At 42.8% G+C, this 288358-nt stretch overlaps 2 protein-coding genes across 13 annotated transcripts; one reads left to right on the top strand and one right to left on the bottom strand.

Moving 5' to 3' along the window:
* The first annotated feature begins 2965 nt into the window (after nt 1-2965).
* Nucleotides 2966-38346, top strand: KCNJ15 (potassium inwardly rectifying channel subfamily J member 15). 5 transcript variants are annotated; one of them, XM_075034716.1, is made up of 3 exons: nt 15664-15956; nt 18015-18101; nt 36216-38346. In XM_075034716.1, exon 3 carries the CDS (start codon nt 36232-36234, stop codon nt 37360-37362), a length of 1131 nt encoding a protein of 376 aa, XP_074890817.1. In that variant the 5' UTR covers nt 15664-15956; nt 18015-18101; nt 36216-36231; the 3' UTR covers nt 37363-38346. The 5 variants fall into 5 exon arrangements, with proteins under 5 accessions (XP_074890819.1, XP_074890816.1, XP_074890817.1 ...); XM_075034718.1 differs by lacking the exons at nt 15664-15956; nt 18015-18101 and adding an exon at nt 2966-3008; XM_075034715.1 differs by lacking the exons at nt 15664-15956; nt 18015-18101 and adding an exon at nt 2991-3118.
* A 34700-nt stretch (nt 38347-73046) lies between these two features.
* On the bottom strand, nt 73047-224608 carry ERG (ETS transcription factor ERG). 8 transcript variants are annotated; one of them, XM_075033690.1, is made up of 11 exons: nt 223559-224608; nt 184185-184272; nt 107801-108018; nt 93422-93573; nt 90260-90463; nt 89216-89296; nt 87063-87134; nt 81381-81449; nt 80955-81011; nt 79044-79091; nt 73047-76229 (listed from the first exon to the last, which is right to left on the bottom strand). In XM_075033690.1, exons 2-11 carry the CDS (start codon nt 184221-184223, stop codon nt 75709-75711), a joined length of 1461 nt encoding a protein of 486 aa, XP_074889791.1. In that variant the 5' UTR covers nt 184224-184272; nt 223559-224608; the 3' UTR covers nt 73047-75708. The 8 variants fall into 8 exon arrangements, with proteins under 8 accessions (XP_074889791.1, XP_074889793.1, XP_074889792.1 ...); XM_075033692.1 differs by lacking the exon at nt 89216-89296; XM_075033691.1 differs by lacking the exons at nt 184185-184272; nt 223559-224608 and adding an exon at nt 138786-138949.
* Between the last annotated feature and the right edge of the window lie 63750 nt (nt 224609-288358).

Here is a 288358-nt window from a genome sequence, read left to right as displayed (position 1 = left end):
TTCTGGTCAGTCTAACGCAACAGCTCTGCTTCTGCACGTGGACAGCATTTTCCTGCTGAAATCAGTTAAGCCCAGAGTTCTTGCCTAGACTAACAGGGGACTGGGCAATTTCTTTACTCATGCTGCCACGAGGTCAGCGTTCTGGTCAGTGTTCAGGTCAGGATGCTTATCACACCCTGACAGAATCAGACCCCCTCACAAGATGTGCCTCTGATGCTTTATTTTTGTATATGGCAGTTTTCTTTTCAACAGCCAGCTTGTGCAAGAGGGAAGAACACACAGGTGCAGTGCTCTGCCTGCTTCTGCGTGGTCTGGGATTACTCCTGAGGAGACCCTCCTGTGACTGAGGGGAGACACTTCTTGGGGGGGAGTATAAATCAGCTGATAGCTGTATAAACCACGCGTGCAGTCTCCAACCGCTGCAAAAGCCTGGCCTAGTTCCCACAAAAAGAGTATGTGACTGTGCTTAAAAGAGGTCTGCAAAAGGGTACTTCTGAGGGCCTGTGTTCCCAAGGGTTAAATTTTGGATGCCCTGTAAGCATATTCTTGCATGCCGTCCAGGAAACCAGGGATAAAGCAACAGGACAGAGTAGGAAGCCCTGATCTCCAACTGGGCTGCAGTGATTTCTGAGGCTACTCAGGTGTGACTCCAGTAAAGAAGTTGAATGGCACCAGACTTCCAGACTTTAGGTGATTTGCCAAAGAGGAATCCAAAAGATCAGGGCTTCCTACTCCTGTTGCTTTACCAGAGAGCGTGCAAGAGTGTGCTTATGGGGGTTTTCTGAACTCTCTAACATCAGTAACAAGCATGGTCTCAAGAGTTTTGGCTATACACAGAAAACCAGGTGTTTATCTGCAAATTAAAACTAGCCAAATTACGTGCTTCAAGCATATAGCTCCCTTTTACAATAGTTCAGAAGAGTGCAAAGGTAAATCTTGCCCTGTCTTGTATTGTGAGAAGTTAAGTGTGAGAGACTTTCCTTTTCACATCTCTGCCCATTCAGACAGTTTTCACAGAAATCAGGCAAACCAGTGACTGAGCCATCTAAGTCTTATGCAGAAGATCTAACAAAAGGGCCACAAGGGTCAGTTGTTGGGGCTGCCTTGTGGTGTAAGAATCTGCCACCATCCCCTCCTTATACCCCACCGCTACTCCAACCTGGACCCCCAGACGTAGTGATTGCCAGGATGTCTGGGGCATCTTGCTTGGATCTGCCTGGGGGAGACATCGTAAGTGCCAAAGGAGGCAGAAGGAGATGAAAACCTATATAAACATGTAGTGCATGAAATTCTGCAGTTGCCGTGCTTTGACTTTGACCTTAGCTCTTTCCTCCACTCACGTCTCCCTAACCATGTCTGAAGACAGCTTTGCTGCTAAACCATTTTTGTTGTAGTTTAATTTTTTTTATATTACTGAGATGACAATCAGCATGCATCAATGTAGATACTGATATGTTTTCATATACATATTCTGTTTAATGTAACTTGAGGCACAAAATCTCAAAACTTTAACAAATTTCAAATTCTGCTGGCCCTGGCAGACTGCAAACTCCCTGCCTGTCTTTCCTAAAAGAAGATTGTTTCAATAGATCTAAGAAGTTGCAAATATGATCCCTTGGTTAACTTCAACACCCGCAAATCACAGGTATTTCTCATTTGAGCTTTCAAGATTATTGTACTATGCACATTGTTGTGTTTCCATAGAACTGTAAACACTGATGAGCTGTTTCCAACAAAAAGATCAGTTTTTATCTCAGAGGCTGTAAGGTCAGCTTTGGCTATTGCACTGTAATAAAACAAAGGTAAGTGTTTGTCTCAGTTCTGCTAACTTGATAGCAAAATACATCACTGTTTCTTGGGGAGCCAGCAAGCTCCAAGGAAGACATCATGTTGGAACATCTTTAGTCCAGCATCTCTGCATGGAGCTGTATTCCTCTGTGTGTGTGTGTATGCAGGTCTGTGTTGGGAGTGTATGGTTTGCTCCGATGTGTTAAAGTTATGCATGAGGGACATGGAGAAAAATTGCATAGAAATGTAAATGACATTGGAGAAATGCAGGCTAGAAAAGCTGTGTATGTTCTACAGGAGTAAAAGTGGGGCTTAGGGTTTTTTTCTCCTTACTATCATTTCTGTGGTAAACTGTTAATCCATTTAATTTACGGTACTCATAAGAAGTGCCAACAGGCTATTTCCCTAATCCAGATGGATCAAAAATAAAGTGATATGATGTACTTGGAATTTTAATATCAAGGATAAAACCACTACAACTTTACAAAGAATCAACATTGTAAACAACCCACGCTTTATGTATTTAATTTATCTGGTTAGTACAGAGGCAGCATCTGTTTTCAGTGAGATGCCGCTTTTTTTTTTTTCCTCTAACTCAGCAGCTGGGATAAATGAAATAGTAGTCAAAGACCAAATTAACAGTTTGAGGGCCACAAGTCTGCTGGAATGAGGGGAAGGGAGGACAGTTGAGGAGGACAGTGACAGGAGGAATTGCAACCTCCAAATGTCCTGATAATAACTCCCAGGCACATGATCTCGTAATGCGGGATGTATTATGCTCCACAGTAGACCACTCTATCTCAGACAAGTTTCTTGCAGTGCTGCTAATTATTCGGTTATCCCTTTCCTCCCACAGGGCTGCAGAAAGGAGGCGAGTGAAGGAGAGGTTCCCGTGAATCCACCACACATCTCTGATGCTGGCAGCTTCTGACAAGACATGGGCCACAGTGTTGCGATAGGAATAAACCTGCCTCGCTCCGCTCTGTAACTGGAGAGCCAAGCATTTTGGCCTCAAGTCACGTTCTTAAGCTTCTCCCTGGATTCCAGCTTCCAAAATTCCAAAGTATAAATTCTCTTCTTTCTTCTTTGCTCTCCAGCTCTCCGGCTCACCACCTCAACCTTCTCCAGCAGCTGAGAGTGAGGAAACCGCAGGAGCAGTCAGGAACGGGTCCGACTAGAAGAAACAACAGAGCCTCAGTAACCAGCAGGGCAGAATAGAGGTGAGATGAGATTTTCAATCCTCAGCAACTGACTGCTGACACACTCAGGAGATGCTGTTGAGAAGAGGACCCCCTTTCTGCTGAAGAAGGCAAATGGAATAAATGGACTGGTATGGAAAGGTATTTGTGGGTGCATGGCTGAGTGGAGAGAGTGGCATGACTGACAAGGAATAGTGTAATGAGTTTAAATTGCCTTTATTTTAATGAAGGCTATTAATCAGGTTTTTAATCATCCCAATTGAAATATTCAAGCTTTTACGATGTCAGATCGTCCTGATTAGAATCAGGGCTCTATCACAGCTGGATAACCAAGTCTCTCTGTTTAAGTACCCTTTCTAGCCCTGCACTTTCTGTTAGAGGGTCTGAACATTTCTTACACTTAGGTCTCTCCATACTGCCAGAGAGATGTAAAAAGAACTGAGTGGAATTGAGAATAATACCTGGAATATTCTTCATTTCCTTCTCTTAACGGCTGTGCCGCACTGCAGAGCACTTGTTGCTGCTTTTCACCTTAGGGAGGGTTATTTGCTTTAACGGTGACACACTGAAGTGGAGTCAAAGTGTATAATTCCACTCTCTACTCCCAGTTGTCCTACCTCTGCAATACTTAATACAGAACCCACAGTATGAGCCCGTCCCTGAAGAGTGCAGCCTGGTTCCCAGTGAGAGGATCACCCTGCAAGGAGCTAGAACATTTTGGATGAGAAGCCCTGCACAAATGCAAGATGATAGTGCTGACTGATAGTATTAACTACCTTGTAGTTCTGCATTACAGGGGTTGGAGATGACTGAATGATCTCAGAGACAGTATTTGCAGTAATAGCTTTGCACAAAGAGGTCACTTAGAGATAAAGTAGCAGTTAATTCAAAACAGAATTTCAGACTTAGCTTTGCCTTTTTCCCCCTCTTTGAAGGAAATGAGAGGTGACACAATTGGATTAGATACACATTTTAGGCTTTTTCAGAAACCAGGATATTATTTACTGAAAAGATTGTAATAGTTCCAAGCTGATAAATGCAGTACATTTTTTTTGGCATGCATATAATTTCTTAAAACAAATACTATTTACCAGAAATTTTGTAGAAGCTCCTTTCGACTCTCGATAGTCTATTAGGTAAATATGGGCTTTGTAGCACTATAGAAAAATGTACATTTTCACAGAAGCTTTTCAAAGTTTGGCAACACCATCCAGCTTCAACCATAACGAAGCTCTTGAGATTCATTTTTTAGGACTCAGTTGTCAATGACCACAATACTCGGCCTACTCTTAACGTGACAGTAAGAGCGTGAGTGAGATAGAGATTTACTTTGATTGGCAAATGTATCAGGAGCAGAGATATAAAAATGAGAAAGAATCTGAAGTGAAGTAGTTCCAGAAACCTGGGAGAAACAAAGGACCCCTTCCTTCTCCAACACCATGGGATCTGGGATCACAGGAGGTAAAGATGGTCTGGTCTGCCAAGGAAAGTGTGAAAAGCTCACTTCTAGAAAATACCTCTGCTCCTGTGTGCACACATGTACACAAAATACAAACATCATCTAGTATGAATGTGTGTATACAAATTCAGGTTTTATTTACACAGAGGTACCTATCTCAATGCAGATATAGGTATAGACTACAATTATTTTAATTTAATTGGCTTTCATTTCAGAAACTGCTGGCAACAAATACAGTAGCTCTTTTGAGGTGGACCACTTCTCTCAGCTCTCTCTTTCTAGCAGCGAGCTAGTTTCATCTTTGCTAGAGCTGTGTGAAACATTTTACTTGCTGTGGAACTACAAATAAGGAAGGATTCACCTGCTTTGGAGCGTGCGCCCAAAACCAGAACTGGCAGGACATCTTGTAATGTGTTGCGTCCAAATGCTGTCTTGCCAATGCTGGAATTAAATTGTCTCACTCAGTTTTGATAGCTCCAGATTCCTGGAGGTTCAACTTATTGGAAATCCAGAGCCCTTTCCATGGCCTAGGCCTGATGGCCAAGCTCCAGAAAAAATCAGTGCAGCTCACTACGTTCTTCTGGACAGAGTGTGTGCCTTTTTGGCCAGCCTGTTTTGTCCAGCAGGAAGGAGAGCCACGTCAGGGCCCATTGTGTGGCCAGGACCAGATGTCGCCCTCTTGCTGTCCAAAGTGAGATGGTCTCCATCATCCCGGTGGGAACTCGGGGCTGTCCTCTGAGACAGACTCACCTGTATAGCTCTGTGAGCTGCCTGCCTGGAGTCTGTGTCCCTCTCACACCTGGCTCAGTAGCATCTTATCCATGTTATTCAGTGGAAACCTCGTGGCTTCAGTCAAGGTAGAGTGCTTTCCTGCTTCTGTTCACCTGTGGAAAGTACCTCAAACTTCCTGTGTCCGAGTATAGGATCGTGTTAAAGGGTAGCTCTTGGAGACAGTCCTCCAAGGGGGCTTTTGGTGACTTTTCAGGCCACTGACTTGCAAGGATGAAGAAATCTCACTACAGATCATCTGGGATATATTCAAGGAAGTGATAAAAAACAAAGCGAAGGAAGTTATTGGAAAGTACACATAGTTAATGACAGTCTAGACGAGCAATAAAACAAGGCAATATGGGGAAAATGTAAACAAGCCAAGGCTGAAAAGAAACAAAAGAAATAAAAGTTTCTTGCAGAAATTTGAGCAAATCACTCTGAGGCTGAACAAGCAGAGAAAGATCTGAGGGAAGATCAAGAAAACAAGGCACAAGAGCAGTGTGCTAAAGGTTAATTTCTGTGGAAATGCAGTTGGGCCAATAATACCAACAATTAGGGGGAAAAAAAGAGTGGTGAACCACATACCACAAAGGTGAAGTAAATACGGAGGAAGTATTCTGAAGCCTGCCTTAGCCAGCTTCAGAAGCTTGCAGTCCACCCTGCAATGCAAACACAGTAGACACGCTTGAATGGGCTCAGTTCCTTCATCAGAAAACTCTACTCCAAGAAAGAGTTAAAAGTAGATGTCCCCCAAAAAGAGACAAATAGCACAGCTGGCCTTTTAGGGGCTGGAGGAACAAATTCTGCCAAAGTAGAAAAAAAAAATCCAAAAAGGTATATTGGAGCAAATGGAGGTTCAAGGTTGCTGAATAAAGAAAATAGCTGAATGAACCCTAAGGAAAAGAGTTCCTTTCATTCCAAGCAATCCAGAGGTATAAGTTCATTGTTCTGATGAAATCAATTGTCAGCAGGCTGCAGTTAGCCGCAGAGTAGGGGGAAGAGACAGTGTGACTTCAAATCAGGGTATGTTGCAGTGGTCAAGGTATCAGTACTCCAACAGTACATGGAAAAGTATGGAGAGTGGAGGCACTCCGCTGTGACTCCACTGTCACTGTTTCTGCGGGATTCATCACAGCATTAAGCTGAGATATATTGTGGGAAGTAGAAGAAACATAGGGAGCTCCACACAAATGCACTGATAAAGGCTATGCTTGAACTCCTACACAACAGTGGCATAAGAATTTATGGGGGTTAAGCAATTGCTTCATATAAAAGTTTAGTGAAAGACATAACAGTATGGCAAAACACCCTTTTTGCTTTTAATCAGGTATGACAAATACTAGATGTATTAGAGAACAAAGTCACCGAAGGTCTGATGTTAAGGTCCATATCCAGGTGCAATTGCATATCTGACAGATATTCTTAGATAGCATGCAAAACCAGAGGAATTATTTAACAATAATTACCATGTAGATTAATTAGTTGCAGCTAGGAAAAGGAAGTTATAAACCTAGCAGGTTATTTTGTGCACCTTGTAAACTTCATCTTTGCTAGGCATTTTGTTGTGTTTGAGATTAAAAGTATTGCATTAAAGTGTGATATTTAATGTCAAATACAAATGTATCAAGATGGTGCATGAACAGTATGTTTTTGTGGACTGAACAATGTGGTCAACGAAAGTAGATAATCAGGCACTCAAAGGCTGAAGTTAGAACAATAGCAGATGTAAAGTGCAATCATTTGAAGACAAATGAGGAAACTGGAAGGAGGGTAGGAGGTGAAATCTAGGCATGGGAACGACTGAACCTGAAAAGATTAGGATGGTGGGAATACTGCAGAAATCAAACAGAAAACAGAATGCCAGAGATAGTCATGCAAATGCAGCCAAGGTCAGTTCAACAAGAAACGGACTGAACTGGTTGGTCTGAATGGGTTCAGCTAAGTGGGCTGGTGCCCTACCCAGGGATGTAGCCAAACTGGACTCAGTGAAGGAACAAGTCCCTGGGCAGGGACAAGCAGCAATGCTGCTCTCTTCCCGGTGTCTGCTGAAAGCCTGGGAAATGCAGAGAAAGAGGGCATTTAAAGATATCATTCATCGTTGCCTGCAAAAGTTTTGATGCATAAATTAAGGCTTTGGTGTAACTTGTCTTTGGCCTTCTGTACACCGATTGTGATGTTTTACTGAAGCCATCCTATCTGGTTCTAGAAAGCCTATCTCAGATTTTCATGCAGCTTGTGCCTTAAAATCTGTGACTGAAATCCCTGTAAGACCAAACAACATGAGATGAACTTAGAGCTGAATATTAATCAACTGTTCAGCAGTATTAAAGATCATATTGCAACCAAATTTTCTCTGCCTGCAACTTGGCACCAAATGAAGCTGTAAGCTGGGTGTGCATCCTCATAGACTAGACCTACTGAAACAAATACATTTGCCCTCCCAGAGACCTTTGGATAGCTCTAGTCTTTATTGTGGCCTGTAGGGAGACTGGCTTTTCCTGTCTGTACAGTATCTTTTAGACATATTTTCTGAGAATGATAAAATCAGGAGAATGTGTGGGGGTATATGAGGCCACCTGGGTGCTATGTCTTAACAGTAAACATGGGGTTTTGTTTTGGGATTGTTTTTGGCTTTGAGTGCTGCTCATCACCTCTATCCTAATGAATAGTCTGTGGTGTTTAAAGCCCCGAGAGGGCATTTTCAGGCATGGGTACCTGTAGTTCACCATCTATATCCATGTTTTAAAGCTCCTTCAAGTGTTCTGCTTCTGAAAAATGCAGAGCATCTAATGCCCTTGGCACTGACTTACCCAGCCTTTTAGGAAACCAGCTAACTTATGGCAATGGATGGGAATGCACACCCTTTTACTTCTTAATGAACTGCTTGAAAAAAGCATTATCCCATCTAAGAGACACTCAAAGGGACAAAATGGACCCAGTCTCCTGTTGCGTGGCTTGTCGTGTTGCCATGTCTTGAAGACCATATTTAACGCCACTTGTCAATAGTTGTCTCTGTAACCCAAGAGTTCCTGATACGAATAAGGTAGTGTTGGCAACTGTCATTAAAGGAGACTCTTGCTCAGTTGAGTATCTCCCAGTTAAATCTCTCTTCTCTTTACCTGCTGCCATTTGCAAGCCTAAACAGTCCTTGCAAACATTAAAATCAGGAGAGCTCTGATTCGTTTTTCATGCTTTTAATTTTCTACTTTACATGATGGATGGTAGGATTTATTATAGCTCAGAGGAACAAAGCAATTGCTATACTATCTGCCCCAGGCAAGCTGTCCTGGCAACGGCCGAAAAGTAATAGCCATGGTCCCTGAAAAGGGTTTGCTCAGACTTTCTGAAAGAATTCACCTTTGGGGCAGGGAGCAAGCATGGAAAAATGCAGCCCCAAAGGTCAGCATTTTGCAATGCTTATGGCATATGAAAATAGGAGGTTGCGATGGAAACTATGGTGCAATCACTGTGACAAGGGGTGCGGCCAGCACCCCTGTGCCATCTTCTTGTCACGAAACAATAATTTTCTTCCCCTGTAATATCATAGATTACAATTTGCTTCCTCTCAAAGTTGAGTTCAGTAGATAAAGAATGACAGCTCTGCTTTCTACAAAATTTGATCTTAAAGTTGAATCTTTTTAGCACTGTCTGGACAAATGTTTGCACTTTGCTTCCAGAAGACCACTACCCTAATCTTTTTGTAGTAGGGGTGCCATGATCTTTGCTCATGATAGTAAGCCTGGGGATACTCTCTGTGCATACACTCTGTCCTGCAAACTATGTACCCTTCCCTTATTACCCTCTTTTCCTGTACTTTCAGTAGTGTCATATGCTCTGTCAACCTCAAGAGTTGTTCATAATCCTTTTTGATAAAGTTTGGCAAAAGTACAGCTTTCAGTTCCTTTCATTCAAGCCAGAAGTTATTTTCCAGGAAGACACATTTAAAATGCACAAAGGTACTAGTTTAATTTGTTCTGCCTTTTTAGTACTGTTTCCTGAGAGGCCATCTAGTCTCAGCATCTGAATCTGGTAATAGTAATGCCACATTTTTGTCCCAAATAGTTGCAGGCTTGTACAGCTCAAAGAAATTGAGTGAAAAAAGTCCAGAAAGTGTTTTTTTTTTTTCACAGAGCTCTTATTGCTGCTCATAAAAATAATTTTCCAAGGAAAGTAATCCATTATTTCTCAAATTACTCCAAAGCAGGGCTTCATTAAAGTATCACTGAGTTTTAAAGGTAAGGAAAAAACTAACCTACCTGCTGGAGACTGCTAAGAAATGTGTTTGGGAATTAGACATTGTGGCCCTATGGTGGAGAATTCAGAGTGGACTCTCCAGATTCTGCAACCTCCCAGTAAACTGAAATCTGACTGGGAGAGATTTCCCTTCCCCTTGCTGTCCTGAAGTGTGCTATTAAAGATATATGACAGGATATAGCTAGGAGGTATTGAATATGCAACTTTCTCTTTGACTGAGGAATGTTCTTTGTGCCACAGAAAACACATCAATAGAAGGAGGGATCCAATGGTTGAGAAGCTGGGGCTTTCCAGCATTTCCCAGAAGGATTTCTGGTCATCACAACAGCTCTAACTAGGGAAGTTCACACTTGATGAGAAGCCACAGGAACACCAAGGGGACTGCCCATCATAGGTCAAGTGGAGGAAAATGCTAGATCAGAGTAAGCTGCCTCCCTTCTCGTGGTCAGTGGTTCTCACAGCTGGCTGCTTTCAGCCCTGCTTCTCCCAGCATCCCCTGGAGCAGCTTTTCTGGACCATAACCCTGGGCCATTTTTTAGGTCAGCTATCCTGCTTGTAGCTGAGAGCAATTTTCAGGACTGCGTCCTGCAGAGAATAGTTCTCCATGACTTTGGATGATTTTATTGCAACGAACCCGATGTCATGTTAGAGCTACAGCCTGAGTGACCTGGAAGCTGTCTGCTCTTGTTCTCACAAGAACGAAACATGGAAATGCTACAGGAAGCATCTTTGCCTGCTGGGGTGCTACCAGCAACGTGAGCAGATCATCCCCATGGACAAATTTATGCATCCTGCTGGTTCATGATGTGGCAAACCAAGCATGCACCCACCACAGAGTTTCAGAAAGCAAAGACTTGTGGCCCAGTTCCAGGAATCTGAGGTGAATTTTGGCTGCTTTGGACGTTTTGACCAGATTGGCGGGGGAGGGGAAATTAAAATCCCTCTTGGATCTGAAGCCCATTGTTGTTTTCACGCTGGTGTGGAAAGTCAGCTTGGATTTGAATTTCTGCTTGTGAATCTGCCCCAGCTCTGGGCTAGAATCAAAACCAGAGGATGCTCGTTTCCGCAGCCGGGGAGAAGGCAGCCAAATGCACCTGGGAATGAGTGGCTTTTCTCAGGGGACTGTTTTTTCTCCAGAGCTTTCTGCTACCTGGTAATCCTTTTGACATCTTGGGCAGTAACATGTCAGTACTTCTATCATCAAGAAGCAACACCTCTGGGCTGGAGCTTAAATTTGGAAGCTGAGGTTTGCCATCTAAGTCCTTCCATCCCTAGCAGGACAGCAGCCTTGCTGAGGCTCTGAAACCCCAAGCCATTTGGATGAAGAGCAAACACCTTCCCTAATGTGAATAGATAAGACACATCTCAGCAACTGCAGTCTTCTCGAATCCAAATTACTTGGGATGAAGTAGAAGCTTTTGAAAGCATTAACTGCTGTGGTAACAGGGTTTCCACAAAGGTCGCTGCTCGCTTCATTGAGAACAGAGCTAGGCCCTCCTCAGCCAGATTCTTCTGTGTGAAGCTCGTCAAGTGGAATAAAATCCCATTCCAATTATATGTTTTCATGTGTGCAAATCTCCCTTAGGAATGACAGTGTCAGCCACAACCTCTCATAATGCAAAGAACATACAGTGGAGGGCTTGTACACAAACCACCTCTTTAAACCGTAGCAGGCTAGGTAATGTGCTGCAAGTTCCTTGGTGCGGCCGCTGTTGCAATGTCAAAAAAGAGGCAACAAAAGAAAGAAGACAGAAAAATGTGTATCAGCCATCCTAAGAGCACAAATATGCAGTGAGAGCACGGTTTCTGATTTCTTTGGACTGTGAAGATTCATGTACCCATTAGCATTCACATGCTTGGAGAACTGCATTTCCTATAGCACCTTCAGGTCCAATGTTTCACCTAATCTCATGGGAATGTGCATAATGAATTTTAGCCCTTTCAATTCTTTTTTTATTGAGAACTTCATCAATAAGAAGCAGATGAGTTGTTTGATTTATGGTTTAGATTAATAGTCTAATGCACGGGGGAAAAATACAAAAAATAAGAGACTATTTTAAAACAATTAAAGAAGATGTACAGTAAAGAAAGTGCAAAGTCACAGGAGAGTTTCTCTGTGTTTAACAAGAATCAGTTTTGGATTAAAGGCATTGAATATCTCATATCCAAGAGTTCTGGTTTGGAAAGTATATATTTCTATTTCCATATGAGAAAATCACTGAAACTTTAGCTGCAGGAGATCTTCTAGTAAGCTTATGAATAGGAAAACAAATTTTAGCTTAGTGTCTTACTTTTAAAATCAAATTCTTTCATGTGCACAACAATGTTGGATTTTTTACTATTTTTAACAAATGTAATTTTAATCCTGGAGGTGTCTTGTACTGAATGACTAGGTATAATTTAAATAATGCTTCACAAAATGGTATTTGGGCTTAGTTCTTCATTGTGGGTTACATTTTGTTATTGCTAATATGAAGTGGATAGTTTCTGTTACATTGGTTTTTTTAGTACGTGCTTTCAAATCAAGACATGTTTTGAAGTAATGAGTCCATGGATAACTTAGGCAGCATTCCTACCAGCTTTTCACTAACACTTCTACTAACTAAGGCCTTGGTATTATTGGTGCAATTTCTCAAAAGCCTACAATAAAAATAGAAAAAATAGCTTGCGTAGATTAAGGTGGAAAGCCAGCTGGTACATGCAGAAAACATTAAGTTCTAGCAGTTTAGTACGAAAATATAAAAGCAGTATTTGAGCTGCAGGACTGAAGTGGTTGCAGAATGCAGAGCATCATGAATCATGGCAGAACAGTTCTGGCCTCCAGCTAGCAGAACTGAACGCTTTACCAAATTGTTTTGACTTGGAGGGTCACTAAAAATAAATGTGCTATCACAAGAGATAAATTTTTGTGCTTTTCCTTCCCATCTTTATTGTATTTGTCATGAAATACTTCTAAGGTTTGGCTGTACTATTATCCCAATGTTACAGAGGGAGCTCGAGTCCCGAGAGACCATGTATGCAACAGTGTTTAGGCACCAGTGTGATTCCTCTAGGAGATGTGCTCTTCAGTACTTCCAAAGATCTGGGCAAGGGTAGACAAGGCTCAGCTTTACACAGATGTTTAGGTGCATATAAGTATAAATAGGTGTTTAGCAGTTCTCAGGTGACATGTCTGCTCAGGACATCTTGAACTTATTTTGGGCAAGGGCCATTTCTAGTCTTGTGTCTGGTTTTATATAACAATTCCAATTTCTTTATATCCTGTGTCTGATTTTTAACTCATGAATTTGGGGTTCACAGGAACAGAGAAAAAGAGATAAGGCTTGAAGTGTCACTGTGGCTTTTCCCCATTCCCGCTGTGCACATCCTCGTGAGCTCAGGGTCACTCTTCGCATGAGAAGCCCAAAGCACTCTTTCAGTAAAAGAAGAACTGACTTTTGGATCAAGGATAAGTTGGAGGTGCGGATCTGATGTGTAGGACTAACTTTTCTGCCAGGGATTCTAGTTTTATTGTCTCTTTTCCTAACTTAACTCCATCCAGAGCCAACACAAGAACTGAAAATGCCCTGAGCAAGCCTCTTATCATCATGGGATTTCCTGCTCAGCTTTATTGACTGAAGAAGTTTGGATAAGTATTTTAATTTATCTAGCCCAAACTTTTGAACTCTTACCTGTTGTTGCTGTAAGGAGACAGGTTTAGGAGCTTCGGTACTGAGGCAAAGCTGAAGAAACAACATGTGAGCTTATGCGTTTTGGAGGGCACAAACTAACAAATTATCTTCTTCTTTTAGCCTGCCTCAGCAGCATGTGGGAACAGTCCAGGAGCATGTGGTCACCCACCAGGAAATGACGCTTGTTTAAGATAGTTTGTTTGTAATAAAGGACGAGTAAGAGCTGAGCACAGACAGCTATTGGCAGGCAGCTGACTTGTGGTAACCCATGTCCTGCTCTTCCTCTGCTGGCCACGCACTCCTCTCACTCCTCTTGTAGGAGCTCCCAAACTCAGGTGACCTCTAGATGAGGTGCCTCAGATCACTAGACTGGCAGAAAGGTAACCCTGCAGAAAGAAACAGACGTATGGCACTTTCTGTCTGATTTAGTAAGCTGACAGGATTCACTGAGGGAGTCAGACAAGCACCAGGGATGGTGCAAAGGTGGGGAAGGGACAGCACAGTTAAAGCAGAGAGAAAATGGGGGATGAGAAATTGGAAGATGGCTTTGTATGGCCATGAGCAGTGTAGTCAACTCAGTCATCTTCTGGACCCTCTCCATAGCTTCCTGAGAGAGAGGTTTTGTAGCCATCATTTCCTGCTAAGAGCCCTGATCACCCGTGGACTCTCTGCTAAAGGGATGAATGGAAAACTGTGTTCAAAGAAAGGTGTTTACATTTTCAAGTCAAGCGTGCAAAGCTGGGAAATGCCCATGCAACTTAAATTCTACCCTCTGCTGTGCTGGTTTGTCTTCCGGAATGGGATAGGGATCCACAGGGTATTAGCAAAACAGCACAGGAGTTAAAAACTGCACTGTAGTGTGTTTGCACAAAGTGTGCAATGCATCTTTCAGAGCATATCCTTGTATTATGGTCTCCCAATGACCCCTCACACTAAAGCTGATTTCACTGGCACCGTGTTGCCACGGATGCTGAATTGGGGGATGTGTGGGACTAACACATTTGAATATTCATATACAGTTATGATTGGGGCAGTTTCCCAAACTTTGACAGAAGAAAGAAGAGGGAAGTTGTAATTGGGGATTTTTAATAATGCATAATTCAGTTACAGCTAAACATAATTTAACTGGGTAGTGGAAAAGAATTTCTAGTATAGGTGCTTCATCCTATGACATTGTAGAGGGCTCTGCAAACAGAAGAGCTTATCTGAAAGCAGAAAAAGACATTCGCAGGCATTTTTTTTTATATATATAATGAAAACTGATAGGAGCTGTTGCCATTTCCCTCATAGTAAATATAGAGAAAGAGATACCAGTGCAACAGGTTCATGGATTTGGGGAACAATCCAAGTCGTGTGAAATTCTTTAGTCTCTGGCAAAGTGAAAAAAATCACATCTAACTGTTGTCCTTTTAAATGTAAAACAGCTGCTGCCTACTGGCACTGCCTGGATGCCTACATACTTGACCACTTGACGGCAGAATTCCAGCCTCTAGTTTCCTACAGTTGCATACACAACATTATTAATGTCTGTTAATGGCATTTAAATGTCTGTTTACCAATGCTGCTGAGAAAAGGAGAGATTTTGCTTTTGCTAATGTGTTCTCTGTGAATTTGGGGTGGGCAGAGTTTTGTTAGTAAACCACTCACACCATGTGTTGATCTCCTCTTTCCCCCAAGCCAAAAGGGAATGAAGTTAACCTGGCATCAGTTGGCCCATGGGATGTCCCTGCAGGTGATGCTGAGCTACAGGTGTATAGGACTAGCTTAGTGATAGAAGTAATTCCTGGAAGCCGTATCCCTGGGAATATGGACACAAAAGAATGATATCCAAGGGCTATCACATTAGCCTTTCTAGTGCTGCAGTGACTTCCCTTTCACTGCTGCTGTTTGCATTCAGTTCTGGGAATCCCATCAAATACCAGAGTGGTACCAATGGCAGTGTACAGGTTTTATAGGTTGCAAACATCCACACCTCTTCCTCGCTGTGTTCAAGGTACCTGACTTTCCCCAGTTCAAATCAGCACAATCTGTGCCTTCTGCATCTAGGAAACAAGAGCAGAAAGGCACTGAAGCAAACCCAGAATAAGTCATCAAAAGAAAAGAGTGTTGTGGCTAAACAGATTGGAAACTTTGGTGGTCAGGGATTTCAGCTGCGTCCGTGGCTGCTACAGCTCAGTGTGTTATAACCATAGTATGAATTTATTTCAGATGAGTTTCAGCCTCCCTTTTGCCAACAGGAAAGTGGTAATCAATAATGTTGACTTTTTATTCTTCTTACTCTTTTCTTAGCATTATACAACCACTTGTAACCTTATTTATTTAAGCAATAAGGCCTTTAAGGGACTTTGATCAGCCTGGCTAAAGTTTCTTCAAAGATTAACTGACGTTCTTTAAAAGTACATCAGTTTCCTCTTAAGCAGGTATTTGCTTACCACGTAACTGGGTGTCGAGTGCTATGTAGTTATAAAGTTTGCTGGGCTCAGCTGTAGATTTCCTTAAGACATACTGCTGACATCACTGAGTCTCCTCTCGGACTATTTTTTTTTTCTCTCTCTCTTTCCCCCTCCCTCCCTCTCCTCCCTCCCTCTCTCCAGTTTCTTTATTCAGGTAATTCCAACTCAGACTTATTCCAACTTGTTTTTGACTGACAGTGTGGGAAGGGAGACTCTCTGAGGGTTGTGTTTTGTTGTTTTTTTTTTTTAAACCATGCACACATGCTTTATTGAAAAGACATCCAACTTTTTATAAAAAAGATTGTTTGACTTGTCATGACGATAACATCTAGTAAGGAATCTGAACATTGCTCTTTTACAGGTAAGAGGTATTTGTCAAAAATGCATACATGCTTAACAGTGCTTTTGAAACTGTGTGGAGCTGAAAGCTAATGAGTAGGTTCTTTTCCTATTTTTCTCTTATTTTAGTAATTTAAGAATTTAGAAACTGTCTGTAAAATAAAAATATTTATAAGATTATGCCTTCCTGTGAACTTTGAGATACAGGCAGTTTAGCGATGATAAAGCAAAAGCTGTCATGGTTTGGTCTTTCCACTGATGCAAGCTACTGAATGTGAGGTTTGTAATGTATGTGGCTGATAATTTTATGTGTTGGGGAGGGGGTCAGATATTGTACCTAACTTTGTAAACGTTTGCCTGCCAGAGACTTTTTCTCATAGAAATACATAGTGCTTTTTAGGGTCTTAGAAGCATATCTTTCAGTCAGCTTTTGTTCTTTCAATGCAGAAGTCAGTTTTCATTGACATAGTGGGAAAACTTGCCTAGAACTTTATCCAGTCCCTGTTACCTATCTGTATAAGAAAAGATTATGTAAGTTTTCTGTGGTAGGTATAAAGCATGTAAACAAGTCTGAGTTGGAGAACATTATGTATTTTCTTCCAACTTTTGCATGTGTCTTCATATTACTTGTTTACAACAGGTTTGGCTTATCCTCAGTAAACACAGTCTGAGCCTGTGGTACAAATTCCCCTCTACTTCAGTGTAGCTCATTTTTGCCTCCCTTTTATTTTCACATGGGGATCATGCTGTAAAGAGATTTACAGATAAGTTCCTTTTTTCTCCATGACGTGCTGGTTGTAAAAAGGAACAAAGCTAGCTTTCCTTTGTGAACCAGGAGTATCTACATTACTTTTTAACTAACCTTGTTTCCTCACTTGCCTTTGGCTGTATTGGGTTTAGAGGCATTTCTAGGGTCTTTCTGATCACAGTGCCTTCGTACCAATCTGCCAAGCCTATTGTCTGTGTTCTCCTGTGATATTATTACCTGCAATTTCTTTTTTTAAAATTGAGGGGGAATGGGGGCTATTTTTTAATCACAGAAATGTCTTCTTTATTTCCTTGGTTGTAAAATGTCACTATGCTCTCTGCACTCTCTAATAATCAGCTTATAGGAGGGGGGAAACAAGCCTGGAATGTAACATACTGCTGGTTGTACAGTGCAAACTGGCATTGCTTTTGTAAAGCAGAGTGTAGACGAGACCAAAAACTTCCCCAAGAATTTAATCCCAGTAAATGAGGCATGGCCTAGAGACAAAAACAGCAGCAGATGACTTGGGCTTCGGTTTTCCAACATACATACAATACTTCAGTTCTGTTACTTTTTATAGAATTTCAAATGAAAACAAATAGTTCTTTTTTATCCTGGCTCCTCATGCAATGAAACAAACAAGCCATCAACCCACAGCCCTGACTGGAGCTGAAATTTTTGTTTGTCCAGATTTCATTAAAGCAGTCTGGATTATTCCCTCCTCCTCTCCTGTTTCTGTCTCCTAAGCCACATAGTTCACAGGGACAGGCTGTATTCTTTGGGAACAGGTAGAGACCAAAGCTGTGAAGTACCATGCGGTACTCTTGTGAGGGGCCAAGAAAAACAGAAACTTAACTGTTTTGCATGCTGAACCTCAGAACATTTTGAAATTTGATTCACTTTGCTTCCAGGAAAAACAAAGCAGATTATGGGATAACTTTTTTTTTTTTTTTTTTAATGGAGGGAAAAGTCTTTACCTTATTGGCTATACTGTGTATATGAAAATTAGAAAAAATATTCGTTGGAGTATCAGTTAAAATCAACCTTTCAGTCCAAACAAATTCACTAGATGTTAAATATTTGAAAGCTACCTTCCTGCTGAGCTGTGCTTAACCCCTTGGGGTGAAAGAACATCCATGGCTTACTTGAATGAGTTACCACAGGCTTGAGGATCATTTTAGCACTCAGTGTGTTTGTATCTTTAATATGGTAAATAGCTTGGCATTAAGCATGTGCATGCTCTTGGAGTGAACAGGGCACAGCTGAAAAAAGTAGCTCCCTTGTATTGGCTGTGCATGAATTGAAACGCCTGCTCATTCTATACCTATCTAGCCTGAATGGTGTGAAATACACATGAAGACGAGCCAAAAAGAGTGGATACATTACTAATTGTGCTGGAGGAAGGAAGAAAAATGGCAGGTAAGAACTGTAGCACTTTTTCCTCCTCCTAAGCATATGAAATTGTCTTTGTATGACTAGCACGCTCTGAGGTTCACAGCAAGTTAGAGGTCATGGTCAGGTGGAAAGAGAGCAAGCAACGACATGAATGCTCAAAGTATTATCATCTTTTACTGGACAAAATAAATGCTTGGACATAAAGAGGGTAGGCATATGTTTTGGGATAACACATCTGCAGTCATTTTTACCCTCTGGGTAGAAAGTGTTTTGGCACTTTGCAAACCTTGGGCTGCCTTTGGTGAAAGGTTGAAACTGGGACAGGGGTTGGACCCAGCATGTACCTCAGGGAAGTACCATGGTGTTGTGCAGATTCCCCAGGTTTGCAGGACACCCTTGGGGATACTGGGAAGCCTTGCAAGCTTTTAGTCACCAAGGCTTAAGAATCCCCTTGGCCTCCTTGCTGAGGGGATTTGGCTCACTTTGCAGGTGTCAGTAGTGAACATTTGATCGTTTTGATCTAGGCATTTCATCACTTGCAAAGCCCCTTCCCTCCCTGCACTGTGTCTGCTGAGGTATGAGAGCCAGCTGCCTTTCTGTTGCCTCCCAGGAGGGCTTCTTGTTTAAGAAATGTCTTTCTTCCACTTGGTTCAAAGTAGCCCCTGCAATTTGACCTTCAGGGCATACTGCATTTTAGCTGGCTTTTAAGGTGGAGGGGAGCTCTAAAGCTTGGGAACTGCAGCTTGGTACATTTTAAAACCACACTTGACTCCTTTCTGGTTTGTTTTTCTCATGGAGATTGTCAGCTAGATTTGTCCGTGCTTAGAGAGCCTAGGTAAGCCACCTTCTCTTTGTAAATCAAAAGTGATAAAGTAAAATAAGTTTTGACTGGAACAATAGTATGGCCTGATTAGATTAATTTAATCTCCATTGCTTTAACTGAGGTGATTCACTCTTAGTTAGATCATAGCTTGCAGGATACCTCTCTGGTGTTACATTATGAACTTTTTCTTATCTACAGTTAACACTTTTGTGTTGAGGCTATATGATAAAAATGTTGTTCTGTTGAATAAATTACTGTAATCTATAATGAAGCAATATGTATAACAGTACACCTACTTAGATGACTTAAAAGGTATATTCTTAGCATGAACTGATGAAGAGAAAAGGGAAAAATAGATTATGACCAAAATTTCCCCTTTTCCTCACTACAATTACACAGCCTGACAAAAACATATAATAGAATAAATGTTCCCAACATTTTGACCAGTAAATAAATTCTTCCTGCTTAAATGGTTTTTATTTCAGTCAATATTTTCCAAGGAAAATGTCAACCAAAAAAATGTTTCTGAATTTTTCTGACCTTGTCTGTAAAGGTCCCCATAAGTGCCCCCTTGTTTTCTGCTTAGCGATGATCCCACCCAAAGCTGCCTACCCTTAGTCCTGGAAACTTCCATGCCAGCTGTCCTCTTTTGAACCCCCTCCAGCCTCTCACCCAAGCAAACAGGCTTCAGTTTCCTGCTGCCTTATCCAGAATTAATGTTTCCTGGAAGTTTCCTTCCTCAAACACTACAACACCAAACCTATCAACAGTCCCCTCTCTCTACAATATGCATCCAAACCACAACTCTATGTACTGCAGCAATGGATAAAAGGACTGAGGGAGGACAAGCAAAGATGTGCTTTCTGTGACTTTCACAGCCCTTGAGCAAGGCTGGGCTTCAGTCGCACACCAAAGGTGTAACAGCATATAGGAGGAGGTGTTTGAGTGATACAGAGCACCTGAGATTCTGATTCATTTTCTTAGGCAAATGACAAAACATTCTTGCAACAATGTGAAAGCTTAGGATGAAAAAAAGAAAAACTTCTAAGGCAACAATTTATTTTATTACCATATTGAGTTTCATTAACTGGCACACTTGGTGGCCTCTATGGTACATGGTAGTTGGTCTCTTGACTGTTACCAGATTAATGGTTTTAGATCACAACTCCTCTTTCCCTAAGACTAGGCAGAAGGTCAATTGTTACAAGGGACTCCGTTTATGAGTTATAAATTAACATAGCGAACGTCAGCTCATGGGTGCCGGCCTTCAATATGTCCGTTACCTGTTGTGAAATGTGCTACGTAAAAGGTGCTGAAAGCTCTTGTCAAGGAACAAAAAAGAGTCAAAGACTGAAATGGTCTGCAGTGTAAAATGCTTCCACAAGACTAGAGGTGAATGAACACAACTCAGGCAGGTGTGGGAAAACTAACAATGCTATTTTTATCTATGTATAATGGACAAACAAAAGGCTTCAGGTCTGGATCTCATTCACACTGTGGCCCTTTCACACTGCTAAGGGAAATGTAGAGGTCAGAAGGGGTTCTTCAGCTGGTGGCATCACACGATGAGCTCCAAGTTGAGGTCTGTTTGGTTTCATCTCTGAGAACAGATTTCAACAAGCAAAATTCATAGAATTATGCCATACTTCAGATAGCTTTGCAGAGGTCTAACCGTCTGTCATACTGCCAGGAATCCTAATAATATATGTTATTTTTCCTCATACTCTTTCTCTTCTTGAGCTAATTATGCCAATACACTTAAGATTACAAGCCTCAGTCCCTGTCCTCAGTACCAGTAACAAAAGTACTGGTGCTTCAGCCCAAGTCTTGAGGAGTGCCTGGTCCTTGAACTTCATTCCTACTTTCTTCTGTTGTTGCAGTTTAAAAAAAAAACAAACCACCAACCCCCAAAACCAAACCAACAAATAAAAAACAACCCCAAAGATGTACTGAACCTTAAATGTATATTTTTGGAACAAAAATGTCTAAAATTTAGTGCTCATTTCTTTTCCTGTCAGCTGTCAAATTTCTGTCAAATTTCCTGTCAAAATTACCAAAGCTGTGACTTGGTCATAACCCCGAATGATATTTATTGGTAGTAAATCTCCCTCCCCTTTGTAAGGTCTCAGGTGAGGGGGAACATAAAATCTTATTTTAAGACCATTTCTTAGTGTTTATGTGCAGAAATCCAAGAAAACATTTCAGTGGAGCAACTCCAGTGATATATCCTCCTACTGCATCTCGATGTGGAGTTCTGCCTTTGCAGATATATTTCTGGTTTGTAAGATGCAAAAGTGGGACACTATGCCTTTAAATGCTACAATACTTCTTTAGGTTTTATAAATAATGATTACATAATCAAGGAAAAGCTTTTGTTTCTGATTGCTTTATATGATCTTAAGAAACTTGTTAACCACCCAAGCTGTCACATAAAGACTGACAGTACCACAGAAGTCAATAACCCTTGTGTTCTCACTAGAAACTTTGATTTAAGCATGTTGCTAATAATACATACTATATGAGCTCAAACATTAACACTGAAATCTGCAAAAAAGCTGGGAGAAGGATCAGATCCTCATTCCCCAGCCTCAGAAGAAAACACTGGTCAAAGCTTCAGAATTCGCCAAGTTCCTAAAACTCCAGGTGCCATTAACAGAAATTACTTCTGATCTTCAGCTTTGCTCAGCTTAAGACAATACATGCCACTGAATGGCCCTGGTTTAATCTTCTTTTTTTCAACTGATTACTAGCTCCATGTTGCTGAATGGCAGGTTAGGCATGGTGAGGTAGATTTGAGCTGCACTGTGAAGAGGGGGAATTTCATATATGTCAAATGGGAAGCTACCATCGAATGGCATAAGAGAAGTCTAAAACATGAAGGGAGCAAAAAAAGCACAAGGAGTAGGCATTGATGAGAAAGATGAATGACATGCCAACAAAGAGCAAAAGAAAGCAGAGCTACGGGGGCCAGGGCAGTAGCTGTGGAAAGGTTAGGCTGTGAGCTTTATGGTTATGAAGTAATGAAAGAGTTGTTTGCATTAATGAAGGGAAAAATTATGGTCAAAATAGCAGAAAGGAAGTAAGATTTTTGCCCTAGCAGTTTCAGTCATTTGGCCATGGAACAGATGAGAAAGAGTGTGAACAAGAGGCACATTGGGAAATGGTTAATTAATAAACTGAAATTCTGGACTTGAAGAAAAGGTGGATTTTGGAGATGCTGTGGCCTCAAGCTGCCTACAGACAAGAAGTCTGAACCATACAGCAAGTGGAGCAGAGGAAGTGCTTTCAGAAAGAAAATGTCCTTTGGGGAAAGACTGGGTTTGACAGCGTGTCACCAGAGCAGTGAATGAAGGCTTTTTCTGTCATCTGACTAGTGGAGTCAGTCTCTGGGACTTTCAGCAATGGCACTATCTTAACCCCATTTGAAATAAGCTGCTGCAATTGATATATTCATAGTCTGCTTAGCTACTTTTTGCTACCAATTATCTTTAGCAATTGTCTGCAAAATATGAATTCTGTTCAATAGCAGTAAAATAACACAGAAGTAGCACTAAAATAACATATAAATGTCTACTAGGTCTAGTTACACATTTCCCATCAAGTGTGTTTTTCAATGAAAATGGAGGCTTTATTAGATTAAATATTACAGGAAAAGTACAGAGGGTTAGAGATCAAAAAGTTTGATTATTCCACTGAAAGAATGATCTCTTGTGGGAGATGTAGTTGATTTCCTCATACCCCAGTTATTCTTTATGCCTGGTCTCCTCCGCCAGACTATATTTCCATTGATGTATCAAGCCTTATAACAAGGCGACAGAAAGTAATTGGGGAATGGTGGTATTTTTTGTTCTCATAAATCAGGCTGCTTGGAAAACATCAAAGTGACTTCTGAAATTCACGGCATCTGTAAAACTTACAAAAAACAAGGTAGAAGTTGCTGAATATTGTAGAATTTTAAAAATAAGTTTGTGGTATTCTGAATGTAGTCGGAAACTATTCTCAGCAGAACATGAACAATGTTCTATTCAGTCTAATTACTTCAGTGATCAAAGCTAGACCTTCCCAAGTTCCCAACTGTAAAAGATTGTGGAGCTTTTGAGATGACATGGGTTCATAAAGGAACAGTCATAAAGATAAGGTATGTGTAAATAAACAAGCAAAATAACCTCCTTTGAGTATAAGGAAATGTAGTAACTTTGAAAAACAGCATGAGCTTTTTTCTTGTTTGGGCACATTATTACTGATTTTTTTTCAGCCTGTTGTACCATAGCACCACACAGCTTTTATGGAGGTTCCCAAGAAACTATAGGACAAAGAAAAATGACCAGTGAATCACACAGTTATGTCCTCATATCCCAGGAATGGGGACAAGCGTTGCTTCTGCTGTGTTGTCCTAAGAGGAACAGTAGTTCATTGCACAAGCTTCACTTGTCACTGAACCAGCCAGGAAACTCATATGGTCTTTACAGTTACAGAAGGCTGAGATTTTTCAGCCCCAAATCTTATGGGCTGAAAATGCAGATTTAGGTTAGATGAAATATACAATGAATTCATGTGAACAAGGTAGAGCAGCTTAGACTGAAAAAGTCCGAAAACAATTTTGAAAGTTAAAAATTTTAATTTTGACTTTGTGGAAGCAAGATGTTGTTATCTGTCACCTCAAGCATGTTTTTTTCCTCACCTGATTTAAATCAGACACACACACACACATCTATACAAATGTCAAAATAAAATGAAAGGTTTAGTTTTGGTTTAAACAAACAAAATCTTCAGTCCAGAATGACTTTTTTTTTTGCCAGAAAAGTTGAAACTTTTTTTTTGCATTTTTTTTTTGTTTGTTTTGATATTTTTGGTTTGGCGAGAAAATCAAAAAACAGTGATGTGCACCAGTACATTCATGCTATTTCCTCCCTTTCAGAAGCCACAGTCTCTGCAGCAGACTGAGGGGTCTGTGTCATGGAAATTGGCAGGGATCGAGTAATTTGGGAAAGCAATGAGGAAAACAAATATTCTTTTCCCTCTGATTCCGTGGGAGTTTATCTGGAAGACATACAATCCTGGCCTGTGTAACCTCCCAGTCAAGAAACTTGGGAAACAGATTTTTCTTAAAAATGTATATTTTTTTATTCCATTTTTTGCAATATAAGAGTGGCAATAAGGCTCTGTACAACGATAACATTTTGTTGATGGAAAGGATAAGTAATTAACCTAGCATATTTTCATTTCCATCCCCTCAAAATGAAGGGATACAAAACAGCCCACATATTTAAATCCGCAGGCTAATTTCAACTTAACTTGGCAGGTGAACACAGGCTTCAGAAATTACGTTCCAACAAGCTTCATGAAACTAGGTGGCTCTGTAAGTCAGAGAGACTTTATTAATGCCTTCACTGCAGAGAGGAAATCAAGGGGGACCAGCCTTAACCAGATATCAGAGAATCCCCATGGAGGCGAGTGCAACGGAAAAGGCTTTGCCTGGTGCTCGCACGTTGTTACAGCCCTGGGGTTCACCCTGGGGATGCACTAGCAGGAGGGAACAGGGCTTTGCTGGCTCCTTCCCTGTGGCCTGGGGGGTCCTGCCACCCCATGAGCTACAAAGGCAGCCCTTGTAGGAGGGAAGGCGTGGGCAGAGGTGGAAAGGTGCTTGTCCTGCAGCCTTCCCTCTGCCATGCTGCTGGGGGTGACAAGAGGAGCCCTTTGCTCTCAGTCCCCCACCTTTCATCGAGATGCTTATGGCCTGAAATACCCTATTAAAGGGAGCACAGAATGACACAGCTGAAAACTATCACTTCTATTTAAAACTCCCCAGCGTTTTTCACCATTAAGCTTTGATTTTTTTTTCATCCCTCTCATAAAATATCAATGCATTCAAGAGTGTTACTAAAGTACTTCATATAAACAGAATGGAAACACATACCAGCCAGCAGCTTATGCTACTTTGACTTTATAATTATTCATTTTTAAATCTCCTTAGCACTCCACAAAGACAGCTCAGAGTCCTAAGCAAGCAGTGGGGCTTGGACCCCATGCACCTCCACCCATGGGCAGAAACAGTGTTCCCATGGATGACGCTGGGACTCTTTCCTGTTTCTGCTCTGAAATAACAGGTATAACTAAATTCCTCTGGAGACCTTTCCTCCCTCTCTTCTACATGCTCTCCCCCTCCTCCTCCCCTCAAAATGTGCAGAAGTGGAAAAAAGGGCATTTTTCCATTCATTGCATGGAGAGTATGAAAGCTTGGCACACAAGTGAGCTATGTACTGGAATTTGGGTGGGTCTAGGAAAAAGCACAGACTTCAGTGGAAAACATATATGGGTGTGTGTGTATGTGTGAGAAAAAGCCTTTTAAACCTTAAATTAACCACATCCATGGATTGGTCAGAAAAAAAAAAAAAAAAGAGATCGCTGCCCTGAAATAAAACTCTGGGGCAGTACTGAGAATAAGCAACCCCACCAACATGAAAGTGTCACTGATATTTTTTATTTGTCCCTGACCACTTCAAAGAGACAGGTGAAAGGCCCCAGTTTACACACCAGTGCAGCATTTTAATGGTTCGTAGGACGCCCGTGACCATTTCTGTCCCCCCAGGAGCTGTGGCCACCCTCCCTGAGGCCAGTGAGAAGGCGGCGCTTGGCTGGGGCAGCAGCAGGTCCAGGACGGGAGTGGGGCCGGGGATAGAGATGAGGACGGGGACAGGTTGCATGAGCCCCAGGGTGACACCAGTGGGCCCTGGGGACTGCGTTGTGACTGTTTGGGCAGTGCTTTGGCAAAGCTCAAAGGGAGACTTGACTGGGTGAAGACTTTGCTCCGAGACCATAGTCACAGGCTGCGGTTACTGGGCATTGTGGATGTGTCTGAGACTTGCTGTTTGAGAAAGTTATTTTGTGTCAAGATCTAAAGACTTTATTAAGGGTAATAATGGCACAAAGGGAAACGTATGTAAAAGAAGATGCATTCACAACTGACTCTAGGTACACCAAAATCTCCCACATTGATACTCGATATTTGCAACTGCTTGTGCTTTACAGAATAGGCAATGCCTCATTTATGAAAACACACATACCGTGAAGCAATATTTTAAATAGTAAAAATGAACCTATGATTTCTATGTAAGTGCCTATATATGTTCACCTGTGAAATATCATGTCCTGATTTTATTGGACGCTATTGAATTTTCTTTCCAGCATTTAAAAGTTTTAATATTTTGTTTTTGTTAAGTAGCTAGCAAATGTTTGTTTGAGATCAAGTAGAACTTGTTCTCTGTTTATCAGACCTGGACAATCAAGGGAAATGGGTGCTTGGTGCAATTTGAAATCTTTGTAGTGCAGAGAAAACAGAGGAGGAATGAACATTTTTGAAGCTGTTGCGTCCCTCAAAGAGAATACTGGCCACACTTACTCTGTAATTCACAATAAACTAATTCATTATCAAAAAATAAGTAAGTAATCTATATGTGTCTCTGCTGTGCCAGTAGCATCATCTGTGCTTTACCTAAGAGAGAAAGACATCCAATTTAAAAATCATTAGGTTTGGGTGAGGGAAGTGGATACTTCGTCTCACAGGCTGCATTTTGCTAGCATGAAAGAGTCACTTTTTGAAAACATTTTCCACAGTATGAACTTGTTCACACAGGTAAGGCAATTCTTCATAACCAAATAACTTCCTGAGAAAATCAGCTTGTAACAAGTTTTAAGATGAAACCATGCCAAACCCATCCTTCTTTCTTGGAAATGTGCTTTGTAGTATTGCAAAAATCACACAGCCAAATTCACTGGTATGTCCTAGCCATGCATAGAAGCCATGAATTTGGCTTAATTAGCAGGTTACTCTGCATTTATTGTTACTCTGCTTAGATGAAGCAGGGCAAAGCAGCTACACCATACAGGTAGGAGAGACCTGGCAACTGTTACAGAGGAAACTACTGTAACAGGGTCCATCTTCCTGCTGGGTCAAAGTGTGCCGTTTGCCCAGTTAGATTTGATTCCTTCTACATTAGGCACTAGATAAACAAAAGGTTACCAATATACAGACCTTTAAATAAAATGCTTATTTCCCTTGCTAGTTTCCTTGCCTTTTGCAGCCCTACCATTATTTTCAATACTATTGAGGTTTTTACATATTTAAAAGGCGCAGAAATTTTTTGGTGGAAAATTCTTTTCAGAGACTGGTATTTCATTTTTGAGATTTACTGACTGCATAGAGATGGAAAATTATAAACATGTTTATTTCGGCAGTGTTTGTGAATGTGTACATGCAGTGGGATATTTGTGGGGTGCTAAGGTCATTCCTCCACCAACGTAATGTCTCGTGGTATGGGCTAAAGGAGTGCTGTGCTTTACAGGAAATGCAGCTTTCATATGGAGAGATCACATTAAAAAATCTGCCACAGCAGAAGCCTGACACCCTGCAGGGAGCCTCACCTCACAGCCACACCTACAGTGAGCTATGAGAGCCCCGGTGTGCAATGACTAATTAAAAGACAAACCCCAACTTGACTGGGATACAGTGCATGCATCATGCGATGAATTGGCATGGCAAATGGTAATTAAAAAGAGAGCTGCTGAGCCACTGGATGTATTCATGCTTGTACAGTTAACATACAGGTAGGATGCGATGGCCCTGCTCATCAGAGTGAAGACAAGGTTGGTGCTGGGACCTGGTGTCCAATGTTGGGTTTGAGGCTCAGGGTATCTGTAGTCCAAGAAGGGAAAGAGGGCCACAAACCACTCTAAATGATTTGAAATACCCCACTGCTGCCTGATAAATATCTTTCACGTACCAGCCATGGTAGAAGAGAAACAGGGAGAAGAAGAGGCCCTGGGGAAGGCAGACTGCAGACGTTTTAGCCAGCTTTCGTGAACTATCAGCAAAGTGCTAAATTTTCTCCCTGCTTCTTGCATAACCATGACTAGGCACATTACTATTCATTTTCAGCCACCTGCTGACAATTTAAATTAAAAATCTAGAGTAAGTGTCTGGTTTTGGTTTTGTTTGCTTGTTTGTTTTTAAATGAAACCAGATTTTTATTAGACCAAGAAATGAATTTGGAGAAAAAAGCAAACAAACAAGAAAAGAAACCACACAAGCTTTCTGTCCCACTAACCCTTCAGGTCTGAAACAAAAGCAGCAAATTTCAAACTAACGGCAGATTGGCAAATCACTTGCTCTGAGTTTAACTTTATTAGTATTAGCATTAGCATTGGTGTTAGTATTCAGTGGTAGAGTACACAACTACCAGCTTGTGAAGTGATGGGTCAGTACTGGAGAGGTTAAAAGCAAGGTGCTGTCCTTTACCTGCTGTGAAAGAAAGGAAAACAAGGGTACAGCCAAGCTACAGAGAGCAGGGAACCACAGTAACAGCAAACTTAGGAAGCAGCTCAGTCCGGTACATTTGTGCTCTGCGCTGACCTGGGAGGGGACTCCCTTCCCTAGGAACTAAACAGTGGATGGGTTCAAACTCATTATTTTCTATATCATTATAAAAAGCTGCCACCACTAGAAGGAAATACAGTCATCCCTTGGTTGTGTACAGAAACATGAAACTGTCTTGGCACATGAGCTCGTGCGGTCAGATTATAGCCAGGTGATTTATACCAGGCAGTATATAAATAAGCATAAAGAGAGGTAAAATATGCCTCTGGGCAAACAACTCAACCACCTTGAGCCCCAGCCCTGAAATCAGAGAGCCGCTCTGGGTGCCTTTGCCTGCCGGTGCTCCCCTGGGAGCCGTGCTCCAGTGGGGTGGCTTGTCCTCACACTGGGATGGGGAAGGCAGTGGGGGCTGTGTCAAAGCACACTCTCACAGCAGCTGGAGCAGCTGGCTGGCAGAGGGCCCATTCCCCAAAAGGGAGTTAAGTACTTAAGTAGGACTTAGGTAGGCCTTAGTTGACTCACTGAAGAACTATTTTGCAGAAAATCCCTGCCCAGCTTCTGTTTTGTGCTGGAAGTGCTCGACATGTACAGGTGTCTCCATTTCTGACCCTCATTTTGCTGGGCACCCAGCAGCTCTGCATTTGGGCATGCCACAAAACGCCCTGTAAGACACCAAATGGATTAGTTTATCTTGTGTCAAAGCAAGAAGAGCCAGAAAAGAAGCATTCCTTGGCTTTTCTTCAATCTTCTCCCAACATACCCCCTTCTCTACTTCTCGATCTCCTCCCTGCCTAGCAAGGCTCCCCGAACTGTGTGGCTGCTGCCACTTGTGTTCCCAAATCTGACCATCGAAGGAGGTGGAGGTGAGACTCCTCCCTGTGTCTGAGGCAATTTGTTCCCACATTTCCACCCTTGCAGGGGAGTTCACTGACAAGGAACTGGGTAGATAGGGAGGGGAGACTCTGCACTTCCTAATGAAGCTGCATCACTGTATGGATGAGCATTTATAAGGCCAGAAAGCAAGAAGACATTGACATTACTCTATGGCCAAGCTGTTAGGGTGCTCAGCTGGCCATGGGGAGTGTATGCTTCCATCTCTGCACCAAGAATTGCTTATGCATTTACACTCTGCCTTCCTGAAGGAAAAGACACCAAAACTGTCTTAACATGGACGCAGAAACATCCCAAAACATATTTTCTTGGCTTTGATTTTGGAAATGGCTATTTTGTTTTGACTGACACATTAAGTAAACAATGAATAAAAAAGTGTGTTCACTTGTGACCGGTCTTGAGGAAAACCTCAGCCCAAAGGATTGAAGCCTTGCAAAATTTGAAACCATTGAAAACAGAGTCATATGATGGAGGGGTCAGGAATAGGTGCTGTAAACCTACAGTAAGATACTTGCAGAACATAAAACAGTGTGCAGTCTTGTGAGAAACAGCTCTGCTGCTACGGCTACATGCTCCTCTGGTGGTGGTGTAAGCACAACAACCAGTTTGGATCTTTTGATTTGCAGAGAGTGGGAAAGAAGAAAGGAATGGGCTTCTAAGCAAAATGAGGGAAAACAGGACAAGGAGAGAGACCCTCACAGAAAAAAAGAAACACCTCAGGGAGAAAGAAGGACATGATGTAGCTCCTGAAAGCCCCCAAAGGCACCCTAGAAGGGAAGAGTGAAGAAATAGTGGCAGTGACTGCGAAACAGGACAGCAGTAGGTGTTAAGTTCTCTAAAGGTCTAGTGCTGGCCTTACTATTGACTGCTAACATCGATTGGGATAGGACATCACTCCCACCCTCCCTTAGCTCAGTTCCTTCTCTGTGGTGTTGCTGAGATGTTTGCCTGTGCCGGAGGCCTACTGTAAGGGGTCACTAATGTTCCTACAGAAGGTCAAAGATGTAAATGAAAGTGGAAGTACAGGGTATGAGCTTGATAAGCATAATGCAACAATAATGTCCCTTTCAGCCTTGCAGAGCAGTTCTGGCACCCACCTCCTCAGAAACAGAAAGGACAGGCTCTCGAGAGTCTGTTTAGACTTGCCCGGGTAGAAAGAGACAGCCAAGGTTTGCACAGCAAGAATGAGGAAAGGGTTAGTGGGTGGGAAAAGCATCACAGCAGAGGCAGGTTTTAAATGCTTAACTGTGCTAATGAAGTGTTTGAAATAGAATAGAGTTTGAAGCAACAATACCCCAGCAAGGGAGACATTCAAAGGTATTGAATGTTGCACTGCTGAAGAAAAGCTATTCGTAAAAATAAAAGAGGAGAACAGGTTTCTGGGGAACCTTTCTCTCTTTTCCAGCAGCATTGTATAAACTATATTACCGAACACAAAAAGGACAGTTTCAGACACTGATCAGTTTACTTACTTCTTTCTGAAAGAAGACTTTGGCATATTTGAAGGTTCCCAGACTGAAGGCTCTGCACGACCCAGTGCCCTGTTCACCCACAGAGCCCAGGGCAGAGGCTGGCGGGCAGGTTTTTCAGAGGACAGACAGCTCACTTGCAGTGTGTTAGCTGTTCAGATGCTAGCTGTATGTGCTTTTTCTCCACTTGGAGGTCTGATCCAGAGACCTGTGAAATCACTGGGAGCTTCTCCATTAACCTCAATAAGCTTTGAGTCATCTTTTGCCTTCTCTCTGCCTGCTTGGTTGTTTTTCTATTTGCTTGCATCAGTGTAGTTTCCAAGGCTCATCTACGTAAATCGACAGTTACTGCAAAACCTTACATCCTGCCCTTGGAAAGAACAAGATTCCTGAACAAAACTCCCTTAGAAACAATGCACCATGACACTTCTCCAGCTTTAATTCATCTTCCATGGCCAGATGTCAGGCAGGCAGCCTAGGACAGACAAAGATGAATTTGGGTTTTCACTTTCTTAACACTGGTCTGGAAACGGTTGTTGCCCTGGCCTTGCCGTGAGTGATGAAAACCACGCCGCTAGCTCCCGCACTGCGCTGCTCACCCCCAGCTCCGAAGCCGTCAGTTCTGCAGCCCCCAGACACTATCCTGCCTGCGGGCTCGGCCGTGCCTCTGCTTCCACCCACTCCTGGATGCCCGAGCCCGGGGAAAGTCACCATTCACTGGGCTGCCTTGCGCTGATGGGTGGCTCTACGGAGGGATGGGAACCTGAAAGCACAGCTTTGGGAACAGATTTGGACTTGAGGGCGTATTTACAGTTCTCTTGGCTCAGTCCTTTTGTGAAAGAAAATAAAAAGGTGTTCATTTAGTTCTTAAAGGCAGCATCTTTCACAAAATGACTGACTTCCAGCCTGCCTATCAGCACTCTCAACGCTGATCAGTCCTAGCACTGAAGGACTCTTTTATGAAGTCCAGGGTAGCGGTGTCCAGCTGTATGACTGCGTACTGCAGCATGTGGCCAAGACGAAGCATCTTTTTGCAACCACTGCTTCCCTCCCTCTACCTTTGCTCTCTGCTTTTCTATTCCATAACTCAGCTACAGAGGAGGTTTTTGCTGGTTGATAATTGTGCGGCATAACCTGGTGCATTGCCCAAAGGGACGAGGGTGTTCATGCTAGGCAGAGCACTGAGAATTCAGGAGGGACTTTTACAACCTACTGAACCACATCAGTCCTAGGAAAGATCTAAAGATTATGTAGTTCTTTTCAATGTTTTCTTTCACAACCCTGCATTTTTTTAATGCCAAGACTGCTAATGGTTTATGCTGGTTGAAAAAACAGTTCAAGTTTTGCCCCTGTATCAGAGTAGTAGTGAAGTGTGCATGAGGGTTTGCTCAAGTGGCAAAGGATATCTGATTTGAAAAAAAGCAAACAGCTGAAGCCATTTGAACAAGTCATGCTCCTGTACACTTTTGTGTCTGCCAAAAGAGATCTTGCACAAGCAAATCTGGCTTCATGCAACAGGAACATTTTTGCGTGTATGCAAGCTGGCTTCGACTTCTTGATAATGTGGTCTCTGGAAGCAGTGTTAATGTGCTTGTTATATCCTTGGCTGCTGGAATTACCTTAACATCAAGGTATTCATGGTTGGTGGTTTGGTATGTAGCTCTATGTTTTATTGACTTTGTCTGCACTAAACTTCCTTACCAGCATGTGCTCTGATGGGCAGTCTCCTTTGGCTGTTCCAAAGGGCTGGTGAGGAAAGGAGGTAATTCATAGGACATTAGAGTGCTAGACAAGTCTGAGACAATTTCATTTTTTTCCCTTTTGAAGTATCTGTTTCCTTAACTGTACTTCAGTTCGCTTCTATTTGCAGCTACAGTTTCAGTAGAGGTTTTTTTTACAGTAATAAAAAATACTTTATCAGTGTAAAATCAGTTAGCTAGTGGGCAGTAGATGTTCTTTTAATTTAAAAATGTATACTATTATTACTCAGGCTTGTTTGCTTATATTAATGTACTGTGGTAGATGTGCTTTCTGATTTAGCAGGAAAGGAGTAGGAATGAAACAAACCAAAATCTTTTGGCTGAGGTGCTGGGGATGGTTGTCAAGGTGTAGAGCATCTGAGGTGCCTATATAAGGTATAAGGAAATAGTAATGCAGATGTTATTACATGGGTTTTATACATACGGACACCAACAAATCATTTACTGTGGGATATTGTACTGGTCACTTCACTCAGGAAACAGTGGGGAAGTGGAGGGCAGGGGAAAACTCTCCTCTGAAGCCCAGTTTTGTTCCGCTGTTGGTTTCATCAGAGTTTCTTCTCCCAGGTGACTGCTGCTGGCTGCTGCCAGCAATAAGGGAGGGGAGCAGAGGCAGTGCTGCTCCAAGGCGGCATGACAGATCCTCTCTTCCTGTATCAATGTGGCAGAGAAGAAGGGAAGTATTTCTGCAGGGAAAGGAAACCGAGATGAATTTCCCTGGAGAGGAAAAGAGCACTAGAGGAATTCAGGATCACACAGGAAAAAGTGATGTAAGAGAAAAAAATAGGAAGCAAATCAACACAAAAAATACCCTACCACCAAAAAAAGCACCAGAAATTGGCTGGGATCCATTTCAGGAAATCACTGTAAAGCTGAGTAACTTTGTCACATACAGAAATACAAATCAAGGGAGGACACAAAAGGTGACAGGGGAGCTCTGATACAGCCCCTTTCATCTATGGCGGACTCCAAAACTAACAGCTCTGCCACGCTGACCTCACATGCGGAGATGAACTTTACACATGCGAACAGTAGAGAGGCACAGAGAGAAGCGGCTTTGGTTGTGAGATGAAACAGTCTGGAGCGTGCCAGACATTGCCCAGGGCTGCAGCAAAACTTTATGTCTCAGATTAAGCCTCAAATGGCAAATTCTGTGGCTGTCCCTCTGTTGGCGTAGCCCAGGGAAGACATTGTGCCTTGCAACAATCCTCCTACCTCCCATCTTGTGGGGGGAACTCTTCTGCTACGGCATGTCAGTGTGTCTGTGATGTTAGGTGTCCTCTGCCAGGTCTCGAAATGCAGCAGGTAGCAGTGTGAGGATTTTCTCTGTTTCTCCCGGACAGGGAACAATGCATTTCAGGGCAGAGCAGAGGCAGGGGTAAGAACTCTTACCAGGCCCTTGTGCCGGTTGAAACTGTGGACCCGGCTGGTGCTGCAGACGAATGGTGCAGTGTAGACGTACCGAGTCTGGCATGTGAAGGATGTATCAGAGCCGCAGTGCATGTGGGGCAGAGCCGCTCCGCACAGCATGCCCAGTACATCCCAAACGTGCAATATTTACCGCACATATGCCGACCACTTGTGCAGAAGCCAGTGTTTCTTGGGCATGGTAAAGCCATGGCGAGTGTGCTGTGCCGACTGTTCATGCGCCCCTCGCCTTGGGCCACCCCTGACCCTGAGCAGGTAAGTCTGCTCTTTGCCTGCCCCACCAGCAAAAGACTCCTGCCCCACCAGCCAAAGCCCACCAGCTGGAGTAATGAGGAGGGAAGGTGGAGCCTTGTCTGTCTCTATCCTGGTGGCCTCCAGAGGAGAAGGAGGAGCCGGCAGCCCTGGGGAGCTGCTCCCAGGAGCAGGCATCCAGGTAGGCTGAGCAGGGGGATGGGATGGGGCTGGATTGGAAACGCCAGCTATCTCCTGGCCTAGCAATCCGTGGCAGGGAAATTTGCTCTGACAACGTAATGTTTGTGCCTGGAAGTAGTAGCTAAAGGGAAGTGTGCTTGAGGAGAAGAAGCGTACTTATTTCGGGACAGATTTTTGCATACATTTTATAACCATAGCTTATGCGGGGTGAGGTTCGGTGTGGGGAATGGAGCCTCTTCACTAAGTGGTATGCATTTTTCTAAAAGCTTTCCCATGAGAGGTTGCCTGTATTTAACACGCACTGACAGTAGCGCTTGATTTTGAGTTTGCCTAAAGAGCAGTTGCATGTATGCGCCTTCCCACCCCTACTCCTCCCACCCCCCCATTTCCTCCCGTTGTTCTTTTTCAGATCACTTGAAGGTTTTTTCCTGTTTATTATCCGGACATGCTGCGCACTGTGGGTTGATTTGACTGTCACATAAGGAATCTCCTACTGGGATCATTGATGCACTCCTTTCTTATACATATGTATATGGCAATGGCTCCTTGGCTATGGAAGAGAAATGTTGGTGATTAAACCAAAATTGGAATGAGCTACAGGTGTTAATGGGAGTTAAGTTTAATTACCCTTTCCCAGAAAGCCTGCAACAGTGTGATGGGTATAGTCATAAACAAAAATTCTCCTTAATTGACATAACAGGAAAGGTACTTCAGTGAGCAATTATGCTGATGTCCTGGACTGGCACATGTGTGTACCACAAATATATCTTGTACTTCCTGCAAAATTCTTTTAAGTAACTATAAGGAAGACGTTCTTCTTTTTTTTTTTTTTTTTCAGTGGTTCACGAAAAACGAATCACTTACTTAAGGCTCTTTTTGAGGAAAACAATGGAACAAAACAATGCTTTTTGTACGACCTGCCAAAGCACAAAGGATGCATGGGATGTTTTCTTTCTTTGTTGTTTTTGTCAGCAGGAAGTTTTGTTGCTGGAAACGACTATAACATGCACTGTCCTCGCTCTACGTAATCGCTGTCTAGTCCTGCAAGCCGGGTCTTGTTACTTGCCTCATCAAACTGGCACAGGCACTGTTCTGCTTCACTCTGTGGGCTTTGTTCAGTCCTGAGTGTCTGCACACTTATTCTCCATCCGGACTGATGCACAGTAAACAAACTTCAAGAGTCGGGTGGTCCAATGACTGCTGGGTTTGCGCAGGTCAGGGCCCATGGCTAGAATGCTGACTTGGTGAATTGCCTCCTTTTTTTTTCCTTAGACGGCTTAAAATCGGAGTGCTGTACAGTGCAAACATCTTCGAAGTGTTTTCAGGTGTAAATATTCCTTTCCAAATCTCAACTTTGATGTGTTCAGGTCTGCTTTGTTTCCCTCTAGGTTAGTTGTAAGTTTGTAACAAAGAGCCAGATCCGACTGAGTAAATCACTTGTGGAAGTTAATTGTTCACAGTGAAAGCTGGTCTGGCTCATTTTGTCTCCGTCGCAGGAAGAGACAGAGGTGGTGTGCTGGATCTGCGTTCTAAACCAAGCATTGACGCGACTTTAACTTTGATCAGATGTCTCTCTTCAGGGCATTAAAGAAAACCTGCTCAGTAATCAAAAAGAGCCTCTTCTCTAGAGAAACGTAAGAAAAAAAAAATTTAATGCATTTTACAGAAATAAAGTACTAATATAAAATTTCAGCTTTGTCAAATTTCTTTTGCAGGCTATCATAAAAGAAACTTACTTCTCCATATCTGGCAGTCACCAGAATCAAAGAATGATTTATTTTTTTTTTCCAAATTATTTGTAATGTCAGATATTGTATGATGGTAACTTTGTATTCCAATTGTTTTTATTCACTGCTGCTGTGTTTAGATTATGTTTGTGCCTTCTTTCCATCAAATGCTTTTCAGAATCAGTTATGTACTTTGATTTCATTAAGTAATAATCTTCTTTTATTCTCTCCTTAGGACTGAAGCAGTAAGAATGGAAACCACAAAGATTAATATGTCCCGCGTCCCACTGGTTAACGGAGGCATTGACACTGCCATGCTTAAGGCACACAAACCCCGTGTGATGTCCAAAAGTGGTCACAGCAATGTGCGGATAGACAAAGTCGATGGCATTTACCTACTCTACCTTCAAGATTTGTGGACTACAGTTATAGACATGAAGTGGAGGTACAAACTCACCTTATTTGCTGCTACTTTTGTTATGACCTGGTTCCTCTTTGGAGTTATCTACTATGCCATTGCATTCCTTCATGGTGATTTAGAAATAAACAAGTTCACCCCAAAGCGTGAGCCATGTGTCAAGAACGTAGACTCTCTGACTGGGGCATTCCTCTTCTCCCTGGAGTCACAGACAACCATTGGCTATGGATTTCGTTTCATTACAGAGGAGTGTCCTCATGCCATTTTCTTACTTGTGGCCCAACTGGTCATCACCACCTTGATTGAAATCTTCATCACAGGTACCTTTCTGGCCAAAATTGCAAGACCTAAAAAAAGGGCAGAGACTATTAAATTCAGCCACTGTGCCGTCATTACTAAACACAATGGAGAACTTTGCCTAGTGATCAGAGTAGCAAATATGAGGAAGAGCCTTCTGATACAGTGTCAGCTGTCTGGGAAGCTTCTTCAAACGTATGAAACCAAAGAAGGGGAGCGGATCCTGCTGAATCAAGCCAGTGTCAAGTTCAACGTTGACTCCTCTTCAGAGAGTCCATTTCTCATTTTGCCTTTAACCTTCTACCATATTTTGGATGAAAGCAGCCCTTTAAGAGATCTCACACCTCAAAATCTCAAGGAGAAGGACTTTGAGCTTGTGGTGCTCCTGAACGCCACGGTGGAGTCCACCAGTGCTGTCTGCCAAAGCAGGACTTCCTACATCCCTGAGGAGATCCACTGGGGCTACGAGTTCGTGCCTGTGGTTTCTCTCTCTCCAAATGGAAAGTACGTTGCGGATTTCAGTCAGTTTGAGAAGATTAGGAGAAGCACAGATTCCACTTTTTATAGTATGGACTCTGAAAAACAAAAACTAGAGGAGAAATACAGGCAGGAGGATCAAAGAGAAAGGGAACTGAGAACGATGTTGTTGCAGCAGAGCAATGTTTGACTGAATGGACAAACTATTCTGATTAATTCTTTTCGCAAACTGAAAAAACATAATCTCTGTGCTGTATGTCTGCTATGAAACTGGCAGTGAAGTCCTTTTCAGCAAATAGCTTTGGTGTATAGTAAACCTATCCCTTTGTTTGGCTGAGTTGTTAATCAAGTATTTTGTAATTAGGCAGGATTTCTTTGTTCATGATCGTGACTTAGCAAAGTTGGATTTGTATTAAGTCTCTGCCTTAAACCACCACTAAAAGCAGACACACCACTTTCCGTTTGGAAAGTGAAACTGGATGCACTGTGCTGATTCCTTCAAATATTTATTTGACATGGTTTTACTGTGAACACGGATTCACAGAGACAGCACACCGTACTGCTAGAAGAAAATATGCTCCTTTAAAATATGTATATTTAAAATGTATATTCTCATACCAGGTATTGCCTTAGTGGGGATTCCTGGCACTGAACGTAAATTGATTGGAGATACAAATGGTTGGATGTGGGAAGAGCCTGTAGGGAGGTTATAAACTCCTTCTTAAATCTTGAAGGAGGGTGACAGAGTAGTCGTGCTGGGTGGTGAGGAAGGGAGCTCGCTCTCTGTCTCTGCTACTCAGAGCTCGTTTTGTGATTGTTTTGTGATCACTCACTTTTTTTAACCTCGTTAATGCCCGATTTATGTATAACAGCAAAAAGGGGAGATGAGGGCAAGATACACAGAATCATTACAGTAATCAACTAAGGTTAAAGCTGGCTTTGAGACACCTGTTTTTTATCCAATGTAAGTAGTTTGCAATAGCAGCATAACAATACATTTCTACAGATTGCTTGCTTTGCTATGGACCGTATTTAATTTTGGTTAAAGGAAAGCTGTATAATGTCTGTAGACAACATTTACTTTCTTTGGCAACCATAAAGGACAAGCATTCCTTTCATCCATTTCATTTTTGGTCTATTAAAACCATTCCATTAATAAAGGAATTTAATTTGAGCAGCTCCTGATCTCTTTGTGGCACGGGGAGAGGGTGTGGTAGCTCGGAGAAAAAGCCGAGTGCTTGGTGTAGGCAGTTGCATCCCGCACAGAACCCAGGGACTCAGCACCAGGGACTCAGCAGATCACTACGGCCGTCAGGTTACGGGTAGCAAACCAGGTAGCAGTGGTCTCCACGTAGCATACCTAGTATACATAACTCAGCTTTTTTAACGGGACTTAGAAATTATTTCTGACTCATATCACTTTGGCAGCTTTCTGAGTTCTAGAGATTTCGTTTCTCTAAAGCTTTGGCAAGGAAAAGCTGTATTAAGTACAAGTTTTGGGCCTGTGGGCCAGGTCTTGGCCTGAGAGCCACCAAGGCCTGCAGTGATGAAAGGACTTTTGGCATCATTACAATTACTGTTACTGTGCTTAGCTTCCCGGCACCGTGTGGCCTAGTGGAATGTAGTCCTGCAGTCTGCCATACAATACTCTATACAATAAATTAATCTAGCCTGGTGCCTAAAGAGGCACGCAGCAAGTTGAGTGCAGAGATGCCCTTGGCACCAAGAATGGATGTCAAGAAGAAGGCAGGGTAGGAGGGTAGTAAGGGGGACCATGAGAGGCTTAAAACTGCTCATGTAAATGGTTAGCTCTTCTGTGTGAGAAGTCAGAGATCCAAGTAATTGTCTGAAGAGAGAGACTCAAATTAATCGAAGAAGGCTCCCTACCCACTACAGTACAAGCAAGGTTTCTCAAACCACTGTAATTACAGGGCCTGCCTAGCATTTTTAGAAAGAATTCCCAGGTGGTATTATGCTGTGTTGTCAAACAGGTTTCATTTGCAACCACAAATAGAGGATGTTAATGTTTAAATTATTGATTGTTAATTTTCAATTTTCCTTCACTTTGTCTGATCACTTGTTTCATTGCAAGGAAGCATGTATGCTCCATAAATTTTTGCAGTCACTTTGTAAACCTGAGGTTCATGTCCTACAACTCAAAGAAAGAACAGTGTTTTGGGATGCTGAGGTGAAAGTGCGCAGGTGTCTTAACCCTGCTTCTGCCAAGCCTTAGTCTCCGGGTTTTGATAATCAGACATACACTCCAATTCTTTCTTATCTGGGTAAGTGCTCAGATCATTCCTAAAGTAATTGTCTGTGTATGGACTGTAAAAGAGCTTCACCAACAGCAGGTGAGCTGGTTCTTCTCCAGAAGTACTGATGATGAACGGATCCCCTTCCTCCCATCCTCTTCCCATCCCTGGAAACAAAGACAGACATGGCAATTTGTATCCTTCAGGTGAGCACTCCATTGATTTCAATAAACTTGTTATTGCACTTTCTTGCTTGTATCTTAAGAAATCCTAGGGCATTGAGCCCTGTAGGGTACACACATGCCAAGTCCCAGTGGGCCTACATGTTTCTTGAGTGTCAGATCTAGGAAGTCCTGCAGGTACCCAGCTGCAGCAATGTACTTGTGTGGGGACTTCTGTGGCAGCCATTTAGGAGCCTACAGACCAGGCTGCTCCAGGCTTTGACAGCTGCTGATCAGTAATTTTTTAGGATCTTCACTTTGGGAGCTAAGCAAGTAGGTAGAGACCTAAGTCCTTGTGCACCTCAATACCAAGGTTCAGTCGCTATGTTCACTAGGCCATTCCAGTCATTAGGTTATTCTGAAGAAAAAACATCATGAGCAAAAGCCTTGGAAAGAAAAAAAGCATCACAGAAATTATTTTGTCTGAAATTTCAGTCCTACAAGTCTTTTAAAAAAAAGAAAATAAAAGGAAAACACTAGAAAACTTTGGCAAAGTCAAAGCAAACCTTCATCAGCAGGTGAGAGACTGTACAGTAGTATTATATACATACATTTGTATAATATAAAATGCATTGCTATTCATCCATTCCAGCTTCAGAACACAGTCTTACTCTGCAACAAGCTGTACTTTGCCTTCATGCTTTTGTGCAAGCACAACCTCCATTGCTCTATCTGCAAGTTAAGAAGAGCAGAAGTGGCCTTGGAGCAGCATGCTTAGCTGCAGAGTACTGAACTGCAGTGGAAAAATATCACAGCATGTGAATCTGATATGAATCACCAGCAAACCACAACCTCTCACTGCTCGTGGTAAGCTCTTCTGGTTGTATAAACATAGCTATAGTGATTTACCTCGGCCGAGGACTGACAGGATGGAGAACCAGAAAGCAAAACTTTCATGGCCGTCCCAAAGCTGCCTTACCCGTGAGTAAGGACTGTCCTGCCCACGTGGTGACTGAGGGTGTAAGAGCCTTCTTGTCTGCCGACTGCTTGTTCCAAGGGTGTTGGAGCAGAACATCCACAGTTCCAGCAGGTCAGGTCCCTACACAGCTGGCAGCAGCACCTTCTCACTCCTCTCACTGCCCCACAAATAGAAGATACCACTTTAGGAACCACTGAGTTGGATGATTATACTAGTCTCTAAAATGTACTAACTTTACGAATAAATTTAAATTAAATCTATATCTAAAGTTTCAGGGACTAAAGAAAGCAGTGGAGCCCCATGTCCCTGTGTGCACTAAGTGCATGAGTATGTCCATCAAGTAAATCCTACATCCCAGTCACTAGATCATTCAGAAGGAAATAGCCATGGTAAATTAAAATCTACCTTTTTAAATTTACTGAGGAATATGACATATTTGTCTTTCTTTTATTCATGACTTATCAGTGAGCAGAACATTTTTAGAGTAATTTTAATTATTTGGACTTGTACAGCACACAGCTGAATGGGAACTTATTTCAGCTCATGGACTGCTTCTGAACTATTTGCTTTGGCTTTGGCTTCAATACTTCATTATTCTTTTTTTTTTTCCTCTTTTTGATTTTTTTTTCTGTGGAGGTAGGTGATTGAAGAAGCATAATTTCACTGCTGTTGCTTCCTTTGAATGACTTAGGAAGGGAAGAAATGAACCCCCAGCGACTGCAGGCTGACTGTGCCAGAGTCAGATCCACCATCCTTCACAAATATTTCACTTCATCTTCCAAACTGATGACAATGCTTGGGGAAAGCCAAGAACTTGACAGGGGAGCATAGTGGTCTCCAGAAAAATGTGGTTCTCTAATTTTCTGAATAGAGGTAGGAGGGCAAATAGCCGTTAGGTCTAAAAGATACTTGGGTGAGGGGATGCAGAATGGAAAAACAGAAAGAAAAGAACCCCCAATCATGCACACTCATACTGATCTGTATGACTGAACATTTGCCACTTCCATAGGATGCCAGGCTAAAAAAACCCTACTCTCAGATTTGCTGAGATGACTCAAAGGACTGGGAAAAGTGAATGCAAGTTCTGTGTTTGAGCAAAAGTTCCTGATGACTTCTGAATATGTTTGCTCAGTGTTAGTCTGATGACAGCCTGATCTTGAAAGAGAATGGGTAAGACTCTGTGATGACTATCAGATCCTTGATGGAGAGAAGCTTAAAAAAAACATGGTGTGTGCTCTAGCTCTTGCTTATTCATTGCTAATATACTGTTTGGCTGCAAAGCAGTCATGTCCTGGTCACCCTCATGTTGTTGGGATTACATGAATAAAGGAATGTTACCCTGACTTGCCTGCTCAGCTTTCAGCAGATACTCTCTGCAAATATTAGATTACCAGAACAGAGCCCTTTTAATGCAATAGGTACTGATTGAACATCCTGTACACAAATAGCTTGAAAGAGCTTTTGGAGCATTTCCAGGATGTCATGTATTCCCTCAGCAGAGACTGTTCAGATCTGCCCCGTCCTGCATTAGCACACATTACACACAGCAAAATAACATAATTCCACAAGTAGCACAACATACATATGCTTTTTGTATCTCCTCTTAACAATAAACTCCACAATGGTCACTGTGCACCTCACCATATTGCATGACCATTAAATTCATTCCTTACTATGCCCTGTAAATGTTTATCGAGACCAAATATGACATGATGACTGACATTAGTGATACTGAGAAGAGGAAAGTGTTTAAGGACATAGGATTTATGACTCTGACAGACACATTGGCATGAGTCTTTCACAGCAGGCAAAGACTGTACTGCTCTACCTGCCTGCTCCTGTCCTGTCCCCGAGATCAGCATCCTCAGGACCAACAGCAGAATGGAGCATTGCCTGGCACTACTGAGACTCCAGCTGTGATTCAAATGTATGGCAGGCTCTGCTGAAACCAAAACCAGCTCATGGAGAGATCTTAGTTGGTGCTAAGATCCTGCACTGTGGAGGTGCAAGACGTGCGTTTTGTTCTTCTGACTTTCATGCAGAGCAAAAGTACCCAATGGGGGCAGCAACGTAAAGATGTCTTTGGCCACCCTCACTGTATACCTACTCTCCCTGGGAAACACACCAGCCTCAAACTACAAAGTGGTGGGTCTGAGTTGCTATACATTCAAAAGGGCTGAGGTGTCTGAGGAGGACTTATCAGAGGTCAGATGGCTCCAGTAATCATTAATGGCTTTTGCAGTACAAATTGTTCACCTCCCATAGACCTATTTCAACGTCTTTTCCCTTCTACTGCTCATATTAAGCATCTAATTATCTGAAGCTGGTTAGGATCATAATTTATTTATCTTTCCTTCGCAACAAAGATATATACTTAAATCATAAGCAGAGTAAGATTTCACTTAACAACTGCGGTTAAACAACAATTTTCAAGTTAGGGAATTATTATTCATTCTTTACCCAATGAAATTGGTAAAATGGTCTGTGAAATGTACCCTTTGCTGTGCTCCAAAATAAGAAATATCTCAAAATAAATATCAAAGTCCAAGATCTGGAACAAATTAGGTGATTCATGCTAAATGGCCAATCTTGCTAGTTATTGGAAAAAAACAGATTGTTATTTTCAGAAAAAAGTATCATAAATGCTATCCTGATGGAAGACAAAGTTCGGAAAGAACAGTATATACCGTAGTAGCTTATGAAAGATGCTTGTTGTAAGTCAGGATAGTTTTTCATTGTAAAGCTGCAGACATATAGCTGCTTTCCCGTGAGAAACAAAGGTTTAGGCTGTGTTCATTTCCCAAAGCGTGTCCAACTCATGTGACAGAATCACTCACTTCAGTCTCAGTGTGGTACCATCAGGTGTCTGGGGAAGGTCAGAATGGAGGTTAAGCGTAATTCCTAATGAGATCCCCATGTTTCTTCCTCCCTCCCTCTCTCCTCTGCTCCATTCCATGAATTCATTTTGAGAGGATCTGTTCTGTACACCAAGTGCCCTGAGATAGCAATGAATAACAAATGGCATCCCTACAAGTTCTGTATAAACATGAAGCATCTCTAAAAGCTGCAAACTTGGGTGCATATTATGACAGTTCATGTCTGGCAAAAAAATAGGGAAAATGCTTACCAAAAGACAGGCAAGAAAAAGAGGAACAGATAAATACCTTCTCTAAGTGTGTAGCACTTCAGAACTGAGACTTGCTTTCCTCTTCAAGTTGCACCTAAGTATAAGGCAAGTTGTTTTTCTTTTCTAGAAAATTGCCCTAAAAGCATATTTTGACTTATATCTGGGTGAGTATGATAGCTGATCTTTTCTCCTTCAACCAAAGTGCCTGAAAGCTAGAACAGACACTCAAACTTGATGTTTCCAAAACCAGAAATGGTTGAGTCTTCCAGCTGATATGTTGAAAAAAGTTTACTCAGCTGTGAAATGTCAATTAACGAAACACTGATTGCTTTATTCTGGCAATTTTATTTACACTAACCTCACAAACATGGGCAAATGTTTCATCCTGAGAGGAAATAAGCAAGCTGAATTTATTCCCTGATAGACTTCTGCCATTCCCCTGTTCTACAGAAAAATGAGAGCTTGTCTGCACATGGAGTTATTCCAGCGCAATCATTTAACAACTCCAAGTAACTCAGTCCGGAGTGATAGTACACGTGGACGCTGTGAGACTGGAATGTGGGTGTCAGTCTCTGCACCAACTTCACTGACTTTCATGACCGATTCCATCAGAAATAAAAAAGAAATAATCACATTGCCACATGACTTGCTCCATTTTACCACTCTCCCACTTTAAATTTACAGCTTCTCTTATTCCAGATGCATTTATTTACATGTGCAGACAAGCCCCAGACTGCGAGGAATGGCTCCAGTTTCGCTCATGGAAGTGGTCCTTCCCAGGAATTCTTGCTGGGTGTTAATGTCACTGAAATCCAGAGGCCAAATTCTTGGCTCCACAGTTACCCTTTCTGCAGCAGCCTGGCGTTGCAAAGAGGCCGTAAAGCTGATCCAAGAAGCCAGCTGAACCTTTTCTCTGGCGCAGAGAGAAGCATCGTCAAGAGCAGGGTATTTCCACTGGAAAAATGAGCCTCATTTTGTTCAAGAAATGAATGTGCTGTAATGAAATTTTACAACTCTCATAATAAGCCCATTATCAAGATTGTGACAAAACATGAAAAAGCTTTAAACTTCTAGTAGTTTCATGCTAACCCAGAAAGATTGTAGCCAGCTGTAATTCTGCTTTGTGAAGATTGGTTGGTGTTAGATACAGGTTTGTTTAAACATTATATTTTACAGCCATACATTTGGCTTTTTAGCTGGAATTTGAACTTAGACTTCATTGCTAATCCATGGTCAGTGATTGAACTGGTATTTCACAAGTTCATCTGTGGACTTTTATATTCTGAAAATGTCTATTTTAAACGGACAATCTGATATCATTATCCCATTACCAAGTATCCATGTCTTACCTGAATACAGCTGCTAAATAATAGTAACTCTGCCTATTTTGCTTTTGCTCCTCTTTAGAGCAGGAAGTCCGATAGTGCTTTATTAAAGCAATCAATGTGATTTACTGTCATTCCTCTCCCTAGCTGGGAAGCTGTGGCACAGAATACCAAACCAGCAAGGGTAACCCAGCAGGTCAAAGCTGGAGATGTCAATACCAGGTGTCAAAGCTGGAGACCTGATTTTTAGTTCAGTGAGGTTGCAATACGGTCACATTAGGCACGTAAATATTTTTAATACATTTGATGCTACCTGAGAAGTGGATGTGTCAGATTTTCTATCTCATCCTCCTATCATCCAAGAGATAGTTCAAATTCACACTGATGTTTGTCCATTGAGATAAGCACCACTGTTACTGGCACAGTTTTTGTTCTCCTCAGTTCTCTTGGTCAGCCTGTGCTGCCATTCCTGCCTGTTAGGACAGCCTCTCTGGTTATTCTTCTGTGTGTCTGCTCTGTCTCTGTCTCTCCATGGCCTCCTTCTCTCACAAACATTTGTCGTGCTGAGATGGACAAGTGAAAATCCATTTACTCCCTCAGTCTCTCAATAGGAACGGTGGAGTGCCACTGCTGAGACCTGTGGCTCGATCTAAAGGCCCAGGACAGACAGGACACAGGTCTGACTGAGGGACACCCAGGTGATGCATCCTGAGCCTGCCCAGAGATGCCATCTGAGGCACCCCACCAAGTCATTGGGAAGCAGAGCCCATGAAGAGCTTCATGTTTCACTGGACTTTCCCGGCATTTCTTTAGTTATGTGATGACTGGAGTCACTGCATTGCTTACATGTAGCTTGTCTACCCAGGTTGGACAGTATTTGACAAGAGCAAGCTCTGCAACTTAACGCTACTAACTGGTGGTTAAAATGCATGATCTTGCTCTCCGTCATCCTTCTCCTACCTAACTTCTGCCAGAGAGCTTTCTTGGGAAAATTATGTTCACAGCTAGGTTTAGAGAACAGACAGCTGGTGCAGGGCAAGAATATGTTAGCTTATAACCACATCTTTTCCAATGAAGCTTCATCTAAAATAGCTTCATTTTTCAGGCAGTTACTGAGCGATTTGAGGGGGTGATGGAATAACACGCTAGAAGGAATTAAGCTGCAAACAAACGGAGGGGCTGGGCACTAAGTGGAAATATTCTAAATGTGAAGAGACCAGCTCCAAATGCAGGCTTGGGTTACAGAAATAGAGTATTTTCTGCTAGGGATGCATTTTCAGTCCCACTCCCAGATCAGTACGTGTCACGACACTGAATACGTTTGTACATGGTGATCTGCAGTATAACTTACTCATTTGCTGGCAAAACACATGGTACACCAGATATGATCCAAAGTCCCTTGAAGTCAAGGGCCCTTTCCATTGACTTCAAAGGGCTCTGGATCCACGCTGCAGGGATGGCGAGCCAAGCTCACCAGTGGAACAAATGATGACAACTCCATGGAAGCCAATGTAACTCTGCTTGTGCCAACAGTGAATCTGGCCTATAAACTTTGTTCTGCAGCAATCAGAGGCTGCATAATTCATTCAGTGGTTTGGAAGGTAAGTAAATTTTCATGGCCATCAGCATATCAGCCATGTTATGTACCCAATTACATTTTGACTATATAAAATAGTTCTTTTCCATAATAATTTATTTAAATGGTGCCTCTTTGTTGTTGTTGTTGTTGAAGCAGTCATGGTTTGCTCACTCTCCTTATCTAAAATGCTGCTTCATCTTTGAAGCCTTCCTTTTCACGCAGTGGCAATGTAATAAAATTGATTGTATGATTATGAGTCTGGTTTTCATTTACTGGACTGTTGATAGAGGAGAAATGAAATCACATGACTTGTAAAAAAGCAGAGCGGAAATAACTCTGGACATTACTATATCTAGTAAATGTAGCAGTAATTCTGAGCTGGCTCAATACTGGCCATTTTCAATTTAGGCATTTGAATTCAGAGGAGACCTTCAAAGCGTTGCATTTTGTCTTCTCTTTACTAGGTCTTGGTGATAAATCCTTTGCTCCGTGATACATGCAAGAAAGTCATGTAGACTGTAATGGCAACATTTATGATCGCAAGACCACACAGACAAAAATAATAAATAGGAGAGCATTATGGAGGAGGTCCTGATATTTATTCCCCTTTCTGTTGTTTTATTTAAGTCCATAGGCTGATTACTAGTTTTATTGGATTTGTTCATCTCAGCAACCTGAAAAATGACCATCATCTGTGTATTGTGGCAACTGAAACACTCCACAGATTTCCATCCCTTTTTGGCCAGCTGAATGGATAGCCTTAATCCAGATAACAGATGTCAAGTGGGGTATAGCTTTTTATGAACATATAAAACATATATGAAAAAAAATATACATTACATGTTGGCAAAGGGAGACAGTGAATGGAATCAGGGCCCCAAGAGCACATACAAGCCTTATGTTAATATCAGTCTGGGCAGGAGGAATTTTGTGGTAGTGCAGAAAAATAGCACTTACAGGGAAGCAAAGGGATATTGCACCACGTCATTCTTGTTTGTTCATTTGTCCTTATAAGCACCACCAGTGACCAACGAGGAGGAAAAACCCTATTAAAAATGCTTATTGCACCTGCCTCCTTCTTCAGTTTGGAGATTTCTTCCCCTTCGGGCAGACGACAGCTCCATAAATAGTTAATCTGGCATTTGGCACATCTAAGGGATCTGTGGTGGAGGAAGGAACAAGTTAGTGATGGGTGGAAATCTCTGGTAATGCCAATAAAAAGGTAGCCCAATTACTTTTCGTAAACATGATCATCAGTAAGCTGGTAACAATTTAGCAGCCGTATAAGGAGCTACGCTAGAGTGATTAGGTTTAATTAATACACAGTCATTTTTCAGAAAGAAATGATTCAGCCTGGTGATTTCTTATTCATGTCTTCACGAAGGGGAAGGTGGATGCTCCAGTGTGGCTTTGCATCATTTCCTCTGCTTCCCGTTGTTTGCGCAGGAGCGAGGCCTCGATTGTGTCCTGGGTATTGTACTGCCTGGAACTGAGCTCACTAGAACACCAGAATGACAAATGCTTATCCTTCAAAAGTGACAATGCTTTCAGCCTATTAAGAGTCTTCACAATTGCATTTGTAGCAATAAGGGTCTCTCTTGGAAAGGTTTTAGATCTGGGAGATTCATAATTCAGGGTAAAATCCGTCTCACATTTCACCTATGTGGTAAACCATTCTGTCAACATTTCTGTCACCCATGAGGTAAGCACCTACATGGATAAGCTACCATGAGGCAGATTTTGTTTGATGGTCACTTCTTCAGGAGTGCAAAGCACAGGAACAAATGGGTGGGGATGGTTCGGACATTGTACTAAATGTCAAATGTAAGTTAGAACATGCTACTGAAGGTGGACACCTATGTCTCCCTAAATATAGGTTGGGATAGGAGTAGTGACATAATCCTGCCTGCAGTCTTCTGCTGGCTGACATCACATGGGTGACATAAGCCCTACAAGCACATTTTGGTCTGCGTGACCTGGTGGCTAGGTGCACATGTGGGGTCTTGCTACTGGCCCCTCCGTTTCACAATCCAACGATGGCATTAAACAGCCAGCTCGAGCCTTCACCTCTTAAACCACAATCAGTTCTCCGCTAGTCTTGTTATTTTGCTCCAAGGGCAAGCATTACATCATACTGGCTTTGACAACAGCAGTAATCAGTTTTTGGGCTGAATGCAGCTCTCACAAGCCTTTCTAACAGCAGTTTGATGAGGCTGGTGAAGTCTCATCTGCTTCAGAAAAGCCCCCCAAGCACAAAGCAGCGTTGGGAAATATTTTTCGTGCCTGTGACGAGTCGGTTGGAATTTCTAATCTGCAGCTTCCCCACAGCTGCAGGCACCCCTCCAAAATGGGTCTGTCTTGAGGTATTTATAACGTGTCTGTCACCAGGGTAGCCAAGCACCACATGGAAACGCGGCACCCAGGTTTGCAGCTGATGCAGCTCGTCATCGTTTTGTCTCTCTCCCAGGTTCCCCACCCTGGCATGCTTCCCACGGCATTCACTCCGAAAGAGCTTGTTACAAACGTTCGCTCCTCCGAAAGCTCCCTCATGGCAATGGTGGGCAAGCCTGGCACCTGCTTCCCTGCAGTGCAGCATCCCCTCCACAGAGAAATGGCTTTTAGACAGGGCTTTAATTTTCCTTTTCAAGAGTTTGGGCCAGCATGCAACAGGCTTTGAATGCTACAGTGAACAGCCACATTTAGCTGAATAGTATTTATACTAGCTCTTCAGACTTTTTCTGAATTAACTTTCAGTGTCTACATCTACTGAACTTTCCAGGTGAATATTTTGCAAGGATCACAAGCCAATGTAGAGCATTGCACTTGGTCCTACAAAGCCATGAACTGTTTTCCCCTCTAATCTCCTTTCTGAGCCATTCTGAAGGTACTTCAACCTGAACTATCTAATAGCCTGATCAGTCATTTCCTTTTCATTCTGTCTGCAGTTTTCATCCCTTCTTTGTGTTCTGACCAATATTTACTTGTAGGAGAGTAATCTTATCTGAAGGATGAAGTTTCTGCTCTTCCAAGTAAATGCAGCTTGGACTGCTAGTAAATTATCTGTAAAGTAGCTGATAAAGGAAAATCACTCCCCAGCAGTTCTGGTCTGATCCAGATCTGAAGCCAAGGTAAAGACCTGGGACTCCAGAAAGCAGCCAAGGAATTCAAACATTTGTGCTGTCTAACTGGAATATATGTCTGAAACATTTCCGAGGCAAACTCACCCAGTGCTTCCCAAACAAACTCCACCACTGGGTTTCGTACATGCTTGCATGTCTGCAGTTTGACAGTTTTGCAAAATAAGTTTGGGAAAAAACACTCTAAGTGGCATTTAGGTTACAAACGGCTGAGAATTCAGGTAACAGGCTTTCCTGAGCAGTGAGGCAGCCCTGTGCCCACCCAACCAGTCACTCAGCCCGCCTAGTAGGGCTCAAGTACAGGGACTTGCCGAGCTTCAGGGCCTGGGTAAGGCTTTTGTGTAAACCCTCTGAACAGGACAGAGTTTTTACCCACTTTGAATAGTTTGCTCCGCTTTGGTGGATGTTCACTGGGCAAATTCTCTTAGAGGCATACAATGCAAAGGATGGAAATCTTAGACAGAAATTGTTAACACTCCCTTTCTTGTTTCCTACCTCAGATTTCAAACCTGGAGAAAACAGATCTGCAGTGGGCTAGCAGCAGCTCCCCTAGTGCTCCCTGCTAGCTCTGCCTTTTGCTCATTTGCTGAACCCTGTAGCTACAGAAGGTTACAGACACAGAGCAGATTCTGCCATTGATTTCCCATGTTTTCCCTAGAGAGCAGCCTCATTGACTTCCAAGGTATTACCCACAAAGCAAACAACTGTTTCCACTCATCTGGCTCTCGATAGCCATGTTACGTGCTTGCTTTGCCCACACACTGCTCCACAGAGACTATCACAAACCATGGAAAATTCCAAAATTTGCCCTTGGAATTCCTGCGTGTTTTGAACGGGTGAAGGGCCTGGGTCTGCATCCAGATTAAGTTTAGATTTGGTTTGTGGCTCAAAGCTGACCCTGGACTAGAGTTCATACTCATAATTGAGGAGTGGAAAACTCATGGATTCATCTGATGAGGATTCTTACCAAAACAGCTGCTATCGTTGGATTTGGGGCACACATGAAGCAGAGCAGGACATAAAGTATCCCCTCAGCATCCACTGATTTCCATGGTATGACCAGAAGATTCAAACCCTAAAACCAGACTATGTGAACCTTATGATTTTCAGATTCTTATGCTGAACAGTATCCACTGAAGCAGGTTTGCTTGTGGGGATCGAAGTCCTGGATATTCGAAAGATAGTGTGACTTCTAACATCATAGGACTGGGCTTTGTCCTAATCTAGCTGGGGGGGACTGTACCTCCACTGCTGTGGCTGTGGAGGTGAGTATACTTGCTGCACTGGCCAGGGCACAGGGATTGGGCTAAGGGAGGGCTAAGGAATATGTGCCGGCTGGCAGGTTCGTACCATAAATATGCATTGCTGCTTACTCTTTGAACTTGATTCTGCGGTATCAGGGCTTAATAGAAGAAGGTTATCATCAGAGTTTTTTATTAATTTCTGGGAGACCTCCTTCCCCAACATCTTACAACACTACGTCTGACAACTCGCTCAAAAAGAAGGTGGGGTCTTCGAAACTGCGGAGGGTAACATCTCTCTTAGCTTATAGAAGAAACACACTTTTTGGCAGGAACAACACAACCTGTCCAGACCAGAAGAGTCAAATGAAATATGCATCAGGTCCTCCTAGCTGATGTGCTCCTGTACCGTTAGAAACAAATGTGTTTGCTCTTTTATCAGTGCAGCACACAGCACCAGTTTTCCATTCATTCCATTGCTGATCCAAAAGGGAAAGAAGCCAAACCTTTCACTTTTCCACTGTTGTTAAAGCACAAGCATTTTATTTGGAGACTCTGAGAACATAATTATTTAAAGTCTTAAATGAGATTTCTGTGCTGCCAAAGATACCCATTCAGAAACCGCAAATCAGGCCACTAGAGATCTTAAGACTGGCATAAACATCATGAGACCTTAAAAACCAAGAAAATATGGATTATTTCCTTCTTTTTTTCTTTCTGTTTATCTCTTCCCTCTTTCTTTTTCTCTTCCTCTCTTTCCCTCTCTCCTTCTCCCCCACTTCTATTTCTCTCCTGCTCTCCACCTCTCTTCCTCCAGGAGTAATATTTTAAAGCTTTTCTCTGGACCATTAGAAGTAGGGAAACTTGTTTTTCATTGGAAGCTGAGACTCAGCTGTAACCACCTGACTCTAGGACATGAAGTTTTCAGAAAAACTCAAATATTGGGAGACTTCTAGTGCCGTTATAAGAACCTGCCACATTGACCTGCCGTAGGAGCTCCACATAACCGAGACAACTAGCAAAGTTTCTACTGGTATAGAAGCTCGGCTGCATGCTGTTTATTTCCCTTCTTTTTCGTTCATATCTGGTGACAGCAATTTCATGGCTACTTTTATTACTGTTTATTGTCTATATTAGAGTAACACCTATGGCCCCTGGCCAAACTCAGGGTACTCATACACTCTATGAGAAGCAGCCTTAACCTCAGAAGCTACAGCCTTAAAGGATAAGATGAACAAAGGGAGGAAGAAATGAGAGATTATCTCTCCCTCCCCCCTTCACGGACAGACACTGTGCGGCGTGGCGAGATGGAGTGACTTTCCCACGCTATCTCAGGAAGTCCATGGCAGAGCTCAAAACTGAACCTAGACTCTGATTTCCAGGAGACTGCCTTATTTGCAAAGCCTTCCTTTCCACCAAAAGCTAAAGAAATGAGAGCAGTAACACTCAGGCAGCAACCTGAGGCAAGCCACTACCAGATGAACTGTCATCAGGTTCCGCTTTGCCTCCCCCACCAGCCGCCACTGCCTGTGCAGGAGAGGCACCCAGGGTGGTTGGAGTCCCTCTTGGGGCAAGGGGGGGTCCCTGCTTGGGTGTCCCCAGGTGCCGAAGAGCATGTTTCTGCAGCACAGACCCTGGCAGGTGACCTGTGACCTGAGGGTGACTTCAGGACTTGTCCTGACACACAGCATGGGGAGGCAGCACCGGTGCTGATGCACAGTGTGAACTGCAGTGCTTGGTCACCCCCATCCTCCCAAGGGCTCCCGGCACCGTCCGAGGCGATGCCCGGCTGCTGGCTCTCAAGTGGCTCATTTTGGCCCAAAAGGAAAGGAAAACATGAACAGTTTCACTTACTGTAGCATGACAAGAGTAAAGGAACAAAGTACACTATTCTTGAAAGTCAACACATTACGGAGAAATATCTCAGAGCTGGCAGGAATATTACTTTGATAAAAAAAATTGGTTTGCTGGTAAACTTCCTCTATTTTAAGGAATCAGACTGACCTTATCAGAACACAGGCTGGGAGTGCTGAATTACCTTCCACATACGTGGAAAACTATCTAATGTAAATAAATTTTATGACTCCCAACTATATATTATTAGGTAATAAACTTAATGACTTTATGAAGGTTATTAAGAGAATCCATATAAACTGTATCAGCATCCAGGAGTAGCTGTTGCATGTTTTAATTTAACGGAGTCTCTGGAAAACATAAACAGGGAAGTAGCCTACCAGTTTTCTGTAGAAGGTGATTTAAGGTTGTATCAACAGACAGTAAGCAGTGCTGTTGGGTTCAGAGGTCTTGTCTCCAGTGCATTGAAAATTATGTATTGCTGGAGCTTAAGATCAAAAGGAGATTACAGAACTTAAAAGTCTTTCTGGGGGGAGGTAAAAGGATGGGTAAGCACAAGCAAGCGACATGTTTGCTTTTGCAAAGGAAGGAGGTGGGATGCGCCTCTCCAGGAGCAGGGAAGAGCCAAGCCTCAGGAAGGGGCTAGAATCAGGTTTTCTGGTTTTTCTTTTCTCTGAAGTGGATTTGATTTAAGTAAGTCATTGGCTCTGAAGATTGTGCCTGCTACTGAACATGACCCTCACTGCCCTGGCAGGACTGAAGTCAGAGTGGCTGACATAAACAAGCCCAGCTGGCTGGAGGGATGTGGGCAATGCAGAAAGTGCGTTGAACTGCAGCTGGCAGTGCCTGGGGACCTGGGGAGACCTGGGGAATGCCTCCCCCAGCACAGGGAGGGCTGGGGGGCCAGAGCATGGGACAGGGGTTCAGAGAGCGTGTGGATCTCTCTGGGTCAGAGAGGTCGGTTGTTTGCTAACTCTGGCAGCAACGGAGCTGTACTGAAAAATATTCCTATTCCAGGTCCATCTCATGGGCCAAAGTGTGGTCCCTGTTGCCCTGCACCCAGACACCGACCTGCCCCTGCCACGGCAGCTCCAGGGGCTGGGCTGTCCCCGTCAACACGGCAGCTATGGCTGGGCCTTGGCAGCCGCACGGCTTCGCCCACTCCTCCTCTCCTCGCCACCATCCCAGGCACAAGCTACTGCTGTCACCGGTCACAGGGCTCTGTGTCTTGAAAGAAGAGAGAAGGTTTGCTGTTTACTTTGGAAGGCATTTACAACCCCTTTTGTTATTGCAGATCACACACAAAGGACAATCTTTGTCAGTTTTTCTCTGATCCCTACTCAGATATTTTTCCAGGGCTGATACTAATCTTGCTGGCTGCAAATGCAGGTACCCTTTCCTTCCTGCTCTGCTCTCTCCTTTCCCATGGTTACCCAAGTAAAATAAATTATTTACAACAGACTTTGTCTTTGCAGCATTGTTCAATTTAGTAAGAAGGCTCCTGTTTAAAGGCCAGGTCATGCTGCGTTGTGGACATACTCCCTGGACTTTGATAGGAGCTACAATAATGTCATCTGTTTTTACTGTGGGCAGTAAAATGGGCAGATACTTTAAAAGCCAGTTTTGATTCTCCTAGAAAGGCTCTGCAGGAGCGGGCATGGGCCAGCTGATGGAGGGCAACACATCTTGCATGCACACATGAAGAAAAAGGTCTCTGATCCAGAGCACCCTGAGCCTTGTCTGAAATGCACACAGCTCATGGGTGAGCAACCCACTGGCTGCACCAGGCGGTGGTTCAGCCCCATATACAGGGCTGTAAATGCACAGGCTGCTTTTGTTGGCTTTTTTTCCTCTGCTGAAGGTGGCACTGCTCAGCTGGGCTGGCCTGGCAGGAATCGCCTCAAGGACCTGGTGCAGATCACACACCATCCCAGGCTGATCTCTGTGAGCACCATCTCTGTGTTGCTTCATGGGTTTCAAAGACTGGAATGGCCCAGGAAAAAAGTGAAAAACAATTGCTGCATCTGCAGCAATTTCATGATGTTTCCTAGACCTCCAGTATCACAGAGGCTTTGTCATTGTAGTTCCCCATTCAAGAGAAGGGTTCTTACACCCCATAAGCTCACCCTTTCCCTTTCTGTCCTCACAGAGCACTGACATTTCCCAGAGGAGCATTAGGCCAACAAAAAATGCCAGATTGCTGTCTTTTCTTTAACATTTACATATTATTCAACAGATCTTTGAGGTGTCCCAATGATGTATAAGCATTGTTGTTCTTTAGATCTGACGGGCAGGTTTAACCAAGGGAAAAGCACAATTTCTGACCCAATGCCAAAGTGGAGGGTGAAAGTGGTTCTGGTTGGCCAAGGGCAGCGGTTAGAAGAGTTTGCAGCTCTACTGCAGCCACTTGGGGTTCAGTCTACAGAACTGCAGCAGATTCATTTAGCCTGCAGCTTCAGGGAGGTCCCGGGTCCTCCATGTCTGTTAAGTAATGCTCGATGGTACCAATAAACAGCACTGTTGGTCAACACCCATTGTCTAGGAACGGCCATTCTTTTCTGACATGGCCATTTGCACTCCCTTGGATTCCTCACTTATCATGTAGACCACAGCAAAACCAGAAAGCCGTTGGCCTATGGGAACACTAACTGCACGAGAAAGCTGTGGCAGCTCTGCTTTGCAATACCGGCTGCCACAGACATGCCACGGGACTGAGCCCAGCATTTCTGAAAACCTGCCTCAAGCTTTGAGGTGGAGAATGACTTTGCTGCTGCCAATAACTTCCACCCATAAATTTAATATTCTTCTGTTCAGGAGAAAAGGTTGCTTTGAAAGCTGGTCCTGGACCATGAAATCATCTGCCCACAGAAACTGTGGGTAATCTCAGCCCTTGTCACCCTCTAATACACATACACAGAGGAATGAGAATAATAATAATAAAAAAGTGCATCCTAAAAACCCTGAAAGCAATAAATCAAACACAACATTGTACAAGTAATTTTTCCTCTGGGAAAGGAAAACCAAACCACACGCACCATATGCTAATCATGTGATATAATGTACTACTGGAATCATGTACAGCTCCTGGGAAGACAAAAACAGTATAATAAAAAAAACCCCAAACTATGGACAGTAGAACAGCCTGAACAGCACTGTTCACTAAATTCACAGAGCCATTTCCATTAAGCTGAAGTAGAGGATGGGTGAGATGCACAGAGAGGCATTTCTGGTGATTTTTTTACCTCCAGAGTGGAATCAAACCTTTGGTCAATAGGAAAAGCTAATTAAGAGGGCTGCGGAGGGCACGGATGAGAAGCAAGTCTCTCTCTCTCACACACACACACAGAAAAACACGTGGTCTTTGAAGCAGAAGTTAAAATAAAAAATCCCACAGGGCTCATGCCCGCCCTGAGGCTCGGTGTAGCGTGGGCACCAGCAGGACGGAGGGCTCAGGGATGATCGCTTCCTGCTCCACCAAGGCAACAGGATGAGGGTCCCAGCACGGCCCCCTGCATGCCCCGCGCTCGAATAATGTCACTGCTGCAGCCACTGAGCCCTCCCATTTCCTCCAGCGAATAAACACCTCTGCTTCCTCTTGATTCTCCCAACAGATATTTGGCGACCGAGCTTCTCAATTTCCTCATGAGGGATAAAGAAAAGTCTAGGTTTTTCCCAGTTGCGCAAATCCCCCCAATTATAACCTTGGCGTGCATCAAGAAATGATTTCCTCTTTCATCAGTGAAACCTTTGCACAAGCCTCCCCCGGCTCCTGAGCTGGCAGGAAAGACACTGTTGGATTTACCTTGGCTCAAGAGAGGGCACAGCATGCTATGGGCCAGTGCAGCCTCATCAGTGATTAAATGTAAGCAGCGGGAGGACATTTCTCGGCATTTATGCCATTCACACTCTTGATGGCTCAATGCCAATTTGTTGTGGCCCACCTTCACTCACCTCTGCTCCCTTCTCCAAAAGAGTTGGACAGCAGAGACATTGCCAAGACCTTTGCCGTACCAAACCTAGAGCGCTATGCCAGTAAAGCAGCTTGAAGGACAAGTGTGATTATTTTTTTCAGAAGGTAGGCAAGGTAATGGTGGCAATCTGCTAGTAGAAATCACTATAACTCATCAGCACATCTCTTCCCTTCAGCTTAACAGGTCGTGCAGTCCTTGTGCAAGGAAATAGTTCATCGTCTCATTTCCCCCTCTTTCCAGGCAGTGGCGGGTATGTCAGCCCTCTAACCACTACTCTGTTTTCAGCGTGTTCATCTCTGGTATAGGACTCAGCCTTCAGGGATGTGACACTGCTATGACAACGGTGTTACTGGGTTAGGCACATGTGGTTTTCTTTCTGGCCCCTCACCGTGTCGCAGAGTGAGAGAAGGATTCCACTTTATGAATAGCAAGGACAGGATGCTGTGCAGTTTTTAGCCTTTTGTGTATTGAATCCATGTTCTGCACAATGGCATGTTTCAGAGCTAATAGTCCCTCAGGAGGAAAACACACCGGAGGAAGCATTTCCTGCTGTGGGCAGTTGACAGCTGGTGTTGAAAAAGGGCTTCTCGAGTGATGGAGAGGAGGAGGTTTTTTGGGGGAAGTTTTGGTAACATTATTTTACTCTTCTTGTCAACAGCATCGATGGTTACCATAACACAAGTACAGTGACAGATCAAAGGGAAAAAATGATGGTAGTTAAGGACCTCAGGTCAGTATGCATGTCCCACCATGCAAACACAGGTATCTCCACTCAACTCTTGTCATCCTCAGATAGGGCCAACTGTCCTTCACCTGACAATCATGTTTTCTGAGCAAGGATGGAGACGATGAGCACAGAGATGCCACAAATCCTCATTTATATAGTACCATGCATGGACTATGTCTCTGAAGAGGTGTGATAGTTGGGGGGAGGTTGCAGTAACAATGCACAAGAAAGAGTAGAGGGTGAAGTCAAGCTATTTCAGTGGTTCAGTCAGGTCTTAACAGAGCAGGGATTTCATGAGCCATATTTTCTGCAATGAGACAAAGACAAATGGGGATATAAGGGTCAAAATTAGGACAATTCTGGTGAAGATCTGAAAAGACAGGACCATTTCAGCTGGTAGTGGGGGTCTGAGAGGAAGAAACGAAGGAGGGGTCAAAGAAACTCATTCACTGAGCTCTGAGGCCAGCAGAATTGCAACAGCCAGGGTCACAGAGGCCAGTCAGCTGGGAAATCTGATAGAAGTAGAAAGAAATACTGGTTTCTGCTAACTAATAGCAAAATGGTTTATTATACTGAGCAAACCAAAAGGGAATGCATCTATTGCAATTACATATTTCTAGCCAGTCACTACCTGCACAAAACCTGTGGCACAGCTTAGCCTGTCTGTAACATAATTCGGTTTTGGGAGAAGAAATTTGAAGTAAAGGTGATATAAATATGAAGAAAATATCAGTTTGGACAGTCATACAGTTTTCATGAGTGGAACTGGATGAAACCATTTTGAACAAAAGGGTTTAAATCAGAAAAATATCTGTTTTAAATGACCAAATATTTTGGTGAATTTCAATCAAATTCATTGAACTACTTCAACCAGAAAGGGCTGAAAAGACAATGGTTAACCAACAAAATATTTAAATTCAAGACTCTCAAATGGAAATATTTGGTTTTCTGCTTTGAAATTGAGTGTAGCTTTCAAAAATATATCTCTCTATAAATATGTCTTTATGATTAAGGCAGGAGGGCAAGTGTTTATCTCTGAAGTAATTTATTTGCAGTTTGGGGCAGCTTTACTGGAGATGCAAAAGGAGGTTGCAGAGCTCCTTCTCAAACCGCCTGGCATGTCACGCACCGCATATTACAGGACAGCTGCACAGTCTCCTTTTGTCCATCCATCCCCTGGCATCGTGACTGTCATCACTTCTCATAGATTCAGCTGACACAATGAACTTGACAACACAGATGAGCTTGTCCTTTGTGTTGCTGCTTGGTCTCGTCTCTGACTACTCCAGTATGCCCCTCTTGTTAGACTACCATTCCCCATGTATATCATTTCCCTGTAGTGCCATTGCTGAAGCAAGGCTGGTTGCATTTTCTTCTTTTCTTCGTAACACTTCCGTTATTATAAAAGGGTTAGGCAGCCTTGGGAGAAAAAAAAAAAAAACGGCAGCAAGCTGGATGTTTACTTAATTGTTGGTCAAGAGTTGGCTCCCATGGAAATGTTGGCTGAAGGCAACGCTGTGAAGTGTAGTCCCTTCTATGAGAGTGCCAAAAAACCAAGGGGCAGGTGGCAGTTCTTGAACAATAGTCAATTACACTTTTTAGGCAAATATTTGCTCATGTGTCCAGACAATAATGTCTTGTGGAAATGTGTTTGCACAATGTCCTTGACAAAGGCTTGTCTATTAACCTGGACACAATCGGGTACAGCTCTGGAACAGTGTTTAACATATGAACTTCTCAGTTCAAGCAACAACAAAACATCATGCATCCAACTCTGAACAAAACAGTCACCCCAAATTACCTTCATAAGGGGAAAAAAAAAAGCCTTTTGAAGAGGATTTACTTTTAGCCTATAAAAGCACCCAACGTGAATGCGTGTGCTGGGATCTGTGACTCAGTTCCTACAATTTCAGTGTGCTTCCAGTACAGGCTTGGCCAGGTCACTCAAGAACGGAGTTTCAAAAGCCCTGAAACTCTGAAGGACGAGGCCCATCACAGATCAGCAGCATCTTCTTCTGGGGAGCTGGTGCCACTGATTCCAGCCCTCTCTTGAGGATGGCAGGGAGAGCAGAGCCTCATTTTCAGTCCGTAAAGGGAGTTTTGGGTGGTATATGGCGTATGACAGTGTACCACTGTATTGCTAGTACTCACAGTCCTAAGCAAACAATAGTTCAGCCCAATAGTGCCCAAACTTGGAATGGGGACTGCTGAGAGGGTGTTGTGGACTAGAGGTAGACAAAGTTCTGCTGAATTTTCTATATTTCTCTCTGGTTTTGCGGTTACACAAAATGAATGGTCTGTATTGGGGGTGACAGCCAGAAGCATTTGGGAATTGTTAGTATAGTGCTTTGGGTTGTAAATAATCATTCACAAGCTGCTCCTCTTCCCCTCCTGTGAATTCCTCCATGTGTACCAGTATTTTCTGAATGTTTTGGCTGAAAACGTTCCAGCCTCCGCTTTGCACACCACATGTTCACCTCATCTTAGTGGTGATTCAGTATCCACGAGGTGTGTGAGTCACCTCAGGGATGTGGGATTGTTTCTTATTCCCTGACTGACGTGTGGGCACTTATACATGGGAGGACATAATATTTGCTATAGACAGTAAACAAATAAAGGAACTAAAGAGCAACAAACACAGTAGTGGCTGAATGTTTGGCAGAATTTGTGCTAAAACTGATGAAAGTGACAGAATTCTTGAAGTTCTGCCTGGACATTATTGAAAAATAGAGAACCTGTTCCCCTACTGTCAAGTTCATTACAGGAGTAGCTGCATGAATTTGTGTGGCTTCTGCTAATGAAGGAGGTCAGGCAAGATAAGCAAATGGTTACCTGCTTACCTCAAAACAGAATCCAGGAGACACAGCAAACTAAACTTGCCTTGTTTGTTCATAAAAAATATTTCTGAGCCAATTGTTTAGGTTTTGTCCCTCTTGCTGAATGATAAAAAAAATCTCAAATTCCTGCTGCAGCATTCCTGACAGTGAAATCACGCTTGTAACCATTTTATTGCGATCATTATCTTATACCTCTTTCCCTCCCCAAGCTTATTATTTTCCTGTATCATTTCAATGCCTGTTTTCCATAAGCTTTAAAAGCTCAATCTTTGAAAAACTCTTTCACACGCTAAAAGAAACTTTGTTCTTCTGGGAAGCTAAGCTCAGGTTTACATTGCAAGGACCACAGAAAGAGACTTGTAAGGAACAACAGTTATAATGGATTGTGCTGAAAGCTTTACTCAGTTATTGTAATGCATCACCTTTTCTTCCTTTTCCGTTCTTCATTAGTTATAAAGCAATGCCTCAATTTGAGGCACCTTTTGCTCTTTCATGACATCCCAGTTTTGATCACTATATGCATATAACTGAAGAAGGGCCTAATAAAAATAGGTAAGTACCAAACACCAGAACAGGTTTAAACTGCATTCAGAATATTTCTTGGGGTAGTGGGAAGGTGATCAAAACTGCTGAAGTTGCTCAAGATCACAGAGTTCAGCACAGGTCAGTAGGATTTCATGTGCCTAATCCACAGTATCATGAAGGAAATCCTCCCAGAAGTCTTTGTCCTGACCCCCAGTACGTATGTTGATGAAAAGAAAATCATCTATTCAGAAGAGGAAAAAATCATGCTTTGAACAACCACACTCAACAGCTTCTGAAGAAGTAACTAAAATGTATCCTCTGTTAATTACCACTCTCCAGAAGACATATTTAACAGCATGATTACAAAAATCAGGGAATATACAAAGGCAAAAAATATTCATTCCCTTGGGCCAAAAGCTGCTTGCAGTTACACCCAAGAAACCACATTAAAGCCTTCTGCCTGCGAGGTGCCAAGCCATCCTCAAAGCACTGAATCCCATTTGCTGCCGTTGACATCAGCGAGCGCCCACGGCTCCCCGTGGCAACTCAGCACTTGCCAGATGAAGCACCGATGCCCTGGTCTGGCAGCGCACAAGCACACATGCCGAATTCTGCTCCCACGGCCAGCCCCGCCAGTGTCGCTACGAGCTGGATACGTGCTTATGGGCTGCGGGGAAACAGTCCCTGCAGCAGAGCTAGACTCAATCCAGTGCCTATTTTGGCACTAGAGGTGAGCTCCCGGCCTTTTGGGGATGATTAATTTCGGTAATTAGCTTTGCTTTTTCTGTAATTTCTGGGCAATGGTGCTGTTCATGAAAGCGAGCGGAGGAGAAGCGGAATTGGGGAGAGAGCGGGCTGGCAGAGCTGCAAACAGCTGAGCACCTCTCTGCGTCCTGGCCCCAAACCACACGGCTCCTCCAGACCCCCGCGCCTCTTGAGGGGAGGCTGACAAACATGCACCGTCCTGCCAAACCCCAGGACGGGCCTGAGAAGTGCTCCAAACGGGGTCTCCGGCAGCGAGGGCATTGCTCTAATCCACCGCACCATCTAGTGTCAGGACATTTTAAAACACTCCGTTCCCCCGTGCCCACGCGTTTTGTTCTATAGCATCCTAAACATAGGCTCTTTACACAGTGCATTTCCGCAATCAGGGTCTGCTTTGTAAAGTTTTGGGTGTTGTTTTTTTGGTTTGGGGGTTTTGTTTTGTTTTGTTTTGGGGGGGGGGGGTGTTGTGGTTTGGGTTTTTTTTTTTGTTTTGTTTGTTTGTTTGTTTTGTTTTTTTTGTTGTGTTTGTTTTTTTTTCCAAGGTCTCCTGAGTTTATAAAAGGCAGCAAACTGAAGCAACCTCCAGAAGGCCTATGGGTGAATCCAGCCTGGAGCAGCCCTCTCCTCTGAGACTGTGTTACCACTTCACTACTTCATTAGGAGTTGTGCTATAACAGTGCATGGCAATTTGTAGGCACTGAACAGACCAGCTTGCTACCCAAAGACATGAATAGCGAAAGTGTATTGCTAAGCACAACAAAAGGAGTGGGCAATGCAAGAAGCGGGACATACAGACCATACTTCACACTGTTAAAATAGGGTAACGCTCAGCAACAGTTATGTGTTCAATAGGCACCTCCAAGCTTATGTACTTAGAATAACATCTGCATTGCAAGGACCTCACCTTCCCCAGGTCTATCACATCAGCTCAGGGGTAAGTACAGCCTTCAGATTGCCCTTCACACTTGGGTTTTCAATCATGCTTTAGTGGCAGTAACATGCAGAGGAAAAAAGCATCTTTCTGGCTGTTAGCAGTAGGTATCACTGTATGCTAACCTCTGGTCCAAAAAAAGTTGGAAGCACGGGGGAATCAGACTTCTATCTTTCAGGAGACATCAGCATTTGCAAAACAAAGACCTTCTTGCAAGAAGTGTCACTGCTGAACTTGCTATTGCTAATGAATATTACTTGCTCGGGCAATTGTGGGACCCAATAGTCCTTGGAGGCTGCTGAGCTGCCCAGGAAGGTGAGTCACTCTGACAAGGTGCTCCCTTCATTTTTAAATGCAATGAGGCAGCACTTTCAGCCTCGGTGTTCTGCAGTCTTTAGAAACTCTTCATCTGCATGCTTTAACTTCTTTTCATTTATAGAGCTAGGTTCCTACCATTTTCTTTAATGAAAAGAAAAATTCCAGCTATTTAGGTGACAGCTCTATTAGAGATGTTAATGAATACAAAAAGTCCATTATCTTGGAATGGGAATTGTTTTTCAGGCAAAAAACTAATAGGTTTCACTGACAGATAAAAAGCTTTCTTCAATATGTTATAAAAATTGCAAGGAAAAATAATCTCGCTAAAAGTTATTTTCATTAGTTTTATTCTTTTAATCATGAAAATATTTCTATAATTATCATTATGTAGAAGCATTTGCATTCAAAAAAACCTTACAAATGTGGCCTAAATTACCAGCCAGACTCTCTATTCATAGGTTTATGGGCTGTGTTGCTCAAATGAAAAAATAATTAACTTCTCAGTAAAAGTCCTAATGATGTCAATTTTGCTACAGCAGATAGTGTCAGCATACAAGAAGATTAATTCCAATATTGCATATTTGGTTTCCTCGTTGCCTTAGAAATAAACCACAGCGTGTACGTAGGGAGAATATTTTCATCCTACCAAAAGACAACCCCTCCTGCTCCGTACTCTCAGCAGGTGGCAACTCGTTTTTCACTCTGCTGTTCTTGCCCATCACCTAAAGCCCGTTAGGGTCTGCCCTGGGGAGGGGGTGGCCGCATGCTCCGGAGGGACCATCCCTCCCTTATGGGAGGTGAGGCATGGGCACCCCAGTGGAGGGCCCTGGTGGCTTTTTTCGCAGATGTAAAAATATTCCGGATGCCGAGTGGTTCACTTTTGGTGAATCCTAGTGCCATCTTTTGGGGGAAATAGGAATATGCCTTGACCGGTGAATATGCCCTGATACATTTCGGGAGAGCAGCTCTGGTTGTCCTGCTGCCTGGCTCCCAGGGGAGCGGGGTGTCCCTGGGGCTGATGGTGCAAGGTCTCCTGGGTCCCTTGCTATTGCAGCAGCTTGAGGAGACAAACTAGGGCTGGCTTTCATGAGCAGGACCACATCCCAGGACAAGTGTGGCATTCCAGGGATGGTGTGGCATTCAACAGCGGCTACGGGGCGGGGGGGGGCACAGCCAGCCCTGCAGCAGGGGGTGAGCACTGGGCTGGGGACCACTTGTCCATGGGGTGAGCACACTGTCACCCACACCACAGGGAACTGCTGAGGGGACGGGAAACATGCAGGGTCTTCCCAGAAGGAACAGCAGGATTGCACCTGCGGTGTGGTACAGCTGTAGCGTAAAGTCAGTCCAGGGCAGCAGAGGAGGGACAGCACAGCCTGCAGTACCTTTCCAGCCCATGCTGCCTTCATGTCCCTCTCCCCCACACCTCTGTCTCTCCTTTGGCTGGCCTGGGGAGACCAGGCTCAGCAACTTGGCCTACTCCAGACTGGGGAAAAGGGCACAACCCAGACCTACAAACAGAAACTTCAGGGAACATCTGAAATAGAGGGCATCCAAAAATGTCCTGTGCCTTCAGCTCTTGCCAGCCACCCAGCTGTAGCCCAGGAGGAAAGACATGAGGGGAGAGGGCAAAGAGACTGAATATGATGCGTGTCACAAAACATAGCCCTCAAAAGCTGGTTATAAACCACTTGGCAAAACCCTGCACGTCACTCAGTACTACTGAGCACTGGTGTGGGAATGACGAGATCATGGGGAGACTTTACCAGGGAGCATTATGGGCACGGAAACGACGCGCACGCACACACACACACTCTTCTGCTGACATCTGAGGGAAGTCCCGACCCACGCCTGAGGGTGTCCAGCCCTCCCTCCACGGCTGTGGGGAGAGACAGGGGCAGGCGGGGGACACCCTGGGCTGCTTGGTGGATCACAACCTGCAAAAGCCCCAACCCCACAGGTTCGTGCCCCAGCAGGAACTCCACCATAGGAGGAGCACAGTGGCCATGCAGGATGAGAAAGCAGGAGGGTTTGACTTGGCATCCCTCTGCCCCAAGCACCCCTTGACATAGGCTGCACCGGTAGCTTACAAAGCTTTTGTCCACAGCCCAGAGATGCTGAAAACGCTGGGGCCGCATGGCTGTGGCAGTGGGTTTGGTTCAACCTGGCAGCCCACCCTGTCCACTGCTCTGCAGGAGCACAGCCAGAGGAGCCCTGCCCCAGCTGTCCAGCCTGGGCACGCTGCTGCCAGTAACACGTGGGTTTCAAATTCACTTACCAGTTCCTGTATTTTTTAAAACAGATTTTTTGTTTTTCTTGCTAAAGAGAAGAAGAATGCCCCATGCCTTGCACACGCCCAGCTCTGTGAGCAGCCTTGCCTGTAGGGCCTGATCAGCCGGGGTGTCCAGCTGCCACTGGAGCCATGGTTTCTTCATCTCAAAGCCTGAGCTAAGTGACAGGAGGAGTCGCGGGAGCTGACTCAGTCACTGTGTAACATGAGGCAGGGTCAAAGTGGAGGCATGAAGTATTTGCAGGCTGAGCCCAGCGTGCACTCCTGTACTTACTTCAACAGTCAAGCAAACCATACCACTCCTAGAAAATGTTCAGGTCACCTCTTTCTATAGGAGGTGCAAGGGACTAAGCCTGAGAGTCTCCAGGACCCTAATTATAAGGCTAATGCATAAACCAGGCAAGGCCCAGAGGGTGTATGGGAGCACTGCTCCTTCCCGGGAGGCCTGTCAATTCTCCATATGGTTCACAATGAACCACAACCCTGCCCAGATCACTCGACTGTCAGACAATGCCACAAGTACGCAGACCTTCCTTAGTGCCTCATATTACATTATTATTCAGGAAACTCATTAGCACCTTCACAGCCTGTGAGAGCGCTTCTCTCTACAGATGCTCTGTAGCCTTGAAATAGGTGACTGCCCAGACACTTGCTGGCTGATACCACCCTGAAGCCCTCAGGGGCCCCAGCAGCCCCACAGAAGGGGTTAGAAAATGCATGGGCATTTTTCGGTGAGGTCCAAGAGCCATAAGGCCCCTATTTCCGTCTGTGTGGGAGAGCTTGGTTGGGAACAGGTCACATTTACACAACAACATGCAGGTGTCAGACCAAGACTGTAGACTTCATAGTCAAGGGTACTCAAACACAGTCCCAAATCTACATCATTGTCTAGCTGGTTTTCTTTTCAAGACCACCCCAAGCCCCACCATGGGGACATAAAGCTATCAAACACAGTTTTGAAAAGTGCTTTAGTGAACTACTTTTTCTTTAACAGTGAACATTTTGTATGGTGGCATTTTACCCCCTGATGGCCGCCTTTGCTGGAGGGTGGGTCACCCGCAGGGCTATGCACTCATCTCCAAGTCCTTCCAAATGAATGTGACTTTGTTAAAAGGCAAAGCACCAGGGAAGGATTTCTGGAACATCTGAGGGACTGAGGGACACAAATCCCATTGCAAGTGTATCAGATTTGAGAGCCTAAGCTACTTTGGGCCTTTTGGAAACCTTATCATCAGTCAACTAACTACATTTCGCCAGGTATTCTGACCAAATAAAGCTGCTCTACCTCTTCCAGTTTTTCTACTTTTATGTTGTATTGTGCGAAAATTGAAGAAAAAAGGCATGTTAGACCCCAATGACTCTCTATAACATAATTATAATTACACTAAAGCCCACCAGACGTTTTTGAGTAATAGATGACTGAGCCACAAACCAAACGTCTCAGCTTTTAGCCAAAGTAGGGAAATGGAAATGCAACAGTTACTAGGAACACCTACAATGTCTGAGCTCAAAAGCTATTCCAGTAGGTACAGTGGAACATCAAAAATGTTAAAGTTGTGACTGGTTTCCCACCTCATAGACTGCTATGCTAAAACCTTTCACCATGATCTTCATCTGGTAGGAACAGGAGAGCATATTGGATTTGGCACATAGCAGGAGACACACACTGTATGCATGAAACTTTACTGGTTTTTGGTATACAATTAAAATAACAAGAGTGAACAAAGCCGTTTACAGAGTGCTAAGCCAGCGCTTTATACAGCTTATGACAAAACAACAGAGATGTATCGTCTGATGCTTTTATACAGAGTGGAATGATTTATTACATACTGTACATTTAGCATTATAATACATTTAATTGTTGAGGTAAGTGGTTAAAGAAATGAAAAATGCTGGATAGCTCATTTTGTATAGCACTCATCAGTGATTGGAACTGGATATTACATTCCCAGTGCAAATTACCAGCATTGGCAAGGCTATTTTACAGCTGTTCAGTGTGCTGTCTACATTGTAATGAAGTCGTGACATGAAATGTTTGTGGAAATGGTAATGAAATGTTAGCTGAAAATATACTAAAGTGGTAAGTGTAGAAAGAGAAATGAAGTATAACATTTACAAATTCCACCGTCTCCTCAGCTCAGGCAGCTTCAGCTGTTACTTCACCCCAGATGTGCTAACCTGCCTCCTCCTACCGAACTGCGCATCACAGTTGCTCTCCAGCATCTCCTTTGGGCTCAGTGCTTTGAATTAAACCTGACCTTATCTTCTTTTTAAGCCTTGTTTGGTTCTCTTGAACCTCTAAACTCTCTAGGGTCTATGGTCTCGTTCCACTTGCACCTCTCTTTCTATTAACCTCTTGATATCCAGTTGCTGTTTCCTTCCCCACATCCCTCAGATCCATCTTTCACTTTCCATGCCTATACAGGAAAATAATGTGTTTGGGTTTCCCCAGGTATTGAAGCCTTCCTGGCACCCCCTGACCACATGCAATTCCCCTTTCCCTAAGGGGCAGGGGAGGTTGAGCTAAGTCAACCTGCTTGATTGCTGCCTTCACATGGTCAGCCCATGTTTTGATCCTTTGGTTGGCTCTCTGTTTACTGACAACTCAGATCTGATCTCATGTCATTATCATCAAATCATGTCTAACACTTAGCACTGAGTAATCCTTGCAAGAATGTCTTAAAGGTCCACCTATATCCTCTTCCATAAATTGCTAATAAGCCGGCAAGTGTCATGACACTTTGCTACTGCCTCTGACAGCACTTCATAACTCTTTTTCTTCTTCATTCCCTCTTGATTTTGGCCTCCTCCTCCTATTTTTCCTTCCCCTTTCCAAGCCCAACTGATAATAGCTTCTTCATTTCCAGGCATCCTTGGTTTTATGCCCCTTTTCCTGCCACCTCCTTCACTTCAATCTTCCAGGAACAGCCAAGGTAACAACCTTTATTTTCACAACTGTTTTAAGGATCAAGCCCTGCTCTGCTCCAAAGGCTGTGTGCCACTTGCTTTAGTCCTAATTTTCCATCTTTTCTTTGGAAACTCATGGTGGGAGGTTTACAACTTGCTTACAACCATACAGAGCCATTTACAACTTTTCCATAGCTGTAACCATCAGGGAAACAGCAGACACTTCAGTCCCTTGGGGAGCCAGGCTGTGAGCTGTCTATCTATGTGAGGATATGAGCCCATCGCAATGTCCAAGCACCTTCTACACATTTCCTGGATTTATCCTCAGAGCATGTTAGAAGAAAAAACCAATCCCATCCTCCCTCCTTGAAGAAAGAGATGAAATGGAAAATGTTCAGCTAAGCTTGGTAGTAAATACAGCTTCTTCCAGCATTTATTAGTCTTGTGTATTTAAAGATATAAGCACTTAAAAGCAACATCTGTTAGTCATGATCTGTATTTACCACATCCAGCACAATAGGATCCGACTCATGACTGGGTCACCTGAACGCCATTCTCATCCCAGGAGACTGAAACATATTGATGTAGCAGTGTTTCTGGGAAATAGACAGCATGGGGTGATTTTTCAAGCATAAAACAAATAAATATTTTTACTTTCCTTTTTTTCTTTTCTTCCCTTTGTATTTTGAATACAGTAACGCAGGTCAACATACCCTTCCTCAACCCACAAGGGAAAAGGGACATTATTTTAAAAATTGACCATTTCAGTGGTCATTGCTGTTGCAGATGTTCTGGAGAGCTTCACAATCCCTCCAGCTCTTCTCCAGGAGGGTGCAGGAAGGTGGTCTTTGAAGCCCTGTATCGTTCCTGGCAGTCCTGCGCTCATGTCTCAGGTGGCCAAGGGGTCTACATGGCTGGTTTTCTGATACAAACTGGTAATTTTGCAAAAATATATGAAAGAATTGAGTGAACGATGAGTCTAAAACTGAAAATTTGTCTTTCATGTCCTCTTAGGACTGCTTTGAAGCCTAAAAGGACCATGGCGACCATTTAGCCCAAATGCCTGTGCCTGTTCTAAGTACTGTGTATCCATTTTCTGCAGAGCAGCTTTCAAGTTTCCAGTGGAGAAGAATGACACCTTCATCATGAAGAAAATCAGAAAAGTATAGGCACTTTTTTGGCAACGTTACTCATGATTATCTGGTATTAAGCAGCAACATGCTGCTGGGTGCTCTGTGGATGTGCATTTTCTGCCTGAAGCAGCTTTTAGCCTGGCCGGGACACAGACAGAAGAGGGCCAAAATAAATACTGCACAGTTGGGTGAGATGACCTGGTGGAATTAGTGCAGCAAGTTCAAAACAATAGTTTGGAAAAACCTTCCTAGTGGTCTGTTGGTGGAGAGATCTGAGGAAGGGAGGTTTTTCAGTTCATGAGAAAGAAACAGCTCCAAACAAAGAAGAACATGGAAGTCCATTCAGAGCTGAAGGGGTGAAGGGTCTTTTAGCTGCTCAAGGAAGACCTTTCAGCCAGGTGAGGCTAGAAGCACATTAGCTGCTTGACTGAGGAGAGTGGCACAGACTCCAGTGGGAAGGAGGTGGCAGTCAGAGAAGTCATAGATAGAAATGGTTTAGACAGCAGGAGACATCAGGCCGGCCCGTGTGCAGAAACAGAAAAAAAATTTAAAAAAAAAAAAAAAAAATTAAAAAAATATATTAAAAAAAAAAAGAAGGAAAAATAAGAAAGGCCCATTAACAATTATCAGAGAAGAAGAGGGATAGGTTTGTGAAGTGGAATATGTCTAAGCTTGGCTAACATCCAGTCAAAGGGAGCATGATAACAAACTACAAATATTTGGAAAACCGTAAACATTGAGGCAGGCTAGGAACTCTGGAGTGTGATGCATGGGGAGCGTAATCAGAAGAAATTGCAAAATACAAAAATATCAGGAAGACAAAAAAAAATCCCCACGTTAACAATGGGATGTATTAGCCTCTGTGTTAAGGGAATGGGTAGAAATACCCTGGTGCTGAGACCTTTTCAAATGAGAAGGTTAAGGAAACATCAGTAAGTATACAATAGAAAATAGTTCTGTAATAGTGAGGGGGATGGATGGGGTTTCCCAATTAGACTTTCTCACTACTTCCAGGATTATGCACAGAAAACTGTTCTGCCCCTTACTCTTTTACAAAATATATATGGCCCAATATTCAGGTACACAACCCAAGAAATTCTCTGAACCTGGTTTTGAGAAGTCCTCATTCCACTCAGTTAAAAGGACATCTCAGGGCAACTCCTAGCCTAACCAGCCTGGCTGTTTTCTTTAAAATATGTGCCTTTTGAAACAATGATGGCCATTACATTTTGAAACAATATTCCACATTCCAGTTGGCCTAATATCCTCATAAACCAGCTTACCAAGTAGTGCCCCTTCTTCAAGCAAGATGGGTCATGCATCTGATGTAGTCTTAGCTGCCAGTGCCTTGAGGGAGCAGTCACACTGCTCAAGGGGCAGCAGTAGGAGCCAAGCCACTTCGGAGGTTGCAGCTGAAGCCTGGAAATAAGCAGGGAGCCAGGACAGCCTCCTCAGCAGCCTCACGTGCTTCCTGAAAATGGCGTGGCTTACCCAGACTTCATTTGCATGTTTTCTCTTGCTGAAACCCTGGTGTGACCCACTTGTGTGGTCTGCACGGAGGTCAAGATGTAACCAGGAGGTGAGGCATGTGGTGCATAGCCAAGAGCTTCATGCCTTGACCAGGTGTGTGTATACGCAGTTGTCATTATGGAAGGAGGGCCATAGGGCTAATTAACCACGGGGGAAGCTTCGTGGACTCCTTAGGCCTTGCCTCCCTCAGTGTAATGCCAAGTGCTGAAGGGTGGCCTCCTCTGGACCCTAAGGGCTGTGAACTCTTAGCTGAGCTCTGATGAGGAAAGGATCTCCGAACAGCCCAACACAGCAAGGGATGTGACAACTCCAGTGAGGGCCAAAAAAGAAGAAATAACTTTACCTAGAAAGCACAAGGGAGCTCTGTTTTTTTCCAGCAGGTGTTGCTGCCACATAACTCTGCTACCTGTCACTCATGAAAGGGCTTGTCTTGCTGATGGTCAGCAAGGTCCCAACCAAGCCCAAGGACTAGCCACAGTCCACTGTGAACCTCCATGGTAGCACCTAATCTCCTTAACATAGGCCCCAAAGGCAGGCAGGATCTGCTGTGAAGGTATCTGAAGGCTCCCTCCACTGACCAGACAGGGAACTAAGCACTTGTGTTGCACCAGGATTGCTTCAGGAGGCAGTTAAAATTCAGGCATGAGTTAACTGAGTCCTTTGGATGGCTGAGGTGCCATTCTCACTTACCGGCGACTTAGGTAAGCAGAGACTATTCTCAGGGCCATTCCCCTGATGCGATCAAAACTTGAGAACATGGCACAGAAAAAGATCATGGGATCATTAAGCATGTAATATAATGTAGAGTGGGTTTTTTTACCTTTCTTTAATGCATCTGTAATTAAAAATTTATTTTAAAATTAGATCTTAGCTGGTGTAAGAAATAGCCTGAGCAAGAAGAGTTTGCTGAAGAAAGTCTAAATCATGGATAATACCTGTGTTTCTGTGGGCAGTTTAAAAAGCATGTCCTAACCTCTGTTGATCTTCCCTGAAGACTCACAATACAAGTGCTGTAAAATACATCCTTCAAAGGGATTCTTTTTACGTACACACTAAACCCAATTTAATATCAAGGGAAATATATTGATCAAGAATGGTGAAAGTTGAGCTTCCTAATTTTAGTTTTAAAACTTTTCTCAGCACCACTTCCCATGTTACAGTGTAGCTTCTCAGACAGATGGGTATTTCTTGGTGAAAGATAAGCACACATGTATATCTCTAAATTTCAGGAAATATAAAGCTTCTACTTTCAGAGGAGTCCTCAGAGTGCTGTAATAAGGTATGAGACAACTGACAACTGACTTTAAAAGAAGTCCTAATCTAAACAAAGGGCCAAAGTTATCAACATGACCAACTTGTACAAATGTGGACTCATCAGGGCCATGTTGTCCATGATTCCAGGTGCTTAAATGGCAAACAGACGGCACGTTCAGCCAAGGTCTTGGGGTCTGTCTGAGCCTCATGTGAATGTCTCTCACAGTATGGATGCAGAGATGCTCAGCTTCCCTGAGCATTTTGGCTGTACTGGGCCCATCCTTTGTCATGGTCTGAACTGAGAACCAGCCCCTAAAACTCTGGCCTCACTCCCGTCGTCCTGGCTCCAAGTAGCAGGGCCAGATCAGGTAGCAGGCAGTGAGTAGCAGAGATACTACCATGGGTCCACCACCTGTTTTGGCTCTGCCAGTGCCCTGGGACACTGGGCTGGCCTTGCCCTCCAACAGAAGACCACCATGGGGTGGCTGCTGCCCCTGGGGTAGGGAGGCCCTGCAAGTAGCAGAGCGACCCGTCCCTGTGCAGCAGCAGTAGGCTTTCTCCATCCTTCACTTTCCTCTTCATCCTCAGGGTTGCAAAATCCAGGTTTTCCAAGGCTCCCAGAAAGCTGTGAGCTGGTCGTGTGGAAAGGTGTAGCTCTAAGACAGATGTTCTGGACTGGTTCACCAGTGAGTTACTCATGGCCTACTGTAGGATTTTGTTCTTCATCATGAGGGGTCTCCATCATGCCATCTGCTGTGACTTCATCCCTGTCCCAGGATTCAATCCCTTTCTTTTAATATCAGGATGTTGTTCCCATTGCACATGATAGCAGCCAGGCAACACAATCTGGAAATCCTGCAGGCAGCTCTGTCAGTGCTGGGGATGCTTTGGAGGCCTCCAGGCATGACCTTGCCAATCTAAACAAAGATGGTTGTTTTATCTGGATTTTTAAGTGTTTGATTAAAAGGTGGTTCAATAATACACTTACCGTTTTTTGAGTTGGAAGTACACATGAAGTAGATATAGCAAGCATCTGTAGATTTATTTCCACTGAAAGACAAACTATTATTCTCATAGTCAGCACGTAGGTGTGCCTTCCATAACTTTCTAAAATCGTGAGTGACTAACCTTTTCCAAGAGTTCCGTTTTTCTAACCTTTCCTTGAGTTTTTATTTTTTAAGAGATATAGACTTACAGTGCTTATTTCCCAAACGATCACAAGGCTTATGATGCCACCGCTCAGGTCTCAAACATTAGTAATATAATCCTGTGCTTATAAACTGCCACCAAGACACCCATAACACAGGAGTCTGGCAAGTAGGCTCCCATTCCACAGCACCAATTAATGTTCCACAAAACGGATATGCAGAACATTTGCTATAAAACCTGAAATCACACCCATTTTGTCTGAAAAAGAGACAAAAGAACAGAAAAAAAGAGGGATACAGTTGGAGGTCTAAGCTGACTGGGGTCTTTGCAGTAAACCCTCCCTGCTGGGGAGAGGCACTCATAAATGTCAGTGCTGATTTTCCAGACCAGTTCTTCAGCTGGTGTTGCAAAAAAATGGAGTCATGCCATTAGGCACCGGATGTAGTTTTGGGACCTGGGGTACAGTGTGGGAAGCCTCTAAATCTAGAAGAGAAAAAAACATCCTGCACTTTGTAAACAGCCAGGATGGACTGCAATGACAAATTCATAAGCTACCATACAATCTATTCTAAAGGGAGGAATAATGGAAGTTATTCATTATTCACTTTATTTACTAATAATGATACAGTATGTATTAATAGGAAGGGGGTATGGTAATTTGACATATGACTCATATGAAAATACAACTAGGCTGAGATTATGCTGCATAATCAGATGGCAACAAAAGAATTTCTGGGTATCAGTATTCTTCCTTAGAGGCCTCCTTTAGACTTCATTTTCAATCTTGGCCACGATGTTGTCAAAGAATTGGGCATGGTTGCAATCTCTGGGCAAAAAGGAGCTCAGGACAGGAATGGCAAGGCACTGTTAAAGAAGGGCTGCAAGTATTTCAGCAGAACTGTCTGGAAAAAACGATACACAGCACCTGTCCACTTTGAACTTAGGCTAAGCATTGCTATTTGGTCCTACATTTTCAAGATTGCCAGATTTCATGAAACAAAAATCTAAAACAAAATGCCTAGCATATTTTAACATGGTGAGTAGGAGATCTGATAGGCGTGTCAGGCACTAAAAATGCAAATGCAAATGCAAACTACAGTGTCAATCTGAATTGCCATGCTAGGCCAAGCTTATTTTATTACATACATTCTGCATTCTAAGTACTAATATGTTCATAATGTAAACATTAAGCATACAGAGTTAAAATTCAAGGCCACAATATTTTTGATTGTCCCTTTTTTGTGTCTTTGGTTGGCCGAGATCAACTCGTAGTGTATAAATGCATAAGTTATATAATAATTATATAAAAAGGAAAAAATAACATTGACTTGTATACTTCATTCTGACAAACGCACAGCGTTCGCGACTCGATAAAGAAAAACTGGCGCCCGCCTAACAAAAATACTTAGATGATTTCTGATTTTGGCAGTCAGGGGTTGTCTCTTGCTTTAACCAATAGAAAACAAACTCCCTTAATAATGATGAGGTTCTAACTGGTAACTTTTAAATATCAAACACAATTCCAGTTTTACTTTTTTTTTTTAAGAGATGCATACTCTGATTTCTGAATTCTTCTGCTTTTCCCTTTTTCCACTTTTTTTATTACTATAAAATCAAGTCTGTTCCTCCTGTAATACTGGGAATGGTATGATACTGAGCAATATGTTTCACAAGTCCAAACAAGTGTTTCTTCATAGTCCCAACGCTACTAAGTTTTGAGTCTTTTCAGTCCTACTGGTAAAGAAGTTTCTTTTCTCCCATTCTCACCACCTTTGTCCTCCTCTTTCTCCTTCCTGCTTCCTCTGTCAGGTACAGGCCTCTGATCACAGTCATACACTTGCCCTTCAGCACATTCTTATTTCCAATGCTTGGCTCAGGGTTCCTGTAATACTGTCAAGGAATCTTAAAGTTTGGGTTGTCTTCACAGTTTGAGTAGCTGATAACACTCTGATGAATGGAACGCATTTGATTTCAACTAAAACAATGCTGTTATATTCCAAATCAGCTTCCACACTAAACCAGTCTCTTTTGTTGATATGTTTCTAATTTTTAAATACAGGTAGGGTCTTTTTCCTTTTTTTCCCTTTTCCCCCCTCTTTTGTAATGACTCATATATTGTATGTTAGGTCACTATAGACTTATCCTTATATTGCTGTAGTATAGTCCCAGTTTTGCACTAGCAAGATATCAAACTTTACACATAAGCTTATCAACTTTTTAAGACCACTAGCTTTCGTAGGTTTTCCTTACCATTTCATGCTTTTACCTACAATAGTCTATTGTTGTTTGGTCCACAGAGTCGATGCCCATATACATTACATTTTAGTATCTTAATACTTCTTGAATATCTCCTTTAAATCCCTACTACAAAGAGTCTTTTTGACATCTATTTTTTAATGTGTTTTTTCCCAGCCAAACCTTCACTTGTCTCTTAGGCACTTTTCATTCGTGTACTCCAATAGAGTTCATTGCAATTCATCAGGGACTGTATCCCAGGGAGAAGTGTCTTTGTTTGCGTTTTCTGGTGTTTCTTTTTTTCCCCACTTAGTAGTAGGTGCCAAGATGAGAAGGCATATGAGCAGCTGGCAGCCTGGTATTGGGGTAAATACCTCCAGTTGGTGAATTCCAGTATGGATTAGGGGCAGCAAAAAAGCTGGACGATGTTACGGGCAAAGCAGGGGGGTGGGGAGCTACAAAGTTCATCTTCTGAGGGTGTGCATGATAGGAGCTCATGTAGGGGAGGTCTGATGGGTATTTGTACATGGACGACTCTGGGGGGTGAGGCTGGAGAGCCTGAGCGATTCCGTGGAAATCAAATTTGTAGGCGTAGCGCTTACCATGAACCTTAGTCATAATATTTTTATCATAGTAGTAGCGAAGTGCACGGCTGAGTTTGTCATAGTTCATGTTAGGCTTGCTTTTCCGCTCCCCCCAGCGCCGAGCCACTTCGTCGGGGTCGGTCATCTTGAATTCTCCGTTGGTGCCCTCCCAGGTGATGCAGTTGGAGTTGGAGCTGTCCGAGAGGAGCTCCAGCAGGAACTGCCATAGCTGTATCTGCCCACTCCCTGCAGGGGGAAATGAAATAGAAATGTCAAGACTACTGACTAATAACGTTAAGACATCAATTCTTCCAGGCTCTCACATAGGACCCTATTAGGAAATGTTGCAATGTCGGTTCCTACTTCTTACTCTTAACTAGTCCCCTTTCTCCCAGCGCTGTCTCATGAAATCCTAAAGAGCAGAGATAATGGTAATGTGTCATGTTTTCCTTCATCTGAGTGGCAGAATGCCATTACATGGAGATTTAATAGTTACCTAATGTCATTCAGTGTAGACAATTGATGGGGAAATAATACAGCGCTCATTTAGGAAACTAATCTCTAAAGTTCAGGACAAACAGCTTTCACTTGCGTAACATTTTGCTTGTTCTCACAGCATTATGTTGCAACTAAATGTTCTCTGCTATGGAATAAGCCTACACAAAATGGAGAAGTTTAGAGAAAGCTGGGCTTGTGCCAAACCATATCGTCCATTTGCAGCATCTGGGGAAATGCAGAACGGAAACTTATTAGCTTGCTGTTGCACTGCATACAACCATAGGGCAAAACATTTGCAAGACCAGTGAAAAGGTCCATAGAATACATTCTTGTCATCGTTCTGTGTCGAACGAGTTTAAATGATTATTGAAGTTAAGACTTAAAACGTTGTTGGTGGTTTTTTTGCACTCCTCTGCCAATTTCATCTTAAAGAGAAGATAAATTAATCTGCTGTCAACTTTGCAGAAGTGTGTTGCCCAGAGTTATAGGAACAAAATTTGTCCATTTTAGGCAATTGAAAGTAGATTTCAAAGGGCCTTGCCACTGATATTCATGTTAAAAGCTTAGCATTTCTTAATAAAGCAGCACTGAAATGATGCAAAATACAGCTGAAGCAGCTTGCAAGGCAATCTGTTTCACAAGCACAATGTCAGCAGAATTTGCCAACCAGCTTGTATGTGCTAACTTCTAAGTACATCTCTGACCAGGAATCATTCGGGTTTCTTTTTTTTTTTTCCAAACCAGATATGTGGGTATAATAAACAAGCTTTTCTTTAGAAAGCTTATAGTAGCGAATTATAATATCAAGCTAGAGTAGCATCTGAAATCCATTAGCAGTTTATACTTCAGTGCAACTGAAACCCATATTCGTTTAAATTATATTTATCCAAACTGTCCTTAATGAATTTCTTCTGTTCCATTAACATGCATTAAGTAAACAAACAAACAAAAGAATCCATGGTATGAGCAAGGCATGCAAGTTTTAGTACATGAAACATAACAAGAGGATTAGCCTTTGAAAATCAATAAACAGTTCAGCACTGGACAAAACACAAATTTTTGAATAAGCAATCCAACATATGTTCTAACATAAACACTTGCCTTCCAAATGTAATATATAGTCCTATGAAAATAAACGGTTGCTGTCAATTTCCTTTTAATGAGAGAGTAATTCCACCAATTTATAAACACACAAAACATGTTAAAGCACAGGAATGATGGTGTGTAGGAATTCCATATCCAACTGTTAAAAAAGTATCCCAGTCCAGACCATGTGAGTGTCTTCCACAGTAATGAAGTCTACCAAATGGATGCTTGACACAATTGTAAAACCTGGGGTTTACGAACAAATTAAAGGGAGGTAGGCCCCCACTTCCAGTTAAGATCAGTGTCACCTGGAAACCCATCGCCTTAGGCCATTTGGAAAATTCTATTCTTAATACTTACTTAATTGCTTTCTTATGCCATGCGAAACTGTTTAGAAAGTAAGCTAATCTAGAACTGTGCTTGATGTCACTTGGGATAAAGTGAAAGGAAATGGATCAGTTTTTTGGCAATTTCATGCCTTGGAAAGCCATACAATCATTGTAAGAAGAAACACTGTTACTGGGGGTTGAGGAGAGTTGCCATGTGGAACAAGGAACACTGTGCCCTGTGGCTGTTAAAGCAAGGGAAATAGGAAGTGGCATGTACAATGTCAATCCATTGTGGCAGATTATGATGTTGATTATGGTGGTGCATGGCCACAGTGTGTCCTGCAGACTCAGAGCAGCAACAGTGAAATCTGCACAGTTCACAATCAGTGTTATTAACTCACCAAGAAGGTTCCTTGTCATTAGCTAAAATATGCTATAAACCCCTGTCCACAATGCACCCCACTGCTGCCTTCTTAAAGTGGAACAACATTTTTGAAGTGTTTAACCCAATTATTCTTTGCAAACAGATTATGCTTTCCTGTTTTTTCCCTATGTATTTTTGCTGGTTTGAGTTATTCATGCCAAAATTTTGTATTTGTCAGGGTCAGTATGGCATTGTAGTGTGGATTAACAGATTCTGGGACACATATGATGCAGATCAGTAAGAGACTCATGCCCTTCTGGAGGGGTACCTGGAGGCCAGATGGGGTATCTTACAGCACTTAACAAAATCCCGATGTTTAGGCAACTGAAGTGAACTCCTATTGATATGAGGACTTCAAATACCTCTGATGAGGTATTTGACTGAATGGAACCATCTATTCTAGGATGATTTGAATAACTCTCTATGGAGAGCTATATTAACTACGTCTCCAATGAACATCATGGGAAATAAGACACCTAGCTTATATGTAGACACCTACATGAAGATACATGAGTATATGTGCCTTAATCTGTAACCTCAGTCCCACCCTTGTGTAATTTAGAAACTTAATCCTGCAACACACTGGGCATCACCAGCTGCCACTGAGACATACTGAACAGCAGTAAAATTGGTCACATCACCTTCCAGGTCTGGCCTTAAACCTGAAGTGGGGACACTAGCAGTAAAAAGAAATCCTCCTAAATCAGCAAAATCCCTTCTCACCTGGATTTGCAAGTCGGCTGCTGGTTGGTCCAAGAATCTGATATGGATCTACAAAATTGTGAAAGAAAGATTTAAAATCATATAACAATGATGTCAAATATTTTAGGTGTTATTTTTTAAGCTAGTAAGCGGCAGTGCATACTGCCTGATGGGACAGCAGGTCCAACACTGGGGAAAGCAGTTCCTTTCTCTGCATCATAATATTTGCATGTCTTCCCTTAAAACTGGGTGTGGAAGTGAACAATTGCAAGGATACACATTTGCCTTTTGTACTGTACTAGTGTGCACAAGCATATATTCAGTCACACTGTAAATTTGTCCCAGGAGTATTCTGTTTCCTACTTAAATAAAGTACACATACACACACACAGAGGCATCCTTTGGTACTATTGACCATTGTAGTATGTCAGGGCTCACAGGCACAGACAGGTAATGGGGTGAGAGTCCCCTCTGCAAAGGACAGCAGCCTTTTTTCTTGTAAGGCCACATTTGGTTTTTGTGCACCACTGCTAACACTTTCTGTGCCAGAAGAGTCTCCAGAAGAGGGCTGAGAGTGCATGGCTGAACCCAGGCAATCTGGCTGGGTCAATTCTTTGTCACTGACATCCAGTGAGGGATGCCCTCTATTAATTTTGCAACTAGGGTTTTCAGAAGAGCCTGTGTCAGCCACACAATGTCCGTAGTATCTCAATGTTTTCCTCAAGGGATTCCCTCTGAAAAAGAAAACTTATTTTGGCCTCAATTGAAATACAGAAGGAATAAGGGAAGGCTGTGACAGAAGTACAAAAGCCAAAGTGATGGGCTGCCAGCACAGCCCCTCGCCCTTCGCCAAATGACCCTGTCACTGGACTGCCTCGTCTCCAGACAGCTGCTCTCAAATGGCCGCCAGTTTTACAGCCAAGAAGATAATCAGGTTACATTCCTTATACATTTAAATAATCTGTGCAGCTCATACACAGCCATTAAATGGTCCTAAGGACTTACATAAATCAGCAGTATATTTCTTGAAAGATTCTCATGGTTGGAAGGCCAGATTAGATAAACCACTATTTGGGCAAAAAGCAGTATAATACTTCCCAGGCAGCATGTGTATGAGTTAATGAGATGTAGTCATGTGCACAGTCTTATTTAGCTATAACAAAAAACAGAATAATAATTTGAAATCCATGTGATAAAAACAGGCTCAGAGTCTTCTGAGCTAAGAATATCCTCCAAATCTCTTTTACTTCCTACTTCTACCCTTTTCCTGTTAACAAAAGCCATAACTAACTCAGAATCTCTGTAGTGCTTTCTAGCTACCTGTCCAAAACACAGTCGAATGCAAAATAAGGGATTATGTCCTACCTCATGGATTAGCTGCTTTGAAAACACAGAAGTGCCCACTTTGCTAAAGCACTAGTCTACAAACTCATGAACTTCTACCTTCTCCTCAGTTTCCCAGCAGACTGAGAATCCTTCTAATTTTCCTGTTTAATTTCAGGAGCCAAATTCAAGTAGGTTTCTGTACCCTGTAATCCATTTTTCATTTCATTGCCCCATGCCCATTTTCCAACTGCTAGCGTTTCAACTACTGTGGAGTATATGGTCTTCTGACATCCTTACCTTCCACCTTTGTACCTAAATTGTACGTAGGCACTTTGTTTAACAGCTTTTTCACTCTGCAAGGGCATCACTGCCATTAAACATTAATAAAAGCAATTCTGAGTGGCCACGGGAGCCTTCATCTCAGATCCAGCTGTAGAACCAACTCATACACGTCTGGGGATTTAGTGGTCACCAGCTGGAGATCTCATTAGTGGTCTCAATTAGATGTTGCAATTTGCTTCTGGTTGCTGGGTAAGAGCTGTCCTTCTCATCATATTCAACAAACCCCATAACATCCAGGGATAATTCAAACAAAATGACACCCACCTAACTGAGGACGCTGGTCTTCTGTTTTGGGAACTGTTGAGGATGATGGCTGAGTAGCTGAAAACAGAAAAATCCATGTAGTTATTTTTCCGGTTTGGAAGTTGGTCATCAAACCTGTGATAGATCACAGGCCTGGGACTCCTGCTGCTCACCACTCAATGATGGTTACAATAGGATTTAGCTTTATAAGACTATATATATGGTCATGGACTTGATGAAGCCTGAGTTCATGTAAGGATGTGGCTGCCCCAGTGACTCCACCCAGTATTGCCTACACACAGCTAACAGGCTTTCCAGCCAAGGCACAGGTAAGAATCCTCCAGAGCTGAATGCTGAGGTAGCTCCTATCAGTTCACTTCAGAGTCTATGCAGGTTGCACCAGATGTGCATTAGGCCCACAGGCTACACATACGCAGATGCTTTTACCTTTTGACTGAGGACTGGGGTGGGTGTGACTTGTCCATGCTGATCTCCTGGCTTGCTCATAAGGCAGATCTGCAAAGGAAAAATACACCGATTCATGCAGATATGGCATAAAGTGTTTATGTCCACAAGGGGCACATTTCTAAGGGACTTACTGGCTTGGAAAAAATTACTGAAATAAGAAGGATACTCCTTGTTAAAACCTTTATCATCTTCATTGTCTCTAAAAGTAATAGTACCACATTGCCCTCTGCATTTCTCTTTAGAGGTGCTTATTCTTGTTAGATGTCCAAACTGCACTGAAATAGCTGGTACAAATACGCCATAGAGTCCATCATTTCCAAAGGCTCAGAGTACTCCCTTTGGTCCTCTTCCTCAGCCCAGAACACCAGGGAATGACACATGCTGCACATCATGGACAATTTATGCTAGAGTCTTGCAGGAGAAGTCCCCCAAGAGGTCAGAGCTCAGATTAAGCATAAAGTGTGTACCACTCCCTCCCAATCTCAGCATGTAACAGTATTTTCTTTTAAGAAGATAGGCTTTAGTTGATTTAATGTGCCATTCTCTGCTAGTCTGTTGCTGTCATCCTTTGAGATTAATCAAACCTTATAGGTTGAGTTTGAGAGCTCCCTCTTCTGCCACCTGGTCATAGGCAGAAATATGTGAGACAATAAAGTCTTGGTTTTGTCTGTTGGAGATTCCCCTAAACCAGTGTTGTATGTTTACATTTGCACTAGCTCTCATTGCCATCATGCACGTTATTATGATCTCCCTGTGATATTATTCCTCATGCTTGCAAATGCTCTCTTCCTCAGATGCACGCTCTGGTCTCACTCTCCAAGTTCAGAATCCAACCTTTTGGGATAATTGATTGCTGCACTTTGCCAATCTCACTTGTTTCTCTTCTACTAGTAATTTCAAATTATTAATAATTTTTCCACACCCCAGGATCCTCACAGATCTTTAGAAACATTAACATGTGAAAACAGTGAACAAGCTTAAATGTTAAAGATATATATGTATACATGTTATATCTCTTCCAAAAAGTAGATAGCTTTCTTTCCTGCTTTATCTATTTAAATATTCCTTTCTGCTTCTTGGGACAAGCTCCTTAACTTTATGTATATAATTTTCATTTGCCTTTTCTTTCATTTAGTCATTACTTCTATTTCATTTAAATGCTTTAGCATATAAAAATAAAGAAACTAAAACATAAAAGCTTTTTTCATAAAGTATAGGTAGCAAATGCAAATGTTTGGTTTACCCTTTGAAATCTTTTGCAGTTGCCTGTGCTTTTCTATGACTGGCTTTAACACATTAGCTAAAATTGCTGTCAAAATCAGACACTTATCTTGCCCACGATCTCAGGAACATAGCAGTACCCACCTGGGTGAACTAAGTTGATGCGGCTGATTTGATTCTTAACAGTGCTTGTGCTTTATTTTAAAAATGATGTTTGGAAATGAAACCAGTTAGGAATTAAAGAAACAGTCACAGATTGTCTCTGTGCAAAACAGATGTATCTCTGCCAATTTCCAAGCACTATGAGCAGAAGTATCGAATGGAAATAAAGTGTAATGTGAAATTCACAACCAAATTGCCTGTAATTTATTTAGTCTGTTTGGCTTGAGGAGCAGACTGGCACTACCAGCACTGTCGTCTCGCAGAATCTTACACTTCAAAACCTTTGATTTTGCTGAGATACGCAACTTATCTTTGTATTGTATTTGAATAACTTGTGATCTTCTATCCCTGATTTCTTGAGAACTATTCCACAATCTTGTCCTTCAGAAACTCGGAGAAAATAATGCGAATTGTACAAGTGCTCATCTCTGAGCAGAAAACTGGTATGCAGGTGAATCTGTAACATGCAGATGTCCTAATTAGGTTGAGATCAACACTATTAACTGTTGTCGTTAGAAACACCTCATGACCTGAGGACTTTATCATCTGGCAAAAAAATCAGAAGGACTCTGGTCATGTTTCCAGGGGGTTCTGAGTTCTGTCTGTACAGAGGGGGGACAGGGCTCAGCCATGGGCTGCTTGCATGTATCTTGTCCAGTCCTGCCTTGCCTGGCCAGTTCTCTACCTCCATGGCAGCCTTGCCAGGGAGATTCTGGTGACATAAGGAACCTATTTTTTTCCCAGTTCTTCCATTCCCTGCCCAGAAAGACTACAGACAAATAGGGGAGAAAGATCACATAGAAGGTATGTGCTTGTCATTAGGCTGTGCAACTCATCCCACAATCCTCTCCTCTCCTCTCCTCTCCTCTCCCCTCCTTTGCCTCTCTCTCTCCTATTTGTGTGTCTCCAAATTATTAGACACCTGTACGCTGAGGGCTCTGTGATGCTGTGTGCTTGTACTCAGTGACACTTGCAACCTTGAAATATATTTGGTACAAATTTAGTACTGTGAGAAAACTGGTTTGCCTTTTAACTCAACACATCATAAGATGGTTTTCCGACTACACCCTCTCCATTAAAAGAAAAATCCACTTATCAGCCTTTCTTGAAATAGCACAAAATTCCAACTTCATTCTTAGTTCAGTATTGTGCCTTGATAAACATGTTGCTATCCTAGATAAGCAAATCTGTTCTTATTCATGAGATATTAGTACAGCATGTCCTTATCTTGGACAGATCTTTGATGGGAATGCTCCTGTTTGATGAGACATGTAGACAAACCCATATTAGGTCTTTCTGAGCTCCTGATAGCTTCATTGTATTACTTTCAGCTTGCTGAAACCTCATGTTCTGTTGTAAAGGTGACTGAAGAAATACGCCTTTGTCATTGCAGGTCATTACAAGCCCTGCACATTTCCTATTTTCTATTGTAGTGCCTTAACAATGGCAATGCTTAATTACTTTCTCCAAAATTGCACCCCAGGATTTGGCTAATTCCCATTTAACATTATTTATCCCCCCCCCCCATTTTTGACCTTTTTCATGTCATCAAGTGATTGTCCCCTGGGTCTGCTATTGCTCTCACATGAAGGACGCTTTGTTATGGAAAAGCTTCTTTGCCATCTAGTTGAAATGTGACATTTAACTAAAAGGACTACCACAGAATAAGTCAACAAAATGTTTCTTGAGAGAAAACTGAATTTGTGAAAAAAAATCTTTTTTCTTTCCAAATGAAAATTCTGATTTTAAAGATGTTTGTCAACTTTGAATTATAAAAGATAAAGTAAAATAATACTTTCAAAATCACATGACAGTTTGTTGTAGGAAATGTTTAGTTAGGATACATGGGTTTACACAGAAGAATAGAGACACCCTATATCCAAAATACAACTCCCACAAGTAATTGTGTAAACACAGGAAGATGTTGACATAAAGCATTTAGTTTTGTAAGTGTCATTGTAAATGTGATTTAGATAAAATGCTGAAATGAAGGAGTCCACTATGTCTGATATGTGTTTTTTTAGAACCTTCTACTTCAGAGAAACTAGTATTTTATTTTTCCATCACAAGTCAGGATAAAACAAATATTGAAATCATAGAATTTCTCATGGGATAAAAAAATCCAGGTTTTGTTCAAGTCCACTGGAAACATACCCATAAAATAGTATTCTTTCACAGCAGACTCATTCTAGCCTTTGCCTGAAATCCTCTCAATTGGCATGGTTATTTCCTGCAGGACACCCAGGTCCCTCTGGTCTTATGTTACATGTTCATTTTCATTGGAAACTACTAAGAGTTTGGGGCATTCAGTTTTACATTGCATAGCTGGTAATTTTTTCTATAGCTATGCTTTGTCTTCTCATCCATATCCATGTCCACATTCCTCCATGCCATTCAAAGCTCCTGGGTGCTACAATAACCTGTGATCACAAGGGCCACAGTCTGCTTTTAATGTTTCATGAAAATATCTAACTTTTTTTTGAATATCCTTTCTTCTAATACTAAGACTAAGCAGGTACTCTGTGACACTCTTTATTTTGATAATTATATCATGTTTCCTCATCCCCAAACCCTGAATAGAACAATTTGAAACTTTCATATCTTTCAACATGCTCAAAAGATTTTCCATATTCCCATGACTTGCTCTAAGCGCCTTCTAATTCTGCAAATAGCCTCTTTGATAAGGGATGATTCACATAGCTTTCTGTACAAGGCTACACTGCTGATTTATTTAATGGTATAGTCAGATTTCCCATATGATCCTCCACTGTGTTTCTTCATTTTTTTACTTTTTTTTTCACTTTGGCCAACAACTGGAGCAGTGGCTTTCACTGTGCCATAAATAAAGATGCCTATGTCAAGTTCTTCTTTCATGAGTGAAGTTCTACACCAAATTTTACTGTGTCCTTTTTCAAATTATTAATAATTATAGATCATTGCAGAGAATGCTAAAGCACCCAGGACTTAAGATGTCCATTATTTAGTCTTGGTAACAGGTTAATTAGCCAGTTCTTGATCTGTTTCTTATGATATGCTGATTTAACTTTTATTGTAAATAGTTGTGGGGCACTTTGGTAAATGCCTTATGAAAGCCAAATGCCAAATATATGCATTGGATCAGTGGTTTCCTTTTTATTCACTATTATAGACAAATAGATCTAGCAGAAGAGTTTGTTCTCCTAGAAACTTAGCAGGGTGGATTTGATCACGTAATGGCCTGGTAGCTGTTTCCCTATCTATCTATTTTGATTATCAGTTAACACATCTACAGACATGCATATATACATGTATACAAGTGTATATAAAATAGTTACTTGTATATACTGTCCTGGATTATACCCTAAAGCATTGATAAAAGATAGATAAGATATTTGCTGTCTAAAAACCCCCTCTGTTTTTAATGAGAGAACGTATCTTTCCACAAGAACTCAGTCAATTCAAGTGTATGTCCCTTCAGAACACTTGGATGCATGCCTCTGCCTCACTAATGAATTTCCTTTAAATTTAGTATTTTACTGCAGCTCCTCTTGATGTCTCACAGTACTCTGCACTTATTACTGGGAAAGCCAATGTCCAGATTAGGCATTTTTCCGGCATCTTTAGTAGTGAAGGGTGATACAAACAAAATTTTTAGCTTCATAGCAATGTCCATCTTCTTTAATTCTTCCTTTTAGCCTTTCACAAGCCAGCACACTCACAATACTTTCACAGGCCTCAAACTTTTCAGCAGTAAGAATTTCCTTATGTTTTGATTTTACTTATTTAGTCTCTTAAACTCACAATCAGATGTTGTGGGGTTTGTTTGCCTCAAACATAAATAAAAAGTTGATAGCAGGAGAAACAAGCATCCTGCATTTTTAGAGTACTTCTTCCCAATGTACTTCAAATAGCATTATAAAAGAGGGTATTCTTGCCTTATTTTACAGACAGATAGCTGAAGTACATCATTGAAAAGTGACTGGACTGGGACAATGCAATAGAACCAATGAATAAAGCTCAGGTCTTCTGATTCTCTGGTGCTTTAAACAGTAGATAGCATTGCTTCAAAGTCAGAGATATGTGGAAGAAACAGACTTACTAAACTGCTCCATTTAATCATCTCACTCTACATGATACATACACACACATATATATAAAATATATGTATATAATATGTGTGTGTATTCAAAAAATAGCCTCATATTTATGAAAAGAGAGTTGAAGAAGAAAAAGAGTGAGATACTTCAAGAGATGAAATTAGTAAGATCACAGCATACAAAAGATGGTCATTGTTCATACCTGGCCTGGTTGTAATTCTTTGTGTTGCTTCTGGATAAACTGATGTATTTGGAAAAATAAAAGTGGCACCTCCTAAAGAGAAAGAAGAAGACATAACACCTAAAGATTCATTTTTACAGTCCCTAAGTCCACTACTATTTTCCCTCTTGTAGTGTGTCTGAATGAAGACTACAAGTAACTAATTTCTATCTTGGGACTGTTATATATAAAAGTTAATACTGATAGCCTTTGCACCTGTGTAAATCCATTCAAATTACTGGATAAAATCTGCGCAAAATCCATGTTAAGGCACAAGACAGTCAAGTTCAGGAAATCCCTTCTACCTTCACCACAATTACCTCCACCTGGGCAGGTCGTTTCATATCTTCTGAAATAAAACTTCTTTGCCTTCTCTTCGTTAGTGCATGAACTTCCCAAACAGGTTCATAATTTCAACTGAGACTGTAGGCCTGGGCCAAAGCCTATTGGTGTCTGTGGGAATCTTCTCACAGACTTTGGTTGGCTTTGGGTCAGACCCTGAGAAATCTCATTCTCTTCACAGAGTGAAAAAATTAAAAATATTGAGCTTGATATAGAAAATTGTATCTCACTTATCTCAGGCATTGAAATTGCTCTAACTACATCAACAGACTTCAATGACCATCTCTAGGAATATGAAAAGGGTCATAAGGATTTCTGCAGTTACTGCTGACTTCAATAAGAATTTGTTTCTAACTCTTTTGGGGTCCTTTGACAATCCCACTCCAAAGTTCTTCTGCCAACAGAACAACTAATTTTCCTTATGATGATGATCAGCACGATATTATTCACACTCCCAATGACAGAAATGCAGACAATCTCATTTTGGTGAAATGAATTTCAAAATATCATTGTCAGTGCACACATATAGAAAAAGATAACACATAGAACTGCTGAATAACACTTGGATAACTGTATGCGGAAACTGCTTGGCAAATCAGATTCTGGAAAGCCAGAAATGGAAAAGACCATCGAGTCCATCTATTTTTAAAAAGGCCTCAAGGCTTATTCCAAACCCCTTCAAAGTAAATGGAAAAAATTTTGTTTCTTTTGGTGGGGTTTGCAGTAGGCCTACAGCCCACAATAGGACTTTATGTCAAGTGGCAAACATCTAGTCTCAGGGAGAGATCTTCTAATCTGTCAATTTTGCTAGGAAACTCACTGTTATTTACCACAGTGAAAAACTAAATGAAATATGAGAGAGGCATCACTATCCAAGGTTTTCTTTTTTTTTTTTCTTTTGCATTATCCTTTGTATTATCTTTTTCATTTCTCATAAAGACTTGTTATTTCTGGTCACTGTAGGTAACTAATACCCTCAGGCATGATCATGCAATATTCCAAACATCTTCAATCAGTACGTATGCCATACTATGTGTACAATTCCATGCCATCCTCTGTCGCACAATTGCTAGAGCAAGATAAAATTTATTCTGAATTATTTTCATAAATATTTTAAGTCACATCCTGAAAGACAGACGCTTTTGAGGCATGTATTGTATCATTCTCCTACCTACACTCAATACTGTTCTGGGCCAAATTAAGAGAAGGGTGAATATTAACAAAAAGTATTTTACATTCAGATCAGACTTAGTGCAGATTACAACATCAAACTTACTGGAGTTTCCAGCTCAAGTCCCATATAGCTGACAAATGAGATGAGGTACCTGCCTAAATAGCAATTTTATTGAATTATATGATATATACTGGATGGGAGGGGATACAGTCCCCATTCATCAGAGCCCACAGCACTTAGGCAAGCACTGAAGCACTTAGGAGCTCCACCAATGTTCTAGGGATCCATGGAGTAGATCTGACAGTACAATGAGACAGAATGACAAAAATGTCCTCAGAGACAAAGGCCCCAAGCCTGCAGCTTATCATGTGTCAGGGACCCCATTTTCTTGTAGGACAAAAGAAATTACCAGTAAGGAGACCATTTTTACACCATCTGGCCCTGCGTGATCTCACCTTTTTTCTGTGTGTCTGTGCATAAAACTCACACACACAGCAAGGAGAGGATACGCTTGTCTCCCTACTGATTTACCATTTCCATTTTTAGCAAGCAACCCATAAAAAGGAATCCTGTGCTTTTCGAAGATGACCTATAGCAATGGGAGCAGTGCCAGCATTACCTGTGTTTCTAGCATGCATTAACCGTGGAGAGTTTTGTAAGGCCTTATCAACATCATCTGAAGTCAAATGTGGAAGAGGAGCTACAAAACAAAACAAAAAGCAACACCAAAATGAAAAAAAATTGTGAATTATCTTTTTAAACCATATTTTCCCCTGACAGGATTGTTTGAACGTGAGTCTACCAACAGTCAGTTTCAGTCTGCAGTTTGGAGGGAGGCATGTGCGCTACAGCTTAAACTAGGGCATTCATTTATTCAGCATTATGAATGCATAATATTTCTGACTGATTATTGACAGTGTGCGTGTGGAGAAGACTACACCGCACTGGTGTTGCAATGCTTGTTGCTTTTTTCTTTAAAAACTACGTTTACTTTAACTTCTTTAAACTGAGGCAAACCTGCAAAATTTCCTCAAGCTTAGATGAAAGCCCTCAAGCCAGGAATTCACTAGTCCCTTCTTTCCCTTTGAAATGCTAGCCATGCACTACAAGTAATTTGCATTTGGACTTTAGGGACTGTTCCTTTTTTCCATGAATTTATAGAACTTTTATGCAGTTCAGTGAAATCTTCATGATTCTATTCAGAATTGAGCAAACTGCTGTCAGTCCTTATAATCATGCCTGGAATTCACTTTATGAATCAATGTTTGCACTCTCGTTTAGCATTCTCATCATTAAAATGGAAAGAAATTAGTATGTGACCAGAAAAAACATTAGCACTGAATCCCATATGATTTTCTTCCTATAGTATGCTGATGAATATGCTGGGTTTCAATTTGGTTTTTTTCTGAGATGGACATGTAGAAATACTCCCTAACTCTTGTCTTTGATGAACATGAGTGAAAGCCAACTGAAATTAATGGGAATCTTTCCATCAAACTGAAAAGGCTTTGGATCAGTCTCCCTACTATGTTCTTAGGAACAGCAACATTTGCAACAGACATTTGAAAACCCCGCTGAGTGTATCCACATCATTAAATCTAAGACTGATATCAACCACAGATTTGATTGTAGCCACAACCATAATGACAGAAAACTAGCTTACTCTCTCTGAGGTAGTGTAGGTGTGACAGGAGGATATCTGCATTGTAGCTTGGGGTGAGTCTCTGGAAGTCATCTTTGGTCATTTTACACAGCTCCTTCCCATCAATGTTCTGGAACAACAAGATGTCTACGTCTGGGAGACCATACTCCTTCACTGCCCATTCCAGCCACTGGCGTACGTGGTCTGTGCTCCATAACGTAGGATCTGGTGGTATCACAAAGCACAAAATTAGGCAGAGAGGGGAGAGTGTTGATGTGCTGGACCAGTACAAAATAGACATACACCACCTTAATCCCCTGTTTACTGACTGCTGGAGATACATAAGGAATTAATTTGGCCTGTCGAGTGCAAAGGAGAATAACTGCCTGTGAAAAACTATTAGGGAAGACCTGTGAGCTCTGATTATTAACAACAAACCCTCTGCTGTTGAAGTCATTCTCCCATTTAGTTCTTTTGTCTTGTAATTTTTATGCATTATTATCCACAGATTAACATAGGCTCCTGCCCTCATGCAGAGAATACTCTTTAAGAAGAGTATTTAAGAGAGCCCACTAACAGCACTACAACTTATATCTGAACAATTTTCAAAGCTCTCTGTTGAATTTGTAACTTTATTCAAGTGAAATTTCCACTCACATCAGAAGTACTGTTTCTTGGGCATAGGCTCAGTAAGCATTCAGAGATTTCGCTAGTTATTTCATAAACTAGTGGGTCATATGAAAATATACTGCACTTTCTTTCCTACACTGCTGTGCTGTACCTGTGTACATTGCTACACCTGCATGGATTTTTACTTACTACATGAAGTATTGGCAAACCCATCTGGGGAAAAAAAAAGAACTAGTCTAGATCTTCAGCAAAACATAAGGCTAAATACCTTGTGTTTCTGAATGAATCCTTGATTTTAAATTAAACTTCTTTTTTTGCCTCTAAACTACTCCTTTTCTATTTCTTTTCCATTCCACTTTTCCCTATTCTTGAGTTACAGTAAGCACCCATCAACATGAAGGTCCCTAAGGACCTGCAGTGCACATCCCCATAATGGAAGACAGCTCCTACCATGAAGAATGTATACTTTTTGCAGAGAAATGATTAAAGCCAAGGGGAAACAAACTCCTTGAGAGTTTGTGCCTTCCAACCTAAATGACTCTGTGATTCTGTGATATCCTGAAGACTAAGAATGGAGCACACAGAGGTCAAATGGCTGTAATCCATCACATGAAAGTCTGTAGAAGGGCTGAGACTCGAACGACAGCCTAAATAGCTTTTCTGTGGCTTAACTTCAGTGCCATTCCCTCTCTTTTGATTGTTGTTCAGGCTGGTCTGAAAGAGGTGGGGTCCTCTTTCCATAGGCTAGGAACTACTCAGAGTCTGTCATGCTGTTGCTCACTCCCAATCCTTCACTCATGAGAGTCTCCCACTATCTGATGCTTCTCTTGGCGTTTTAAGCTGTTGCAAGTCAGAATATTTAATCTTCTGGAACTTCAGAGGGCTTCTCTGTTCTCTGAAGTGCACCAAAAAAGCACTGAAAAGAACCCCTCCATCTGGTATGAAATAGGTAGCAAACTAGAGGGATGCAAGTCTGGTGGTAAACCTAGGGTTTGGATGAGATTGCCCATACCTACAGCAAAGAACTCCAACATATACATTCAGTTTGATTTGAAGTAAAGAACCAAACACCAGTTCACCAAAACATTTTGATTATGCCTATATTTTTTAAAGGTTTCTTATTTATGATAACTAGAAAGTTACCGCAGCTGGAAATGTGAATTTTGCTTTTTTTATTCCTAAACATTGCCACACGAGCTGCACACTGCCTATGCGGCAGTCAAACAAAACCAACTGACTTTTACCTATACATTTCTTCTAGAGACGTCAAAATAGCAAGGCTGTGACTGTGACCATCTTGTTCCACGAATGTCACTCAAATCCACCTCAAAACACACCTCCAGGAATACATGGAGAAATAAAGATCTTGCTGAGCTAACCATGCTAAGGGTTACTAAAAGACTAAAAAAAAGTGACAAACACCAAGAAGACAAATGTTCTAGAAGAACATTAAAATGCCATGAATTTCAGTGTGGTCTGCTTCCAGCTGGCAGGACACTTCATTATTCAGTGCATCACTCTTCTGTTTTCAGAATAGAACTGTCAATACCATTGCAAAGGATACTGCAACATATTTGTCCACACGTATCTTGACAAATAACTGAAATAATCACAGCTTGCAAAATTGGCCACAGTTAGTACTCTTGCATATCTTAGCAACTGAAAAACTGTAAGAATATTAAGCAACATAGCAGTAGCAGAAATGTTTCAGATAGGCACATCTCTGCTGGAGAGGAACTAGCAGCAAATCCCTTTTATTTGCAGGTTGCAGGTGTTGTGTCTATGCTGTGTATATCCAGTTGTTTATAAACACCCACATATGTCATGATGGTCTAATGCTTTGACTTTGGAAATAGGCATGCTAATTATTTTGCAAACTGAGGCAATAAACCTTCCAGCAGAGGTTTGTTTGGAGGACAAGGCACACAGGAGTGAATGCCTTCTTGTTCAATTAACTGCTGAATCCCACAACCAAGCTTGCCAAGACTAACCAAGAATTTCTCAATTGTGCTCTTATATTGCAGTGAAATTGTCAGTTTGCTTATTAAAATGTTTTACACTGCCCAAACTCAGGGGATAACCTAGATAAATGCTTTTCATGCACTGTTTTATTTCACAGAAGCTACTGATTTTTTAGCATGTTGAGAGCTGGACTGCATTTGGTATTTGCAGGGATATCATGTGGTACAGTGATCCCTTCTCTCTCCCACACACTCTGCACCCAGCTAGTCCATGGCGTTAAGAAATGGAAGTGGCTCTTCATTTTGCACACTTTAGGGTGAAATACTCCAAAAGGAGCTAGAGAAGTCAGGTAAGATCTGAGTGCCTGTAATCATCCAGTTCTGCTCCTGAAATGGGAAGAACAGGTTGGGGACGTGGCTTCACTATGACATTTCTTATCTCATTCTCTTAATAACCCTGGGAAATTACTGCTCTTTTCTTTCTGATCACCTGTATCACATTGCCACTTTTCTCCACATCTTCTTAAATAATGTTAGTAGACTTAGGGGAAATGCATTTTTTTGCTTGAAATTTTTGTGTAGAGGGTCTAACCTGCTGGCACAATGACTCTTCGTTCATTGGTAGTCATATTTGGGGGTGGAACGTGCTTCTCTTCCATGTAGTTTCCATAGTTCATCCCAACATTGTCTGAGCCGCTAACCATTTTCCCTCCTTTTGCCACGCTGCAGTCATCAGGAGAATTCCTAGACAGAGAAGAGAGATGTGCTTCTATTATTATTCCAGTCCCTACTAATATCCTCAGCAAAGAAAAATGCTGAATGAAATGGAAAAAAATGAGACTTGAGCAGCAGCGTTGGGCTGTCACTGGAAAACCCAGCACCTACCACCCAACGACTCTGCTGATTCCTTCAGTTGCCTCAGAAAAAATGACCAGCCTCAATGGACCATATATTTATTTTTATTTTCAAAGGATCATGCTCTTATATGTCTCCAAACACATAAACACAAACGATTTATTTCCAGAGACCGGGCTAGAATGGAGGCTTGTTCATGAGCTTGCTAAGCCTGATGGTTGCAAGTAGCTGCACTTCTCTCTCCAAACATCTCACAGACAACTCATGCAAACCCAGAGATGCACTTAATGCAAATTTGCTGAGGGAAAACTATCACTATTTGTCATTGTCCAAGCATTGGACAAGGCTTCTCCAAGGCTTGGACAGCTTCCCATCTCCACTGCTGTCATTGTTTCATGTGGGCCACACTCAGTTGCACTTTATGTCATGCAATGTAGACACACTTCTACGTACGGCTTACAGAAAAGGAACATTTGCCAAAGCCATGATTCAAAATACCACACGCATGACTGGAAAAACCTTTCAGCTCCTGACTAGCACAGTCTCCGTGGTACTGTAGTCAAGAAATGGAAATCTGCAGAGGATCTGCAACCAGACACCTCTTTAATTTTGGCTTTGCTTTCTGAATAGAGTCTTTAGGTTTAACATCCCACAGGGGGTTCCCTAATGGCATTTTAATTGCATCACAGTTTTCTTTCTGGCAGACACAGACATATTTGTCCCTTAATTTAATGTCTACAACGTGTTTCATCAGAGAGAGAAAAATTGTTACAAAAATCAAAATAAAGCACAGAGCCACAGGGAATATCTTTAAATATAAAGAGGCTGTTTGGCAAGGGAAGGAGGGTGTTGGTTGGGTTTTGGTTGCTTTAGTGATACTACATTACTAACAACTTTTTTTAGTTCTGCCATTTAACTCCTGAAACTGTACTATGGTCTTACTAAACAAGCAGCAAGTCAGGTTGCGATGCTTCGTTTTGGTTCCTTGCAAACCAACTAATTTGCAGTCCAGAGAACCAAGAGACCCTCCAAAACCCAGACTCCTGGAAGCTTGTTTCAGGATCTGTTCCCTGCCCCTCAAGAAGGTGTTTCACCAGGGCCTCTTGCTCTCCCCAGCTCAGAAATCCCAGCTCTTGCTGCAAGTGTTGGGCAGCAGTGTCACTGTAAGCCCACCAGCAGTCAGAATACAGGTGCTTTCCCAGAAGAGTTTTGCTATTGTTTTGAGGACAAAAGAGGAAAAATAGTATACAGTTTGGACTACTGTCTGCTCAACATATGTCAAAAGGATGTGGCAGGTATTTTATCCAATGCCCAAGTGACTCAGTTGAGTTGACTGCTCAGCTCTACCATGGGTCAGAAACTAATGCAGTTATAATTCTCACATGTGTGTTTTAAAAAATAACTAGCACTTGGAAAGCCAAAAAGATTTAGTATACATATTAAATACTAGAAGTACATTTTAAGTATATAGGGTTTCTTCTGTGCAGTGTTACTACTAATTTTACCATGTTGTGTTAATGTATATATTAAAAAAAATTAACTGCTGATGGCTTTTAGTTTAAAAATAAAATGTATCACAGAAACCATTCAATGGGTACTGTCATCTTCATTAGGAGAAGAAACAGGGCCTTGAATGTTGCCTGGGAAACATTGGCTTCACATGCCTTTTTCAGGTATAAAATATCTTGGGTGCTGTGTAACATATTACATACAAAATCTGCCTTGTGTAAAGGTCCTACAACTGCTGTTTCAGCCACAGGACTGAATAATAACCACAAGGCAAGATATAGTCAGCACATGGTCTTGCCCGTCATTGAGTGGTGGTGAATTTAGCCTTTCCTCTCAGAATCAAAATACTTGGGCATTATTCTCTCAGGTTTAACTTTTCTATCCCTCTACATACCTCTAAATATAATTCTGTGATGCAGCTTATTTCTGTGTAAACAGAGCTAAGCAAAACACAGTAACTTTTTCTTTCAGACATAAACATGTTGAAAAAGAGCTTTTGTGATGATTGCTTGTGACTAAAACTTTGGTTTTTTCTGTTTACCTTTAACAAATACAAATGGCATATATGCATAAGTGATTTTGCATACTAAATCACATATATTTGGAAACATCATCCAACTCCTGCCCTTGTACCTGTGCAGATGCCCACCCTGGCTCCCAAGGCCAGCTATGTTACAAAAACAAAAGAAAGAACCATTTAGCCCATTCACTGACTTTTTAGGGATGTTTTTGGAAAACAGAGAGCTAGCAGCATCCTTTGGCCTAACTGGCACAGTTACCTTATTTTGTTTTTGTGTGAAAAGGAACTTGGGATATAGGGACATTAAAGTCTTGCTGCTGATGTGAAATATCACATCAGTATTAGCCTACACCACTTTTATGGGCAATCGTGCATTAAAAACACTCTTGTAAACACTGAACAGTAAATGATGTGAAAGATCCAGTAGTAGCACACAGCTTTTGGCAATCTGACAGGGCTTCTGAGCTGGTTTTCTGATCTGAATATAAACAGACGGGGGTGGGGAAGAAGATCATAAATAAGTCATAACTTTTCATTAAATTCCAGAAGCAGATGGTCAAGGGTTTTGTCCCGTTAGCTTACTGGGTGGACAAGCAAATCCCCAGTTCAGCAAATCTTCTAAGACCATGCTTAACTTCAAGCATGTAAGCAGCTCCATGGGAGCTAACAGGACTACTCAGGTACTTCAAATTGAGCGTGTGTTTATGCATACCACTGAACCAAGGCTTAATTCAAATGGCTGGAACGGACTTCTACAGTTTAGAAAGAAAAACTGAAAATGCAAGCAGACACTAGAAAATGGTATTTTTAGTGCCCAGAACAACAAGAGAGTGATTGTCTGCAAAGGCTTTTTTTAGGCGCTTTCTATGAGTCTGCTTTATTTCTGAACCACCGGGGGAGCAGGGGCAGTGGAAAAGCAGCTTTCAGAAGTGTGCCCAGTGTAAAGGGTGCAGCTTTGCAGTGATTCATCCTCAGCTCCAGGTCTGAAATGAAACCTGAGATGTTTTTCTTCACAGCTGCATGTTATTTTTACTCTTTGTAAATATACTGTGTTACACCTGGAATTTACCAAAAAAAAAAAAAGTGGAAAGACTACAATCATGCTACCCAAAAGCACTTTGTCCAGTCCTGAGCTGATTCAACTCTGATTGCTGATAAATGTCTGTTCAAGAAAGTATTTCTCCATGGGTCCTTGGACCTGGAAGCCTCACCTTTATTCAGGGTTACTTAGAATCAAGCTGATTTGATGGTTAAATTTAGCACCCACTCCTACTGAAGCCGATTGGAGTTTTGCCAACCATTGACTCTGATGAAAGCAGATGTAAGTTCATAAATAAGTGTATGAAACACATTTTTTCCTCTTTGCTATGCTACTATTTTCCCCATGTGACATAAAACACCTGTGCCGTGTTAAAATGCAAGGTGCCAGAGAACACAGATTAGGAATGAGCAAAATTTTACATGATCCCTGTGACATTCCCATAATATAAACCCCTCTATTTAATATTTCTGAATTTCAGAGGGAAATAAATGAGAAAAATTGTATTCTCCAAATATCTACATAACTTTATAAGCTTATTTAATAAGCACAGCTTGGATAACTTCCTTACAGAGGCTACTTATAGAAAAGAGGTCTCAGGAGAGTAGAGTGGTGTAAGGATATCTGTGAAGAGTTTTCTGTGCATGGTCCCCATCCAGCCTGTGGCTGGTCACATCAAAGGACACACTGAGCTACCAGGAACTTCTCTTCTGTGAGGCTCTGGCGAACAAACCATGACACTGTCCTACAGGATACAGATTCCTCTCATCACCTCTCCTCTCCCATTTCGTAATGCCAGTGATCTGAGAAAGAGGGGAATGGCCCCAGCAGGGCTGTGATGTCCCCACCCTGTCCTTACATACAAGAGGGAGAACTCTGCAAAGCTAGCTCCCTCAGATAATTTGGGCCAACATATGTAAATTTATATTTAGCCAAAATGACATCACGTAAAGGTCCACTCATACTGAGTGTATTGCAAAGCATGCTCAGGCTCATCTCCATTCACTGCAACTACTCAAGTTGTAGTGGATTTGGTCAGCGCTTCCCCCCACAAAATGGCTTGTCACTGAAAAAGTGGCCCACGAAGGAAAACCCAAAACTTCCCTGAGATTTCTTACTTTGATGTACACTGCTGTTTCTTAAAGCACACCTGACATACTTTAGTCCACAATATCAATTCAAAGGGTTACACAGCTGCAGCCCTAAACTCTCTTCCCTGCCCCTCTCTACACCCTCTTCCTCTTCTTGAATCAGTGGGATTCACATCTGCTGAGACCTGCCACAGCAGTGACATGCAAAGAGGGGTCCTGCAGGGAACGCTTTGGGTTCCGCTTTGGCAGCAATCACTGGGGACAGCCCGACCCTCTCTGCTGAGAAGGAGCCTACGCTCCCCAGCCACCGGAGCGGGAGTGTGGCTGCACCAGAAGCTTTGCAGAGCCCCAGGGGCTGCTTCCCTGGCACCAACGGTGATCCCCATGAGTGCTAAGTGAGACTCTGAAAAGCGATATCAGAGGCCCCAACGCTTGTTTTGACAGAGCTCAGTTTCCACCACGCACGCTCATCGCCCAGCACCGCAGCTGGAGGCGGCTGCCCGGCTTCTTCTGTGCATACACCGCGCCAAACCCTGCGAGCGCACCAAGCCCTCTGCTCCTGCGCGGGCACCTGCCCTTAAATCTGCTGCGGGAGCACCACCACACTTAACCTGCTGAAAGAAAAACAGGTTTCATTTTTCCTTCCAAGGCTTCTTGTGAAAGCGGTGCAAAATCCCCTGCAGAGGACTCCAGCATAACAGAGGCATTAAAATGCCAGAAGTCTGAAATATCCCTAGGGTGCTCACACAGGCTCTCACACAACTGCTGAGTGAACTGGGCTGGGGAGCTGCTTCCCCAGCAAGTACGCAAGTAAGTAAATAAATGGGTGGGTGGGTAAGTAACTCAGTGCTTAGCTATAACCTGAGTCACTCCCCCACCCACATGGGGCGGCTGTGTGAAGGCGATGCTCGCCCACAGGAAAAGGGACGGCCAGGGTGGGAGCGAGCTGCCGAGGTCTGTGGAAGGGAGGGAAGCCCCTCGGGACCTGTACCGCTGACTAAAGCTGGCTTAAACTGACGCTGAAGCCATGGTGACAGTCTGTTTAGCTTTGCTATAAGGTGAGTGTCAAAAGCAGTCCTAAGAAGACAAAAGAAAAGAAGAAAAAAGGAAAACTGAAGTCCTCACTGAGCCACGCCGTCATGGGAGTGCACTGCTCCGTGTAGGGCTACTCAGGGGCAACCAAAATGGTCTTCAACAGCCCCAACAGACCAGGGCTGCGGAGAGGCTGGGATTGGGGCAGCCCCATGCTAACGCACGCCCACAGTGTCCAAACCAGGGGCAGACACTGCTGTGTGGGGTGCCCAGGGCTCGGTAGGTGCTCAGGGTTGCATGGGTCGGCCCAGGGATCGCTCAGAGATGTCACAGCGTGGCACGTAGAGGTGCCTCCGGTTCCTTCCTCCAGCGAAAGCAGAAAGCAAACACCACATGCCAACACATGCAACGTTGCTGGCTTTCTGTAAGCAAAACAAAAGATGCTTGTTTATTGAGTTGTATGTGCAGCAGCCATTCATTTTCAATCAAACAATAACTTTTGCTAATTGAAACAATCTTTTCTTTTTTTTTTTTTTTAACTTTCCCCAGCTATCTTGCAAGTCCACAGCTGCTTCAAGCCTTAAGGCCATCATGGCAAATTAAGGCAGTCAGCGTCTGGCTCACTAGAGGCCAGTCAAGCTATAAATATTACCAGCCTGGCTCTTTGTGTTCACAGTGTGGGGAAACAGCTGGTTTAAGTTTGACTGCACATTGTCATTTCTCCATTAGTGCAAACACTTCAATATTTCTTATGTGTGAGGTTGGAGTGAAGAAAGGGAAAGAAGGGAAGGGGGTCACTAAAAGCCAAAGCTAAGAAATGATGTTCTGTATATACATAATTTACAATTAGATTGCTGCCTGGGAGAAGGCTGAAGTCTGACATGGTGATAGCTAGGCCGAAGCCACAATGACTTCCCAGTTGGCCTATAACTTTCAGGACCTATTTTCTCTTGTTTTTCTTTTATTATTTTTATAGAAATTCTATTATAATGGTAATGGATTACATTTCTCAAATTGTATTTTATTTCAAGAGCTTGTAAGACTGTTGTATTTGTGGTTTCGTAAAATATGAAATACCGGGAGACAGGGCCCTTCCCAAACCACATATGCCTTCTTTTGTGGGCAGGGATCATATAGAAAGTTAGCAAAGTAGAGCATGCCAGGCATAAACAGAAGTGACATCTTGTATGGAAACCATAATCCCCCATGTCTGTGGAATGTCTGCTGATTTTTGTGATTAGCATTATCGAGCTGTGAGGCTGACGGGTGTGAAATGGTAAAGCCAACTATTAGCCACTTTTCTTTTTTCTTACCTTCTGCTTTGTCTTAAAATGCTATTCTCAAACTTTAAATACTGAACAGCCCCACTGATACTACCCCGATCAAAATAAAACACCTACTAATGAAGGGGGAAAACGAGAAGACTCATCTGCAAACGCACTGGGTCAGAGACAACCTACATACTGACAGTGCCTGTGCCGTGCCAGCCTGGGGAACACTACAATCACTGGCTCTAAACATTCTAGACACAGTAAATACTGTACTGGAAATAAAGCAGTAACGATAGCAATAGTCATAAATAATGACAGTGATCATAACTCTTGTGGGGTCCTATGTCATTATTTGAAGACTAATTTTATATTTCACTACCCATATGAGAGCTTTTGGTTGCTTAGCACTTTTGAAATTCTGGCTATCCTCACCTCCCTCTTAAACTCCTGAAGCTAAACACACAATTTAAGCACCAGCGGTCAATCCAAAATGTAACCATGCCAATTATGAATGAACACATTATCCCAGAGTGAAAAGCTTCTTAGCTAGCACCTGCCAGCCCAGCACACCCCAAAAAGCTGCAAAATCGTAGCTATAGTAGTGCTGAGCTGGGTTTGTTTTTCTCCTTGACAACGTTTGCCTCAAGAACAGAGCCAAACCATGCACTCACACACAAACACACACACACACTCACTAATGTTAAACTGGTGGATTTTCAGAGCGAAGAGGAACTTCTTGAAGTAGTCACACATAAAGCCCTACATGGAGAAGATCCTGAATTTGCATTTTTTCCAGTTTGGTAGGCAGCCACTCCACCAACCACCCAGTGAATGGGAAAAAAGATTATCAGTGTGAGATAACTAACACCATATCTTTTTACCCAAGATTAATGTTACTTTATATAGGCAGCTCCAATAATTGCATTAGGAAAGTCATCCTCTTAAGATAGATCTCCCAGCTTTGCTGTGGACTGACGTAGGGGCTGACTCAAGCCCCGTTGGAGACAGAGGAGAGAGACCCATTGACTGCCATGGGTTTTGGACCACGCTTGTTGTTTAGTCTGAGCTGAGGTTTACCAAGAATACCAGGGCTGCATGCCGGTGGTACACCACCAGATGTGGAAGGGATGGCACTTAGCCTCAGCCGCAGGGTTGTGCTCCAGTGATGGAAAAAGCCATGCCCTTGAAAAACAAGTGATGTCAGGGTGATTACTGCAGACCAACTCTGTTTCTCCATGTATTGGACAAAGGCAAGGTGTGCAAATGCTCTAACTAGCTCCACCAGCATCATATGACAGACAGAAGCATAATGCAGAGGTGCCTCATCTAGCTTAATGCACGTCAGCCTGGATCCTAGGAACATGATGGTCCTGTTGTGGTGGCAATACAGAGCCCCCATATTGATGAATGCACCCTCCTTAGTGGCTGGGCACATCAGCTACCCATTCAAATTAACTGATTTGTATAGCACAAAATAGCTACCACTTAGGAGACATTACATCAAGGGGAAAAGGGAAAAAAAAAAAACCAACCCACCCAAAAAACCAAACAAAAACTTGAGGTCACTCTGGACTCTGAAAAGTCCTCCTGTGTGTCAGATGCACTCAACCCAGCTAGTACAGAGGCTATTTAATGAAAATTTAGAACAGTAACATGCAAAGAAAAATGGTATTTCCCAAAAGAGCCAGCACAAACGATGTATTAAGTGATAATTTCATTCTCAAATGGTTTTCAAGCAACAGTTGGTAGCACTTAAATCAATATTTTGCACATGATTAAATCTTAATGACGACTAATTATTTCTGGCATTTCTTTAAAACTTCTGTATCAGCCAAGCTGATGTTGGAAAACTTCTGCTGTGCTTTCACTGCAGCTAACTTTCAAAACACTTTTTCAATGAAATCACCACACTGCTCACGGCAAGTGAAATTTATCTGTGGCCTCAATAAGACTCTATGTTCCACTTCAGCCTCCCTTAAAAAGATTGATTACCTACCAGTAAATGTAGTTCTTCCAAGCTACCCTTGTATAGTCCCACCCATGGGCATGGTGGAGTCCTGTGGGTGAGTGTATTCAGAGACCACTAAGCAATCCACAGATTTAAATGTTGTTTAAGCAGTACCTAGGGCCTCATGAGAGCATTTTCACAGGAGTGAATGTCACCCTAAATGCATGAATTGCATTAATTCATTGTAATGGAATTGCTCATACTTAATTTGATAAAATATGTAAAGAACAATAAACAGAAAAGTAAGTAACAGTATGACAAATGCAATCTCCAGATTTATATTATAGTGCCCTACTAAAACAGGGTGAATCTTTTGGTCTGACTCAAGAGCAATAAATAGCAGGAAACGATATTATTACATTCAGGTGAAAGATTGACTATGTGGAGGCACAAAAGGTCTCATTAGATTTATGTACCTGGAAGAAATATAATGGCTGTACCAACACAATGGATTTGAAGAAACTCGATTTGATACCACCTGTGACAATCTGCATTATATATGCAACAGCAGCAAGGTAAATGACAGCTTTAATTTAAACATTTCTTTCTTTCTTTAATTTAAGGTAGGCCCTTAGGCTATAATTTCTGGTGCTGTGCCACAGGGTTTAGCTTTAAAAATACTGTTACTGTTAAAGAAAACTGTGTAGCTAATCCCTCTGCAGCACACTGAAAATAACCCTTTAATTTCATTCTAATGTTATTACTTTGGTATTCACAGGAATGCCAGTTCTGAGACTGTTATGTTTTGACATTTAATGTAGGGCAATTACAGCCAAAGTATGTCTGGGGAAAGTCCTGGCAGAAAGAGTACATTTCTGTTCTGAGTGGGTACTTAGTTGTTGATGTGTCAGGGGTTCAGTATGCTCCTAAAATTTTATACCCCCTTCCAGACGACAGAATATATGGCCAGGAAGCAGTCTAACACAGTGAGAAGGGAGAGCTGGACAGCAAAAAACTGCAATGCTAACTATTCTCTGGTTACCACTTTGTGGGGTCTGGTACCCTGTTTTGCATCCTCTTTACATCGTATTATTCTGACCCAGGCTCCCACGTAGGAAGACGATTACAGAGGATACTCTGGAGATTCTAAGGGCAGCAATTCTGCGGCTCTGCAATGTGGCTGTGGTATTTTAGACTCCTTTGGGACAACCCAGATTTTAAAGTGGGTGTAAACAGAGCAGGTACAGTTTTACTAAAAATGAAAAGCAGCTCCAAGCTCTGTAGCTACTGCATGTGTTAATTTTTAACATATGAAGCATTTTTAAGAATGGAGCCTTTCATTTAAGGAAATAAATTTATGGACTGCAAATGAGCAAGGTGGGGAAGGCTTCTGCAGAAAAGAAAATGCAAAGTAACCTACAGAATGGCGGGCTACCTCTAATCTGGGCATATATAGTGTGGCCAATATTATGTATGTGATGAGCAGCAGATAATCTGTCAGGAAACCAGTGAAACACCAACATACAAATGGCAAAGGCCTGGCAGGACTTGAGGAAGGAACAAATGGGTTTCAGATTTGTAGGAGATGCATATATTGCATTGACCTGTAGTGACTTCCATATTGACAGTACTAATCAGTATCATATCAGAGTATTTGATATGAATATTTAGGAATAATTTATTACTGATAAGTAATTTCAGTTTATGCAAGACTTGAGTGATATGCACTTTCTTCCACAGCTGGCAGAAATATCACATACTAGGAAGCATTCCAGTTCCTGAAGTGTAATAACACTATATGTATTACATACATACATGTATGTGAATTTTAGAAATGCCAAAACATATTTATACTTGTTACTTTGCAATGTTAGTTCTCCAGTAGAAGTGTAATACTAAGATCTATTTTTTCAGGCATGTGTTAGGCCTTATAGCATAGCAGTTCTCGGATGAAATAAACAGTGTATTTTAATTACAATAATATTTTGTGTGTGTGTGTGTGTTAAGGATAAGCATGCAATATATGCATGAAATTTTTTTTGTTCTGTTAATCTATTCTTTTTTTGGTAGTCTGTAAGTGATTTTTTTTTTTGTTTCTTTTTCAGCATGTCATGTCTTAGAAATTGCAGTGAAGTATGAATTTTCCTTGTTTCCTCCAGTTAGCAACTCTGCATTGCTCTGTCAGTTGGGGAGGCTGTCAAATTCAAGATTAATAAATGAAACCCTGCTTCCAATGCTGCAGGTTATTTTTAATATAAAAAGAATTCAATTTCTTCCCATTATATTTGCAGCCAGAATGTGCCCCTTAGAAAACCAGTGTTCTGATCAAAAACATTCAGAGTAGTAACCTGTACAGCCTCTTCCAGCAGCGTAGCCTATGTGCCAGCTCACACGCTGGTTCATATTGGGAAAGAATGGCCACTGCTGAGCTGAGCTGTTCATTTTCTAATGATGGCCACATTAAGCACCTCTGAGTGATGCTGTCCTGAGAAAAATGAAGAACTTAGTCTTCATGTGCTGCTCAGCTGATTTGCACTAAGATCCAAGTCCAAACGATGGAGTAGGTAGACCTAATGATGTTTTTTTAGAGAATAGGTACATAAAATTCCTTCTTTTCATCTCTTTATTTCTGTAATGATGGTAAAGGTGGTCAGGATGGTGCAAAAGTGCGTCACTAGGGTTCCAGACACCTTGGCAACTCCTGGGTGTCACATCTTTACAACAATTAACAGTTCTGCTGAAAAAGTATGAGTCAAAATTATGCCTCATGTCTAATCAAAAAAGATTGATTTTAAGACAATTCCTCAATGCTCAGATTATATATCCTTGCAAAAGTAGATACCTGTTCTGCCAATAACAGTGCAGACGGTATGCACAAACATTTTACACAGATAGTGCGGAGACCAGCGTACCTCTGAAGGAAAGGGCAGATAGCTCTCTTCACAAAGGACAACTCAGGCAGCCTAAACCAGCAGTCAGTTCCTGACTATTGACTGTGCAGGTAGCCAGAGTATCACCCTAAATGACTCAATGCATGCACACACTAATAGAAAATAGCGTAAAGGAAGGAGAAATGATAGGCTCTATGAAGATATGTCCAAATCACCTGTTTAATTCAAGGCTTCTGAATGCTTATCCATCCCTGGAAAGTATTTTTGAGTTCCCATATACAAGGTGAACATACCTTAGATTGGGGAGACATGGGTGGCAAGCACTCCCCCCAAACCGAGTGCACGCCCCCCCCCACCAGGCTGTAAAATAAGCTGAACATGAGCCTGCCCTGTCCTGCCTGCTGAAGTTGGGCTGCCAGGCAGGCAGCAACATGTGAACTGCGGGTTCAGTCGAGAGATGGAGAGCCTAATTCCAGCCCTGCAGCTGGGAAACTCTGCTCTGGTGGCTGCACCGTGGTTCCCCGCTCCCTGGGTTACTTCTGTTTTTATCCAACAACGGCACAGCCTCTGGGAAAGAAGCAAGTGCACTGAGCCCAGGATCTCTCCCAGCTGCACCCCCAAACACACATCCATCCACAATGACTTTTTCAGGCCACTCTGGATATCGAGGCAGGGCTTGTCTGCCTACCCAGGCACCCCGCAATAGCAGGGGTCCCTCAGGATGCCTGGTTCTCCATGGACCAAGGCAGCCCCTGCAGGAGCCAGATGCTTTAGTGCCTGGAGATTTCTGTGTTCCCAAACCAAGACTCCTACCGGTCTCTACCGGTTTGGGGTATGCTGGTGTGTGACAGCACATTTTCTACACTGTGCTCTCACCCACAGGCTACATAGGTTTGCCTGGAGACCCAATTTAGCTGATCTGACTATGGGCACACATTTTGATCTTGGTAAGGGTACTGACCTCCTAAATCAGAGTCTAATCCTTACCAGGGTTGCTAAGAACTATTAGAGCGGACAAGGTTTCAGCTAATAAAAGAGAGTATTACTGCCTGCCATTTTGTCCTTAAACCATCATGACAACAGCCAAATAAATACCTGTGATTCACAAACTGAGCACTAATATTCAGGCTAGTTATGTATTTCAGGAATCCAAGACAGAAAAATTCAGGATTCTGTCTTGATTATTTTAAAAATGTGATTGACCAACCATTTCAAAGGGATCTGTATCATCTAGACTCTTCCTTAAGATCTGAGAGTACCACTAATCTCAGTAACAACACTAATTATCTACTCTAATGCACTTTATGGAATTTACACTGAGAAAAACTGTGAGAAGTTGTCTTACAGAAATGCCAGTACAAATACTTAGAGGCAATTTTAGAAAGCAGCGGAAACTGGTTTTGAATCAATACTCCATTTGCGATTATGTCTGTGCATTTGCTTAGCACAAAAAAAGAAGAAAAAAACCCTCACTGAAATGGATTGTGAATAAGTTCTGAATAAGTAGGCTCACAGAGACTTCCCCTGATTCTTTGTAACTTCAGTTCACCGTTTATTTCGATGTATCTCAAATCTTTGACTATTCACTGGAAATTCTGATTTGACTTCAGCACAATTTCCATCCTTACCAGTGAAAGGTGTAGGTGTGATAAGCTGTCAAACCACTTTGCCCTGCTTGTGGTGCTCATCACATTAATGCAGCAAGTGTGAACAGTAACCACAGTGCCCATGGCTGAGGTTTTTCTAAACAACTGATCCTGGGAGATGAGATTAGTAGGCAGGTGTTTGTGACAGAGAGATGTGAAACACAGTCTTCACTGGTACATCATCAGCAATTGTGAGCAACCGACTTTCTGGACCTCTGCCCTTCAGCAACACCAAAGGAAAACTGTTTTGACAGCGAGGCATTTTAAACAGGAAAGCACTTGTTTGGATAGTTTCCTTGAAAAAAAAATAATCTTCATTGTGCTTTTTCAGATGGAAGAAATCCCATAGAGCGGTCCTATGCTTGGGAGAGCTACCAGTCAATATCCACAAATCTACTGCATTACTCTTTCAACTTAATCGATACAATTCTCCTTCACAGTGACATTGATAAAAAAAGTCCCAAGACAACAATTAATGCACTGACATGCTGTAGCTACTGCCTGTTGAGCTGAGTCATTTCTTCTCCTGTTCCTTTCTACTCCCCTGCTTGCCTCCATACATATGCTGTTTCTTCAGTGTGAGCTCTTCTTAAATCCAACTCCACGGTTATGCTTTTTGGCACTATGTTTACAGTAAATATAAAAGTAAAGATCAATAGTTCACTCCCTCTGTCATTACAAGAATTTACTTCCTACACTTCTCTGTTTGGTTATACTTAGAGCAAAGGCAACTGCCCAAATTACTGCATTTTGACAACTTCCATTGAGTATTAGATCACATATGCCACACCCCTAGATGATCAATGGTGCTGCCTCAGACTACAGCAAACTCACATTTTGCTAACTTTAATATATGCCTAGTGTGCAATGCAAGTTCACATCCAAAATTATAAACAGTCGGAGGAAACACAGAAAGGTATTGCACAAGCTCATGAGAAGACTGTGCCTGTAGCACAGTTTGAGACCCTCCGTAACACCTGAACGTAGCTGGCAGGTGTGACCCACAATGTACAGGAGACCTGTAGGCTTCTGGGGCAGCAGTTGGTGGCCAGGTGGGATATCTTGGGGCATCTAAAATGGTGCTAGATTCACAGATATAGACAACTGAGCTATAGCCATCAATCACAAGAAAAAGTGTACTTGAGCCACTGTAACACTGGCCTTATTACCTTGACCCGTTAACCTGGTTTGGGTTACACTCCATCTTGATGGTGACTCTGGCTGGGGGCTGCGATAACCAGTCTTGCTGGGGAACACGTGGACTCATCTTTGATGTCTGCCCATATTCACTGGAGGAGGAGGCTGTCATCTCTGTCTTTGCGAGGTGGGGCGATCCGTAGGCACACTCGAACAAGGACTGGTCTTCACTCACCACTGATAACGCTTCCTGCAAACCAGAGAAGAGAAGTCAGCGCAACCGTGTCTCAGAGCAGATATTACAATATCCCCGAAGGAAAAAATGGCTTGTCCATCTCACGAGAAGATGAACACCAGTCACTTGCTTAAATGCTCATTACTTTCTAGGCACGCCACCGCTGTTGGTGGAGGTGAGGACCCACGGTGCCAGACACACCGTCAGCATATGGCGGGAGGACAACCTCTCCCCTGGGGAGACCCTTCCCACCACGGGCTGAGAAGATGCACAAACACACACTACCAAACACTCAGGAATAGTGGCCAGGAGCCCAGAGGGAGGAGAGGGCAGGACGGGCAGCGAAGCTCAGGCCTCTCATGTCCCAGGTAGGGATGCAGAGGGCCAGATCTGCCGGGGGCGTAAGCAAGCTGCCATGGCTGCTTTAACTGCCCCTGCGAGGAGCGACAGAAAGCCAGGCCCTGCTGACTCACTGGGAGCTCCTCTTCCTTCCTCTGGGACCGAAGCCAGGTCCGTTCTGGACAGGGAGCCGTGACAGCTGGGCACAACCTCCAGTCCAGGGACCCCGCTCTTTCTGCTAGCATCCACCGCCAGCTTCGGCAGAGGTGCCCGCCACCGGCCCCAAGAGGACGCCAGGCCCACCAGCCGCCTCTCTCTCTCCCTCTCATGGCAACCCTTTCTGGCCAGCTGCTTGGCCGGGCATCCCGCTCTGGCACTGCGGGAAGGACTTCCCCGGCCACCTTCCCTCGCCATGGCAGCACTTCGGTTACGGCCCTTGAGGGCGGCGGGGTTCACCTGCCATCGCGGGGCAGGGCGGCTGCCATCACGGCTGGTTGGAGACAAGAGGGAGTGAAGGCCACCCTCCCTCCCCACCGCCATGCCTTCGCGTTGACACCAGTTCCTTCCCCGCGTTATCCGGACCCAACTCATGGGAGCGAGGTGGTGCCCAGGCCTGGCTCGGGCAGACAGCGGGCACGTCGGGGAAGCTGCGGGCTGGGGGAACCACCCCTCCCAAAACAGCCTTCCAAGGAAAGCCCCCCTATCCAGGGGCTACTTAGGGTGACAGTGGGGTGTAAAGGGACAGTAACCCGAAGCGTGACGCCCTCCTCCCACCCCAGCACTACGGCTCTGCCCTGAGAGGAAACGGAGCAGGGGTGCAGCCGGGCACCTGCCTCCCCTCCAGGTGGCCCCCGCCGGCAGCCGGGGAGCGAGCCCCTGGCCCGGGGCTGGCGGAGGAGGCTCGGCGTGCGGCGCTCCAGATGACAGCAGCGGCGGAGGAGGCCAGCTGGCGATGGCTGGAGGCGCGGGGGCCAAGGTTGGGGGTGCTGGGGGGGGAAAGCCCGAGCAGGATTCGGGGCAGGGTGCTCCGCATGCGACCGCACCCTGGCGAGGCAGAGGCAGCGTGTGTGGGCCCGCTCTGCCGCCAGCCCTGCTGCTGACGGTAACGGGAGGACGATAAAACCGCGCGGCCCTGTCAGCAGAGGAGGACGTGTGACACAGAGACGGGAGTCCTCCGGCTCCGGGAAGCCGGGCAGCTGCCTGCAGGCTGCTACCTTCCCCGGTTTTGCTGGAAGAGAGCTTTGCACAAGTCTCCGGCAGTCGCATGCTGCCCTAAAGATCAGCAGTTGCATCTGTTCATTTTAAGGAAGTATATATTTATCATTCTTTTTATTTGCCTGGTTTGTGAGCCCTCGGGGTGCACTCTGCTAATATTCATACTTTTCTCTGCAACCGCAAGGGCTGGAACATCACTTTCTTCTTATTACTTCTCATGAAAATTGAGATCACCCCTTAATCTCTGGACTTGGGAAATGGGATCTCAAACAGCCCTCCAAATGCCACAAAACTCGTGATTGAATCACTAACACTAACGCTTCCCGGCACAGGCCAGAAAGCAAAATTCAGACAGCGACCTACACCATTTCATTACTGCTTTTCAGATGTCATTTGAGTGCAAAGGTCACCACCAGGCTATCACCATTAATATTAACTCCCCAGTTCACACCCCTGCTTTCCATGCTCTTCTGCCAACCTGTGCCCAGCTACCAAACTGCTGCTTCTTGGGTCTCTGGGGGTGTGAACACGCTTCTGCGAGACAGAAGGTTGCCAGAATAACATCTCTCCTTTTTGCCATGCCTCTCAGACTCCTGCGGGTCTCTGGCCTGCTAAAAACTGCTGCTGTAGGTGGTCTGAAGCTTTTCTGCTGAGCCATTTCTGGGAAAGCCTGCGGACAGCTCTTGCTTTTCACAGAGGTGTGGGGGGAGATGGTTGATGGTCCCTTGCTCCCCAAAGACTGCTCCCTGGCTACGCTGCGCTGAGAGACAGCAGGGGCACTTTGTGTGCTTGGATAGTAAAGTAGCAAGGATCATATCACAAGAACTAAAGAAAGAAAATGTTACGCTAGAAGGAAAATAAAAAGTTCTTTCTCAGCACTCCATGAGAGTTTTTCATGAATATATATACACACATGTATACACACACACACAACATGGGCAGGCGACCACAATGCATCCCACGCCTGAGACTATTTACTGAATAGTTCCCTCTTTTCTGCCCCACTGTAGAGCTGATACATGAACCATAAAACATGTAATGAAATGTTAATTTTGGAAGAACTAGCTCCACTAAATACATGAAAGTGTGAATTATGTATGAGAAAGCAGGTACAAGATTGCAAATACAACAGGCAGAATATTATTTTACTCTGTAAACCATTTATGAATAGACCTTTTCAAAACAGGCATCAAACACTATATAATGGATATATTTCTCATCCTCCCACACACAAGTGAAACAAAGCAAATTCATTCTGGTTCCTATTAAACTTGACTCCACCTAATGTAAGTTAATTTATGAATACTTATGTTAAGTATAAATGTAAACAAAAAAATTACGGGTTTTCTATTTATTGGCATTACTAATGACAGTAAATACTGCTTGTGCTATGGATGCCTATTATGTTGCACAAAGAGGGAAATCACACACATTTGAACTTCCTGAGGAGGACAGCAAATGCTGGAAATATGAGCCCAATTAATAAGGGTTGTGTGAATATCTAAAAGACTATGGCAAAACCAAGACAAGCATAAATGAACTCAAGAGACAGACTCAGACTTCACATTTCAGGAAAAAATGCCTAGTTATTCATGGAAAAAACCAGATCAATTTGCTAGCTAGAGTTTTGTTCTGATTTAACAGCAAACACTCATCTGTATTCCATCTTGCTAGTTATCAGTTAGTGCATGCTGACAGGTCTGTAAAGGCTCTGTAGGAATAACCGAGTTTCTGCCAACTTTGCACACTGCTGGGTTGGTCCTTATGAGGAAGGCTTATTAATGTGTACTCTGTGATAGTGAGTATCTCTGATATTTTACTCTGAGTCCTCACTGATCTTTGCTGGCCTGTCTTTACTCTGAGTCCTCACTGATCTTTGCTGGCCTGTCTTGAAGGATAGTAGGACATGTATCACCCCTCCCTTGAGCACATTAAAAAAGCTGAACTGGCCATCTAAGCTTTTGCATAATTTTGAGGAGTCAGCATAACTAAAGAACATGGTCTAAACTAGAATAAGTCATACTTCCTCTTTAACCATCTTTTTTCTCCTCTTCCACATAAGAGAGATTGAGGTTTCAGTGTGGAAAACATGGTAACTATGTTTAGCATCTGTTCTGCTACTCCTCCTGTCAGCCAGGACTCAGGCAGTCATACCTACTGTCCTCTCCTTCAAATGCAGCCAGGACCATTGATGTCAATTTACCAGCAACCACTACAGGTGACATATGTGGTCCTTGCATATCCTCACTCACAGGAAAAAGTTTTCCGCAACACACGGGTGGGCGTTGTGTGTCCAGGGTTGGCAACTGCTGCCTTTCTTCCTCTCAGTGATCTTATTCGGAATTCACTGACCTTGCAAGACACAGTGATGCTGAACAATCAGCTCGTGCAACCCGATACCACCTCAGGTGAAACTCATACTGTGGGAAAGCATAGAAGTAGCATCAAGAAATGTGAAGCATTTCTCAGCTATACAAGAATGTGTGATAACTGGCGTAATTGGTATCCCCCAAAAGAGATAGAAATTGTCCTTCAGCTGCTCCTTGCCTGCATCATTTCATCTTGTCTTTCCTTGGTTTCTCTTTACCAATTAAAGCCTTCAAGCCTTAACCCTACGTCAGCTGTGAAAGGAAGGCTCTAACAGCAAATTACTGAACAGCTGACAGAAAGCAGTGTGGGTATTTCTTTCTTAAATACAGGGACTTAAAATGTGCTTTCTGCTATAATTCTAAATGCAAGCTCCTGGACCAAATGTAATACAAAAATTGTCAGCTCTCACCATCATGAAGAATAGCTGCATGGTCTGGCCACATACAGACACAGACAAAACTATTAATACTGACAATGTTTGGCAAAGGTTTTTATACATATGGATGCCAGTTCTATTTGTACTAAATACTCCTCATTACTCATTTACATGTTAATCTTTTTTTCTCATCCATATTAATGCTGTTTCTAAAGCAGTCTGGCAACATCAAACAGTAAGTGGGATAAACCAAGGTAAACCTTAATAAATATAAAATAGATGCATTATAAGGCTCCTTTCAATCTTGCCAAGTTTTGTACCTTTATGGAAATAATTTTAGTAGTGGATGGGTCTTCTTCCTCGATTTCACAGGACAATAACATATTCTCATGAAATCTCTAAAATGAAGCCTTTCATTTCTAGTAACCAGTGTCTGGGGTAATGTAATATGAAGAAAGCAACACATACTGCTTACAGTGGCAAGTGGGAAACGTCCTTCATGCAAGTCTGTGAAGTAGAGCTGTGCGGAATATTATCTGAGGTCAATATTGGACACGGATTTTCTTTATTTCATCTTCCTTTCTCCACGTACTTCCTCTCATAATATCATCAGCAAAACATAAAAATCTGTTCCTGCATTATGATTTTTTTTTAATCACTTGTACCATGAAAAACCTGGCTTCTCACTTGGACTTTCCGTACTAATGATAAAAGAACAAAATGTCTTCTCTATTTGGTTTTGATTTATACTTCACTGATAAGTTTTAAAAAAAAAGAATAACAGACTGACAAATTTGTAGAACAATAGGTGCAGCAACGCCTTTAAAGTAGGCATAAAGTCATTAGGACAAAGGTGTTTACTTAATCAAATGCAAGATTACTTGGCCTAGAAACATGAAGTTACAGGAAATGTGATTGAAGTAGTTCCCATCATGAGAAGTATATGCAAGCTGGCCTGTCCTTTATATGCAATGTCAGGAACTAAGGAAATTATTTTTTTTCCTAAAATTTTATCAAACTTAAGAAATGGTTAAAGAAGATGATAAGGTGTGCAGTTGTCTAGCATAATTTGCTTGTGCTGACAACTAGTGCGGAAAAAATACTGCAGCAGGATTTTAGAAGACTTTGGAGGCCATTCTAACCTGGCAATGCCTTTTCTCAAGGTAATTCTGATTGGGGAACATGCTGGTTTGTGCGTGAAATATATTAGTGCACTGTGCCTCCATGTCATCAACCCAGCTTCCACTTTAGACCTGACACCATTTCTATTCATTTGTATGGCAATCAAATTGAATCATGTCTCCAGGTAGTACACTCATTGTATGTGTGTGTATATATGTATATCTCAAAATATTCAGCTCTGTTTTTTTAATTTCTTCAAATATTTCCATGGTATATTGCTTAATCCCTATAACAGAAAAGGTTTAGTAGACCTTTTTTATCCCCATTGGCTATCCAAAATCTGTCAAGTGATTTGCTGCTCAAAAACATGCTTCAAGAACTTTGAAAGCCAAGAACTTACTGGCCAGCACTGTCAAAATCCTCACAGGCAATAGCACACCAGTATGATGAAAAACATTGGCCACAAACCAGTAGGACCCTGGGCAAGAACTACACATAGAGAGGAGGATGCATGAGGAGACACAAATACAGCAGCAACCCTCATTGCACATTGAGAGATGCTGCAGACAGTAAAATGCATTTATGGCTCGGGGAGTCATCTTGTGGAGTCAGCACTCCCACTCCAAAACAGACCTGTTACCCTTGACTATGAGGGACTTGCGATAACACTGCAATTGAAAACTTTTAATTAGCTCTGCCATATGTCACTGCATTTATATAATCTATATTTTGACACCAGTTTTATGATATTTCTCCTCATTAATGTAAAAACAACTTTTACTTCTTTAATCTGATTTCATGAGAATATATATGTAAGCACAAGCTTAGACCTTCTCACAGCCACAATCCATTCAGACATAGGCTGTTTCCTATCACTTGTTGGATGTCTACAGTTGGTCAGAAAAATTAATTCTCTGTTCTGTGAAGAATTCTGACATACTGGGACTTATTTTCATTTTAATTGAGAGAAAAAGCTGTTATATGAAAACTTTCACCAAAACGTTTATTAAAAGGATGAACTGTAATGCATTGTCGTGTGTTTTGCAGATGTTAAAACACTCTAATAAACAGTTATATTTGGAGAGGACCTGCATTTTCTGAGGGAAGATTGTTCCGATTAAGACCATACAATTAGCTCTATTAAGCATTTCCATGCTTTTTTGCACCCGGTATCCCTTGTATACACGACAACATTTGTTACTGAAAATGTGCGCAGTCGGATTACGTACAATTGTAACTGAAAGAAAGAACAGGTGAAAGTGTGCAAGCGAGCACACAGTGTGCACCTCGGTACAGCCGCTCCAGGCTTTACCAAGTCACTCTTCTCGCTTGCCACTCTTCTTTCTATTCGTCCTCAGGCTGCATCTTCTGATGCTCTAGGAAGCCGTTTATCTGGAGTGAAAGCCTAATTTCAAACAGGCCAGGAATGTCATTTCCACGCTGGAACAGAGAGCACACGCGAGGCTGGACACCAGAACCTTGCAGAGCAGCAGGCGGTCTTCCAGTCTGAAACTCTGCTCCACTCTGCTCACGTCTGCAACAGGCATCACTGCACGATAAAACAAGCTGTGGTTGAACTGCTTAAAGAGCTTCTAGCCTAAATTTGCAGTCCTGCTTTAAAGCCAAGTCTTTGAGCCTTGAATTCATTGCATCCAGCAAAAATCAGTGAAACAGAAGACAAATGATCGATGGTTTAGCCTTGCTATAGCTTATTAATCATGATGCTCTTACAACTCTCTTCTGACCATTCGCAAAAGAAGTGGTTTCTCAAGTTATTCAATATGGTGTGTGGAACATACTGGAAAAGGTTACTATTTAAAATGCAGTCACCTGAGTCAGGAATTGCAGCAGACATCTGGAATATGTTTTCCTTCTAAATCTCTGAGTCTTGGATTCATTAGATCAGACAAAAATCCACATATTATATTCATGAGAGAGTTCAGGAACAACAAAAAGCCTTGGCAAGTACAAGATAGGAAAGACAGATGTTGTCCTCACCTCCACCCATGAGAATCTTATTGCCAGCTCAGTTAACATCCTCCACCTATTTGCAAAGAGCACTTGGATAGTCCATGTTAATCCAAACACAGGCCCGGTGCTGCCACTTATCTAATATCTTCACCTCTTGCTGAGAAAAATACAAAGGATGTTTGGAAGCAAAGGAAAGCCACTGCTGCAGTCCCACTTGAAAAAAGGAATAATCAAGCATCCATCAAAATGATGTTATGAAATTGCAGGCTAGATTCCTTTCTGGGAAACAATAGCAGATGTTTAAGGACTGATCCTGCAGCCCTCTGTGTAAGTCAGTCATTCTCCTGGCTTCGCTAGGTCTAGTAATATGAACAGAGGCCTCATGGGTAAGCCCAAAGGTTTAACATTTTGTACCTTAATGAACAAATTCTGAAACATTATAAATTCAAATGTAGACTGTGGTGCTTTATCATAATTTCTAATATATAGACTGTCGTTCCTGAAATGTCAGCAAACCCTATTTTTGCCCAAGCTATTTTTGTCACCTCCTTTCATCACGGGGTAGTATTTTTAGCACAAGGCATTCAACTCCAGGTCTTCAAGGGCTTCATAAAATAAGAAAAAATCACCATTCCACTATTGCAGATGGGGAAACTTTGGTAAGAATGACTAAAAATGGGTGTTGGCTTAGAAAACATATCTTCCTCACATCAAGCTCCATGCCATATTCGGGACTACCCTGCATCTCACACACTAAAGTTATCACACTGAGTATTGCTGATGAACGACTGACCTCCAGAGATCAGGAAGTGTCCATGAGCACCTGACTTAAAGAGCCGCCATTTCACAATTATTTCATCTGCAGTCTTCACCTTACAGGAAAATACAAATGAATAGTTTAACCCCAAACCAAGAGTTAATAAATAGAAACAGGAAACTTTTTCATACACGTCGCTTGCCGTGGACACCATCTAAGCAAAGCAGTGGGCTTGTTCAAAGGCAGTGATGAAAGTCTCCAGCCTGCGTCTGCTTCAGCGCATGTTCAATGCCTGAGTGACTTCAAGAGGAGTATGCTTGGAAGCAGCTCTGCCCATGCACAACCACCGAAGAACGGCACCAGGCTTTTGAATGAAAGTGGACATCAAAATTCACAAGACTGTATCAAAAAGTCTAGGGAATAAAGCTGACAATCTAGTGCCACACAGTGATGAGTCTGGTTCTGGTTTTCCTTCTACATGAGCAGAGTGCTGGTAAACTACTTAAAGGCTGAGGCAACATCAAGTTTTATCTACTGCACCAGCAGCTGAATGAACAGGGTTAGGTGGCTGCAGGGCTGGGGCAGCACAATGATCAGTTGGGCTCAGAATACGTATTTCTGAATGATTATGTCAACATTAATTCACCAGTGCTAAAAACAATACAATTGTATCCTGCAGATTGTATATTGTGTACTGATTTTTAAAGAAACTGTAGCTTTGTATGCTTATTTTAGCACTTCCATCCATATAAAGAGCTGTAACACTGAAGTTTGAATGACTATTTTTTCAGTCAATACAATAGACTTTTCTTCCTTTTCATCTTGATAGTATTGTCAACTATGAACTTTGAAAGTTTGAAGTTTTTTCCTCCTTCATGCTTGGCTGTTAGCTTCTAGGGCTTCAAAATGCCTAGAAAACTGGAAAACTGGGATATAAAACTCCTTTTCATTTCTGCCTCAGTCCAGCGCTAGCCTGTTGCTTCTATCTTACTTTTCTAGTATAGAACTTTATCAAACTGAAGGAGCAGCCAACCTTCTACTTTGTTAAAAAACATAAACATCTGGGTTTTTTTCGGCAATCTTTCAAGCTAAGATTTGTTTGGCAGAACAGGTGGCAGGTTTGTAAAGTGGCCCGCAGCCCAATCGGAAGTGAACTGAGGCTGCATGCCACACCTGCTATGAACTTTTGCTAATAGATCAACACGATATTGGGAAAGAGTCTTGGGACCAAAAAAGCTGCCCCAACCAAGACACCAATCCCATTGCAGGCATGCAATCCTATCCTTTCCGTGTTTTCTCTTAAAATCTTTGGCATCACAGGTAGCCCAGCAGTTTGAATGGGATGTCTTCAAGAATTACTGTGTGTTTATTGGAGTTAGACATCTGCACAGAACTAAAGGCTTTGCTTGAACATGGTAACTGCCCTGGTACTCCAGTTTTGGAAACTATTGAGAAAGTTCTTAACATAAAGATACCACATGATTTTTTTCTGCCTTATTCAAAAGATTTGTCCAGTGTTATCACAAAAGGGTAACATTTGCAGCTCCTTTTCCTACCATTTAGCCAAAACTACAAGATAATACATTACATTTATACTAAGTTTAGTATTTGTTAACTGTGGTGGGTTGATCCACCGCATACATATTTGTATATGTAATTATATATGCCCATTATGTATATACACATAAGTATATGTACACACGCACATTTTTAGATAATCTCATCCTCAATCCCTGAACAAATTTTAAAGTAAAAATAATTCAGGCATTAAAATACTTTTCTCTAAGGCATTCTATGTACCAGAGACAAACTCATCAGCAAAGTGATGACAAATGTATAGGAAGGAATGAAGAGACCTTTATAGACATTGCATTGATGAAAGAATTAAATATTAGGGGCAAAATTGAAAAGAGCATCCAAATTAGTTTCCTTTCCAATGAACCTTTGGTTTTTATGAATGCCTGACAGCATTAGGGAAATAACACTTGGACAATGGCCATGAACTGAAGTTCTAGGTGACCCATCACTTCCCGGTAGTGCCTCTGTGTGTGGTGTTTGTGCACGTGCGCACACGTGTGTGCGTGTGTGTGCACGTGGGCGTGATGAGTGGGTCACTCACTTTCTGGTCGGAAAGACTGCAGTTAGGGGGGGTCTTAGCTCCAAATGTAATATTAGCTACCCCAAAGAGATTGTGGGAAAACAAAAGGGTGTCCACGAGGCATGTTACCCGTTAAATCTGGCTGGGCCTCTCAAACCGGCAGCCCGGCATGGCCATCAGCCTACGGAGAGGGAGGGGGAACAGTTCTTGGGCATCTGCAGAGCTGCTTTCCTGCAGCTCAGCTTCCTCCTCAGGGACTCCCTGGAGCTGGAGATCCTCTCGCCTGCTGCATCAGGCCGACAAGGTCTCGGATGCTGCCCTATGTTTACCTTCATACACATTTAAAATTCTCACCTTCCTATTTAGAGAACACTTATCACATCCAACACTTACTAAAGCAATTTCCTTGCTTGACAGCTTTTGCAAACACTGCTTAAGCCATCTTTATTTGTACGGATGTTTTTATTTACTTCTGATTGTGTTTAACTTGATATTTTTTTACTGACTTCTCTGCATTAGATAACTGGAATTAAAATGCAAATTGCTATTGCTTTTTAAAAATGCACTACATTAAGAGGGCTCTCCATTTTTGCACAACATTGTAACAGAAAGTCTTTTGTTTACATTATTCCCACTTCCTTTTCCTCAGCCACCTTTTTTTCTGAATCTTCCATATATACATTGAATATATACTTATATAGTTTTATATGCTTCTCATAGTATTCCCCATTTTACAAGCATATGGAATATTGCTCAGATGGGTAATCTTTCTAAATTCAGAATGAACTTTCCAAGTATGCCCACTCTGTATGTAAAATATGACTTCCTGTCATGATAACCTTTACAGTGTATAGCCTAACATACTTTCCTATAATTGTTTATAATGAATATCTTGATTCATGCTTCAGCACACGTTATTTTAGTCATTTGCCACAAAACGTGACTAATGAAATTAATACAGGGTTAAACGTCACAGTATTAAGTCATTTCTGTGTGTGCAAAGATTAACACAGGAGAGTGCTTAGTAAAATAACAATAAAGTTAAGCGCATGCTTATGTTTAAGCATATTTAACCTGCTCTGCTGAACCAGTATAAAGTAAAGATATTGTTGTTTTAGCTCAAACGTTAACTATGAGATCGGTCAATGAGACTGGTATGGGTTTTGATATATTGCAGTTAGAGGTAGCCAAACCAAGGGATCAGAAGAAAAATGTTGTTTCATACCTATGACAGACAAATGTTGGAGTCAATGTACTTTGTCCCTGCACAAAACAAAACAAAACAGAACAACCACAAAAAGAAACCCTCACATACACAAAAAAAATTTGCTTTGTGATAGTAAAAAAAATTTAATCCCAATTATGCCTGTGGCTTTGCTTTTAAATTGAGTTCCTATTACTTAATTTAAGCTATGTCTTTCTAAACAAAACTGCCAATCCAAAATCACAAAATGTAAACAATTACTTCAGAAAGTTTTGAACTTTTTTCATTCTTTTTCCCTTTTTTAGGAGAACTACCTCACAAATTCAACCTTTATCTTTATCATGCAACTTGTGGCTCCGTGACCATGCTTTCTGCTGAATCTCATATGCAGCAGAAAGAGGTTGTGGCCCATTTTTAATTGTACATGTGAAGAAGAAAAGGAAAATGCACGTGGTGATATCTTTGATGTGGCGACAAGAAAAATCCTGCAGTTTTACCCTGTAGCAGTATCTCTTCTGAACTAGTGAATACCAACACTTTGGCTCTTACTAAAACCATGCCCTGCAGCTCTGATATTGACTGTATTTTTCAATGACATCAACATTAGCTGCAGAAGGACAAAAAAGACCACCTGCTGCCATTGATGAAAAGCAAACTGAGAAAGTCAATGCAACTGAAGACAATCTCAAGTCCAGAACCTTCAGATATGAATTTACTACAGCAATAGAAACCATTAAGACACTTTTCCCCATACCTCGCTAATAAGACCAAGTGTCTAATAAGCATTGCTATATGAAATGAAGCTGCGTGGATGCAAAGCTTAAGGTATGATAAAAGATTTTGATTTACATTTCTTTGGACTGTATTGAAAAATGACCCCTGAAATGTCTTTATATACTGTATGCTATGCTTTCAAACATACAGGAGAGGTATGCAGGCTGTTTCTCTTTTATTGTTTCCCCAAACAAACCCATTTCCTACAAGCTGTTCCCACATCTTTTGTGCCACGTCCAGCTTCCCAGAAAAACAGCAGGAAAACAAAGTGTGAACTCAAAACAACCCATTTCCACAGAACAATGTGCCACACCAAGGAGAGAGAGAGCTAGAGGGGGAGGGCTGGGGGGGGGGAGAGAGAGACAAGCTGTTTTGATGCTGCCAAGGGACTTAAAGAAAAAAGGAAGGAGGAACTTTTAAAAGTCACAGAGAGGAAGAGTTGTGTAACTGTAAATATGCAACAGGCAAGTTGCCAACTATTTCAAAGGATTTGAGGTTTCAAAATCATCGAGAAGGCTAACTGATTTGCACTCTGGGTTTTGAGCTTCCAGGAACACCTTTACATGTCTGAGAGCCATATCTTTTTATAGACTACTCAAGCCATACTTGGTCATAATTTCAAGTTGAATCAGTGAGGAACGTAAACAGACACCATTTATACTTCTCTGCAATCTAATAAAATGAAAGCATGGACTAAATAAAGAAAAATGATACATGTCATTCTGTAAGAAGCGAAAACCAGAAGATCATGTTGATTTAGTTCCTGGCTGACCTGAGCAATCTCCAAAGTTCCTGGTATTCAGTAAACTAAGAAAACTCATACACTAAACTCCCATAGGTATAATGCATACCACTCATTGAGACACATGTGATAAAAGTCAATGATAAATGTCACCGTGCCATTTTAAAATCCTGTTTCCATATTCGGCTTGTCAAGGGTATAAAAGCAGAAAGAAGGAATAAAAGTAAGGAACAAATTATTTCAGCCTTGCTGTCCATGACAATTATGCAAGTAAGAAACATTTGTAGAATCAACACAACAACTGGAATGCTTTTCCCCAAATCAAGAATCTCACCAGCTTTGAAATCTTTGGGTAGGGAGACACTGCTTTTGCAGTGAAAAAATGCGGTTAAGTTCCTTTTTCTGTTGATAAAGGATGCAAAACCACAGACTGCAGTCACTTGCAATTAAAACCCACAGTCCAAAGCACTACCATGTGTCAGCAAGACCTGGCGTTACCATGAAAGGTGCACTTTACAGAGAAGGAGATATGGGGCAACACTCATGTCACGATGTGCTGACTTCTTACTGTGGACTTTTAAACTGTCATAGTACTGCAGCAAAAAGGACCGTTCAAATGCCTCAATAGTATTTACTAACCATGAATGTTATGCAGCGCTAGATGCAAGAAAGCAATGGGCTCTGCTATCTTGGGCACGGAGCTAAGGCAAAGCAGTAGACTGACCTTGTCACAAAATACTTGCAGCTAACGCAGAAGGGACACAAGTTGAGGGAAATAGATACAAAGCACAAGTTAAGTGCATAGGGTGGCTAGTGTGACTGTCAGTTGTGCCAGAGGTTATTTTTCAATCTGAATGAGCTACACAGAAAATAATAAAAAATGAAAGGCTACTACGCATGGCAGGCAAGAAGTGGAGTGGAGGCGAAGAGAAAAGACTGAGGAAGGGGGACGGAAAAGCAAAGAGCTATTCAGCACAGTCTGGAGCAAACCCAGCCAACACCATACAAATGACTCATCCCTGTCCGGGCTCCTTCTGCAGCTGCTTTCTTTGGCTCTGCTCTAGCTGATCTCCCCCTCTGTGTCAACACGATGGTGGCAAGGGGGAAACTGGAGGGATCGCTCCACTTTTAGATGCCCTTTGACTGCCCAGAACCATCGTTGGACCTCACAGTGGGGAGAACATGCAGGAGCAAATGTAACGTGCAATACCGATGGTGCCCTCCTGCGCTCCCCCGTCAGCCCCAAACCCACTTTGCTGTAGATCCCTATGCAGGGTGAGAGGGAATAGCCCTGCAGGCTCCTGCTGGGGCAAATTCCCTAACACAGCACGTCCCACCAAAGGGAAGATGGCTCCCACTCCTCGTGCGCAGAATCCTCCTGCCCTACTGCAATGCTGGGACTTGGCTTTTGATAATGTCAGGAGCTGCCACCAGCTGAGGTAAGCCAAAGGCAGCAGTAAGTTAATAAGAGCACTTGACATGAGAGCAGGAAGGTGGGCTTTTTTCGTTTTATTTTCCCTCTGAGAGCCTGACAGACTGAAGATTGGAATTTGACCAAGGAAAGTCTTAGGATTTTCTTAATATATCATTCAGCTCACCTGGAACACATCCAGTTAATGAGGCTTTTGTAGTTGTGGATGTTCAATACATTTGCAAGTCAAGCAAATAATTACAATGCACACATACATGTAGGTGCCCAGTCTCAGGTATCCATGTTTGAACTAGGCATCTGTTCAAAGAATGATTTTCTCAAGACTGTAATTCTGCAGCTAGTCAAATACAAACTGATTGCTGAGGATTTCAACCACTAATACTATCAAAACAAAATTATTGTTCAATGTGAACTAATTTTCCTCCATCAGAGTTCACAGAAACACATAATTGGTTTTACTAAGAGAACACTGACTCTTCTGAATGTCTTTTAAATATATAAAAGCTTTCTTATAAGATACTTTCAGTAAGACTGAAATCTAAAACAGATCTTTAGAAACCAGCTCTTTTGTAAGAATATGGAAAACAGATCTAAGGCTTCAGGAAGATTTTTGCTTCCTCATGTTGAGTATTTCATCACTGACCAGGCATGTTTTAAAGCTGTTTATTACCCTCTGAAGCTTCAGACTTCAGTTACGACTGTGGAGAAAATGTTTGCTAGAAACATTTAAAATTCCTGCCACATCTTATATTCTACTTTTTCTACAAATAGGCTTTGTATGTTGAGTACACTAAATATTACATTTGTCACATGCACAAATAATTTTTTAATAAGTTATCTGAAAATTCAGTTCTTATTTATGCAGTTTTCCATGTCCGAAGTTACTGATTCTGTATTTCTAGTAAAATTCCTGAGGATATTTTTCTAACTCTTTCAGTATTTTTTAGGTATCAGTGAAGTCGTCAATTCTTGCAATGAAAACTACACTACTCATTTTAAAACATGGTGGGTAAAAATTTTGCATTCCATGCTGATCTTTTATATGAGCACTTCTACTGACATAAATAGAAATATTTGCAAATAAGAGCTAACAGCCTTTAATTTATAGATATTTCTCAAAGCACTGGAACAACTTCAGCATTAACTGAGCTTTGTGGCAGCCTATGAAATTTTAGCAGCTGAGTAGTATAATGTCCCATCTGATGCCAGATTAAAAGTGCAGAGAGGTTAGTAATGACACCAATTCTGTGGGAAATAGAGAAGCTCTGAAAATTACAATGAAAATGTCTCAGATGGGAACCTGAAAAAAAGCATCTGTTTCTGAAAATACATAGCGATTTTTTCAAGTCACTCTGTGAATCTGTGGATATAACCGAAAAGCTTCCCTTCCAGTCCTCTGCCCCAGTCGTTAGCCGTCAGGTCATGCATGTACAAAACTTGTGATTCATCGGTGTCACATAACTCTCTGTTCCTACTGGGCTTACAACATGGGAATTAAAAAAGGCAAAGTGTCCTGTACTTAGCAAGCAGCAACAGGAGTAATTAGCAGGCTACTGATTATACATATAGGAAGGTTTGGGATGTTTTCGCCCCTTTATTTTCATTATTCAGAGGGAAAGATTTTCTCATACGAGCAAGCTACTCTTACAAGCCTTTCAACAAGACAGTTTGCAGGTGAACTGTGTTTCTGGTGGAAAGGGGCCTAAGATGTCTGTGTGAAGATGCAGGAGACAGACAGTGTGAAACCAGCTCGGTCCTTCAGAAACGTGTGTTTAGAAGTTGAGGGAAACTGAGGATTACATAAAGCAGAGAAATTGCAATCTGAGTGAAAAACAGAGGAAGAGATGAAGTAGTCCCAAAGGAGATCAAAGAAATAGAGAAGGAAAGAATATGGATGATTAAAAAATAGGCTGAAGTCTGTGAGACTGGAGGATTCTGCTGGCGGTTGGAGCACTGGGAAGGCACGGAGTACAACAAAGTCAACCAGAGGAACTGAGAAAATCAGAAGCAATCGAGGTAATGTTCATGAGGGCTTTGGTGTGCTGAAGATACCACAGTGGTTACAATTTATATGACAGACTATCCATCGCTTAGCATTTTAAGACTTCAAAATATGGAGACAAATAAGGTGGGGTTTTTTGAGCAGTGTACAAAACTAACTTTAAAAAAATATTCATTTTAGTTCAGAGATGTGTTTTGACATTTGATCAGCAAACCCACAGGCTCTAGGAAGCTTAGAAAGTGAATCAGAAAGGAATACTAAGAGAAAAAGGAGAAAAAAAAGATATTGAAGGTCAGGGAATTGAACACTTCTATTGAGAGCTTCTGCTTTAAATGTCCTCTATCACCTAAAAGAAGATAGAATCAACATTTGTTATTTAGCGGACATGTTGGGTAACAGACTGGAATAGAATGGGTAGATATTAACACGTTCATACTACAACAAATACAGAAGATATAGCTTAGAAAAACACAGTGGCTGGTTGAGTACATTTTTTCATAGCAGCTCTGCTGGGGCTTTTTAGCAGTAGGACGAACTAGGGAATCACAGTGCAATTTCCTTCTGAGCCAGCTGAGTTTACAAATAGTCTTACATGAATCTCTGACGCTAAGCCTTTTGCTAAATGTCCTGCCCAGCAACTGATACATGTGATAAGGAGAATGCATTCACACGTATGAACTGAGGACTCCTTGTGTCCACAGTTGTGCTGGGACCACCACAGGCATCACCTCCCCTAGAACTGAGAGATGACTCTGCCAAGTACAAGGCAGGTAGGGAAGTGTTTGTCCTTGCCCTGACACAACTTGCCTGGAACGTAAGGCATTTCCTCCTTGCAGAGGGCAGCACACCCAGCAGTGGTGATCTCCCAGAGGATCATCCCAGAGGATGCCTTTGCACAGCATCTGCCAGGCTGCGGCTGAAGGGCGCGACAGAGCTTTCTCCTTGACCCCAGTCACATTTAATAAAAGAAGATCTTTGCACAAAAAAAGAGTCTTCTACAACTGCCCACTGTTCTGTAAAAGCAAATGCAAATTTTTAGCTTGTACTTTGGGCTTTGGATTCTCTGTGCATTTGCCTAACTCACAGGAAAAATCAGAAAATTTTGGTGGTGTTTTGCATAGGAATTCTTTGCTTGCAAAGCTAGACTTTTTTGGAAGTTTGGGCCTCTGTTCTCCTTTGCTTGGCCACACTCTCATTTATTTACACAAGTCTGGCAATTGCAAATGATCTCTGAAGTAGTGGAGATTACAGTTTATACTCACTGTCATGAAAACTCAGAGCATAATGACTTTGTTTTTCTTTTCTCCTAATGTCCCTTGTATACTAATCTGATAGTTTCAAAAACTCTAAAACTTTGTCCTCCTTAGGATACTTCATGACTCAATGTACTTCCTTGACAGATTTTGTTCTCCCACCTTTCATTTTGTTTTTTTCAGCACTGACTGGCACTGATTATTATTGCTTCAGTTGCTTAAGCAGTAGTTTGTAAATTATTTTGAAGCAAATTGCATTGTTCCTGCTTCTGCTCAGCATCTAGTTTTAGTGTCATTATCAAACTTAGAAGTATCATTTTCAGCATCATCCCAATACTATTTACTTTATCTTATCTAACCAAGATTTTAAAAGAGTTAATTCTGAGGATTTATCAAGCTTCCTTTTTAACAGCACTAGTTGCCAACTTTCATGATCTTACTGAACCTTAGGTTCCTTTGGACCTAAATTCTAGAGTCAGCTGAAAACCTAAGACTGTTAGTTTTCATTTCAGTTAAAAAATTGTGAATTTCAAGGTTTAAAAGGCAGATAAGATGAACAATATAACATATATTATTCCCTGACATTCCATGATTTTTAAACTCATGTCATCATCTCATGAATTCTGAATTCTGTATTTTTTTCTGACAAAAATTATAACATTCCTTATTGCCACCTTAATTTCAATCTCGCGTCCCACTGCTATCTACCTTCACCTCGAAACTTTCATATAGAACCTTTTGCAACATTTTAACTCATCTTCTTATTCAACCTTCTGAATTTCTCTGAGTCCTCCTCTTTTCACTAAGGAAAGAAACAGAGGAGCAGCTATGAAAAAAAAAAGGAAAACAAAGCCTTGGGGCTACAGACACCCCACTTAAAGCTGATCTTTCTCAAGCAACCTACCAGCCCCCTTAATTAATCCTCTCCAGCGTCACAAAAGCCTTCAAGCCCCCTAAATCGCAATTATTTGGAGAGAAAATTGCTACTAAGATATATAGAGGTGCATTATCTTTACTTGCGTTATTACAAACGTTGGATATTTTCAGATTTTAAAAAATGAGCTGAAGCTTTTGTCAGTTACTATACAGAAAATACATTTCTCCAATAGGTTAGACTGCCAGCTTTATTTCTTTACAGCTTCAGGAGTAAAACTTAATATTGGACATCTGATAACAAGAATCCATCTGAATCCCTGTTTACAAACTAAAAGCATGACCAGAAATGTGCTTGACTCATTATTTTTATTAGCTAAAAAGTGCACCTTAAAATTCCAGGTTACTGAGTGTTCATCTGCATCAGACCCTTAGACCAGGTACTCGTTTTGTGTGAGATCTACCTTTGCACATAGCACCAGGTCAAGACCTAAGTGGTACTAACACCCCATGCAGCCCCTCAAGAAGCAGGTAAGCAACATCCAGGCAGTGTGTGTATTTCTTCTGCAGGGTCTCTGCCCTGTGCTGAGCTCAGCCCTGTTACATGAAGTGTTCAAAGTTCTACGTCAGGCCTCAGAAATAGAGTACTCAAAAGCAATGCACTTTGGGTCTGCCTCCTGGCTTTTAAGCCTTTAGGGTAGATTCTTCAGTACTAGAGTGTTTTGTCAATGAAAACGAAGACTTCGAGTGTTCATACATTTAAGAAACTGCCCTTTAAGAAAACCGCTAAATACCACAAGACTCCTGATAACAATTGTGAGAGTTGGCAAGAATTGCATTCTCCGAGAAGCAGTTGAGACTGACAGAGATTGAGGCCAAACAAAAGCTCTATGAAAGAGGTAAACAGCACTACGAAGGCCCAAGCTCAGAAGAGAAACAGCCCTGGAATTTAATTTGGTCTGGTCTGAGTTCTAAAAGGTTAGATTAAGTATGTGATGAAGACGTGGGAAAAAAAAGTGAATCTGAAGACAGCTAAGATTTAACATTCATGCTATATTGGAAAGGATCTGGGCATCATTAAGGACAAAAAATTCATGCAGAATGAGTTGAAAGTCAACAATTTACACATAGATTTTATAGATTGTGCTTTACTTCAAAATATTGTTAACATTTATTTAAATGCATCTTTTAAAAAAGGTGTTGTATTTGTCAAATCTGTACCACACTTGCCCGCCAAGCAGTTTTGCAATTTGTAGTTCATTGCTATCCCATTTTGAATGTTTGAAGCTAAAGCTTTCCATCCTAAGTGAGAAAACAAAATGCAAAAGCATCGCATGAGTAGCAATAGTTAGTGGCAATTTTTTGTCCAAAAGCATGTCATTGATACCCATGTGAATAAAAACCTAACACACCACCATCAAACTAAAGGTTTGAAGAGTTTAAAAGGGAATGGTTACTACTTTGCAAAACAAAACCAACCTCTGTTTCATATATTAAAAAGGTGGGAGGGAAAACAGAGGAGAAGTTTTGCAAAACTGCAGTTTTCTAGCATTTCAGCTGGTTAAAACTACAGGTTGGGAGGAAGGTGTAAGAAAGAAGAGTACAACAAAACCACTTTGCCCACATTCACCTCCTGTCTGACTGTCTTTCTGCAACTTTCAATTATTTTACTAAACAAAGACTTTTCCTAGGAAAAAAAGATCTAACCACTTTCAGTTTTCCTTACTTTTTCTAGGAAGGTAGTGTTGACAAGTAGGGTTTTGTCACATCAGTGAAAGCAGGTAAGTGGCCTAACAACACTTTCCAATTGTGTGTAAGCAGCCCATCTTCAAAAACCCATCTGAAGTCTCACTCAGCAGAAAAAGTGGGAACTCTCAAGTTGATCAGAACCTTTAAAAATGAGGATCCTTATTCAGGGCTCTAAGCAGAGGTTTAACAACCTAACCTTAGGGACCCTTTTTTAAAAAAAATTCAACCTGGTCCATTTAAAGACTATCTACTAAAGTTGCCTCTTTTGGCATAAAGCACCAATGATTAAGTTGGGATTGTAAAGATTTACTATGCACTTTTCCTATCTTATTAGAACCAGTAATGGAATCCACTTAGTTGAATTTCTCTGGCTCTGAATACATACCGCTGAAGAGTATGACATCCAGAGGTTACATTCCTGTCTACCTTTCGTTTCAGCTTTATAACTGTAGTGAGCGCATTTCCTTAAAACCCATGGATTTTAATCAAAGGAAAAATTATTTTTAATCTCACCAGTATTTAAAAAAAACCTAAGAATTCAGCAGTGAGGTTATTAGACTACTTTGATAATTAAAAAAAAAGAAGAAAATTAAGAAATTGTCAGAAGCTTGTAGATAGATGTTTTCTAACAAAAAACTATTTTTTATGTAATTTGTTGGTTTTGTTAAATGTTTATAAAACATAAATTCAAAATAAACAGTTTCAATAAAGACCTTCACTGAAACATTTTCAGGAGAATAACTGTTTCTTGACCAATATTACTAACAATGCATACAAATTTATTCTTCTCAGTATGTAGAAGCCCCATACATGGGAACAAGGACAAATTTTTGTTGTGCATCTATCACACAAGGATGGTGATCTTTCTCTCTGTATCCTTTTCCTACATTTTTGCTCCAAATCAGAAGAAATAACCTAATTTTCTGATGTCTCCCTGGATGCAAATCTCCTCACTACTTAACAGCTGTCAAATCTGCACCACACTTGCCCGCCATGCAGTTTTGCAATTCATAGTTCATTGCTATCCCATTTTGAATGTCTGGAGCTAAAGCTTCCCATCCTAAGTAAGAAAACAAAATGCAAAAGCATTGCTTCTCACTACTTAACCTGTCTAATGCTGCACATGCGCAGACATCTCTGTCCTTACAGGTGTATAAAATGTGCTGGATTTGTCTTATTCATTCAATAAAAAGAAAGTGGGGGACGTCACCTTGCCATTGCAGAGCCCAGCACAATGATGCACATTTGTGCACTCTTAATCTAAAATATCAGTGGAACAGCTCAGATGCTTTCAGTTCAGCACACGTCTGTATGGTTTGATGGATCACATCTACAACGAGCTTTCAATGAATACTGTGCCACCTGCGACCCTCCACAGAGCTTGCTTTTTTGACTGCGGCAACTCAGCCGGATTCAAAGTTCACCTTAGTCAATGGAAAGACTCAGCACCATCGACAGGACCACGCTGATCCGAAGCCAGGACAGGAAACTCTGAGGAAACACAAGAGCTACCCTGTTTGTTGCCTTGAATATTTGTTTAGTGTTTTGGAATTTACTGACTAAAGCTGCATGGAAGAAACCTGGCAGCCAGAGACTTTTGCCAAGCTGTGTTATTTTGGTTGTAACAGAACTCCTGAAATAAATCCAAAACTCCAGTGAGACTTCTGTGTTCAATGCCATAGCCTCCTTGAACTCAGTCAATCCAACAGTTCAGGATCAGCCTGAACTGGCAGATCTGCTGCAGTTTTGGCTAGCAAGGCAATATTATGTTAAGAATATGTTGTGCCCGGTTCTCCTCTCACTTTACATCTGTCTGTAGCCCACTGGATATAGTAGCCCATTGGATATAGTGGATCCAGTTCTGATTTACTCCAGCTTAGAGAAAGAGGAAAGTACAACAGGTTTACTGTAGAGCCCAAGAAAAAACTCCTGAAGTTTTAATTTGTTCAAGTGGTCATCATGATAAATTTCCTCTTGCTGAAACAAGCATTAACTGAAGTGGCCACATTCATCAGTTAATCGACTGGACAGAAGCGTAGTCCGGGGTTCCACATCTCATGAGTGCCTATTTTGTTGACTAAAATTCTCAACAAAAATACACCTTTGGAACTAAAAAATACCACACTTAGAAGAGAACCGACATGAAAAATGAGCCTATGGATGGTTCGGCTGGAGTTTGTGTTCATTAAGAGGGTTAATACAAATGTTCCTGATTGTTTCTGTTGTTTATGAATCTCGACCTTCAGAACAGCACTGAAATGTGCTGTCTCCTAAAGATGTTCCCCACCGATATGACACACACTTTGTATTGTTTCACTGCACACAAGCATTAATATCCCAGAGGTAACCCACCCTTCTTTTAACGGCTGGTGACAGGTCCAATGGCTGAGCAAAAATCAGTTGAAGGAAAGGGAAGTCTTGTCGGAAATGAGATTAATCTTGTAACGAGTGTTCAGCCCTGATAACCCATCTGTGCAGAGAACTGCTTTAACTGGAGAGCAATTAACCTTCACCTGACAAGCTCTGTCCAACCGTTATAAACAACATTAAAGGCACAGGATCCCCCTCTTTTTTCCCCCTTTACATAGACTAAACAATCAGATTCTGTATTCCATGAAAACGGGACACGTAACGGTGCCTTGATGGCAAATCGCAGGAAAATTTTTTAAAGGTAATGGCCATATGGAAATAATGTGAAAAATGTCTCTGGCCACCACTTCAGTGAGTTGATCTGATTAGTAAAAAGCAACAATTTTGAGCACTTCCAAGGGAATACCTTACGCATGAGGGAAGCTGATGTGAATATGCCAAAGACTAACAATAATAAAAATGTATGCAAGTAGATAAGAGCTGACTAACCATGTCCAAGGAACATTGCTTTCAGGACGAAGCATGTATTTCCCTAACACCCCTCTGAACCCAAAACCGAGGGGCAACTTCCTAGAGCTTCTTCACCCGTGGCCTTGTGGAAATTACTTGTCAAAACTAACTTCAACTTGCAGAACCCATCTGCAGTAACTGGGCTTTTGGGTCAGCTCCCCCCAGGACCGGCCCTCCTGTCCGACAGCTGGTGCTCCAAGCAATGCGTTCACTGCAGTCTCCAGAAGGGTCTGTAAATCCAACCTCAGATTCCCCCAGCCGGTTAGACCACAACATGAACTTAAACAACTGCCTTTCCCACAGTAGTCTGAGGAGATAACTGAACACTGATCTATTCCTCAAAGATGAAAAGGCCCAATATATCTGAAGCCACAATAGCAAGGGACTACTCAACTCTATGGGGAAAGGCCAAGATACCAATCTCAGTCACAGTGGCAGAAACCTGGAATGACTCTAGGGGAACCATTGGCAAAACAACGCACAAAATTTGGACTAAGCTCCTGAAAAAGTTGGGTGAAAGCCTGGCCCCAGTCAAGCCATTGGCCAAATACTTTTGACTTCATTTTGGCCAATTTCACTTCAGGTTTTGTAAATCCTCATTCATTCTATTCATGTGCCTGAAAGCAATTACTCTGCAGTTATGATTAGCAATGGAGGTTTTCTGTCTTTGTTTACTTTTCTTTTGCTCTAGGTTTCTCTTTTTCTTAGCAGAAGTTCAAACATACAGGTTAGTCATGGTTTAATTTCTCTGTAGAGTGAGGCAAAATTTCCATTTCAGTCATTTCGGTTGAATATGTATGTCACTGTGGATTGCAAGAGATGGCTGTGACTCTTTAATATATCCAGAACATGTTCTGAACTCTTTGTTGGAGAAGTCCACCTCAAGGGCTAGTGAAACGTGTTTTGGTGATGCATACAAACAAGAAAAGGATGCAGGCAACAAGGAGTTGGAGGGAGGTTGCTTGCTCTTCATCTGACAGAATGACAATGTATTTTGAAGCATCCTGATTTGCAGTATTGTAAAATGCAGGGGCACTTTCCCTACCATTGCAGAGAAAACCCCTGATATTTCACAGTCCAACGGAACAGCATTGGTCCTAAATTTTTACACAAACAGATGTGTTGTACTGCGGCTTAAATGTTTAAATGGTAACAGGTAGAACATTACCTTTATATCAAACAAGAAGGTCTTAGATCTTTTCAGTGAATTAGATATTAACAGATAGGAAGTCCCTATTGAAAGCATTTCCTGTATTGGTAGTCCCTGATTTTGGCGACTTATCTGGGTAGGAAATGAACGCAGGAAGTATCTGTCTACAGACTCTTTATCATCAAGGTAATTGCTGTGGCAGCATTTTACTGTTTATCAAGGTAATAAACATAATGTCTAAAAAAAGATGTTTTTCAACTCCAAAGAATGAGGTTAAAAAAAAAAAATCTTACAGGCTAGCATTGCAAAAATCTTCAATGTAGAATTAATATGCTGCTACTTGTTTCTCTCAGCACAACTGTAATTAGGGATTTGTCAAACAAAACACTTCCAGTCTCCTGTGGTTTTTTTCCCAGTTATAGCACTGTTTCTCTGTATCTTGCTCTCTCATCTCTCTTAAGTCAGGTAGGTCATTTTAAAGAGTTCTGCCACTTCCCATAAATAGTTATTCACCACCCCTTCCTGCAGGTATTTGCATATACCCAGTCCTTGTAATCTGTTGTTGTATTTCCTTCCCATCTATCAGGCACTACTTAACCTGGCAACACATACATTTAACTAAGCAAGTCAGATCTTTCCTAGTGTGAAAAGGTTATACCAGCCTAGTGACACCATTTCCCACCCATCAGTTGAGATATCCACTCCAAATAAACACACATTGCAAGTGAAGGGAGACATCATATCATATCCATTCCTTCCACTCATTAATTTCCAAAATCCACCATTCCAAAAGACCATTTGCCTGGTCCACTGTATGTGGGTGATTGCTTGGTTTGTCCTTCAGCCTAGCCTTAAAAAATCGCTATTACTCATGATTCTTTTTTACCTTTTAATTTTCAATGATATTTTTATGACAATAGTTGTAATTTTATTCATTTTACTTCGAAACAAATTCAATTTATGACATGATAATTACCAGAAGTGGTAATCACTGGTTTGTACACAGTAGTTATTAAAAACCATTACTAATATTACTTGCTTATTACCCACTAATATCCCTTTCCTGAAAGCGATGTCTAATCTTTCTAATAGGATGACTATGTGCATAGTAAAAATCAGCAACCCGGTGCCTAAGGATGCATGCCAAGGAGAGAGATAACTTCCTTGTGATACAGGTTTGCAGCCTGAATCTCACCACGTTTCCTGAAACTTCTTCTCCCTCTGTTCACTGTGATGAGTTGTTTACCGGATTATACAGTCCTTCTTTTAAGGGGAGCAGGGGGAGGGAATAAATTGAGGGACACAGCACTAGCCAACCTCAGGCAGGCTTGGTTACAACATTTAAAATAACCCCTTCAACCATAAAGACACATCCATCCTTTAAGGGAAGGATTGATACCTTTTTCATATAAGCACTTAAAAGTTTCTGGATCGTTGTTGGTGTTTTGAACACAGTCAACATTTCTTCTATAACACACAAATATATATTAAAGACGGCAAGATGACTAGCAGTACCTATGCCATTTTGACCAACCATTGGCTTTTCATTACTGACAATGTGAAAAGCTGCTCATATTTCTCTGCTGTATAATTATCTATCAAAAGAAATTAATTTTTTAATAGTTAATGATGAAGCTGATAGAAACCACATCGCAGTCAATGAAAAGATTTTTGTTAACCTGACAAGGTTTGGTATTGCATGTGATATTTTCTACTGTATCACCTTTACTTTGTTAAAATTGATAATACAAGTGATACCAACCGAGTTTTTCTTTTTCTTCTCTCCACTTTGCTGATTTTAAAAAAAATTCTTTTGGCTTGATTTAGAAACTTGCATTATGAAGCCTACTTCTTTTGGGGTAAACAGCATTATATATTTTTACTGGATTATAAACTGTCACTTGCAAAATAAGTATCTTCTTTTGGCATTCACATTTCTCAGAACTACTTCTGTATTTATTTTTCAGCAAGTCATTCTCCAAGAGCACTTGATTCTTTTAACATTATTTCTGAAAGGCCTTTTGTAACTCATGAAACTTGCTGAAAAACATTTTGTTAAGAGATAATATAGTTCTTGTTAAGAAAAAACAAACAAACAAAGCAACTCAGACAGTCAAACATACGCATTTTCCAGCTGTTCTTCCTTGCCTGGGGACTTAATTCTAGAAAGCAAAATCCTTATATTTGACTTCATTTTGGCATATGTAGCGACAAACCAGATTGAGTTAAATGACTGCTGATTAAAAGCAAAAGAAAACAACACAAAGATCCGAAAAATATCTTCTTCTGTTCTTATATGACTATTTCTTCCTTCAAATTGTACATTTGTATTTGAGTCAGAAATACTGTTTTACCTGGAAATAATTATAGGTCTGATTCTACTGCCTTTATTGGAACAAAATTTTCATTAAATTGGTGGAAACTTTGAATTAGGGAGTGCAAGATCAGGCTAAGTGGTTTAAGGCACTCTTGCTGTTCTTGCTTCTGATTCACCAGAGCACTCAGGTGTGTGCTTAGCTTTCAGAGGGTTGTGTCATATCACCAAAGCCAGTGGAAGTATTTACAGGCTTAAAGTTAAATATACCATTGGATCATTTGCTGACCGAGATGAGAATGAAAAGAGAATAATCTTTATAATTTTTTTAATGCAAGGAACAGAAGTACAAATTACTGTATTAGTTCTGTGGGATTCAGTGCAGATGCAGTCCTCTAAACAAAGACTTAAACATTTCCATATGCCAAGAACAGATTTTTTTTTTTAACTGTCTCCAACTTTCCTTGACTTTAGAAGTATTTGAGTGAGTACTTAGGTTTTCTAAAAGAAAGTGAGAGAAAAGTAATACTATAGAGATAAGTACAGACTAAGATTCCTCACAAAAAAAAATAAAATCTTTTCACTATATACTGCTTTAATCAGTATATCCATACTCCTCGAGCCTTAGAAACCACGAAGATTCTTCTGTCCTTTGTCAAATACATAGACTTTTTCTCCCAGAAATCATAGCTTCCATGTGAACAGCACATTAGAATTCAATAATAAAAAGTGGACATGCGCATATCTAGAAGTAAATTAGAGTAAAAGAAATATCCAGAAGTGTAATCAATAAGTCATTGTAAAGTCAAGATAACTTACCGAAGAGCTTTTCTAAGAATAAGTATAATTGCATTGGCAGGCAGGGAGAGAAATATAACAAGGCTTGCTACATGGAAAGGAAGTAGAATTCTGGTTGTATTTTTCTATTTAATGTTCTTTCCTCCACTCTAGGATAATGGGAAAAAACCCAAAATGACCTTCAGGGTAAGTATTATTACTTTATCCCAAGGTAACACTTAAGTATTTTTTGCTCCATTCTATTAAAAAAACACCAAAAAAGACAGATGCCTAATTCAAAAGCCTTTGATATTTTCTAAAATTGTATTTACAGTAACTAGTGGGACACTTATAATTAGCAGTGCTGTATTGATTTGATAATCCTCAGCTTCAGTGCTCTGCACCATTGTGCTACTGCACATATCTGTCCGATACTACTTGTGCCAGAAGGAAACGTGTCACCTTAGCACTGAAATCCTGACTGCTAGGAGGCTTTCTCTACTCGAAAAAAGTATTTTATCCTTCAAATGCCAAAAAACATAACAGTGAGGTTAGCCGCGTCCACACCAGGTATAGGGAAGGGAATGCATTAGAAATATCAGCCCCCTGACTGCGTCCCGAAACCCAAATCCTGGCTGTGCAGGCGCACGCCTTGTCCCACCACTCTCCTCTCCACAGTTTCTTATGCAGCCCTCCATGGAAGCCAGCCCTACTCCTGGTCAGAGGGAGAGGTCCCCAGCTTGAGTGAGGGCGGCCGCTCTTACAGTGTAAAAGTCAGAATTAAAGTAAGCCATCCATCTCAGAGCCTAAGAAAAAGGCACTCCTGCATCGTCCTTCTTAGAAGAAACCTTCCACCGCGGCGCCTTCCCCATCACAGGGGAGAAGGAGAAGGGGGCAGCAGAAGGAGGGCAGGGGATGAGAAGAGATGTATCTCCCAGTAAAGCCACACTTCTGACGTCAAACCCAGTGCCAGAAAACTTACACAAAAGCTTGCCTTTATAGATACTGATTAGCCCCAGCTGAGCCAGCCTGATTTCTCATGAGCCCCGAGTGTCCCATGGGTCTGTCTGCAGGTTTGTGATAGGAAAAGGATGAATCAAACAGTCTTACTGGAAGGCCACCTTCGCATGTGTGTACATTTAGAGCAACTTCTACCCAGTTATGAACAAACAGATAGCCATTCGCAACCCAGTTTTGACATTTAATGACTCCACGGCTTCCCTAAAGAAGAGAGTAAATTCCCGGCACAGAGATCCCAGAGAAGGCTTTCCACCTTCCTTGACCACAGCCTCCCGTCACCTGCGTTGGGATAGCTGGGCTACCTGTTGCCAGCAGACAATACAGGCCATTATATTGAAATTGCAAAAAACATTTGCTAAATGACTGTTTAGCAAAAGCACAAATACCCATTTGGCCTTCAAATGGAATTTCTTTATTTCAGAATCCTCTCAGTTAATTGACTTCTTTATGTATCTTTGGACTGACTTAGCTTCATGTCAGAGTACATTTCCTGCATCTGGAATGCAAAGCACCTGTCATTTCTTTCCAGTCATTTTACATTTTGCACTTGCATAAATAAAATCCTTGCTTCAGCATATAAGGACTTCCCAGCACCCTGGGCACAAAATCCTCAATGTTTTGGGGTGTATATTTCCCCCTGCAAGTTTCACGCTCCCAGATAAGGAGACAAAAATGTACGTTTTTCCACTCAGGAGGCTTTGCTGATTGCATTGCATTACCAGGCTGTATAATACACAGCTGCACACAGTCTTTCCTCACCTTTGTAAGAGTAAGGTAGAGGTAAAATAATAATGATGAGATATTGTTTACAATAATTTACCCTATTATAATTCAGCCAATACAACATGTCAAAAATAAATAATAAAGAGCTCCTCAAAATGCATACAACATTTAATCTCACGATACCATCATTTTTGAAAAAAAATTTCCCATCAACATCGATCGTGCATTCTGATTAATAGACACAGGCAGCAGCATTACTATCTCAGCACATAGCCCTTCTTTCAGCAATGCAAACCTTGACTCTCTGAACCTCAAGATTTTCAGAGTGCCTATCATGTCCTGTGTGCTCTGAAATACACAGCAAAACCAAAGGGAATTCAACTGTTTCAAGAGCTATTTAGCATATAATAGATACTGGCCAGCAATGCAGAGGCGATTCAGATCTTTGTCTTTACAGATAGCCTCTTGAAAGCATCAGTGATTACAAAAAGAGAAGGTTCATTAGTCTTTTTAATCACATTGTCTTCAGGCAAGACTTTCAGATTTCAAAAACCATAACAAAAAGCATCAAATGATCTTTCAAATGTAAACATCTAAGCAGAAGTTACTGAGAAATCAAACTGCAGATCCACTTAGCTAATGGCCAGGCACAGCTGCTATTCCGTATCTCTTACTAAATCTCTGGCATAACAAGAAAAGTACAGAAATACACAATACCAAGAAGAAAACAACTACCTTGATCCCAAATCTGATAATACAACGCCGCAGAGTCCTGACTGTACATGCTGGTTTGCTCTTTACGTAAAATTAGTTTCACTATCACAAAGCAATTAGTTATAGTTATACTTCTGCAATTAATCACAGCTATTGCTTTATCTGTAACTGCTATCTATTGCAACATAAAGAGAAGCAAAAACTACATAGATAGATAGATTTATTCAACTTTCTAAGTGACACAACCTGAAAAATTCAGCAAAGCCATTCTTAAAAAAACCAAACCATGCACTGAGGTGAATTTATGAGGCAATAAGAGAATTTTATTGTCCAAAAAATTGAAACAAAAAAGAACACACCCATGAGATCTTGCCACCACCATTAAAATAACATTCAGAAAGGTCCCGAGTATAAGGACAAGAGTTTCTAGAAAAGCACATAATTAACACCTGCATGAGAGAGAAACAAGAGCTGGTGCGTCTCATTCCCGCTTGCTAATATTTGTGTCCCCACCAACAACAGAAACATTTAAAAGTATCCAAAACGTTAGTGCTCTCAGGAACCCCTTTTTTTCCTTCCAGTGCACACCCTCTCCCCTTATGGCAGTCCGCAAACACATCCAAGTTGTCAGAATGATACCTACAAGAAATTTCAGAAGCTCTCATAAAAGGGCTTCGCATATGCAATCCACAGCAGTGAACAGTGAATTTAAAAAACCCAATTTTTTTTCCGAGTTTGAAGTTTTTAAGCCTTGCGGATGGTTGGAGTAGGAAAAAGGAAATTTACTAGGCAGTACAAAGGAAATCTTGTTGTCCTCTATTGTGGCAGTGGGGGTGTTGCCCAATTCTAACTTATCTAGGTTGATAAAGGAAACCAAAGAACACGCCACTGAAAAAAATTCCAACAAAAAAGGTACCCCTTTCTTACCTTAATAGTGCTTGCCATAATGTGATCAAGATTATTGATTGCTAATAATTGCTAATAATAATTATTGCTTCGGTCTGACCAGAAAGAAGTTTTGATGAGGTTGTTTAGAGCGGATGAGATTGTGCTAACTCTGGGAAATGAAGTCAGCCAATGGCAGGAAGAGGTTTCTATTGGTCCTGGCCACTGCAGCTCGAAGAAACAGGATATTTGGGAGTGAAGAGATAAGAGTCCTAAAACAATGTTGTTTTTCTTGATGATATGCGACTGAATTTTTTTAATTTTTTTTTTTTTTTTTTTTTTTAACAAAAAAGTCAATTGCCTGTGACTGCCTGGGCAGGTGTGATCTGATGTGCAGTAAGTGTGACATGCCACTTTGAGGCAGGATGCAGATGTCAGATGAAATGGGCCAAATTCGGCACTAGTTTCATGCAGTCTATTCACTGGGGAATTGCTGATTCAGGGCCAAAGCCAGACTTGGTATAAGCGGGTGTAACTCCAAATATGTTAATGAAGTCTAGCCCTGCTTACACCGCATCTATATTTGTCCATTAACCTCATTCCTGAATTCTTGAGCTATTGACACTTTCTAGCCTATCTGATGTAGCACATTTTTTTTGTTCTTAGAGAAGAAGTAAGTAGATTGGAGACATTCATTTCTTCTTGATGCCTCTTTCTTACTGAGGAAAGGAAGTCACAAAAGGACATACATTTCAAAAGCAAATGCTTGAATGCCATAAACAGTCTTAAATTTTCCACACGCTTTTTTTACTTCACAGCTCTATGCATGCATGAAAGAAAATGAGGTGGTTTCACTGGTGATTCCCTTTCCAGTTGGAGTGTGATAGTCATTTTTTATTCAGTGTTATATTTTTATTTGTCCTTTTGTAGCATTTGGCAGTCCCAGGGCATGCCAAAACTACCAGCTGTGCAAACAAAATACCGTCCCTGTCCCAGACCCTTGCTTAGGAGTGCTAAACTAAAAAAAAGAAAAAAATAAATGGATGGGAATAAGAAAGGCAAAGTGTTTCCACAGTACCAGCCAGTGCAAAGTCCACACGTAAAGAACCACTCAGGATCCAGCGCTGGCAAAACCCTCTTGCTCTTATGAGTCTCGCAACATTTTATGTTTTTGTAAAAGACAGCTCTTGGTGTCAAGAGATTCTTAGCTTTCAGCTAGAAGAGAAAAGCTTGAAAATAGGACCCTCGAAAATTGAAGGGAAAATTAAAAGAAGTCAGAATATATTAATTTTTTAATAATCTTGTAATTTTTAAAAGCTGGTCCTACTATAACTGGTTTATGATTTCTCAGTGCTTCCTGTAACAACATCAAACCATGGACATGTTGCTTGAAAGCACTGCAGCACTGGGTAGATAATTCTCGCTGTCATAAGGTCCTGCCCTCTGACCAGGGACTCTGCTGTGATAAAAAGAAAAAGAAATAATGGTGGCTTGTCATAGCATTATTTACTGGAAGCAGGTGACCTCACCCTCTCCCAGCGTCTTCCTCTCCTGCTCCTTAGGAAAAGAAAAGGAAATCGGAGCGTTGTTCTGTAACTGGTGATGACTGCTGGCATTCGGCATGCATTTTTTCCAAATGGTACACAATGACAGCGGCAAGTCCCAGCTCACTCTTCCCCTCCTATCCTGACCCGAAGAAGGTGCAACGCGGCCATGCACTTTTCCAGAGATGCACCCAGACGACATGAAGCGCTGCCTGCTTGGCCATCGGGCGTTTGTCCTGCAGGCGCCGCTCCATCTCCCCCAAGGCAGGGCAGAGGAAAGCCTTGTCCACCTGCCCCTGCTCAGGGACATGGCTCTGCCACCCACGAGGTCCCGGGAAAATCTCGTTTCCAGGTGCCCCATGGGGACTGCAGAGCTGGAAATCCCTGGACACAATGGAGTGACACAGGACCGGTGCAACTGGGATCTGGCAGAGCTGCCCCCAGGAGGACCCTGTTTCAGGCTTGACGGTGTGTCACGCAGCTGAGCCCGTGTCCCAACTCCCCTCCAGCTGCCTCACAAACAAGCCTCGGGGCCCCGCTGGCCAGCTCAAGGGGCTGAGCAAACCTCCAGCCGACTCCAGATCCCGACAGAGAGACTGGGAAGGGGAGAGCAGACACCCACCCAGCTTCTCCTCCCCGCTTTGGATCCTGAGGTGCCACAGGACCAACTCCCTGTACAAGTTTAGCTTGATTTTATAGTTCACTTTACGGGGCTCTGTTTTCTTCCACTGTAAAGATGACTTCTGGTCGCTTCAGAGCAATCCAGAGTCAGCACCGCCATACAATTGTTTGCATTCTCCATTAGCTGGTTCACGTAGAAATCTGGTGTTGCACTGCTGAATGTCTTCTTGCAGTCTACAGCCACTGAATTACTGCGCTTCTGCAGAGTAGGTAACTTCTGGTAACTTTCCTATTTTCATTATGAACAGTATGAAAAGAAAGCAATTTACAGTAATTGTATTTCATGGGGATGTTGATTTCCTCCCTTTTCATCTCCAAACAATGAGCAAGACAGCCAAAAGATTAGAACCTTTTTCTTGAAATTTCAAAGTGTTGTATAATGTTTCAGTTGGGTGACTTCCACTCCAGTTAAGCCCGTGATATTTTGTTTTTTCTCAAACATATTGAGCGGCTTGAAGTATCAGTTCCAGCTCTCCAGTGGATGGGATCTAACAAATTCATTCACAAGCAGGTTTTAGTAATGATTCTTCTCCAGACTACCTCCATGTAGACAAACCTCCTCTTGATTTATATAAGGCTTTTGGAAGTATACGGCAGGCAGTATCAGACTCTGCTGAGCTCTATTAATATTATATAAGTTTTACAGAGCCCACAGGCTGGTAAGGATTTTGCCATTTTGAACTGGCACATATTCTGGGCCAAAGAATTCAATGAAGTTTATTTGACTTTCAAACTAATACCCACAGGCAGATTTCTGAGTGCTTACGCTTATGTCGATCCAATTGCAAGACAGAGCCTTGGTATTGTAAGGAAAGGAAAATATTGGGTTATCAAATCACCACCATCCAGTTGCAAAAGAAAAATAGCACAAACACTTCTACTATTTTTCTCTTTTCTCCATTTTGTTAAGGTTAAATAGAAAGAAAATACGTTTTTGTTATGTTAGGCAACTCTGTGCTATTGTCTGAAATAATGCTGTGCGAGTATGAAAAAATGTGGCTTGGTCAACAAAGAGAATGAAAACACAAAAAAGTATTAAAAAGCCACACAAGTCACCTAACACTCCCTTACCCCTTAATTTCTCTCTCAGGCTTGTCACCCTAATTTGTCTGGGCTCCTTTCTGTTGGAATTTTCTTCTACATTCAAGCCTGCATCTTGATACCACAGAGCAACAAAACACTACCATTACACATGTGCTTAAATTTCTTGATCAAAACAGGGGGTTTGCACATGCTAGAATTACAGCTGTGCTTAAGTTCTTTCCTGAATACAGACAGGCTTGATTCTGCTTTAGGCACCTTCTACCTTTAGGACTAAAGAGCTCCCTCTTTAGAGAAGAGCTTTCTAAACTGGAGACGAAGGATCCGATCTATGCTGATCTAAGCCTGCTTAAACCAACAGGGCCCTGCACAGACCTAAAGTTTGGTCTCACCGTGCAAAAGAAGTGATTAGACTGGGTCCTAAACAAAGAAGATGAATTTCCAAAGGAAAAAGTTGCTTTGCTTGTTGCATCCTTTCTAGGATGTGCTAGAAATATATTCAGTATGCATGTTGTACTCACCTAAACACATGTAAAATATTTCCAAAGGGACCATTTCTCATGCTATTTGAAACACTACCACTAACTAAAAAGCAATCCTGTCCCCAGATTTTTTCATATCATATCTGCTAGAGTGTTAGGACATAGGAAATATATTGCAATATTACCTATGTAAACAGATCTGCAATCTGTCTTGCTGTCTGGGAGGTAAACCAAGAACGCTGCGCTCAGCCCGGGCTGACCAAGAGGCTGGAGGCGTGCTCTGTTATCCTCACTACTGCCACTATGTCTTTTACTTTCACAATGCTTGTTCAGCAGCCTTCCCGGATAGCTTCTTTCCTTTTTACTTTCCAAATGTTGTTAGTACTGCTAATAACGTGGCCTTCATCCCTTTAACTGTACAGATTTCTCTGCATTATAAATAACTCTTAGTAAATAATTGGGCAAACTGGAGACACGTTCACCTTGTGTGTTATGCTTAGTATGCGTACATATAGTGTCTGCAGTTGTGGGTATTAAAAGAAAAGTAGAGAGAAAGAAAGGAAAAAGAAAGGAAAAGAAAAAGGAAGAAGGAAAAAAGGAAAAAAGGAAAAAAGAGAAAGGAAAGGGGAAAGGAAAGGGGAAAGGAAAGGGGAAAGGAAAGGGGAAAGGAAAGGAAAGGGGAAAGGAAAAAGGAAAGGAAAGGAAAGGAAAGGAAAGGAAAGGAAAGGAAAGGAAAGGAAAGGAAAGGAAAGGAAAGGAAAGGAAAGGAAAGGAAAGGAAAGGAAAGGAAAGGAAAGGAAAGGAAAGGAAAGGAAAGGAAAGGAAAGGAAAGGAAAGGAAAGGAAAGGAAAGGAAAGGAAAGGAAAGGAAAGGAAAGGAAAGGAAAGGAAAGGAAAGGAAAGGAAAGGAAAGGAAAGGAAAGGAAAGGAAAGGAAAGGAAAGGAAAGGAAAGGAAAGGAAAGGAAAGGAAAGGAAAGGAAAGGAAAGGAAAGGAAAGGAAAGGAAAGGAAAGGAAAGGAAAGGAAAGGAAAGGAAAGGAAAGGAAAGGAAAGGAAAGGAAAGGAAAGGAAAGGAAAGGAAAGGAAAGGAAAGGAAAGGAAAGGAAAGGAAAGGAAAGGACAAAGTGAGCTCTGTTCCTCTTACCAACATTAAGGATAAAAAGGAGATTCTCCTCTAGGCAGAACCAGGCTACAAATCAAAAAACTTGAATGCAGTAAAAGACTGCATTGCAGTTTTTGGAAGCAGATTTTAAGAAATTCAGGCAAATTAATGCTACTTCATGGCACATGAAGATACATCTGTGAAGATCTTAGTCCTCTCAAAAAGATGTAGCGTTTTGTTTAAATGTAGCTGCAAACATCAGTTTGGCCATACTCAGCTCGGTGTGTGAGGGCCAAATACACTCTTACCAAGTTGTCAGCAAGCCCTTCAGCAGGACTTCCTCCCTTTAATTCACAGCTTTCAGCTCGCTCAGAGGAAAACATCAGTAAATCTGCTCACAGAGGGGGAAACTCTCCCCTCACCACAAAGAAAGCTCTCACAAATAGGCTTTTAGCAGGGGGACAAAGAGGGGAGCTCGGGGTAAGAACAGAGTTTCACAACCTGCCCCGAGGGGCTGCAGGGCCAGCAGCTCAGGCGCTGCTCTCCGGGATGATGGACTCTCGTCCCCCATCCCCACGACTGCTGGGCCTTCTGAAGGGACCTCTTGCTTCCACACCTGAGTGGGTTTGATGCAGCACCAGGTCTGAGGGCACAGGACAAACTACCTCCTGGGAGAAATGAGGTCCAGTTCTGGGGTGGGCTCGTGCCCGTTGACCCATTGCCAGAAACGTGGAGGTCGGCTCTGGGAGAAAGGTGCTACCCCGAGGGACGTGGGGCATCCGCTTTCGCCCAACTCCAACCGCTACGTCAAAGCAAGCAGCCCACGTAAAGCCGCATAATTAATACTCGTTATCACTCCCTGGCACAGCACGCGTCCCACGAAAAGCACCCTTTCCTCCAGCGTTATTGCCAACGCTGCGCATTTCCCATAGAGCCAGGCCTCGCACCGCAGCGGAGGGAGGAGGAACACCTCCTCCTCCTCCTCCTCCTTCTCTTCCTCCTCCTCCTCCTCCTCCTCCCTGCGACGTTCCCCGCCGGTGCGAGGGCCGGCCGTCACTAGAGGGTGCTCCGTGCCCCTCTAACGGCTCCAGCCTTTCCTCCACTCCACGCGGTGAAGAGCTCTTTCCGAAGTCGGAAAGGACTTCTTTTGAGAAAAGGAGTCTTTAACAGAACCAGATAAAAGAGAGCTCTTCCTGCTGCAGTGGCACCCACCGGTTACGACCTGCACGAAGCCGCCGTCAGGGCTGGTTACGACTCAACGGCTTCTTCCCGCTCTCCCGTCTTTGATCCCTTTCCATCACCCCGCGCGCTATCTTCAGCTGCTCCAACCCCTTCGGCCAATTAGTCCCTTCACGTCTTTCCGCCATCCCCACCTTCCTTCCTGCCTGTCATAGCAATGAACTCACTTCACTCGCTGGCAGAGCTGAAAAGTTGGGAGAGAGCCTGATTTGGGGGCAACGCGATGGTTTTTTTAACTTTACTTCATGGAACAACAGCAATCCAGAATGGATTGGTTTCCAATGGACAAAGTTTTACAGAAATGAAATGTTGGAATTTTTCAAAGTGAAAGTCAAACTGACTCTACTAAGGACTACCAACTCTGAGTCCTTAACTATGACGCAAGCTATTTAGGCTTCTATCAGCCAAAATACTTTTGGTGACTACACCACTGTTTGCCCACCTTTTCTGTTGTGATCATCTTTGGAGACCAGCTATACTCTCTACATAAAAAAAAATACCACAGGAATGGGAAATGAAATGGGAGCTCTGTTTACATGTATTACATTGACACAGTCACTATTACATTAACACTGGAGTTACTTGCAATAGTCAACGCATGTACTTCATAACAGAGAAGTGCTGACACACTCATTTGGAGACAGGGAATTGAATCACTACCTGCTGAAATGGGATTCACTTCATCAGGCTTCAACGATCTTAAATGTAGGTGTCAAGATTCAGCTAGTTCTCCAAGACTTCTTCTGCAGTCCCCAATACCACTATCTTCACCATGTCATTCAGCCTCTCCTACAACAGCTACTTAAAAGAGGTGAGATGAACAGCACCTTTAAATTACTACTCTCTCTATTACCTGCAAAGGGAACCTGTACGATTACCTGAGACACCCAGCTTTTGGATAACTCTGCTTACATGAGCTGAATCTCAACTAAACTTTCCTTTCACTCTTCCTTAATTTTCCGATCTCCAAAATGTTAACAGTTGTACCACCAAATGCCAAAGGAGTGATGTATGGATTAATAATTAAAGTGTGCTGAAAATACGGCTGAAGGTTGCCACCAATATGAAAGCTATTTGTTTTATGTTTGATGCTAATTTAAAGCTGGTTAAGTGACAATGATACCACAGGACACAAAAAAAACCCCAAACCAAAACACTTCAAAAAAGCAACTTCTCTGCAAGGAAAAAAAGAAGTAACTGTGAGGGCAAAGGCCAACATTTTTCATCACTTTCTTCCAAATGTTTTTGGTAATTTTAACTGAATTACACAATAGTTTGAACTAATTATTACAGAACACTGTCCTTCAAGGTCCTACCATCCCTAGATTGATGGGCCTTGCACACAGCAAATATGTCTAGCATATTGGATTTCTACACCGTATTAGTGAGGCTGTTTCCAGATTTTCATCAAGAATGGAACCTATTAAAGTGTCTCTCACACTCTTCTGGCTTTTATAGCATGCTTTGGAGGACTGCATACTCTTTTTTTCCCCTCCACGACCAGGAAGTCTATAGAAAATGCTTTCAACTGTTTTATTTGACCTTTCACCTCTGGGCTTTTGCCTAAGCTGCAAATTTGAATAAGAGGTATAGTTGTGCCTTTTTTTTTTTTCTCTCTCTAAGTAACTAGCTGAATTCCTTAAAGGACCAGACATGCATCTAAAATTGGGACTCTTTTGGTATTGTACTTCTTTGTTAGTGGCTGTGAACAAGAAACAGATGTGAAATATCTGTGTTTGAAACTTAGTGACCCAGAAAGACCAGGGCTAATCCAGATCATTCTTAATAACTGAAATCTGCCACCCTTTGACCACCTTGAGGTACATGCAAACACCCAGGAATATCCCCTCCCCCACCCCAGCAGACAGACAGACAGACAGACAGACACAAATAGAAACCCTCAGGACTTTTATACATCCTTACGCTAATTATGAACTCAGATGTAGTTCAAGATTTGAACAACAGCAAAAAAATGGATTGCCTGTTGATCTTTTTCCCCAGTATTGATCAGTCTCTCTCCATTTAGACAGCTGTCTTCTACCAAAGGTGAATTCTTCAACAGTGGGGAAGAGAGGAAATATAAAAGGAACAATAGACATACAGACATAACTTTGGTCTACTTAGTTTGTCTCAATCCATGACAAGTAACTGACAGTATCTTACGTTAAAACTGAAATAATTGCCCTGTCTGCAGGAGGGACCCCTTGCCTGGTGCCACCCTTGGCTGTGGGTGACAGGGCATAGTTAGAAAAGCAATGGGGTGGGGGTTGATGGACCAATGCTCTAATTAGATTCCTCCATGAATACTCTTCTTTTGTCAAAATTATGAAGGAGAAATTCAGGTTGCAGGAGATGCCATTCCCATCATTGTTTCCAAACACTAAATGCATGCTGCATACATATACAGTAAAAGCAAACTACTTCCACTGCACTGGTAACTTGCTTTCTTTTATTTTCTTTTTTGTCTAGGACAGAAGAATACATTTAGTTTGCCCTTTTAAATACTTAAACATGAAAACAATAATCATTGAAAGATTATTTTGCAGTAAGATTGAAAAAATAAATAGAAATTAAGCACTTGGAAGATGTGATAGTACATCTTCTAGGAATATTCTCAAGGCTAGGCTGTGTGGTCCAAAAAGGATAAGATTCACACATTTCTGTAACCATCTGATATTTCTGGCTCTCTCTAAGACCCAGTAATACTAGCTGCCTTGTAAGAAAAAAAAATAATTTAAAAAATCACAGTTAATTAACACTGGTCTATCTTGAATCTCAGATATACAATTAAACTAAATATATTTATCACCTTTCTGAAGAGCAGAACAAATATGTTGAGAGGAAATAACAACCAAAGATGCCTGTAGAAACTGCAGTTTTCCTGTGGCTTTCTGAAGAGCAGAGAGGATAGGTCTCAAATCACAGCATGATGATGTGCTACAAATAGCTTACTCACTCCTCTAGCAATGAAACCCCTCATTCCTCTCTTCTTCTAGATCCCATGTCTGGGAGCTTTACCCCGTAGCTGCAGTGGTGGTCACACAGGATTGTCTGGGCAGGAGAAAGGACTTTTGTTTGGAAACTGGGTGATCCCAGTAACTGCCTGTTGGCAACTCTCTACCTTTGGCATTATTCAAGCAGTTTGTAAAATAAATTTTCACTACCAGAAAGAAAAATGCCTGTGAACTCTTCTGAAGAGTAATAGTGTACCTCAGATCTGTAAAGCTTGATGACAAATACCACGTATTTCCAACACCCAAGAAATGCCACGTTGATAAAGTCCTACCTGATCTGATTTCCATATGACCACATTTCTAAAGGTCAGTATGTTTAGAGAAAGACATTTCTAACAACATACAAGAAAATTAGATTATTATCTTAAAAGTACTACAGTAAAATCAAAGGACTTGGCAATGATAAACCAAAATATTTTCTCTTGGGAACTAAATACACCAGCAAGAAAGAGAGAAAAGAAGTTCTCAATTACTTTAATGGATAAAAACTGTGGGCATAAAATGCTTATCATTTTGGAAAAAAGCATTGAAAATATTAATAGCCAAGATAATTCTAACTCAGAGTTTTTACAGACCTGGGATTTGTCATCATCACCACAATCTTTTTACCCGTATCTAAAGCACTTTGTAGGTTACACAGTGTTTTAAGAAAAAATCAAATAAAGACAATGTCCTGCTTCCGCTGACATGGATGGCAAAACTTTCACTTCAGTGGGACTAAGGTCTCAACCCATTGAGAATTAAACAAAATCACACATTATCACAGTTTCCCGCACACTGGAAATTCTGAGTTTCAAAGGGCTCTAAGTAGGTCATGTTACAAGACACAAAAAGTACTGTCCAATAACAAAAAATGAGCAGAAGTGGAAACAGGGAGGGAAGCAATAATTGACAGGATTTAATGCATGATTTAAGGCCCGGGAAAGAATCCCTAAAGCCTTCTCCTACTATGAAAGGCTTGCCAGACATGTGTGAAAAACTTGCTAAAACATGTGTGTTGAATTACCTTGGTGGCCTGTGACTTTCCCAACAACAATTCTCAATTAGCTGGGATCCAGTAAAACAGAAATGAAGTTTTGTATGCAGTATTAGTCCCATAGAATGGGGCACTTATTCTAAAAGGATCTGTGTTTTGGGCCCAGCCCTAGAAGATGCCAAACTTTTCCAGTGCATGGCACTCAACTCCATGGGGTGTCTACTTCTTCATCTCTATCTTCTCAAAAGACTGCATCAACTGAAAGTTAAATATTTAAACTATCCCTTCTTCTGTTGGGCTGGATTTGAATCACTTGATCTTACTCACTCTAGAATTAGCCCAGTATTTCCCACAATGTACTGCGACTGGTCTACAGAAGAAGTTCCTTGTTAAAACATTTCTAGCTAAAGTGCTACTGCATTTCTCAAAAAGGTGCTGTGGCATTAAGGCCCCTTGGTTTCCTTTGCATCTTTGCCCCCTAATCTTTCCTCCCCACTGCCAAGGACTCCTCCGCTCCCCCCTGTCACCCATGGACGCTGTGCAAGACTCAGGGTGCTGTAGCCGGTCTGGGTCCGTGCAGGTGCCCATGTGCCAGGCAGCTGCGGCCAAATGCAATGCAAAATGCACCCAGTGCAGCGCAAAACACTACTCCTGCCTTTCCCTTGGTGGGCAGACGACTTCTTCCCTTCACCTCCCTACTGAGCTACACAACCTCATGGAAAGCTGTGATGGGTTGACCCTGGCTGGACGCCAGGTGCCCACCAAAGCCGTTCTATCACTCCCCCATCCTCAGCTGGACAGGGGAGAGAAATATATAACATAAAGCTTGCGGGTCGAGATAAGGACAGGAGAGATCATTCACTAATTACCGTCACGGGCAAAACAGACTCAGCTTAGGGAAAATTAGCTCAATTTATTACAAATCAGCCAGAGTAAGGTAATGAGAAATAAAACGAAATCTCAGAACACCTTCCCACCACCCCTCCCTTCTTCCCGGGCACAACTTCACTCCCGGATTTCTCCACCAAGCCCCCGCAGCGGCACAAGGGGGACAGGGATGGGGTTTACGGTCATCACACGTTATTTTCTGCCGCTTCACCTCCTCAGGGTGAGGGCTCATCACACTCTTCCCCTGCTCCAGCGTGGGGTCCCACCCACAGGAGACAGTCCTCCACGAACATCTCCAACGTGGGCCATTCCCACGGGCTGCAGTTCTTCACGAACTGCTCCAGCATGGGTCCTTTCCACAGTGTGCAGTCCTTCAGGAGCACACTGCTCCAGCGCGGGTCCCCCACGGGGTCACAAGTCCTGCCAGAAAACCTGCTCCATGGGCTCCTCTCTCCGCAGATCCGCAGGTCCTGCCAGGAGCCTGCTCCAGTGCGGGGTTCCCACGGGGTCACAGCCTCCTTCGGGAACCCACCTGCTCCGGCGTGGGGTCCTCCACGGGCTGCAGGTGGAGATCTGCTCCACTGTGGACCTCCCTGGACTGCAGGGGGACAGCCTGCCTCACCATGGTCTTCACCACGGGCTGCAGGGGAATCTTCGCTCCGGCGCCTGGAGCATCTCCTCCCCCTCCTTCTGCACTGACCTGGGGGTCTGCAGGGCTGTTTCTCTTACATGTTCTCACTCCTCTCTCCAGCGGCTGTTTCCCACTCTCCCCACTTTTTTTCCTTCTTAAAAATGTTATCCCAGAGGTGTTACCACTACCACTGATTGGCTCGGCCTTGGCCGGCGGCAGGTCCGTCTTAGAGCCGGCTGGTATGGGCTCGCTCTCTCTCGAACACAGGGGAAGCTTCCAGCAGCTTCTTACAGAAGCCACCCCTGTAACCCCCCCCGCCGCTACCAAAACCTTGCCACATAAAACCAATACAAAAGCTGATTATCTCTGAGCTCTCAACCCTTCCATCGAATGGGCGGAGAGGCCTGTTTCCTTATGAAATCTGGACAGGATCTACTTGAGGCAAGCCTGTCCCTCCAGTCAAATCTGTCCCTACACTGAATGGCTGCCTTGATGGAGGGGCAATCCTCTTTTCACCCATAAAGTTGTAACCAGTATCCCATACACAATTCTATTTTAACAACCAAGAGAATCAAGGTGAAATTTTTGTTTGGCTGGTAAATGGCAAATCGATTACGAGGAGAGGGGAGAAGAAATGTTATTCATGTCAGTGTCATTTTTTTTAATGATCTGGCATTAAAAAAAAAAAAAAGGAAAAGGGAAAAGAAAAGGGAACAGGAAAGGGAAAGTAGGAAATTCTCCTTAGACTTCAAAGTAACCAAGATTTATGTTTTCTTTAAGTGTTAGTATTTCATAGCTTTTCAGTTCTCAGGTTCAACAAAGGACACTACTGGTACCTGCGTTGTTGTCACTTAGCAACTGTAACTGTTGGATTTCTTTTTAATGATCTCATTTTGGTTTTGAAAATAACACCACAGATGTGAACTTGAGTCCTGTGAAAACTTATATATGGGTTTATCTTTACACAATTGAACACTACCTTTTCATTGACTTCAGTGAAGACTACATAAAATGTAAGAAACAAATTTATGGCTGTGGTTTTGCAGGCTTGGGACTTTTTTTTAATTTTTACTTTTTTCTGAGAAGTTTCATTCTAGCTATAACTGAGCCTCTATTCATGCCTTCACATACCATAGGCACAAATGCTTTAAGCCACTGGTTTGCAAGACCAGTGTAGGTCAGTCAACTGCAAGATTTATCAGTGTAATCAGATGTTCAGAGTTTTAGGAGACCGAAACAGCAGGTGAAAAAATGCAAGCAATTTTCAGAAAACCTGGACTTTCCTGTCTGATGTGGAAAGTAGCCTTCAAAAGACTGGTTTTAGACATGATACTGATAATGGGCTTACCAACAGTACAGAAAAATGTCATTTGAAAAACAATCCCATATAGATGGATTGACCTTCCTACCCTGAGCTGACACTCAGTGCTGACACTCAGCTGACACTCAGTGCACTACTATTAGTGCCAGTACTTCATAAAGAGTTACTCAGCATATCAACCTACTTCGCCAACTAGCCACAGGTATTGAAGATATCCAAGTGTTTTAACACCCTAGCACTGAAGCACAGTGTTTGTTCCCCTCCAAGGCCAAGCTGCAATTCCAGCCTTGCAAAGACCTCTTACCATATGCATCATTTCCATCACAGTTCAGTGAAACTGTTTTTATTTATGAGCGATGCAGTTATTTGCCAAAGAATGTGGTTTGGGGACAGCTGAAGCCATTTGCTAGTTCAGGACAAACTTGCTGAGTAGTTTTGCCCTGAACAAAAATAACAGCAGGCTTTGAAAACATCGGACATTCCCCTGAACAGATATTTTGAGTGGTTTCAACACTTTGTTTTCAGGGCACTCGTCATGAAAGCAACGGAAGGGAAGAGCATGATCCTCAGTTTTCAAGGAGGGAAAGCCCCCCCTCCTTTCTCCACAGTAGCCCAGCACGTGCCCAGGCACAGCACTTGGATCACCTCTGTCCCTCGCCAGAGGCACTCGCCACCTGCCAAGACAGCAGCTTCATCGTTCAGTTACTCACTTGCCAGCTCGGCCTCTTGCTCTTTAATTGCCCTGTGCAAAGTGGGACGGAAGGAATTACAAGAAACTGAGTTATGATACAACACGTGGTCAGATCCTTTCTTGGATCAGGACCTTCAATCATAAACTCCTCCTGGGTCCTGCACACCTGCAGCCCCAGATCTGTGGGTTGGAGAAGCTTTGTTTGCCATTGGAATACAAATAACACACAAGAATAATGTTATAGAAGAATGCATTTCTCTCAACGTTATGTTTGTGTAGGCTTTGTTCAAGCCAAGCATATGCAGAACCAAAGCTGTGTATCTGCCAATATCACAAGTATGATCGAAGCAAGTCCATCGAGATATTGCCAGCCACACAGCTCTCTCCATGAGGAAAGAATTTGGAATGCATTATTTGACACAGAACCATATAATTGCAGCATCAAAAATTATAGTAAATGGTTCTAATCAACTGCCAAGAAGTCAGATATTTTTCTGGCTTGAGTTTCTAATAGAAAAATAAAAAAAGCAAAAGTTACAGCAAGTCTGATGTTACTAAGCTGTCATTCTAGAAACTGTCCTTTGAAAAAAAATTGAAGTGGATAACAAATAAAATTATACATGTTAGTTCAAGTAAGGTTGGAAAACAAGTAGATTGCTTTTGCTGGCTTCCTATACCAAACAACAGAACTTTGTGTACTATGAATATCCAGATTCATACATAGTAATTTATGTTATTAATTTTAAAGACTGTACAAAAGAAGTCAAAACAGTTGACTCTTCAATTACTATGATGATTTTAGTGTGTTCATCTCTTAACAAAATATTCAGCTGCTATGGGTGAAATTTCATTTGAAGGATTTTCTCCCTCAGGCTAAATTTCTTACTGCGTTTTATTTTCCTACAGTTGTTTTTTTTTTTTTATTTTAAGTTACCCTGTCATTTTCAAGCTGGAACACCTACAGATTAAAATAAATCTCATGCATTAAAGTACCTTATGGAAATTATATACATAAATTCATGCTCTAATTACCATGCTGTTTGGGGCTTCAATCTCATTCATTACATGGTGATTCCCTGGGCAAGACATAGAAAGAACCCCTTTCCCCAAATATTGAAAATGTACTAAGGAAATGCAAAGGATACAGTAGGGTGACAAACATCCTTATGCACTGGATAAATTAGGCTAAGTAAAGTAGATTGTTAGGGAGTAGAACTTTATGGGGAGAATGGTTTTTGAGAAGAACTGCAAACATAATGGGGATATTGTTCCCATATTTTGGGGAGAAGTGAATAATATATCCCTTACAAAATACAATTCTGAGCCATCTGAAATATTTGCAAATTTGAGTTTAATTCCATGAGTTGCTTTGGATTATTAAAAAAAGTGAGAAAATTAGGAAATGTCAAAACATTGTACAACTTTTCTAAAACAAAATGTTTCTATATACTCAGACAGCTATGTCCCATTTACAACAATGCGCCACAAGCAGAAAAATGGTGCTATCTCCCATATTACAAATATATGGTAGTGTGCTATGAATTGACACTACTTCTTCCCTTTCCAAAGTTTTTGGTGTGTTGCCTGTCCAAGGAAGAAGAGTCATGTGGATGTACGTGCCCCTTGCACTTCTTGTTCTCTCTTTGTTTTGCAGTATTTGTGTTTTATCATTTTGTGCCTATTTCTTGAGTCTTGGAGGTTTTGGTCTTCATCTGACAACTTCTACTTTCGAAATACTAGTACACAAGCCCAGTCTCTATTCACAAAGGGGGTTATCTGCACGAAGTTAAGCAATAAAAGTCAAACCTGCTTCTTGTGTGTGAGCAGCTGGGTGGATCTCTTACCTATACAACTGTAAGACTATGGAACTTTCCACGCAAATGCTCTTGCAGCACAAGCAGCTGACCCAACGATATCAAAGCAGCAGACTGAAAGTGAAGGAAACTTGTGGTTTCTTTATGACTCCAAGATGAGTTCTTTCATCACATTAACCACTTCTGAAAGCATCCGGCATGTCTAACATATACAAGGGACAGCCAGGATCTATTCTAAGGCAATGCATGCAGGGTCTGACTCAGGACAACATCCTTATTCAGGAAGAACATTTAATTTTAGGTATCACTTTAAGCACATTTCTTAAATCCCATTGAAATTGGTGAAATTTAAGCTTATCCTCAAAGTTAAGCATGTACTTAGGCAACTTCCTGAATCCAAGGTCAGTAGGCAAATGCAGGTAGAAATGTAGGTTGCTACTGGTAAATACAGAAACTAGTGGAAGAAAAAAAACCCCCACAGATAGGGAGCTAATACCATGTCAATTATTATTAAGGAAGTTTCTAGAAAACTAGGAAGAAAACCTTAGTGAGCGGGACTAGAAGGAAAGTGGTCTCTTACCCAAAGTCACAAACATCATCCTTGCACGTGGCATTAAAAGAACAGCAGAACAGAGACACACCACGCTGCCACAAGGTGATTCGTGGGAGATACCTGATCACACCCATCAATCAGCTGTTGCTTATTGCCCCTTTCACCTCTGAGCAGAGATAAAAGGGCTGTCACGCTGCAGGCTGAGTCCCAAGCTGTGCTGAGACTGGCATCTCTGAAATCAGGCTGTGACCTGAGGCACCAGCATCTCCCCAGGTCTGGCCCTGGGAGAGGAACAGCTGTGGGCCTTGATAAAAGAAAAATACATCTCTGCTTCATAAAAGCCAGGCTTATAAATGAGAACATTTTGCTGAAAATACTCAAATCTGACATAGGCTTGGACATTCTCCAACACTTAGAACAGCAAATCAGGTAATGAAATGCATGTAAGTCAGAAGAAAAACAGCTTTGCCAAACTCCAACCATACCAGACCTGGTGACCAGCGGTAGAGTCAAACTCTGAGAAGCATTCAGGTAAGTGGATAAATTCACCAAAAATTGTCTAGATATGAAAAGAGTCATTGCATATGCAGTAGGTTATTTTAGCATTATAATGAAATAAACATCATTTTAGAAACTGTTGTTTAGCTGGTTGTGCTAATGAAACAATGCTGATCATGCTAAATCATAGCACTACTTCTTGAGAAGAAAAGTTCCTATTTGAACCACTCTCATCTAAGTGTGACTGTATGTAACTGATCAGGGCCCTGTGCTGCCCATACGCGAGAGCAGCTGAAAGAACCAGTCTTGAGGATTGCCACTGAGTTCCAGATTCAGACTTTCCAGTCCACTAAGCTGGAGTGGGCATTTAAGTCTTTGTGGGGACTTACCATAATTCTGTGTTCAATCCCATGGTTTACAAAACCTGGTTTAACTGATGGATCTTGAATTTTCATCTGGGCACAAGACAAATAAATGTGGACAGTAACCTGCCTCTAAGGAGACATCTCAAGGCAAAGGAAGTAACTGAGAACAAAACAAAACAGTGTGAATCTGCACTGTTATTAAGCTGTGTGAAACTATGTGCCTGAGAGGCATATACTCAGCCCGGTGGTGCTATGCCTACACTCCCTTCATGCCTGGGTGTTGCGTGCTGCTGCCAGGAGTCGTGTTCCACAAGCAAGATTTCCATCCAGACCTTCCTGGGGAGACAACTGATGCAACCTGGAAACCAAGACAGAACCACTACATTCTCTGGCCAGAATTATTTCCCTGCTGCTCACTAAAGGAGGATGCTGCCTCTTGGGTCTGCCTCAGTGGTGCACTCCTATTAACTGCAAAGGATGATTGCATGGTGATTTCAGAAAAGGTACCACAGGCTAAAGGTGGGAGAAGGGCACGCTTAGCAGAAAGATTGGCCACTACTTTGTGTTTCAGAGCAGCAGAGCTATTATAATGGAATTAACATTAGTTACTATTTCCATTAGCAATTTTCATACCCTCTGTGGATAGAGGAGATGTTGTCTTGTAAGAGAAAGCAAATTGCTGTCACCTTACACCTTGAAGAATTTTGTTGCCTCCTGTGAAGGGCTCAGAATTGCTCAGAAACTTTTTAGAATTGCAGCACGCTGTAACATGTGATGCAAAAGGGATGGGAGAAATGTTGTTAGAAGGTTGTTTCCTTAACTGATTTTATCAGAGTTGCTTTAAATCAGTCTTATGGCTCCAAAATTATGGAAAGCATGTTGGAAAAACAGTGGTGTTGTGGGAATGAAAAAAAAAAAAAACAGTAGACTATTTCTAAAAAATACATAGCAAAGACTTGTTTCCTGTTCTAAAATAATCTTTGCATTATCAGCATAGAGCCAGACTGTCAAATCCTGATCAGGTGATCTATGGTGCATCAGACATGCACAGGCCAAAAAAAACCCAAACCAAAAAGCCTTCCCTGAAGGAGTCGCTGAAGATTCCTTTTGCTGTAGAAGACAATTGGGTGGCAGAGAATCAGTATCTGCCCGGACAGCATGAGGAGAACTCCTAAGAGACCACTTCACACTGTGTCAGGGCTGACTAACTTGTCCCACAACCAAGTGAAAATGAGGCCGCCCAGGTAAGCAGGAAAGCGATCTTCTTCCTCCACCAGCTCTGTGCAGTTGTTATTGAGCCTGTGCTTTTTTGTGAAATTTATGATGGCTTTGTAGCAAGCCTAATCTAATAATAAGCGGCCTAATACCACACAAGCTGTTGGTCTCCTTGTGGGACTCAACTTTCATTAACATCCTCCCCAGCAGTTGATGTTGCATGTTGTTCTTTGCTTTGGTGGGTTCCCAGAGCTCTGCTTCATGGAATAATAACAAAGTGCAAAGATATTTGCCAGGGTAAGATAACACCATTTTTTATCAAGTGAAATCAATACAGAAAATAATTTTGAAGAAATGATCATACTCATTCTTCTCCACATCAGCAGGAAAATGTCTTCAGTTTGCCATGTGGGAAGAGATGCAATTAGCTGAGGGAAACAAGTATTATCAGGTTTTGAAGAAGCACAACAAAGCATGAGCACAATAAAGACCAAGTTTCCAAGAGTAAATGGCACCCAGCAGTCTTCTCTGGCAAAGAATGGAAATTGGTGGTTAGCAAGCCATTTGGGGAAATAATAATGGAAATGACTAAAATTTATTTAAAAGGATTTGCTAATGGGAAAGTATATTTCTCTGCTGGCACAAGGATACAAACATTTGTGAAAAAGGGCAAAGTTAATGGAGGAGAGCTTAGAGTAAATATTTTGAAGAAAACACTGTTTGGAGGAGGCAGCTTTTTGTATTACAATCTCCATTTCATTCAACCTCCAGGAAAGGTCATTGATTTAATCAAAAGCTTTCTTCCTTTGGTTAGACTCCCAAATGTACATACCATCAAGATCTGGTGCACAGAAATAATTTGAAGCAAATCTTCTAAAAAAGGTTTTGAAGATGCTTGCCAGTAGAACATTGTGCCTCACAGCTATAATATCAGAAAAAGCCATTCAATTTAAATTAATATATTTGGCCAGACAGCTATATTAAAATTCTTGTTGTTTTTTCTGTTATAATGGTAGCCTGTGGTATGACTAGCCCTCTTCAAAAATCTGTATAGTTATTGCCTTTCTCTTGCCTAGGGTGCATCATATGTTTTTGATTTTGATGAGCTGCATTGCACTACCTCATTAAAACAAACACTTATGCAAAACAAAAGGCTGTGTATCACAGCACAGGGTATGTAAGCCAGCTTTGAAGACTGCAGCGTTTCAAAAGCGTGTTTCAAAGGAGAACTTCCGTCGACCCAGCTACACTTGTGTTTAACATTTGTGGATGATGTCAGACACATTCGGTACTTTCTCAGTCCCTGCAAACAAGGAGGCTTCAAAAGCGAGACTAGCTGCAGCTGTAAAGCGTGCCAGCGTGGGGCTCGCTCGCTGGTGGAAGGGAAAGGTAGGACTTTCTCCCCACGTGCGTGTTGTCTCTCAGCCAGACGGCGCAGCGGCCGTACCCCCAGGAGGACTCGCTCGGTGTGCGCCGCGCTGGCGCTGCTGGACAGCTCCGCTTCTCCGGGGACACCTCCCCGAGGACAACCCTGCTCTCCTCCTGAAGGCCACCCCACCTTCTGCAGATGTCTCCTCTTTCAGCGAGACGCCGCTCCCAGAGCATCCTTTGGGGCAATCGGGAGGACCGTGTTCTCCATGAGGGTTGTTTTGGTTTTTTCTGGTTAACTTTCAGGGACTGCTTTCAGCTGAGATTATTTTTGCCTTTAAAAACGGATGGTTTCCTTCCACTGGAGAGGAGTGCTCACGTAAAGGGAGCTTTGGATAAATAGCTTAAATGCAGACATTGCAGATGTCTGAAGTTAGGTGAGATGAAGCCTACCAAAAAAAGCTGAGATATGTGACTTTTCTGTGTGTACATTTTTTGGTGGCTTGTTTAAAAACACTCAAGTGCTGAGGTTGATGTTTTTTTTCATCCAAATCTCTCAAGCTGTTTACAAGACAAAATACACCATCGCTACTACTAGATTAAAGTTTATATTGGCTAGATTTTGGAAGGTCATCAAAATGTTATAGAATCTCAGTGATTATCATGGGTTTCTAGAATGTATTTCTCATGCTAATGCTTTTTCATTGTGTATCAAAATACTTGTATTAATGTAGGCATTGATGCAAATATTTCCATATTTTTAAAAAATCTTCACTGTTTGGCACTTTTGGCACTCCACAAGCTCATTTTTAATCACTTATCTTTCAGATTCAGTAATCACTGCTGGTAAAAATTCAGTAGGATTTTCTACAAACTCCCGTAAAATGTAGCACTGTTAGTTACTGTAATTGTAACTCAATAGAGAAAAGGATTTACCAGGCTGTGTGCTACATCATCCTTCTGGAATAACTACTGCTAATCCATATATTCCACAGTTGTGCAAATTTACATATTTTCCGTTTTCCATGTGGCACACTTTGAAGTCACTGACATGAAATTATGACAAGACTGTGGCATTTTGGAAGCTATGCATACAAGTGTCTTTCCACTGTGTCTTTATTAATGGAAGTTCCGTACTGAAGGATGACTTTGGTGAAAAACAATTGAGCATTGCCAGATTTGTTTCAGGCCCTGTAGCTTAGATAGATAGTTTTTATTAACCATTCAGAAAATGTACTACAGGAAATGCAGGGACTGGACTGGTAATACAGTTCTAGTATACGTTTTTTAAATCAACGTAGTGAATTCACAGCTTGTGAGCAAGCCACAGCCTGAATGCATTGATGCAATGTGTGAATTACTTCAAAGGGCATACAATGTGTAGAAAATAATTCTTTGTTCATGGACCACTATGGTCACCAGTTTACCTTCTTACTTCCCTCTGGATGGCTCTACTGTCTCCTGTTTTTAACACAAACAAGTGGCCTTTTTTTTTTTCCCCCCAACATACTAAATACACTTAAAAGTGTGTATTGGGTCTGGCTGAGATGGGGTTAATTCTCCCCACAGCAGCCCTCATAGTGCTGTGCTCTGTATTGGTAGCTAGAAAGGCGTTGATAACACACGAGTGTTTTGGCTGTGGCTGAGCAGTGCTTGCGCAGCATCAAGGCTGACTCTCCAACATTCCCCTCTCACCAGCAGGCTGGGGTGTGGGCAAGATCTTGGGAGGGGACACAGCCAGGACAGCTGACCCAAACTGACCAAAGGGATATTCTATACCATATGATGTCTGCTGAGCAACAAAAGCTAAGAGGAAGGGGTGGGGGGATTTGTTAGGACGATGCTTGTCTTCCAGAGCAACCACTGGGCATACTACAGCCCTGCTTTCTGGGAAGTAGGTGGTCATTGCCTGCTGATGGGAAGGAGAGAATAAGTCTTTTGTTTTCCTTTGCTTCTGTGTGCAGCCTTTGCTTTTGCTTTATTAAACTGCCTTTATCTTGACCCATGAAGTTTTTTCCATCTTATTTTCTGCCCCCCCTGTCCTGCTGAGGAGGGGAGTGATAGAGCAGCTTGGTGGGCACCTGGCACCCAGCCAAGGTCAACCCACCACCAAGTGATTATTTCATTTCCTTTTACAAAGCTAGCAACTTGACTTCACAAAAACTACATACTATTATCTGGCATTAAGCTCTGCCAAAATAAAATGGCAAAAAGTGCTAGAGTTCATAACCAGTAAAAGTATATACATACAGCTAAAAAAATTTAAAAAAAGTATATACATACAGCTGAAAAAAAAAAAATGATGGTGAGGGTTAAATCCTGTCTTTGTTGAAGCCAGGGGAGTTTTGTCACTGTCTTCCTTAGGGCCTGCACTTCATCCTAGCTACTCATAACACTTCTCATATTCGATAGGGAACAATTTAAAGTGATAAATAGCAGCCAAAATACGTGTGTGTGTGAGGGGGGAAGATTTAAAAATGGCCTCGGTGATGAAAGTAAACTTCTTCTGGCAGCTTTGAAATTTTTGGCCTACCAGGCTAAATCTGAGTTTAAGCAGGGGATACATTTCTGCTTATGCTAGCTATCTGAAAGCTCTAGACTAGTTAGACTGGCTCGCTCTGAAGACAGTGGAGTCCCTCTGGAGTCATCTTTTCAGATGTTAATTTCAGGCTGTCCAGGTTTAAAAAAATGACTAGGGCCGCCAACCCACGTAACCAACCTTCACTCAGAAAATGAAGTTATTTCTATTTATGTGCCTATATATTGGTTTAAGATCTAGTTTCATGTAGAAAAAAATGCCTCACATGACATGATTACCAAATTACATCATGAAATATGAACTTTTTCTTCATTTCCTGTTGGTAGAAACTTTACTGATCCTGGAGGCACATCCACAATGGCTGTTTCTCTGTCCTTGTAAAACTGGCTGCAAAATTTCATCTTTGAGATTCAGCACCCGCTGATGCTGATCACTGCCTCAAGATGCACTGAGAACGGTTAGATCCAACCTTCTGGCTCCATAAACCCCGCATGAGAGGGAGGATCAATCTTACCAGGAAGGAAAGCATGTCCCCTGTCACCCTGCTTTGCTCTCCACCACATCCTAAGCTTTCCTGTGACCCTGTGGTTTGAACAATGTCCTGGGGAAGTAAGATATATGCTTAAATGCCCTCACTTTAAAGAATGGCGAGCAACCGAGGCCTGCCAGGAGAATATTTTCCCCACCCTTAAATGACATGAGAGAGGAGGATCTGTTTAAAGTCGGGCAACTTCTCCCAGAAGAAACATTTTTCTTTAGCCCAGCCTGGGTACATGGTCCTCTGCCTGGAGCGGGGCAGCCACCCACCAGCACCACTGCTTCCCTGCTCTCCTGCGACGGGACCGCTACGTGCCCAGCTCCACTTCTTCACATCAGCTATTTGCACCCAAGAGGGTGGCCTTCGGCGTTAAAAGTGTTCGGTCAGAGGCAGCCTTGGGATGGTTCCCCTGGGATGCGTGCCATGCCGGTGCTGAGCTCCCCTGCGGGTGTGTGGAGGCAATGCTGACATGGGTCACAACCCAACTAGCTCCCCTGCTCCTTGCAGGCTCGGCAGCCTCTCCAGGGAGCTCTGCTTTTGGTCATTTTGTGGTTGCATCCCAAAAGTATGAAAATTAGCCAGTGTGCAAGGAAGCAGACTGGAAATACTACAGTAAATTGTATGTGACTGTCTTCTTCTGACACGTCACTATACTTGAATTAAGAATTGTGAAGTTATTTTACATCTTTTTTATTTCCTTGATATGCTTCCAAGGTAATTCTTCCACATTACTTCAATTTTATTCCGTTCAGAGAGCAGAACTCCTCAATGCAGGAAACTATAACATTTTGTATTGCTTTCCTGACAATGTGTTCAGTGATATATAGCTCCAAAATGGCAATATTCATATACTCAATCCCTTCTAAATGATTTATCATTTTTTGCTGCTTCAAAAAAAACCCCCAACCCTAATGTAAAGATATTTCTTATGGAGTTTTGTTTTCAAATGTCAACACACGGATTGGATACAGAAACATTTTAATGCTTCAGAATAATGCAGCCAACAGATTATGTGAAAATGGACTGCTGATTTGCTACCTGAAAATAATAATCATTAAAAATGGATGTTGGCATAAATGAAAGTTATGTAATTACAGATTCCTTCCTTTTAAGCACCTCTCCTTACAAAAAAAGTGTCTTGTGCTCCTGTCTCTGAAATATTTCAGGAAACTCCCTCACACCTTTTCACTGGAGGAGGGAGGAAGATGACATGCAAGAGGTTATGCCTACATGTGCGAAGCCGATCTTTGTCTCCCACATCGAAGTCAATTTTTAGCCAAAATTTTTTGCCTGTCACAGAGGAAATAATGGTTTCAAGTTATAGCCACATGCAGAGCGAGACAGATAGAAGAGATGCTACCCCCTGTCAAGCGTGTCAGATGTCTGGCTCTAGAAAGACTTTTCCTGTGTCTGCCATGCCAAAACCAGTAATATTAACAGTGCTGCTATTACAGCCAGCACTTCCAAAACTGCCTTCTCATTAAAGTCTATGTCATTCAAAACAATATAAATGTTTAAATGTTCTATATCTAAACCACATGAAAGTATGCAACAGTGGGGCTAGGCGTTATCTGAACCTCACCCAGCAGAAAGGCAGCCTGGTTTGCTCATCAAGATCACCAGCAGTATCTAGTAAAGCATCTGAAATCACAAGCCCACTGTCCAGTTTCCTGGAAAACATGCTGTCAGACACATGCTCTCTTTCACACAACTCCACCCATAATGTCATGGCCCTCATTTTTATCATATTTTTCAGAAAAGCCCAGCTGATGCCGTGGGAAGTCCTGCATTAGCAGATCCCAGGGTTCACATTAAACCTGTCTTGGAGAGCCTCTAGATAAGGTATGTACTTATAAGATCATGAGAATTTGCAAATCTTAAAGACAAAATCCATTATTTTGGAGCTGCTGTTTCGTTTCTTCAGTGTGAGATTTCCCTCTGACGAAGAGCACTGCGTTTGCAAGTGCAATGCATACCAGGCCAGACCCTATGGCTCTGACTCAAGCAAACAGCCCCCAGATTTTAAGAGGGGCTTTTGACTGCATGAGAAGAGAACTTCCTTTCAAAAACTTTCATAGGGAAAAACTCTAATTTTATTTGTCTTAAGTGATGGTAGAAAGCTATGATTTCTAGCTTTAGGCATCCCCTCAGGAATTTTACCTGGTGTTTGTTTGGTTTTAACTTATGCATCCACCTTGCAGCTCTTTGCCTGTGTTCCTTGATTAATTTACCCTCATAAGAGATGCACGCAGTGGGAAAATACTGCTGCCTCCTTTGTTGCTGGTGAGATGCTATCTCCCCACTGCACGGCAGGAGACTGAAGCAGAGGAAGACCTCACGCCATGCTCAGGATGGAGCAGGCAACTGGTAGAGCTGCCCAATCTGTGTGAAGATCAAGAGAGGCCACCTGGGTCGTTACCCCCACCCGGTGTCGGCTATAAGGATAAACCAAGGATAAGGCTGTTTTTTCTTCCCATCATCCTGAAGCGAGAAGGGTGCAGGACGTGCACCTCCTGCTGTTTATTGCTCTGCGAAAGGCTTGGGGAGATCAGGGAGCAGCAGGGGCGAGGACCAGCGAGGGGCAATGCTGGTGTCCCCTCAGACAACGTTGGACGCTTCCTCTGATAGCTGCTTCAAGATTTACAAACTGGGAAATCAGACAAAAGTGGCTTTTGTAAAATTGAGGCCTCAGAGAGTGAAAAGTAGTCAGACAGGTTGAGTTTTGCTATGGGTAGAAATCACAGCAACTCTGCAGACACCAGTGAAGCCAAAGCGCTAATTTATCCATACTGAGGACCTAGCTTCCCATGACCAACGTCGTCAAAAATATTGACATTTTGCAAAATGGTCCCAGTTTTTCCAAAATGCTGCAGACTTGTTACCACTGAATGGTCGCCATGTTTTACCCCAGCACTGGCTCCGCTTCAGTGATGAGTGAAGTGACTCCTATAAAAATCGTTTGAAAAGCACTCAGGGATTCCTTCACGATAAAAGCTGCAGTTATTCACCATATGGTGCAAATAGCTGGGAATGCTGTGCCTTCTTGTCAGCAAAAGCTAAAATCTGCAAGAGGCACAGGGATCCTAGCTGGGAACGATACCATCAACTTGGGTAATAGGGTTGTACATTTGAACCTATTTTAAAAGAACCTCATTCTGGGGCAGGGAAAGAATAAAGATTAGCGTGTATTTAATTTTTAGGCAGAGCCAAGCAGACACAAAACATCAAAGCAAAATATTTCGCCAAACTCCTGAAGAGACAGGATTAAATATACTTTTAAAATTATGTGTAACCCTACAAGTGTTGGTGAAAGGAAAATTAACATACAAAAGTGAGTTACGAAACTTTAAAAAGGCACAGTCCTATGAGGCCATGAACCACTTTTGCCCTCCTACCCCCCACAGAAAACATAAAAAAATTTAGTAATTTGTAAATCCAAATTGCTAATCCCTGTACCTCTGATACCTTCAACTGGGTACTAAAACTACCCAAGATAGCAGTTTGAAACATATTTGGTAGAACTTTCTTTCCATCTGATCCCTTGTTACAAAGTTGGCATGTGATTTTTATTTTTAAAGTTTACGGAGACTCTTCAAGCCTGTGAATGCACCTTTCCACTACAGAATCAAGAAGCAGCAATGTATGCAAATCCTTTAGCGAGATTATCTTTACCTTACCTTAGCTGCCCAAAAGTTTGACATCTAGACTAAAAGAGTTGCCTAGGCTCCTTTGAAATCTATTTTAAAATGGGATTAAGTACTCTCTGGATATGCCTCTATTTCCATTAGCTCTGAAGATAGGTTTAGTTTTCAGGTGAGTAAAGTCAGGTGAGATGAATCTTGACCTTAGTGACATGAAGTAATGAAGACGTGGCATGTAAGTCAGAGGAGGGTTTCATAGACCTTACCTACAGGACATCAGGAAGACAGAAATAATGGAAGATGGCAAGGCAGAAAACACTTGCCACAAAATGCATGGTACTGGGCAGCCACAGCAGCTCCCTGAACTGAGGGAACTCAAAGAGCACTGGGATCTCACTGACATAAGTGAGAACTGGACTTGGCACCCTCTGCAAGAACTGATACTAATGGAAACTCTGAAAGAAGTATGTGGCAACTGTTTTATGTAGTTCCCCAAGTAAAGATATATCTGGGAGCATGGGAGAGCTCAGGAAGCTGTAAATAGGGATTGGGTCATCCACATTGCCATTTTAAATCCAGCTCAGCTCGGGAACAACCAGAAGTCATCACCAGCAGACAGGTGGTTATTTAGTGGTGGTTTTAATCCAGGTCCCAAAAAACAAGACGCTGACCACACCTCAGGTTACACCCATGCGTGGCTATTAACCTTGGCAGTCTCCTCTGGAAAGGAGAAGGCTTCCTAGAGGGACAGAGACCAAACCATTCTCTCATCTTGCAAGTGAATGTTTGAGGCCGTGCCTGAAGGCACTGACGTGACCAGAAGGATGTTCACCCAGCTCCCCCCTGCTCCGTACCGTTCTCCCAGGCAAAAGGGGTCACCAGTCATCAGGGCTCACCGTCCCTTCCCAGTGCCCAATCCTCATGCAAGTGCAGATGTGATGCCCAAGTAGAAAATTCACAGAATAGTACAGCGTCTTGCCGGGGCCACAGATAACCTTGAGGCTCACTACAAGCATTTTTCCGGGGACACCGCTTGACAAGATGGCCAAGGGCCTTTTGTGTTACAGTCTCAGAACAAGTGAGATTTCCTTGGCCAGGGGAGAGCTATAGAGTGGGTTTCTAATATGTCACTGAGCATCAACTCTTCTGTATTTCTTATTCACATTCCATTTCTCTATTCCTGAAATTGCTGAACTTCTCTCACTTCTCTTAATACAAGTTGAAAAATGAATATTTTTATACTGCAAGAGACGGTAAATGTAAGCCAGCTAAAAATATTTTATACAGGTATCTCAAAAAAATACACTGATACCAAACTCTGTACCAAAACCAACAGCAGTAGCACTAAGAATGATTCTGTGGAGAAGCAGTACCAGGACACACATTAATCCTGCATCCACCCCAGCCACCACGCTCAGAGAGGCCCATCGTAGCAGCTACAGCAGCTGATTATGGTATTAATTACCACCACTGCCATTTGTCAGCCATTGCACCACTGGTTGGTCCAGACAGAATACAAGTGTACCAGAAGCTCAGGACTTTCTGCAGAATAACTTTAAGAGGAACAGTTGCCATAGGATGCAGGTTCATATTTCGCCATAAATTAGAAACTGATAAGCAAAGAGTAGGAGACCAGTTTTCAGCATGGAAGAAGATCAATGCAGTGTGTCTCAAAAGCAGTATTCAGTATATTTAATTGCAGTCATAGTTATTCAATGGCACAGGGCTTTTTCCTACCTACATTACTTTTTCATATGCATTTTCATATTGATTTGTCATAGCACAGTGCTTTCTACTTGGCTTGGTGAAACATTCTGTATTTCCTTGAGCTTGTCTTGAATAACCTAAAAAATACATGAACATGCATATCATCTCCACTCTGACTGGGGCCTCACTTCCTGTTTTCCAGCTGATTACTAAATGTATTAAACAATGCCAGATTTAGGATGCAATCTGAGACACCCTGCTGCTGATCTTGGGTGCCAGGCTGAAAAACTGCATGTTTACTACTATTTTCTTTTTTTCTCTTTCCTATCCATTTTTAATGGGTGACTGAATTTCACTTTTTCCCTTGACAAGAAAACTTCTTGAGCTTTTAAAAAAAAAATTAACCTGTTCTTCCAAATCCACTTTTTTGTGCATTCTAAAAATTGTGGTACAACAAAGGCTTCCAATTTTCCTTTGGAAAATACATCCCACTTCGTCTCTTTCATATCATTGATGTAGAAGGTATATTTATAATTTCACCATTGTTTATTATTGCAACTACTTAGGTGTTATTTTTGCCCTGCAGTAAGGCTTGGAGGTGCTTCCCAGCACCACTCTCATGTTTGTTTTTAGAAGTACAAAGACTGTCACTCCTAAGTTCTCCGCTTCCCTTGAGTCCCTACATTTCTGTTGTAAGCAGCTCAGGCACTTCATTCTTCAGGCCTTTCACAACTCCTGGATTAATACCATCAGGTCTGGGTAACTTGTTGCTATTTAATTTATCAGTTTGTTCCAGCACCTCGTCTGTTGATCCTGGCAATGGAAGCAAAATGCTTTAAGGGCGCCTCTAGAGCAGATATCTAAAGCAAGTCACACACACACATCCCTAAAAAAATCCTCACTCCAGCAGCCAGAATTACAGATTACAGCCTGGTTCATGGACACAAGCCACACCAAACCGAATGGGGGATTCAAATAACTCAGGTCTTTCTGCTGCTGAACGTATGGTACCACGTCAAACTTCTTTATAATTAGCACAATCTGTAACAGATTTTTTTTTTTTTTTTCCCCCAAATGGTAAGTGTGCTTTATTCGGCTAAGGTGGCTGCCGGTCTGCTCCCAGCTGTGTGTGTGTCCGCGCACGTGTGCACATGTATGGCAGCGGTTGCCCTGAGGACAACATGCTACAGCTGAAAGACAAACCTGACCCACAATGCAGACGAATGCTTGGTGCCATGATTACCGTCACTATGTGGGTATCATCCCAAAAGTGCCTACCTCAGATAACGTGCCCATTAATTCAACCACAAAGCATTGGGCTCAGCGCGGCAATTACTCAACGAGCCCCCGCCACCTGGGCAGACCAGCTGGCCACGCGTGCCACCTCCTTGCCCAAAAAACGTGGCAAAAGCAAACCAAGGAACCAGTTGCGCTTGGGCACCTCTTTGTTTACACGAAGACCAAGAGCAGCCCAGAGACAGACGAACCGGGGGCCTGACCTGCCAGCATCCCCCTGGCCCTTCTCCCCCCACCCCAGCGTTATTAGGGCTGCAATGGGATCCATGTGTGATCGCCGGCCAGCCCACACGTGCGCCGCGCTTCCCGTGCTCCCAGCCCTGCCGGGGCTGGGGTTTTAAATGACAGCGTTATATTTATATATCTGCCGCCAGAGGCCCGCAAAGGCTTTGCTAATTCTGGACACCTGCGAGGTCCGTGAAGCGGGCGGCCAGCCGGCACCGGGGCAAGAGGCGGCTCTGGGGAGGAAAAGGGTCAGGAGAAGGAGAGAGAGTGCCAGCCCCCGGGACGCAAGTGCTGGGAGCAAGGGGAGCCGCTCTTTTCATTTGCTTTGGAGCACACCATGACGTTTTTCAGGACCAGACCCAAACCTCATTAAATTTAGGGTTTGTTTGAGTTAGCCACGACTGCATAAACAGGTCCTCGCTCCCGCTGCGGGGGGCTGCGGGTCACCCCGGCAGAGCGGCAGAGCCCAGGCACAACCTGGGGACCAACCCCCAGGCTGCACAAAACTCTGATTTTTGGCTCCCTTCCACCTTGAGCGCATTAAACCAAACACGGCCAAACAAAGGTGGGGGAGGATCAAACCTGTGCTGAAGCAAACAAAAATGCTTTCTCCAAAGCCCGCCTGATAGATTTAATATGACTGGGTTTTGGAGGCTATCTATCATTTTCGTTTGGCACCAATATAAATCAAATAATCCCTTGATCCCAAGAAGGCAGTGAGAAGACTCAGTCAAGCCTCCAGAAGGGATGTGCTCCTTAACTTGGAAAGTTGGCAGATGATTTAATTTTGTTAGCAAATTTGACAGTGCCATAGGAATTTTCCAAAATCAAAGAGCCCTTTCATAGGCTTCCCTACCCAATACTCAATCCAGTGTCTAAGAATAACATTCAGCCCTCATTAATTAATGATATCAGTCCGAATAATGTCAGTTGCCTCAGAGACCTTGCCGGGATGGATGAATCACACCCTGCCGGCTCCAAGGCTTTCACTCTGACAAACTGCAGTGTGCGATGACGGGCCGCTTCGCCTTGAAAGCTCTCGTCCACAGAGCCCCAGCAGCTCTCAGCCCAGCCCCGTCTGAGGCGTGCGCTCAACGCCGGGGCAGACTGAGAGGTTAATGGGTGTCTGAGATAACACTCAGCTCCTGGAGGCCCTGCAGGGCAGGGGCTGGGGGCCACAGACCCCTTCCTCCCCTCCTCTGGTGCAAGAGGGGATGCTGAATCCAAACAGTGCAGCTGCCAAGCAGGGAGAGCTAGCGAGCCGTCAGCGTCACGCCAGCGTGCCTCTGCTGTGGGCAGCACCAAAGCTGGCCCATCCTTGACTAGCTTCGTTATCTCTGCCGGGCACTCAGAGCTACACCCTGGCTGTATCAGGAAGGAAAATATTATTTTTCTTCACCCCGGTTAGGTGGTGCTGCACCTCCCCATGTACTTTGTGTGACAGATGCAAAACTGAACTGCAGAGATCCACTGGCTTTTGAGATTCACCGCAGAGTCAAGATCATATCCAATGGTGAAATGCCACAAAGAAATCTACATCTGTGAGTCTGGCTTTTACCAAAACTACAAACTGAGATTTCTCACAAGACCTACTCAGCTGATACTGTTCCAACATGGGAAAAGATACACCAGCTGTCTCTATAAATTTACCATTTTACTGAAGCCATAATTATGTATGAAAACATCCAGACTGCTTCCAAAGTGCACTGTACTAATATTGATATAAAATTCCCTTGTTTCTATTTGCAACATAATCACAACTCTGCTCTTCAAGTTTTCACGTATCCACATTCTGCTTTCTGCAATAGCTGAAAGCAGTGACTCGTTATCAGTCATGAATATGAGGTTTAGTAACATTTGCATATCACCATCTTTTTACGTAAATGTTGCATTCCTGAGGCCTCATGAAAAATTTACGGGCAAGAACAACAACCACATTGTTTAACACATTCAAATAAATGTTTATTCACAGATGCTCTCCCTTTCCCCTTCTGCTGACCGTGGCTGGTCAGGCATGCACATCGTCTCCTATCGCCACACCCCAGTTTCCCATCAGACGCCCTGATCCTGCTATGCACAGGCAAGATCAGCGCAAGGCTGAGCTGAGCTCAACGTAAACACAAACTCAGCAGAAATACACATGTGGTGTTCGTTGTGGGATCCCGGTCACAGAGGCAAAGTGTCAGAAAGACAAAGCTGGGACTTGTCTTTTTGTGTAGTGTTTGTTTATATGCTGCACGCGTTATGCCCAGTAACATGAAGCCATCAGTTTCAAGTTACAAATATACCAAAAATGCCATAAGTAATTTATTTTTCTGCTGCGCCTGGGAAAGTAAATTTGGGATTTTTTAAAAATCTTATTTGATGCTGATGTATTCTGATTGCCACTGCAAATATATATGTTTTTGTTATGCATAAGCACCATTTTGATGTGATGGCCAAAGCTCTCAAATGATTTGATGCTGAGGGTGGGGCCTTGAGAAAGGCCCATCAGACTTTGGGAACCCCTCCACAAACAATCTTCAGTTCAGTAGGACTGGTTTGAGAACAATTTTAACATGCTGTTTACTCTAAGGCATCTTGGTTCTAAAAGCCATTGACAAGTTTCATACACGTACGCTTGTGTTTGGAAGAAGCACTGCCAAGTAATTCTGTAAAAAGCATTAAATCTAGAATTTGTTATTTTACTAAAGCATTCTGAAAAATGACACTACTGATTGCATTTGAAAAATCTGGTAACATTAATTTCACTACTGAAATATGATTTCTTTTAAAAGCCTTTTCCTTCGTGGTCCCTGCCATAGGATCCACCCCAACATCTGGATAACAGAATCCAGGCTGACAGACTACGCACATGTGGAGGAGTGTGTCTGCTACTTTGCTGCTTCTCAGGACAGACACATTGTCTCCCTCTCCTTCTCCCTGTCCCCTCCTTTTCTTTTCCTTTTTTTTTTTCTTCCTTTAATAAGACTGCACATGTCTTCCAGCTCTCTGCTGCGAATGTGACCAGTATGCGATATTGCCTTGCATCGACACAGAACGTCTGGCTTAGGTGATACCAAGCGGTTACTGCCCTGGCTTTGAATGCTTGCTAGGTTATTAACCGGCACATCTGGCTCTCTCCCTAGGAGGGTGAGTTCTGCAGTGCCCCAGGAATTTCTTTCATACACCACTTTTATTAGCTTTTCAAAAGAATACGGATCACCACTGGAAAGGAAGACTTAGGTCATTTGCAAGCATATTGGTCCCCAACCTGTTTACCATGTCTAAAAAGCAACAACAACCGAAACTCATTATTTGATTTTCAGAATTAATCTTTCCTTACTTTAGCACAGTCCTGTTGTTGTGTATTTGAAAGGTCTGCTTTACTGAAAAAAATGGCTGGTAATTTGCGATAGATAGAATTAAAAAAAACATTTCAGAAAACCACAAAGATAACTTAGTTTGCAAATAAAGCTCCCAAAACATTAATTTCTAATCCTGCTTTTCCTGCGGACCTCACTCCATCATCACAGGAGGGAAGAGAAAAGTGTTCCAGGCTTAATCAAAAGAAAGAAGCGCATGTGTAGCTCCAGAGAGCAAATTTTTCTCCTTTGCCCACACATGGAAGTTACACAGGACGTGCAGTTTGAATGCGAGAGTTATATTACTATAATTTCCCATCTGGACATCCCTATTTCAGTAATGTCAGAGTGGCCTTTTCTGGTTTTGTTTATGTCACTTCCGAAACAGTTTAAGACAACTGGGAAAACTACTTTTGTTTTTTTACTGAAAAAAGCTCCACGTGGGGGAGTTACAGAGGTAGCTCTCCAGGGCTTTCCTTCTACCTGCCTAGCAAAGTTCGACACGTCTGACCAAAGCTCTCCTGGAGCAAGCCTGGCAAAAAGCTGCCTGCCCACCTAGCTACCTGCCTGCCTACCGACCCACCTGCAACTCCACCTTCCTCTTAGTGCATTACCTGCAACCGCTGAGCACAATTCAAGTGCAGCTAATATTCTCCACGCAGAGCCAAGCAAGTACAGAAAAAAAACAGTTTGCTGGACTTGCTAGCATCAATCTCTTTTGAAGCCGTGTGAGGCCAGATTTTCGGAAGCTGTCGGCACTCACCAGCTTCCATTGTTCCAAGTGGGAGTTGTTTGGCACTCACAACTTTTGAAGGGCCGGTATTTCATGTAGGTGTCTAAATGGGAGCTCTGCTCTCCACTAACCTTTTGCAATTGCTTTTGGCTAGACTGATCATCCAGAAATATCACATTGCAAAGAGGAACATGTAAGTGTATTTTAACAGAAAGCGTATTTTAAAACTATGCATAAATAGCCCATACTCCTCCAGCCAGGAAAAAGAAACAATATTCTGTGATTTCCCCAATCAAGGGGGACAGCCAGGCAAAAAGTTCACAAATTTCAGTAAATTCATACAATGAAAACAAAAACAAAACAAAAATTCCTAATTATGTAAATGAAAACAGTGAATGTTTTCAAGAAAGTCACAATCTTACTTGGCGATTTCTGCCAAACAGAACAAGAAGTTAAGTCCATCGGACAAAACCCTGATTTCTTTAGATCAATATCAAAACAAAGGGATGTCTAGTCAAAACTCTAAGCCATAAATTCTAGTATCAAATAAATTAGAGCTGACAGAACATAAAGATCTTCTCACCTCCTCAGGTCTGAATCTTCTGAAAAGCCCACCTTAGCAGCAATAGACTTGGCATTATTCAGTCATCTTCAGTCTTAAAAATAACCACAACTCATTTGGTCCACTAAAGTGCATAGAAATCCTTATAGGGTTTTTTGTTGCGCTTGCCTATAAATTGCATTGTCTTCTTAAGGCTTCCTGTCCTGCAAACAGAGGCACTAGCACAGAGATTCAACTGAGATTGTTTTCCCCCTCTTCTGCTGCTTTTATTTAACACACACACACACACAGAAAAAAAAAAAAAGAGGGAGAGAGAACTGGTAGAAGTTCCTTACAGGATTTGGAAGAGGACATCTGCAGGCAATTTAACATGAGGGTTTGTTTCTGTGTCAGCTGGCAACCCCTGGATAACTCTGTCATGTAACTTATATGCTAAAACATGATGTAGGACAACCAGTGAGATGGGTAAATATGGCAGCACATCAGTTTTATTTGATTAAGATTTATACTTTCTCAAAGGGAGCAGCCCTGCCATACACTGCGAAAACAAATACAACTCTGCAACCGACAGAACGTCCCACCCTGCTGCACCCCAACAGCACTGATCTTCTTCAAACCCACCTTCTGCTGCAGCCCACGACAGTCTCTCCCTTCCTTCCAATGCAATCTGAAGAGCAACAGAAAACAGGGGTTTTTTTTCAGAAGAGGAGGGGAATCTCTCCATTCCTTTTGTGGGGAGCCATCCCTCACAGCAGCCCCCTCGGTTTGGTAAGGATCCAGCTTATCCTCCTTTGCAGGCACCAGCAGCAGAATGTGGAAGGGCTCGTGAAGCACGAGGCCGAGCCTGAAATTCGTGCCTCAGTTCACTGCTTCCTGCCGATTTTGAAAGGCTGCTCAGGAGCGTTGACGGGTATCTGAAGAGAGTGCTGGAGATAACCGAGCTCACAAAGTTCCCGCACTCCATGTGTTTAACTTCCTCCCAATTAGAGGAATCTGGTCAAGTGAGGAAGTGAGGAATGCTCATCCATTCTGGTTCCACTTCTGTTCTTGCATCAGATCTTATGTATTTTGACATTTATAGCCACACATTTGTACTGAGGCACTGATTAGATTCAATTGTTAAAATTACCTTCCTCTCCCTTCCTCTTTGCGTGCATGTTTTGGTTTGAATTATTAGCAATTTAAAAATCAATCTTGCAGTTAAATGTTTAATGATATAATTGCTTCTGATGCCTAAATTTGTTTAGTTTGTGCTTTATTAGCATGTAATAACTGAAAGTATATTTTCCTCTGTCTGAGTTAATAAGGTCTCTGCGACGGCTCATGTGCCGTTAGCTGACTGGTTGCAGCTCTGGGACAACTCGGAGAGAACTGGGAAGATTTTCTGAAGCTGTAACTAAGGAGTAGGTGGCTTCCTTTAATTTCTCTAACTGAATGAATTTGAATTCTCAGTTGGCCTCCACTTCAAGTTTTCAACTTTTTTTTGTTGTTTATTCTGAGTTCATTTTGAGGGCCTCTTAGTGTAAATGTTGGGCAGGGAAGCTCTGCTGTCCCAGACCTGGACACGCTGTGCTCTGCAGCCCTTGTCCCCAGATCTTCTCTGTGGAGAGGTCCTACAGGAGGGCCCTACAGGTCTCTGCCTGCTCACCTACACAGGTTCCTTTGCTTTCCAAAGGACTACTACACTTCTGTAAAATGTCATCTTGATGTGATTATATTGCTTTTGGATTTGGCGCTAGCTTCTTTGGAAAAGGCTTGGGTGTACCGCTAGTTCTGTGTTATATACTGAGGATATTCCATGTAAAATGGGATTCAGTCCATCTAATGAAGAGCCACCTACCAGTCCCCCTGTGCTTCATGTAACTACTCTAGAGCCTCTGTGTAAACAGTGGAAAGACACGGGCACTTCCCAAGGAACAGGCTGCCCAGAGAAGTTGTGGATGCCCCATCCCTGGAAGCGTTCCAGGCCAGGTTGGATGGGGCTTTGAGCAACCGGCTCTAGTGGAAGGTGTCCCTGCCCATGGCAGGGGGGTTGGAACTAGATGATCTTTAAGGTCCCTTCCAACCCAAACCATTCTATGATTCTATGAATTCACGCCTTCCTAATTTAGATCTCTCCCCGTTCTCTAAAGGGGGGACCCAGCAACTGCCTAAAGTTAGGTGAGCATCTCGTCTGGCACTTCCTCAGGTTCTCCCTGATCATTTGCCATTTTAAAGTTATCCCATATTACTCCATTTTTTCCTCCCTGCAGGGCATGAAGCGAGTGTTACTGTTCACAATGCCGGGCCCTGCGACAGAGCAGAAAACATAAAACACAGAGGTAAACAAGGCTACATGTTTGGGAACAAAGCTCCATCTCCTATTCCCAGCTGTTACCTTAGGGGCAGTGGCAACAACATTTGGTGTGTGTTCAGATCTCTGATGCAGTGAGATTACCACTGATTTAAGCTACGTACCGCAATATCCTCCTTCTGACACCTATCTGAGAAGCGCAGGCAGTGCTCACCCTGAGGGCTGGCTGTCCTGGACACAGGATTTCTGATGTTTGCAGGATTCCTCCCACGTTATTCACTGCCCTGACATCTGCCAGGTTTCTGGGTTCCTGGAAAATCTCTATATATGACCAAGGTAGTATGGACAAATAATTATGTCAGCTCATCCTGGAAGACTCACAGCACACTGCAGATTTATCTACCCCCTTTTGAGCGCTACTTTCCTGAATTTGAAATAGCAGGTTACAGTGTCCTACCAAACTTTTGCAGCTCTGCAAGGAGGTGATAATGACTGCCAGCAAGTTCATCTTTGATCCAAGGTAATCACAGATAATATGAAATATATAATGCACATGCCAAACACTCTTTTCAGGCCTCAGCAGCAGAAGAAATTGATCCCTTTCGTGTCACAAAAAAACCACTGGAAGCAACAGAAGTACTGACATAGGGATGTAGGGGATGTAATATGGTAAAACTCACCCACATTAGTTGAGTTTAACCGTGTTGTAAATCTGGAGGGTAACATTTGGGTTTTGCAGGTTATTAGGCAGCAAAAAGCTGCATTTCTGAGCAGGCCCTGGTAGTGAAGTGAGCACACTGTAGCTCTATAGGACTCACTGGCAAGACAGACATGGGAATTTAGGGGGACAGCAGTGGTCCTGTCATCCTTTCTGTTCTTCTAGGGCAGAAAGGACAGGATGCGTATTTTCAATTAAAAACCAAAATTGCACCAAGAATACACCTATGGTATAGAATCAGTTTCTCTTTCTAATGACACATGCCTGGAAATACCCAAATACTGGCTACCAACTTGAGCCAAAGAAGAAATATTTTTCACAACAAGAATTTGAACTGGCTTGGGAAAGAACACTGAGAGTCTCAAAATGTCCTACAGAATAATGGGCAAAGACTTATGGCAAACAATAAAATAGCAAGTTGGTGGAAGGTATCTAATCAAACACCCATAACTGTTTATGAGGTAATGTCTGTGTTAATAATCTAAAGGGGATTAAACAGCACATCAGCAAAAGATATTACACCCTAAAGTCAACTTTGAGACACCAACAGGACTGCTGAAATAGTCCAAAAGAGTCTTGAAGAGATTAGAACATGGGTAGGAAATAATGAAGTAAGATTTCAGATTTAAGGAGGACAGTTGTCAGTACAAGCATGCAATATGAGATCCAAATGAAGGGCAGAGGGGAAGAGAGAAAGGATGGAGAGTGTGAGAGAGAAGAGATTAATTTTTTAACATCATGTGCAGAGGAAACACGTCACCAAGCCCAAGGGAAGCATCTTGCCCTCTCTGCGGGCTGCAGGAGCAACAGCCCTTGGAGTATGCCTTCCAGCTCTAGGAGGTGTTAGCAGAAGGATAACAACGTGGTGATTCAGGCAACGAGGATAGCTGACAGCAGGGCTGGATGCAGCTGCAGGGGTGATGGGGTGAAGGCTGCCTGGCCCCCATCACCTGAAATGGGCTGTGACCAGAACTAATGCGGACAGGCTGGGGGATGCTTGGCAACCTCCCCTGAGCTCTCCCTATAAATCTCCCTCCTTAAGAAGGTGAAGAGGAGCAAAAGCAGTGTGAAATTAAAGGAGTTTGGATCTGTAGAGAGCAGATATACAAAGGCTGGTCAAAGAGGGGAGCAGGGTGGCTGCCTAGGAGGAAACGCTGCATGACAATGAGTCATGGGGAATAATCTCTCAAGAAAGGTTAAAGGTATTTGTGGCCAGATCAAGGTAAAATGCAAATCCAATGTACATTAAACAGTAATCTCTGACTCACTGGGAGATAATCTCTGCACATCTTTAGCATTTGCACTGTATATTTGTGTGAGGATAGTCCTGGGCAGGTGGTTTCTGTAACCACTTGTCAAAGAAGGAGGAGACTGTCATTACAGCCTCGTGGAGTCCCAAGGCTGCCCAGGCACCATGCTGGTGGAGCCCCCCAAGGCAGACTTTCTTGCACCCCATCCCTTCAGGGCTTTCACTGCAGCCACATGCAAAAGGCACGGCCTTGGAGGCATGAAACACAGCATGGACACCTGGGCTAGTGGAGTTGCTGGCCCCATCTGCCAGGATGGCTGGGACCTAAGAAGTAGGAGACACCTACTTTGGTGGTGAGCTTGAGGGAGATCTACAGACAGCAAAACAAGCCTACGATCTGGGAGCCCTCCATCCCACTCCAGGCTCTAGAGGGAAGGAAGAGGAAGGAGAGGAATCTTTTTTCCCAGTGTCCCCAAAGGCTTTTTGTCCCATTTTTGTTCCTGTCCCAGTCTGTCCTTCCCAACTTCTTGCAACTTCTCCCCCCCCTCAGCTTACCACTCTAGCTCTAGTTTTCAGGACCATCCATTTTATGATTTCTACCCATCAGCAGCAGAAACATCCAGACTTTTAACCATCTGGCAGACTGCAGAAATGAGATTTGAACACATCTGACTCCACATTACAAAGGGTTAGTGTAAAGCATATATATCAGCCAGAGCATTGAAAATGCATTTGGTACTCTTTTGCTTGCTCTTTCCTGCTTATGAAAAAGATAATTTTTGTTTAAAAATGGCCTCACTTAAGGAATTATCCATGCCATTAGTTCCCAGAACAATAGAGATGAAAGTCTCTAGACCATCCCCTATCAAAATAACATACTTTTCTTTGAACATGTCATTAACACTGTTTTCCATCTGGCTGTTGGCAGCAATCTTGGATTCGCTCCGAATTGCTGAAAGTTCATCAATTATAGTACACAGAAGCCATTATCTCCCTTTTCCTTTAGCAAGGAGGCATTTTCTCAGGCAGAGAGAAGGAGGTAGAGTTCAAGAGAAAAGTAAAAAAAAAAAAAGAAAATAAAAATTTACCCATGTAAACTCTACGGCAATCATTTGGTTACAATCCAGAATTCAAAACTTCTGAGAAGTAAATCACGATTTCTGCATGTAAGGAGATTCTAGCTTTCAAATACAGTGGTGATTCTGGCATTATTACAGGTAAATGACGTATGATAACAGAGGATGGAAATAACACACCAGATTTTAAGCCTGGCACTTTGGGGGCTTGGTGAATGAGCGCTGGTACGGAGGAGTGTCACCTACATTCATGACAAACTCAGTTCCTTTATTTTGATGAGAACCCAGCATAAACCATGGCTATTGTTCAAACAAGATTTAGCAACTGTGATCCAGCTAGCATAATCAGTAAGAAGCATAGTAAAATTGAAACAGTGGTGTTACCCTGTCAGTACAAAAGCAGGGGAAGAGCTTTTAAAGTTTTGCCAGAATAATGAATGAAGTACACAGTGAGGGGTAAGCAAAGGGGATGGGACTTACAGCTACTCAGCAACGGCAGCTTCGGGGACTGCTGATACTGATGCTTTTTCACATCTGTCACTGAGGGACATTTGTAACCCACAAGATGAGAGCCTGCATGCAGCAGTTATCCCGGAGCAGCTGTCAGGCAGCACGTTTGCAGCCCGGATAACCCACAGTAGCTTGTTCACCTCTGTGTGCTGGGGCTAAAGGCACCATCTCCCAGCTAGAGGCCATTGCAGGCAACATGTCCATGGGGTCATCACCGACTCATACCTGTGGGAGGCTTGGCTCATTAGCCAACAACCATCAGGAGCAGTTATTCCGTATTTTCTGGATAGGATGGGAGTATGTTATCAAATTGACTCCAGTGGTGACATACTGTGATACAGTAGTATTACATACTCCATATGGATCGCCTACTCAACTATGCTGCAATGTGTCTGCCATTAGCTTACTTCACATGTGACTTTGGGCAAAGCTCTTTGTCTCTTTGGCTCAGATTTCCATGCTCTCACTCGTAGCTGAGCTGCCCAAATATCATTTTATAAGCAATGAAAGAAGTGCTTTAGCAATGCAAAGAATCCACAAAGACTAGGCTCCTAGCTTAGTCAAGACCCTAAAAAGAGGTGGGAGGAAAAGCCTGGCTTTATCCTCCTTATCCTGGAGGATAATAGTAATTCTGCCCTCCTTCCCTTCTTGTTCCCCTTGCCCATTCAGGCAAAGACTGTATTATGCATACAAAACTCTCAGCATAATGAAGTCTTGGATCCTATTTAGAGACTCCACAATTCCAGGAAAAATAACAGATTATATCAGACCCAGAATATGCTCCCTAATGAATAATACCAGTTAAAAAAAATCAGATTTAACCATAACACAACAGATTAGGTACATCCAGCAGCATCTCTACACCACCACAATTTGAAATCCAACATATTTCTTTGGCCAACAAGGGAGCTCTGGGATCAGGTTTTGTAATACTTCCAATGACAATATGGGATGCTGTGCGTGGAAATGTGCGTATGCCACCTAATTCATAGCCTAGGCACATAAATGCTAAATTCAGGAGTAATTTTCAGAAACAGCTGTGGAGTAATTCTTCTATTTCTTCTGAGAAACCAGCTTGTCCTTCATTGTAATATTAGATACAGCTTTCAGATTTGGTAACCTCAATTTGATAGATTCAGAGGCAACAACCTCTAGTTACATCCACAGAACAAATGAGGTTGTACGGACACAGACCAGCTGAATCTGACTCAAAGTGTTTGACGCCCTTCGAGAACTTTTATAAAAAATGTCCTCTTTGATTAAGCTATCTGGGATGTAAAGTGTCCCCATTTTTCAACTTCTACAAGACAAAAGGCAGCTATGCAATTCACAAGCACCTCTGTTCAGCTGCTGCCATTCACCTGTCTCTTCAGTTATGTCATCCCAGATCTCAAAATCATCACCAAGGAACAGAAAAATCAGACCACCTAAATATACACAGACCAAATCTTCCACCAGCATAAATCACGCTTGTGTCAATGAAAACCATACCCGTTTACCCCAGGTTAGACTCCATTCCTGATAAATGCATTCATTTCTTTACCTATAAGCCATACGCTCTACTCTTCCTCTCCCAGTGAAGGCCACTTCACTTCTCAGTTCCTGAGAATTCACTTCTCAATTCCTGAGAACTGGTTCCACAAAATCCCCTCGCAGTGACGGCACAGGCTAAGTAAAGTCAAACAAGCATTTGATCTTTGCAAATGAGGCTGCTGAAAGCAGAATTTAACCCTTAAAAAAATACAAGTTTTATTGAATGGTCAGTATTCACAAAGCACACATCACTAAAAACAAAACATGCAAATCTCAGGTAGCATTCGCACAGTGTTTCTGTGACTACTGTTATAAGAACTAGAGTTTAATGAATAATAGAACAACAAAAAAATCACATTAAAACATGTGTGTAAATGACAGTTAGTCTTGCCCATACAAAGTGACAACCTAGCCACTGACTTCTTGAAAACATCTCTACCCTTTCTTTTGGGTTTGATGAGATACAACTCTTCTTAAGTTGTTTTATTTAATAGCGGTCTAAGCAGCTAGATCCTTATGTACCTCTCAAATGGCAAACTACCTAAATCAAAATAGTTCAGACTGACAAAGGCTCAGCTTCCTGGTGAAAACTGTATTCAGCACATTCATGCAACACCTAGTTTAGAAAGACAGCAAAAATGGTGCATTTTCTAGAAGTGATCCTTAGAGGACATAGAATCAGAGATCCACTTTTGCTGTGTTTGAAAACTTCTATTGGTGACAAAAGGACCTTGATCGCCTGACAGCATAGACAAAAATCTTCCTTAATATTATGATTAACATCAAAAATTTTATAGCACTCAATAAAAATGACAGCCCCTTTCAGTGGCATGGGCAGGGTAAGAGGTGAGGACAGAGTTGGTTGCAGAGTCCTGTCTACAAACTCCTCTCCAGTGTGCAGACTTGTTAGAGAAAACCTATTCTGGAAGAGTGAGGGAATACACAAACCTTGGTATAAATATGAGTGCCTTGTACCCAAGCCCTTGCAACTATCAAAAACTGCCCAAATGACTGTCCAAAAATAATTTCTTCATTCTAATTAGGGATACTGGAGAGCAAGAAATCATTTTCTTGCTTTAAATCAAACAAACACTTATTTTCTTAACAGTTTGCCACTAATACAAACTAATAGCACTATTTTAAGCCCTTAGCAATAGCAAACCTTGTTAAACTAGGGTGCTGATCCCACAAACCACTGGACACACACTCAAATTTATCGATGCGAGTAGTCTTACTTATTTCAGCCCTCTCACTGGCACTAAAAGTGTGTGGAACTGCTCAAAGATCAGGTTCAAAATTCCACATATTTTACTGAACTGGAACTAAAGGTCTGAACATATCCATCCTTTTTCTTGTCCCCATCAAATGTTTCTTTCCTTCATGCTTGGGCAAAACACAAGGCTGTGACTCAGGTGAAACTAGGCATTAGGGAGCAACAGGAACACAGGTTCACCATATCAATTACAGATGCTTCATCCAAGCTGAAAAAATGTAAAGCCTAATCTTTGGTAGCTATGGAATGGAGCTGGCTAAACAAAATGAGGAAGCACACATTAAGACTTTCAAAACATTCCCAAAATTGGACAGGATCTGCCTGGGTGCTGGAATCCAGCTCTTACCATTTCTCATTCAGGAATGGAGCACAAGAGCTTTGAGATTGGTTACATTTCCTCCTGGTAGCGGGAAAGGCAGATTTTAAAATAGCACACATAAAAACTCACATAATGCAAATGAAATCACCCCTTCTGCAAAAAAAGATGTCTCTGAATATTCATATTGCCATATTCATTTATCTTTCACATTAATTTTCTGCACATGTTCAGGCAGAAAACTTAAATCGTAAAATCTGTCAAATCTTAATAATTCAGACACTTCCTAGAAAGTGATCTTCAAAGTTACAGCCCTAAACGCACATGAATGAGGCTGTGTCTGCTTTTTCAAAAAAATAAAATAAACAATACCATGTGACCTACCTGACAGAGCACAGTAAACTAAACAAAACCAACATATCAAGGATGACTGTAATGAACCCAGTTTGTCCCTTCTACCTCACCAGAAAAGACCATCACACCAAATAGTCTTTCCCACATCCCATGTGCTATACTTTCTCACAGCTTATTTTTAAGAATGTAGTTACATCCATCCACTTTTAAAGTCTAAATGAACAGAGCATCTCTGGCAGCTTTCTGAAGAATGTGTTTAGACCAAAGCAGCCCCTAATGACATAAACAGAAACGTGAAGGATTTGATGTCTAGTTGGCTAGCTTTCCTATCCCAAACACAGTATTAAAGTAATTGCCTTCCTCACACCCTTTTTCAATGTAACAGCAACTTCTGCGTGCTGTTCTGCTGAAACAGGCTCCTACGGGTTCCCTTGAACACATAATTACAGAGATTTTTATGCAGCTCTCTTTTATGTCCTGTAATAAGATGCATGCATACTCAGCCTTGCCCTCTCAAACGCTAACTCCCATGGTTAAAAAACGTGCTTCAGATACCAGTTTTGGCAGAAAGCATGAAACTGAGTTCTTCTTAATGTTATTTCTGGCACTGCGGACACTTAAACAGCATGAAGAGGTACTAAACCCCCTTATAATTTTTGAAGTCTTCCTGGTTGAAATCCAGGTGATGAGACATGTTGAGGCGAGACTTCTTATGGTGGTGGTGTTTTTCTGGTCTTTTCATAAAAACAACCACTGAAAGCGCTGGGATTTGGAAAACTTGGAGGGAGGGAAGGGACAAGCTCTCACACTACTGCCAGTCGTTCTAGTATCTAAACACAATCCAAAAACGCTGCAGGGAGCTATATAGAGAGCTTCTTTCATTCACTGCCTTTTAACAGGAAAAGTGAGTTGTTTAAAATAATATTTCATTTTTATTCAGTTAAAAACAAGTGGAAAAATGAAGCTTTTCTATAGAGAACTGCTGACTGGTAGATAGCAGTCAACTGAGAAGAAACTCCATGAAAGAAATTGTAGAAAATGTAACTTCAAGGAAAGACAGAAAGACAGACAGACAGAAAGGCAGTCAGAAAGAATAAAAGAAAACCTTTCACTTACAACCTGCTTAGCACAACTGATCTATTTCTTTGATTACAGCAATCTTATTACACAAGCAGTATTTTCAGACGGCAAAATCCATGTGAATGGAAGTATGCAGTTTCATCATATTATTGTATATTAGGATCAGTAGGCTTTTTCCACATAAGACACTGCTCTATGAGTGTCTTTTTACCTTGCAAAAGAGAATTACTGTTCTTTTCTAGAAGCAGTCAGGAAACCATTTCCAAACAAAACCTCTAGATGATGAAATAGTGAGGCAGAAATAGAGTATCCCCCACATCAGTCAGTTTGTGAGGCTCAGATGCCGTTGTTGTTTATGTGCAATGCCCAAAAATGTCTTGTTCTCAGCAACACATCATCAGCTACACCTGACAAGTCTAGCAGGTTCCTAGTCTTCAGTGAAGAAGGATAAGAAAGACACAGTAACAACAGCAATAGTAATAATAGTAACAATAAAGTAAAAACAGTACAACAGCTTTTGAAATGTAGCAAAACAATGTTGTTTTTAAGGCAGTAGCACAGTTCAATGTCTACAGTCCTACGACTTGCATAGCACTATGCACTGAATCTTTTCAATGGGATGTTTCTTTGGCTTTGATTTTTTGCATTATGCTCATTTTCCTTCTCCAGTTAACTTAATGCATGCCACTGGCTTTCATGGAGCAGAACTGTGGACATATGAATTCAGTATTTTTCAAGTAGGTGTATTTTATCAAGCATACCAAATATTAAAGGCCAATCAAGGGGTTTTAATCTTAGAAAAAAATATCATCAAAATAACCACATACATCAGAGCACATCAGTACAGGTGTCAGCAACAAAGACTGCAGCACTGACTCGCACAATAGCATATAAATATTGAGGAATAAAAGAGCCAGTGTTGTGCAGCAGCACAATTTATAAACATGCAAGAAAACCTGCAGTATGTATATATATTCTTTAATTTTATCACTCTGAAAACATCTGAGGACTCACAATAAACAGGAAACTAACCTTGATGTGAGCTGCTGGATCTGGGACAGTCTGAATCATGTCCTTTAACAGGCCAACGTGTTTACCAGGAGCTCAGATCCCAAGGCAGCTGCATAACCAAAGAAACAAAAAGTCATATGATTATATTATAAAAGTTTATTTTCAGTAGAAATCTCTTATCTTTTTATAGACTGATAAGCATCTTTCCTTCCCCAGACCTCCCTGAGAACCAGTACAGTTGAAGCTCTAAGATATTTCTGCTTCCATACAGTCTGTTTAGGATATATTTCATACAGGAGAAAACAGTCAGCCCTGAAATTCTTATGGAAAATTGGCCTTTTTCTATAAAGGACCATTTTCCCAAAATAAGGACTCTGGGATATAGTCTGTCCTGCACAGCCCCATTATTCACCCGAGGTATCAGGGATTTCCACAACGCCTTCTTCCCAATTTAGAATTATACAGCAGGATTGGGACAGATCTGGAGCTGATATAAATAAGTATCATTTCACTGAAGTTGTGCCCATTTACAAGAGCTGCAAATCTGGTCCAGCCACTCAATTAACAGCACTTCAGAGCACGGATCTTCTGGGATCCCGTATCCATGTCTGGTAATAAAGTACAGAGGGGTTGGGGCAGGCAGGGTGCATTTGTCTGCTTGTGCGAGTGGTGGGGGACCATTAAAACAATTTAAAATAATAACAATATATAATGTAAATAATGTGAAGTACTGCTCAGTAACAAGAACATCAAATAACTGCTAATAAATTGAGATCGATAAGTCAGAAAACTAGAAGGCGTGGAAAAATGTAGGAACATGAATGTCATTTAAAGTAATCTGGTTTTTTCCTCTGTTCTCCCTAAAAGCCTGGAAATTCCCATTTCTCACGCAAGAGGTTTCCTTTTGCCCATGACATTGAACTTCTTTCATCTTTTAAAGCAGCAAGGCACTATCAGAAAAAAAAAATATCTTTTTCCTCAGCATCGGCTTTTTTAATTTCTTTATTTGTTCCCACATCTACACTAACTTGCAAATCAAATTGCAGATAACTTTTACCTATTTACTCAGGAGAAATGTTGATAGACTGACTAACACTGAGTTGCAGCTTGCCCCAGAAGCAGTCCTCATGATGTAAGGGAACCATTTACAAAGTGTGGTACTACACAGTGCAATTATAGATATCACCATTTAGATCTTAGTACATTTTCCCCTTACTACTTAAAGGAGACAGCTTTGTCCCTCTTTAAATCCATGAAAATGATGTACTTAATTCAATGGTCTATTGGAGAAACCCCAAAACAAGCCAAATTCCCATTTTGTACACCTTCCTCAGCTATCCGTGGATGACCAAATGGGATACCGATGTAATGGTTTTAAGCGAAGATTTTTCCTTCCACAGAACTTAAATATCTTTAAAAGCAACAGACACTTGTTTTGATAAAAGCAAACTTGCTACAGCGATGTCGTTCAGATTTAAGTCATAGAGAAACACTAACAGCACTGACATGCCTTTCAGTTTCCTTCCTCCCTTCCCCAGTAAATCCACGCCCACCACATTATTCATTGGATTTATGGGATTTGTATTTTAAGCTTTTGAAACACCATACCCAGAATTTGGAAACTACTAGATTTTATTTAAACTGAACAGAAAAATATTTTGAACCCAGCGTTAGATCATGTTTTCACAGTTTGCATACTTTCATCGCTGTGTTGCCATAACGGTACCTCACCCCCAGCAAAGAAGCCTACCCAGGAAAGAGGGGACTTGTGCCGCAGCGGTGTTTATTTCTGTCTCTCTGATGTCTTTGCTCAGCGTGCAAGCATGCACCGCGCCTCTCCTCCCTACCCACGTATTTTACTTGGTTAACCCAGGTTTCAGAAGAAAGCTGGGTTTAAATACAGTTTGGGAAGCAACTTCCAACACCACCCAGACAAAGAGAAGGGGCTCCGACGCTCCTTACAGAGCTGGGTACCTCTGCCCCTCTTTGTCCCCCAGAAATGCTGCCTGTCCCCTGCCCTGAGCCCGTCACCCACCCAGGAGCAGCTGCGTGCCACCTCGCGTGGTGGTGGAGACGGAGCACGCAGGACCCCAGCTCGCCCAGCCTGCTCCGGCTCAGAGAGCTCAGCTGGAAACGCCTGACAGCGGTGCGGGGATTTCAGGGATTTCTGCCTCTCCTGAGCTCTCGCCGTCTGGGTGGTTCGCCCGACAGAAGCAGGATTTTGCGCTTAGGAAGCACGTGCTGAGCTCAGAGGTGTGGACTCCATTCCAGAAATGCTCCGTGTCGCTCTGGATTTTCTTTCAGAGCTCAGACTTGCTGGAAGCTACTGGGGTTTAAGAGAAGTTGTTTGAACTATGCCAGGCCCATTCATATCACATCTTTTCCCCAAGAAGATGGATTCTTTATAGAAGAGAAGATGACGGAGAACATTTGCAAACCAGTTGCCAACTCTACACCACGTGGTATGGGAATCAAAGACAAGCAAATATTAGCCAATATGAGTTGGAAAGATGCATATGCAACTGTTCTGGCCATTCGACTTTTCCCCCGTACTGCTGTGTAGCGGTGATCCTAAAAGGGGGAATTCTGCTTCAAACTCAACCTTTGGCACTGTGTTCTCCTTCTCACCTGGATATTCATTTATAGCTACTCTAAAGTGGAACATGTCCTAGTTTGCAAAAGACATGACTTTTGTCTTTCTACTTCTGGAAATCGTTGTTAAAAAAGCTGAGATAGTTTTCCTTGCTTTTTCCAAACAGAAATATAATTTTAATTATTTTAGCTCCACCTTTACTGGCTGGAATTGGAAGCTTCCCGACATCTGGTACTAACTTGCTGAACCAGATGGTATTTATTGCCAGAACCTCCTCCACCCCCATCCCAAATTTCATGCTGGTCATGTTTGTGCTTGACAGTCTGTCACAGGGTCTGCACGTGGCTGTAGATTTTGCCCTGCATCCCCTGGCTAGTATGACTCTAATGTAAGAGCCAAAATGACACTAAAGCCTGGTTTAGGGAGACATCTCTATTCAGGAAACTGAAACAAGGAAATCGTAACACAAACTGAAAGTTAAGTGCTTGCTTAAGTGCCTTCCTGCTTCAGGGTTTAACCCTGGAAGGATGTATTTGTAGCCACAGAGCAGGTTTTCTTATAGTTCCCGGCATCCTGAGTCAAGACGAGCTTTCGTTAATCCTGATTTAGCGGTACAGGTCCCCGTGGCACCCCATCTTACAGAGCGTCGGAGAGCGGAGGGGCAGCAGCAGCAGTCCTCCTGGCAGCACCCAAGGGACGGACCCTGCAGCTTCTGCTGACACGTGGCCAGCCGCAAGTCCATCATACGGTTGAAATGGAAAAAGGCCCTGTCGCCTAGCAGGAAGCCTTCCCGCCCCGCGAAACAAATAATCGTTCACTGGGTCAGCGGAACCAGTGGGACTGTGCGTGTCTGGTCGCCCAACCGGGGCTACGGGGCTGCTGTGGGGCTGTGGTGCAGCACGGACGGCGAAGCAATGGCTTCTCAGGGGAGCTGGCGTGCACCCCGCAACCAACGGGCACCCACCAGAAGAAAAGAAGCTGTATTTTAGTTATATATGGGGGACAGAGCATGTAGTGAGCATGCCTCAAGGGCCCTGGGACAGAAGACACCTGAGGACAGGCAGGAGACTGCTGGGACAGTACACCAGGGCTCACATGCCCTGCCCACGTCCCCAAGAAAAGAGGATAGCTGGCATCAGGCTGTGGGCAGCATTAAATACTCACGACAGGATCTGGCTTTTGATACTGGTTTCCAACCCCGGATGCATCCAAAGCATCGTACAGGAACAGCAGCAAGAGTAAAAAGTAGCAATGTTGCTCACGACACAAATTCCCCTCTGATGTTCAGGACAGATTAAGATATCAAGATAAAACCACGTTATTGTATGAAAGCAGCCAGACCTGGGTATGCCTGTGCTACCCCACACAGAAGGAGACAGATCAGCTATGGAGTCTGTTGTCTTTCTGTGCACGCGTGCATGCAACCCGCATTTTTCGAGTTATGTAAATACATCAAAGGGTTGCAGAATTATGTACAGCTCGAGAGTTCACCAGATGTGATTACATTGTTTTTCCTTTTTATAGTCGTATCAAAAGGATTAGACTTTTTAATGTACACATATACTGCCAAATTACTGAGAAGCTGAATGTCCTCTCTATATGGGGGGCAGTAGGCAGCCCTCTCGTACATTTTCACACTCACGTTACCTTGCAGACAGGAACGTAGGTCCCTTTTCCGTAATTTGGCATGCTATGCTCACCTAAAAAAAACCAGCAGGTTCCTCCCAATGTGATCTACGCCCCGCACTAAAGTGCTGCGAGAGAGCATGACCAGGCAGTCAGCAAAACTGACGGAAAAAGGCTCCAGGCCAAACTCCTAGCAAAGCGACGCCCACGCGGAGCAGAGCTTGGCTGCAGCAAATAAAGAAACATGGTCCGCGCTGCTGTTCTGCCCGGGATGAATGTGGCCCAAAGTACTTATCTGCAAAGGGAATAACATTAAAAATACAGCCGCAATGCGTAGCCAATAATGATAATGAAGGGCTGCTTAATCAACGGCAAATGAGGTGCCAGAATTGCTGGGCCAGATTCCTGGTGCAGTGAAAGCAAGGACGATACTGAACGATTGCCCAAGCACAGGCTGCACAGGAGAGCAGCACCAAAGCTCTGCCCACAGGGCAGCGTTTCTCCCCAAAGAGCCCTGTATCACCACCGCTGGGACGGTAGGAGCCTTCACCTTACAAACATGTGAATGTCAGCATGAAGGGCTATGAATGGCACACAGCACTGCAGATTTGCACACACGCACACAGACACAGACACACACTCCGGTACGATGAATAATGCAGAGTGGCATCGCACCAAATTTCTACCAGCATAACTTGAGGATGTTTTATCATTACTCACAGGAGGTGAATCCCTGAACAGTTATGCAGACTATCCCAAGTGAGTGCCAGCAGGACTTTCAGACCCCCTCACGCTGTCATGCAACTGTACTTGTCACATATTTTATAAGAACTGATGTTTTTCAGCTGTTGGAGAGCTTTTGAGACATCCATTTCTGGACTGTTTTTTCAGGAAATCTCTTTTTATGCATCTGGGTGCTACCAGCACTGGTGAGACAGTGTGTAAAGAAGAGAAAGTCCAGGATATTCAAAAGGCAGAAGGACTGTAAACCCGTTCTCAATGGTGTATAGAAACAGTGGAAGCTCCTGTAGCTTACAGCTCCACTTGTTTGGTAGATGAATGCCCTATGTGTGGTTTTCAGCCTTTCTGTGATTTGTGGACACCTAAGATCATTCCAGTTATGGTGGGAGCCCTTTGTACAGCAAATTTAAGCCAAATTTAGGCTTTCTGTACTTTAGAAGTAGTCTACAGATCTGAGGAGCTGCAAGGACCACTAACTGAAAACCAGTGTGCAACCATTCCCCTAGTGCTGCTGCTGCTTTATTCATATCATAGGGCTTTATTGAAATTAAGTTATTACATTAAGTTCTTAAGTTCTTCAAATTAAGTCCTCTAAAAGGACTAAGAGAAGAGGTGAAATCCTCACCCACTCAAATAAACTGGACTTTTGACACTGTCTGAAGCAGACGAGACATTCACCCGCTCTGCCTTAGCCGATACGTGCAAAACTCAGGAGCACAAGATCGTTACAAGCATGCAGTTTGGAAACTGCTAAACAAACAAACAAACAAAATGATAAGCTTGCACAACATGGTACTGTCAGCTTATGCCTCCCCTCCTCTAACACTTCCAGGTTTAGAAGAAGGTGCTGTAGAGCCAGGTGAGCGGCCGGAGTCAGCTCCCGCCAGCACCCAAGGTTTGCCGAGAGCCGGAGGGCAGCAGCCCAAAACCCAGTAGTGTGTAGTGAAGAAAGGCCCAGAACTGAAGTCACAGGAACGTTTAGAATTCAGCATTTGTAAACCAGGGCTCCAATGAGCAGACTGTGATGAAATACAACTCTTCCAACCCAGGGCCAGTATTGACAGTAAGCTATTACATAGCAGAGCTGCATGACATGGGCGTAAAGCTTTTATGTGTAACTTGTGGTTGGGCATAACCACTTCACCTTTGGGGTTTTTTTTGCTTCTTTTGTTGTAACCTCTCTGCCTTTTGACAACCTCAAGAATAAACCCCTGAGGAAAGACCCTGCTATACTCAAGAAAAGCTACTGCAGTCAGTTTGTATTTACTGTTAGGGTAAGACTTCATAATTGCAGGTGGATACCATGAATAAAGCAACAGTAAAGGACAAGAAAACCAAAATAGGAAAGGATGTGTCAATCTATGTTTCTACAACTTTCCATTCTCAATGAAAACTTTTTGTACTCATCCTGCCCTTGCAGGACTGAACTAAAGGGATGTGTTGTGCACCGTCTGATGTGCTTAGCTGCAGGAGTGAAGCGATGTTAAGTGGCATTGATTGTTACAGCAGTAAATTAGGATCAATAGATTTGGGCTAGGAGAGGTTCCTAACCTGTGAATCCAGTACACTCCTCTTCTGTACTTATGAGTACATTAAATAAATGGTAAGTTCTTTGGGAGCAATTTAAATAGAAGAATAACTCATTGATAAAATTCCAATTACATCTCTTTGATAGTTTGTTGGGGTTTTTTTTTTAATATTACGGCACTATTTGTTTAAAGAAATCAGTGGGAAAAACAAAAGCTGGGCGGGGCTGGTTGGTTGATGGGTTTCAATTCTGGCAGCCAAAACCCGAAAGATTTTGCACTTTCAAGAAACACCTCAAGAAGTTAATAAAAAAACAGAGTGCTAAATCTCTTTCCCTTTTTTTTTTTTTTCCTATTTTCTTTTTTTTTCTTCTTCTTTTTCTTTCTGGAAATAAAGAAAAATTCCCTGCCCAGCCCTTCTCCTGAAAAGCCTCCCAAGGGTTTGGTTTTACGACCACCTCATACTGTTAAGTTCTCTCCCTCCCACAACGTTAACACTATTTCTGTCAGTCAGATCAGAGTGCTGGTCTAAGTTGCAGCAAATCCCCTTTCTGATGGGACTCCCTTCCAGCAGCACAGGTTCCCCGATGCAGCAAGTGCCCCCAGAGCCCCCAGGGTAATTCACGGCAGGAGGAAGCACGTACCGGCTCGGGGCAGCGGGTAGGTGAGACTTGCCCCTGGCGGCAGCGGACGTGGGCTTGGTGTGGTTCAAGCTGACCGTGAAACCACAACTTGAATATTACTGTAAGCAAGTCAGTAACTGAAGAATAAGCCATGTGTCACCACCTGTTTGTGAAGGCACAGATGGCCAGGGTTTACAGTTAGCTCTGTACTAATAGCAATACTCCAAGTCCTTAACGTCTGCGGGGGCAAAGGGATCCATCTATCTGAAGACACGTCTATGTCGTCTGTGTCTATGTCTGTCTCTCCTGGAGTTCATCGAAGACGGATTTTCTTCTGGGATACAGAACTGATCTGCGTACATTTTTCTTGGAGGGGTCGATCCTCCTACAGGGAAAAGTCAGCAAATGTTCCCCCTCTCCTTCCCTTTGAACGTGGAGCCAGTGAAGGAGGCACATTTCTATGCTACCACCCAAAAGTATCTGTGCAGCTACTGCTTATCTCACGTTCCAGCCCATGATCTCAGGGGAGGATACAGCCCTAAATTAGCTCATTTACAGTAGGAACTTTACACTACAGCCAAAAATATTTGTTTTTATTAGTACTCCCTATATAGTACGCCTCTGACCAATAACTTGTTTTATTTATTTTTTTGGCGAATTACCATGTTCTTATTCAAAGCCATAATGAGGATTATATATCAATGTGGAATGCAGAGCAGCTATTCCTGAAACTCCCAACTGCATATAAAAGAGTTTGGAATTCCCCAAACACTATCTCTTCAGTCCAGGCCACTTACAAATGTGGTTAACATGAATGAAGTAATATCTTCAGAAAGGAAGGAGACTTTTGAGTCACGTCTGACACATTTAACTACACCAACCACTTTCCATAGCTCAAGGTTTTGACTGTCTATCTTAATACCATGCACGGGTGTTTGATAATGATTACTCCCTGATGCTTATCCTGTTACAGGATACTTATACACATGCACAGGATACCAAGGGGAGAGTTAAGGAATGAATTCAAGACTGTGCTCTCCAAGTGCAAAACCACAGAGGTCATCAGGAAAGTCCCCAGATCAAGTCAAATTCCTGCTTGGTGCACTTTGCTGCCTTTGCTTCATGCAAGAGCTGCCCTCGGATTTCTGTGTTTAACTATTCAAACTGAGCTCAGCTCCATGCTCAGCTGAAGGTGTCCACCAGTCAGCTCCGCAAGAGCAAGACATGCGGCCACGAAGTAACCACCACGTAATTTCTGTCTGCAGATTATAATTATGGGCCTTAGTGCTCTACAGAAATACGACTTTCCAAAGAAAAACAGTGTATTTTACAAAAGCAGGATGACATCAGGAGAGATATTTAGTGACAAATAGTAGTTTCTAATTTACATTCATTCCACTGTTAAAGCCCAAGCCTGTTTCAAACATTTTAACTGATGCTCCACTTAAAATTACATCTGCAGAAAGATACACTCACCATTGCCAAAAGAATTAATACCAAATTATTTTCAGGCTGAAGTCACAAGCTAAGGAAACCTAATATCTGATTTTGAAAGATAAAAGCAAATGAAAGTGTTTTAGAAAGTGAAACAACAAGATCCAATTCAATAATAACAGATTACATATCAACCTCCTGTGGTGCGTGTTATCAGCTCCTTCCTTGGCTAGTGCCTCTTGGACTTTAAGGCCATTTGTTCGAGAAAGATTTGTGGATTAGCCAATGCTGGCATTCAGCACTGGTTCTGGCACCTGAGTTTTCCAGGCCAGAGGTAGCTGTGTGAGCCCGCAGGACACATGATGTACAGGAGATTAGACTAGATGCTCTAGCTGCCCTATAGGTGTCAGATACCTGTGCCTCTATTTTTAATTTTGTTCACAAGAGATTTGTTTGTAATAAGCCCATGGAAAGTGCTAGGCAAGAATCAGTATAAGTTTTGTACCACACACTGCATTTGGGTGATACATTCGTATTTTCAACCACTTTTAAGCAGCTAGTACAAACTGACGGCATATATGTAATAAGTAGAAAGCAGTAGTATTTTTTAAAAGTCATAAATAATTGTGTGAACACCTCACAGACTTTTCAAGGATAACTACATGATTAAATTTGCATAATCAGAAATTACATACACCATGCACTTTCAGTAATTACTGAGTACATTAGACTAGTACATTATTTACTGCAGATTATCCAGCAGTTCTGCCAAACCTAGAAAAGTCCTGAATTGTTACAGTTAAAAACAATATCTAAAATCTGAAGAATCTTAAATTAGATTTATGGGAGAACAAAAGCGTAATGTCACTTAGCTTAGAAATATATGAGCAAGAAATAAAAAATAGTTAACATTTTCTCTGCTTTCAATAAATTTCCTGGGTTGTCATATTCAAGAAACATATATGCTGTTCAGGAACAGAATGTACTGGCACCGAATCTGTTGCATGCAAGCGCTCACTTTGGGGATGCAACAAATGTTTCAGTAATCTGCAGTGGAAAGTTGTCCTCTTTTTTCTCCCCCTAGGTTTTTGGGGGATGCTTCTTGTTCTAATGAGGAAAATCATTGGTTTAATGAGCAAAATCATTTTGTTGGTTTTTTTTCCCGTGTGTATGGACTCCCTGCTGTTGGTCCTGGGTGCTGCAAAGAGAAGAGGCAGCTCTGCGTCCTGGGGAGCTCACAGCCCCACTGAATGCCGCCTTTGAAGCTGTCTCAGAGCATCGGTGGGAAGAAACCGCTGTAGTTGCCCAGCCCCTACCTGTACACCCCAGTCACGACCTACCAACCCTTTTCTGCTGCTGTGGCCCCTCGCTGCAGGGCTCCCTGTGCCAGATTCACTCAGCTGCCCCCTTCGTGGGTGAGAGCAGGAGCTGCACCTCCCCGAGACGTTCCCTTGGGGAGCGCTGGGCCTCTGCGAGGAAGAGCAAAGGTCGTATCAAGCCCCAAACTGGGCTCGATGAGAACTTTTCTGAAGCAAGTTAAATCAAGAGCAGACCGTGTGAATGTAAACTACATCCCATAGCCACTTACTGAAGTATACTGATGATCCCTATCGCAGAGAAAATGCCCACAGAGATTTGGGCACATCCAAGCAATCAGGTTTGTGGACCCAAGGTGGTCCAGGGAGCGTGAAAAATGCTCCCATACGTGGAAACTTTCCAGAAGAGGCCTGACCTAGCCACGGACACTCACTGAAAGTGAAACAACACTTGACCAAATAGTCAGCTGAGGGTCTGAAGCAAGTTTCTCCAGCACAGCTTTGTTTTCAAAGACATTCATGGTGCCTCCTTCCCTTCTACAGCCATGTACGGGCGTCCCCCCATCAGCAAAAGAGGGGGACAGCAGCAGAAGGAATGGATGAGTAAGTCCTCTGTGAAGGGATAAGCAAAACATGATAGAGAGGGTGATGGAGAAGCATGGATGACCCTTCACAATCCCCTGCAGGTTTTTTGTTGTTTTGAAACTCCACCCTAAGGATGGCAAAGGGGCTTCATGGGGAACAACATTAACAACCAACGTAACTGTCAACACCAGTTTTTTCTTAAAGTATTCTTAAGACAAAGTGTGAATACATGTGGTGATCCTTCTTTAGCATATTAGTAAATTAAGCCAGCTTCCAGTGGAAATTATCGTTTGACCACAGAACAAAACTAAGCAGAGTCTCTGAAGTTCTTCAGACCAATTCTTCCTTTCTGTTACTAAATGCTTTTTACTCCTTTTGTACGTCCTTGGCATAAAATCCTTTTTTTTCTATTGGTTTAATTTCTCTTTTTATTTGTGGCACTTTCATTTCAGATGTTGTAAAATAAAAGGAAAAAAAAAATCCAAACACCTGTATAAACACAAGGTATTTAAGAAATAAAGTAACTTCCATTAAGTATTGACTTGCACTGCAAAAAGTGCTTCAAAAGTACGTATCAGAAAGACTGGCACTTCCATTGCAACTTGAATCTCACTTTATCAATAAAAAATGTGAATGCATTATAAAAATAGAACTATAACATATCCTTAGCAAGAAAGTACCTTGGAAGGATATAAGTCATCTTCAATAATGCTTTGATTTGTGACCTTCACAGCTTTGTTTTCATTTTTATTTCAAATGCATTTGAAGAATGTCTATAAATAGCTAATACTGACTGAATGTATAATTTTAGGCTCATTTTTTCAGCATCTGGATTTTGCAGTACTTTTTGCTAGATGAAACACGGACCTGTCACTTGTGAAACTGTAAAGTCTAAAGTTAAGTGTTTAGAAGAATAGTATTTTGTGGACCTAAATGTATTTCCTAATAGTGAGTGTAAAGCTGTAACATAAAATTTACAACATGTTATTGAACTTGTGGTAAGCAAAGATGCAAGTTTGACTTAGAAACGTGAAGAAACAAATTTCATGGAAAAGACACTCATTAAGGTCAGCTGAAAACTCCTAGTATGTTTATTTCTCTATATTGCAAGGGAAATGTCTGTATTCCTCCTCACATACTATTTAAAAACAGGGAGAAGAGGAACGCATTTAGCTCATGGAGCCTGATTTCACAGCAGACAAAAAGTGCAGGAAAAGCAGCACGTGGGGTTTTGCATGCGGATAAGTGAAAAAGAAATATTAACAATTATGATGCGCTTTACTTCCAGCTGGAGAAGAAAAGCAGTTGCAGGGTTAAGGCAAGTTTTTCTCACCCTATGTGCTTTTTCAGCAGAACCTTCAAAGGCTCCGGTGTGACAAAGAGTTACAGATTCAACTAACTCTGCACTTTGGAAGTAGTTCCCCCAAAGCAAATAGGACTAGTTTTAATGTATAAAGACACAAATAGGCCTTTGCAAGGATAAGGCTGCAGTTATCTTCTTGCTTAGCTTTAATTCAAAATCAGGACTTAACGGAAGAAATACAGCTTATGGTCCAGGCTTTCCGTAGATACAATAGGAAGTTTGGGAATGGGATACAGGAGGGTTTTGGGGCCCTTTATATTTAGTTATTCTGTAATTAGTTGTTTTTATTGACATACGGCATACAGATGGGCTTATACATTGCTATAGAAATATGGCCAAAGTTTATTATCTTACTACATTTATTGCCATGCCTTCCATCGTGACGGTTCACAAAAGCACACAACTAGCACAGGATCCAATCCCATTTACGTTAAAGTAAACAGCAAAACTATCACAGATTTCAGCCATGCAGGATCAGACTTCAACCACTATATGGGCATACACATGTGTTTCACCCACTTCTGAAGGGGTTTGTGCCTGGAAGGAAGCAGCAACTCTTCTAGCAGAGAATGCTGCTGCAGAATGTAGCTAATTCCCAGAACCAGCAGAAATAGATGACAATTTTAGAGATAGGAATAATTCAGACTGTTTCTTTAGCAAGGCAAGCCCAAATAATGTCTTGCCCCCGTGAAAATAGTACGTTCTGGGTAGTATTTTGAGGGCTGGTGCCTTTGCATGGGAATTTTGTCACAGGAATTTAACACCCATTGCCTGCACCCCAGGCTGGCTGTCCACCCTTTCTTTTGGTTCAGCCATACAGAGGATATCTTGTCACAACAGACCTATCCTGAAATTGTTTAGCTCTCAAGAAAAGGTTCTCACAGTGTTTTTATAGTCAAAATTTTTCCTTTGTTCTCTCCCTCCAAAGCAACAGATCCCATCTCAAATTCTCCTGCGAACAAATGATGAGACATAGACATGTAACAATTTTGAGATTTTATAGTGGTTCAAAACCTGATTGTAGAGTCCAAGTTTAGAATAAATTTTTATATACCGCTACACATTTGTCTTGATTTCAGCCACTCTTCCCCAAAGATGCAACCTTAAGCAATACCCACCAGTATGTTTTAATACAACAAATAATTCTCCTTCTTTTTCCCTCCTGCCTTCACCACCATTCTGCACATTTCCCCAGCTCCCACTACACCTAGGAACTGCTCACATTTTTTTGCAATGTTTCTGTCTAAAATAATCTTAATTTCCAAGTATCACTCCCATTCCTATGCTCAGTGAGAGCTGACAAATGTTTCATGCAAAAATTATTCAACCTTTCCCAACATTTTTTCTTCCAAAACCCCACTGACTCTTCTGTGCTTATTCTGACCAGCTCCCACAACAGTCAGCAGTACTCGATGGTAATGTGAGCATATGGCTTTTGTGTCAGCTACAGAGATGCTGTCAACGGAGGCAGCATGTCCAGTGGGACTCGAAACACAGGGCTGCCCTGAGGTCTCCTGGGAGGTGAACTCCAGACCCACCGTGGAGATCTAGCAAAGGAGACCCAATCTGGATGGCAAAGGACTACCAAAACAACTGTGGTGTCGAACTGTGACCCTTTAAACTGCTTTCTGTTTGACAGGAACTTACAAGGTAGGCCAAGTTTTACCTCTACTTGTACCTTCTTCATTTGCGTCTCAAGAAACCCTTTCTACTCCTTACTAATGGAAACTCCCCACAGTGTAACACAAATGCACAAGATACCAAACAGCACCAAGTTTATCTCCACCTGCTAAAGCACACAAGGAAATCCCACCTGATGCCAGGAGAAGATGCTGTACACGTTTAGCAATGCCTCCTGACTCCACGACATGCTCCCCGCAGCACCTCCGTGTTCACGTGGTGGAACATGCCTGAGCTCTGGGGAAGGAGAACCACAGAAGAGCTGCGGCTGGACGGGACCTGTGGAGTCATTTGGCCCAAACTCTGCCCAAAGCAGGACCTATTACACAGGTTGCTCAGGTCCTTGCCCGGTCAAGCTCTGAATATCTCCCAGGCCAGAATTATACCACTGCTCTAGCCACCTGTTCCAGTGTGTGACCACCCTTATGGCAACTTTTTTTCTTCTTGCTAGTCACAGTTTCCACTGTTGCCACTTAAACTCCAATCCCTTGGGCTTTTGCTGCACACCTCTGAGAAGAGTGTAGTTCTGTCTTCTCTACACCTTCCCATTACTAGCCAAAGACTGCAATAATATTTTTTTTTTACTATTCTGCAAACTTTGGACCTCTTTCATTTATGCTTTTGATCTCTTGCTCAGTGCTACACTGGCTTGCTACAATAGTCAGGTACTAACACAATTCAGTTCAGCTAAAAAAAGAGAGACTTAATTTCCATCTCTGTGGGTTTGTCTGTGGCTGTGTGCAGTATTACAAGTGAAGACATTATTTCAAGAGCATATGAACCCTTAAAATAGGAAGTTAGGATAAGTTTCATTTCTGAGGGCCAAATAAGCATTGTATGTAACTCATGCTGACTATATGTTGAAAAACCTTTCTGCCATTCACCAGTGAAGTAAAAAGAACAGGCATGTGGCTGTGGTGGCCTCCTCAAACCACTGGCTTGCCATGTCACAACTAATGTATGATCATAGCTTTAGTAAGCATTCAAAGCCTTTGTGCAGCTTTAAAAGTTCATTCTGTGTTCTCCAAAATTATTAACCATTAGAAAAAGTCATATATGTCAGTATTAAAGATCTTTTTTAGACATGTTAGCATGTAGATTAAGATTTATGTTTTCTGTAACATGTCTTGCATTTCCTTAAACAAATGTACTCCTAAAAGAAAAGAAAAAAAAAGGCAAGCTGCAAGTTCAAAGAATTTAACTGAGTGATACAAAATATTTCCTTTAAATGTAGATCCAATTTCTTCCACTTTTTTATGTGCCAGGTGTGTATAAATGTCAACTACCAGATCTATAACAGCAATGACTCTGCTTTTTCAGTAGAATTAAAAAAGTAAATCACTATCCTTTCCACCCCAAGCTTTGACTCATCTTTACACAACCTGCTAATAAATATAGTTGGGATGAAAAAGAAACAAATCAGCATTGTCACTTCCACTGTCTTTGATGCTTGCAGTTGCAGTATGCCATAATTTTTAACACAGCAACTTGGAAGTTTACTTTTAGAGAGTTTGCAGGACTGGTTGTATATTATTCATGTGCTTCATCTTTGAGCAGCTTATACCTTGCAGAGGAACCCCTTGAGTAGCTAATTGACTCAGTCTCAGATAGGAACTACAAAGCCCAAAGGCCCAGCTCTTGCTCAGCTCCTGCTCCTATCAGTGGGCTTCAGATTTCACCCAAACTAATATGGAAATGAGCAGTGTAGGAGAGAGCACTCTGAGATCAGTCAATACACCAAAATGAGGAAAGTAAAAAAGGAATCAAATTCCATTGCTGTAGAAGGATGTGCATGGCAGGGAAAGTTAACTAGGATGGTATTAGTAATGGGTATGATGCTCCTCCTTTATGGTATACTGAAGTTGTATGTATTTCCTAAGGACTTGGTGGTAAACATGAACTTGTAATGAACTGGTTTTTGAGTGCCAAATGACTTCAAAATGACTCAGGATTTCCCCCAGACAATGTCACAACACCACAGATCCTATAACATTAATTCCATCTTGCCTCAAGGAACTGGCCCCAACATCATTTTTCTCCTCTCCTTGCAGAAAGGCAGGAGGAGACAAGAGCTGGCGTTTTCAGAAGAGCACAAAGTACAACAATTTGAAAATCTTCATCCCACTTCTGAGGTCTGTAGGGAAGCTGGGGACCCACATACTACCACCTCAGGGAGACCATTTTCACCATCAATGGAAAAATAACACGCTCCAAATATCCTCCCTTTTCCACTGGCTACAGATCATAGTCCTGATGGAGTTTAATGGAGACAAAACACTGTTCACAGGGGTTCTGCTTAGCTGGGAGTAAGCAGGGCACTGTAGTCAGGGGGTAAGGAACAATTAGGCCCACTTTATATTTGTGAAACAATTAGTCATTAATTAGGCCAGTTTCACATTTGGAAAAGGGGAATAGCTTTAATTAGAGTGGAATTATATCCCTCTGACAGACTTCAGAGGGAACTCTAATGGCAGGATGCAAACTATAAAGTCTGCCAGGCTTTTACAGCATTTAATAGCTTATGGAGCATATTGTAAGTATACAGTCCTTTCAGTATGTATAACAACCATCTGCAACAAAACCCCACGTCTCTGCCAGGATCAGAGTTACTAAATGGGGGGAAAAAAGAATTTTAAAACAGTAACCAAATCCCCAGCTTGGATCAAGCATCTTCCTAACTACATTTGGGCAGCTTCTCTGCCTAATCTAGAAACATTTTTTCTCCCATGGAATTCTTGCCACAGAATATAAAGAAAACATGAAGTGCCACTTAAGGAGATAAATATTTAATGTCTAGCTCCAAAGTATACTTTTTCCTCTCAGTCATATTTTTGTTAAGCTATTAACTAGAGGAAGGGTCTGCACGTGAACTTGCATCTAAATAAGTAAAACGAATTTAATTGATGCCTTCTGTTACTCACGCTGGGGCTGAAAATGGGCACCGGTCTCAACATAAAAGTTTCTCAGGAGCTGCAATTGTTCTGCAACTTAGTTTCCATTGACTTAGCTTACAACCCCTTACACAGGGATAAACAGCAAATCTTCCATTGCAAGCAGTGGGATCACTCCTATAGAGTCCAAAAAGAACTGGCTTTGAGGCAGGACAATCCAGTGAAAGATATTTACCTAAAAATACAAGCATATTCCAAACCTCTGAAATCAAAATCAAGCAAGATGGAACCATAAGCAGAGCGTGTTAAAACCCTGCAGAGCAGAGAACAGGACAACGTGGTATTGGTGATGGGAATACTGCTGATATTTTTATTTCTTGGTGGGAACCACTCCAAGCAAGACATTTCTTTTTTGAATTTAGGTATGATGTCTTCCTGGAATGCTTTTCAGTGAAAAAAAATGCAGCTTTCAGATTTGAACCAAGCTTCCAGAACAGTCCTGCTTCCAACAGATTTTGTGGGAACTAAGAAATGCACTGGCTCCTCTCCCCAGCTTTGGGTGCCTCTCCCTGGCCCGGTGGCCCAGTGGCCCGGTGGCCACATGGAGGAGGCAGGTTCAGCTCCACGCCGCAGCCCACCCTTCCCGGGAGCGTGCTGCGAGGGACCTGCGATGGGACAGTCCAAGGCACAACGGGCCTTTTAACTGCTCCTTTTGGCAACGGCGTGTTTTACATAAATAATTAGACATTCGCTGTTAGCAGGGACTAGCATGGACGTGTCCTACTTTCCACGTGTTTCAACCACAGGGCTACAGTCTTTTTCACCCTGTGACTAAACATTCCACTCAAAAACGGACCCACTCCTACAGATATATATTAATACTATAATGAGGATATCCCAAACAGGAGAGATCCTATTTTACACCCGTGCTATACTTAAACCACAGTAGAGATTTGAAGTGAGGTCTGGGTGTTCCGAGCACTCTGGAAAATGCATTTCCATGGACCAGTAAGGGAATCAAATCTGTGAACTTTTAAGGATGAAACAGGAAGAGCTCGGGGACAACATTTCCAACGGTCTGATTCACAACAGTGCTGAAGAAGCATACAGAAGAAAAAATTATTACTCTAGATGTTTTAAAACACAACTGTGGACGCCCACCCAATGTTGTGGAAGTCTGTGAAACAAATGAAAGGGATTTAAAAATAATAATTTGGGCTTAGGAACAAGAACTCCTTACAGATAATTTCCTGCCCCTATAAATGCTCCCTCTTCTCATCTCAACTATGGAAAAACGTGATAGTTCTGGTAACTGAATCTCAAATTATTCAGGACTACATATTTAAACCAACACCTGGTGTACCAGTTACAGGCTTGTTGGAAACTAACACAGGTGATGCCCCCCCCAGCCAGCATGCTCTTCCTGCATGCACTCATACAAATTAGCAGGTAAACAGTGCATCCACAGTGCATAATTGTTATTTTCCATAATCACTGGAAAAAACTCATTCTGTGAGGAATTTCATAGGCAGATTCCCTGCTCAACTAACATGCCCTCAGGATACAGGCTGTCTCTAACACAGTCATCAGGTGAAAGGCAAATAAAGGAAAAGAGCATAACATGTATGAGGGAATGTAGAGGCAAGTAAGGAGACAATTTATTTCTTAAAAGAAGATGTTGCTTTCCACAGGAAAGAAGAAAAGATAATGGCAAAGGAAAAGCAGAATAACACATCGGCCAGCTGTCATGTCAGAAGACAAAGGAGGATAACCAATACCCTACTCTGTGCCAGCCTTGTCTTTACTATACGCTTTAGAATAAAGTAACAACAACACACGCTATCTTCCATGTCCAGGTTGCCCAAGGGTTATTATAACCACTATGACCTTTCAAATCCTCTCGTCTTGAAAAACAGCTTTTACTTTACAGCAGGCCCATAGAAAGGGAGCATGGCAGAGGGCATGATGCAAGTCACCATATAGTTCAACACAGCAGAAAAGCAGCTCTGCACTACCTGCACATGGGAAGAAATTTCCTGTCTCGTTAAAACATAGTGGACAGCCAGCTATGGCCATGCAGACCTTTTGAAAGAAAAGACAAAGTTGCCTCACATTTGCCTGCAGCTAGGCATGTATTCAGGTTTCTTTATCATTTTAGCCCAAAACAAAATATTTTTTTCAGAATTTTTTATATCGTCATTGCATTTTGCACCTTTAGGTACAATATTCTTCATCTTTATCACCATCACCTGTACGTCTTGATGCATCACCGTCATTTGCTTGTGGAAAATGAAACCACAGTGTATCATTTTGTTGAAAACACTCATATTACTGTCATTCAATTATTCAGAATGTTCTTAATTCTCACTTTTTTTATTATAGTCGAAAGAAATGAGATAGGGGCATTCCCTAAACACCTTTAGTTTTCAAGAAAACAATGTCTGCCTGTCATTCCACTTCAGTAGTGGTGAGATAGCAAGGAAAGACAAAGACAAGATTAGTGCAAGTATTTTCTCAGAATGTTGTTTCTTCCCATGGCAGCAAGCAGTACAGGTAACGGTTTTCCCAGTAGACTACTGATTTTGTCAGTCCAGTCAAGACAAGAAAGAGGACAGATTTTCAAAAACTGCTCAGCACTCATCTGGTAAAAGTAAGACTCAGAAGAAGACAAGGTACACCCAAACTCATTAATTACTTCGAATAGCTTAATTACACTTCATTAAAGAAAAATTACTCTAACCTACATTATTATGGTTACGTAACATTTACACTTGTTTTACACTGATTTGTGTTTGAATGTTGCTGTATTTTGCTTGCACTTGGCACAGAAGAAATCATGAAATAAAATAATTTAGCAGCAAAGCGCACAAATTCAGGCTGACACGTACACCCTTAAACATGCAGGCTTCCTACCCATAGAGTAAACAACCTGAAGACACTGAAAGATTGACAGAACATAGACCATCATCTGGTCCTGATTTCTTTCTCCAACACATGCTACACATTTCTTTCAGTTCTTCTGGCTAGCACCTTGATATAAAAAGCAGTAAGTTCTCAATGACATCAGTAAATTGGACATTCCTTCTAAGCCCTTTCCTTTTAATGGCTATGCTGCAGCTTAGTTTACCAGGCTCTTTCTGGCTGTTTGGAGCATGAGACATCAAAAGTCATTGCTGATGGCAATGGAGGAGGAGGATGGGTGGCCAGTGACCTCCTGCAGCAAAGGCTAATTGTGACAGCGATAAATCTCTGGAAAATACCCATCAAACAGCTGGGAGGTCACAGGGAAACATCTTGATCTGTGACTGGCAAGCCACCTTTGGAGCTACCAGCGTGGCTGGTGGGTTGGTAGCAGCAGATAAGCTCCTAAGTCCCCTGAGCTGATGGCATCCCTTTGCTTGGTATTTTCCAGCATGGAAGAGTCTCCATGTGGCACTGTCAGTAGCTGGCTCCCTTGTATACTGAGGTCTTGCATTGCTGAGATCTGTCTGGATGGTTTCTGCATGGTACGAAAACAAAATGTTGTCATAAAGTCCAGATAAATTTATGTTGGGAGGGGGAATTTCCTCCCTTGAAATTCCTGTTCTCTCATTTCCCTCTGCCTGAGACTTTATCTTTTCTGCTCATCTTGGGGAAGCCACGGGAATGAAAAAATCAGGAGACTTTGTCAAGAGCAGGACTGGACTGTTAATCAGCAAAATAAATGAACCTATAAAACTCATATAACCTTGCAGTACATAAAGTAAAACTGCCCTGGTGGTGACAGTTTAATTCTAACTACTCTCTGCCAAAGTTTCATTCTGGGTATGAATACACAGGTTGTCCAAAGGAGTAGCATATGCCCCTTCTTTCCTAATTTTGAGACACTTCTTTCAATGCACATAGTTCAAGATAAATCAGATGTTAAACAAGATATTTACGATCTCCAGAACTCAATAAACCACATTTACACTTACAGTACCTTAGCTCTTTCTGGGCTGAAAAGACCATAAGACCTCATGTATAGTTGTATAAATAAATGAGTATATGAAATTTAGTAACAGGAGCTCTTGTGACTCATAGGAGTCTTTGGAAAAAATCCCCACTAATCTATTAATAATAAAGAATCTGTAATGCTAAAATTGCAAACCCCAGCACGTCCCCTCTTCTTAGCATACCAAGGAGACTTTTTTTCTGGTAACAGTAGCATATTCAAGACAGCACAGGCTTGACACAAGCCTAGTTCAAATTCTGAAGCCGGATACCTAGAATTAAGAGCATTCCCATGCAAGATATTGGATATTCAGCAAAATTCTCAGCTCAATGTAAAAAGCTAATATTTTTAAATGAGATAAGTATGAAAGTGCCCAGTACAATCAATCAGTGTAGAATTCCTACTGTTACTGGACTGGGTATCAAATTGTCTTCATTTCTTGCTGCTCCTAAATCAGAAGTTCAGAGTACAACAAACATGCACTGAAGTGCAGAAGATAGTAGATAGAGGAGCTGGAACCTCTGGCACAGATGAAGGAGTTGCTGGTAGTTTGATACCAAACATTCAACTAGGACATAATTTACAGTATTGACATTTTACACACCGTGATTAGGTTTCAGAATTATACTCCATGGATAAATCAACTACTCTCTGCTTCAAAGAATGTTTTTCCCATGCTGTCTACAGAGATACAGATGTGACTGAGTCACTTGGATTACATTTCAAGGATTCCTTTATAGGCACTGTGACTAGGGACCTAAAGTTTTGATTGTGCAGCACAATTCTGCTACAAGGGGTGATTTCTGCAGCCAACTACACAAACAAGAAATTCAGCAGCAGTTCACAGAGCTCTGTACCCTGGAGGGCACTCTCTGTCACTCTTGCACTTAACTTCAGTACAGAAAACACACAGATTGTTTCCTACTTTCTGTCTGTTCTCCATTTCTGAGCACCGATGTGACCATCCCTTCTCATATTTCCAGGTTCCTAAGTTGGACAAATAATACGACTGGAAAAATACATATAATATTTCATCAACCATTAAAGGAACAGTGCTGTGACTGGGAGGCCTAAATTCCTTTTTTCTTTTCTTTGTTAGTCTTTGTGTATGTTTTATTTTTTATACAGTGCTTCAGGCATCACTCAACAAATGATAATCTCCCCACATAGAGTCACAGTACAATAAACAACGCTAGGTGAAGAAGATCCATTTAGCAAGGAGACCACGGTGGTTCCATTTTTAGCCTAGTTCTTCAAGCAATGAGACTTGAGATATCATGCTGTGTGCATATATGAGTCTTTCTTGACCTTTTCTTCCATCAGCTCAGGAATCATCCCCAGGTTTTCCCCAAATTTAACAGGGGGTTAATAGACGTGAAAATACTACATTGCATAAAGAGTGAGGGAAGCAAACAGCTGGGTCAAGCAGGGAAATACTGTTAGTGCCTCCACTGAGGGGAAAGCTAAAAAGGAGCAGCCTTAATTAGACATCAGAGAATCCACACCGGACAGCACTGATGAAGGGGGCTGATTCATTTTGCAGCTCACAGGCTGCTGGTATCTGTGGATCAGGTTCACTACAAGAAATGAATTTGCCCATCTGAAGAGAACCGCCCCTTTCTGTGCCCACCGTCCTGCCCAGCAGCAAGGACGGGTGCTTCCTCCGTGACAAGTTCATGCCATCATCTGAGCACCACCAGCACAGGCTACGGTGTCACCAACAGGTTCAACTGAAGTCTACTTATGCAAGCCAGATGATGGATCACCAAAGCTGGATCTCGGAGGAAAGTCTCAGTCTGGCACGTGTGTTACGTTAGTCTGAGAAGCAGTGTTTGCTCCTTCAATGTGATGCCTCTTAGTAGTATTTTTCCCTTTTGCAAATACCCGTAAGATTATACGCACCCTGTATCTTGAATTAAACTTCCTGTCACCGTACGCTGGAGATGAAAAAGTCCCTTGCTGAGTGCCACGAACCTTCCTGATTTGACACAGAACTGTTAAAACGTTACCGATTTATTCAGGCAGGAAACACATTCATTCAGAAAGACAGTGCTTTGTGGAGGTACAAGAAATACTCAGGTACCTCTACAGTATCCAAATCTGTGATTTGGATGAGTCAGGAATTTTACCAGGTTAACAACAACAACAAATCTGGCAGAGAGCCAAAGAAAGGTGCTAATGTCTCACAGTACTTTAGGCTCCAGTTTTCCTCACATGCAGATTCTTGAATTCTACTTAAATCTCAGTGACAGAAGAGCTCCACGCTGAATGCAAATATCCTTTTGTCCAAAGACCAAGGCACTTACGCATGGATACTTACACCTTATTCACACGATAAATCCACTTTTTGTGACAACTTTATTTATTATTTGTCTTCAGTAAAGCTTATGAAGACACACGCCAAGCTAGGGGTCGTTTATACTCAGAATAAAATAGGCATCTTTAGTGCGACTATGTGTGAAATAAATGCTCCTCTGTGAGAATATGATTAGCAGAAGCTACCCTCAAGAAAATTAGCACTGTTTGCAGCTAGATAATATATTTGTATTTGAACAAGAAGGGAAAGAATGCACTTATATTGAGGTAACCTGAAATATTTTCAGCTCTCACAGAAGTGGGTTAGCTCTATTAATACAGGGCTTTTCTTTTCAACAGGAATTATATAAAAACTAATTTTACGCTATTAATGTTTTAGTGGTGGCAGGCAGGTTAACATTCTTCCTAATCCACAGGGTAACAACCTTTTCTCTCACAAAAATTTTTACAAAAAAATAAATTACAGATGTCTACTTTTCAGCCTTAAAAAAAAAAACGTTTGAGCAACTAGAAGGTAGAAAATAGCCAGAGAGAATTATGACCAAATGCCACATATTAAAAAGTTCTCCACATGTGGCACAGAAAGAAACACTCAATTCACTGCAATTGTCTGCTTAACAGGTTGAGCCTCTGTCCAAGTGGTAGCAATCAGGCAGGACACTAGAGTGGGCAGGAAATCTAAAATTAGGTTTTACTACCTATAATGGAGGATTTATGGGATAATTTAATTGGCAGTCTTGGGACTGAAACTCAAGGTGGGGGAACAAAAACATCTTTCTGGATATACTCTATGAACCCTTCCTGTAGTGGGCTGAAAAATAAAAGTACTGGGGAAATAACCTAGAGATGTAATATCCCCTTTCTAGTGCTAAGTAGGCGATGCATGAATACGTTTGTGGGTGCGTGGGGGGGCAGGCATTAACCCGAGATAGGAGGAAGACATGCATTGATAGAAACTGATTTTTCTTCTTTTTAGGAGAATGTTCTGTGAATTGCTTCTTGTAGTGAAACATGTCTCCAACTACACAAGGGATGATAAACAGTCCCAGAGTAAACAGAAAGCTGTAATTCACTCCAATGCTCTTCTGACATTGCAGAGCATGAAAGCACAGCACAAGCAGTTTATTGACTGCAGCAGATTGAACCCAGCCTTGTACTCACTCACCGCAGGACAACCATTGCCATCCGCAATATTTGCTGAGCCACTTGTACTTTTGTTTCCCCATGGCACTCCCATGCTTATACAGACCTTTTAAAGTCAAACGTCAGTGAAGTAAGAAACGCTTTATTGCCTTCTCCCTGCTCACGGAAAGAGCTTTGAAAGGGTTAACATTTAGCTCTCTGCTGGCTGAAAGGCTGTGCAGCTGAACAGGGGGGTAACAGGATCCCCTTCTCCATCCTCATGTGTGTTCCACCCATGTCAGCACGTGCTACCGATGCATTTTCCGTGGCTTATTGCATTTATTAGATGGGCTTCAAGCCAGCTTGGGAAGTTCAGAGAGAGGAGCAAGGACACTGCCCACTGTCACCCAGCGAGAGGGGATGCTCTCCCACATGCTGCCGGCAGGTAATTCACTGCCACTTTGCCATGGCTCCGTCCTGTAAGGTCCTCAAACAACGTGGAGCCCCAACCCGTAACCATCTGGGATGCAGGGGACAGACCTACATCAGTAGGTGAGAGCAACAGACCTACCAACCCCTTACAGAGAACATCTTCTAACTCTTTTTAATGCCACGACCAAATCTGCTCACAGTTTCACAATCTCCTGCTGAGATTCCTTTTTACTTTTTCTTTCCTTTTGGCAAATCTAATATTGTTTAAAAATGGCAGTCACTCATCTCTACTCCCAACTAGCAGAGCCAAGGGCTACTCATTCCAAAGTTTTCCTGTAATGGGATCTCCACTGCAGACTTTTATGAAGACATTAGAGCATTTGACAAATGCCTTTATGGTTAAAACCCATGCACGGTCATATTCTATTTGATGGTGACAAGTTTTGAGATGACAGAAGAATATGGTTAGTATTGTTACCTCTAGCTTATCACTGGCAGCATCAAAAGGAAATGTAAACAATCAAGTCAGTATAACAATCCTTGATTATTATTCTTAGAATAGCAATGACATCGAGTTATAAGCCTTCATAAATTAAAAAAAATGCATTCCCGTTTATTTCAGAAAGCAACATGCAGGAATAGGCTGAAAAATTCCAAGGCTGTCTCAAGAATTACTCTCTCAGCACATTTTAGACTTTGTTGGTATAACATGAAAAAATCCCAGAAACAAGGAAAAATTAACAGATTCCAAAAATCAACCTTTGCAAGAGCTCTGCTGATAGCCAGTAAGTCTACAGTAAAATTGGTCAGGCCATTTGGAAACCAGCCCATTGAGAAGGCTACAACATCTCCAAAAACGGTGTTTAAGCAGATCTAGGTGTGGCAGTTCCAAGTATGGGCTGTTGTTTTTACCATTTTGCTTTTTTGCCCCTCTCCTGTTTTTTGAATGCTAACATCAATCATCCTTCATTTCTTGCTTTTTATATTGTTCCCCAAATCTTGTTTCTATTGACGTGAATGAGTAAAATCCCACTGCCATCAACAGGGAAGTTTTTGCAGTTTTTAAGCCACTCGTGCTCCTTCACTAAGAGGACCACCACACAGCCTGACAGAGACAGACCTGCAAGTCATTGTTATAACTAGGATGCTGCTGAAAGATCAATTCAGTATCTTTTCATGATACTGAAAATTTCCTTTTTGATACATTAATTTACTTTAAATTTCAAATGATATTTGAAGTTTACTTTATATTTTAAAAGTTTATTCCGTAAACTTCCTTTTTTATTTTCCCCTGGCTTACATTTTCTACATTTGGGAATAGCATAATTACATTGAAGTAAAGAAGAAAACCTTTGTGTCTTAAATATGGCCTCTCCGTTGCCTAAACTTAAAATACGTGAAAAGTTTATAGACCTTGACAGATTCAGGGTGTGGTGCATCACACTCTCTTTCATGCAAACGCAGCCTACATCTGCGAGTAAGTTGCCTTTTCATGGAAATACTATTCAGAGAGCATTTCCATAAAAATTCACCCTGGCACCGTTCTGTTTCTCTTGTCATTTGCCCAGCTGTGTTCCTTCCTTGATTGATTTTCATTTTGAATAAGGCACAACAGCCATTTTCATGGGGGGAGCTGGGGAAACTTTCCATTTTTACGTAAGAGCAAATGCTGTAGTCAATGTAAGAGGGCTGCATGAAGCATCAGTAAAACCCAGTGTAGTTGTATTTACAATCAGAGATAGTTGGAGAAAACACCTCAACCTCCGGCTGCCCTTACTAAAGACAAGGCCAGCACACAGCACGCTGAGTCTCAAACTGAGCTTTCCCAGGAGAAACACCAGGTCTTCTCAAGGGTTTGAGTCCGCCCTGGCTGAGGTTAGTGCAAGTCCTTCCACTAACCTGAGTGTGAGATAGGGTCCAGCCTAGTTTGCCCAGGAGAAAAAGGCACACAGAAGAAGGGAAAGTGGCCATCCTCAAAGAAAAGAGCAGCTGGCCCAGATGGGCAAATTAAATGAGGTCACACCACCGCCACTGATGCTGCTTCTCAGCCACCAAGTCCCAGCGATGCCCTGAGGCACCGAGCACCTCCCAGACCCAGTATCTTTTATTTCCTCTACCAGCACGCTGCGCTCGGACTGAAATTTAACCGTTTCTAAAAAACTTAACTAGTGTTGCAGCAGACAACGCTGGGGCCAACGCAGAAAGGATGACAGGACATCCTCACGCACCCGCTGAGCCTGCACCGTTACCAGCCAAAGGCGAGACAGACAGAATTCCCCACCCAGGCGAGGATCCCAAAGGCAGGCTGGAAGGCAGAGGCTGCTCCCAGTGGGAGCCGATGTCCCACCGCGGTGCCCTGGCAAGGAGACCCGGTGCCGGGGCTCCCCGTGCTGCACCAGCGCGAGCCGCAGCGCTCCGCTTCAGCTGCAGCCGCCGAGCCCCCCATCGCTGTGCTCTCGTGTGTTCAACGGGCATTTCAACCATGCTTCCCAAACGCAAATACTAAATTATTACTTTAAATGATGGGTTTCGAATTTTGTGAAACGTTTGCCCTACAGTGAGGCTGAAAATGGACAGTCTGTGGTCTCTTTTATGAAATTGTTTTTATCCTTTCGGAACCAAAGTGGTAAACCACTAATGGCATGAGCATTTTTCTCATTATCAGTTACAATGTTAATGACTCTTATTTAAGCAAGCAGTATTTTAAAACCTTTCAGGCTTGCATGTTCAGTTATTAGACCACAGATTGTTTATTGTGTCTTCTCCTAAGAAAGTTCTTTTATGGTGTTAAATGGAAGAGGCCATTTCAAGACCAGGCAGCAATTTACATCAGTAAACGCTTTTAGGAACTTGTTGCTTCGGTGTCTTAGAACTGACTCATTTTCAAAATCCCTTGCCTGAAGGTTCAGTGCACTCCAGTGCTCAGGTCTAATTGTAAATAGCTAAATGTTCAATTAAAACTGTGGTCTAGCAGCTGAAGCAAAGGCAGACATCAACCCCAGTGCTAGTATCAAGCTCTGCTTTGTAGTCTTGTGCAAATTACTCAGCCCGCTCTTAGAAAACATTAACAGAAACAAAGTGTTTCAAATTTGTTTGCCCTAACCCTCCAGCCACAACACAGTGTTAAGTCATGTCTCCACCCCCAGGAGTCCAGAGCCACCCAGACATAGACCAGCACAGGCCATAGAGGTTATTTTCACACAAGGAGCATAAGGGACTTTTGTTGGCTCCCCTTTTTCCTCAAGCCCCATCCCAATGCTAGCACAGAGAAAAATGGAGGCACCATCACAGCTACCAAACGGCACTAGAGGAGAAGCGCCCAGGGTCGAAATGGGAATAAGCAAGCTTAGGAAGGGTAGAAAGTCATGCAAAAAGGCTCTAGCACCAGAAAATCAAAGCACATTCATAAAACAACAGCCCAACATTTTGAAAAGTATCAAGCACGTATTACAAAGTAGTTGCCAAAGGGCTGCTGTCATCTCCAGGAAAAGCAAGCATGCCACAGATATTTCCTGTGCACGCCAATCCTGGGGGAACAGTAAAAGTTGGTTATTGCACAGACCTACTCTAAATGTTCTCACTTTCATAATACATGAGTGTTTTCTCACTGCATCCATTTTTGCTCAAATCCATTGGTGGGCAGCATACCTAACTCAGCTTTTGTTTAAGTTCTTAAGTTCTTCCAAGATAATTGGCCCTACGGGACTTTAATCTAAATGGAGTGTATCTTTGTAGGGACCTCGTAGAGGTATTTCTAACGTTTAATGGTCTCCTGAATTACTACTTTCCTCCCACTGTGAAGGAAATGGGCTCGCCGCCGTCCGTTTCCCCGTAGCATTCATTACTGCTAGCAACGCGGATGTAGAATCGGCATCCCTTAGCCCATCCCGTCCCTCAAAAGCACGGGAAAGAAGAGGCAAAGTATTCCTCCTCCTTAGCGGAGGAAGACTTGCTCCATATTGATGTGATCAAGTGATGGTTCCCCTCACATGCAATTACTCAAGATCCATCCATTTGGGCTCACACCGGGGGGCTAAGGCAATTATATCCCGGCACAGCCTGCTGACTCAGGGCGACTTGCTGACACGGGCACATACCTGCCAGCGATGTGGGAACGTGAATCTGTCTATGTGGGGTTATTTCTGCCTTTCTTGTGCAGCCATTTCTCAGACCACTTTCTAATGTCTTCCAGACCACCAGCAGCCCGCAGACCATATGTGGAGTAACACCGCCATAGACTAACTGGTTAATGAGTTATTCTCACAGCCTGCAATAAGGCTCCCCTTAGGAGCTGGTAGACATCTCATTGCCTGCCAGCAGGCATAGTCGAGAACCGGCTCTCAACTGCTGTCAATACCTCATTTAAAATGCTTGTAATTATAGCAGTACAACAGCAACATTTTGTTTACCCAAAAGCTAAGTTCCTCATTCATTCCCTCCGCCCCCGGCAAACAACTGCCAGATACGCGCACGCAAAAAAAAATGGGGATATAATTGTAAAAAACTGTAGGTAGCCCTTCAGTTCACAGTGGTTAGGGGACACTGGCGTATCAAACCCTACGGCTAACCCCGGCACACGACCGTCGGCCAGGCTGTGCTCGGAGCAGCGGGACCCTCGGTACCCCGGCGCGATCTCCGCCGCGGTCTGTGACGGCAGCTAAATGAAGTTGCCTCATTACATGTGGTGTTTCGCCATGCTGCCCCTTCCCGCGGTCAGTCTTTCGAAACTGTTTCAGCGTTGGGTGAGAGAAAGCACACAGGCTTTCAGAACGCAGAAAACTTGTAAACCAGCTCTACTCAATAACTGGAGTTTAAGGTTTCCCCCCCATCGTGGTCTCAGCTTGCTGCCAGACAAGGTCAGGGGGGCTGAGAAGGGAAGACCCTCTTCACAGCCCTTCAGTGTTGGGTTAGTGACAACCCTGTGTGCGTCCCAAGCCTGTTGGGCTTTTCCTCCCTTTTCTGGCCTGTTGAAATCACCTGTCCCGCTGCAAGAGAAGGAGCTGATGTGTAAAAGGTGGTTGCACTTTGGCTGTAGATGTCATCATATCCAAAACGCCTTTCAAACGTAAACCAGAAAAATTAGGATTCCCCTGCAATAGGAAGCTACTGGGCCCTGTGATGAATTGAAACAGGAGACCTTGACAGCAAACCTTCACCGACTCCTTGCTGCCAAGGGACTGGGAGGAGGCTGGGGATGGAGCAGGAGGGAGTCATAAGACCTGCAGGTGTATGACCCATGTCTCCTCCCCTGTGAAAGATGAGCCCACACAGAGAAAGTGGAAATTCTCTGAGTTCCTACAAGGGAAATTTTATCAAGAGAAAAAGCAGTGCCTGTTTCCTGTGCTAAAAAGACAGTGCCTTTAAATGCTGTAGTAACCAGGGGGAATTAAGGCTTTAGGAAATCACCACAGTGAAAACGCTTCAGGGCTTTCCAGGCCCAGTGGAAGCATGAGAAAGAAACACTTAAGCTGAAGGGCTCTGCCCCCTCAGAAGCAAACGGAGAAGCTGCAGCCACTTCAGCAAGGTCAAGATTTCATCCACTGAATAGAAACTCAGAGTTTTCAAACTCTTTCATGGGTTATTCTGGAATGGAGGAGGAAGAGGATTTTATGGGTTGGTGGTTTTCTTCCATGTAAAACCAACTGAAAGTGGTGAATATGTTAAAATGGGCTTGTTGTTTTTCTTTTCAAGAGAGCAATGGTCCAAAGGAGAACAACAGGACTGACAAATGCCCATAAGCACATGTGATGGCGTACACCACCGGTTTTGAGTTTCTGTGTGCCAGCCAGGCTCTAGCTTCCTACCAAACCATTAAAAAAAAAAAGAAAAAAAAAAGAGACAAGAGTTCAAAAATTCAGTATCGCCTACTTAGCTATGAGTGGCTTTTTGCGGAATGATTTGCCTTGCTAATCCCTTCCATGAAATGCAGATGAAAGTCGCTATGGCTGGGGATCTGGCTGGGGCAGGTCTGAGCTGGCGCAGAAGAGCCCATCTCCACCAGCCTCCCCGGGAGCTGGACGGGCGCTCAGCATGCCGGCGCGGGGGGCACTCACGTCGCACGTGAGCGTCAACACTACCGCTTCAGGACTCCGGTTGCCAGCGATGATTTGTTTCCTCGCAGGTCCATAAACACTCCCGACTTACGTCAGTGTGGTTTCAGGCTCATTTTTAGCTTAGACCACTTGCCTCGCAAGGTCCAGGAGCAACCCAGAGTCCGTGGTCAAAAGGAGCCTCGCTGTGCTTCGGACGAGTCTACTGATCTGAACCGTACTTCTGCAGGGACACCAGGGTGCCAGAAATCGGCGCAGAGAGCCAGCCAGAATTCATCCAACCGTTAACAGGCAGGAACCAGGAATCACACTTTTCCACTACAAATGGTAAAACTATCCAAGCCCAAATCCCCTCCCCACAAAATGCAAATGCCTTCCTTCTATTTTTCCTGGTGTTAAACATATGTTACATACGCCTTACAAAACTCGCACACAATTTGTCCGGTTTCGAAGCAGAGGCTGAAGTGCAGCAAACATCCTTGCTCTCGCTCCCATTTCTGCTTTCCAAGACGAGTGCCAGAGAAAGTATTCTATTTTTGTAAGAGTTTAAAGGGCATGGTCAGAAAAGTGACTATGTAAAAATGGCACCTTTTCATCCAGCAGATCTGTTCCCAGTGAGTATTCTGAGTCATGTCTGCTTATTTTAGTGACCAAAATAGATTTTTACTACTTCTCACTCCTCTTTAGTCCTGTGGAACCAACACAGCAAAGAGGGAGTTATATAAATCCTATCCTGGACCAAAACCCGCCGGGACTCGTTAACCAAATACGAGGGGCAGAAGCGAGGGCTGGATGCGTCCCGGCGGGTGGCTGAGTGGGCATTGCCGCTGCCCACCGGTCCCCCTGCCCTATGCCAGGCACATCACCTCACACGGGGTGGTGTTAACTGAGAGGGAGAGGAGAGGAGGATAACTCTAATTCCCTTCGTCCCCGGCTCCCGCGCCTTTCAGCAAACCTCACCCCCCGGTCCTGCTCTGCAGACCAACCACAGACTGAGCTCCCGGGGCTCACATTTAGTTACAACTGTCTTTCCTGTAAACTGTCATGGAAATCACAAGCAAATAACAAACACGAAGCTCGCCCCTCCCTCCTGCTAGCTCCCACAGAGCTACTTTGCAAGACTGACGGCAGCTTCAGAGGTAAGCTGCACTCGTTGCAGGGACAACTTTCATGTCAAGACACCGACCGGGGGCCAAAAACTGCTCCTGTGCCTGGGGCCAAGCACAAACCTTATGGCCTCTCCAAAGCAAGCTTTCCACAGTTGTGCTTTGAGAGATTTAAGCAAAGTATAGACCATGGGGTGTCGCCTATATGGTTGGTAAAACCCTTTTGCGCAGGATGAGATACTGGACAGGCTTAAAAAAAAAAAACAAACTAAATGGATACTACTATTTCCTTCATGAGCAGAACAGTATCTTAATAGAAAGACCGAAGTTGAATGCACTCCTATCTTACTCTAATGATAAAAAAATGGTGGTTAATGTCTTCATTTTTCAATTTTTTCAATGAAGTTAAGAGAGACAGCAGTGCAGAAAGCATAAAAGGGCTTTCCATCGCTATTTCTAGTGTTTCTATTGCTGGTGATAAAACTGGACAGCAAAAAGGTAGTTTGATAGTAAAAATGAAACTATTACATACTGGGTCAGCGTTAAAATGAAAATAACAAGTAAGCAACACGATTCATTCCTAGTCAGACTGTAAAACATTCATCTGGTCTCTCTGCTGTACTTGTACTTACATGTCCCTCAGATCAGCTGCTGGGGCCTGGATCAGACCGTGCACTCAGTGCCAGCCATCTGAAAGCCAAAATACCCGGTCCTGCAACCCCAATTCCTACCCAAGCTGATGGACAGAGGCTGCATCTTCAGTGACTTTCCCAAACTAACATAACTGTCTCAGACTGGCAAGATTAACCTGTCCTCTGGCTAAGGAGGGAACTTACACAATTACTGTCAACTAGACGCTTGATTTTTAGATGGCTACAGTTAGGTGAGGTGAATCCTACCCTCCTAAAACTATTTTTCAGTCTCATGATGCAGAGCTGACTTCTCCGCGTAGAAGAACCAAGACGTCAGGTTCAGATTTCTCCATGCTCTTCATTTCAAGAGGGTGATGAATTGCTTTGCTGAAATGAAGCCTTGGTTGTGCCTACCAAGAAGGTGCTCTTTGTGGTTTCAGGATGTTGACATACATATTGGTGACGGATGATTTGCCTTGTCTTGATTGCAAGAGATACAGGGCATGTTACAGACTGTTTGCTATAAATACATAAAAATACCAGAGAACTTACAAATGTAGCAAAGGAATGAAGTGGACTAGCCCGAATTCCCAACTTCACATTCTGGGCAAATCTAATGAAACCCAAGAAAAGGCACAAGATACCCACCAGGACCAAAACAGATCTTAATTTGATATTAAATCCTTTGTCTTAATTTGATAGTAAATCCTTCATTTTTTCTTTTTCAAACCTGCTTTTAATGCCACGGCCACAAGCCTGTGCAAAAAAAACCCCAAAACCTCTATGAGCCTTTGAAGAGCCAACTACAATCAGAACAACCAATGTAAAAGCGGTTTTTTGGAGAAATGACAGAGAATTGTGACCGTGTCTGCTTTGCAAGAGTCCTGCAAATCAGCTGCTTTTTCAAGCAGATTTTGCAGTTTAGTCTCAGTGCATGTTGTAATGCAACATATTAATGTTATTTTAGTCGTTTACTATAAATCCTTTGTGTATAATTTGTGAACTCTGTAGAGAGCAGTCCATTTTATAAACAGAATTTTAAAACACCAGGTTTAAATTTATTGCAGGGTTTATTCAGAACTGACAAAGCCTCCTTAGAAAACTGAATTTTGCTTAGAAGACATTCCTTCGGCAGAACTACTAGACTTCTTTCTTTATAAAGCCCTTTTTAATTACGCAGAAAAATATAAACCGTGATAGAAACGCAATTTGTCTGAAGTGAATTGTTTGAGTGCATATTTCATTTTTTGTTCTCATTTAATGAGCGTAATTTACAGAAAAAGTTACATTGTGCAGTTTGCTAAATCCACGTGATTTTTACATATACATTTATTTGCACCAAAACAAATCACACAGGAACTGCATGCAGTATAGCTACTGAATATCAAAAAATATGTGACTTCTTGAAAGAGTCTGCTTCAGTCAAATCAGGTCAAATGTACTGTGTACATCCATACTTAATAAGCTAAAAATAAAGTAATAAACTCAATGCAAGGCCAGAAGGTATTATGAAAAGCTCAAACTGGTAAGCCTACACAACTTACAAATTAGAAGAAATCAATCAGATTTCACAAAACATTTTGTTGTAAGTGGTTTACAGGGCAGCAAGCTGCTACTCCTAAGCCACTGCTCCCAGCACCAGAAAAATGAAAAAGACCTGAACAGTTAATAAATCAATGCATATTTACTAACAGCGTAATATTGGCCAAAAAAAAGACCCTTACCGACCATGGTAAAAAGCAGAAGGAAAAGATGCTAATTCAGCAGGCAATATATTTGGGAAGAGGGGAGGGAAGGGAACCTGCTGCTGACCCTCTCACACCTGCCCAGCCTTTACCAGGTCTGCCCCTGCCACCCCACCGCAGCCCAGCTCGCAGCCCGGGTGCTGCAGTACCGGCTGCGTCCCGCTCTCCTCTCCTTACAGAGTTGGGTGTTAGTCATAGGCAGTATTCCCAGGCTTAGCAGCAACAGTCTCAGACTCCTTGATGCTGCCCCATCCAGTCTCGCACCCCGAATTGCTCTCCCGCAGCGGCTGCCCGTTCAGCTGGTGCAAGCTCGATCAGAGTTTTTCTCCCGCTGCTATTTCTTTGCGAGGTGAAAAGAAAACAAGTCTGTTTCATTACGGACCTCCTGGAGAAACTTGAAAACTTGGGTGTCTAAATGGAGCTGATCGAAACCACATTTAAGCTCGTACTCGTTTAACTTGCCTCGTGCAGGACTGCGGGCCTGCCGGTGCTCATCAGTTCCTACAAGCCAACCTTTCTTTTTCAAATCAGCAGCTAATTAGGTGCGTGTAGTTCAAAGCTACAGGCTACCTGACAAATCCAGAAGATCTGAAACACAACAGAAGTCAATATTCATTTGCAGGAGCAGCATCTAAAAGAGGCAGCAGCTTTTTAACACCCTACCGATATTACAGAGTGTCTAAGCATGCGGGCAGCTACAGCTTTCTCACTGCTAGAAGGACCAGCAGAAGCACGGCATCTTTTAGCGGACAGCGAGAAGGCTGAAAGTAATGCTACTGTCAAGACACTTCCATAAGCACCTGGGTATCGTATCACTCAGCGTCCGTATTAAAATGAATCAAACCAGAAGACCTCACTTCAAAACCAAGCCCCCCGCTTTCCAGCCACTCGTGCACAGCAGCAACCTCCCAGACATGAGTGGTCACCCGGAGTTCAGCTGAAGAGCTTGTGTGGCTACAAGTTGAGGCCCTTAGTTTTAAACCATCCTCTGTCAAAGCCTGTTGTATCCCCAGCTAAAATGAAAACATATGTTTATTGTTTTCTCTTTGGGCAGACCATTAATATTTATACGATGCATTATCAAACAAAAATAACTATGTATTTTGTTCCTGGAATAAGTTTCTTCTTATTGGAATGAAGTTGTGCCAAGGAGGGATTTCATCTGATGCAAGCAGCATGCAAGAACAATCCATTTACCATGGTAGCTTTCTAAATTAAAAAGCGGCATTTCAGAATGGGCCATAGCAAAGGTAAGTTGATGAAAATGAACCCTGCAGTGCAGTCTCACGCTCCACGCAAGGGAGAGTGCCACGAAAGTCAGTAGGAGATACGCTTGCCACAGCAGTACGGGAAGCAGGCTTTTTGCAAATCCACTCATGCTTACTTTAGATCAAATATCATTTTTTGCTCTCAAACAACATAAAAAATGTCTCGCTGCATGCATTTTAGTCTTGATACATACACCGATTAACAAGGACGTGCACTATGTCCACAGCAGAATAAACTCTTTGGTTTTCATTCTGAAATTACTGTTTCTTGAACTCAATCAAGCCCTCCAGATTATACACATACCACTAAATATAAATAGAAGAGGTTAAAATGCAGTTTAAATATAACAGATATGTCCGCAACTCCATATTTAGATATACCCTTTAATTTTTTCCTATTGCCTACTTTTTACTTGCATTTAAATTTAGCAAAGTAATTTTAGACTGCCAGTTTTCTACCTACACTAGTTAACTATGCTGTGAAGGAAACATATTAGATTTTCTCCACTTTTATCATTACCTTCCAAAATGCCAAAGCGATACAAATTCTCTCAACTGAAACCTTCAACCAAAAGACAAAATGATGCTCGACTTTACTGGGAAACCTGCCTGTCAAAAAGTGCATGGCTAGAACCACACCGGGAAATAAAAATTATTCTAGTGGCTGCGAAAGTGGCCAATTGTGGGTATAATGAAAAACAGTGTGGTGTTATTGTACAAAAGGTAATTCTTTCAACGCAAGACAAACATCATTATAATTCAGGCTGAAAATATCTTACCAATGTGAACTTTTTTTTTTTACAAAAGCATTTTAAATCAACTGTACAGGAAAGCTGACGTCCAAAGCATCAACTAATCCCTGGCCTACCTTCCCAGCTGTACAGCAGAAAACCAGTGGGCAGCATTAGGCACTCAAGGCTAAGCCTGCACTGCTGACCTGAGCTGATACGGATCAGGCCCAAAGGGCCCTTTCTGATCATACCCCCTGTCAACAACTTCCACCTCGAGTTCAGGACGCAGATTTCCACAGAGCTACTTGCATGATTAAAAGAAGTATGGTTTGCCCTTACAGCTGCCTTTTCCCGAAAAAATTAAAAATATTCGCTTAAAAGAAAACGGCAAGCTTCCTGATAGTGGAAAAAACCCCAGCGGAACAGATATTTCAAGGGAAAGGGTTCATTTCAACCCAAACATTTTAAATTATTTTGTTGTTACCTGTGAGTAACTGCCGGAGCATTTAAGAACGCAGAGGCAAGGAAAGGAAGGAAACGTAACATGTAATGTTTCAGGGCTACCAGATGCCATCAGCACTGCAAAAGTTTTTTATGGTTTTTTGATCCTCACGGGAGTGCATTTAACCAAGAGGAGAAAGTGCTGTATACAGGGACCTCAGTAAAGTGATTAAAATGAAGTGCTTTGCAGAGGGAGAGCCACTGCCAGGAGCCTCACATTTTGATAGCAAAGCACCGGCGTTTTGGAGAAAGCGCAACGGGAGAGGATTCGCCTCATCAGTAGCCAGGTATTTTGCTCATGTGGCGTTCAAAGCAACTGGATTACAACAGTCATCCCAGGGGTTTGTATTTGTTTACACAACTCCATGTGCACACAGAAAATAAACTGCCCACAGAAGAGCAGGTAGCAAAGACGTGTCCACACTGCGAAGGGGAAAGCACTGGTCTTAGGTGGAATTGTCATTTGAACACTACCAACTGTGGGATCCAACCTGGAATTTCTGATAGAAAAGGTCTAACCTATTAACGTACAAATAAATGAGTGTACTTCCAACAGAGACACCGCCTCCAAGTTTGTAACAATCTGTATTTCAAGCTCATGGTTCCTATCACTGAAATCCCTCAATGGACTCAGACACACAGATTTCTCCAGTGCCTGACAAAGAGCTCAAGCTTGCTTAAAAGAGAGAGAGAGAGAGAGAGAGAAGCCACATAGTCATTACTGCTTATAAACCATCGGAAGAAAAATATGCCTAATATATATCTATTAGAATATATCTTTAAGAACCAAATGCTACATAAATTACAATCCAAATGGAATAACACCTTAGGAGCAAAAAGTCTGACTAATCACACCTAGGACTTATACTGACAGATCATTTATAAAATTCCTGTAACATGTAACTCTATCCAGTACTATATGATTTGTTTAACTTTGGGACTAAATTGTGGGAGGTGGGGACAGATGTTGTTCAAAGCTCTAAACCCTGAAATGCTTTTGAAGGTAGTGATTTTTTTCTTGCAAAGTTTTTCAAAGCATTGCATGGCAAGTTTGCCATTGTTCGCCTACATATATGAAAGAGAAAATAAGAACCGACCTTACTATTCCAATGTACCATATCTTTGTTTTTATAAATGTCCTTTACAAAATGGATAAGATAATCAACGTAAAAATACATTTGTCCCATATGAAGTACAGCTTTGTTGATTTTTGCCTTTGCTTATTTCCTTTTAACTAGGAAGTTGTCAAACAATCTATTTCTCTTCCTTGATTTTCCTACCAGTTCAGGTGTGCTTGAAATCGCATACCTGATACACATTTCCTGATGAAAGTTTACATTTCATACCCTAGTGAGAAGCTGTCTTTGTCTACTTCACTTGTTTCAGTGAAACCAGGGAAGTGGTTAAAGGGTTAAACCAAAGGAATGTGACATTTCTCCATGTGTAGTTCATAGACCTATCCTGGTTTTCCTAATGGACTCAAAATTACATGGGCAGAATGTAATTTCCAAACTATTACTTCAGGACTGAAGCACAGTGTTAATTCAGAGAATGACACTTTGAATACAAATAACAACTTCATTAAAGAAAGAGCAAGTTTACTTGTACTGTGGGTTCTTAGCGAAGGCAGCAATGAATGGAAGTTTATGTTAGCCAGAACTTGCAACTTCAGCTTTTGTAAATATCATTACGTACACTCCAAACTCTACAGGAAAGTCATCTGGTCACCAAAATAGATCTCCGCATACTGTATCGCAGCGCTTACTCTGAAAAGTACCACAACCGACTCTGACTCTCCTCAGACCAACTCAGGTAACTGAAGGTTTTCCTACAGGCAAGAGCTAGTCAGATTTTGAAAACGCAATGGAGGTATTAGTTAATTGAATGATGAACTGCTGAAAGGATTGCAAAGACACCAGGATAAAAAAAACGATGGCGGGGGGGGGGGCGGGCGGGGGGAGGATGATATAATTTCAGAGGCTGATGCCCGAAAAGCCAGCAGCCAGCCCGACCGACACCAAACAGCGTTAACGCTTTAAAACTCCAGAAAGTCGGGAAGGGGCCAGTTTGCGCAACGAGCTCCCGCAGAAGATGCGCGGCTCCAGCTGCCGCCCCGAGCCCCGGCCGGGCCGAGCCCTCGGGGCTGCCCCGCTCCGGCCGCCGACGTGCGGCGGCGAGGGGACAGCCGGACCCCGCCGGACCCCGCCGCCCGTGGGCAGCCGCCTCGCCCCGGCCCGGCCCGGCCCGGCCCGACCCCGTTCTCCCCCGCCGCTGCCGGCCCCGACGGCGGCGCCGCGCCCCCCTCCGCGCCCGGCGCCCCGCTCGGTCCGTCCCCGTCCCGTCCGCCCCCCCCTTCCCCTTCGCCCCATCGCAGCCCCGGAGGGAAAGGACTTACCGGGCAAGGCCGGGGAAGGGGGACGAGTCCGGGGTCCCGCGCGGGGGGAGGTCGGGGCCGGGGCCGGGGCCGAGGCCGGGGCCGGGGCGCAGCGGCCGCCGGCGGCGGGAGCGAGGGAGGGAGTGAGGGAGCGGGCGAGGGGACGGCGGCGTTGCCGACTGCAGTGAGTCACTTCAGTCGGGACGGGCTCAGCCCATCGCGCTGGCCCCGGGCTCCGTGCGCTTCTTCCTCTCGCCAATCGCCGAGCGGGGCAGCCGCTGCTTCCCCGCCGCTTCCCCGGCTCCCCCGCCGCCGCCGTCGGGGCGGCCCCGCGCCGCCCGCCGGGCACCGGCACCCCCCGGGGAGCACCGGACCCCCCGCCCCCCTACTCCCCGGCGGCCTCCCACGGGCGGCCCCGCTCCCGGGGGGGCGGAACGGGAGGTGAGCGGGGCTCGGCGCGGCGGGGCTCCGCTCCTCCCGGCGCGGGGAACAAGAGCGGGTTTGGAGGGGCAGAACAAGCGGGCGGTTGTTGCGAGGACCCGACGTGAAGTCCAAGCCTGGCCCCTTAACCAGGTGGCAGCGGGGGCTCCGGAGGGCAGCGAGATCAATAACGGGGCTGCACGGAAATAAAAGAACGGGGGGGGGAGGGACGGGGGAGGGACGGGGGGAGCCTGGTCCGGCCGAAACGGGGCCGAGCGCCCCATCAGCCCCGCGCCGCAGGCGGGACGGGGAAGGGGATGGTTCCCGAGCGGGGCAGCGGCACTCACCTCGCACACGCTCTCCCACTGACACGCACCCGCGGGGAAGCCCAGCGGGAGGCGGGCCAGCCGCGCACGCCGGGGAGAAGCGGGCGGTGCGGCCCCGTCCCGTCCCGTCGGGTCCCGTGCCGTGCCGTGCCGTGCCGTCCCTCCCGTGGGCCCGGGGCTCCTTACCGGGGCGCTTCTGCCCACCGCCGCGCTGCCCCGGCCTTCCCCGGGCACGCCTCGGCCCCCGCCGCACCGCCGGGCATCGCCCGCCGCTCTCCCCGGCGCTTCTCAGCCAGCGGTCAGCGCCGAGAGCCAGCGTACAAAAGCAGAAAACCCAGTACTCCCTTAATTAAAAATAATAATAATAAAAAAAAAATTAAAAAAAATAATTAAAAGCGTCTCAGTTTTTAAAGCAGAACTACATAATGTATTAATTGGTCGCTATTAGCATGCAGTTTTATTGAGCATAGCACACAGAAGTCTGATTGTGAGCGAGGAGTGTTTTCAATGAAAGTGGAGTTATTTTAGCTGCAGACATGTTTACATTTCTGTGGTTTAGTCTATAACTTTCTCTTTTTCTTGCTTCAGAATTCTGCTCCATGAAGCAAAGCCCTTAGCTCCCAGACATTCCAAAAAGTCTGCCAAAATAATAGAAAAAAAAAAAAAAGGAGAAGAAATAAAAAAAACACACACAGAGACCCCCAAGTCTGGGTCAGGCTCAGGGCTGGATATGGGCAGAGCGAGTATACCCCCTCCTCACTCACTCTCCAGTTAAAAAGCCTTCAGGGCTCCATTTCCTGTTTTTAAGGAAAAAATAAAGCGGGTCTAGGACTGATTTTAGACACTGCCTAGACCAGGGCTGATGGGTGCCGAGGTCCTTTAACTCTCTCAGTGCCAAAGGGTACCCACTCACGCACGGGTCCAAGCAACCACACGCCTCCCTCCCTCTGAGAATAGCCATAACAGCAAGATGGCTTTTTACCCCACTGTGCGTTTTCGGGTGACTGAGAACCTGAAGGCCCCGAGCAACAACCTGGTGCACGTCACGTCCGCCGTAAATGAGCGGAGCGAAGAGACAAAATACCCCCAAAGTGGGACCGAGTACCCTCTGCCGCAGACCTGCCGCAGCAGCACCCACCTATGGAGATCTCCTGGCGGGATCGCGCGGTCCCTTCCCCGCAGGCCGCGGTGCAGCGCTGGGGACCGCGTCGCCGGCTGCCCCACCTTCCCCGCCGCCGCTGCCTCCCCTGCTATGGATAGGCAGCGTCACTCATGTGGCCCTCGTTGAGTGGGCGTGAAAACAACTCGAGCTTTTGGGCATTAAATCCACAGCTTAGGAAAATCAAAAGGGAGCAGTTTGGTTAAAATTAGGAACACGCACTAGTGAATGAAGCGAGAAGTTAGTGGACACCTCCCTATGAAACTACCAACTCGGGTTTTCCACTCTGAGGCTCGGTAGGTTATGATATGAATAGAAAGAGAGCGATCAGAATAAAGCACCCCTGTAACGAAGGGTTGTGTCTCCGGGGAGTTGGGGAAATGACAAGGAGAGGTGGCGGGAGAGAGGATGCTGCTGCAGCGTCGAGAGCCGCGGGAGCAGGCGCAGACCCCGCTGGGGCACCCTGCAAGGCTGGATCCCACGTCCGGATCCTGCACCTCTGCCCTGAGCAACCTGCCCCGGGGCAGGGGCACCCGTGGATCTGCAAGCAGCAATGCAAAGCCTCAAGTGAGGCGGGGGAGGAAAAACCACAACTGGGTTTCTTGGCCGGGCATTTGGTCATAGCCCCGCTGCCCCCCAGCATTCACCTCCCAACCTCGTCCCAAGCATTTTTAGGTGTCCCACCCCCCCTCACTGCCCCCCTCCTTTTTATTTTACATGCCAGATGACTCCTGTATATTTGGACCTTTCGCTTTTGAAGAAGCCAGAAAGCGTTATGATTTCCTAATGCTCAAAAAAGAAAAGAAAACACCTTTCCCCCAAGATGTTTTATATTAATTTAAGTATCGGTTCCTGGTTCATGTCAGCCCCTTTTGCAATGAAATGTCCTGCGAGGGCTGTCACACCTGCTAAATATAATCCTCTCTTTCTTTTGATATTCTGCAAAGGGCCTTTAAAGGTTCACATCCTCCAGTCTGGAGATTTAATTGCTTCATCTTGGATTTTAAAAAGCCTTGTAAATTTCTGAATTTTGTCGATTTCAAAGCAGAAGGGGGGGCGGGATGCGATAGGGATGCGAGGGCGAGCTAGAGGCGATGCTGAGCGCACCGTGCCGACACTGCCAGGCCTTGTAAAAGCTCCAACCCACCGTCCTGTCCCGCAGCTTCTGCTCTTTGGGGCAGACAACTTGAGCTGGTTTTATGACTTACCAATGAGTTAAATATGAAAATAGTAGCCTATTTCGCTATGGTAAATGCTCACCAGGGAGGAAATCACAGATTCGGTTTTATAGAAGGTAATGGAGTGAGATTACCCACACTAATGTACTTAACTCTTCAGAGAATATAAATCTAGCAGGGAGACGGCCCCAAAACCAGTCGTTCCCCAAAACAAACTGCAGCCAGCAGCAGTTCTCTCCTTACGATGTGCCAGTGGCACCAGGTTTGCCCGCCGGTGCTGTGCTTAGATACCCCTGGCTGGGAGGAGCGGGGCAGTTAAATACACCCGTAGGGAGGTGAGGGCCGAGCTGCCCCTCGCCTGGGGCCAGAAAATGCCCGGCAGGACGGGAGCAGACAGGGGGGGTGGGCTGCAGGGGGGTCCTGCAGCCCCTGTCGCACACCGCTTCGCCACGCTGTACACGCAGCAGCTCTCAGTAACACGGGCTGGCCACAAACTGCTCTGTGAAACCGTAATGCATAATTCCTCTGAACCTGAATAACACAGCGGAGAGGGGGACACCGAGCATGCTGTCAGCTTCTTGCTGCACCCTGGGGGGTGTGGATGCAGGAACGGTACCCATGGCGGGGCCCTCAGATCCTGTATTTTCCTTGAGGAGATGCAGCGAAGCCAGCGGGGGCCATGCCCGGCTATCGGTGTGCCCATGCGGCCGCATCTCTCCTGCATCCCCTTCAGATGCAAAGCCCTGTGCGGCCGCTCTCAGGCTGAGGGGGCAGGCAGCCCCTCTGCCAACAAGCCACCACCGCAGGGGACAGGAGGCGAGCTGGTGGACTCCCTCGTGCAAAGCTGCTCTACACTGTCCTTTCCAACCGCAGTCGGGGACCGAGGTTTAAAGCACTGCCCGATAAACCAATCTTCTGCTGATCCTTTAAACCCTGCATGTGTCACCTAAAATCCTCAGCCGATGTTTCTGCGGAAAGTAAACCGTTCCTTCTGCGACGGAGTACAAGGTAGGAAAGGGACGGAGGACGGGGCCAGCCAGGTGGGAGGCTGGAGCATCTCTTGCTGTGCCACCAATCTGCACGGCCGAGGCGGCACGGAGAAGCCCCGTCCCGCAGCCGGCCCCAGCTCACATGGCCCAGCGGCCGTCCGCTCGCAGCCCGTTGCTCTGTCCCGGTTGTCTCCTTGACTCCTGCCTGGAGCTTTCTCTCACGAGGAAGGAGGAAACTTGCAGATAGGAGCAGATGAAGAGCGGGCCTTCAAGTGCTGCCTCTTGTTCAGGAGCGTCATGTGGAAAGAAAAAAGCGTTCATATCATCTTCCATCTCCTTAAACACAGTTTTCAAAATACATGTTTGAAACAAACAATCAAAACCACCAAATTTTCACATCTGGAAAAAAAACCCCACAAACATAACCAGCTCTTTTCCTATTTTTCTTTCAGAGCACTGGGCCTGTGAAAATACATTTATCATGTAACATGTAGCACAGCCTCAGGTAACTCGCAGTCTCTTAATGGGAGAACATACACCTCCTCGCTGGGGACTGGACCGCTTCAGGGGTGCAAAGCTTACCACGGTTTGAGTCTGGTCGCGACAGGCTCAGGGGAAGGCAATGGCAAATGCTGTGGGATTTCAAAATTGGATGAGGGATCCACCTACACCTCATCATTTACCAACATGCCTCTGTTTCCATTACTGTTGGGCAGATATTGTGTAGTGCTTTGAGGTTCATAGAAGTTTGAAGTTTCTGTTTTTTCAAAACAGAAGGAATTCTCTTTGACCTCCTGTATATTACAAAAAAGACGTGCTTTGTCCAGTAGTGCTGGGCTGCCTGTACACCTACAGGTGAGAGGTGTCCCATGTTTGCTGCACTTAAACGCCAGCAGGATGGGTTGTGAGCTGCAGCACAGAAACTCTGCTATAGACAGTTCACAAACTCATGTGGCTTTGGACAAACCAGTTGCCCTCTGTGGGCTACAGTTCTAGCACTTATTTATTTTAGAGGTATTTCAACTCCAATACATTAAATAGAACTGAAAAAGGATATTAGTGAAAAGTTCATAACATTAATTATGGCAGTAATTATTAATGCAATAGGATATATGAATGGTTTGATTTTTTCTTTTGATATGAATAATTGGAGGGGAGATTTTTCTTTTTTTTCCACTGTGTAACATTTTTGCCCGGCAAAATGCAATCCCAGCACCTGATTTTCTCAGTAAAATCAGAAAGGATTAACATTGTACCTATGAAAACACCACTGAAGATGAACTAGTTCGGCAAGAAAAAGGGGACACCTTTACAAATATTACCTCTCACAGGTGTGGATGACATTCACTAATAAACGTTCTCTTATGTAAAAATGACATTTAAACCAACAGAGATAAGCAGCTATATAGACACATTCTATTGCCTAGATATGAACAGGCAACTGTTTTTCAAGTACCAGAAAGGATGACTTTTACAGCATTCATGGATTTCTTCTAGTCACAGACTGGACACTGTCAGCGTTTTGGCAGTCTCTGAGAAGACCACTGGAGCCCCTCCTATGACAGAATCACTTTTAATTAGGGACAGAAAGATAATTTCTTATTAAAAGCTCTAAGGTGGCAAAAGAAAACATTTTGTTGGGAGATGCACTGGAACTTACCTCATTAAATATGTGGTTAGGTAAGGTGTTTGGATGAATAGGATATTGGTCACCAGAATATTCAACACCAGTGGATATTCAGGACTGCTGTATCAATTTTAAACAATTCACACTGTTTCCCAAACAATTGGTTAAAAGGGAAGAGAAATTGTTGTTTGGTTTTTGTTTGGGTTTTTCATTTTAGTTTTCTTTCTCTGCTTAAACTGATAGCTGAGATTAAAACACAAACAGTATGTTGGCAGGAAAGGTCCAGGGAACAGTTGAGACTCCCATGCGTTTCAGCAGGGTTTTTTATGAGGCCACAAGTAATGATGAAAGACATCTGAAAAAGTTAAAGGTCTGATCTGAGTGACGGGAAAGCTGGGATGCTTGCCTGAATCCCTCCTAAACATCCTGACTCTCTGAAAAAAGGTGAAGCCTCTTTTCCCTCTATTTTGGCAGGTAAATCCCAAACTAGATAAAGCTGAAGATCAGTCTGCAGGGTGAACTGGAATAATCATGAAATAAACTCCCCAGTGCAAATTTCCACAGCCAGAACTGAACTTCTGACTCATTCTCAGTTTGGGGTGGGGGGCAGAATTCAGGCCTTTTCCTATTTTATCCAAAGAATTTCCCCTCTCCTCTCCAAATGGGCATTTCTTTGCATCAATGCCTAGATTCAAGGAATAGTAACTCATTTGGTGAATCAGCACACAAATGCTGAGCAGTACCTCTTTGCAAGAACTTCAAACTTCTTCAACCACATGGCACAAATTAAAAATAAGAAAGCTAAAAGTTGAAGCATTTTCAAAAACAGAAAGATAAAGTTAGGGTAGGTGACAAAATGTCCTAATTTCTAAAGTATGCGTTTATTTACCAGTGAAGAATTCAGCCAGCGTACAGAAATGACTCAGGTCAGAATGGGTGTTTAAACAAAAAAGGCTGCAGATAGATAATGCATGAAGACAAGTCCACCCAAAAATAAAATGCTTACACTGTTCAATAGAGAGCAATTAATAAGTTTAAACAGCTTGAAGTTATTTACTTATTATTTACTCATGTCCTTACATTTCTGCATTCCCTTTAATTACTTGGTGTATAGTGCTCTCTGAAGAGGCCATAGCTTAATACAAGTGTAAGTAAATAGAGAATCACTATCCAGATCAGTAAAATTTTTGTACAATTTAAATTTGTGACCTATCTTAATTGTCTCCCCCCTTTACATTAGACTGCTCCTCTATTTTCATGGTACCAGGAGAAAACTAAATTTTGCCTTCAGGTCTATGGAATTGGTCTTACGTTCATATACAAGTGCCTATACAGCTGTACATATGGCTTTGGCTAGCAGACCGGCATACTACCATAAACAGCTCTAAGAAGCGTGATTTTAGCCTGCAGACTTAGTTCTTCCTCTATACTTACCTCTTTGCAGCTATCCCCATATATAATCATCTCATTTTACCACCCCCCTCTTTTATTCAGATAATTCAGCACAAGTCTTCTGCAGCATTCTTCATGGGCTGTGTCGTAAAACAGACTGATACCTGAAATTACAGTCAGAGGCAGAAAAACAGCCTCCCCCGGAACCCGAAGCTACAAAAAGCTCAGCGATACACAAATGAGAGCTACTTGATTTTCCACAGCTACAATGACAGGCACACACATGAATGCACAGACAGGCACAGCGGTTTCTTTTCACACCTACCTTGTGGCAGTAGTGCAGCCAGTCACACATGCCCTCGCAATGACACCTCCGCAGGCTGCAGGCAGGTCAGGGCTCACTCTGCTGAATTGCCGGGCACTGATGGATGCAGGTGCCTCGGCGAAGGCTCCTTCTCTGCCGGCTGGAGAGGAAGGGAGAGGCGGCTGCAGAAGGTGACTCAGCTCTGGATGTGACACTGAATCACCCTCTGGATGAGCCACAGTGAAGGGAGAGACCCACCCCCTACTCCCGGCTGCTAAAGCTACCCCTCTAAAGTAGGGGATGGGAACTGCTGGAGCTGCAGCACTCGGCGATGTAGGTGACCCATCGGTGTGTGGGGACGGGCATGCCACGGCAGATGCTTCACAGAGAGCACCTTGACTGAGGTCTCCGTTACTGACTGCTTGGGGGCACATGCCCCATATGGTCCACCACACATCTCTCAGTCTTGTTCAGCACGAACAATTTATGTTCCGCGTTTCTTTCAGACGTGATCTTCTGAATAATGAAAAATGAAGAACGTGTTTAATTCAGGACAGCCATTTGGACTGGAATAAGTGAAGTCTATTTGTTCTGTCACAGATGAAAAAAAAAGACATGCCGGAGCCCCGTTGGTTTTTGCCTTACAGCCTCAGATACTTTGGATTATCCCACAAAGGGACACGCTTTCCTTGATTTTGTATCTCAGCCCTTGAATTAGCTGGAGAATGGTGAAAGATGCTTGCAAGTCAAGAGGGGACCAGGCTCACATGGCTCAATGTTCCTTGCCAAAAGCAAAGTATTCAAAAGCATATCTCACTCCTGAAATATGCTTCTGACACTGTGGGTTTAGAGCAAAATATGAGAATAGGTTCTTCAGACCAAGAACTGATTTATTTTGTCAAGCTACACAGGTAGCTTAAGAGTGCTGGACATAATGACCTGTTGTAACGTGGCTCCTGAAGGATGACATTTTCCCAGGGCAATGATGGTTTTGCATGAAGACTGAAGAAAGCCTTTGCTGCTCACCTTACACAGATATATTTGGTGATGCTTATGAGCAGAATGAAGATCAGGACAAGGCCCTCCATGCTCTTGAAAATGCTAAGAGGAATGTCCAGAAATGTGCAACAGATGATAACAAGACAGCGACACAAAACAACTGTAAGAAATCCTACGGTCTTTACTACCATTCATCAGAATAGATTATCCTAATTGGTCCCATCTGGCTCTAAGATTTATGAAATCGATACAGTCTAGGATAGACACTCTGTAAAAAAGCTGTTACAGATGTGAAGTTTGCAAACACTCACCTTAGGCCCTGTGTCAAAATTCTGACCTGATTTACAGCTCAGAAAATCCCTATTTTAGTGAAAGGAGTCCTTACCGTATGAACAGTGGCAAACATCGCACCACTACTGTGGTGAAATTAAAAGGAAAAACTGAGAGAAGATTGCTAACAGGGAGCCAGGCCGTCAGATTCAGCAGCAGTAGCGTATAGCTGCCTGGGGTGGCTCTGCCATAGCAGCTGGCTTTGCATGTCCTTCTGTTTCCCTGTGCAGCCATACCGTGGGGATCAAGCGGTACCTATCGGCCTGTCCTGCATCCTTAAGGAAGGGCTGTTCACTGCTGAGCTTTGTTTTCCCCTTTTCCCAAACACGGTAGTATTACTTAGCTTTAGTTCTGCAAAGCTGTTTGAAACAGAAGGATGAAAACCACTTCCCATGATGATTTTAGGTATCAGACACGAGAAAAAAAAAATTCATTTGACTTAAAATGTAATTTTAAAAGTTTAACAATCATCAAATTGTTGTGCTGACTGCTGTCATCATTTGGCATTTCACGGGGAGCTTAATTTTGAACAGGTAGCCTTTTGGTTTGCTTTCCCTTTGCACGTATGAGAAAGTATTTGCACAATTATTTCAAACATTTCAAGCATTTCACATTTTACCATAATGAAAAAATGGGCCAATATATTGAAAAATTTGCTCAAGTAGGTGGATGGTTTTTTAATGAAAAGAACAGTTGGTTCTGCAGAAGCATGGGAATTTTTAGCAAGCACTGCACGCTTCCCTTCAGAAAGGAGTGAAAATGTTCCTGTTTTTCCAACCAATCTGCCATTTATACGAAAAGCGGGCAGAAGGACATGTTTTCAGTGGAACAATAGCCATTTTCTTGAGGGAAAAGGGAAAATTAAGGTGTGGTGTTACAAGAGTATAGATGAGACGATAAGCTTTAAAAAAAAAAAAATTAAAGAAAAAAGTGGGGGAAAATTTGCACAACTCTGTTTCTTGACTAAAACAAGAGCCTTTTCTGCTTTGGGTAGAAATAGCCATTGCAGTGTATGCAAACTGCAGCAAAACCCAGGACAAGGCAGTAGAAATGCAAGCCAGGGAAAGCCTAGCTTTTTGCTTATATTGCACAAAAGCATCTTTCTGTGGAAACGATCCCGCTCTGATCTTTTTCATTTTCTTGATGCAGATATAAAATAACTTAGAGTCAAATAAAAAGCTGGGAACAGAATAAGCAGTCTAAAACTATATCACACTAGATAAAATTTCCTGGAATTATCTGTGAATTCATTGAAACTGTATGGGTTTTTTTTTTGTTCACGACAACCGCTTTGTTGAGGGGGTAATGTATAGATTAAGACAGTACACTTAAACTCCAAAGTCCCCTTGGAGAGTTCTTTCTGGTATAAATCTGCTATCCTTTAACTTGGATTATAAACAATCTACATGATATGCACCTGGTTCTGGCAGGGTCTATATTATTTCACTCCCAAAAGCAGCTTTATAAAGAGAACACACTGCATTTCAACAGCAATATAAATAATGTTGCAGTTGGGGATCTCTTGCGCCGCTTTCATTTTTCTTTCTTTCCTTTTCATCTGAACTGAACCACACCTCTCTAAAAATACTCACTTTCTTAATGAAAACCATATTTTTGGGCATTTCTTCCCCCCGCGTGTGCATGACCTGTTGAAATGCCTGCACAATCTTTAATGTCAGATTCAGACGACACGTGTCTTATGAAAGTCTGGGACCCAGCTCTCGGCGGGGCCTCCCAGATCTGTCCCATGTCTTTATGAGAAAGAGGGACAAAACCTTCTGGTTTTGGCATTTTATATTGGAGTCTGCTTTAAGCTAGGCGAAAAAAAAAAGAAAAAAAAATAGCAACGTAGAGTCTAGACAGAAGAGATTGGGTTGAAATCTGGAAGCTATTCAGTGAGGCTACGGCACATGGCAGCTTGACTGCAGCAAGAGATCACATTACGCTGCCTAATTACACATGAAAAATGTACACATCACTTTTCTTAAATGCTTGGAAAAATAGATGTTCAGATGGCAATAGTGAACTAGTAACTGAGCCAGTCATACATAGTTGGAACGCTTCACAAATGGCATTTCAAAAGCCTGCATTTTTTTTTACAATGTAATTTTTGTGTGTGTGTGTTCATAAAACAACTTCTAAAAAAGGTATTCTAAATTTAGCAGGCGGTTGCACTGCAGGAGCACAAAAGGTGAAAATCCAGCATGTAAATAGGAAGAACGAGGGCCTAACGCTGACTCCTTGTGAGCCCAAAGGCAAATTCAACCAAGCTTCTTCGGAAGTGCGGTTCGGTCCACAGGCTCACCTCCTTGACTTTATTTACACGGCCTCAAACGTTTACACGTTTGCTGTAAGCAAATGATGCGGTTTATATCTTCAATGGGAACTGCCCATGGAGAAAAGAGAAGCAGAAGCCTGAGTGTTTGCAGTACCTATGGCCCTGAGATTGTGTGTTTATATTCTTGTGCCTATGAAATGTTTAGAAGTTTCTCCGCTCGCATGGACAAGGAAGGGGAAAAAAAATTATCTCATTTACTGCATTGTTTGAGCATGAAGGTCTCCTGTCATCATCATCGCCTTCTCCTGACCTTGTCTCCCCAGGCTCTATTAATGGGTCCCTTTCTGCCCCACTCTTGCGATGCACTCGCCACTTTCATTGATGGGCTAAAGCTGTTCAGAGATAAGTTTGATGGGGTTGTTCTTTTGTTTCAGTCAGCTTGAATGACATCTACTCTTCTTTTTAGCTTAAACACAAATGTTCAAAGATGACTGCTCCAAGGGAGCAAACAGTTTTCCAAGCTATTTCCAAAGACAAGCTATTTCCAAAGACTTGCTATTTCAATCCTTCAGTGCTAACGAGACGTATAAAAGTGGATTTGCAGGGAAAAATGTTGTTGGTATGTCTGTCTGCCTCCCAGACTTTGCTTTTCCTAGAAGACTCCTCAGAGCGAGTTCCTCCAACAGCAAAAGAGCCCAATTCTGCACTCTGGGCAGCGGTCGGTGCCGCTCTGGGTGAGCACAGAGGAAAAAGCAATCCCCAAAGTCCACTCTGGTAACAAGGCTCTCCACATGACTGCTCCCTCTGAGTGCCTTTGAGTCCTTCGCTTCTGGAGCCAGCGGCCGGTCAGACCTTGGCTGAACTGCTAATCCTGCCAGACAAAGAGGAAAGAACATCTTGTAAAGTTTTGTTGCTGTTGTTATTATTAAAACGGACTAAGCACGGAGTAACTGGCCAAGCTCTCTGGCAAAAATGACCTGCAGAAAAGTCTTTTAGAACAAAAATTATCATTTCTGGATATGGAAGGAAGATTCCCCAGTTTAGGGGGATGAACTGCACTGAACTGACTACTTGCAGTCAGAATATGGCTCGTTGCACTGATTATTTTACCACCGTACTCCGCAGGACCTTCCCCGGCTTTTCCCTTTTATGGCATGGCTGCAAAAAAAAAGGTGCGTTGCTGTTTGCATAGCCTGTGCCTGCTGGAATCCTGCATGAGAAATACCGGTCACACAAGAATTAAAAAGATGCCCAAATACTACGGGCAGAATATGAATTTGAAACCGTTCTGCTGCTGCCAGGGGTGGCTTTCCCGATTTCCCCAGTGGAAGGGAAGGGAAGGGAAGGTCGGGGGCTCTGCAGCACCCACCTGGTGCAGGCAGGGCAGGAATCCCTCCCAGGGGAGCATTCCGGGGCTGTCGCGGAGGGATGGGACGCCGGCGAAAGCGGGAGCCGTGACCACATTAAGGCACACGCTGTTCCCCTTTCGAACAGGCAGGAACCATTTGCGGGCAAGGGCTTCCTTCCCGGGTTAGCCTCCGCAGAGGTTTGGAGCGGGCGGACAGACCCGCGCTCGGGCGCTGAGCAGGCGGCTTGGCCCCCGTCTCCTCCGGGTAGCTCCCCGCTGTGTATTTTGTGTGCCACTGTGGTCGGAGGCGGCGGCACCAAACTCTGAAAGCCCTTCAGCAAAGTAAGGCCTCGTCTTCCAGAAGGGTCAGGCTTGCGTGTAATTTATGAGAGTTGTGGTAGCCCTGCTACCCTCTCGCTGTTTGCGATGAATTTTAAATAAAGTGAATATTTTCTCTTCTACTCGCATTCGGAAAGGTCACTGGTTAAAGGAGGAGGAATGATCGCAGGAAACAAATCACTTCCTTTGGTCATTCCTCTCACCACAGCCACGCTATTTTTAACAAATCTTATTAAAAATTATACAACCCTGTCTTTTCTGGAATCTATTTTATTGAACAAGTTCAAAATAAACTAAGGCAGGAAAAATGCACCATTTGGAGTAGCTCTTTTTGCTGCAACTGATTTAGCAAAACTAGCCACAGAGGAATGCAAATGACTTTCTAGAACTGCTTCCTGTGGCCATCTCTCTCTCCATGTGGAAGAGAGGAATACTTTAAGTTAACCAGCTGCATCACTTCATACAATAGTAAATTATTCTAAGTGTTCTGGTCACCAAAAAATACACTATCTCTGGGGTTATTCCCATTATCAGTGTTATTTGTTTAAATTCTTGCTGCAGCCAGCTTTAAACAGCGCCTTTTCAAAATGTTGTCAAACCCATGGGTGTGTTTTTAGCATAAAGGGCTAAAACTGACCCGCCAGATTTGGGGATGTTAGGCCCCTTCCTGGCAGGATCGGCTGGGACAAGAATTTGACAGAGGGAAATTCTTCGCACAAATATTTTTCAAGGTTCCAGATCTCTTGTAAGTGTTTACCGCCTTACCATCTAGAAATAATTCATACATTTGGAAATCTTACGAGAAAATGTGAAAAATCTCTCTGCTGGCAGCTGTTTCTGTTCTGGTAGCGAGAGGTGAGGCTGATGATTAGATGGTCTTAATATGACTGTAAGCTTTCTGTTCACTCACATGTCTTTCACCAGCACTGCATTAGTACCATTACCAGCCACTACTGACTTCATTAGGGCCAAGGTATGGCCCTACACATGCAAAGACTGATTTTTATACTGAGAGATTAGATATAAATGGAGAAGAAATCAGAGCTGCAAACAAAGAAACGTACATTTGGGCCCTGACCATTCAAAAGATTTACATGTCTAACTCAAAATTATTTCAATGAGGATTAGGTGCTTAAGGACCTTGATGAAGTTCTTCTTCTGCATCAGAAGTGAAACTACGAGGTAGCATTATGATAGGCAAAGTATTACTATTCACCATGAACAGAACAGATATCCCTGCCACAAGGAAGGTGATGTCCTTTGGACTGTTGCTCTCCCCATCCACAAAATTTTTGTCTCCATTTGCAAAAGCACACTTCAGTGAACCTACCTCTCCTAAGATGTGCAAGAAAAACTTCTCTGGAGAATGGACTCAAGCACTGCTCCACAAAAGATCAAGGGGAGTTTCAATACGTGAGTTTAGCTTGGAGGAATCTCATTTTAGGTTTGCAGGAAGGTGCAGGGAATTTTACACATCATCTCTTATATGTTATCACTACCAATAAAGGAGACAAAGTTCATTATGATGGCAGCTTAAGTACTCAAGGCACTTGCCCCACTCAGCTTGTTTAGGCTGCAAAAAAATTGTCTGTCAACAACCTAATCTGTTATTGATCTGGATCAGATATAATTTAGAACTAAAGGACTCTATATTCCTTGAGATCCACCAGCGGAGATCTTGATGTACCACAGGGTTCATCCTCTATTGTGAATATGCATGTGCATTTGTGTAAAAGCATGAGTTTATAATCAATGATATTTTTAAAAAGCACCACAATAATTATTATAGAAGATGCCAATCATGCCCCAGTATCCTCTGAAACCTGGCAAGTGTTCAACTGGGGAACAGCTTGCATCTGGCGCTCAGTCTGTGCATTGCACTTGGCATCTAGTTCTGTAGCCAAAGCAAAACCACTGAAACAAATACCAGCAATGAAGACCTTAAAATGGCCAAATCCTGTCTGGCAGCTGACCCTTGTTCTGCTAACTCTACAATCCATTCATTACATATGAATGCCTTAAGACGGATATTTTAAAAGATTTTGTGAGATTTTAGACAAATATCACTGATAATAGAATGACTTCAGAGATACATATCTCCTGATAATGAAAACATTTAGAACAACTTACTCTCACCTGTCTCTGAAGAGGTACCCCAGAAATCTCACCATGATATCTAAACATCTTCCAGCCATGGGTAGTAAATGTCACATAGAAGCGATCCTGTATTTCTCCCCCCAGGAGAATCATGGGTCTTGTGGCTTTTACTGGTTAGGGCTCATTTCTTCTTTTGTTAGGGATCAGAGGGTGGAGACAGCTTAGATAGTCAACCATATATTTTGTCCAGAATGCTTTTTCATTGTCCCTCTTTCCTACACACTGCCATAGATCATTCCAGGAGATCTGTATCTGAATGTGAAACAGGTTCTTCCTCCTTCAGAGCTGTTTGCAATTTATGGTGACTTCAAGAGATAACGAGGTTTGGTTTATTAGGATGTTAAGCTTAATTATCATCCTTCTTGCTTTCAGGTCACATTCTCATAGGGTTACCTCTTCCATGAACGAACCCATGGTTGGTCCAATATTTGTGAGAGTAGCTAAGTAGATAGCTGTCCTGGGCCTGGCACCTCAGATGCTGCAGGTATCATTGACACAGGTCTCCATGGTCCCAGTGACCAAGTAACAAGGGTGTTTCACAGAGGCAAGTACCACTGAGCTATGGGCTATGGGTATCAAGATTTAGAAAAGAGCTGCCAATTTGTGCTACCATCCAGGTGGACTAGCATGCTCCAGTTTCATTAACAACTGTTTGTGGCTCTGAGGGTAGGGCAAAGATAACAGTGTCCCTCTCAGTGTCACTTGGTAAAGGCTCTTCCCCTGAAAATGTCACCTCACATCCCAGTTCTCTCTGTGACTTGGAAGATCTGTAAACAGGGATCCTGCACTGGTGATCAGCGGTTCCCTGGACTGGTGCCTACAGACTGTGAGATCCTGGATCTGAGGTAAGCACCATGGATTAATGCTGAAGGAAATCCTGTAGGTCTTGAAATAAAAGGCTCCTGTATGAAGACTTCCCTGAAATCTGAGATGCATTTAGGCACTAATGGTAAGGGGCCCAACATCTGCTGGGAGACACCCATCCAAAGAATAAGGAAATACTTGAATCCAGATGATCTCAAGGTCATATTCGGTTCAGAGTTTTATTCCAATTTTCTCTTTCTAGCTTAATAGCAGCAATAGAGCTCTCTTTTGAAAGATCAGGAGGTAGCAATGAGGAATGACTGCCAGGGAGCAGCAAGAGTGAGGCTGCTCCCTGCAGAGGGGATGACCCAGGAGCTGAGTGTAACCCCAGCACAAGCTGTGTCCTCACCAACAGAGTGCTGGCCCGTAGCACCTGAACATGGCAGGCAGAACCTCATAACAGGGTCCATCAACAAACCCCCAGCAGGCAAGTAATGAACAAGGTTCAGGGTTCATCCAAGAAGTCAGTCAAGAGAAGGAGCAGCAGGACATGGGGCTGGAGACCAGACTATACCTATACAATAACTCAGGCAAAGAGCAAGTGCCCAGGCTGAGCTTAAATGGAGCGCCTGGCCAAGGGGCAGAGGGTACCAGGTGAGGGTGGTTTGGGCAACTGAGGCCTCTTTGCTAACAGGGTCCTGACACCGACCTAACTGCAGACTTAAAAAGAAAAGAAAAAAATGCAGAAGAAATAACACCACACGGAGCTTCAAGAATGAAGCAAAAGGGAAAGGCGGTGAGCGTTTCAACTGGGAACCTGGTTTAATCTCCAGCTAAGTGTTAGTTAAGGAGCCCCGGGTGTTAAGAAGTGAACGCTACCCTTTGCAAAGCACAGAGTGACAGCATACATGTGTACGGACAGCCCAGACCAAAGAGGGCTGTACTGCACGTGGCACACAGCCTGCTGAAGTGAGTGAGCAGATCATCAGTCAAAGGAAGAGCAGCAGCAGTTTAAGGACCTAAATCCATTTGGCTGGGAAAGCTGCCTGCTGCTAGCGAAGTCAAAAGAAAGTTCAGTGCTTGAGGTGACTAGTATTTTTGGATGACAGAAAACCCTGCTTAAATCCTTGCAAGCTATTGACGCCAAAACTTCTCATAAGAAAGTCCCCTTTTCACTAAAGTCACCTCAGTAAGTGCTCTGCAATTTGGGATGAAATTTCCTGTCCAGCCCAGAGGAACACTGGTTGCACGGTGCCAGGTTGTCCAGGTGGGCAGGGGACATCCCCACTCAATTCCTGTCCCACTATTCTTCCAGCTCCAGAATGGGGAAAATCTTTGGATAACATTTACTGGAACTGAAAGGCTTTTGCTACCTTTTTCGATTTGGGATATCACAGGAGGGCTCCACACCTCACAGATGGAGTCCTAACAGGATACAGCAAAGGTAAACAGTCAGAAAATGAGGAATAGCTTATTTAGCTGAAACTGAAGAAGGACTGTAGGTGAGGAGGAAAGATCACACGAGTTGGAATACAGCTAGGACACCAAAGGTAGACCTTTAAAACTTGGGGGGGGAAAAAAAAAAAAAGGCAAGAGGAGCTTTACTGAATACAAACAGTCAGGAGCTATTCACACACTCAGTCTCCCCGTGTCCCCCCTTCTCTTCTTCTCTTTTCTCCGTGCCCTCCTGGGTACCTCTCTGCACAACCTATGGCATCTCCGTAGCCAGAGAAAAGAAAGAGTGTGGACTTCTGAATTGCCGTGGCACACTTCCTAAAATATATAGATGCCTGCAGGATTGCATTTGTGCATCCACTGTGAGAGGTGACAGCACTGAGGTGTGAAGGAGGCTGGGGGTTGAACACAAACAGGGTCTTTCTCATGAATCCTTTCCAAAAGCTCCAAATGAATATACCCTGAAGGAACACACAATTTCCCTGTGGCAGTAGCTACTTATGAAAGCCTAACACTTTTAATTCTGGAAGGAGTTGTCCTTGGGCTCAGTAAAGTAAAACAACACCCCACCTCAAAATCGTAGTTCCATGATATATAGAAAACTGTGGAAACCCTGTTAAAATGTGTCACTGTATTAAGTTGTGCAGTTTGGTTTCCTTCTAATTTCTGTGTTCTTTTGTCACAATTTAAAGTAAGGAAAAGAATGTTTCTCAAACTGGTATTATGCTGACATTCAACAATTCAGAGTATATGTCCTCGGAATTTTTATAAAGTGCAATTTTTAAATATTATTTTTCCAAAATACTGCCCAAAGGAACCATTCTGGTTGATCAAACAGCCCTTGTAACTGCTTTAAATGCTCACGCAGCATTTCTCCAAATAAGGCCTTGTATGAAAACGAAACACCACAGGGGCACCGTGAAACACCAGTTAGCACCTTTATAAAACTCTGCTTCTAAGATTAACTATGCTACAACCCTGGCAGATCACAGAATTGTAAGTCTTGTACGAGCACAGAGTGGAATTGTGTTAATTTGTCTCAGAGGATGCAATTGCAATAGTCCTTTTTCGTCTTCAGAGCAATCCAGCTTGGAGCACTGAGACGGCACACACCAGGAGACATTTTACGGGAACGTGCTTTTGCAGGGGAGCGCTCTCTCATTCACATAGCTCGCCTTATGCCCTTCAAATTGCACCAGTCTGTCTGAAGAGGAAAGGCAAAGGTCTACGCTGAAATTTGTTCTGGGGGTCCAAGTGGTGTTTTGTCCTTATGTCCCGTTGGGTCTTCGGCATTGCGAGGTCTCTTTGCATGTTTGGGAAGAGATGAGGCAAACAGAAAAGGGCTGAAAAGCAATCAATGCTGCTTCCTTCCTTTGTTGTGTTTTCTTTTGCCAGCTACACAATATTGTCTCAGAGAAATCTGCAAGCCATCAAGTGCATCAGAGCCCAGGCTGCGTTTGCTAGAAGCCGAGCCGAATGTTCAGCAGGAGCCCACTTGCCAGCTGGGAGCACGACCCCGTTTCAGCGCCGCACATGCAGAAAACGGCTTCTCTCGTGCCTCGCAGGGCAGGTTAACACAACTCTTGGACTAATCCAGCAGCTCGGGGCTGTCAAAAGAAGTAATCTTACTTCCAGACCTGCTCTGGGCTGGGGCCTCAACACCGTCTTGGAGGGCATGCTTCTTTTTGTCTTAAAAGCAGGACGGGTGGATCTTCATGGCAGTACGGGTACAGTATTTTGACCTGCCGCTCGGTGGTGACGGCCTGAGATGGTCACGTCACCTTTGCTCTGGAATTCACTCATTCCCTGTCATCTGTGCATTGGGTCTTCTGGCACGGAGGTGGTCACAGTGCAGCAATGAGGTGCCAACAGTGTGCGTGAAGGCAGAGGCAAAATGAGGAGCTAACCCCGATTTTCATAGTCCAAAGAATGTATCTTAACCCCTGGAGCATTTTTCTTCTTGAGAATGAAACTCTTCCTCACCCCATCCTCCTCTTTTTACCTTTGTGGTCCCTCATCTTTGCAGGCTTTTGGAATTTTTAGTTTAAAAAGGAATTACAGAGCAATTCCTGCCATTAGTAAATAACACAAAAGCTGATAAACTGTTAAAAAAACAACGAGGCCTTGCCAAGAGACTTAGACGAGACATTTGTTTTTGGGAAACCCTCTGCGCAGTACAGTCCACATGCACACTTAATCACACAGAGAAACATTTACTGTAGGATATATTTTTAGGCAATTTTTCAAGTGGCAAATTTCCACTGGGGTACAGCACTTGTCCTGTCATAATTAACTGTACAGAAAATATTAGTCTAGAGCTGGCCTGCCCGATGGCGGAGGGAACATGTTACGCCCAAGTTCAAGAGAGGAGCAGGGTCTCTCGCTGTGTGGGCTAGGGAAGACTAAGCACATTACACACATATTTGGCCATCACCACCAAGAAAGGCCACAAGCTTCCCTCGCACTGTGTGCTTGGTCCTGGAGCTGAATAGCTTTCAGCTGCGCAGGATGCTGTTTGGCTGCTCCGAGAGATGAAAAAAAGATGTAGGAGTCAATCACTGGAGAAGAGAGGTTGGATTTAAAGGGGGATTAATGTGACAGCCAGGGATCTGAAGGGCGGTGGAAAACCCGGCAGGCCCCACGGCTCCTGTCGAGTACGCGCCTGCCAAGTCACACAGATCCGCAGCGTGACACATGTCTCCCATCTTGGATCTTGTGGCCGCACCAGTAACTCATGTGCTCGCACGGCTCCGGCTGCCCTTCTCCCCGCCAAAGGCCAGCGCCACGCGCCGCGTCTTCCTGCGTGGCCTCCATCGCCGCCTTTTGCTTTAAGTGTTTATGGGTTTTCAGAACAAAACAGGACTGACAGTAAGTCCTGCTGAAGTACGTCCTCTGACACGTAACCCCTGTCTCTCTGACTGCGCTCTCTCCCCTGCTTTCGTGGCTGGGGTGTCTGAGCACGCCGAAATTGCGGACCGTGCCAGTCCCTGGCTCAAATATAGGACAGCCTTGAAGCATGTGCTTTGAGTCAACAGGGATGGATTTAAGCATGTACCAGAGGGCTTTGCTGAGTGAGAGTCTTACAGAACAGAATGGCAAGTCATCCACAGTAAAGTTATTTGTGTTTTGTTGGATTTTTTTTAACAGGGGAATGTTGGCTCAGAAAGATTGTTCCTACACATCTTCAAAACAGGGAACAGTTGGAGTGGGCATTTTAAAGGCAAACCAAGTGGAACTCAGCTTTTAAAAGTTGTAATTCATTGAAGAATTCCTGCCATTTTTTTTAGCTTCCTGACGAGTAGAGGGACAGATGCAGCTTTCGCACCATTGCAGGAGCTTTACTAAGTCACTGGTGTGGCAGTCGCCCGCCTCATGTACCAAATACCAGCATATCTGCTATCATGCTGCTATGCTACTCAGCCACAGGGACAATACATGTAATGCAACAGGATGCTGAGAGAATTTTCCAGGTCATGTCTTGACGAAACTGAGTCCAAATGGACATGAGAAGTATTTATGGGCTAGAGGATGGTGACAACTACTGAAACCTCCACCTTGTTCTACCCAGATACATTCACTTTCTCTGGCTTACTTGATCATAGGTCACATAGATTTATGCTGGTTCATGTTCATAAAATGTGAGATAAACCAGGAGCAAGAAACTTATTTATGAAATGAAAGCTGAGCTTTGACTCCACTTTTCCTGCACTTCTCAGCTCTGTGAGAACCCTCCTGCTAACCATTTGGCAAGGCCTGAAGTCCAAGTGGAACAAGAGTCAATGAAATCCTATCACAGTTTATGGTAACCCCTAGTAAATAGGCAATATTTATTTTACAGGTGAATTCAGACACCCTCTACTAATCTACACAAAAAGTAAAATACTGTTGTGAGCAAGCACGTTGGATTCAGCCGACCCTGGTGGCTGACTAATGGGCTATCTGCACAGTAATGAACTCCACCGTCGTGCCCTAACATGGAAAAGCCACTTAGCTCTGGGCTCATGCGACTCCAACACCAAAAGCTAGTTCCACAGGGTGATGCTGGGGTAAAACTACCCTGCATAGCTAACACAAGTCTTCCTGTGTGACAGGTTTTGACCTTGAAAGGTCCTTTTTTCACAGGTTTTTGTGTATTGTGTGTCACACCACAGTCCTTAGGCTAGCCCGTGGTTGGCCACCGGTGTGTATCTGTCCCTGCTGCAGCAGTGTAAAGCGTCGACCCTCCTCCAGGCAGTCCCTTAGAGGAGATCTGTGAGCAGCAGCTAATGACGTCTGGGCTTCTATCCTCCATCCTCTTCCCGTCCTCTGCTGCCTGACCAAACGTGTGTCTGGCTGAGGGATTCTCTGGGTTTGGGTCCTTCATAAGCTTTTAGCCCATGCTGATTCTCTGACGTCTAACATGGAATAAGCCAATACTTAAGCCTCTCCTTCAGCAGCAGCATCAACAGGGTCTCCCTTCTCTACCTGGGCACTTATGTTAATAAAACTTGTAAGAAACTTTAACATAACTTTTTTGAGCCTGCTACCTAGTGTCAAATCTCACTGAAAATGTAAAGTTCAAAAATTAATGAACCCAAGAACGAAAAGGCAAAATGCCAAAGACAAATATACAGGTCCGTTGAGGTCTCACAAGCTTTGTTACCTGTAGAATTCAGCTTAAAAGTCTATGGAGCTTCTCCTTTCATTAATCTTTAGTGAGATGTGTTAGATTATTTGTTATTCTTTCAAACCATTAGGCAGAACAGGCACATTGTGAAGAATGCTTAATTCACTTTTTTTGTAATACATTGCCCTGGTTTAGTTTAGTTTCTTATATTCTGTATAAGAAACTGTATACGTACAAAGTATTTAGCTATTCATGTAAATGTCTTTATAAGGCATAAACATCTCCATATCTGATATTTTAGTCATGCTCAAATATAAATACTCATTATTGCTTCTTTTATATTTCTTCTCCTCAGACAAGTATTGTTTGGGATGAAGTATTTTCCTTCCTTATTCTTTATAGTTTTTTGTTTGCTGATTATTTTTCTTTTTTCTTTTAACTAGCTCACTCAATAACACATTTTACAAAGTTGTTCTGAAGTATCTGAGAACCATATCATTTACTCCACTGTGCTTTAGTTTCACTAAATGCAGAACACACTATCAACAGCTCCTCAGGTTGAATCTGCCTGTCAAAACCAGCAAATACTCTTTTAATTTTTCATTTCTGAATTGCTTTTTCAGAATTTTAAACACATACTATGATAATGATACTTTAGAAGTAATAGATTAAAACCAAACCTATCAGCTGTGTGGACTGTCAAGATTTGCATAAACAGAAGATGTTTTCTAATTTCTCTGAGTTACAGTGTTCAAATTCATGAAGCCGAACCGAGAATAACTATTTTAATGGGTCCACAAATGAAAATAAATCCTATACAGACAGCATGTGCAGGATTATCTTCTTTAGCTGGTGCTGATGACTCTACCGAGAAGTAGTATGGGTCCTTTGCTGTATTCCTAAATTTTGAGTGGCAAAACACTATCCCACTCCAGACTATTCCCATAAAATTGATAGATATTAAAATAAAAATGAAATTGTCTGTAACAACCTCATATATGAAAATATAAAGACAAAATGAAAAGATTGGTATTATTCTTTAATTATAGCCCTCACAAAATAGTGCAACATCCACAGTCCTGCATACCAGACCAGCTGCTGTGAGAGTACTCTGTTGCAGAAAATGTCCAACACACTGAAGAAATGAAGGAGGGCAAATCTGCAGTTCCTATTCTGCAGATCTATCGGATCACAAGCTGCCAGGACAGGGAGAGAATACAACCTAGAATAAACCTGCAGAAACTACCTCTTCTCCCTTGGTGCCCTACCAGAAAAGATTTTTGCCCTGTTTCTGGTTGTTAGAGAAGTGCTGCATAACTCATCACTGCCTGCAGCCCTGCTTCTCAGAAGAACTGCCATTCTAGACATCTTGGGAATCCCTGAATGAGTCTTCCAGAGCTACTACTGAGAAGACGTAGCCAGAGAATTGAGGAGAAATTAATGAAAACTAGCTGTGCTGTTATACAGCATCTGCCCTTTGTGGGCTAATTTACACGGTCACTGCACGGTCATTTATATACCCACACTCACTTGGGTTGTGTGACATCTAGTTTACGTCTCATCTTGGCTAACTAGAAATCTTGGCAACTGGAGAAGACTTCTAGCACTTCCAAGGTTAGACATCTATCTCACGCTGTTTCTTATTTCAGTTCATTTTTTTTCTTTACTACTTCTTACACCATTAAACTGCTAAGAAATTCCTTATCCGTTGGAATATTTAATCTTCCATCATTTACCGAGCCCTTGCTACAGCATGCAGGACATCACCACTGATTGTGTCTGAAGTGCTCCTCTATCTCATTTGCAAAGAGATTAAGCTCTTTATTGTACACATTTTTTATACTGAAACTATGATTTATTTTGCTTACATTTCTTTCTGATAAATGTTCTTCTCAGTTTATGGTGAGGATAGGTAAGCTTTTCTTTTTCCACAGTTGCTCCTACACTCTCCAGTCCTGTGTCACACCCAACCTAGCCTCCACCTGATTTATGTCAGCCTTCAGAAATAACAGGACCTTTGGGGGCTGTGCTGAGATCAGAGCAGCTCTTTTTGGGCAGAACCATGAATATTTAAGTATTAGTTAAAGGCCAAAGCACTGGACTGTTAAGGATAAGCGTTCCAAAAACAGGCATGACAAATAAAGTAGCCAAGAACATGTAAGAGGCCTTTTAACATAACAGTTCTGAGCTGCGTCACTTGAACAACTGTTTGAATGCTAAGATACTTCATAAAAAAGATGCCCATAATTGCTGAGATATTTTGAAGTATCTAATGGAATCCATGTCTGCAGAGGATTATGAAGAGCAAAGGATTCAGAAGTTGGCTTCAAGCTTGATCCCACCTGGCTTTTCTTATGTTAAATGTAAGGGTATCTCCAAACTCAGCTTGGCTCCAGAAAAGATCACAATGTAGGAAACCAGAAGTCCCACATTTTCCCAGTCCCCTCAAATATCTAAGAAATATCCACAGAAATAGCATGCATGCTGAGCAGCTCTCAGCTGAAAATGAGAGGGAAGAAAGAAAAAAGACCCAGGTGTATTAAATTCACAAAACCAAACATTGTGATACAGCTCAAAAATAGACAAATTCAAACAGAAGGTCCTGGCAGTATAGCGTGAATATTAATGCTCCCATGTTTGTATTAAGATCTCACCTTCAGTATTGCAAACATTGCTGTACAACTGTGTCTGTAAGAATAACACCCAAATGAGAGCAGATGTGAAGAATGGCTACTAGGATGGCAAACAGAGAGGATTTTCACCCAAGGAAGTTAGAAGAGTTTCATTTGTTTAGTCCAACAAAGTTAGAGTTAAGGGGGAAAAGGCTTAAGTGCCTTCTACAAGCAAATTAGGGAGGTATTTGAGCTACTGAAGCAAAGGGTAGACTTGACAAAAGAGAAAATAAATATAAACTGGCCACAAGTAAATTTAAACAGGGAATGAGATTGCTAACCATCAGAAGAGTGAAGTTCTTAACCAGCTTTCGGATAGAAGCAAAGAGCGTAGCTGAGCTGGAAACTGAGCTTCTAGATGGCCTGTGATCTGCCTAGGAAAGCAACAGCCTGCAACATCAGGAAAAACCTCATGATTCAAGCAGCCTCAAACCAGGTAAATGGAGGAAAAAAGTTGCAGAGCAGACTGGAGACCCCAAAACATTTTGAGCAGATATTATACTGAAGTCAAAACATAGCATCAAAAAAGCAAGACTCTGTGAAGTGGGCTAAGGCTGCTACTGACAAGTAGGATGGGAAGAAAGGTTTCTATTTTCTGCAGTGAAAAGATCTTGTATCTCTAGTAACTGTAGAAAGGAGACAGGCTCAGGGAATAAGACTGATTAGGACATAGTAACTGTTCAGGCTCTACCTGAATAACAAAGAAGTCTTTAAGAATTCTCCTGCATGTATTAAGATTTCTGCACAAAATATGCCACATGCTTAAACAAACAAGTCTCTTATTTTCTACATGTTTTTTTTCTCTACTGCACCTTAAAATAAATGGGGGTGGAGGGGGTGGAATCTAATCTGTATTGAATAAGAGTGTTGCATTAGGGAAAATACTGAATGTTCCCATTCCTGAAGACTGCAATTATTAATAGATGGAGGTAATAAGAAAAAGGGAATCTGCTTAATGTATCTGCTCTGAGACTGGAAATTCTGGGCCAGAAAATACCAAGCACACAGAAATGTCCTCTCATTTAGCATACAAGCAAAGGCTGGGTTCTCAAGTGGCTGAAGACTAGACTGCAGGGGAAGGGGAGGAGGCAAGGTCACTGAACCCCTAATATACAGAACTGTGGCATCTAAGGTATTGCATGAACTAAAGCCTGAGGGACAGAGCATTAAAAAACAGACTACATCTGTGTATGCACTAAGAGTGATGATCCCTGTCAGCCATGGTTTCCTGCAGGTATGTTCACTGTGACAGGTACTAAGAACTGGTGAAGTTTTGCTGGTGAATATTTGCCTGATGTTTGACCAAAGCACATAAAGTGCAGAGCATGTCCCGATGCACAGGTTCCCAGCTGTGTGCTAGGAATCTACTTACAGGGACAAAATAAGAAAAAAAGGAGTCAAAACCCAAAGGCCCTTCCCCTCTGTTACATGGACCTAGTAGAGGAAGAGGAGTTCCTTGCAAAGGTGGATGAGGTAGTCCTGGAGTGTGAGTGAAGGTAAAAGTGGTGCATCTACATCCAGAAACCACTTGGGAGAATCTCTGTTCTCTATAGGAGTAGGGAGGGGAAGAGCGGCCACCTTGCCCAGTGTCTCTGCTTCCCCTGAAGAGGGAGAAGGTTTCTGTAGTGCAGGGACCACTGCCTCAGTGGAGGTCTTCCCACAACATGGTTCCCTTCGCACTCGTGTAGCCTTCAACAAGACCAAACCAGCCATGCTGCATGTTCAGAGAGGACACTGCATATGTTCATCCTCTGAAATCCTCACAAATTCAACCTGTGCCCTGTAGGCACGGTCCTCTCTATTAAAGACTTGAAACACAGAACCAGAAGACAGCTGAGGTTGGAAAGCATTTCTGGAGATTGTTCAGTCCAAATCTGTGCTCAAAGCAGGGTCAGCCAGAGCAGGTCCAGTTTGATTTTGAGCATCTCCAAGGAGGGAGAGTCCACAATCTCCCTGGGCAACCCCTCCCCAGTGTTTTTTTCACCCTAACAGTAAAAATGTTTTTTTCTTATGTTTAAGTTGAATTCCCTTTATTTCAGATTGTGCCCATTGCCTCTTGTCCTTCCATTGGGCACCACTGAGAAGAACTGGACTCCATCCTCTTTACTGACCCTCCACCAGGTATTTATACACACGGGCAAGATCCCCCTGGGCTTTCCCTTCTCTGGGCTGAACAGTCCCAGCTCTCTCAGCCTCTCCTCGCATGTCAGATGCTCCAAGCCCCTAAGCATCCCAGTGGCCCTAAAGAACAGGTTTGTTCACTAATTTAGCACAACTTTTAGAATAGGATCATAGGTATAACATATTTATCCACTCCTAATTTAAATTAGAAGATGGTATCTTATCCACTTTCCATTGTGATGATTAGCATTAAGGATTACAAACAGGTTTTGTACTTTGAAGAGACAGCATATATTTATGATTAAATACTTCCTGGGAGTTAACTTGTCATTGAAGAAATACATGTTTTTATAGACATTTGAGTGATTTGAAACAGAAAGGAACAGTGTATTCAAACTATTTTCCAGAGCAACTTGCCCCTCCATGATCTAGTGCAATTGCCATTTCTTCTAAGAAAAACAGGGTCTACAATTAAGACATGTTAATAAATCTCTGCTAAATGTAGGCTATAAAGAAACACTGCTTTCATTCTTTAATGTTACTTGAACAGGGTTAAGAGCATGTGTGCAGACATCACAGGGTTTGCAGATAGTACACAATATTTTTAGAAAGAAGTATGCTCACATATTTGTGAATAGAATATATGTTGATATCTGCCATCTATGGGAATGCACATTAAGGGAGACAAAGATTGCATTCTTCATATTTTCTATGTAGTTTTGCAAATGTACAAGAAAATTAGTATACAACAAAGCACAATGTTTTTGAGAGAACAAAATGACCAGATTTCGAGGCGTACTAAGCACCTACTGAGAATAACAGCTGATGGATTTCTCATACTTGTGAAGTCTAGCCACAGCAATTAAAGGTTAGTTAGTTTAAAAGAAAAAGGTGGGTTGTAAATCACATTCATTTTGGATTATAAGCCTTAGATGGCATCTTTTGAATCATCACCTTGTATTTAGCAAGGTTGTAGCTTAATAACTTTAAACTTAATTGAGGTGACTCGAGTCAGTGCTGCTGTGGTAGTATAAAGGAAGCAAAGACTGGCTGAACAGCCAGTGTTTTTCTCAAGCCCCTCACAATCTCTCATGGGTTAGGATCAAAGATCTGAGCGCTCCCACATTAAAAATAGAGTTCTGGAAACCAAGACTTTACTTTGCACACTGAGGTCAACAGTATTAGTGTGGAAGCTTACACACTTCTTCCTGATCGGGGATTCTGTATGAAAGCATCCCATCTGGCCTCACTCCCTTCCCTTATCCTACTTGTTTCAGCTTATTTCCACACTCAAGCAACCCCACATGGCGGTTTGACATAAGTATGTCAATCAATCTTAAATAAAGTTGAAGCTCTGCCTCAGGATTGCTGTGCTGCCAAATACTTGTGCTTTAATCACAAGCTCTGACAATAGCTGTGCTTTAATCACAAGGTCTGACAATCCTGGTTGATGATCCCATAGTACTATACCGCACTCTAAGAAAGGTACAGCATGGCTCCATGCCAAGTATTGTACTTCATGTATACAGCATATAAAGAGCAGAAGAAGGTGCTGTTCTTGTGAATTAAGGATTTCCAAGCGTATGCCTTTAAGGGAAACTTGGTTGAAATCAATGGGGCAACCTAGAAGAGAAATGATTAGAAAAACTGAAAACTCCCTGATTAGTCAGAAGAAGTAACAGAAATTCATGTTCAGAAGAATTCTGAGCACCTTCTCTCTGTGCTGTGGGGACTCTGTCATCTACCGAGAAATCTGATGAAGCGAAACCGAACAGGGTCATGTTAAAAGGTGGGAACCCCCTTCTATTCAGAAAGTAGTTCATGAAAAAGGAGAAGCTAAGTTTTTTCTTTTGCTGTATTTTACATGTCTGAAAATATGATCCATATAATCACCAGCTTATTTCTGAAGAGTAGAAGCACACCTTTACATCTTTCATGGGCAGCAATCACAGAAATCAGGCAGTTATTTTTATCCCTATAAAAGGTATCTGAAAGTTTAGCCTTTTTGAACTTATTTATGGTAGCTAATAGACAGCCTAATTCAGAATTTTACACAGTGACATCTGAAAGTGAATTTTGATTTAATAAAAATAAACCAGATAGACGACATTGGAAAATTAACTACCAAGTTTCTCTTACACATACACACACATACACGCACTCAGAGTCACTGTGACTTTGAATAATCACACATTCGAGCAAGAGCATAACTTCATATCTGTGTACAGTCAAGCATCATAATCTCCACTAAACTTGCCATTGGATATTTTAAGAAATACCAAATAATATTGTACTTCCTGTGGAGAACTGCTGGCTGCCCAGTAGTAGTTAAAACAAGACTAGCAACTTATTACTGTTAGGCAGAATACTGGAGTGAGTCAAGAGACCCAAGGTTTTTTTCCCTTTCTGACACTGAATATATGATCTGCAGTTCACTGTTTTTTGTCCTGTTGTATTCCCAGTTGTAACCTGGCAAAATTGTTTTCCCACATCTATAAGGGACTTTCTTCACAATAGATAGAAATTGTGACTTGAGGCCTATGCATTTTTATTCCACGGTGTATTTCATTCTATAATAAGCATGTACTGAACAGTAAGAACTCAGCAACAGCTAATTCTGTAACTGATGTACAAAGATGAAAGCTCAATTTCCAATCCACGGAAAGCTTATTAAGTAAATTATAAGGGGTTGCAAACTGGTGGTGACCCTGCAGTGAAAGGTTGAACCATCAACAATTTCAAACCTAGCCTAGCCTGATTTTTACTTCTCCCATTTAGTGCCACTCAGGTGACTTAAAGAGAAGTCGTATGTGCTTAATGGTTCTTGCTACCTATCCAGAACAATCGTATCTTGGTGTCTGCATCACTGTACAATTGTATGCCCTGGCAGCCCTCTTAGTTCTGTTTCTTCTTGAGATAAAAGAAATTTGACATTGGCCCAGCAATTACACAACTAATTATAAAGAGATGCCCACAAAACCCCTTATGTCTCATTCTCCTTTATCCTCTAGCTCCTCTACCAGGAACCGCTGGAAGGAATGTTAACAGGACAACAGAAAATATTTTGTCATGAATATGAAGTGGATACAGTCTCTTTCCATGACCACATGTTCTGCCTTTTCATTGCAGTACCCTCACGTTTAATTTATTCAATATTTAGCAAACATACTCATTTTTATTTCCTTTCTCTGCTTTGATCACAGGACATCTTCAAAGAATATTCCATGTGCACCATTCTCACAAGTGCCTTCATTTAATTGCTCAGGTAATTCACCACATGTGCTCACCAGGCTGGGGGAGCACAAGAAGTCTTCTGGCAGAATGCTCTCATGTGAATAGAAAACTCAGAAGTGATGAATGAAGCATTTTCTATTGAGTTTCTACAGCCTCGGACAGCACGGGCACAACCAGGAACAGCAACGATGCATGCAGCTTAGAAATCTGATTTCCGTGGAATTGTGCCAGTGAAAACCAGTCACTCAAAACTCTCAAAAAAAAGCACAAAAAAGGAAAGGTACAAAGAAAGGCAAAATTAATTCATCTGGAAACAGCAAAAGAACACAGGAGGTAATTGCTGCCTTTTGTAACACCTATTCCAACCTCTATTATTCTGTCCAATTATGTCTATTGCCAGGCTTAAGTATCAAAACGCCTCCAGGAATCATGGTTTACCATGATATGAACAGGGTTCCGATGATCTTAACATGAGGTTGGAAAGGAGCATACTACAATGTAGAAGAACGGAGCTGCATTGGCGAGGCAAATTGAGAAGACTCCTCTCTGCAACAGCTCAGAACAGTTTCCAATGTGCCATTGCTATGTAGATAACATTGTGACAGGCACTTTACAAATTACTTAGAATTTATGGGCCAGATTGTGACACCATTACTCATGCTGAAAACCAGCATATAACGGCAGCAGCCGCACTGAAGTCAGCAGACTACCAGACCTGAAGTCACGAGCGAGGGTTTCACAGTCTAGCTCAACTCTGTCCCCAGGCAGATAACCTACGGACCCACAGATGTGTAGACAGGTTTTGCAGCAAAGGTACATAACAAATCTGAAGAAATGTTTTCCAGCAGCAAAGTGGAGAAGGGGAGGAGGGGCAGGGAGAGAAGCTAGAGGCTCCTCTAATGCTTTGTTAGGCTTGCTGGCTCCAATCTTAAAAAAATAAGCATCTCAAGGGATCAAGGATTTTTTTTTCTTCTTCTTCTTCTTTTCTTAGCGCAAGATCAACTAGAGTTTTTTTAAGGAACAAAAAAGGTGGCAATGCTAATGTTAAGAATATTGCCTTATCGGTCAGCTACATAGAAGAAATAGAAGAGTTGTCAAGACAATATTAAAGGTTTTAATGATATGTCAAAGCTCCTTTGGGAGGATACAGACTCTCTAAATCTTTTCTGAATGCAATACCAAGTTACAAATTACCCACATCTCATTCCTGTGTTCTCCTTTATCTCTTCCTCCACTCTTCCTCTATGGTTGCTATAGTTTTTGTACTTTTATTTTCTTTGTGGAGTTAAGCTCTAATCATACTTGATCCTGGCCATATTAGCTTCTTTTTTATGAAAGGGGAAGACTTTTATAACCACAGCAACAAATTTCTTTGTGACATGATTTATCTCATTCCTTTTTATGGTGGTGAGGCTTTTTTCCCCTTTAATTACCCAACAGAAGCAAAGTCTCCTACCCTTTCCTCATCTTTATGCACTTTGCTTTCAACCAGTTCCAGATGACAGCATGGAAGAAAGTTTTCCAGCTCAATACAGCCACCTTCTCTTATATATTTGGGCTGACTTGCACTACAGAGAACAGGCTACAGAGTTTGTACTGACCACCCAGTGAAAGTGTCTTCTGCTGTAAGCGCTTCTTGCAGTAATATTCCTTTCCCCCATATGAAATTGGCTCTTTCTCACAGGCTCTGTGAAGACCCCAGCCCTTCCAGACCTTAGCCGTGGAGTGAGGTCTCATTCTCTCACATCGCATCTGTTTGTCCACTAATTTCCTTGGAAGCTTGGTCCGCTAATTTCCTTGGAAGCTCTGCAGCTGACACTTCCATCCCTTAGTCCCGCAGCACTCGGGCTTGCTGAGCACTCCCAGCTCCATCCTCTGCCTTTGCGTCCCTTGGTTCTGCGCCGTGATGTCCACAAGCACACGCCTCGTAACTCAAGCAGCCTGGCAGCATGCCATAGGAATACACTTCGATTAAATGGTCGCGAGACAAATTCAGCCATCTCTTTTCCCTCCCCCTCATGCCCCATTTTCTGATGTTTGCCACTGTTTCCATGGGAATTGCATTTCTCCATTCAAGACCAAGATTTAATATGCATACTTTGGAGGGGCGAAGGTTTCTCTGGCAAGGAGCAGTTGTGCCAGTGGATGCATACGGTCACAGAACGACAACGGGAAGGTCTGAGCTGAGTGACCCATGGACAAACACCCACATTTGCCCGAATGCGGAGCGACGACTAAGTTTGCTTTCAAGGACTTGCATGATTCCCAGGCTGTAACCAGCCCGGGGGCTACCCTGGCACTGTAGAGTAAGGAGTTTGGGATGCTCAACCGCTTCTGCTGCCTTCTGTCCTCCCCAGCAGAACCTGCTGCCGCTGCCTTGGTGGCACAGCGCCCCACCACCCCTCAGCACCGCTGCTGGCACCGGCACCGCTCCTGCCCATGGCGGTGCAGTGGGAAGCGCAGGCAGCTGCCCAGCTCCTGCTGGGACATGACCGCTCCCCTCCAGTGAGACCGGCACAATTTTTAAATTTTTTAAATTTTTTAAATTTTTAAAAAAAACACGCCCGGGACAGGGCTGTATCTGGAGGGGGAGAGGTCTCTGTCTTTCACTGGCACTCCATTTCCCTTTTATTTCCTGAAGAATCATGGCCAGGGAATCCCGGCCACCCCAAAACCTCCTTAAAAGCTGAAAATGCTGTGGCAGATCAACTGTAATCCCCGGTGGCACCAGGTCTGGCAGATTTTGAGTGCTGTGAGTGGTGCCTCTCCAGCCCCAGCCCTCGGCAGCTCTCAACCGAGGCAGGGGATGCCCACGCAGACACGGCCAGCTCTGCCAGGGGTCTGGGCAGGCCTTGGGAAAATATTCCTGTACTGAATAACCGACTGACATTTAGCAACGCAAAGCCTTTTGTGCAGCTAGGGAAATGTCACGACGCATTTTCTTTTCAAGGAAAAGTGTGCGCCATGCTTTACAAATGGATGTTTGCAGAGGGGAGAGGGACACTGGGGAAGGGACCTTTGCTTTGTTTGCAGCAAACAGAAGCAAAACTCTACCTTTTTAGGTGAAGGTAGATATGTCAAACTGCTGACATCAGAAGGGAAACTCCCTCCCTCCGTGCCACCTTCATCTAGCTTGCATTGCTTTAGCAAAGCCAGAGGTTGCTAAAAAACACATGGAATGAAAAATAAAATAGCACATAACTGCAACAGTTGGAGGGGAGTTTTAGCTCATTCTTCATCTCTTTCACGTGCTGTGTTGAAATATGAGGCCAAGAAGGAGGCCAAAAGACTTAAAAAGCCTATCATGAGGTAATTCAGCCACAAGCCCCGAGCAGGGGAACACAATAATAGCAGTGTGTTAGCTGTTTGCACAGAACTTGAAGTATCAGAGCCCCATAGACCCTAAAATGCACAATTAAAAATGAAACAACTCCTTGGGGCCTGGAGATTACCCACATTTCCCCCTCCGAAAATGTTTCACTCAAGTATCCTATAAAATTGGTAATTGCTTATGGCACCTGCACAACGTAGCTGTTGAGAAGAAACCCATAAAAGAACCGAGGTTACGTACCCATATTTACCATTGTGTCCTCCAGCGACTGTCACATGTGCCTGTGCTTTATGCAAAGGACAGAAGATTCAAGCAGCAGCAAGCAGCACCTAAATGGTCTTCCCAGCTTTGGGAGAGGCAGCAGGACATAGCCAACCTGTCCCATAGGAGGTCCCAAGTTCTTCAGCAGGACCCTACAAGGGAATCGTCCACAGAGGAAAAAGGGGGTCAAAGAAACGGACTGCATGGGGTCCATCGGTTGAGCAAGCACAGATCTGCTCCTGGGTTTACTTCCTCCTTGAGGCTTTCCGACAGTAAAGGCAGAGCCCAAGAAAGCAGAAGGCAGTGGTTTGCCGCTTGGCCACAAGCGCAAAGGTGGGCTTATGTCACTTTTGTACCCCCAGGACTCCCCTGAGCACTGTGGAGCAACCACCCCAGCTGCTGCAGGCGTTCTGGGCCACTTCAGGCATCTAATGCAGGTGGAGGTGATACCAGCTGTGAGCCAGGGAAGGGGCAGTGAAGAAGTCCTCAAAGCCAGTGCTGAGCCTGAAACCCAAGGCCAGCACACTGGAAAGACCATCCTGGCAGCAGGCGGATTGAAATACAGGGCAGCACAGCAAGCACAGACCCAGTTTTTATCAGTTGCTGGGCATCATGTATAGACATAGTTGTACTACCCATGGGATGGCAAATACGCAGAAGAAATTAGTGGAATTACAAATCAGCCCAGCCTGTTAGGACACTTACTTGCCAAGAGGGCTACCTGCCCCACGGGCATTTGTTGCAGGGCTTCCATGCTTAGCCAGATCCATCTGACTCAGGCGGGCTGGGGGGAGTGTCACAACACTATATACTTATTTTGCATGCTTGATCCCATAACCATTGCTAATGTGGCATTTATAACTGCAGGATCAAACTGTAGAAAAGCAAAAATAAAAAAGGAAAAATTAGCTGTGGTAAGTAATCATCTCACTGCCCAACTCGACTGAATCAGTGAAGCAAAGAGAAAAATAGACCCTTTTTGGAACGACTAAATACATACAGAAGGATTTTATATTAAAGAAACACAAAAACACATACCACATTTAAAAGCTGAGAACTCTAGCTTAAATGATAGCTTTCAAATATTAACATAGATTAATATCCACAGTTTACAAAGTAGATAAATTAAGTTATTCGTATCCCGTATAGATGATATTAAGTCCCTCTCGAGTGCCAGTCGTTTTAGCTGCTGTCTTCAAATTATTCTTCTCAACAACGGGAAAACAAGAGAAAGGGGTGTTAGCAATCTCACAAGACTGGCTTGTATTTTCTTGTAGTAATAGCAAAACCTTCATTTGAAGATAAAATCTGAACGCGAAGACAGTAGCTGTCTCAACCAGACGGTGGCACTATAAGCACTTGCTATCATAAGGGCATTATAAATAGAAAAACAAAAAACCCAAATAAACCAGGGTAACAACTGCAGTATCATTTTACAGCACTGCATCTTTTAATTTATGAGACCTTCACAGATGGCTAAACACACATGAATTGCCTGTGTTACTGAGCCCAAACCATTAGCTTAACAAACAGCATGCTGAAAAGAAATAGAGTAAGAGTGTCTCATGACATTTTAAAAAATGCTTTCAAAAGAAAAACAAAAACCTTTCTTTCCCCACTCCCCTTCTAGGCCAAGTTTTTCAAACCATTCTCAAATAGCAGGGAGGAATCCCAGTGGGCTGCCAGATGACCTCCCTCACCACACCACTAACATCAGCGCATGGATATCAAAATATATCAAACATGGAAAGTACAGGGCACTGAATTCAAAACTGCTGCTTGAGCAGATTAAGTGGCAGGGTGTTCAGGACAGCAGTCTGGTATTCAAAATATCATCACCAGCAATTTGTGAAACATACAGATTACATGTTTGCTATGGGGTATAAAGCAGAAATGTCAGGAAGATAAAAAAAGCTGGAGGAAAGTCTGGCTCCTCTGGTGGCAGTGGCACTTTTGCCATTGGCTTCTGTGTGGCCAAGATTTCCCCTGGAGGTTCACATCAAAATATACAGGGCCTGACTTTTTCACAGAAGTGTGAATCCACGTGCATTGGCAGAACCGTTCCTGGTTTACAGGAGGAAGAGTGGCAGGTGAATCAACCAGAAAATGTGTCTGAAAGTATAAAGGATGCATGCCTATTGGATGAAAATAAAAAAAGCATGCAGCTCTCCGGACATCATACTAACCAACTTCCCCTGCTAACAACAAAGTTACTTTAATTGTGTTTGCCATGGTTTCTCTAGAGGCTTCTTTGCCTTCCTTCAGGCATTATTTTTGTGGGATTATTCCTTTTTAAGAACTATTTATTTCTTTCCCAGGTTAATCTCTCAACTGTTCTACTTTATCATTCTTTCCTGGGGAAAGTGGAAAATAGCCATTTTGTTGGTCAGTATTCCTTCTCTTCTCTGACATCAATAAATGTCACATTCATCTATACTGCTTTAAAATAATTGATTTCAAAGCATTTACAAAATCAAACTTGCAACATCACTGGTTTACAGATGGGGAAATATGAGAGAACTCAGAACTGGAACAATGGTTTAGATACTGACCCTGCAAACACTTGTTCATATGAGTAACTTTACAAGAGCATTTGATGCGGCTACTTAGATACATCAAGTTACTTGTGTGCAAGAGCATCTAAGGACCAAGTCCTTATCCACTAGCAGCAGCTGCACTGGCTTCTCTTCTTCAACTACCTTGAAAAAAATTGTAATTCTCAAGAAAAACATTGGTTTTAGCAGTAGCTTCTCAGAATGGGAAGGGGAAGGAAGATAGTAAAATCCAAAGTTGCGGTAAAAAAAAAAAAAAATCCTGATTTGCAAAACAGTCCATATTAAAAATAAATAAAGGATTTTCTTTTTTTTCTTTAACTGTGAAAAAACATACAGTAAAAAATTTCTCTGGTCTTTTTCACATTGAAAAGCCAAAAACTGTGTTGCCAAAGACTTCTCAAGTTTGGTAGCGGCAACAGCATGTTTGAGGTTACACAGGAGGTTTCAACACATGACATTTCAGCTGCTGAGAGATGTGGCTAATATCAGGGATTTGCCTTGATTATATAAAGATACTTTGTTCATAGCAAAATCACTATTATTCAGTGCATTGCAAATGAGAAAAACTATATGACCAAACTACAGAAGGCCAACAGCCATACTGTCAAAGCAACGATCATATTTTATAGACACACAGCACACATAGGAAAGGCTTAATATCCGGCTTCTTACTCCAGTTCTCCTGAAGGAAGATTTTTTTCCAACCTATACATTTATGATAGAAAGGCAGATGACAAATATGGGGAAGGTAACAACTTGCCAAAGCCTGATCTATGTGAAAAATATTTCCCTCCTTCCTGGACTTCCTCCAGCCAGGTGTATTGCTCCAGACTTTCTGGGACTCACATCTTCTGTGAACAGTGTAGCAACTGACCCTTCCAAGCTACCATGGAAAATAATCAGTTCCATCTCAGAAGACCAATTCCTTAAAACTGATAACATTACTATGCACACCCACTGGACTAAATGCTGCTTTTAGGAGGGATCTTCCGTTGTTTTGATCAGCAAGCCAGTCTTTCCTATGCTGCCTGATTTTCTCACACTGGGTCAAATAAGAAGTAACAGGAGATGAAAGAGAACTCTAGAGTTCTACAGAAGGAGAATGACTGGAGAAACTGAAGCAGCACATTCATATCATTAAACAGGCTGGATAAAGTCATTCTGAAATTAGAGCAAATTTTCTCCATAAAGCTTAAATCACTTCCAAAAGACATAACCTTCTACAAAATAGACCCCTTTGGTTTTTTAGTCCTGGACTAATGAAAACATGAGGAGTTAGCTTGCCTTAGGTTTACAAGAGGTTAATTATTACTGTGATCCGTTCCCTCACTGAAATGAAAATGCTCTGAATCAAGATGAGGGAAGAACAGGTATTAGTCCAAAACTTAAACTGTGTGTGTGTGTGTATGTGTGTGTGTGTATACTTCACGTATTTATTTTTAAAATTTTTCTTCCTAGAATGCAAAGAAAGCTAAGGACATGTTTCAGAGTGAATAATCAGACTGACTAAGTGTTTCCTTGAGGAAACAGAAAATGAGGAAATGTCACCATGATTTGCTTCTTGCTTTACTCAGAAAAAAATTATTTTTACTTCTGGTTTCCCAGTGAAAAAAACCACATAAAAAAAAGATATCTTCATGGGGACATGAGCTCACTTCTGCACACTCTGACATGTTAGTCATTCCCACTTGGTTCCTCTTGTTCAATAGCTTATCCTTGCTTAACTTACGGAAAATAAGCCTGGGAATTTATCAGGCTACCAGAGCAGTAGGGAAATAGCTTACATTTCCCTCTGATATTGTACTGCTCTACTTGTTGAGGCCAAAGCATTCAACAGAAACTCATCAGCAGTCTTACAGGAGATCCTCAATCACCACCACACTGGGGCCAAAGTTGTGATGAATTAACATACAGCTCCAAACTCAAATTCAATGACAACCTACCAGCCAACCCCTGCAAAGGTCTTTGTGCAGAAATGCCTCACACAGCAAAGCTTTGATTCAACATACACTTTAAGCAGCCTTCTACATGTCAGACTCATTTCTCCCACTCCTTAGCTTCTCTGCCGGATCTTTTATCCTTCCCAGCGGTGATCAGTCAAAAAAGGAAGCCCATAAGGAAGAATCCCACAGGGCTCTGGCCCACTTGCTGGTATTGCAATGAGGATCACTCGGTAGCAAAACTAAACTACAGTTTGCTTTGCGAGTCTAGCCTGCTCACGTGTGTGTGCTTTCCTGAGGGCTCACCATGTTCTCACTGCTGGTTGGGAGCAGGACCGCCACTGCTGCAAGCAGGATCTGGCCCCAGGTGAGGTCACTGGGTTCATAAGGCTGTTTCATAAGGGGAAGAGCACCAAAGCACTCTTTCAGATCCACTTTACCTGTTAATTTTGGCTTATCAGTAATACAAAAAAGTAATTTCTGTTCCCAGATTTGGTCATTACCTTCCTCCTTTTACCGCAATTTATAGTTTGGGATGATCCACATACTGTGATATAAGGTGGAATAAGAAACTTAGCAGAGTCTCCGCTTAAAATGCTTCAGTATCGTTTCCTCCAACTTAAATTTTCAGCTCTTGTCAGGCCAAGCTCCCCTCCTATGCAGAGCTCGGACCAGAGTAGATGAAGAAAACACTGTCTGGTTATCTGCCTGGTGATACACGACCCTGACGGGCAGCAAGCTTGTATAAAGGGGTCCTTCTGCAACACGCACTCGGCCGGGCAGGGAGTAGCGCTCCTTCTGCAGAGAGCAGTGCAAGATGCTGGGAGAGCTCAGGAGGACAGCAGAGTAACCCTGCCTGCAGCCAAAGTGAGCATGTGAGAGTCATCTACCTCCTAGAAAACCACTGTAATGCACAAGCTCCACAGGCCCGCTTTTAAACCAGAGTGTCTGTAAAGCCTCAGAAAATGCCCAGAGACAGCCTTCAAATCCCTAGCGTTTCATTCCAGAGTAGTGCAGGAGAACACGCCCAGCAGTGAACTGCCTCAAAATCAGGCAATCTGGGGGTTCCAGAAGCTCATGATGTGAGAAGCTCATGATGTGAGAAGCTCATGACCTGAATTTCTTCGGGCTTTATTTCACCACATCTGTCTGGAGTGCAGTCTTAGCACTAAATGACGTCACTAAGTAGGGCCAAATTTACCCTTATGGTTCTTCAGAGAAGTACCACAATGTAGAGAGACACTCAGAAAAATGCTGGTTTGCTTAGCCTGAAACACTGTGTTCATTCAAACTCTGGTTCAAAGGGTTTTCAGCAGCATCATGATTCCTGGCTTGTCCTCCTTGGGGCCAGGAACCCGTCAAATTACACGGCTCCCTGGCTACTGGGGAACAAGGATTCTTTGGTGGTTGATGGCTCCCTGAAGCCCTGGCAATGCTGGGCAGCTTTGCCAAAGTGACATCCTTGTCAAATTGCACCAGCGGTAAGAGCCATGCAACTGCACATGGCACCTATTTCACAAATCCATCAGAGATTTCAGAGAGGGAGAAGAATTGATTCTGCCCACCCTAGATGCAAAACTAACTTTAGAATGTTTTTTTTTTTGTGAATTGGGAAAGACGACTGGGTTTTTTGGCTAGCTTTGTTCATAAATACTAAAAACTCTCTAAGCAACAGCTCTAAAACAGAGCTGGGATAATTCACCGCAATCATCAACACTCAGGAAATCATACACATCTTTTAGTGACACCTCAGACACAAAACCAGACTCTCCCTGGTGCCGTAAAACACAGAAACTGAATCTAGATTAAAAATACATACTGCTATTATGTACTACCATCACCAGGCTTCAGCAGAACTAAATCATCTTTCTACTAACAGAGAAAGCAACCTCAGCTAAAACCAACTAGAATAACTAAAACAAAAATCAAAAGTAGTAGTACAGAAGTGACTGCAGAGGGAAGATAAAAGCCACTGACAAGAACAAGCCAGGTCGTGACACAGCCTTTCGCGAGCCGGCTGCCTCATTACAGGAAAGCCTGCAAAACCCAGGCAGGCTCTCAGTGTCGATAAAATAGAAGCAAAAATGGAAAGATAAAGGCCTCTATGAAGCCTAAGGGGAACAAGTGTGTGCCTGTGGTGAAGGAGCAAAAACTGCTCCGAAGGGCTGTTTTCTGGCTGGGTGCGGAAACTATGAAGGAGGCCAAGACAAAATCATTTCTTCAAGATGTCTGGGAAAAAATGACAGGCCTTTAATTAAAAACTTTGTGTGTAGGAAAGCTGTATGTGGTCCTGGAAAGTGGGGAAGACAGCAGACAAACTTCTTGCTAGATGGGCAGCCTCGTGCCAAATGAAGACTCAGTAACTGACAAGCAAACGTAGAGGATACAATCCCAGCGTGAATGGATGTGCTCGATACCCTGGCAGCTAAGTCTGGCAGCCACTCGAGGGTCTCTGCCTTTCACACTTTGGCCACACATGTAGTACCGAACCAAGCCGAACCCCGCACAGCATGGAGTGGGTCCGCGCAGCCTGGGGAGCAACAGTCCTGCCTCCACTGCAGCCCTTAGAGACCGCTGCAGGCCAAAGTGTCGTGGGGCACTCCTTTTTTTTCCATATATAGGTAACTAATCCAACAGGAGGGCTGATAAGCAAGCCTGGATTTTATAATCTTGTTCCTACTTGCATTTTCACTCTGATGCTCTTACTGACAACAGGGACGTAGGTGAGATGTTTCCAAAGCACCCTGGCGGCCGTGGTGTCTCTCTGGAAGAGGCAAACCCATGGGAGAGGACACTAAGGACTCACACTGCTCTCGCCCTGGTCTTGGAGCTGTGAGGGCAGGTTGGCATGTCACATTGACAGCTGAGGACATCCCAGGAAAGCCAGGGAAAAAGACTTACTGGAGGCAATCTAGACAGAGGGAGGCAGAGGAAAATTCAAAGATGTTTTCTTTTGAAAAGGTGAAAAGAGTGATGACAATTCTTACTGCTCTTCAAAGGGAGCCTACCTCCAGGGATAAAAACCTGAAAGATTAAGAAAGAATGAGACTGAGCTAGGTAGACTCATAACCAGAATGAGAAATGATTATTTTATTCTGCGCCTTTTCTGCCTGACTTTTGAACAGCTATGATAAAAAACCACCTTCATTTCAAAACTTCCTGAGGCAGAAGCCACACTTTCCATCACAGATAAACTCTTCCAGGTAATCCCATCAAAGCCAAATACTGCTTAGCTTGTTTGCTATACAGAGACCCACTGATTCCAAACCACCATTTACCTCTTCAATTCATCACCTTCAAGAAGGAAATATTCTTCTGGAACGTACATGTATTATTATCCCCACACAAATCCATTTCTAAGGCATACAAGTCCCCCAACTCTTGCCCTACAATTACCTATGGCAGTGATTAAAACCTCATTTAATGTAATAGTAAAATTGAATATTTGCAGTAAGTATCTGACAACAGCCAGCAGAAGCTCCAATCAAGATTAGAGGCTGTGGTGTGATTTACTGACTGTTAGAAAGCTCTTGGTAACTGAGAGTGACTGAGTTGGAAAACCTCACTGCATCATGTAGAGGAGGCACAAGTTAACAGGCAAAGGTCAGAGGTAGCTGGAGTTTGCTTGCCTCCCCGCCAGACTCATCACTGCTCCTATAAAGAGAGAGGAAGGCAGCTGAATGGAGCTACTGGGAATAGCTCAAATCCAAATGAGCCCTTCAGTAAGTATAATTCTCCCTAGGTCCTTCCTAAGCCAAGAGGAATGGTAAGACAGGAGGTAGAAGAGATAGAATTAACATCTGTACATTAAAGGAAAATGTATCAAGGCATATGAGGTGCTAAGATATTATGGGAATGGGACCATGTAACCACCTCTTAAGGGACCTGTACATAAAAAGATGTCTGCATCACAACATCATGTGTACGGTATGTCACTGTCACACACCCTGTATTGAGCAGTAGGAATCCTGTGTAGAAAGCCAGATTTGATGAGAGAGAATGATTAGGAAAAATGATGGATGTGGTTTGTCTAGAAGATTGCGTTGAAAAACATGAAAAGAGTAGAGAATTTACATTTTAAAAATGCCACATCAGAGCTTTGTTTATTTGGTCCTGCAAGCGTGTTACACATTTCCTAACTGGCTAGCTTCCAAAACAAAGGCAGGTCTTTCATGTGACCTACCTTTACACGCCGACAGGTGAGATACCTGCACAGATAGCAGGTCACACAGGGCTCCTTTCACAGCCAGTGGCGAGCAGCTAGCAGGAGGCAGTTCATCTGACCCGATCCATACGTGCAGTAGAAGGAGATGAATCATGCCCTACGGGTGTCTGAACCTCCCCACTGACTGCAGGTGGAGCCTAGGTGACTAACTCTGACACAGATATTGAGGACACTTACTTTTGGTCAGATTAATCTCTTCCTATTCCCCTCACCCTCCCAAGCATCCACGTGCCTCAGTCCTGAAGGTATGGTTAGGGCTTTAACTCTTTTTGAGAATACAAATCACACTTGCTGGTTCTGGCCCTGTAGCGCAATCCACGGAGCCAGCTAGAAGGACTTTTGGGGCTCTAAAGACATCAAGGCTTTCACATGCCTTCACCGCCCAGAGGTTAGTGCTGCCCGGTCATGCCATGAGACGAGGGGACATGACTCCATCACGTAGGTCACATCAGCCACGCTCTCTTACATGGAGCCCTGCAGAAAGCTGCCCCTTCTAGGTGAAGGAATGGGCATCCAAACAGGCAAGCTCAGTTTAAAAAACCAGCTTGTCGTACCTTAGTGATTCAAACTTTTCTAAAATGTCAGCCTGGTCATCAATCTCAGAGCCAGGTTCAGCCGAGCAGAGAAGCACACGCTTAGTTTCAAGCAGACACTGGCTAAGGAAGGACTTCAAGAAGCAATTTGCTCAGACGAGACCTCTGCAGGGCATCAGAGCCTCTGCACAGCACTCCAGCTATAAATACCTGCCGCTACTGAAGCGAGCAGCAAAGCTGCTGCTTATTCGACTGTGACCAGAACTTCACCCCGGCCATCTCTTTGGTTTTGTGCACAACCAATGGGCAAATATCACAGTTTGAAGTCAGAGAATTTATTATCCTGTAAACAACATTTTGATAAGCCATTCCCTTGCCCTTCCCTGTTCTTAGTTGAAAGACTAGCTTGCTTTTACTGCGCAGTAAAAATAACCCTCCTGTATCATGTTCAATTTCTTTCCTACCACTCTATCAGAATGTTTGTTCTTCTTTATCACTGAGATCAATATTTATCCATGTGGGTGGAAACTGTTCTCTCTGCTCACCACGCTGTTATCGCGTTAAAGTTTAACATCACTAAAGAGGTAGTAAATGACAACTAAGCCTACATAACCCAAAAGGTTTTATTTATTTAATTAAATAACACATTTTACTGAGAAAGCTGACCATATTGTTCCATTGATCCATTAGGCAGTATCCTAAACATATTTTTCACAGTAATGATCCTCTCTTGACTGCCCTTCTTTTGATAATATAACTCTGCCTTTAGAAGTGTTGGGCACAGTCTGGTCTTATACTGGCTTAACACCACTACGGCAGGTAACTCCATAGTATTGCTGTTGACATACAAAGATATACAAGAACTGGAATCAGATCTGCCACCTCTCTGCTTATCAAATTCCCTTTTTTTTTTTTTTTTCAGCTTCATAGTTTTCCCAACAGTTTTGAAAACAGAGGAGAATTAGTAACTTTTTTTTTTTTTTTTTGCTTCAAAGGTTTTTCTAAACTGTCTGCTGAGAGGAATGTCAGCTCCAAACTCCTGGGCCAGCACGATTTAAATATGTCTTTATGTCTTTTTGTGAACTAATTCATTATTGAGATTACTTTCCAATTTTAACAAGCATTCTAGTAATTATTAGCCACTGCTAGGTAAACTCTGAAATAGCTTGGAGTTCGAGTTCAGTTCAGACAAACATACGAAAGTTCAGATGCTTATCCAACTGCTTGCGCTTCTTGAATCTGCAGAACACATCTGGAAGCCTATCGGGTTCCCTATCTCTCTGCTCCCACATGACAAGTCATGCCAAGAATGTTCCAGTTGCATTTTTTCATGGTGCTTCTGCATGTCTGGTTTTGGTCCTGTGCAGAACCAAGAAATACAAAGGTTCATGAAAGGGACGATAATGGGTAAGGCCTTGAAGGAAGTTCTCTTCCTCAGAAAACAGGGTGTTTTCAGGAGCCTACCAAAAGCTGTAGAGTGAACTATCCCTTGACAAAGGGCTGGCTTCAAAAACAATTTAAGCCCACTTACAGCTTATGGCCCAATAATACCTTCCCGCACACCTCGCCTCCCTCCCCCAGATAGGATCCCAGTCCCTCAAATTGTTCTGAACTTTCTAGGTGCACCCTGCTCCAAGCGCTGCCCTGCTCTGGTTCTTTTTAAATAATGCTATAGCAGGTGGAGGTGCCCAGCTAGTTAGCTTTTAACCATACCTGCTAAAGAAATGAAAGGGCTGGAAACAACACGCTACAGCCTGTGGGGAGTCAAGCACGCTTTCCAAAAAAGCACGTTAATCTCCAGGATGGGTCATCCTGGGTGAGGAACACCATGCTCTCCTGTTATCATCTGGTCCCTGTGAAGCCAAGAAGGTACGGGCTGTCAGTGTAGAGACATGGGAGCAAACAATAGTGCAGCACTCGGGGACAGAATGAAGCGGAGGCCCAGGGTCACAGCCCCCTCCAAGCCCTCAGGCCCTCTGATAACATGGTGATGAGTAAGAAAAAAAATATTCTGCCTGCAGTAGTACTGGAGAATTTTCCAAAATGCTCTAATTTAGACTTTCTTTGCATTTTGCGTAATACAGAGGCATGTTGTAATTACTCTTCAAAAAGCAGTTTATCCAGGGTCAGTAGTAACTAACTTGTTAGCAGTACAGGCACTGAAGACAGAAAATGGAGGGGGAAGGCAATAGTCTTTCTCTTGTTTGATCAGCAAGAGCATCAAGCTGCGGTGTGGATGGAGGTCACTAAACTGGGCACAGCACAGGCTCAGCAATGTAAGTAAAATTGGATTTTTCAGCCTCAGGGCAGCACTGCATCGCCTCCCCCATGAGCAAGGGAGGCAAAGTAGATGGGACGCAAATTGAATGCTGCCCATGATGCCCTCACGACTTCACCTGCTGGGAATTACTGCACTATTTTGTCTCAGAAAATCTCAGGATGGTTTGGGGAGTAGCTGTCACAAAGCAGGCCTGCGTGTGCATTAATAGGACTATGCTTCACAGGGCTACAGAATAAAATAAGGAATTGGTCAAAACTGTTTTGTATGTATGAGTAATCTGCGTGCTCACGTATTACAAACATCACTACAAACTTTGTTTTTCACCTTTAAGTTTCAAAACTCAGCAGAAGTACTTAGGGTCATGGTATCTGCAGGAGCAGAGAGAGTGATGTTTGAAACACATACGGTCCAATAAACCTTGCATATTTTGATGGCAACAGAATTTTCCAGGAGGATCACATAGATGAATATGAACTGCAAAATCAGAAACTAGGGCTAGGCGCACCTGCCCTTTCAATTTCTGCAGAAGCAAAGAGAAGATGAACAAGAATTAGTTTGCGGAAGGTGCCTACCCACACTAACGCCCCCTCCTGCTGTGCACAGAAGAGCACTGCCAACATTTGCAATCTCATTGCAGCTATGCCAATGTTTGCTCTCTCCCCGACTCCCCTTCAAACTCCAGTTACAGAAACCAAGAGACCGCGTGAGGATTTTCATTTTCTTTTTTTTTTCTTTTTTTTTTGAAGACCTGGCATTTTGATCTCTCATGGTTTCAAAGAATAGGTTGAAAAGATAAAGCAAATTTATCTCACAGGCTCTGAAAACAAACTCAAGAACCCTTAGCTTACGTAAGAAAAAAAAATCACAATTTTAAGCCCACCTGTACTTCTGTGTAGCTATGCACTGTGTTTTCTCTTTTTTTAGCATATCACATGGCCAGTTTTGTTCTAATGAATTATCAAAATCACCTTTTCAAAATATGTTGAAATGTTTCCAAAAAAGCTGCTAAGTGAAATCTGTTCTTTTGTTACAGTGAATTGCTAGCCACAACTCCATATGGAAACAGAAGAAAGTTGCTTTCTTTAAAGACTTGTTCATGTAAGATGGTCCCTCTTTCACTCGTGAGATGGAGAGAAGAGGCTGTACACTTTGATGCAGGTATCTCTTCTTTCCTTCTCAGAGGCAGTGAAACCAGTGCCAGACAGTCTGTTTTCCAGCGTGTCCCTTGCATCGCACCGCGTTTGATGGAGTAACCCATGTGCAGCCTTGGGGTTGAATCCAGCTGTGTGGTTTCACTCCAGGCTGGACTACCCACCAAGTGCCACCTGGATGAAGCCACGGGGCTGGAGTCCCACGCTGGCCACAGCCATCTATGCCGGGATGTGCTTTGATCCGCCAAAATCCATTACCAGGGCAAGCCACTGTGGCTGTGAGGAGCAAGACAATTAAAAACAGGAAAAAGGAAGTAGGGGGAAATGGGAAGATTAATCCCATTGCATTACAACTTTTCTTATTTAGTGAAAAGGAAATACAATTAGGCGGAACATATTAAGTACACCTACACAGATATCGAAACATCTCCCTGGTGCACTTGAATTCCTGCCTGTAGATGAAACAGGCAGGCGCCGCTTCCTTAATCAAATTAGAAAACTAAACTTAAAATTATCCCCCTCCAGAGAAATATTTACACCTCCAAACATATTCAGTAAAATAGAATATGAAGCTGAAAGGAAATCACTGAATTATTTATTATGGTTTTCTAATGGTCTAGGCTTACAATTTCAGACAGTAAAACATACAGTAGAAAATGACTGATTACAGTGTACACCGGAAATTTTGGGGTATTAAAAGAAAGCTGCTTTGCATAATAATTGCACACTTCCATTTCTGGTGGAAAATTAAAAAGCCATTGCTCCTCACTAAAGATGACTATAATGGCAAATAAGGGAGTTTGGGGATGGGGGGAGGGAAAGAGAAAGGATAGGAGGAGAGAAAATGCCAAAAATTCATTAAGAATTTGTCGAAGTTAGCATACCAAATTAGGTGATGCTCCAAAACACAGGTGAGGGCAGGAGGAACAAAAATCACGCTTCTCCAAGACATGTCAGACAACGGGCCACTTTCACTCAAGAAAGTGAAAGAGCACTTTGGTAAGGTGACATATGATCAAGTACCTCCCAGGCAGTGGGTCTTTCTCCTTGCAGGCTCGTGGGAGTGCTCAGCGCTGCACGGCACAGACCCTGCAAGGCAGGATGCAGGCTGGGCATGGTCAAGCAAGCCTGCATCCTGCATGGGGAGCAGGACAAGGCAGCAGCTCTGCCGGCATCCCTGTGAAGACTGCCTGGACATCGGAATCTCATGAGAAGATCCCTCGGTCAAAGTGCCGAGCAGGGTGTCGTGCTTACGCTGCAAGGTACTTGTAGTGTGATGAGGGGGGAAGCTGAGGAGCGAGGAACCCTTAGCGCTACACGCAAGGGCACAGGGAACTTACATAAGCAACCCGCACTCATGAAGTAGAGAATTTGGGGACCAATTGCATGTTCTGCTGCACACACTGAGGACAGTTTCTTTCCCTTCTACAGCAGCAGAGTTTAGACGCAATCTAAGGAGACTCAGAAAAATCTCTCCTTTGGTCCTCTCACAGACTTTCACATCAGAAGCAGAAATCAATCTTTGTCGTCAACAATAGTGCTATGTAGGGATTTCTTTAAGTTTTGGAGATGAATTAAACATTTTCTGAGTGTAATAATGTCTAGTATTTTTATATACCAAATGTTTTTAATATATAAATATACCTAATGTATTTAGACTTACATTAGACTTACATGTATATAAGCATATGCATATAAGCACATATGTACTTTTATATATTCCTATTGCATTTATACTATTCCTTGCATTTATACTAATGCAAATTTATACATGCTAAACCTTTTATTGTATTCGTCTGTTACATATATTAATTTATTTCATGTTTACATATACCTAAGATAAGAAGGCATCATTAAAATAGCTTACTGGCTTCCAAATTCCAACTAGTGAGGAAATGAGGTTTACACCTTTTTGTTAGGTTAATATACCAGACACACAATCATGGCATTGGTGTGCTGAAATGTGTAATAACACAGTATAGGCCTTGCACCTGAAGGCTTTATTGAATCCAATATTCCCAAATAGCAAGTAACCACTATGATTTGCAGCCTGGGATGAGGCTCATCCCACATGAGCCTCTGAAACAATCAGAGGAATTGCTCTCCCAGCCTTCTGTCATAATGTTTTTTTCTTGCAGTTGTGACATAAGTCTTCACTTACACAAACCAAAAGCTTTAAGTGTGTCTGTACGAAAAAAGCATAGCGCTAGACTTTGGTGGGCTTCTGGGGGAGTTCACTGGGGTGCTGTTAAGGACAGCTCATGGGTAGGCAGGCAATTCCTGGATCCCATCCCTTCTGAAGAGACTCCAGGAGAAAAGTTGAGTAATCTTTACAGGGATTTCTGCAGAATGCAGCTTATCATGCCCATCCCACACAGACACACTCACTGACCCATGGATCGCTTCCAGACACGATCAGAAGCTCACGGAGATTCTGGCACACAGGCAACTGACCGCCCAGAAGATCAAGATGATGGTTTAGAACATGTATTCTGGAAAGTTCCTCAAGAGTGCCAGACATGAAGTAAAAATAAAAATAAAAAAAAAATAATTTAAAACACTAGTTCATACCCAGCAAAGCCAACAAAGTGCTTTGCCCACCTGGAAATCCCCCCAAACAGCTACTGCAGAACAAGTCTGCCTGTCAGACTCCCCCATTTTTGAAGCTGCCAAGATCAGCAGGTCTGGGCTAGAGGGAGTTCCCCATCCCTAGACCCTCACTTCTTTCTGGTTTTCACAGCAAGAGAGTACGCTTGTATCAAGGCAGAAGAAACTGTATTTGGCTGGTACCTCGGTGGGGTTTCCAGTCCTACTGCCAAGACAACAAAGTGGCAGGACCCTGCAGGGAGACCTCTCTGAGCTGGGAGCCGTCTGCCGCCCACGCCACCCTGTCCTGCCGAGCTGCCTCTGGCCCCCTCTCCCACCCAGGCCCAACGGCCAAAGGACGGAAAGGCACTCTCCGCAGAGCGAGGTGGATGCTCCCCTAAAATACAAACAGAGCAGAGAACGATGTCACGGGGGGAAGCAGAACAGGTCCCTGCGGAGAGCTATGGGAAGGCTTTGGGGGACATATTTCCAGACATACGAGAGCTGTGACATTGATGCGTTTTCTACAAGGAAACCCGTATACAAATGAATGACAGTTACATAAAGATAATCTCAATTTAAGGAGTCAGTACAAAACCAAATTACACAGTGGCCGTGCAGTAAGTGCCAACATAATGGGAGGTTTTCATTTTGGGGTCAGCTGGGAAATTTCAGTATTTTTTTTCTCTTTGTTCTACTTCCAGTCATCCAAAAGCATGCCAGCCCAGCTTTCTGACCATAGATTATGTAAGTGACTTTCCTTGTAACTCTACAAAAGCTGTTTCTTAACTGTGGGAAAGGGATAGAAGAGACTTCTTCCCCTCTGGACAAAGCACTTTGCTTCCAGAGCTTTCTTGTCTTGGCTAGCAGAGGAGCTAACTCAGCACATAAAAGATAGACACCCATCAAGCCTGCCTTGCATTTTTCAAAGCTGTTATTCTGAGATGGTGCTTAAAGGAGCAGAGACACTTTACATTATTAGGGGAAAATACTGGCATTGACCAAACCAAAGGATGGCACTGCTGAGGAGTAAGCACAAGACAGCCATATCAGCTAAGGTAATACAAAACAGGGTATGTTAATATAAATGCACCCACATCTTTGATTTTGTAACAAACGACATTAAGGAGAACCAGAGAAGTTCAGCTTCTATGCAAGTTGGATAAAACCACCTATCAGTAGGTGAGAAGCCCTTGGCTTGCACAAGAGATGACACGGCTAGTTCGAGTGAAGGAGCATGACAGCCTGAGTGACTGGGAGGAGGCAAACATGGGATGTTCCTTCTTTGTTTCTCACACTGCAAGATATGGAGAGAGAGGAAATAGGTTTAAAACACATGCACACACACGCACATGCACACACACTTTTTCACGAAGCACATAGCTACGCTGTGGGATTCATTACCATCGGATGTTATAGAAGCCAAAAATAAAACTGGAGAGATTAGTCCAATTCACAGAAGAAAAGGCCACTGTGAGCTGTTAAACACAAACCCCCAAATACAGCCTCTGGGCCAGGAAGTCCTTGTGCAGCGACTGCCAGGAGCGAGGGGGATGCGCTGGAGGGAATGTGAAGGTGTGCTTGCCCCCGTCTTGCACCCTGCTCTGGGTGTCCACTGTCCAGAGATGGGACAGTCAACTGGCTGGCTTTTTGGCCTCTTGCAGTGGGGCTTTTCTTCTACGAGGGACCAAATGCTTAAGTCAAAACCTTCAGTCAGCCAGGCATTTGAGTCATATTCAACACCCATCAGTCCCCTAAGTGAAAAAATTCTGTAAGCGTTTAGAAAATTTCTTTCCATTTCTATATCTTTCATCAAAAATCTTGGGTTTGCTGCATCTGAGGGTGAAGAAATAAGTGGCAAAACCTTCCTAAAGCAAGTACAGCTTTCTGGGGAAGGTAGCCAGGCTGGAACTCTGGCATCCCCACCTCCACCCACCCACCCTGTGAACACATCTGATCATCTGACCGTCCTCAGTATTCTGCAATATCCACGTACATCCAGGAATACAGGATTTGTGCATGTCCGGTAGCTGTCTGGGGGGATTTCCAGGTGGATTGCTCCCTAAAGTTACAGTACAGTCAAGTTTGTCTCAGCCTGGGAAAAAAGCATACTATTTGGCCTTCCACTTTTCTTCCTAACTTAATGCTTTCTGTATCTACCTCTTACCATCAAATATTTATAAATATAAATTTTGAAATCTCCAGGAATGTAAATATCTGGAATTACCCCAAAGATTAGGCAACCGAAGCCAACGTTTTACCATCCTACATGTAATCAATTCCATTCCTGAATAGGCCATGGGAATTGATTTTGTTACCAGTTTTTTATGAAATGCCTTAAATATCATTTGTTAAGTGGAAGCAGCCATTGCTTAAAAAGGAAAGGGATATGTGCTTGTTATGTAACTTACTGAATCTCTTTTTCTCTTGTTTTTGCCAAAATCTTCTTGATAATGGTGTGAATTGTTTAGGCAAGCTCATGCAGCCTACAGACATATGTACATACAATCTTTAAAAGAACTTTCTGTTCCTTGTTCCCAGGTACACACCATACTATGCTGCATATTTTAAAAACCTGCTATAGCCTGTTAATGGAGTGTGGAAATAACCCTGGAGGATAAGGCACACAGAGTTTATTACATAACTTAAGAAATTTTGGCCAAGAAAAAATGTTGATCCTATTAAATAGGTTTTAATGAAGTCAAGATTTAGGTGATTTTTATGATAATATCTTCATTCCAGTTGCTGTTTCAGCATGCCAAGTTCTGTATCCCATTAGCCCCTTACCAAAGAACAAACTGTTATTGGTGGACTTTATTTTTAATTTTTATTTTTAAAGGACAGGATGGGAGGTTGCTTATGTTGGCTTTTTCTTGGTACTATTATTCCCCCAAAATCTGATTATAAAGGGAATTCCAGTGAAGCCATTAATAAATGAAACAAAAATAAGTAGTTCAGAAAGAAATACTCAGGGATTGTCCTCACTGCAAAACATATAGCCTCAATGTTGCCTTTCGGTTGAGGCCTACTTAGATGTAAAGATCTTTACTTGCATTTAGTACCTTTTAAACCAATCTTAGCTTCCTTGCAGGAAGCACAGGCTAAAGCTTTAGCTAGCACACAGTTTCAATTGCTAACAGGACAATTTTGGCAACTTGGGTACAACTAGTCATTAATGACTTCCCCAGCAATCCTGTGTGCTGAGATAATATCCCTGTAAAAATTCATAAAATGAGTCAAATTCCTGCAGAGACCCCCAGGATAAAACCCTCAGCAACCTTAGCACAATACATGCTTGAGTGCAGGACCAGCATGTACCCAACTGCCCACATTTTGTTTCATGGAGGCGCTGCTTTTATCCACACCGAAGTAACTTGGGAGGGAAAAATATCAAACCAAACCAAACTTTAGTTAATTACACTGAATTTAAATCAGCAATGAAGACGTACCCTTTCTTCGACAGCAAACTGAAAAAGCCCTTAAGCCGTGTTATTGGTTGTAGTACAAAAAGGTTGTATTTTTGTCCTGGAGAGATTCTGTTGCTTTGTAGCAGAAGTTCTTGCCTATTTTGTGTTTCAGTTTGAAGAAGCACATTGAGCTTTATGTTTTCTGCTGCAATTGACTTTGAGGAAGTGTTAAAATGGAAATGCTAAGTGAATTGCATTGAAAGCCTTGATTTTCCATTGAAAATAGTTCAGTGTATACTGTGGCTGAAAACTCATTATATTTATGCCATCTAAATGTCTTCATCCTTTTCACAGTGTTTGATGAGGTATTACTTCAGTTGTGATGTTTATGCTATTTACTGAACATGCTTGATTATTACAAAAATGAAACCATGTCTCAAATTCCTGGAGACAAGTGGAGGAAATTTCTCTCTTCCTATAAATGCACCCACCCTAAACCATATGTAATGTGGATTGTATTTTTCTATAGGTAGTCTACTATATGTTCCACCCTCCTTGTGTGAATTAAGGTTTTCCGTTTTATGCAGGAGTCCCTGACACTGGGATGGGACCCACAGTAGAGCTAATAAATGAGTACCAAGACAGATCTCCCAGACTACTCCATAGTCTCTCATCTGAAGTGAATTTCCATGGGCCACGTTAGCATGATCCACAAGGGCTTCTTGAAGTGAGAGGCTGAACTACTGGATGCTTTAAGTTTTTGACTTGCAAATTAAACAACTCATAAAAGCATCACTAGAAGAAAAGAAATACATAAAAATCTATGCAGTCTACTAAGTTTACAAAGACAACACGGCCTGCAATTCTTCTCTAATTGCATACTTCCCCATACTTTTTTTCCCTCTTTGTCCTGAGGTGTTCTGATCCTCACACTTTGCGAGGATCAAAAAAACATAACCCCTAGTGATGGTCCATACAACTAAAGAAAGTATATGGAGATACCTATTGCACAGACCTCCTGAGATGGGCAAATACTATTGTGCAAAAAAAGCCATAATGAATTAGATAATAAACACATTTGAGACTGGGTAAGATCAACTACACGCTCAACAGTAAAACTAATGTCACAGAAGGTTGCAAGAGCTCCAGGTAAATGTCATGGAGCAGGATGCCGAGAGCTGTGAGTTTTTTAGCTGAAGAAACTCTAAGCTACATTAGCATCAAGGAAAAAAAGCATTAAAGGACACAGAGCTACACTATACAAGAGCTGTTACGTTACGAATCTGTCTGAAGCACAGTGCAAAGACATATTTGCTTGCAGTTGCAAGTTCTGCTTCTGATTTTACTCATGCTGGGAAACAACTCCATCAGGGTCACTGGAATCACATATGTGCATCTGAGTCCAAAGTTGTGTAAGATTTGGTTTAATGATAATCTTTCAAAGTTGGCTTTTGAAGTCACCCTTTCCCATGACAGTTGAGATTTCACATGTGATGGTTACTTCCAGGCCTCAAAGTGTTAAGTTTCTATTGTGAGACTAGCTATATTCAGAATGAAACTTCCTTCACCCATCATCACAGCAAGCACATCAGGATATTGCTGCTACAACAACAACAAAGCCTCGTGTGTTTTAATGTATAAAAAGAAACGCTTCCTGACCAGCAAGCTCTATCCATTGTGTTTCGGGTCTAATTTTTTAAGTCAAAGCCAGTATGGAGACATGCAATAGGCACAACTGCATTCAATAAAAGGAACAATGGATAATGACAGGCTCTGACAACGGGCTCTGACGAACCTTGCTGCTGCGGGTTTCTTATCACCCCCATCAGGCTGGCCCGCCCTTCTGCTGGAGATGGCCACCCCACAGTGGAGGTGCCAGAAGCCATGCGTGTATGTGTCTCAGCAGCTTGCCTGCACTAGTTCACAGCCTGCAACTGCGAGCAGGCTTGTTTCCCAGGAAAGCAGGGTTATACAGAGGCTGTGAAGCAAAGCATGATCTCACATTCCCTTCTGCTGGCACCATTTTGGAGAAGTAACCTCCGTCAGAGGGGTAGGGGCAAAACAGCCAGAAGAGGCAAGAACCTCTTAAACCACCACAGCTGTTTTCTTCAGGGAGCATGCGTCAGTCTTTAATATAGCCTTTGTGAGTAGTCATTATACTTTGGTTTCACCCTACTTCTGAAAAACGGGTCTTTGCTGTGGACCACAGGAGAAAGGACGCTAAAGCTACTGATGTCGTGCTGTTTTGCCTGCCTTCTTCCACACAGCTAAACAGAAGCACCCTTCATGCTTGCTTGTGATCCTAAAATGAGTAGCAGTGACCATAGGAGCTCAAGCAAGCGAGCTTAGAAAGGCTTTATGGACAGCTTTTGAATGTCTGGTGAGCGCTCACTTCAGCACGAACAGCAGCCAGCTGGTTCTGCGCTCTCCTAATCTGGTATTTGCAGTGCTCCTCGCTGCCAGATGACATTTTAGGCCTTGGATGGTTTCACTCCGTTTGCTTGGTTTGGTTTCAAGTTTACATATAAACAGCCACTACATGAGACGCCAGCAAACTTTGACTCAATTCCTCATCAGAAAACAATTTTGTACTCCCACACCAATCCCACAAATGCTTCTGACTCTCTAATAAAGCAGCATTAAAAATGTGCTGCCTGTCAAGGGTTAGGGCTAAGATATGGTCAGTGCCGGAGGACCCATTCTGAAATGAGAGGGTACAAAAGGACCCTGAACCACTGCTTCTTAAATGAAATGCCCACTGTTGCTGCTGTCTTCTCTTGAGACATCACCTTTTAGTAGCCTTATGGGGCAGGTGAAACCTCAATGACATGCTACTATGAAACACCTGCCATTCTGCCTTTTCCAACCCCACAAATTAATTCTTACACTAAAGGACTAGTCAGCGACCTATCAGCGTTACCACATACTTGATTGGTACAAATGTAATTATGGCTGAGGTAGAGCAGATCTAAAAATAAAGCTGTGACTTAAAACTACAGGAGATTTTGTACCAGGAAATAACTGGTCCTGAGCGCCGGGGACCAGTTCAAGCGTGTGAGCATTTTCAGACCCTGGGTAGCTATGATGGAGGGCTCACTGTAGGAGTACTGGAAGGAGGTCCAGGCTCATTTCTTAGCTCCGCCAGGCAGACAGACAAATTGCTTAGTGCCTCAGTTTCCCATCTAGACACAACACAGTGCTGTCTGCATCTTACAGCTCAAGAGTGTTTACATGGCCCCATAAAGGCAGATGGGGGCTTGCTCTGCTGGGGCTCAGCACTGCCCGCAATTTGTGCGGTCATATCACCGTAGCATAGCTGGGGAGCCATGACCTTTCTCTGGCTTCATTATTTACAGCTTTTCTGGGCAGGGTCTATTTCTACTCATATGTTTATGTAGCATGTAGGACATGGGAACAAAAACTTCCATTGGCACTCTCCAGGTGACAATACCCCGCAAAAGCAAAGTGTGCCCCAACAGGCCGAACAGGATGACCCTGTAGGGAGGTATTGGAAGGCTGAGGCACAGGGATGTCCAGTACGTACATCCACCCAGTGCAGCCGGCGAGGGGCTGGCCGCAGCAGTGCTCCGGCACCATGGATGCTGCCTGACGCCGCCTGACGCAGGCAGAGGGCAGGAGGGACTTGTCCTCCCTCACACCCGTGAGCTACTTCAGCTGAACAGAAGAAAATTCAATCTGTCTTCCAGAGTTCATCTGCAAGACAACCCTAAGGAAAGTTAAGGCATGGAAGCCTCAGGTCACTGAGCTCAAGATGAAGCGTGTTGAAGCTCCTGGAGAGCAAGGTAGACCTTCCTTGAGGATTACATGAATCCAGTTAGCAAAGACCTTCTGTGTGTGTTGTACAAGGTGACCTGCTCATTTTGACTAAAACAGGTTTTAGTCCTCCCACCCCTGCCCAAGGAACAGGTCCACCAGGAGACGCAACTAGGGATAATTTTGGATGGGGAAAGCAGTGATGAGCTCCATTTGGCAGAGCTGCAGCCAGGAGACCAAGTGCATCCATAGCCCAGGCTTCAGCCAGGGGTTTAGGATTCTCATTTTCCCCACAGAAATTAAAACCGTTCTGATCAGCTTGAGCCAATCTGATTCTGATAAGTTTATTTTGCTCTGGTTTTGTCTGGCTTTGTCTGAGCAGCTCTAGCTCCAGCTTAGGAAAGTCAGTCTCTCCTCCTACCCCTTTGAATTTTCTTGCTGCAAAGAGGCAACCCAGGCAAAACCAGCAGCTGGACTGGGAAGGGAGGAGTAGGGGACTGGAACTGGCCTCTCCTGTGAAGCACAGAAATAATCTTGAATGATTTTCATAACCTGACCGGTTTACCTGGGGGGAGGGGGAACACTGATTTTTCCAAAACCTAGTGCTCACTTCAGCAGCACTTATTCCTCATTGGGAACTGAGTCTGTGATTCTTAGAAATCCCAGGAATATAAAGTCTTTGCCCCCCCGCAACCCCCAATTCCCTGTTAGCCCAGCAAAATGTCCTGGATGCTCTCTCTGTCCCTGGAGGGGCAGCACTGAAGTAGAAGTGGGAAGGCAGGGCAGGAGATCAGCTGCTAAATCTCCTGTATTTCTCCACAAGGAACAGGGAGATGGAGACATTCAGAGAATGCCACCGACAACAAACACCAGGAGATTTCCAGGCTGTCTTTACACATATTGCAGACAAACAAACAAGAAAGGCATTCAGACATTCCCTCTATGTTTTACAGAGCACTTTAACACCAACACTAATATTTCCCAGAGGCTGTCACAGGGGGAAAAAAAAATCGTGAGTTTTGTCTATGATCTAAACATCAAACTGCAGATCAGACTACATCTGTGCACCTCAATAGCTAAAGTCTTTCCGGCCCAGGAAGCTGAAAAGCTCACCCTGTCCAGATGTTTCCACACGACCCTATCAGCCATTCACAGAGAGCGCCCTTTGAGGAGATGACAAAATACTTGATAAAGTTTAGAGGCAGCAGAATTGCACCCCCCCTCCGCCAGGCAGCATTCCCAGCGCTGGCCTGGGAAGCGCTCATACCAGCAGTTTAACACCTTGGGTTAGGAAACAAAGAAGAATAACAGTCTAAATTGAAACCGAAGGAAGCTAGGCAGAAAACAATTATCAAAACTGGAATTCGGCCAGGACTGCCTGGATGAATAGTCCTACTCTCACGCTCACACGTGAAAAATGCCATGAGATAGTTATGAATGATGAGCAGTGAAGATCTCAATTTTGCATCCCATCCAAAAGGCTGCAGAGTCCCATTAGGGCTTCGATGGGACAGAGTTTCATTAATGGTTGAGAGAAAGAGTGTCAACTACTTAATCACCAAACTGCTTCCTGCAGCACCCACGGTCTCTGTGATGAAATCTCACCAATTATTGATTAGTCCCAGCCCTGTTGAGCATGCAAGATCAGATAAGGTCACAGCCTGAAGTGATTCACTGCTAGCCTGGAAAAAAGACTTCATACAAGTAGCAACATTCATTAGCTACAGTACTTAATGGAAAATATGCATTTTAGAGGGAAAGAAAAAACATTGCCAGGATTACTGTTCTAAATCCAGTTACACATAGCTAAGCATGAATGAGCACTTACACACAGTTTTAAAATTGTTTCCATTTTGGAAAAAGCAAAAAAACCCTATACTAAAATCTCTGTCTTGGCTTGTATAGAAGATCTGAAAGATGTGTTCCACTAACACTGTGGCACTAGAAGTGGGTCTCCAAAGATTGTTCAGACTTTTAAATAGTATTTAACAAATTCATTTATCACAAGTATGTGTAGTAAATTTCATCAGATCACCCAGGTGTTTATATAAGAAGGCTTTCTTTCAAAAGCATCAGATACTGCTTACACTGACTCATCCATCTACCCATCTTTTTTCATTTGTGCATTGTCTTCTTCCAGATTACAAACAACAAAAAACAGTGACTTTGATTAGAAAATTCTCACTTAAACTTTTATTTTCTCCCAACACAATATTCACCAACTCTCATAATAAAAAAATTGTCTCATTGAAAGTTATTTGGTGACCATCGAAACAAGTGAAACACAACAAAAAGTCTGATGAACTGCATCAGCGAGCAGTAATATAACAGCATTTTAGTACAGTACAGCTTGTATGTATCCCAAAGAACAGATATGCTAAGAATGTTTACAAATATAGAGATGTGAATGCTCAGGCCAGAGTTTATTGGCAGGCAGATGAATTCTCCAGGGGTACAGTTTTCCTGCGGCAGATGTCTTTCACTGCATCACTGGGAAAAGGGAAAGCTGCAAGAAATGTGAAAGTCTCTCTCAAAACAGGTCATTTTCTCCATTACGTCTATGTAATAGAGACATTCCCAGTCTACGCTGGCCTGTCGTCCCCAGAGTGGCACTGTTAATAATGAAGGGGCATTGAAGCATGCACAGTGCTCTGCTGGAGTGGTGGGCCCTTCCTTAGTTTAGGGATGATTCCTTCAGATTAAGACAAAGAGTCCATCTTCCGCCACTGCTGCAGCCCCTTATACTTCTTGAAGAACATAAAGGGTCTATAATGTTGGCTACTTTGCTACCTGGAGATTCTTCTGCCATACAGGGAATCTGCACAGTGCTAACCACACATAGCATATGTGGGTTTGCAATCCCAGAACAGACCTGTTTTCTCAGGAGAGGATGTATGGACAAGGGAACATGTGTCTAGGCAACTTCTCAGAGCCTTCTAGCAGGCCACTATTCCCCAGCTTTCTTCCAGGAGTTAAATTCCCTCTCTGGGCAACCTGCATACACAGGAATATCATTCTTTCAGTATAATCCTTTCTGCTGAGACTCCGTGGAGCTCTGGGGATGAATGTGAATCTCCTTGACTGAGCAGCCCACATCACCTCCCGCTGCCTGGAGTCAGAACCTCAGAGCACCCCTGCTGGGGTCAGCTGCAAGGGAAACCAAACCACTTGTTTCATCCGAGCTTCTCTCCACGCTGTGGCGGAGACATCCTGGGAGTCTACTGAGTATCGTGGTCTCTCCCTGTGCTGACCTGCAAGCTGTCATACTGAACAGGGAGCATACTGTGGATAGCATCACACTTTGCTTGTCTTCTCAGCATTTCAACTGAAAGAATATTAACTCTTTCCTTTCTTTGTGAGGGTAAGTGTTATGAAAAAATCTGAGATAACACTGACCTAAGATACCTTTATCTGAAGAGCTGAGCATGTCCTGTCCTAGGCCATCAGGACTACTAAAACAGAGGTAAAAAAAAAAAAAAAGAGCAATACATTTAGGCTTCATGCACAGCTCCACACCTTCAGCTGGCGTGGACTGGCACAATTCAGTGAGAATAGGCCGACTCACCTGTCTCGAGCATACAATGTAGAAGGTGATGAAATCTTGCTTTAATTTTAGACCGGTGCATTTCTGTACATTTTAGTACCCCCACACTCCCTGAGTCCACATTCCCCTTTGCACTGAAATGATTTATTTCCCCAAACTTGGACTTGCTTCCTCCTTTTCTTTCACTTCACTCCCAGCTCAGCCAGCAAGCTCTGGAGTGCACCTGCAAACCCCTGCCCTGTCCCAAAGAGAACATCCCGCTCGCTTGGGAACCAGCAGAAGAGCAGAGGGCTCGGCCTCCCTCACCGGCTCAGCAGACGGCTATTCCTGTGCCGATACCATAAATGGGAATATTTCAGCCCCAGCAAGCTGAAATTTCAGTGGACTCCATGAGGTGAACGCGTGCGTCCTGTGAAAAACAATATGCCTTACAGCCAGGACAGAGTTGCAGTGCACCAAACTACGGAGTGCAGGCATAGCTGCCCAACAGCGCTGTTCTTGTTCCCAGGTCCTGCCTCTAATGGTGGAGAAAGTTGAGCCCAACTTTGTGAAGTGGGTCTTTGCTATGGTAATAATTACTAATGAGTCCCAACTTCTCCTTAAAAATAACAGGAGAGCAGCAGGGAGGCACAAGTAAGAAGTGCTTTGCAAGAAACACTGCACAACAGTGCGAGGAGATGGGTTTCGGAGATGCACGGCCCCGTAAAAGTGGAGGTGAGAGACTATCCCCTTCTTCCCTGCTTCTGCGGGGAGCTGGGCAAAGCCTTGCTGGGGCTGGGGCGAGGGGAAGCCTGCCATCGCCCTCCCGTGCACATTTGGGAGGGGAACCAGGGGACCACTTTGCAGGGAGCAGGGCCAGGAGGAGGAGGCGATGGAGGGGAGCTGCCCATGGCAGGCAGCAGGCAGGGAGGCATCCCACTACCCGCGCTGGGGAGGATGCTTCTGCATGCTGCCAGGGTAGCTGTGCAGCCCAAAACACCCCCCCCCCCCACCAGGCTGGCCCTGTGCGTGTCACAGCCGTGGCCATAAATGGTAAGGGTTACCAGCAAAAGCCGTTTCTGTAAGCCATAAAATGACCACATTAAATAGGAAGGAAGTTAAACAATTATTCCTGTTGCTTAAGGTATGGGCTGACAACATCAAAAAGGACTGATAATTAAAAATACAGTAGTGTTTTCCCGAAGTCTCTTCCACTCCTATTTCCTCTTTTGAGGTGGCCGATTGGTGTTTTATGAAGTGTCATTTTATCAACTTCTAAAAACATCTCCAAACTGGTTAGGATCCATCCCCCACATACAGGACACTGAATCATTCTCTTTGCTTTAAAAGCACAAAGCCTACTTCGACAAAGCCCTGGGGCAGGGAGATGTGTTATGTGTCCTGTTAAGGTCCCACCAACGCTGCTTTGTGCATATGCCCAACATTAAGCATGCAAAACTTCCAAGTCACAGTCTTAGAGTGCTTCTTTCAAATGGGATTTGAGAAAAAAAACCCAACAAAACAGACATAGGAAAAACTTTGAAAGCAATTATGCAAGTTCTGGAAAATGCATGAGAGCAAAATTTGGCAATATCCTCCTAAATTTCTTGGGGTATAAGCACAAAAGCTAAGCTCTTGCAACAAATTATTTAACTGAGCTTCCACTTAAATAACTGAACCAAGCTATCTTGTATAATGGTGTCCAGTTCCATAAACACAGCAGGTTTTTAAAAAGAAAACAAAAATATGTGTAAAATCAAGACTGCTTTACAGCAAGATCACCTTCCACACAGTGCGTCCGTTGCACGCCCTACCCTCTATGCCTGAAAATACAGACAAAAATTTGCCAGTCCAAGTTAGAGCGTATCGGCTCAGCTACAGAGAGAAATGAAAAGCTAGAAGTACAAAGGACATCAGGCAGCATTGGCTGGGGACGTCCAGCTCACCCCGCAGCCCCAGCCCACGGACACCCCCTCCGTCCCTGGGCTGGGGCTGCCACAGGAGGGGCTGGTGCCACCGCAGCCCTTGGAAGTCCCCAGCCCTTTCTCTGAAGGGTGCCCGATTGATACTTGTTGGTATCGTGACGCATTTTTTCGGCAACTGCATTGGGAAAGGTGCAGATAGTATCGCCCATCACCACCCGATGACAGCGTTGAGTAAGAGACGTAGCCGCTGCCCTGCGAGGCCGGGGGCAGGCTCAGGGCTGGCTGGCTTGGACACCTTCCCATTTTACAACCCTCTCTGAGTCACCCGCGTTTCCCCAGGTAGAGGCAAGGTGCTCACATCAGGCTGGAGGGCTGCCCTATCTAGACCATCTACCTGGAAGCAAAGTGCCGGCAGGCTGGGCTGGGGCTGAACAAACCCCTTCGTCAGCCCCGGCCAAAGACTGGGGAGGAGGGAGGGGAGGCTGGGTCTGGTTTCTCCACGCTAGCTGATCTCCTCCTCTTGATTTCTCCCACACGTGGCGCGTTTGGTCCAGCCACAGCCTGCGAACCAGCGCACGGTGACGGAGAGGTGAGTTTGCCGAGCGTGGGTGTTGGATTCCCTCACGCCTTCCTGAAATAAATAATCAACAGGGAGCTTGCTAAGGGAGGCACGGAGCCCGCGGGTAGCCTGCCGTGCTGCAGCTTGTATGCAGCTGTAGGGGCAAGCACCCGTGGCAGCGCGTGGAGGAGCAGGATGTGGAAGAAGGACTGTTACTCTCTGAGTGGCACCGTCCTGACCACACAAATTAAGGATTATAAATAAAAATGATGAAAGCCAAGAGAGGGAAATGTTTTAATAGCTTGAGGATTCATGTGGACATCCGAAATTTACCGTGCCCTGAAATAATCCGTTGGGTTGCACATCATTTACCAGTTCATGTGACATCTGAAAATTTGGAAAAAAAAATGGATTTCGTATTTGCACCACCTCACCTAATTCATATTTACAAAATTAAATACCAGGCTGATGTTCTGTCCATCTCTGCCTAGAAGATTAGCAATTATTCCATATTTTCAAGAAGCCGTATTACAAATAGTCAGTTCTAACTAATTGCTTTAATTATTCAACCCCTGATTTAAATGCAAGTTTTTCAGCATACTGCTGGTGACTTAATTAATTGTAATTATGTACAGGTCACGTTCCAGATATATAATCTTTATAAATGATAGACAGATGAGTAAGGATAGGAATCCAGATCACCAAACACAAGTTCAGCCCCCAATTAAAGAACCGTGTGCATCCCAAATTTAAATGCTGCATAATAATTATTTCTATAAATAATAGTATCTAGAGAAGGAGCTGATGACAGAGCTGTATCCCAATAATTAGGAATGACTCCAACTTTGTTTACTATTCCCTAGAGATGCATGCCTATTGATTTTGTTTTTAAATGACCAGTTCATCCAAACACCTCAGAGTATGCTATCAAATATTCAAACTGTCTATTCAAATACCTGCTCTTCAGAAGTACCACCATCTCTCAGAGAAGTCACTACTGGGGCTGAAGCAGTGTGTTGCCCCAATAAGGGAACCAAAACATTAGCCAACAACACGATATTTTAACAACATTTCTCAGAGCTCTTCTCTTCATTATTGGTTCACCAAAAGCCATTTCTGGCATGTTTTTAGCTCAAAAGAGTAAAGTTAGATATGCTATATTTTTAAGTGAAACATATAGTACATAATTCATTAAGGTGTGTTGAACTGCTATTTAAAAGCTGTTGATAGCTCAGATATTTTGCTATTTTTATCATGTTTTTATAAGGAAATAAGTGACCCCGGTATGTTTGAGGCGACCGTCCATTTCTCTTTAATAAATTTTGACCCCTGAGGCAACTGCAGTCACATTCGGCAGAAGACAGGAGGTCTCAAATGTATTACATTTCTACCCCTACTGAAAAAGAGTGACTGAGTAGAGAAGAGGGACCTTGTCAGTGTCCTCACTGAAAGAGAAACCTTGGGAAGCTTGAATTAATCAGGAATCCACCAGGGAGAGACACAGGAAAACTGGCTTCATTTAACTATCGCTAGGCTTTAAACCAGTATCCCGCGGAGAAGCAATAGCAGACATAATCCTTCAAATGGACATTTCTCTTCCCTTTGAACTGTTGCAATCTTTTCTCCGTCTCTTCCATCTTCAAGCCTTCCCCATGCGAGCTCTACTGAGAATGCTGCCGCTAAAGTCATCCTCGTGGTTTGTCACTTCAACACCTTTTCCCCCAAGGCTTTACATCACATTAGCCACAGGCTTCCAGCCCTTACCAGAGACATGATTCATAAGACTTAGTCCTTCCTACATGCCTGCTTTTGTACCTTCTCACATGGTCCCACAGCTCCCACTGCACTCCAGATCGGAATGACTTTGCTGCTCCTTCCACCTGAAAAATTGCAAAGCAGCTGGTTATCCACTGGGTTTCTTCTGGAGGGCACGGAAAACATGTTTTAAATAATGGAGTTAGAGAACAAGTTGGTATCCTGTACAAATTAATTCACTTCTTCTGTAAACCTTGGCTCGAAACCTGCCACTTCTGCATTATGAAGTACAAGCTGTTATTGCACTCCACTGCCTTCTTTAAACTAGATGGCAAGTCTTTAGAAAAGGAATGGATTGCTTTACTTGTACAAAGCCTGACTTAACTTAAGAGCCTCACAGAGTCGCTGGGAGCAAAAGCAAGCATGAAAATTGAGACCCAGAGGATGAAAACAAACACAAAGCATAATTGGTAATTTGACCTTTGCAGCGTATAAGGAAGATTAGGGTTAAGAGCTTTACAAAGTTTGTTCTTGAATTTAGTGTTTGCAAAAGATGTCACTTATTTTTTGAAACCCAAAGACAAAGTTGTGCAGATCCCAAGTTCCACACTGCTAAGCACACATATGTAAATCACTTAAGATCAGCACCTACATGATTAGTATCCCAAATATCAGAAAACTGAACGTGTCTCATACTTCACCACTACTGGGTATGGACACTACTCTTCATAATGAACATATATGATATACCATCCATACTAAAATACCAGGAACATGGGAAACTGGTAAGATTTAGGTAGGGAGCACTGAAATCCAGAAGACTGCCACAGCAGGGAGAAGAGCACAGAAGGTACTCAGCCACTCTTCCCACTGGGACTTCTAGCGTGAGGTCCCCACGTTACTTACAGACCTGGCACATTAGGAAAAAAAAAAAAAAAGCAAAAGGAGGCATTAATGATCTCATGAAATAAAATAAGGTATCTGATTCACTCTCTAGGGATGGATAGGTGCCCATTTTCCATGCCTGCTCACTTGTTCCTGGTAAGATTTGACAAACCTAAGTATCAACAGCAGTGGCCATTTGCCAAATAGGTTCCCAAACGAAATTGCCAAATCACTAATTGATAGATTTTGAATAGCCTTCAGACAGTCATGATTTTCAGTCATTATTGATCCCGTTTGGACAGGAACGGGTCCATTTGGCATCTCCTTGTGAAGCCTGGGAGTCACCCAGCCCCACTCTTTGTAGGCTTGGCAGTGGATTTAAGGCTGATCCTGGCAATTCTGCTCTTCAGGCAACACTGAAACAGCACCACAGGTCTCCTCTCACATCTCACCAAATATCCCCACAAGAGAGCTGGCTCAGACAGAGCCTAAGTAGTGAAGAGAAAACACCAAGTAGAAGTAAACATTACACTTTACTAAAGCAACAAGCCATTCTGCAAGCAGGAGAACAAATGATGCCTGGCTCCCATGACTTGCATCTTGGGGTGGCTTATCTCATCTCTAATAAGATACAAACTCTTATCTCAAGCCTAGTAAGATGTGAGCTCTGATCAAAGGTTCTCGTTAATAGCATTTATTTCTTGTGCAATTCTCTGGAAACAAATGCAGTTGAGCCCATGTTTCTGCCTTTATCTCCATGGGGGCACTAGCTCTGGTGTCTTTTATCTGTTCTGCTGCCTCTTTTTTCTAAGAAGATGTGTAAGAACTTTATTTCCCTCAGATCATGAGATCCTTCCCAGCTTTGGTTAAAGTTGACCAAAGGGTTGAAAACTTGTTTGGGGGAAACAGGAAGCCAGAAGAAAAAATGGCTGAGTGACTCCGTGACTCTCATTTCCTTAAGCTAAACCCAAGCTAAAACACATCCTTGCAGAGAAAGCATAAGCCCCTGTAACAATTGATAAATAAACTTTTTTCTTTAGGGACATGTTCCTTTCAAGGGAAGAGGAGGATATACAAGCAGACGTGGGAGAAGGAAATATCCTAGAACAACTAAATTCCTTTAGATGTTTTCAATATC

The sequence above is a fragment of the Buteo buteo genome, chromosome 8 (assembly GCF_964188355.1).
Source record: "Buteo buteo chromosome 8, bButBut1.hap1.1, whole genome shotgun sequence".
Taxonomy (NCBI): Eukaryota; Metazoa; Chordata; class Aves; order Accipitriformes; family Accipitridae; genus Buteo; species Buteo buteo.
This window is presented reverse-complemented; position numbering and strand designations above follow the sequence as displayed.

Excerpts from the sequence above, each read along its gene's own strand:
- KCNJ15 (XM_075034714.1), top strand. The coding sequence starts at position 35,820 with ATGTCTCTCTTCAGGGCATTAAAGAAAACCTGCTCAGTAATCAAAAAG. Across the intron at positions 35,888-36,215 it reads AGCCTCTTCTCTAGAGAAAC|GACTGAAGCAGTAAGAATGG; the intron begins GTAAGAAAAAAA and ends TTCTCTCCTTAG.
- ERG (XM_075033690.1), bottom strand. The coding sequence starts at position 184,223 with ATGATTCAGACTGTCCCAGATCCAGCAGCTCACATCAAG. Across the intron at positions 108,019-184,184 it reads ATCCAGCAGCTCACATCAAG|GAAGCGTTATCAGTGGTGAG; the intron begins GTTAGTTTCCTG and ends TCTGGTTTGCAG. Across the intron at positions 81,012-81,380 it reads CCCCAGTCCTCAGTCAAAAG|CTACTCAGCCATCATCCTCA; the intron begins GTAAAAGCATCT and ends TTCTGTTTTCAG.